This window comes from Eleutherodactylus coqui, chromosome 8 (genome assembly GCF_035609145.1).
Source record: "Eleutherodactylus coqui strain aEleCoq1 chromosome 8, aEleCoq1.hap1, whole genome shotgun sequence".
NCBI lineage: Eukaryota > Metazoa > Chordata > Amphibia > Anura > Eleutherodactylidae > Eleutherodactylus > Eleutherodactylus coqui.
The window spans coordinates 112,009,229-112,267,424 of NC_089844.1; the positions used below are offsets into that span (position 1 = coordinate 112,009,229).

The 258,196-nt window shown below is 42.9% G+C and overlaps 1 protein-coding gene across 1 annotated transcript; it reads left to right on the forward strand.

Moving 5' to 3' along the window:
* Window positions 1-24,180: 24,180 nt before the first annotated feature.
* On the forward strand, window positions 24,181-240,929 carry BMERB1 (bMERB domain containing 1). Its single transcript, XM_066577490.1, has 6 exons — window positions 24,181-24,418; window positions 112,349-112,472; window positions 232,134-232,207; window positions 235,096-235,210; window positions 235,970-236,052; window positions 237,736-240,929. Exons 1-6 carry the CDS (start codon window positions 24,295-24,297, stop codon window positions 237,846-237,848), a joined length of 633 nt encoding a protein of 210 aa, XP_066433587.1. The 5' UTR covers window positions 24,181-24,294; the 3' UTR covers window positions 237,849-240,929.
* Window positions 240,930-258,196: the final 17,267 nt, after the last annotated feature.

A 258,196-nucleotide genomic window follows, 5' to 3' on the forward strand; every position in this document is an offset into this window, starting at 1 on the left:
CTTGCCCGACAGTCGTTCCGTGTAAAAGGGGCTTAACTGTATGCTGAGTTTTGCAGCAAAAGGACAACTTCTTCTAGGTGCTTGTTTTGTTTTTTTGACAAAGAGTGTACAACTTGTATTGCAAAAAACAAGTCCTCATATGGCAATGTCGACAGAAAAATAAAAAAGTTTACTAAAAATACAAATTCTGGAGCACCTTTCATTAGAACTCATTGCTATTTCATTCATATGTTATTCTTTCTGGAAATGCAAGAATAAATTGCCTCTTGTCAAGTGAGTTTATACCTACACAGTCTGACCTTGTCCCATCAGTGATGAGAAGGTCACCTATGCTGACAAGCGGAACTGTCATATATTTTTCTATTTCTAGGCGGAATAACAGAGGAAATGGTACAATGCAGAAAAGCTGTTCCAGCACTCTCCCCATTTATTGGGGAATACAAGCTTTAATATCAGGAGAGCTGATCGGTCTTCATTAAGAACACAACTGGACATTTGTTTAAAGGGATAATCTGGGAAATCCTTATTGTACACTTTCATAAATGCTTTGGTTTTTTATCTTATTTTCCCAGACTGTCCAGTTATTATTTTTATCTCCTGTCTTACTGTGTCTTGAACATTGATTTTAGTTGAGATTTACTCATTTCCTTTTACTCAGTGTTCTTCTCCATATTTCCCTGCTGGCTTTCCGCTAAGATCTTTATTTTGGTTCTCTGTACATCTATTTTCTGTGAACTAGGGAATCAGCGTTCTGTGGAACAATTCACCTCATCTTGAAAAAACGTTTCATTTGTGTCTGTCTGGCTGAACTCTCAATAAAACCTAATTTATAAAATTGAGTGGAAGGCTGATACCTCTCTACATCTTTTACCCTCTTACGGCGTGTTCTCTCGGGCATATGTGGCCCACGTATTACATGCGTATTTTTCACGTGTGTAATACATGGTACAAAAAGCTCATTAATTTCTATTGGACCACTCATTTTTTTTTTGACATGCGTTTTACACGCATGAAAAAAAATAAAATAAAATAAAATAAAATCGCAGCAGGTCCTGTTTTGGTGCATAACATGCACCGATATAGGCTAATGGGATTTAACATATGCAGAAAATACGCATACTACATATGTATTTGCTGTGTGCTGCATATTACGCATGTGAAAAATATGTACGTAACGTAATACGTGGACCACGTGCTCCTGTGTGAGCCCTTACACTAGTTATTGGAAACATTTACATAGATTGCACTAAGATTATTAGATGACAAAGGACTTAGAACTTCCCTAGGTAGCACAGATTTATACAATCAGATTGTGTAGCCCAGAGAATGAAATGGTCTTTAAAGGGAATGTATCGCCTATATTTTATATACAATTATTAAATAGTGAAACATAATGTATCTAATGTGTTTGCATTTTCTGATTGTAGATTTTTTTAGTTTACTGTATATAGAAGACTATGGGGTGGCAATCTTGAATGAGCTACAGTTAATAGCATTTAGACATTCTCTTTACAGCAGTCTATGGATCATAGACACCATAGAGAGGAGAAGAGCCATTGACTTCTTTGGGAGAGTGTTGTAGTCGTGTTCTGCGACATGTACAAAAGGTTATTGTGCAATGAGTGAGAGGTGGTTAACTGAGCATCACCTTTGAATGGCGGATCCGTAGGCTGGTTTCACACGGGCAAGAGTAAGTGATAACGCATAATTATGAAGCTAATGATGTTCAATGGTTTCCTTTACATTTGCAATATTTTCACTCATGCGATGTTGCGAGAAGAAAAAATCATGGCATGCTCTCTCTCTTTGCAATATCGCCCATGGTTTTCAATGGGGCCAGTGGCAGCAGTGCAAGTCCCATTGACAGCAATCAGATAACTCCACGATCCTCTGCTGTGACAGCAGCAGCGGGGAAATCCCTTGAGCCACAGCTGGGGGAATCCATGCAGGTTTGAGGGGATTCCCCATGGGGATGAAGGGATGCCGGGTAGTGGAAACTCCTCACATATACGGGGCTTTCACACGGTGGAAAGTGCGATATAGGGCCGTGAATCACATCCCAATATCGCCTTCGCCTGTGTGAAACTAGCCTTAGTTATCTATATCTATAATCTTGCCTATGATGATAATGAGAAGATTGTTGAAAGGTTCTCTCAGCAGAACAGGAAGTATCAAATTATCATTAGTTAGTGTAGAAACTGTAATATATTAGGATTTTTCTTTAAATATAGACTGCGACATTGAAAATAAAAAAAAAAAATCTCCAAAAATGTTTTAAAAATATGCTTAACAATAAAAATATGATTTATACAATAGTTCCTTTTCTCACTATACCTTCCCTTTAAAACGTATTATACTCAAGCTATGCAACAATGTCGGGTTTGGAAAATATATGAACGACCTCAGTCATAATTAGTGATATTTGCACAGTCAGGTTTCCACCAGTGGAGTCACCCAGAGGTATAACATAGATTGTTGTATTATTGCATAATATAGTAATAAAAACAGAATTTGTTACAACCGACTTGAATATTTGTGTTGCGTCCTCAAGGAACGAATATACACAGTATAAATGTGGATAACACAAAAACGTTAAAAGGAAACACAAAACGGAGAAGACAGGGAAAGCTAACCCTAAACCCTACGATAGGAGATGACCCTACATATTAGCAGAGAGCTCGCCTTGATAAGGGCGACCCCAAATCAAAAACGTAGCGTGACCCTGACTTTCCCTAGATGGTGACTGAGAATAGTTGTAAAGGTTAGAGAACACTCAAATAATAAAACCACAAGAGTACAGAGAATAAGATGTTCAAACACCCTGGATTAATAAGTAAATCACTAGCTGACTTATCTAACTTGAGAGACAGATCAGGACCAGGAACCTTCAACAGGACCAGAAACACCTTCAGACAGGGACTATAACCAACATCTTCTTTAAAGAGGAGCCAGAATAAATGTATACAAGCTAAGGCTGATTGGCTGGCTGGGACACCCACCTTCTAGCTAACCAATCAGTCCATTAACCAGCAAAGATGCCAAAATGACAGTAAGCATGTGCCAGTCATATGAAACGGCGGTTATGTCATGATGTCACCCCAGTCCTGATCCTCATCTCCAGCTGGCAAGCCATGACAGACGTACTGCAAATTTGAAGTAAAAGTACTGTAGTGGTCACTGTTGTGTTATTATCCCTAGTTTCTATGGCGTAAGCGTCTGAAAGTATGAGAGACTGCAATATGATCTTATATAAAGAGAAATGAGGTGTGATAGTTCAGTAAAGGTCCCCATACACATTAGACTAAAGTTGATCAAAATGGATGATTTCAACCAAATTGATCGTTCATTGTGTGAAATTTCACAGCAAACGGTTGTTCATAATTTCCTGGTGTCATTGAACATGTATAGCCCGTTCGGACATCTGTAACGGCCAGTATGGACTAAATGTGTACGTCTGTGTGCAAAACAGTCGTTCAGCAGGTGATCATTCGTTCAATGGCTTTTCAAGTATCAGCCTAATTGTTTCCTTTTACAGTGTTTTAGCTTTGGGGCAAAGGCATGGCTAAAGGTTTGTGGGCCAGGATGCAAAAATTCAGCAAGGGGTGCCATCCTGTAACTTCCCTCTGAATTGTTGGGTATCTAAAGAAACCCATCAATGCCTCACTAGCAGGCAGGCTCATTGCTACAATCTTAGATTAGGCAGGGGCTAAATGTAAGGACCCCCAGTGCAGAATCTGTAACTTGGTCCCCCAATCATTCATGCTCCATTTATAATACTGGTGTGTTTTATATGATAGAGGGACCTTTGGGCCCGCTAAGGCTCCAGGTCCCGATATGACTGCTACTTACCCACCCCCTATAGATACGCCCCTTTGGTGCACAATGAAGTTAACACCAGGTGGTGCTGTGTGCAGAAAGTTAAAGTCCTCTATTAAATCATACTTATGGTATAATCCCTTTGAAATAAATTAGTTTAATAAAGTAACAACTGAAAATACAAGCTTATGAATTCTATCACACTACTTACATATTCATGATCACAGTGGTAGCTAATGGCTTCTATTGTGCTCAGTGCAGCACTTCTAAAAGCTGGACATTGTGTGATTGATGGGCATAAGTATTGTACTGCACTGATAGCAAAGCATACTCTGCCCCCACGACTTCACACAGATACTTCAACGGAATTAATCCTTGTTAAAAGGTGTTGGAATCGGCTGCAGAGTCAACTCTTACACTTTTGGCCACCATAAGAAACATCTTGGCCCCATACAGGAAAATGATGAGAGTATCTGAATTCCCTATTATGTCCATCTACCTACATTTGTACCCTATTGCATATATTTGGTGGGCACTTGAGGAAGGCTATTATAATTCATCTCAAACCTGGTGACTAGAGATGAGCGAGCATACTCGCTAAGGACAATTACTCGATCGAGCATTGTCCTTAGTGAGTACCTGCCGCTCAGAAGAAAACATTCGGCTGCCGGCGGCGGGCGAAGGAGAGCAGGGAGGAACGGAGGGGAGATCTCGCTCTCCCTTTTTTTCTGATGATTTTCACCATGCGGGGTAAATAATGTATTACTTTGACAGATCAGACTTTTTTTTTTGTTCAATCTTTTTCACAAAACAGACAAACATATCAGGCCACACAGGACCTCAAAACCATAATAAGTAGCATATCTAATGGTTAAACCGTTATAACTCCGACATCCTGCAGGATAGAATATGACATACCGTCAAAGCAAATTTAAGCTTAACTTATCTGTCTTATCTCTATTGCATTCAGGTAAACCAATAAAAGTAAGCTACGTCATTGCGGGTGTATCTCTACAAAAATGAAAGATACATTATTCTCTGCCCTTTTGTAAAAAATAAGAATTCATTATGTAAGATAAAAGAACTCAAAACTCACTGGTTATTACTGAGGGAACAACCAGAGGGGGAAGAGGGAACATACTGTATGTGGGAAAATAATTTAAATATAGTTAGTAAATTAGATAGGCAACGTAAGGAAAGGAGTGATAGACGTTTATGTAAGCATAAGGCTGCCTGTCCACGGGCGTAGTGAGGAGCAGGAGACAGCTGACGATTCTCCGCACTGAGCCTATCTGACAAATAGGCTGACCGCGGAGGACCGCGGAGAATCGCGGTAAATTGCAGCATGCTGCGATTTGCCACCCACGAGTGGAGAATCGCTATGATTCTGCACTCGTGGACAGGGGTGCTGCGCTTTCCATAGCAACGCTTTAGAAATCGTTCACTGCATTCCGCGCTGCCGGATTATCGCCGCGGGGAACGCAATGAAAATTTGTCTGCGGACAGACACCCACCCTTAGGCAAAGTGGTATTACGTGGGAAAGGATAAGGCACAAGAGTAGAGGGGGATGACAAGTAGAACCACACCAAAATTTATCTGACAGATATTCCTGATCCGGACCTAATGTCATCACAGGCTTCCTTCCTTCCAAGAGATCATACATTAGGAAAACAGGGTCTCAAACTCCACAGAGGACATAAACTTCACCCACCCATGGCTGCCAAAGTGTTATAGATTTATCTGATACCCCGTTGCGTTCAGTACAGAGTTCCTCCGTGCGGCACAGCTGCACCATTTCCTGCTGCCACTCCCTCATGGATGGCATCTAAGCAGTGGATAGATCAGACTTTTATGGATGCAGCAGTACCAAATATGTTTTGGGGGGTTTTTATTTACATTTTTTTTATTATAGAAATGGAAAAAGTTTTTTTTAAAACTTTTATTACCTTTTATTTTTTTTTAAAATAATTAATAAGGCTTTTTAAAACTCATTTTTATATTTCTTTTTACATGAACTTGTGACTGTTTGATCACTCCTGGAGTATAATGTAATACCATTGTATTACATCACACGGTGATCTGACAGGCAATCTATCAAGCCACAAGCATGACTTGATAAGCAATCTGCAATGGCAGGCCTGGGGGCTTTCAGAAGGCCCCTGGCTTGTGTGTCAGCAACTGAACGGCACGCCGCAGTCTCATTGTAGGTGGACGTTCGGGACCCCCCAACTCTGATCGTTCCATTTAAATGCTGCTGTCATAATTTAAAAGGTTAATAGCTGTGATCAGCTGGAGTGCTGATCGCAGCTGTTGGAGGCCGGTGTCAGCTGTACGAAACAGACGGTACCTGCCTTGTATGGAGCGGGATCAGTTCCCGATCCCACTCCATACATGCCCGGAACTTCCATGACGTAACTGTAGATCCTGGAGCATTAACAAGTTAAAAGAGAACATACACAGGTGCTACATTAATAAATGGTGGCCCCTCAGTACAATTTTTTTGGCCCAAGATATTACAGTACAGCACTTCAATACAGCACTGGTGCCTAATACTCAATACACCCTTATGTTATATTTCAACTCCATAGCCTACTAGTAATAGCATAAAATGTACACCCAATTTAATAGAAGCCACTTTAAGGAAGTGCAGCGGGACTAACATGCTGCAGAATCGGAATCGACTGATGGATCAGATCAAGCAGGATAAATTACATACTAGGGTTGAATTGCTTTTCAAGTCTTATAGCAGATCTGCAAATCTTGACATTTCACCCAGAACAACCCTTCTGAGAGAAGTAAAACATGGTCTGCCAACAGTAAAGCAGATAGACTTGTGAATGTTTGTACAGGGAAGATACATACGCCAAACCTTTACTGAACTATAAATTTGGGCTTTTTCAGAGCTATAATTGGATATGTCAAGAGAGCTGCAGCACTATGATTACTTGCTCAACAACACTGTGAATGAAAAGATGAAAGGAAGAAATGCCTCTGGTTTCTATGAATGAAAATGCCAGGGTTGAACTAGCAGTGGTATAAATAATGCATCATACTCTGTTATTGATTTCATCTATTCTGGCAACCACTGAAACAGAAGAGATAACACTACTGGTATATATATATATATATATATATATATATATATATATATATATATATATATATATATTATGGACTGTATTTATCTGACTATGGAGAATGTTGAGTACCTTAAGGCCTCTTTCATATGGGTGTCATTTTGATGCATGTCAAAAAAATTGCATGTAAAATAACCAATGGTTTCCTGTGGGTTCTTTCAGATAAACGATTTGACGGAAAAAGATAGGATTTGCTATGGCGTGGATTTTGGACATCCGGCAAGGTTAAAAAACAAAAAACAAACTCATTCAGGTTGCGCCTATGGCCGTTTGAAAAAGGAAGAAAGCTTCAAGGATACATATATAGTCCTCTGTATAGAGCCCCATTACAAAAAAATATATATTTGTGAATACAAAAATACCCCTAGGATAGGCGCTACATGAAAATAATAAGAATATAATTGAAACCATTACTTGGAAAGGGGAGTTCTTCCTCTGATGACATCAATAAGATAGAGTTCAACCTTTTGGATTTGCAACAGGCAACACAGCTGATCCACGGAAAGTTTGAAAAGGTTGTTGAATTTAATAGACAAACATTAAAAACTAACAAACAAATAAGAGGAAGTTGCAACGCGTTTTGGTGTGATGCATAATCCCTTTCTCAAACATACTGTTCAATAGACACAAGCCCTTTTTATCACTGTATGAAGTTCATTATAGTGGGCGTGTAAGCGCCTGAAATAAACCGCCCACTCTCATTCCGTCATTAGGAAATGGTAGACACTGCTGAAGAGTTCTCAAACCAGTTCTATGTCCATGCCACCATCATATCGCTCCTTTGGCAGCCAGAACATGAGATGCTGTTGAATTGTATGAATATGTAGCCCCAGCCCTTCTACAGTTTCCAATGATTGTGATTACATATTGTCACTAGAGATGAACGAGCATGCTCGTTTAAGGCTGATGCTCGAGAGAGATCTCTCTCTCCCTCGCCACACCCCCCATGGTGCTTAGACGAGTAAGTAGTTACTCGAAAAGCCAGATGCTCTCTCTCGAGCATCAGCCTTAAACGAGCATGCTCGCTCATCTCCAATTGTCACCCATTGGACATTATAGGCCAATCTATACTATATGACAACATGGTCATTGGGTAATCTGAAAGACTCCATAGTGAATAATAACTCAACTTTTATTATAGAAGTTTTGCTTTAAAAATAGATACGAACCTGTCCTACATTAGTTGCAATTTTAATGTCCAGATCGATGACAAGGTGTCATATTGCAGCCTTTATCACTTCCTACAAATATAACCAGCGAATTATCACTCTGTTATGCAAGTGTGACCGTCAAAGGAATCTATGATGAATTCGGGTCAGTCAGGCTGAGACACTCAACCATAATATGATGTGCCCATAATACGCTGATCTGAAACTGGCCTATAACTAATAGTGGAGATGTAAACTAACAATCTTACAAATGCCCAACCATCAGAGGCAATGTGAATGAGCATGAAATATGATTAAATAAAGGCTCTGGTTTGCACCATGCATTATTGGATTCCATATGTACAGAGGTATTCTCTCTTATCAGTGGTGCATGCAATGTACAGCTATGAACAGACTAAAATATACAGTAGTCATGCTAACAGTTGAGGTACAGCTCACAAAGATGTGTTCAGTTGTATTTTCGAACTGAACCCGATTGCACAGAGCAGCAAATGATCCAACTATTTCTCAGGGAGACGATAATGAGGAGAGAACTGCATCAAATTTACTGAATGCTGAATTTAATCAGAAATGATTCATCCAAACAAGGAAAAAATATATAAAGACACGTACAGCTGTGCCCTTTAAATATCGGGGTGATTGTGCTTATGGAGATAAATGCTAATGTATGAATTGATTACACCTACACTGAAGAGAAATTATTGCTTGCACTCTAAAAAGTTCTAATACGTGTCATTTTTTAGAGTGCGGTCCCACTCTTGCACTTTAAATTGCAAGCATCCAAAACCCCATAGACCCACGGCAGACAATGGCCAGAAGAATTTGGCAGTTACAACAGTGAGCGGGGTTTATGCAACGTGTGACCATACCAAAATAGTGAAACTCAAATTTCAATTACGGTGTGATTACTGGAGCACTTTGAATTGTTGTTTGGAGTGGGGGCTGCTAAGTTTATGTATTATACAATACCCGTTGTACACTGCTTCTCCTCAGGGTGGCTTCACACTGGCGTTGGAATCGTGCATTTTCTCTGCGTTGCAATTCTGCGATAGATCGCAAGTTTATGAATTTTATGCTTCCCTATAGCTAACGTCACATCTGCGATCTTGTGACGCTTGCGATCCTGCGATCTCTACAAATCGCAGCATGTGCATTATTTTTGTGATCTCACCCACTGTCTCCAATGTGGCCGGTGGCAGCGATGCCAAACCCCGTTGAAATCAATGGGAGAGGATCACGATCCGCTGCCACTGCTGTGACAGCCCGCTACGAAGATTTTTTTGGGGGGAAGGCTTAAAATATAAGCCCTACCCCGAAAATAATCCATAATTGTAAAAAATAAAAATACATCACCTTAGTAGGGCTCATTTCCGGCACATCTTGTTCCAGGTCCCCACACTCTTCTGGCTGGGAATTGACAATCCCCGCCTCCTGAAAGTGCTGCCTCTGATTGGCTGAGCGCTGTGACCAATCAGAGGCAGCACTCAGCATTGAATGACAGCTGAGCGCTGCCTCTGATTGGTCACAGTGCTCAGCCAATCAGAGGCAGCGCTTCAAGAGGTGCGAATTCTTCAATCCCTGTCCAGAAGAGAAGCAAAAGAAGAAGAGAGCGGGGACCTGCTAGAAGACGAGCTAGAGATGACAGCGCTACTAAAGGTGATGTATTCTTTTTTTTCTTTTCTTCTTTTTACAGGTATGGACTATTTTCGGAGTGTGGAGGGGGCTTATAGTTCAAGCCCCCCTGAAAATGCTTGTTGCGGAGAGTCCCCTGCAGTGGCAAAGGATCACGAACCTCTCCCATTGATTTCAATGTGGCTGGCGCTGCTGCCGCCGGCCGCATTGGCAAGAGTGGGAGAAGATCACTATCTCCTGCCGTAGCTGTGACAGCTACAGCAGGAGATTCCTTTAGCCCTGCTGGGATGGGAGGCTATTTCCCTGCGGAAACACCTTGCATCCAGAGCTTTCAGAAGGATTGCGAGAGCGATATCGGGGTGTCAATCACATCCAGAAATCGCTCTCGCCAATGTGCAGGAGCTCTAAAGGAGTAGTGCCGGGATATGGAAGAGGAAGAGACCAGCGTTCAGGTCTCGACATGCGTTGGAGTTTTTGAGGCTTTCTTAGCTTACAGGACCCCCAGCCCAGAGTGTCTGTGCATGCAGCCGCTACCAGCAAGAGTGGCTGCAGCTCACATTTGTGCTTTCTTTGTACTGCTGGTTATTGCTTTCTGTTCCCGTTATTCACCTGCTGCTGCTGGGTGAGTGTTTTTTACATTGATACATTTTTTCTTTTTTACTTTTATTGCTACTTTTTTCTTAGATTTTTTTTTACATTGCTATATTGCCTTTTTGTACTCCATCCTGCTGCATCCCATATGCCCCTCTTCTTGGTTGTACTTATATAGGCGCATTAAGTTTAGTGCACCGTTTGTATATTATTGTTTTTACAAATTCATTGTTGTTTTACATAGGTTTGAGGATATGGATGTTTCTTAATTGGACTGGCCTGCACTGTAATGTGTGAATAAACACTTAAGGGCTCCTGTCCACAGACGATCTTACATTGCATTACTCGCGGCAATAATCCGGCCGGAGTAACGCAGTGCAAGCTGTCAATTGAGTTGCTATGGAAAGCGCAGCCCCCTGTCCATGAGCGAAGAATCATAGGGATTCTCCACTCGCTGGACTCAAATCTCAGCATGCTGCGATTTGCCGTGAATCTCCGCGGTGAGCCTATTAGATAGGCTCACTGCAGAGAGCTGTCAGTTCTCTTCCCTGCTCCCCGGTGGACAGGGGGCTTAAAGGGGTTTTGTCAGTAAAGAAAAAAAAAAATCTGTACTCACCTATTCCTCCCCAGGCAGTCTTCTTACCACATCTTCTTCTCACTGATCTTCTCTAGTCCCCTGGGTCACCTCAGCAGAAGCTGTCCAGATCCTCTTTTTCTTGTTATGAGGCATGCATTTCTCGCATTCTTCTTTCTGCCCGGCAATGTATGCTATGTCACTGTGACATAACGTTCACTGCAGTTTCTGCAATAGCTCGGCACTCCCCGCTAGGCTGTGAACACTATGTCAGTAGTGGCGTAGTGTACATTGGCCGGCAGGAAGAAGACTGCCTGTGAATGGATGTTTTGTCACAGGAAGCAGAAGAATCAGCCAGCTGGAGGTGAGGTGACCCCGGGAAATTGCAGGAGACAGGAGAAGATCGGCAGGGAGAAGAAGAGATAAGTAGTCTGCCTGGGGAGGAATAGGCGAGTATATATAAATAAATTTTTTTTTTTTTTTAATGACAGAACCTCTTCTTTAAGGAACTTTTGTACAGATCTACTGTTCAGCGCATAGGCACAACAACCATCTCAGCTACTATTGCTCCAGCCACAAGCCTCCATTCATAGTCAACTGGAGTTGTTAAAAGACTCTACATTGACCAAGAAGTCGCTCAGTAGTTGTTTTATTTCAGAGAGCTAAAACAGAAGGACTAGCGACTACAGAGTGACTTCTTGCTCAGTTCCCTGTTGGGGGCCGTGTGTACGCAAGCTGACAATTGCCCGTAATCGCTCATTTGATTGACGATTCAGGCGACTATCTGCCCATGTAAAAGGTACCTTTTTGGCCAGTTTCAGACAAGTGTATTATAGGTACATTTTTGCTCCTGTATTATGAACCAGTGCCCTAGGTTTACTGCAGGTCTACTGAACTGAACTCACACCATTAAAGGGATCTATGATACTGTGATTTCGGGTCAGCAGACTTGCAGTTGGGCCAGAACACTCGTCCATAATATGGGTGCACAGATGTGCCCATAATACGCTTGTACTGGCCTATAAAATAGTGGAGATATAAACTAACAATCTTACAAATATCAAAGCATAAAAGCCAATTTGAATGAGCCTGAAATGTGTTTAAATAAAAGCTCTGTTTTGCACAGAGCCATAAACAGGCTCCCCTAGAGATGTATAGGGCCACTACTGTAGCTCTGCATGACTCTGTTGTCATAAGTACCATGCCTTATTGGATTCCATATGTGCAGAGGTATTCTCCGTTATTAGTATTAATATCTTTGTACCAATGCAGCTAAAGGAGCAGTTCAGCGGTGAATATAAGTCCTGAGGGGAAGTCTGAATGCAGTGGAGAATTTTGTGCCATGGATTAGAGGCAGTAAATTGTCCCACAAAACTGCACATTAATGAGATTGATATACTTATATGCAGAAAAGTCCAAATCAGGGGAATACTAACTGTAATTATATGCTGTGCTAACTCCCACACACTAAGCAATAGGTAATTAGTAGTACACTATGGTAAAATACATCTAGAAATCTGCTGAAGGCTGCAGAAAAGTTGTGTATAATTCCAGAGTTAGCATGCAAATTCTATACATAGATCATTGCACTTAAATGATGCTTTAGAATTTTGCTGCAATGTTGCTTTTTATCAGTTGACTAGAAAGCTTTTAGCAAAGCTGTCAGCCAGAGGAAGTATATGCGGAGGACTGCACCTGGCCCACAGGCTACAATTTGCTTAATCATGTATTACAGGATCATTTTAATGAATGCAGAGAGAATTTGGCTCATGAATTTGGTTTTTAGAGATTATGTGCTCTCGGCAGCAGGGGGCGATAATGAATAAATATTTGCTTGCTAATGTCAATGAAATATTTGCAGCACATTAACCCAACTCAGTCTAATGTCACAGCATAGTATAGTATCCTACCAAGAGTAATTGGACATCTGAGCACTAATCAAAAATAGTATTTATTTCCACATGTACTTAGTAGGGCTCCTCTGGTCCGAATGACATCGGATACTCTCATTGGCATACATTCTACTAACATCTGATACACTTCAGCTGGTATTTTCTTCCATTCTTCCTGCAAACGTCTGGCGAGTTCTCTCAAAGAAGGTGGACACTGTTCATTTTTCCTGAATTGACATTACAGTTCATCCCACAGATGTTCAGTAGGGTTCAGGTCCGAACTCTGTGCAGGCCAGTCCAAGCGTGGAACATCCATACCCTCAAACATATGTAAAACTATGATTTATGACAAGGCATGTTGTCTTGTTGGAAGTATTACTGACCATTCCCAGAGTATTGCCGCATTGTTAGCAGCACATTATTGTTTAGAATGTCAAGATACACCTCCATGTTCATGGTTCTTGCCACAACAACCAACGGACCAAGACCATGCCCCGTAAAACATCTATAGACTATAACAGAACCTCCGTCGAACTTAACTGCTGGAACAACACACTCAGGCAGGTGGCATTCTCCAGGCCTCCTCTACACCCAGGTACATCCATATGATCTGAAGATAGAGTAGCGTAATTCGTCACTCCATAAAAGGTTCTTCCATTGCTCAACTGTCCAATGACAACACTCCTTGCATCATTGTAGACAGGCCGATACATTGTGCTTTGTGATGGACGGCTTGTGTGCAGTATAAACCATATATCCAATAGCGTGCAGTTCCCATCACAAACTATGGCTGACACCTCCAAGGGTTTGTATCGTATGTAGCATGGTTTAGAATAAGACACAATGTATTCTCTTGGTAGGGTGTTCAAAGACCTTTGGTAAGTAGCATAGTGTAGAACATGAGTAAGGCAGTATGAAAAAAATGTTATTTGCCAGAACTACACTCTTTGTCCAAAAATCAAGCACCTAGAAGGAATTGTTGTTTCGCTGCAAAACTTGGCATGCACCTACATGTGAGGCAGATATGCAAATGAGTTTTAGCGTGATTAGATGAATTTTGAGGCCTTAAAAGTTGTTCCACCCTTGGCCTATAAAAAGGCTTTCAGAGGCTACTTGTGTGTAGTGGACCACTACAGGCTACTTGTATAGAGCTTGTTGACCACTAGATGCCTCTGTGATGCAATTGAGAAGATTTTGCCCAGTTAACAGAGTTTGAGAAGAGGTGCGTTGTTGGAATGCGAGAAGCTGGATGGTCGTATCAATAAATTACCTGCCATTCTGACCAGAACGTTAGGAGGTGTTTGGACTAGTGGATGCATGAGGGCATGCATACAAGGCAACTGGGCTCAGAATGCCCTCAACAGACCACCAGTAGAGAGGATTGTCTGATCGTCTGACAAACACAAGCAGCTTCAACAGTTTCATTTTCCTCCATCCAGAGACAGATGGCACCATCATTACAGGCCCCTGTGTCTGTCGGAACCATTTCCAGGCACTTGGCTGAAGAACATTTGATCTCACGGCGCCCATTACATGTACTACCTTTGACATCCACTTACTATTGCCTCCGTTTGCAGTAGTATTGTGCACAACAAAAATGAACTGCTACACAGTGGAACTGGGTTGTCTTCAGTGATTAATGCAGATTTTGTTTGGGCCGTGTTAGAGCCTGGAGGCATAGGAGGTAAGTGCCTCAATCCTGCCTTTGCTGTGGAGCGACACTCTGCCCCCATTACTGCTATGATGGTCTGGGGAAGCAATCGCATACGACAGTCGGTCACCCCTAGTAGTGGTATGAGGGACAATGATAGCTCAAGACATCCTGCAGCCACATGTGTTTCTCTCATGGCAAGGCTTTCAAGAGGCATTTTCTACCAGGATAATGCTCGGCCCCACACAAGGGTGTCACAGGAAGCCTCCACAACATTTTCACACTTCTGTATCACCAAATATATCACTAATAGAACATGTGTGGGACCATCTGGGATGCAACTTCAACAGTCTATAAGTTTGTATGATCTAGAGACTCAGTTATAGCAAATGTGAATCAATATACCACAGGATAACATACAGAACCTGTATGCCTCAATGCCCACCCATATCACATCTTGCATCCAAGCTAGAGGAGGCTCAACAGGGTACTAGAGCCCCCATGCCCACCCGTATCACATCTAGTATCCAAGCTAGAGGCGGTACAACAGGGTACCAGAGCCCCCATGCCTACCCATATCACATCTTGTATCCAAGCTAGAGGCGGTACAACAGGGTACCAGAACCCCCATGCCTACCCGTACCACATCTTGTATCCAAGCTAGAGGTGGTACAACAGGGTACCAGAGCCCCCATGCCTACCCGTATCACATCTTGTATCCAAGCTAGAGGCGGTACAACAGGGTACCAGAGCCCCCATGCCTACCCGTATCACATCTTGTATCCAAGCTAGAGGCAGTACAACAGGGTATAAGAGCCCCCATGCCTACCCATATCACATCTTGTATCTAAGCTAGAGACGGTGCAACAGGGTACCAGAGCCCCCATGCCCACGCGTATAACATCTAGTATCCAAGCTAGAGGTGGTACAACAGGGTACCAGAACCCCCATGCCCACCCGTATCACATCTTGTATCCAAGCTAGAGGTGGTACAACAGGGTACCAGAACCCCCATGCCTACCCGTATCACATCTTGTATCCAAGCTAGAGGCGGTACAACAGGGTACTAGAGCCCCCATGCCCGCCCGTTTCACATCTTGTATCCAAGCTAGAGGCGGTACAACAGGGTACTAGAGCATCCATGCCTGAATGTATCACATCTTGTATCGAAGCTAGAGGCGGTACAACAGGGTACTAGAGCATCCATGCCTGCACGTATCACATCTTGTATCCAAGCTAGAGGCGGTACAACAGGGTACGAGAGCCCCCATGCCCACCTGTTTCACATCTTGTATCCAAGCTAGAGGCAGTACAACAGGGTACTAGAGCCCCCATGCCCACCCGTATCACATCTTGTATCCAAACTAGAGGCGGTACAACAGGGTACTAGAGCCCCCATGCCCACCCGTTTCACATCTTGTATCCAAGCTAGAGGCGGTACAACAGGGTACTAGAGCCCCCATGCCCACCCGTTTCACATCTTGTATCCAAGCTAGAGGCGGTACAACAGGGTACTAGAGCACCTACAAGTGTTCAGTCTTACACAATAAACGATCCTTTGATCCTTTGCTCTGATATTGTTACAGTTACACAGAGAAAATTCATTTGATTCCGACAACTTCTTCTAGGCGCTTGAAATGTTTTGACAAAGAGTGTATTTATAAACTATTACAGATCCAGAAAATGTTACCTTGACATAAAACGGGTTATAAGAAGTTAACTACTGTGCACTACAACGCTGTAAATTGAACGATAATGATGTGGTCGTCATGTTAACAATTGCTACATCTGTATCTACCAAAAAATTAGCCAAAGACAAAAAGGCACAGCGAAGGGGAAATTTAGCTGATACATGAAAGAACACAGATTATAAACCTGTTAAAGATCTGTTCACATCTGCATCAAATGTTCCATTTAGAGTCTTATCCCTGATCTGATCCAAAACAGCACAGCGTGCTACAGTATTTTAGGTAAAACGTCGGACATCGATAGACCCTAATATAGGCAATGTGGTCTGTTTGTGCCTCTCATGTGGACTTCTATAACAGAAACAAACAATGGAAATCCATAGTGCAATTATAAACAGACCTTAATGTGAATGGGGGTATCCCAACTGTCCCCCGTTGACAGATGTAGGGGGGGGCGGAAAAAGGATCAGATACCCTGGTTTTCAACATGCCCAATCCTTCGTTCAAGGAGTCTGGCAATGGCTTATTTCCCTCTTCGTATTGAAACAAAGGTGTGCTGAGCTGAGCCTGCATTTTCAATGGGTTGTCTGAGTTATAGCGTAATAGTAAAACCCATTCTGCATGTAGTAAAATAACAAATGGGCTTATACTCACCTCTCCCCGCTGTGTCCCGCGGTGCTGCTCCTGTCTGACGTCACTGTTACAGGCTTCCCCAGCCTGTTTACGGGATGTCACAGGCGCTGCAACCATGTAAGTTATGGGAGAATAAATAGCTTTAACGCTGTTTGCACCAACTGAGGCTGCTAATTGTTCTTTTTTCCTTGCACTGACCACAGGGACTCTGGTTTAGATCCCAGGATTAGCTTTGCATACCTTTCTCTGCCCTGCCCAGTGTGGGCGTTTTTGTGGCGCTGCAGGTATAACTCTCTGTCTTCACTGGCTGTAGTGCCTGCGACGTCCCGTAAACCAGGTGGGACTGCAGCTTGTAAGCAAACACAGGCGCAGAGAACACAGCAGGAGCGGGGAGAGGTGAGCATAAGCCCATTTGTTATTTTACTGCCTGCAGATGGGGTTTTACTACTAAACTATAACTCGGACAACCCCTTTAATGGTAAAGTTTGGAGGAATAACTGTCAGTGAACTAGCATCCAGCTGTATTTAAATTGTATAGGCAATGAAAGTATTTTATATTAACTAGATATTAGGATGGTTTCACACTTGCTTTTGGAGTCCTTTTAAAAATGATCTGTTTTAACTAAATATGAACTGATTACAAACTGAAACATAACTGATGCATGCATGCAAATACCTTTTTTGGGGGGTAGAGTAACTGATTATTGGACATGCAGGTCCTCCACACTCTATAAGTTTCACTCTGAGAGGTCTGTCAGAGCTCTTCCTCCAAACCAGAGCAATGCACACAATACACACTCCTAGCTGGTGGGTGGTGGCTGGACTTCTCCCTCCCTCCCCTCTTTCATGGGCTTCTCTTTCCTTCTCCTCCCTCTAAGGTCACCTATTCCTTTGCTTTGTGGTGTACTGATAAAATGGATCTGTTCAAGACTGAAGGCAGACTGAAGCCCTACAGTTTGCTTCTCTATGTTATTGACTTTAATACAAAAAAAAAACGGAAAGGTGCTTTCCGTTCACTTTCCTTTTTTTTTTTTTGAACGGCATCAATAATGCTGCAAGCTGCGCATTTTTCAGAAATACTGAAAGAAAATGGAGGAACTGAGTTAAAATGAACCCAAACAGCGTGGGTTTGTAACAAATATGTCATGCCAGACAAATGTAATTTCCTTTTATGACAGAATCACCGACTGGGTTGATCAGGGAAATGCGGTGGATATAGTATATCTTGACTTTAGTAAAGCATTTGACAAAGTATCTCATACCATACTTATTGAAAAAATGACCAAATATGGGATTGACAAGGCAATTGTAAGCCCTACCTCACACAGGCGTTTGCAGAAACGCAGCGTTTTTCAACGCTGCATTTACTGCAGATTCTACCCGGTTTTAGCAGCACTGGCATGCATTATGCCATAATTTTGGCTGCGTTTTCAGCACAGCTGAAAAAGCAGCCAAGGCTGCTGATAAGAAAGAAAAAAATCAATACTCACCTAGCAGGTGGAGTCGCTGCCCCTGTCGCCACTATTGGGACCTTGTGAAGTCGGCAGATTGCTCTGATTGGCTGAGCTGGCTGAGTGACAGCCATCTGAGCCAATCAGAGCCAGCGCTGGATGCGTCCAATCACAGCCATTCAGAATGGCTGTGATTGGACGCATCCAGCGCTGGCTCTGATTGGCTCAGACGGCTGTCACTCAGCCGACTCAGCCAATCAGAGCAATCTCTCCCTGGAGGTGGGGATTTTGAATTCCTGTCACTATGAAAATTTCCCTGCCCTGTAAGGTGAGTATTGATTTTTTTTTGACTCAGGTAGTGTAGCTAGGGCGTTTAGCACTGCCAAAAGTGTGGTACCAAGTTGTGCCCATTCATTTCAAAGAGGAACACAGGGCTGAAAACGGCCCAAAATAGAACATGCAACGCTGTCAAAGCGCAGCGTTGAAGACGCTGCGTTTTTAGCCATGTGTGAGCAGCCCCATTGAAATTAATGAGAGTGTTGTATAACATTTAGCGCTGTGCTGAAAAAGCAGTGCTGAACTCTGTTCAAAAACACCTGTGTGAGGGAAGCCTTAGGTGAATTCACAACTGGCTGAGTGATTGTACTCAAAGAGTGGTCATAAATGGCTGCACATCCAAGTGGAAGAATGTATTAAGTGGGGAACCACAAGGCTCTGTCCTAGGCCCAGTGTTGTTTAACATTTTTATAAATGATCTGGAGGAGGGAATTGATGGGAAACTGATCAATATTGTAGATGACACAAATCTAGAAGGGATAGCTAACATTGGATAAAAGAGAGAGAGTATTCAAAAAGATCTAGAAAAGCTTGAGCAGTGGGCAGTGACTAACAGTATGGTATTTAACAAGGAGAAACAAAGTCCTACATCTGGGCAAGAAAAATGAAAAAAACACATACAATGGGAGGAATTGGGCTAAGCAGCAGCACATGTGAGAAAGACTTGGGTATACTAATAGAGCATAGACTGAACATGAGTCAACAATGTGATGCAGCAGCCAAAAAGGCAAACACAATTCTGGGATTTATTAAGAGAAGCATAGAGTCTAGATCACGTGAGGTCATTATCGCCATCTACTCTTCTTAGTCAGACCTCATCTGGAATACTGTGTCCAGTTCTGGGCACCCCACTTTAAAAAAGACATAGACAAACTGGAGCAAGTTCAGAGAAGAGTTACCAGGATGGTGAGTGGTCTACAAATGATGTCCTATGAGGAACGGTTAAAGGATCTAGGAATGTTTAACTTGCAAAAAAGAAGGCTGAGAGGAGACTTAATAGCTGTCTACAAATATCTGAAGGACTGTCACAGTGCAGAGGGATCAGCCCTATTCTCATTTGCACAAGGAAAGACTAGAAGCAATGGGATAAAACTGAAAGGGAGGAGACACAGATTAGATATTAGAAAAAAGCTTTCTGACAGTGAGGGTGATCAATGAGTGGAACAGGCTACCACGGGAAGTGGTGAGTTCTCCTTCAATGGAAGTGTTCAAACAAAGGCTGGACAAAAATCTGTCTGGGATGATTTAGTGATCCTGCAGAGAGTGGGGGTTAGACCAGACAACCCTGGAGGTTCCCTCTAACTCTACCATTCTATGATTCAAACTGAGAGCAAAAAAATCTATTGCTCTCTATGGGTCCAGTTTGCTTCAGTTTTTTTTATTAAAAAAAAAATGAAAACAAAGTCTGATGGACAGACGCAGATGTGAAACCATCTTTAGCTAGATTGTGGATATTGATGTACATTGAGATTTTAATCTTCGCAAATCCCCTTGCAATAGAGCAAATCAGCTCAAATACAGAGGCGGCAGTAAAGTGAGAGGAGAACCCTGATTTGCTGCTATAGGCAACAAAGCAGCTTTTTCTGTAAGAGTTTTGAAGGTTCAGGTGATGAATGACTCTAAGAGATGTGAAGTTTATAAGCTGTACCTACATATTAGGGTGTTCATACCAGATAGGCTGCCAAGGTGACTACAATATTGACTAATGAGAGGGGGGCCCAATTTAGGTTAATGAAGTCACACTGCCCTTGTTTCAGGATGTAGGTGCTGCAGTTTGCCAGCCGCAATCAGGTAGTGGAGCCGGGGTGACGTCCCGACGTCAGTCCCGAACCATGTAACAGTGCCTTTGGCACATGCACTCTGTCATTTGGTGCTGGGTGCTGATGACTGCCTTCGCTGCAAACATTTGTGCTGCCTTATTCCTGTTTCTGCAGAAGGCCCCTGAGGTGTTGCTTGTTGGAAATCCCTCGGTGGGCTTAGGGTGTGGTGTGCTCTTCTCCACAACCCTGCTACAGCATCTCCTGTGGTGTATAGGGTGATTGCCCAACGGGTAGGTGGTTTCGCTAGCCGGCCAATCAGCCATAATGGAAGTTTATTTATTTGAGCCCCGCCTCTATATGGGCGCTGGTTATTGTCCTGCCTGAGGTGTGTGGTGAGGCAGTGGAAGTCTGTCAGCTAAATACTTGTGGCTATTTATTCTATGTGGGGCTTATTCACTTCTACCTTAAGCCCCATTTACACGCAACGATTATCGCTCAAAATTCGCCCAAACGATGGCTTTGAATGGGTTGTGTGTAAATGCTAATATCGTTTGCTTTTCAGCAAAATGATGATTTTATGTTGAGTTTAAAATCTATTGTTCGGTCAGACAACTGATAGCAGGGACCGCACATTGTGATTCTTCATGGGAGCGCTGATAACATTGTATTCAGCTGCAGTCCTGTGGCAGAACAAAGGGGCAGTATGCAGATAACAGACCACCTGCTGTTCTCTGCATACATCTAAGGGAGGCTTATTTACATGCAAATTAAGCTAATAAGCTGCTAATTAGTGGGCATTAGTGCGCATTAGCAACTTATGCAAAATGATCGCTCAAACTGTCATTCTAACTATCTTTTGAATGAATTTTGAGCGATCATCTTTGCGCATAAATGGGGCTTTATACTGTGTATAGCTCAGTTTGCTGCTGTAGCCCTGTAACATATTGTAACAGGTCCGTAGTAGGGATCTGTATGACGGACGTGTTACAGATGACGTTACAACTGTATGTCATCAGTATTTGCCTTTGTATTTACTGTCATTGGTTTTATAACTGGACAAATACTGATCCTGATCCTTTTTTGCCCAATATAAAATAATAGCAATTTGGAGGCAAAAACAAAACATATACGACATACTGCGTTTTAAAAAAAAATGGTCGTGAAAAATATGGCCGTGTGAACAGATACATAGATTTACATTAGCTCTGTATTACAGTCCACAAAATACAAATATGGAGTTAAATTACGCTCGTCTGAAAGAGGCCTTAGGCTGAGCTCACACAACCATATTGGAATTGCGTATTACGCAGGCTCTGTACGCCTGTGTGTTACATGGTAAATTGCAGGCCATCAATTACATTCCGCATTTCCGCGGACATTAGTGTGACAAAATTGCGTAATCCGCAAAATAGAGCGCAACATGTTCTATTGTGCCGCATGTATATCTGAGATAGAGCGCATTGTCGCATATATATCCGCAGCCCGAACACTAAGCGACGGTGCAGGAAATATAAACCAAAAAACCTGTGCATGACCGCCTGCATGAGTACGTGGTTAGGTGCAGTACAATTTCCCCACCATACGTGGCCGTACGCAGGGTCGCAGCCAGGTGCACAGCTGTAAAACGCTGCGGGAGCCCCCAGCAGTTTACTCTTATGGCTCTGTGAGCCCGGCTTTAGGCTAGTGTCACACATAGTCTTTTTGCAAAAAATGCCACTTTTATCTTTTTGCTGTCTGAGTTTTTTCTTAAATTATCATTGGAATAAAAACCCCATCTGGATAATAGCTGTAAGTCATTAACAAATCATGAAATGCACTACAAACTGTGTGATTTTTTGGGGGGGTGGCCTATAAGTTGTTTTTTTTAAACCAGAGCATGCTCTGGCATTTTTTTAAGCTTTTTATTATAGCCTCATCTAAAGGAAAAAAATGCCAAACAAAAAACCTATGTATGACTAAAAAAAACACCACCAAAAGAAGGCCTGAAAAAAATACAGACATCATCAAAAAGAAATTTGTATGAGATTTTTCTGTTGTGTTTTTTAAAACAAAAGAGAAAAAAGATTATGTCTGAAGGGCATTTTCGTATTCAGGGCTTATTCACACAAACGTATATCGGCCGCGCTTTCACGCCCTGCCAATATACGCTGCCCATCTGATGCATTGTTTTACAATGCATTAGTTTAGATGGGCGTATTCCCATGCAGTAAAAGCAGCTGGCCCGCCAAGATAGCGCATATGGTGCACATTTCGGCTGGGTGCTTTTACACCAGTGGTGGCTCCCATTGACTCCTATGGGATCTGCCGGAGAAGGGAGGTGGGAGGGAGTCTAGCAGCATGTTTGCTAAACTCCCAACCCTTCCCTGCTCCTCTCCGCCCCTTGCAGGCTTTTTGCAATGGAAAGGAGCGGGATGGGGCAGGAGATAGTTGCTAAGCGCCCGCCCTGTCCCACTCCCTCCCATTGCTGGCAGCTGACAAGGGACAGAGAGGGGTCGGGAGCTTACCACACTAGCTCCCGCCCCATCGTCGGGAGCTTACCACACTAGCTCCCACTCCATCGTCGGGAGCTTACCACACTAGCTCCCGCCCCATCGTCGGGAGCTTACCACACTAGCTCCCGCCCCGTCTCGCCCCCTCCCCTTGTCAAGCAGAGCTGAACTGTCTCCCACCCAAAGGCAATCCAAGCTCGCTGTATATGCGCCGCACCTGGGCCGTCTGAACAGGCGCACAAACGGCAAATTTGTGCGCCCGATCGTGCGCTTTTATGGTGCCGGCGGGCGAAAGTAAAAACGCCTACGCTCTTGTGAATAAGCCCTCAGTCTGTATTTTTTAATGAATTAATATGGGCAGTGCATGGAGCCATTAAATTAAATTAATGTATTCAGACACGTGTTTTTTACACAGACCGATGCTGCACGTAAAAAAAGTCACAGCATCCATACATTAGTGCACCTCCATTGACATCTATGGGGACTTTTGGTGCACACTTTTTTTGGGGGGGGGGGGGGGGACATCGAAATGCCTGCAAAATATAGAAATGTGAATGAACCCATTGAAATCAATGTTCTATTCTCTGCGTATTGTGCGCTCACAATATGCCCATGTGAAGCCGGACGAAGATAGGTTTTTTTTTCTTAAACAGTTTCGTAAATCCCCCTTCCCATTTCTATGGGTTGCAACAAAACTGACATCAACTTGCCTCTTTTTGCGTTTTTTGTTATGTTTTACACATGTGAAAAACCGATGACACGTGGATGCAACGAACTGCACGCACGCAGTAAAAAGCATGTAACACGCGCGGACGCACACATGGAAAGCGGCGTCTTTTTTTAAGGACCGAAACTACATATGGGAAAATTACACAAGCGCTGCGGAAGAACTTGGCGCTATACAAATACGGATTATTGTTATTTATTATTATTCACATCTGCGTGGCAAATTTGTACAAAAATTGTCTTCAATGACAAAATCCGTCCGATTGATGTAAATGGACTTGTTTCTGAATCTGCCTGTTCTGACTAAAAAATGTAATTTTGAAAGCATTTTCTGCCAAGCAGTATATTCCCCTACATAAATCCTCCATCTCCCCTGCAATATTTTGTAGAAACCATCAGCAGGTGATAAACCCTAAACTGAGGGGGAGGAAGGAGGGCAGTCACGCCGGGACCGCCCCGGCAGGCTAGGGGTTAACCCCGTGTCCTCTTCTGCGGTACCCAGAGAGAGCAGATCTGCGCATGCGTGCAGCATCCTCTCTGCTCCTGAGAGCACCGTAGGGATGCAGTGACGTCACAGGCCACCCCTCCAGCCCCCCCTCCCCAAATACTGAGGAGCCAAGAGGGAAACATGAGGCTGGAGTGAGTGGGAGCAGGAACAGTCCTCCCCCTGCACCCTCCACCCACCTACCCACAGCCTAGACAGGCAAGGAAGCTGTATAGTGAGGAGCACACACTGGCAGCAGGAAGCATGCAGACATCATCCATGGAGTTAAAGAAATCCATCTCTGGCACCTTGGAGACAGACAAGCCAATGAAGAGATATGGAGCAGTGGAGGAGACTGACTGGAAAGCAGGGGGGCTGGGGAGAAGAAGTAAGTGCTGCTTGTTAATATAGTGCAATACTTGCAAGGAAGCAGTGATATTATCCATTGTGTGCATAGAGTATTGTGTCTGCACAGCATGCTGGATGGAAGTGCAGGACTGGTGTGGGCACCCACATGCTGAGAGTGGCATCTCTGCCCATCTGCCCGGAGGCTCAGTTATCTGGATCCTTGGCATACTATGTAAAAATACAATGGGGCTGCTAGTGAGATTGTATATATATATATATATATATATATATATATATATATATATATAAAATCAATCACACTGCCAGGAGAACATATCTATATATCTATATATATATATATATATACATACATATACTGGCAGTGTGATAAGAGCCCAATGGCGGTGCAAAGGATTCCACTGGGCATACAGGCTTTATGTATGTATATGCAGGCATATCCATCATATATACTATGTATCCACCGGCTGCTATGATACATTGTATGTTACACGGTGATGCATAGTAATCATTTATCACAATATATGCTCGCACTACTTTACTGGTACAAGTGATGTTATTCTGTGACCCAATATCAAATATTTCGGATAATTGTATCAACTCTGTTGATTCTGTAACAATCTGTTTGTAGTCGAAGCAGCCATATATTGACGTTGGATCAGATCATCTAGTGATACCACTTTGTTTCTGTATTCAGAGGAGTCTTCTGGTTGGTTATTCTCAGTTTTTTGCTCCTGGTCTCAGATTATTTTGCACTTTTCTGGCCAATTATTAGGGATTCTGGACTACTGGATTCCAGATTATAGGAATCGTGCTGTACATGGAAAATAGTTTCAGAAGTAAACAATCTGTATCTAGTCTCAGAATATATGTAGAGGGTCATTTTAAGAAATTGGTTCAGTAGACTGTTTAAGTGGAGCAAATTGGATGGGAATTTTTCAGTTTGTGGGAGGGGACAAAAATCTTCCAGACTGGTGCAGGTCCTGTTGACACTACTGCCGGGCCAGCTGGGAGGTTTTCAAATGCATCTCTACAAATTCGGATGGATCCCATTGACTTATAATGGCTGCATTATATTTCTGTCAGATATCCTTTTTATTGTTTTTAAAGAGAACCTCACCCTCATCTATAAGTACTATAAACTAAGTTATGGTGCTCATAGTTTAGGTGATGTGAAGTATGGGGAGCTGTGTCTTATACTTACCCTATACCCCCATCCTTGCGGTGTCCCCCAAAGTCAGCTTGCACACAGCAGCTTGACTATTTTCAGAAGGCTGTTCACATGCATTTCAGTTTACCTCTATGGGAGGTGTGCCTTCACTGCCTTCTGAAGAGTCAAGCTATTGTGGGCACCCGGATTTCACTAGGGGGCAGGGACCACATGAGTATGAAAAAAGGTACCCCAGAGTCACTTGTCATCTAAACTTTAAGCATCATAACTTAGTTTATGGTGCTTACAATTGATGACAGGTTCCCTTTAATGGCAAGTACAATAAATCACTGTAGAACGTGGGTATCCAACCCGCAGCCTGGTGGCCGCATGCAGCCTAGGATAGCTATGAATGTGGCCCAAAGGGGATGGCGCACATGCAGGCTAAATCTGCAGGAAGCGAGGCCGCAGGCGGTACCTGTCAGCGGTGGGCTGTAAGCTTCTGCTCATATATAAGCTTATACAGATGACAAGGCAGTGGCCGGCACTTGCAGTTCTGTGACTGTCAGACTCACTCAGTCACTCCAAGTCCAGCGGGTGGCCTGCAGCGGCCATTCTCCTTTCTGTCCTCCCAAGTCCTGATCACTCCTATATAGTATCAAGGTAAGGACGAGAGATGGTGGTCTCGTTGGGGCCAGCTGACCCTGTGTGTCCTTCCCCTGGTGTCAGAAATGGGTTTGTGGCCACGAACTGCATGTTTCTGTGTCTGGGCTTCCATGAAGAAGTAGGTACTGACTCCAGTCTGGAAACTATATGGCCAGGTGGTGGGGGTTATTTGGAGGACATTGGGGTATTGTTTGGAGGACTGTGGAGGACGATGGGGTATTGCTTGGTGGACAACGGGGGTTGTGTGGAGGACAATGGGAATTGCATGGAGGATGATGTCCAAGGTAACTCTTCTTCCAATGTGGCCGACAGATGCCAAAAGCTTGGACACCCCTGCTATTGACTATGTTATTCTTGTCATGAAAGCGCAATGAAACTGCATTGAATGAAACCCAGCACGAGTGTGAACAGACTCTTAAAGAGTCTATTGGTGATATAGACCCACCAGATCACTAACCGTTTTGGCTTTGACTAAACCAGAGAGCAGAGTGTAAGGGAATCCCCAGATCGCTACACTCAGAGCAGTCTCCGCTTGCAACGGCTGGCGTGTTGCTGACCTGTAAACCCCATGTTGTGGTACCAAGGCAGTGGATAGAAATTGTAGTCAGATGGAATAGTAGTTCAGTCAGGCGGAGATCAGTCATAACTACAAAGAAGCAAAGATCATCATCAAAGCAAGAAGACGCACTGTAGTCAAATATGCAAGCTGTGTCAATAACAAAAGGATAGGGACCTTATTGCTTAAGCCTAGAAACGTGCCATGTATGAAAGTACCCGTATAAAGCCCAGGTCAGTAGGGCATAGGCTGAGTTGAGCAGCCATTGGCATCACTGGCGCTTTAAGAAGCAGATGTTTGCCCATATGCATGACCCACGGCAGAGTGGTACGATGCAGAAGAAGACTGGAGCATGTAAGTCCACAGATCCCGACAACCATCTGGTCTTAACAAAAGTGTAGACAGAAACAAAAATTATCCAATGGGTGAAAAATTGTGTCCTGGTATTTTGAGGGGTCATCTTTATGATAGCTTTTTATGTTACTGTTAGCTTTTACCGCACGGACACGTGTCTTATGTTTTTATCACAGATGTACATCATTATAATATACGCTAAGTTAAATGTGACATATGGTACTGTTTATGGTCGAGGTTTGTGGCATTTTTGCAGACAAAAAATCCCGCTGGCATGATGACAAGTTTCACAAGTGGGAGCTGTAATTCTAATAGACAATAGCTTCGGGAAGACTTGTAAAGCCTACACAGCAGTGTTGATATTGTACACATGGCCAAGTGTTAACTCCATTGACCTCAACAGCAGCCCGAACAGCATGCAGCTGACATTCCAGAACAATACATCTGTCCAAGTAGAGAGCAACTTGTTACATGATAAAGGATTATGGGGTAATTGGATTTAGGTCTCATTCACATCAGTGTTGGAGGTTCCGTTTGGAACATTTCCGCTAAAAAAGCAAGACAAAATAGCGCAGCATGCTGTACTATTTTGTCCTGTTAAAAGAAGGCCAACTGACCGGCAACTAAATAAATCCCATTTTAGTCAGTGGGGTCCATTAAGCGCCATTCGGGTCTGCCATAAGACGGATCTCTTAGCCAGGGGTTGCCGTTTCCCTACTGCCCGAAGGAAGCAGAAAAATGGAAACCGTTAGAGCTGATGTGAATGAGCCCTTAAAAGTGTAGTCCACTTTTGACAATCCTTTACTGTTGTTTGACATACGTGTCTTCTTGCTGGGAACCTTAGGTCTCATGCAGACTGCACGCATGGATTCCGCGTAGGGAATCCCGCACAGAAAATGCCCCTGCGACCCTGCTTACCCATCATTTCTTCTTTTCTTTTGTACTGCGGATGTGCACCAGAATCGCAATGTGTGCCAAAATGTGCACCAAAATTTGGTGCAATGCAACTGAGCATGTTCACTGGACATTGATTGGTTGGTTAATGCCCTTATATAAAAGATAACATTTTTGCTGCATAGCTAAACAGAATGGCACAGAATTGAAGACTAAGAAGATCACTGTGGTGTCTGGGATCACAACGGCCCACAGCAGGTGTGGGCTGAACAGCGCTGGTAAACAGACAGAAGGGAACAGGTTGGTAGAAGCAGCAATTATCACGCGTTAGACCGTAAGTGAGGCCGGCCTCAGTAAAGAAGTTAAGTGTGTCACCAATAGGGACAGCTACTAAGTACCCCAAAAGCCTGCTGCATATATGGATTGCACTAGGTGTCTAGATTGTTAAAGGCTGTAATTCCATTGCTTACTCATTATTACCATATTGTTCATTTTTTTGTTTCTGTGTTCTTGAATAAATATTGTAAACTGTTGTTACTTCATCTGCTGCATTGTACCCTGAATCCTGAGTCGCTACATCTCCACCCACCACATTTCTTGGTATAGTCAGCAGATATCAGGTCTGGAGGTCCACAGTAGAAGTGTTGGGGGTACAGGAGCTATTTAGTTAGTGGTGGAACACCTGCAAGGACACATCCACCTGTTGGAATTGCCCATTTCTATAGGGGTTTTCCAAGATGGCTTGATAACATGCAATGATTTATCTGCCATAGTTTCATCGTTGTCAGCAGCACATTTACACAGGGAGATGTGGTGCCTCCGATGACGATATTTACTGCAGCACAAACGAACTAATTAGCTAACGAACAGGCTTTTTCAACTGCTAATCATGTGCATATTCACACGGCCTGATGATCAGGCAAATGAAAGGTCCTACAAACGTTTGTGCCCGGTTATTGGTGCACGGAAAAGGGCCTTCATTATATAAACTTCAGATTCCAGCCAAGTGACGGCCAATGAAATCCAATGTGGCAGATCAGATATTCTGCTGATCACCCGTCATTTGTTAGAAAGCGGAACCAATGATTTGATAATAACTAACAAACTCTCAGTAGATACAGCCTGGATTGTGTGTGTCAGCTAAGAATTATCAAATGTCTGTGACCATTTTTTCCTCCTTTGTTGTTCGGTTTTATCACTTTGCCGTACATGGTTTTTGTTCCTCGTGCCGTATAACTCCCGCTATGCTGCTCTCTTGTCTGTCGTAATAATGACAGTTAATTTTGATGATCGCCCTTCACTTGGATCGTGAATTAAATGGACTATGCTGGTAACGTGTAATAGATGGAGAACTTTTATGCTCATGTTACATATTTAATCAGGCTATTTTGAGTAAATTCCTCTGATTCCTGTATTTGCAGCACAGTGAGTCATCCAGACAAGAGATCACAGACAGTAATGAGATACCATTAAATTAACACTTTATACTACCAGTCGTGAACAAACCCTGATAGCAAATACTATTATTTTGTGAAGCTAATGTGTAATTGCAGAGAGGATAATGTGCACCCTGGTAGGAGAAGTGCTATCCTGCTAAGGCTTTTACTTTATGTGTACATTAAATGTGGAGAATAGAAGATATTGGGGTGCGGCACAACCGTCTAGTCGTGAAGACAAGCACAGAGTCGGCAACCTGACTTCTCTTTTATTCTAGACTAGCTTATACAAGGGGGTATCCATAAGGAACAGGAATCTTCTTCTGGTCAGCAGGGTGTTACTAGTAAGGGCTTCTGTTGCTAGGTGAATGTCTGCGGCGTCCTTTCGAGGCGGTATGTTAGCTGGGGAAGGTTGCGTTCGGCTCTAGTGATTTTTTTTAAACAAGTTGTTCAGGTTTTCGCTTATTTTGTCATGGCTGATTCATACAAACAACGTGCAGCTGTGAAATTTGTAGCAAGGACTGTGACTGTAACAAGAGGGCTTCCTCTACGTCTAGAGGAAAGAAGGTTTCTACACCAACATAGAAGGGGGTTCTTTACTGTAAGAGCAGTGAGACTATGGAACTATTTGCTGGAAGGAGTGGTGATGTGAAGTCACTAAAAAAGCTCAAAAGGAACCTGTGGCTGCAAGCAACAAATGTATTAAGAGGCAAGCCTCCTAATACATTTGTGTCATTTGGTGGCACTTCTGTGTGTCAGATGAAAGCTTATGGCTTTTACTCACTAGCGTTTTTTTATCGCTGAGATATGGCTGCGTTTTTTGTTTTTTTTTTAACTGCAAATGTCAGTGGGACTTTCTAATGTTAAAATCGCATTGCACAAAAATCACAAGTTTGCGCTTCTGCGCAGCCATAAAGAAAAAGCAGCCATATCGCAGCGTTAAAAAAACGCTAGTGGATAAAAGCCCTTACACTAATGGCAAACTGGAGTAGGGATCTATGCCAGCTTCTGGTGGACATTATAGTAACTGTGTTGGGGCATGTGTGGCTGTACCCTCTAGAGCTAAGCACAACCATTTTTTGAAAAGCTTTGGGGCGTGGGGTAAATGTCCAAAAAATTGTACTTTTGGTGCGCGCGTCAAAATAGATTCTTTTGGATGCCAGAGTTCCGGTGTCCAGGGCGTAATATATAGGACTAGATTACTAGTGAATGGCTGTTGATGCAGGGATGGATGCAAGGATGGATTCATTGTTAGATGTGGAGTTGGGAAGGAATATTTTTCCCTAAAATTGGCTTCTACCATGGGGATTTTTTGCCTTACTCTGGATCAACATTGGAGGATAATAGGCTGAACTGGATGGATGGATGTATTTTTTCAGCCTTGCAAACTCTATTACTATGTTAGTCTCTGCCATGCAAAAAAACAGTATAGGGGACCTTCAGACTGGTTTGTAATTGCCTTCCCTTACATGTCATTTATCTCATTTGCAAACAGTTAGCTCCCCTTACGGTAGGAAGGGATTATCAAATAGTGATAGGGAAATTAAATTTGTATTACTATCTCAGCAAGTTATCTCCTATCCACAGAATAGAGGGTAACATGCTAATTGATGGGATTCGGAGCTCTATAACCCCCAACGGTCCAATGCTGCGTCCATAAATTTTGACAGCAGTGGCTGAAACTGAAATTGCTGAGTTCAAATGCTCAGCCATCTCTGGCAACCCCATTCACTTTAATGGGGTTGCTGGAGATTGCTAAGCACTTGCACTCTACTATCTCTGGCAGTTCCTATGGACGTAAATGGCACGGTGGCAGCCACCGCCAGCAAGATGTAGGGACATGCTTGGGCAGTAAGTTATCCTGTATCCTGTGGATAGGGTACAACTTGCTGTGATTTGGAGTGCCACTTTAAAATAAAATAGGTATTTATTATCTGTTCGCCAATTTTCAAGCCTGATTATCACTGAACACCATTAGTGATTTCATCCGTGTAACATCATGGACCCCCACTGATCATGGCATGAAGGATTTCTTAGCTATAGGCTGTGTCTTCCTAGAATGAAAATACTCCTGTAGTGACTTGAGCTGTTGCTATCGTTGCTGATTTAAAGGGATTGTTTTGGAGCATATCTGCCATAACGCCCTTTCAGGACAAGGTTACCTAATGGCGGGCTTCCACTGCTGGCACCACCTACAGACTGTAGCTATAACGTGTCCAACCGGTCCAGAAGCAGGCCTTGGTGCTGGTAGCCTTTCACAACAGATAGCTCAGACGATCGTTCAGCCCATGGCTACCCACTAGAGACGAGCGAGTATACTCGCTAAGGCACATTACTCAAGCGAGTAGTGCCTTAGCCGAGTATCTCCCCGCTCGTCTCTAAAGATTCGGGGGCAGGCGGGGGGCGGGGAGCGGCGGGGGAGATTGGGGAGGACGGAGGGGAGATCTCTCTCTCCCTCTCCCCCCCGCAACTCACCTGCCGCCCACGCCGGCCCCCGAATCTTTAGAGACGAGCAGGGAGATACTCGGCTAAGGCACTACTAGCTCGAGTAATGGGCCTTAGCGAGTATACTCGCCCATCTCTACTACCCACCACGTCTTTCTCAATAGCCAAACATGCTTTTTGTTAGCCTGTTGTGTACATTTCTGTATAATTTTGTATCACCATATAACTTCTACTAAGACAATCACACAGTTTAAATATTAAGACTGCTGAATTGTTGGTTGGTGGACGTCTTTTGTATTTACAAGCTAGAAGTCGTCCTCTGCCTGCTGAATGTTGAGATTTTTCAGCATTACAGCTGTCTAATACAATCTCCTGCTGCCGACCCCATGGAACAAGAGTGGCTTCTTAAATCACGAGCATTTTGGGATTTACTGGCCTCCTTTTCAAAATATTAAAAGCGTTGAAGGAAATTTCACTCGACTACAAAGCTTGAAATCTTATGCAAATATTTTCTAGGTGGATATTTAACATAGTGCACTATGCATACTAAAGTGAAGAATAGCAAGGAGGATATGTTTGAAATGGGGAGCTAAGTTGTAACATTTAAATTCGAGGTTGTTGGCCATGTTATTGGCATGACTGGGGACAGATAGAAGAGGTGGTCACATAGAAAAAAATAGGGGGTCCTCACTATGATGGTAATGCACATTATCACAACCCTACATGGACAAACAGCAGGTTCTTATCCACTTTTCAAACATCGTAGAAAATGAATGTCCCAATAGCTCCATCCTTGCTATGTTACAGATGTAAGATGCCTTGCAACATTGCAGCACTGCAAAGAGAAAGGAAATGATACGGTATTTTAGCACTTAATGCACTTAAAGTAACACTCAAAGCAAACCTGATACAGTGGAGCAGATTTACTAATACTGGTCTGACAACTAGATGGTGTAGACGTAGACTAGACCGCCTTAAAGTGCACCAGATGTATCACAGTGGTTCATGCTATATGATAAATATGGCTCATTTTTAGACCGTCTAGTCTAACAATATACACTACCGTTCAAAAGTTTGGGGTCACCCAAACAATTTTGTGTTTTCCATGAAAAGTCACACTTATTCACCACCATGCGTTGTGAAATGAATAGAAAATAGAGTCAAGACATTGACAAGGTTAGAAATAATGATTTGTATTTGAAATAACATTGTTTTTACATCAAACTTTGCTTTCGTCAAAGAATCCTCCTTTTGCAGCAATTACAGCATTGCACACCTTTGACATTCTAGCTGTTAATTTGTTGAGGTAAGCTTGTGAAATTGCACCCCACGCTTCTAGAAGCATCTCCCACAAGTTGGATTGGTTGGATGGGCACTTCTGGCGTACCATACGGTCAAGCTGCTCCCACAACAGCTCAATGGGGTTCAGATCTGGTGACTGCGCTGGCCACTCCATTACCGATAGAATACCAGCTGCCTGCTTCTGCTGTAAATAGTTCTTGCACAATTTGGAGGTGTGTTTAGGGTCATTGTCCTGTTGTAGGATGAAATTGGTTCCAATCAAGCGCTGTCCACTGGGTATGGCATGGCGTTGCAAAATGGAGTGATAGCCTTCCTTATTCAGAATCCCTTTTACCCTGTACAAATCTCCCACCTTACCAGCACCAAAGCAACCCCAGACCATCACATTACCTCCACCATGCTTAACAGATGGCGTCAGGCATTCTTCCAGCATCTTTTCATTTGTTCTGCGTCTCACAAACGTTCTTCTTTGTGATCCAAACACCTCAAACTTGGATTCATCCGTCCACAACACTTTTTTCCAGTCTTCCTCTGTCCAATATCTGTGTTATTTTGCCCATCTTAATCTTTTTCTTTTATTGGCCAGTCTCAGATATGGCTTTTTCTTTGCCACTCTGCCCTGAAGCCCAAAATCCCGCAGCCGCCTCTTTACTGTAGATGTTGACACTGGTGTTTTGCGGGTACTATTTAATGAAGATGCCAGTTGGGTACCTGTGAGGCGTCTGTTTCTCAAACTAGAGACTCTAATGTGCTTATCTTCTTGCTTAGTTGTGCAACGCGGCCTCCCACTTCTTTTTCTACTCTGGTTAGAGCCTGTTTGTGCTGTCCTCTGAAGGGAGTAGTACACACCGTTGTAGGAAATCTTCAATTTCTTAGCAATTTCTCGCATGGAATAGCCTTCATTTCTAAGAACAAGAATAGACTGTCGAGTTTCAGATGAAAGTTCTCTTTTTCTGGCCATTTTGAGCGTTTAATTGACCCCACAAATGTGATGCTCCAGAAACTCAATCTGCTCACAGGAAGGTCAGTTTTGTAGCTTCTGTAACGAGCTAGACTGTTTTCAGATGTGTGAACATGATTGCACAAGGGTTTTCTAATCATCAATTAGCCTTCTGAGCCAATGAGCAAACACATTGTACCATTAGAACACTGGAGTGATAGTTGCTGGAAATGGGCCTCTATACACCTTTGTAGATATTGCACAAAAAAACAGACATTTGCAGCTAGAATAGTCATTTACCACATTAGCAATGTATAGAGTACATTTGTTTAAAGTTAGGACTAGTTTAAAGTTATCTTCATTGAAAAGTACAGTGCTTTTCCTTCAAAAATAAGGACATTTCAATGTGACCCCAAACTTTTGAACGGTAGTGTACCACGTATTAGTTGGTTTAGTTTACGCCAGCAAATTTGTTGCACAATATGGCATTTAGATCATACCACCACTCCAATAAGCCATGTTCCTTTTTGGACTTGGGGGAAAAAAAATTTCCGAGACACATCATAGATTTGGTGCAAAGCATGTAAGACAGTTGTCTGGCAAAATTTAAATATTGTTTTATACCTAATGTAGGCCTGAGGAATGCAGTGTAGGGACTTAACTGGCAGCGAGGAATAGGGGGATATATGTATTGGGTACTGAGTGCCAGGGGGTACTGTTGTATCTTGTCGACACCGGAAGTGGTGGGTAGGAGACAAGGGTTGGGAGGCTTGACAGGCAGGTGACGCCCACTGTTGCTGATTGGTTGCTGGAGGCTGTGAGTGTAGTTGATGAAACCCGGCACTAGAGACTGTGTGATGCCTAACATGTACCCTGGCTGTGACCCTGCTACCAACGCCGCAGCCGCTGACTACCGATTGGTCACGGCACTGTCATCTTTGTCGCGTGACCATCAGCACTCAGCCCAGCCTGGAGAGATTGGAGCGCTGCTGGCAGGCCGCCTGGAGCAGTAAGAGCGGAGGAAGCACAGCACCGCAGCAGGGAGCACAGAAGGCAGAGCACTGCTAACAGGTGATGGGAGGGCACATTACAGCAGCGGAGATGCGATGGGGGGGTGAGGGTGGGAATAGTATAGCGCTGCACAGTAACAGCGCTGGTAGTCTCAGGGGAGAAGAAAGATTGCCGGGGACACAGACAGAAGTGCGACAGGAGAGATGACCGGCGGGACAAATTACATTGGGCTTGCCAGTGCAGGTATGTGCACTGAGTTTTGGCTGGGATGGAGGGTTGGGGTTAGTTTTAGTGTTAGGCTTACATTATTAGCTGTAAATGCTTGGATGTTAATGCCGCCCGGCTCTCACATGGAAGCATTTACAGCTAATAATGTAAGCTTAGCACTAAAACTAATCCTAAACCTAACCCACCATCCCAGCCAAAACTCCATCACCATGCTGCTAGGACCTTGATGCAGGCAGCCAATCAGTAGCTGCTGGACATACACTGGGCGGATACAGCCCATCACTAGGTCTCCACCCATACTTGTGGTGGAGACAAGACACATCAGTACCATGCCAGGGTAGTCCAACTAGCCACTTTGCCTTGGCCACGGTATTTAGATACCAGGCTAGCGCAGCAAACTCAGATTTTGCCGCAGGTGAAGGAAAGCCTAGCTACAGCTCTAAAGGCGGCGCACAAGACAGAGGGATTTCGTGTTATTGGAATCATTATGTCATATATTGCCCCTTCATCCTTTGTGCTAGGCATAATATCAGGTGTTCCTGGTTTTAGTTTCATTCTCTTTAAAAATATGCCACATACTCGTGTCTTTCAATAGAACCAGGGATCTACCCAGATTGGAAAGCAATAAGGCCACCAGTTGATTGTATGTTGTATGGGCTTTTACATATGAATGGTATACAGTACTGTGTAAAAAAAGCATTTTTTCCACACCTGCCTAAAAACTTTTGCACAATATTGTATATAATCCCATGTATAGAGCAGAGCTGATCAAAATACTGTAAATATTCAGAGTCAATTAGACCTCTCCAGGAGCCAAACTTAACTTTGAAAAAAATTGTTAAATTGTATTAATTTGATAAATTGAAAAAAAAAGAGAAGCAAAACGAAAAACATCCCAAATCGTTGTAGGCACCATTCACTGGAATGAATGAAAAGAACGTGGTCTTGACTGCATTTGTTTTGTAGTTGGGTAACTTTTGGTTACAAACGCAAGCTATACTGTATTTCAATCTCTAGCTAGAAAATTGGCTTCCAGCTACAGGCAGCTGTAAAATTGATTGTACCTATTGTCAATCGAGAAATGCATAGAACATATAGCATAGCAGTCTATGGTGTCAGGTTGCTCATTTAGCAAAGCATTTTCAGTCATTTGTTATCTAAGGTCTTGTTCACATACTTTACCCTGTGACTTTACTTTAGGGCTTATTTACACAGCCATAGGCGTTTTTACGTGCGCCCGCTGGTGCTGTAAAAACGCAAATCTAACGTTTGTGCACTTGTTCAGATGGCTCTGCCCTGATGCATATATGCTGAGCATGCAATGCCATTGGGCGGGTGAAGACAGCTTAGCTCTGCTAAGCTGTTCTCCCCCTTCCCTCCCCCTCACCGACTCTCTGCAAGGGGAGTAGGCGGGAGCTAGTGTGCTAAGCTCTGCCCCCAGTCACACCCTTCCATTGCAAACAGCCAGAGAGGAGGAGGGAAGGGGGTGGGAGTTTAGCAGTCACGCTGCTAAGCTCCCTCCCACCTCCTTTCTCCAGCAGCTGTCATAGGCTCCCATAGGAGTCTATGCAGCTGCCGGCATAAAAGCGCCTGGCCGAAATGCCCTATCTTGGCCGGCCGGGCTTTTTATGCCGTGGAAACATGCCCATGTGCACCGATGCATTGTAAACCAATGCAGAGAGGCAGCATATATCGGCGTGAAAACCCGGCTGATATACGCCCATGTGAATCCAGCCTCAAATCTATGAGTTCTGTCTCAAATACCAAAAAAGGCATTTGAGATGGAACCATGGATGGAACCAATGGATTAATGTGTGAAATGGAGACCATTTTGATCTCAATTTTGTAAGGTTTCTGTCGCTTTCTGTTTTTTTATTAGGATAAAAAAGCCTAGTTGACTGTGCCTTACTACCCACCTAAAGAACCAGAAAGGGGCTAGAGTATAGGAAGAGACTGATCAATCTAAACAAGCCACTGGAAGAAGTCAGGGGGAAGCTGCCCAGATGACTCCGCTTCCTATTGCAGGCTCGTTTGCAGACTGTCTCTAAAACACTGCAGCGCTAGTAATAACCGAGCTTGTTGGCATTTTATGCCGTTCTTGCAGCATCATTCTCCTGACAGATTCCCTTTAGAAGGGTCTGACCTGCTTGGGACCCCTGGTGCTCAGCTGTTCTCCGAGCTGCTAACAACTCCCTACATATTGCAGAGGCCTAGGTTGGCATCACAGGCGCTGTCCCTATTGTATTCAGTGGGAACAGTGCCTGCAATACTAATCGGAGCTGCTGCAAGGTGTATGGAGCTGGCAGCTTCTGGCTTTGTGCACACTGACAGCAGCTTGGGGAACAGCTGAGGGTCCCGAGCGGTTAACTACCCCCGAGGATAGGTTATCATTAGTTCAAACCTAGAAAACCCCTTTAAGCTCAATGTTAAGTCAATCATATTTATTCATATTTTCTGCCTCTGATGTTCAACAAATACGGACACAATCTTTTCTTAACGCTGCATTGTTTTGTAGTCTCCATTGATTTTATGTCATCGAGGCGAATTCCAATATATTCTGGTTCTATATGCAGGGCAATCCAAATCTGTAGGTAAGGCTTGATTCACACAAGTGCTGTTATTTACTGTTTACTGTGGGCATATTAAACTAGAAGCATCTCCTGACATCTACACTGACAAGCCCAGAGAGTTTAATAGACAAACACATGCCAAATCCAGCATATGTTTGGCTGCGATACATCAGGATCCCACAGTCCCGGCTGTAGAAAAAAAAAGCTGTTGATTTTTTCATGGCTGTGACTTGCAGACTAAGGCCAGCTTCACACGGGCGTATTAGCACAAGCATTTTGGCCATGCACAAAAAAAAAAAAACAGAACATGCTATATTTTTCTGCGTATTTGTCCACCAAAGCTCCCCATAAAATTCAATGGGGGGGGCTGTTCAAATGTGCACGCAATGCGCAAGGAGATGCGTGAAGCACTGCGTAATTCCACTGGAAAAAGAACACAACTGGAACTTAATAGCCACTTCAATCGGTGCGTCTTTATTTGACGCGCACAAATGAATATGCCTTGCGGTTGCAAGAAGTACAGGAGAAAACACCAATGCGCACGCAAAAAAGCATAGTTTATTTATTAAAAACAGTACGCTCATGCATGCAAAAATACGGATATGCTCCCGTGAAGCCAGTTTAAAGGCCCTTTCACACGAGCGTCATTTTGACGCTGACTAGGTGCATCAAAAAATTTCATCTATGGGTTCTTTTAGATGAACACTTTTTTTTGGTGCACTGAAAAAAATGTGCGGCAAAAGATAGCATAAAAGGCGTTTTTTTTTACTCCAAGATCTTTTGATGTCCTATCTTGTGAGGGCACAGCGCCGGTGGCTCCCATAGACTCCTATGGGAGCCGGGCAGGGGAGAGAGGGAGCTAATAGCTATATTCATTCACCTGATTTAAAGCTCAGATAGCTGCGTTGTTTAAGCGCGACTATCTGAGCGTTAAAATGACAGTCATGTGAAAGAGTTGTCTGGGTGCATTTACATGGGCGAAGACGATATCAGTCCTAGAATCCTGGACCGATATTGCACTTGTAAAATTGCAATTCTGGATGCGAGCATGATGCATTTTTTCGTGCCTCGCCTCGTATCTATACACTTGTGATTTTCACACGCATTTTTCACATTCATGAAAAGAACGTAACTGCTTCCGCATTGCGTGTAAATTGCATGGCTCGCGAGTGCAATGCAATTCTTTTTCAAGATCCCATAGGAAATAATGGATTCCTCGCAAGGAATCGACCAAAAATTGTATAGGCAGCGACTTTTTAATCTCTCAGTATCGCTGTAGGCGAAGATCACTCATGAATAAACACATTGAAATCAATATCGCTATCGGACAGAACTCTTGCGTGAAACTCGTCTATGTAATTGTATAGGCATTAGAGATGAGCGAGCATTGTTCTTAGCGAGTACCTGGCCGCTCGGAAGAAAAGGTTCGGGTTCCGGCGGCGGGTGGGGAGCGGCAGGGGAGAGCAAGGGGGAACGGAGGCAAGATCTCTCTCTCCCCCCACTCCCCCCTGCTCACTCCCGCAACTCACCGCTCACCCGAGCCTTTTTTTCTGAGCGGGCAGGTACTCGCTAAGGACAATGCTCGCTCGAGTAATTGCCCTTAGCGAGTATGCTTGCTGATCTCTAATAGGCATCCAGTTACATATATGTTCGGCAGGATCCCTTCATGTCACCGATTGCACATAGTGTATGCGGCGTGGATGTAGTCTAATCCAGTCTGTAGATGCGTAGTCTGCATGTAGGAGGCCTGGCTATACTTATGTGTCACGGCCAAATGCAGACGTTTCCAGAGCAGAACTGTATCTATTATGTATGTTATAATAAAAGAAACCCTCATTAGAATGAACATTGGGAAAGGGCAGATTAGTTTTCCTGAATCCGGCAGTCTAGATCTCACACTGCATGGCTTTAGTAACTTGTACTTTCCTGCTGTTAGTCATTCATAGACGTGTCTTTCTTTGCATGACTTTGCTCGCATTTCGTTTCTGCTGAGTTTGGATATAGTAATGATCCAATTTTATTAGTGGTTATTACATTGAAAATTAAATAACATGAAACTGAATTAGCTGAGCAAGCCGAAGCCAATGACATGATTCAGTCCAGTGACATTTCTTTAGTGCAGCGAATGGCTCGCTCTTGCAGATCAGATGATTTGTGAGGATGAGCCAGCTGGGCAGAACTGGGTTATATGCAGAGAAATGGGGTAACCAGCTCACCAACCATGACTTCAAGGCTGCGGGATAAATCACGTTTTCGCTTGAAACTAGTTGCCAGCTCATCTCTTTGCTTGAAAAGGTAGAATAAAAGCACAAATGTTTATTCATCTAAATATTAAAAACCTGCATTAGGCAGAAATGTTTTGGCATGCAGAAAAAAAACCTTTCTGACGTGTTTCTGACACGTCAATGTGCCCTAGTATTTGTTTGGATAGCTTTTTTGAGCTAGGAGATTCCCTTTAATGGGCCTGCTAAGTCCAGATCATGGGCTGACAAGAAGGGTGTGTTTAACACATCAGTGGAAGAAGATCAACTAATAGGCTCAATGATACTTTTTTTCCTCCAACAGTCCAAAAGATACAATGAAACAAAAACACTGCAGTGCAATGTTTGTTCAGCAGGTGGCAATGTGGAGATACGTCTTCTACAATGTATACATTGCATAATATAGTGAGTAGCAGTTTTTTAAATATGTGATGTACAGATGTAGCAAACGTTCACTTAATTAATGCATGAAATACAGCTTCAGCGAACTATAACTTGACTTTTTAATGGCTTTTGGTTGTGTCAATGTAAGTTTGCATTAAAGGGGTATCCAGCTCTGAATGATCGAGCAGCTATTCTGAGGATAGGTCATTAATGGTGCCTTCACACAGGATGTAAATACTGAAGAATTTCTGGTTGTGCTGTTGGGCTAATCCCTCTAAGACAGCTCTCTATAGTTTTCAAAATTGATGATCATGAATTTGGTGCTAAATAACAATAGGATAAATGTAGGAGAGCATTGGAGCGAAGCGCAATACTAAACATAGACAAAATCTGGCAAAGTATGGATATTGGTATAGCCACTAAACTCAGGATAGTGCAAACCATCATTTTCTCCATAGCCATGTATGGATGTGACAGCTGGACTGAGAAAAAAGCCGTTGGAAGGAGGATTGATGCTTTTAAGCTGTGGGGCTTGCGAGAGCTGCTGCGTATACCCTGGATGGCGAGAGTAACAAACAGAGAAGTCCTGAATTGTATAAGACCCGATATATCACTGGAGGGGTTAGATGGCCGGACTCAGACTCACGTATTTTGGCCATATAATGCGAGCAGGGTCGCTAGGAAAATCTATAATGCTTGGACAGATCAGTGGCAAAAGAAGACCTGGCCGACATGATGGCTGATGCTGTCAGAGCTGATACTGGCATGGATACTGAAAGGAGCAACGCAAAACCGAAAAACATGGAGGGAGCTCGCCTTTAGGGTCGCCGAGGGTCATGAATGACCAATCAGCTAACAATAATAAATAATAAAAGCCATGGGTCATATAATTCTGTTCTAGTAAGTGCAAACTAACAGAAGGGGAGCTCTCATTAGCATTTTCAATGCGTTTTATCAATTTTCAAACATCATTTCACCAATGTCGGGCTCACATGGTCGTAAACGTAAGCTGCTGCGGGGGTCCCACGCCGTTTTAAAGAATTTCTACAGCTGTGAAGATGGCCGTGACCCTGCGTATGGCGGCGAAATTGAACTGCGCATGACCGCATACTCATGGACCCTGTCATCCGCAGTACACGTGTTTTTTTTGTATATAATTCCCGCGCCGTGTAATTGCGTATGGGTGTGCGTATATAGGCACCCATAGGGAACAATGAGCACTATCTCACATATATACACACAGCAAAGTAGAACATGCTGTGTACATTTTTGCGCCCATGTATTACCTAAATCCGACACGCGAATGTGATCAGAACTGCATAAGGCAATGTAATTGATTGCCTGCAAGTTACAGCGTACCACACGGGCGTACAAAGCCTGCGTAATATGCAATAAACATACGGTCGTGTGAGCCCGGCCTTACTTTGGTCTTTTGCACATATTGTAACATGCTAGTCATACGTGGGAAGTAATAAGTCAAATGTTCTGCCTGCTTGTAAGTGGATCATTGCCATGAAAAGTTACACAAGAGTAACATCAGATCTGTATTCTGCACAGTGTAGCTTTCCATCAACTAAGTGATTACAATAATGGTCTTACACCTTAATTCACCACAACCGCCCACCGAAACACACCATTACCGCATTATGTCAATTGTCACTATTGATTTACCATTTCCTTTAGGAATGGATTGTAATTAGAGCTGTGCAATTATTTGTTGTACAGCTTCTAGCCGATACCCTAAAAGCAGCAGTCGGTGCGTTAGACGTATCATGTGTGAGATGAGGGGAGATCTCCGAGGAGAAGCACGTTCACCATGCATTCAGGCTGAAGGCAATTTAATAATTGCATTTTCTCATTGGGCATCATTCCACTTGTACAACACTGTATGGAAAACACTTCACTACACTTTATATGTGTATATGTATAAGTTTATACCATACACAAGTATATTAAAGCAAACAATATCTTCATACAACACAGTAATATGAAATCATACACTCAACACTACTGTAAAACTGCATTCGATGTATCATATTCACATAAACACCTCAACATATTTAACCTCTTAGTGACAATGCCCGCTTGCACCCTAATGACAGACTAATAAAGATGAGCGAGCGTACTCGTTTAGGCAAATTACTCGAGCGAGTATGGGTATTTTCGAGTACATGCCTGCTCGTCCGAAAAGATTCGGGGGCCGGCGGGGTTGAACGGTGAGTTGTGGGAGTGAGCATGGGGGAGCGGGGGGGAGAGAGATCTCACCCGCCGGCCCCCGGATCTTTTCGGACGAGCAGGCATGTACTTGAAAATGCCCATACTCGCTCGAGTAATTTCCCTTAACGAGTACGCTCGCTCATCTCTACTGACTAATCTTTCAGTCTTTCTTCATCGTAGTTTTACTAGAGCCATAGCTTTTTAACTTTTTTCCGTCAACATAGCCATGTGAGGGCTTGCTTTTTGCAGTACAAGTTGTATTTTTTACTGGCATCATTTTTGGGTACATATAATGTATTCTATAACTTGGTCCCAGATTTGGAGATCAACCAATTGTGGAGCCTGCAATATACTGATGTTAGAAACCTCAGATAAAATCCTATTACGATGGTATTTAATCCCTACTAGAATTGCTCACAAGGCTCCAGGCCATTATAAAGACGGTTTCCGGGGATGCTTCTCCTCAGGAGATATGTTCCTGCCCTTGAGTCAAAAGACTCTCAATTAGGGTATACTTCCTAATCTATACAGTAACTAATCACAACCTGCGTAAAAACCCAGGGGAAGCCCTACTGAACAAACAGATTGCAAATATATATCCAAACTCTAGAAAGCTTATTTCGTTCTTCTTCCTAGCCACAAAACAAACCATTGCTCGATCCTGGCAAAAAAAACCTCATTGGAGTTCTCTGAAATTAAACACCAAATGAATTGGAACCTGATTAATGAAAAATTAACATTGATATTAGAGGATAGGTACAACAGATTTCAAAAAAATTTGGACAGCATGGATAGACTACTCCTTCCCCACAATGGAGGCTGGCACCTCAACTTCACTATAAATAAAATGCCCAAAACATAGCCTTGGGGATTCCTCTCACCCCTTTGGGTTGCTGCTTCATGAGACAAGAACCCTTCTCTTCCCTCCCATACCCCATCCTAATACCTGCCTCCTTCTCCCCTTCTAATCTGCAGGTTGGCCCTGGCCAGGCCACTGAGATTTTTTAACCATTTCTATGATGAAAAAAACAATGAAAGGTGGAGAAAAACCTGGCTATAATGGATTACAATTATTCTGCTACCACTAACCCAGCCAGGCCATATATCTTGATAATGTCCTCAACCATGTACGCCTACATACATTATCTCTATGTTGTATTCCTTTGTAAAATGGAAAATTTTCAATAAAAATTATTGTTGAAAAAAAAGTGATGTGATATCCTTATTCTCTGCGTCAGCACAAAATCCCCATATTTTATCATTCTTCTAATACACTACTATACCTCAGAATACTGGTGTATTAGACAGCCTATGAAGGTCAGCCATAAGCTGAGCCTCATAGGCCACTATAGCTGGCAGACCCAGAGGCCATATTCAAGCCTCGATGTGCCATAGCAAACCTACAGGATTCTGCAATTACATCACAGGGGTCCAATGGATTAGAGAGAAGCCGGCTCCCTTTGTCAGCTTTTTACATGCCACTGTCACACTGACCCTGGCATTTAAAGGGTTAAACAACAGGGATCCATGGTTTCTTTGGTCTCCACTGTTAGAGCAGGTGCCAAGCTGTCATACAGCAGCTGAGCACCAACTCTCTATGGCACGGAAGACCTATGCCAAGCTTCTGATGTAGCACTGTCAAAAGGCAGCGCATCAGAATAAAGCCCCTTGACAGCCACTGTCAAAAGAAATATTGGCGGTCGTTAAGGGGTTAATGTAAAATTATAAAACACACATAAAATAATAATTTGATTGATTACTAAAACCGCGGGTCCCTCACGGAAATAAAGTGCATACGGTAAATATAGCCAAATGTGGTATTCCTGATAATCTTCTGGAACCGCTATTTCTTGGCATGCCCACTGAGAAAGAACTGGAGTCCGCTTTGGCATGGCTACTGAGGAAGAAGCGAAGTCCGCTTTGTAACGTGTCTGGCTGAGAGACTATAAAAGTGGAGCATATAAGTGGATTCAACTGGACATTAAATATATTGTAGTTTTTATGTAAATGTCATGAGGCGGGTGTGGAAAATGCTGCAAAGTAAGATCTTTTTTCAAAAGTTCTGCAGCAAGACAAAGACCCTAAATATACAACCAAAGTCATTAAGAACTATCTTCAGCGTAAAGATGGACAAGGGGTCCTGGAAGTGATGATATGGACCCACAGAGCTGTGATCTAAACAGTCTGTCTGATATACCCTATTATATATCAAAATATACATTTTGGATGGATATCCCGAATAAGGTCACCTATTGGGCAAAGAGTCATATCACTACTAGAAATGAGCGAGCATACTCGCTAAGGACAATTACTCGATCGAGCATTGCCCTTAGCGAGTACCTGCCCGCTCGGGAGCAAAGATTCAGCTGGTGGGGAGCAACGGTGCAGAGCGGGGAGGAACGGAGGGGAGATCTCTCTCTCCCTCTCTCCCCCCTGCTCCCCCCTGCTCATGGCCGCAACTCACCTGTCACCCGCGCCGGCAGCCGAACCTTTGCTCCCGAGCGTGCAGGTACTCGCTAAGGGCAATGCTCGATCAAGCAATTGTCCTTAGCGAGTATGCTCGCTCATCTCTACTCACTACCCTTTTCTCCTGTGTATTGGACTGGGTGGAGTATAGTCAAGTGCCCAGTGTGCCTGTCCCTGCCTGGTTGGAAGCTGGGGGGTAATAGTGATAGAAGTCAGTGCCAGTATGTATCCTCATTTTGGAATATTTTGGAACCCTCCCACCTCTGTGTGCCTCTCAAACCACTGACTACATAGTGTAATTGGTCACAGAGCAATTTGTGAGGACTTTGACATCTCCCTACCAATTTTAAAATAAGGACAGGGATTTTCTTCCCTACCTGCTGTTACCAAGCATTACTACCTGTGAGTATAATGTGACCCATATCTATCATTTCAATTACACACTCCTCTGCTGACATGCTTAGTATACGCTGTATTAGGGGCATGATACAGAAATAAATCTCGCCGATGTCTCATAGGGATAAGATGTAAATACAGCAGATGTTAATGTCAATGATTGGCTGCACAGTTAAAGTCTACAAGGCAACTGAAGCCCACCTCCGCCAACTCAAAGCGCCATATGGCATTACACGCTTCAGCATGCAATGCACACAGATACAGCCTTCATCCAAAAACAAGGCTGTTAGCTCATTAACATAGCCAAGTTAAAAAACAGACCACTATTGCAATGTCAGGATTTAAAGCAACCATCCGGTATTGGGGGAAGAAAACGGTTGCACCGCTTCTGTGACTACCTGATGCATGTTGTACATTAGTATGCGCCATTTGTTTAGGACACTACACGCTGCTCTATTGGCCAATGCCATTCACATGGGCAGCACTGGCCAATTAAAGCAGTGTGTAGTGTCTAAGGGCTCCTACGACCGTATGCGTAAAAGACTGCATTGGTCACGCAGTGTTCTACTAGTCAGTGTTAGGGCTGATGAGCATGCGTCCGTGCATCGCGTGCATAATATTCTCCGAAATCACGTTTGTTTGTATGAGCCCTTAGACTACCAATGCAAACTAATGCTCAGCATGCATCAGGTAGTCACAGAAGAGGGGCTGCCATCATTGTTTGTTCAGGACCAGACGATTGCTTAAAAAAAAAGTACAGTCTTTAACCCTTTCCAATCCACTGTCTGACCTCTGAAGACATTATGATTTAGGGCTGTATAGCTCCGATGTTGGAAGACGCCCGTCGGGGTTCTCTTACTGTATATTGCCAGCCTCTCTGCTGTCGGAGACTATCCAATGTGTCATTTCATGCAGTACTGGCTTTAGCCAGCAGATAGCGCCATTGTATAATAGCAGAAAAAGAGTAAGCCCCCTAGGAAAACCAGGATACAAATTGGATTGGAAAGGGTTAAACTTGTGAGCCGGCTACTGCCCTTCTGCTGTTGTGTCTATTGGGATATATTTGTTATATTATGTGAATGAAGACATTAAGAAGATGCTTCAGTAAGGGATTAAACAGACACACATATGCACAAATATATTTGCACAAAGCTTGCAAAAGCTGTAAGCTTTTTGCAGCGTTGGACGCTGATAAACTGCCTCCCCCTCCCTTTTTTTCCAGTTCCCACAGGTGTCTATGGGAGCCACCAGTGTATATCGGTGGAAAGATAGAACCAGAACTATCTTTTTACCCAGCGTATAATAGCAGGTGACGATTTTGGACGCATATGTTCCATTTTTTATGGTGCTAAGTTTATACGCGCCGCAAATTCGCCCTTATGAACAAATGCATTGGAAACCAATGCCTCAGACGGTTACGTATATCCTCCGGGCATGAAAACGCGGCGACATAGGTGCAAATATACACTCGTGTAAATAAAGTCTGAGCCCTAAGAGCTATCCTAATTATATTCTTCCTTGGAGCATTTATAAGAAATTTTTAACACTTTCTAAAAAAAAACGATTGCCGTAAATATCTGGTTTTGTTTAACCATTTCCAATCCACTGTGTGACCTCTGAAGACATTATGATTTGAGGCTGTACAGCTCCAATGTTGGAAGACGCCCGTCAGGGTTCTCTTACTGTATATTGCCAGCCTCTCTGCTGTCGGAGCCTATCCAACGTGTCACCTCATGCAATACTGGCTTTAGCCAGCAGATAGCACCATTGTATAACGGCAGAAAAAGAGTAAGCCCCCTAGGAAAACCAGGATACAAATTGGATTGGAAAGGGTTAAACCATTTGTTCACATCAATTTTTAACCCCTTGGAGACCCAACCATTTTTTTTTGTACTTTCGTCTCCGCTTTAAAAAAATCATAGCTTTTTAACATTTTTCTGTCAATATAGCCATGTAAGGGTCTGTTTTCTTGTAAAAAGTTGTATTTTTAGTTTTTAATGTGTTAAAGTGGAGTGAAATAGAAATGCAGTTGCGCCATTTTGAGGTTCTTGTTTTTGCAGTGCAGCAAAGATGTCATATTAAGTTTACTCTGTGGATCCCTTTTCACTGATTAGACTATAAAAAGAAATATTTTATTAATATTTAAAAACACGGAAGTGGGGTACAATACAACGCCTAAACATGAACAACACACAAATCTGGCATCAGTACGTGACTGACAAGAAAAAACGCTATTGTGATAGGTAAGCCTAGGTTCCTATAAAAAAGGGTGTCTAAATTAATTCCACCATGACATTAAGGCCTCATGTCCACGGGGAAAATCAGATCCGCTGCAGATTCTCAATGGAGAATCTGCAGCGGGTCCCTCCTGCCCCGCGGACATGAGCGCCGAAAATAGCAATTTAAAAGCATTTATCTATCCGGCGCGGGCGGGGAAGGTCAGCTGTTCCTCACGGCCGGATCTTCATTTTCGGCCGGCGGATGAATTCCTGACGCCGGCGGCACGTCGCCGGCACGTCGTCGACGTGCCGCGCGCATGCGCCGGGCACATCCGCCGAGCCGAAGCAAGGAAGATGCGGCCGTGAGGAAGAGGAGACCTTCCCGGTCCGCTACGGATGGTAAATACTTTAAATTCCTATTTTAGGTCTCCCGCGGATCCGGACGGCTTCCATAGGCTTCAATAGAAGCCCGCGGGAGCCGTCCCCGAGGGAGACCCGCACGAAAATGGAGCATGGTCCAGATTTTTCCATGCTCCATTTTTTTTAAAATCCCTTTTATTGACGATCCGCGGGTATTTATCTACCCGCGGGTGGTCAATGCATCCCTATGGGATGCGGATCCGCATGCGGGAGATCCGCTGCGGATCTTAAATCATATTTTGCCCGTGGACATGAGCCCTTAGGGATTATATTGTGGGATGACGAGTTCCATCACAATCAAATGCTAAGACTGTTGTGGAATAACACAAATTGCATATGAATAGAGATGAGCGAGCATACTCGTCCGAGCTTGATACTCGTTCGAGTATTAGGGTGTTCGAGATGCTCGTTACTCGTAACGAGTACCACGCGATGTTCGAGTCACTTTCATTTTCTTCCCTGAGAAATTTGCGCGCTTTTCTGGCCAATAGAAAGACAGGGAAGGCATTACAGCTTCCCCTGCGACGTTCAAGCCCTATACCACCCCCCTGCAGTGAGTGGCTGGCGAGATTAGGTGTCACCCGAGTATTAAAATCTGCCCCTCCCGCGGCTCGCCACAGATGCATTCTGACATAGAGGAGGGAAAGTGGTGTTGATGCCGGAGCTGCTATGAATTGTCGGGAAGGGCTTAAATATATAAGCCCTTCCCTGCAATTCATCCAGAAAAGTGTTAAAATAAAAAATATATATATATATGCCCACCTGCTCCCGGCAGCCGGAGTTCCGCGCAGCCGGCCTGCAGTGGGTGTGAAGGGGGTGTGAGTCAGACCTGCCCCCTGATTGGCTCAGCGCCAATCAGGGGGCAGGTCTGACTCACACCCCCTTCACACCCACTGCAGGCCGGCTGCCGGGAGCAGGTGAGTATGTATATATATTTTATTTTAACACTTTTCTGGATGAATTGCAGGGAAGGGCTTATATATTTAAGCGCTTCCCGACAATTCATCCCACACTCGCCCACAGCGCATTGCTTTCGGACAGCTCCAGCCCGTTTCTAATGAAACACGGCTAGAAGCAGATTTTCGGGCGATTTTCGGGCACCGGTCACGTGATTTGCGGATGCGCATCTGTCATGCGATCCGCAAATCGCGCGAAAAAACGCGATTTTGTGCGATCGCGATTTTAACATTACAAGTCCCATAGACCCCTGCAGAGAAAAAAATGCTGCGAATTTCGCAGGGAAAAAAAACGCTAGTGGGTAGGCACCCTAAGGCCTTAGGCCATAGAAATCGCAGATTGCACCTATGTGCGATCTGCGATTTCTGTTCTCTTCTCTATATGCGCTCAATGGGGCCGGTGGCAGCAGCGCCGACCCCATTGAGAACATATAGAAGACAAATCATTCTTCTCTGCCACAGCTGTAACAGCTGTGGCAGAGAAGAACGATGTTTGCCCATTGAATTCAATGGAGCCGGCAATACAGCAGGTTCCACTGAAAGCAATGGGCTGCCTTCAGCCAATCACAGCCAATGACAATGATGTCATTGAATGGCTGTGATTGGCTGCGTTTCTGGAGGCGGGGATTTCAAGCCCTGCGTCCAGAAAGCAATGCTCTGCCGGGAACCAGGAGGGAGCGACAGCCTGCAGGAGCACCGCAGAATGTCAGAAGAAGTAAGTAATGATTTTTATTCTTTGCTCCACTGTATTCCCGGCGTATAAGGTGACAGTTGGGGGGTCGTCTTATACGCTCCGTCGCCTTATACGCCGGTATATATTTTTATTGTAACACATTTCTGGATGAATTGCAGGGAAGGGCTTATATATTTAAGCCCTTCCCGACAATTCATCCCCGCGCACGCCGGCAGCCCATTGCTTTCAATGGAGGCGGCTGTATTGCTGGCTCCATTGAATTCAATGGGCAAACATCGTTCTTCTCTACCACAGCTGTTACAGCTATGGCAGAGGAGAACGATCTTTACGCTGACAGTGCGGGGGGGGGGGGGGCACTCTTGCCGCTATTGTGGCTTAATAGTGGGACCTGGGAACTTGAGATGCAGCCCAACATGTAGCCCTTCGCCTGCCCTATCCGTTGCTGTGTCGTTCCCATCACTTTCTTGAATTGCCCAGATTTTCACAAACGAAAACCTTAGCGAGCATCGGCGATATACAAAAATGCTCGGGTCGCCCATTGACTTCAATGGGGTTCGTTACTCGAAACGAACCCTCGAGCATTGCGAAAATTTCGTCCCGAGTAACGAGCACCCGAGCATTTTGGTGCTCGCTCATCTCTACATATGAACTATTCAGTGATCTGCCTCCCTCAAATAGTAAGGGAGTCAGGGTAAAAAACTGTTCAAAGCAGCAGTAAAGTAAGTGGTCCGAGGCGTTTCACTAGAGGTGTAGATCTTCCCTATAACCTCCTGATAGATTTAGATTTATCCCTGCGCACATCGATAGACTGTGTGGTGTCATCTAGGTGTGGGACATAAGTTTTGTCTTCCTTATAGATCCTCAATAACTATATCATCGTTTCTTGCTCCCCTCCATTTATGCTGTGGCTGCATGAAAACCTCAGATCAAGGGGTGAGGGAAGATAGAAACAGGGGATTGAGAGGACAGGATATATTGTATATGTCCTGAATGAACGATAATAGGCTGGAAACTCAAATTAACGCCTACTTCCTCCCTCTTATAGGCTATCAGCCCATATGACTGGTGCTGAATCTATAGTCTTTCTACCTTCTTAGTTGCACAAAGTTCAAAAAAGTAGTTGCAGTGACTGGTGCTGCTCCTATAAATACAGCCCCAATGCTCACACTAATCTGTTCTGAGGATTATTTCTGCCTATCCTATAGAGGTTCAGATTTCAGCAATAGGACTCAAACAAAAGTAAATTCAAAATAAAGATGAACCCTTTCCAATCCAGTTTGTATCCTGGTTTTCCTAGGGGGCTTACTCTTTTTCTGCTCTTATACAATGGCGGTATCTGCTGGCTAAAGCCAGTACTGCATGAGGTGACACGTTGGATAGGCTCCGACAGCAGAGAGGCTGGCAATATACAGTAAGAGAACCCCGACGGGCGTCTTTCGACATCGGTGCTGTACAGCCTTAAATCATAATGTCTTCAGAGGTCAGACAGTGGATTGGAAAGGGTTAAAAAATCCATCCATCCTGATGCAACTCTCTGGGTCAGTACGATTACAGTGATACCAAATTTCTAGAATTTTGTTGTTGTACTACTTTTAAAAAATAAAATATCTTTAAAAACTATTCCCTTCATCAAACAAGACTGTGTATCCCTCCCAGAGGAGCCGTCTGCATAATTGGTATGCGGTGCGGGAATTTTATAAAAAATATACGTACAAATGTAGGTCAGTATTCTATTGCTGGGCTTGGCTCAATATGCAAGAAAGTATTGACAGTTTCCCTTAATTGTTCTTGTTTGATTATTTGTTTGCAAACAGCTGAAAGTTTGTAAATTTGGCAAATAAGCAGTTTGCAATGGGGGTGGGGGTGGGGGGGAATAATTTTGATTGCAGCTGTAAATAAGGAGAAGATTGCATGGTGTTGGAACAAGGTGACCTGAGATGACAGCAGGCTGGGACCTGTCTGTTATACATTAAATTGAGTAATTGCACCAAAATACAGTCCCTTTATATGTAATCACAAATAACATGATGTTTTCCTTTGTAATACCCTTTTCATATAACCTCATTCTACTTCTCCCACAGGCAAAACACACACAATCCTGAGAGCGCATCCGAAATCAAATTTCACTGACATTTTAATGAAATGGTAATTTGGTTTTGGACAGCATGTGGGAAAACTTCAGGTTGTCCATGCATCATTGCACCAGACAGTTCAGCTCACAGCAAAATAAATAAATTACAGAGCTTCTCACAGTGGGAAATCCTCTAGATCGGGAGGGTACGACATAGGTAAGGTCATAGAACTAGCAATTCCTGGCATTCTTTTTACACCTGTCAAACATCCACCTCTATGACCTCTAGCGAGGAACTCATCAATCACTGCGAATACCTAATGCCATCCGTTTTGTATACAACGCTTCTACCATTCGTAAGCCTCACAACATAACTACTGAATGTTCTCAAGGTACAGTTGAAGGAATATGTAAGTGAACCCTTTGGAACTGAATGGAAAGGGTGAGTGAATTAATTAAAAGATAACTTTTATTGAATTCATTAAAATAGACAGAATAGGTATTATGATCCAAGCAGAGTAGTGACCATCATTCATTACATATCCCCTCCAAGTAAGTGCGGTTAACTTATAAAACTATGTATAACAAAGTGCAATCATTAATAGAATTGATCTTTCCAGATGTGGAGAAGAACCCATGAGGTTGTAAAATGAATCTAAATGTGTCATCCAAAAAGGAAGGGTCTGAGTTGGACAATTCTCAAATTGTCTCTGTTATTCCCTCTCAACATAAGGGTGGATTCAGACGACCATATATCGGCTCGGTTATCACGCTGAGCCAATATACGGTGTCCTCATCTGCAGGGGGGGGGTTGGAAGAGCCAGGAGCAGGAACTGAGCTCCCGCCCCCTCTCCGCCCCTCTGCACTATTTGCAACGAAAGGAGGCGGGGCGGGGCTAAGTGGTGAGAATTAGTCCCGCTCCCATCCTGCCTCTCCCCCATTGCAAACAGTGCAGTGGGGTAGAGAGGAGGCAGAGAGGGGGCAGGAGCTCAGAGCACTGCTCCTGGCTCTTCCAGGCTCCCCCCCCCTGCAGATGAGGACGACGTATATCGGCTCGGCGTGAAAACCCAGCCAATATACGGTCGTCTGAATCCAGCCTAAGGGTATTTATACTGGTGAGCGCGAGTCGCAGAGGATATGGATACTTCATCCGTGTGCTCTGTGATATGCAGGTGACCGCACATCTGCATGTTCTATTCTCGTACGAGACTCGAGAACATGTGATTGACCCAGTTGGAAAGTATGGGTTCTATTTTCGTGCGTGAGTTTCACACAAGAGTTCCGTCTGATAGCGATTGGGACAGAACTGGCACGTGTTAATAATACATTGGTTTCAATGTGTTCATACATATAAGCGATTTGTTAGATTGAAAAGGCAATGCATGTCCTGTTTTGGGGCAATTTCTCGTAAGGCTTCATGCATTATTTCCTATGGGATCTTGATTTTAAAAAATTGCATCGCGCCCACATACTATGCGATTTGCCTGCAAGTGCGATTTTCACCATTGAAAACTAATAGATGCACTTGTGACCTTTACACATGCGTGAAAAGCTCAAGTGCATAGATACAAGCAAAAATCCATCATACTTGCATCCAGAATCGCAAGTTTACAAGCGCAATATCAGTACGAGTGAATAGAGCCTAACACGGTAGAAATGAAGAATGGCGGGACAATTGCCCTGACAAAAGCAGCCCCGCACTATCCTGCATACAACTTCTGCCAATTAGTCTATTCCGTATATCATCCCACTGGAAACCCAGTCTAACCAAATTATTAATGCACAAACAGTTGTGCTGGAATGTCTTAGGGCCATTTTAAGAGGTTCTCCAGCAAAACGCATAACATGGGGGCGCGCCCTTTATAAAAGGGGTGGGGTGTATATTCACAAGCATTTTGGGCTATCCATAATTTTTGGTTCATTTATCAAGAAAAACATTGCTGAGGAGCTTGGTAACCCTGCATGTATCAGAATCGGACCATAGAGCAATCGAAAAAAAGGGCCTGGTCTGATGAAGCATGCTTCCTTTCACATCATACGGATAGCTGGGGTGCATGTGCGTCACTCACCTGGAGAAGATATGGCACCAGGATGCACCATGGGAAGAAGGCAAGCCAACGGACGCAGTGTGATTGTTACGATCGTGTGGGAAAACTAAGCACAGGGCCCACACGATCGTACCCAAAAAGGGACGGAACACACAGGGTTTCAGGCAAACTTGCCCTGCTGCTACCGGGGAGGTTGACCTGGCCCTAAGCGGGGACATTGCCCCAATAAGGGCAGCCCAGCGATCTTCGGATCTCGACCCTAGCTGATCCTAGGAGCCACGCACCGTACAGGATACATACACATGCCACATGACAGGGACTGTACAACAGAACACACAGCATACAACATGCAACCACTAGTAACAGATAGGAAGCTGAATATAAATACCAGGTATTAGTTGACATTTTGTACAAGATGTGAACGCTAGCAGGCCACTTCACGGCTTCTGGTATACTGCTAGTCCCTACACTAACCAGGAGTCCAGCAGAACCAGGCACAGTTCACACAGCACGCTGCAACCGGACAGGACACAGATAGCAGGTCACACTGCAAGCTAACACAAAACTGATAGAATTTAAACATACAAATGGACATGAACCAGCAAAACCCACATTACACAGCAAACTTCAACAGACAAGGATTCATAACTGCTCACCTTGACACAGACTCACCAAGAGCTGGGTTTATATGGGCTGAAGGCTAAAGGGAATTGGCTGCTGGAGATTACCACACCCAGCCAGCTCAATTAACCCTCAACCACCTGTAGCTGTGCTGCTAGGAAGCCTAGAACTACAGATCCCAGCAGCACACGTAACAGTGATGCTCTTGTCAGTGTCCTGCTGGGGAACCTTGCATGCTACTCATCATTCCGTAGTTACCGTACTTCATCCCTTCTTTCCTTATTCAAGTGTAATATAAATGCAGTATGTATCCAAGCAGGTATTCTTTTAGCATATACAGAGACTGTACTTTACAGAGATGATAGCCATCACTCGGAAAGTCCAGCATTTTGGGGAGATCTGTCCCCTTCATCTTTGCTTGATGAAATAACGACTGAATCACTAGTGGTATATTCCCATTGGAAGTATACCCATGTTTAGGTCTGATAAAACATATGGTGTTACTAACAAGGAGTGAGCCATGTATACCTGCAAGGGTGAAGATATGTGGTGATTAGGTGGCCAGGGCTACCGTGTATATTACTGTGAAATGTTGCCTCCTGACATTAAGCAGATTGTCCCACTTTACTTTTCTTTTTTTTAAAGCTGGCCCAAAGTAACAAAAGAAGCAATACTTACCCCTCTTCTCCTGCTGGTAAGCAACACAACAGCTCCCGTGGCTCTCCCGGTGTGTATTTACAGCGGAAGTCAGGTGACCGTTGCAGCCAATTAGCGGCAGCACCGTCCGTTCTCCTGGCATCAGCACTCACATCCTGGGCACCATGATGCCAGGAGTTTGGAATGGTGAGCCGCGGGAGCCATTGCGCTGCTTACTGAGTGGAAAAGGGAGGTAAGTATTGCTGCTTTTATTTTGTTTTTAGTCATGACCATCTGTTTAAATTTTAATTAGGACAATCGATTCAATGTGGATGACACATACCGCCTACCTAAATATTGCTGCAGGCCAAATACACCCCTTCATAGCAACGGTATTCCCTGATGACAGCGGCCTCTTTCAGCAGAATAATGCGTTCTGCCACACTGCTAGAATTGTGCTGGAATGGTTTGAAGAACATGACAGAGATTTCAAGGTGTTGACGTGGCCTCCAATCGATGGCAATGACTGAGGGCTTAGTCTTCCTCTTGACTCAATGCAGATGAATTATAACAACAGCAAAGGCTAAATCAGATGACAAACCTCTTCTCTCCGAAGACTTCATAAATAAATACAGTAGAATCTCCGAAGCTCCCGACGTCTAGATGGAGACGGAGATATACAGATCTATGCGGGATATACAGCAGAGGCCCGGGCAGTGTTTTATGGAAACTGGCCCTATTTTCAAGCTCATTCATTTAGCTGCCAACTTCAAGGAAAACCCATTACTAAAAATGTGTCTATTTGGTTAAAGTTGAAAAGCTTCTGACATCAAAATATAACATTGCTCATATGTTTCCCTTCTTTGTCAACAACTCATTTTTTACTAACTACTAGGTTAGAAATTAAATGGCTTATGGTAAGGCGGGTATCACACGGGCGTAAGCGCATTTGCGATGTGTATTTACGCATGCAAGTGCGTGTTTTAGGGCTCATTCCCATGAGCGTTGAATTCAAACTGTGCAAAAAAAATCACAACTGTAGCTGCTGACAATCCTGTGAATTGACGTTGTTTCTGTGCTGAAGTCCCGAGCTTCAGCCACCATCTTTCCATGCCAAACTGGAGGGACTGAAAATATGCGCGGCTGGAGAGAGATGAAGGGAAGCCTCGGGCTTTCCATTTATCTGTCCGGGTCTTCCCTTCATCTGTCTGGGTCTTTCCTTCATCGCAGGGGTAAAGGGAAGCCCCAGGGAGATGAAGGAAAGCCCCGGAGAGGGACACAGAGCTTCTGGGTTTAGTGGCGTGGCAGAACTCACTCCCTCTCCCTTTTTTTCCAGCTCCCATAGGAGTCTATTGACACTCCAGCGTTTTGCGTACCAAACATAGGTCAAGACCTATATTTTGGAGCAGCAGCAAATTTTAGTCGCTGATGTCCTATCTTTTTAGGTGCGATTTTTTTTTTTTTTTTGCGTGCCTAAAGTTTCTTCATCTGAATGTTTCCATCAGAAAGCATTGGTTCTAATAGTCACGTTTATTTTGCGCAACTAAGTTAGCTCTCAAATTCCCCCATGTAAACAAGCCCACGCTGTACTTTTTGCAAATCGTGCGCATTTGCTCATGCAAAAAACAGGCGAGCATGCTCCCATTCATTGCAATAGGCAATTACGTTAATGAGCTTAATATGTGCTATTTTCTTGTGCAAATGCACAGAAAAATAAAGCATGCTGCGGACAATCAATCAGTTCTATTCAATGCGTTTTGACACGGGCCTAAGGCCTGATTCACACAAGTGTATTTGAGCGTGCCAAATTTGTGTGCGCAATGCACAGAGAATAGAACCCATTGATTTCAATGCATACACAGCATGCTCTGTTTTTGGGTTTATTTACACAAGCGTATATACCGGCTGGGTTTTCATGGCTGGCCAATATACACTTCTATCTAAGCAGTTCCCCCCTTCCCTCCCACTCACTGGCTCTCCGCCTCTGCTTCTCTCCTCCACTCCGGCGCTTACAATGGAAGGAGGCTGAACAGGGGCGGAGCTAAGCTCCGCTCTGTCCCACCCACTCCCATTGCTGGCTATGGACAAGGGGCGGGGAGGGGGCGGCAGCATTGCTGCGCCCCTGTCCCATCCACTCCCATTGCAAACCGCTCGGAGGGGAGTAGAGAGGCAGAGAGCCGGGGAGGGATGGAGGGGAACTGCTTAGATGGAAGTGTATATCGGCCGGCCGTGAAAACACCGGTTGATATACGCTTGTGTAAATAAGCCCTTCCTGTGTGCTTACTCAGGGAAAGAAGAAAGTTTTTGTAATGAAAAAAAGAACACATATTAAACTCATTAAACTAATTGGCCATTTTAATGGCTGAGAACGTTGTTGCATAAATGCCTGATTTGCGTGTGCAAAAACACACTTGTGTGCACAAATACACATACGCTTGTGTAAATCCAGAGGAGCGTAAGCACAAATGTGCACTACAGTAGAGCACGTCGCTTTCTTTTTGCGTGCCTTTTATTGTTGCTTTTTCCGTGTATTGCGTTAATAGGGCATCTCTTTGCCGTTCCAATCTGTCATCTGAGAATATCCTCATTTCGGAGAAACAATTGAGTTGTTAACCGGATGATGTTAACACAAAACATTAAGTTAAGTGTAGGAGGGACTTTAATACAGGTGTGTAGCGCCTAATCAAGTACATTTCCCAGAAATGAAAAGCTCCATTCTGTGTGATGATTTCACTTCTGTTATTTCTCGGTAGATTATACATTATCTTTGGGAAGAGGTATAATTTGTCTCCAAGAACAATGCTGTGCAAGCGTTTTTAAGCTGCCAAAAATCTTCCAAATGGCAGCTGCGGAATAAGCACCATAATCACCGTGTGAGTTATATCGCTACCTTCAGGTCAGCGTGGTGAGACATTCCAAAAGAAAATGTCCATGTGTCCATTTAATTTCGGAAGAATCGCCATTTATGCTTCTCATCGAGACGCCTTCCATCTGTTCTCAAGGAATGGAGGTTTGGGAGCCAGGGATATTAGAAGCACTGATGTATCCCTGCTCACGTGTTCGCGTGTAAACTCGTATGTCATACCAAAGTGCATTTTCGTCACCTTTTAGCACCACAGCTATTTTTCATATTCATTTTTTCTTCCGTCTTTCAAGCACCACCATTTTTTAATTTTTCCTTAACGTAGCTGTATATGGACTTGTTTTTCTGCAACAAGTTGTATTGTTTAGTTCCATCATTTAATATAGCATGTAATGTATTGACAAGTGTAAAACATTGTGCACTGGAGAGACAGAAAATGGAACAGAGGGAGAAGAACCACTATAAGTAGGTAGCAGGGAAAGAATACATAGGATTGATGCTCACAGAAACAATTATCCATTATATAAGCTCTATCTTTCCTAATGAACAGCTATGCAATGTTTAACATCTACGCATAAAACATATTGTATAAGCCGTAGAGTTAATCACACAATGCATGCTAAAGCGTCATGAACACCGCACAGTCAAGTGCCTTGAAGCTGTATAGCGGCACACAGAGTTCCTACAGCTCATATGACAGTTCTTCTGTATGGCACCATATAACAGAGACGCAGTGGTCCCTCAAGTTACAATGGCCTCCGGAGACAATATTTTAAACATACAATGGTCTTTCTTGGGCCATTATAACCTCAAACCAAATTCATCATGCAATGTTACTGAAAATGCCGATTTGCGAAGCTTTTATACGGTTTGTGAAAATTTTATATGGTTTTCATGCCCGCCCAATATACACTGCGCCTCTGATGCATTGCTTTACAATGCATAAGTGCACAGGGACATATTTTTGAGGTGTAATAGCACCCGACTGGGTGCTCCCACGCCGGCAGCGGCAGCTGCGTAGATTCCTATGGGAGCCTATGCTAGCTGCTGGAGAAGGGAGGTTGCAGGGAATTTAGCAGAGTGACCGCTAAACTCCCTGCCCCTTCTCCTCTCCTTACCGCTGGGGGGCAGGCAGGGTGGGGTGGAGCTAAGCTCCGCCCACTCCACACGCTACCATTGCTGGCTGGGGGGAGGAGGCGGGAGCTTAGCTCCGCCCCTGCCCCTTCCCATTGGAAGTGGCCGGAGGGGAGGAGAGAGAAGATAAGTTGGCAAGCGGGAGGGAAGAGGGAATGTCTTTCCAGGCCCCATGGCATTGCGGCCTTGGCATATATGCGCCTGGCCCTTTGCCGTTCAGGCGTTCGTAAGGCACCGTCGGGCGCACGTAAAACGCCTAAAGCCGTGTGGGTGGGCCCAAAGGATTTAAACAGACAAATGTATGCGTACATATGCTCACTGCAACAGAGTGTATTTGCGCATGAACTAGGTTTGGAGATGCCCCTAAACAGGCGGATACGCACATGCCAGCGCATATTACTGTAATTTTTGCACTTGAAATGCCAGTTCACCCGCATAGCATTACTCCCTTTCCGTGGAATAGAATGGCAATTAAAAGCCAAATTAGGGCCATTTGTCTTTTTTTTTTTTCTGCATTTCACGCAGGGTAACTCCCTACCCCTCCCTTTTTTTAAGCTGCCATAGACTTCTATGGCAGCTTTCTACGTATCACGGAGACAGATAAGGCAAGGCTTATCTTTTCTTGCATGCAGAATTTGCATGAGAGAAACACTCTCAGGAGAACGGACCCATTGGAATTTCATGTGCGCAAAAACCATCCATGTGAAATCTGCACAAAAAAGGAGCATGCTGCGACTTTTCCACTATTGGTTTCCGCTCGTGTGCAGGAAGAATCACTTTTCCATAGCATGCTATGAACGGTATTTGCTGCAGAACATGGAGGTGGATGCCAGCCCCGGATTCGGCAATGCAAATCCGCCCATGTGCAGGCGGCCTAAGAGAGAATACCAATGCAATCTAATGGACTATGTCATGACCCTCTCTATACCACTGTATGAAATCGGAAGCATGTGGCGATATAGTATGGACCCATGGATTTTTAAGAGTGCTATATTAGGGCTTAATAGAACTCAAAACTTGTAGAAAGCAGTATTACAGTCCTATACAAGAGGCAGTAAGTCGATGATTTCTAGCCAGGGTTTCCTGGAACCCTTCAGTTTCTTGTAACTTCATTAGAGTTCTCTGCGTTTTCCTTTATGACTGTCACAGAACGGCATGTCACTTTTACAGTAGATATTAACAAGGCAGTCAACAAACTTGAGCGAGAATATAGTCCTACACAAAAAATATTGCTTTATCTCCACCTACACCAAGGATCTTTGAGGTTGGACTGAAAGTAATGTTTCCCCTGGAAGTGAAAAAAAAGGTTCAGGGTTTCTCCCATGGTAAGAAGGTTGGGAATTAGCGCCTTAGGATTTCATTACAAGGTGCACATTTCTAACTGTAATGCTATGTAGCACTACCCAGATCAAAACTGATTAGCCAAAAAATATTTATGAATGTAGCCGGGGATATTGCTGAAAATGAAATTTTCTGGCCTGTAGCAACAAGCATACTGGTTAGTAGATGAAATGCTTGAACGTAAACACATCTGCTGTTTAATCTGACAGAATAATTTGAAGAGGATATTGTGCTCGTGCGCAGACTTCATTAAGTCACGGCCCAACACTATTTGTTTTAACGTCTCAGCTCATGTCAGATGTAAAACCATCTGCCTACTCAAAGAGACAATTAAAGTGAATAACTGTTTGCGAGAATATTTGTTTTAATTGAGATAATTCCAGGTTTGTAAATGCCAGACAAGTCGTAACGAAGATCAGACAATAATAAGTCAGGATAAACACATAATGTTATTAGTGCAATGATATTTATTTTTATACAACCTTTAAATATCTAATTGGATGTCTGCTTGTCCCAGATGGCTCATAAATGTTCATCCGGATCAGACGGAATAGCAGTCCCAAACTGGAAAGGAATATACCACAAGTGCAAGCAACACCGATGTGGATGGAGCAAATATATACATTTATTTGGTACAAACGAACCTAACATAAATAGGTATACATAGTAGACAAATCTGACCCTGATCTCATGAGAATTCTTACCTAAAAGTGGAGTAATCATCCCAATAAGGACGGCCCCACAGCACAAACCTAGGGCTACCTTGGCTTTCCCTAGTTGGCAACAGGGAACAATGACAAACCATATATGACACAAGTTACCACAAGCACAGTGATCAGATGTTACATATTCCAATTTATAAGTAAATCTACAGTCAGACTTTAACAGAGGTGCACGACAGAACCAGGTGCCTCAAACAAGACCAAACACCTTTAACCCAAAGACAGACTGGGAACGGACCAGGAGTCAGACAGAGTTCAGACTCATGCAGCCAGGCATACCTTCTCTGTAGACACAGACAGAACTTATGTTCCTAGACAAGACTCAGTACAAACTAGACTCAAGGTGTCAGACATATATCTGAGGATTTTCAGATAAGACTCAGTACAAAACAGACTGGACTTCAGCTATACATCTGACGGTGTTCAGACAAGCAGTCGGGCATAGCACATCTGACTGGATGCAAACACAAGCAAGAGACACATATTGTAGCAGACATGAATCAAACATACAATCAAAGCACAGATATGGAGCTGTGATCAGCATGCATGATTGAACTATAATGAAGTCAGGAGAATAACCAACACCCTCTGAGAGGAGGGTCTGGAATATATGTGCACAGAACAATAGTGTTTGACTGGTTGGAAAATCCACCTCATAGCCAGTCTAATCACCCACAACTTTCAGTGTCGCTCTTCTGTCAGTGTATAGCACTATAATAACCAGGAGCACATTCTGACATGCCGGGACAAAAACTTATTGCCAAGGAGGATAAGTGGGATGATAAATAGTTTTTTGATGCATCCAATAACTTCTATTTAACGGTCTTTTTGGGCATGAAATTCCTTTTACAGTCGCATAGATTTTCAGCACTGAGAACTTTCTGTGTCTAAAGAGAAAGAAGATCATGAGGATAACGTTTCTCAAGGTTTGCCTTTCCCAATTTTTCATACATGAATCTTGAGTTTCAAGACGAATGGGAGTGGGATGTTGGCTAGATGAGAGTATCAAAGCTAGTGAGCATAACAAAGAAGTCTTTTGGGTGAAGGTGCCCATGTACCTTCATAGCTGTCAGCCGAACACTCATTTGACTAACAGCTACTTCTCCCAACTTCCATATGGACATAATCACCAGGTTTGGGCAAGGATTCATTTGTTTTCCATGGTGACAGTGGGCAAAGGTGCCACCAGACACCTCTAGCAGCAGCTTGCCTCAATTAAAAGCAAAAGGAATCGGCATTGATATTCAACATGCCGAATCCTTGTTTCCCTCAATATCTTCTCCTGAGGGAAGGTTGAGAGAACCCCATACAAAATTGGTAGGTTCATTCCGTTACCTTCCGATACAGTTTGTGTTACAATCATTTTCAAGAGTCCTATATTTTGTCAGTGGGGGAAAACATTCTTGTTTTCTACAGTTGTATCCTAGGTAGGCAATCTGACGTAATCCAAATGCATCAGAAGTGCAACCTCCTTATGGCGGATTCAGATGAACATGGTTTTGTCCCCTTGTGCAGCCGTGATAATTACAGCCACGTAACCGGACAAAACGAAAGCACTGATTTCAATAGGATTTCATTGGTTTCATTTTCACTAGCTGTTTCCCGGACATGCCTTATCTTTCCCGCAGGTAGTGAATACATGATGCAGGTGAGATCGGACGGCACGTATCTTTCCGTTGGTTATTTTCAAACTCCTGCTCTCTGGCACAGAATTTCCCAGCAGACCCTGATAAGCTCTGCCAGTGAGTAATGTCACTGCAGGGGGTGTTTTTCCCTGTAACTGGGGCTCCTATGTAAGTAAAACAAAATTACAGAATAAAATAAAAATATAAATATAAAAAAGAAAATAACCCAAAGCCAACGCCAACTAAAACCATCGCCGTATTCACCCTGTAACACAAAACCATACATATTATATATCAAAACGTCCAAAAGAAAATGAGGAACCCGTTCCTTTACTTTATTTTAGTGTAAATATACTAATTTACAAAAAAAACTATGAATGTTAAATCAAATTTTCTTTAGCTTTTTACCCCCAATAAAACTGAAAAAACAGGAAAAAAAAGACAAAGAAAAAGATCTAAAAAAAATAGCCCTATGTGTCATGAAAAAAATAGACACAGCAAAAATAATTTTGGTAGCTGAAGGAAAAAAAAAATGGCAGTTATACCACCGCACAAGTAAAATCCCTAAAAAGTGCCTGGTACTTAAGCTATAAAACAGCCTAGTCTTTAGGGCTTATTCACACGGGCGTATAAATCGGCTGGGTTTTCATGCCCGACTGATATATGCTGTCTTTCTGAGGCATTGGCTTACAATGCATCAGTGCACAGGGGCGTATTTCTGCGGCGTAAGAGCAACCGACCGGGTGCCCTCACGCCAACAGTGCCAGCTGCATAGATTCCAATGGGAACCTATGCTAGCTGCCGGAGAAGGGAGGTGGGAGGGAGTTTAGCAGCATGATTGCTAAACTCATATGTCACAGTAGGGTTCAGTTAAGTCTCTAAAACGTAGCTTTTTTTGAAAAACTAAATAAAAAAGGAGTTTGTAACACAAAGTCCTAAACTCTAGACACACAAATATATGAAATAAAAAACTGCACCCCTATGTCAAATGAGGGGAAAGCAGTATATGCGTTGCCTAGGAACCGATATTTTCTACCAACGGAATTAAAGTTTCCATTTCTGTTCTCCGTGGTATATATCCTAGAGCTAGTTTAATAGGCTCATTTAAGGATGGTGTTCCAGCTTATATAGACAGCTACCAATATTCAATAGATGGGGGACTTGTATTCGCTTTTTAGAGCACGTGCGTTATTCCTCCCATATAGAGAAAGATGCATAGGCTGTCGAAGAATGCCGTGGGTGAGACAATATTCACACTACTTTGGCTAGTTTTAAAGAAATCAGATATAAAGCTGATATCAGAATGCTATAGCTTGCCAACGTTTTTTTGCAAGCTGTAGCCACCAAAAGTTATAATGCAGTACACCAAACTGCCAGCTCAATTATTTTGTAGGCTCGAAAATCATTGGTTCAACGCGTTTCTGCTACCTGTTACGTAGCCTCATCAGGAACCATAAGAGAGTTTTTACAAACAAATCAGCTTCCAGCTAAACGGTTAGTCCCCAGATTGGGAAATCATAACCTTTAGAGAGAGGGAGGTAGACAATTCTATCACTAGGTAGATCAAGATAAATGCACCCAGTTTCCCCCCAAAGATAGCAGGAACAAAAACAAAAAAAGGCAGCAGCACCAGCCTCTGTGGTAGGCTGGCGGCTATGATTGCTAAACTCCCCCCCCTTCTCCTCTCCTCCCTGTGCCGCTGTTTGCAATGGGAGGGATGGGGTGGAGCTAAGCTCTGCCCCCTCCCATTGCTGGCGGTGGACAAGGGGTGGAAGCTTAGCCCCACCCCCACCCTGCCCCCTCCCATTGCAAACGGCCAGAGGGGAGGAGAGAGGAGGTGAGCCAGCAAGGGGGATGGAAGGAGGAATGTCTCTATAGGCCCCATGGCATTGCGGCCTCGGCGTATATGCGACCGGACCCTTTGCCATTCAGGTGTTTTTACGGCGCCGGAATACGCATGTAAAACACCTACGGCTGTGTAAATGGGCCTTTAAGGGGTTAAATGCTGCCCTTTTACTTTCTGCCTCAAGCAATACTGCTGCTTGTCGGGGAGAATACAGCGGGGAGAATTCTTCAAGTCACTTATGCCAGTTTTATGGTGTGTAAAAAGTTGCAACTTTTGGTGCACTCCTTTTTTCCACAAAGATTTAACGACTTTTTTTTTCTGTTGCCCGCCATGCTTGCCTCTGCTTTAAAATTATTGCAGAGCTTACTGGGAGGGAAGGGTCCTGCCGCTCTGACAGATTTGCCATAATTCACGCCAGAAACATGTCCTAATAATTACTAAATCATAATCAGTTCTACAGCATTTGTTTCTAGGTCTGTTCAGGAAGACCCTGGGAATAGCAATAGGGAGACTTGCAGCTTGTCATAAATTTTTTCTCTATAGTCTTCCTTCCTATGATTCGGATAGCAAATCGTTTCCAAACAACAGTTCCCCTGCAGAGTATTCCCCCCTACTGAATAATTGTTCTGAAGATGTCTAAAGGGTAATTATTAGATTTTCCCAAAAGATCAGAAAATTTTAATGAGGAATCAAAGCCAAAATCTCAGGTGAAAATTAAGAGATAAAGATTGACATGAACTCCTTGGCTGTTCCATGTATTCTCAGAGATGGGCTCTGATACTTTGAACAGAGCTGTATTCATAGCTATAGGTGTAACCTGCAGGAGAGTAATAGCTTTGTTTTTTTTATGCAAATGCTGCTATTAAATCTTTCAATCACTATGAAATAGACGGTGTGTTCAGAGTGCAACATAATAGCCTTAATAAACTGACAGCTGGAAGTGCCGAATCATTATACTAATTGAGGGTTAACTAATAGAAGAATGTTCATCTACTAAAATAAATTAGACTTCTCTGAATGGATTATGTATTTCTCGATTATTTAAAGGGACACTCTGGTGAGTTTTTTTTCTTCATTCATTATGTAGCTGTCCTCTCAGTATATATAACATGGTGACTGACAAGCATTAGACAGGGGGCTGCACTGCATGGAAGTGGATGCAACAGACAGCGGAGACCTCAATAATGTGACAGGCAAGCAGATGAGGGGGCAGGAATGGAAAAATATGTTTTCACCAGTGTAGCTTTTTAAATTGATTGTATTTTTACTCCTGTACATAGTAGCATAGCGCATATCGAAAGTAAGGCCCATGGATATGTCACTGCTTTGCATGGCGCCTCCACAAGGCACAGTTTTCTTCCCCATAGGCAAAGCATCTAATGGAAAACATTTTGGCTATATGTCATAGAACAAAGGACACTGATTCTTTTTGAGAAAAAGCCTGAACTCTTCTTTTAAAATGAATGATAAAGCTGATAAGGGGGAGTTATACTTCCTAAAATCCCTTCATCAGCTGTTATCACTGGTGGAGTTGCTTGGAACAACTTCTTAGTAGTGATAGAGGAGGGAAAATGAAGATTGCATATCTTTACAATGCTCAGACCACAGCCACTAGGTACACATATGGTAGAAAAATCCATGATTAAAGGTCCATTTACACACACAGATATCTTTCAAAAAATGGAAAGATCAGAGATCATTTTGCATAAATTACTAATAGGCACTAATTGCTATTAGTACTTTATTTGCTTCATTTGCATGCAAATGAGCTTCTGGTAGCTGTTACTGAACTTAGAAGGAGGTCTGAGCTCTGTAATTAGCTCCATTATTCAGCCATGGGCTCCCGTGGAGAATTCAGCACCATGAACAGCAGACAGCCTGTGGTCCTGCTTATCAGCTGTTCTGCCAAAGGGGCTGAGAACTGAGAACAGCTGTAACAATGTTATCAGTTGTAATCAGCTCTCTGTGGGCAGAACACAGCGTGCAGTCCTGCTTATCAGCTATTCTGCTGAATAATGGTTTTCAAGCAGAACTGAAAACCATTGTTCTGCCGAACAGTGAAAGATGGGCACATTTAGACACAACGATTATCGCTCAAAAGACGGCTTTTGAGCGAATTTTGAGCGATAATCATTGTGTCTAAATAGGCCTTAATCCATTGCATTTCTGCTATCGTCACTTACCATGATCTGGTTACGAATGAAGAAATTTAACACCATTCTGGTATACGGACACTCTACTCCCAAGTCATCGAACGCCAACTCTGTTTTGCTGGACACATTCTGTGCCATGAAACAAGACTGGCAAGAATCACTATCTCGTGGAATCCAAAAAACGTGAAGCATCGTCAAGGAAGGCAAAAGATCATCTAGCAACATATATTTATAGAGGACTTGTGCACTGTTGACCCTTCATGGGATCATGCCGAACCTGCTGCCTTTGATTGCCAACGACAGCAATCTATTGTCGCCAAATGTGCCGCAAAAGACATGGAAGGACCTAAGTCTAAGTAAAGTTTTGCTATGTATACACCTACCCTTACAGTAACCATCTGCTCCGGCAAATAGCAACATCCCAAGAGAAGACCTACCTCTATTTCCATCATATAGGTTAAGAAAGTGAACAACCCTTTTAACTCTCTGTCTAATTTGACTTAGTTTAGGTCATCAATATCAGATCAGTGGAGGTCAGACTCTCAGTACTCCAGCTGTTTCAAGGGGCCACAGTGCCCAGGAGAGTACTGTAACCTCTTGAAATGGCCTGTGCCATCACATTCATTGGTCATATAGACTTTCTGTACAATGAGGCTGAGCTGCAATACCAACACCACTACCAAATGAATGGTACTGAACCATATATACAGTGAACAGGCTCCCCCAAACAACCCTTCAAACAACTCATCGGTAGGGTGCAGAGAGTCTGATTCCAACCAATCTGAAATTGATCACATAAGGATAGGTCAATAATATTTAGTAATTTTGTACTCATTTCTCCATCCCTTCCATGTGTTAACCCATTCATTATAGTAATATGTGTATTATCTATAATTAATTGTCACAACTATGCTTTAGGGAGCATGTAATTTATTTACTGCCCTGTCTCGCAAGTATTCAGGATGTTGTTTATTCAGCCAGGCATTGAGGAGAGGGTGGCAGTCATGCATTTTTAGTTTTGCCGGCAATTAAGCTGACATGAAGCTTCTGATTTAAAATCCATGCACAGAATTTTCTCCAGAACACAATGTTCTGCAGCGAGTTTCCTTTTGCTAGGTTGCGTTAATAATAATCACCTCTGTGAATACTTTTTAAAAATAGGGCATTGATTTCATGTTTATTTTTCATGACATAATTGGCATTTGCTTTGTTGCCCAGAAAGAAGGAAGCACACAGATCGTAAGAAGAAAATAGCAACTCTCTATTCGATGGGGAATACATCACAACAGTATATCAATCTGATGGCAACAATTCAATGTTATTAGGAGTATGAAAGAGAAAATGTACTAAAAGGTTTCTGCTTCTTTTCAACCAAAAAGTCTCCCTGAAATGTAGCATTTGGGATTAATTGATAAGGATATACTTACTTGAGATTGTAACTAGAAAAGGCTGGGCCCATTAGCAAACTTTTGAATGGGAACCCTCTCAAGCGTGGGCATTAACCAACCCCATATAAAAGTTATGGAAAAGTTCATGTAAGGACACACTTTCCTCTCAAACGAAGACAAGTAGACCACTAAGTATGCATTTACCCTTATACGCTTAGGAATAGTGTAACAAACAGCTAAGCATTGATATTTTTCCCCAGACCCCTAAATTATATCACAAACTGCATATACAAGGTGCTAATATTATCACCATTCATATTACCATATTACTGTCACTGAACAAATTACACTATAACAAGCCAACATTACCAATAACGCTAAATCAGGGTCAAATATACTGACACACTATAATCACGTATTTCCACCACCTGTGGTAGGATAATATCACTAAACTGTTGCTAAAAGAAAACACTATACCAAGTTTAATATTATCAATAGTAACCCCATACAGAGACCATATAGCGGTAGATACAAGTGCACTGATACATGTGCTCTTAAGACTGCATAAGTGATTACAGTATTGTTATATCCAGTGATCACAGATGAAGTCCCCTCTGATTGGAGTCATTCACTTTCTCTTTTCTTCTCAACCTGGCCCACACTACAATGATAGCTTCTTCTGGCCTAAGCTTGTCTCTGCAGAATTTGAAATACAGATATCTTTGACTTGTTGCTGTCTTGCACCCTCCATATGTTTCCACACCTCTACAGATTCTCCCCTTCCACAGGTAGTAATTAGATGCCACACAGTAAATGCTGCTTTAGTGTCCTCCATACAGTAAATGTGCCCCCTTCTAGGTACTCACATAGGGTTCTCTTTATATGCCACATCACTAATAATGTACCCCTCTATAACTCAATCAGTAATAATGTCCTGCCTTATTCTCCCATCAATAATAATGCTCCCTCTTATTGCCTTTTAATGATCCTGCTATACTTCCTTCTTGCTGTATGTGTCCTCACTTCTCCCTGTTTCTGAGATGGTTTCTCTCAGTCATTGCAATCTGCTCTATGACATTTGAGAGAACAGAGTGGGTTCTGGGAGACCTAAAGGAAACTTCTATTGACAGAATCTGACTACAAAGGAGGCACTTTGTAGTCAGAGTCCATTTTTTACCCATAGGATTCTGCACACCTGCAACAAGTACAGCCAGGACTGAGACAAGACTAAAGTTATTACGATCCATTAAACATAATGTATATATAACATAACTATTATAACATAATTATAAGCGTATAATCTTTTATCATAAGGAATTTGTGCAATTCTTGAACCTGTTTACTTAGCCCACACACAGACTGACCCTGTTTCTGATCATTCAGCCATAGCAGGTATGGAGAGAATCATGCCATTGGTTTCCATGATGTGGTCAACTTTGATGACAGGTTGGTGCACAGTTCATATCCTAGCTGGCTCAGGACTTTTCAGTACTGATATCCTAATTGATTTTGTAATTATTGGAGGCAGTACATTGCTTTATGGTTATTTATAAGCCTGCATAATGCTTTCCTTTTGTTATATATGGCTATATTTGTGAGCTGTGTAGCTGCAATTTGTTCCGCTGGATGGCATTGGGAAATTGTTTGATAAAACAATTTCATGTAAGATGTTTGTACCCAGGGCAAATTTCTCTGCAGGCCACATTCTACAATTACCTATAAAAAGGAACAAAAATTAGTTTGTTCAGTACAATGATATGTGTTCAGTAATGGCCTCATTTACCAAGAATACATGGAAAATTACTTGCCAGTTATCTGTCCGTTTCGCTTCACAGCGTATTTCTTGCTTCTAACTGAATGACCGGAGTAATCGGAATTTACTTCATCCAAGACTGAATTTGCAGTTTGGATAGAAATAGAATTTACTTATTTTTACCGAGACACTTTATAATTATTCACGGTGAGCAGGACTTTTTGATTGTACACTTACAGAAAAACTCCACTTTTCACCAATACTTTAGGATGTTCCACAGCTAAATTATACATACAATACTGTGTTATCTTCTAAATAATGTGTTTAACTTCATGTAGTGTGCTGTACCACACAGATATGTAGACATCAGAGTTAATTTCATTGGCAGCCTACTAACTTAAGTTGCCAATATTAGCTTATTGTTGGAGGATCCACTAAAGTGTATTTGTTCCTCCCGTCTGTGCCCTGATGGGAGATTTCAGGGGAAATGAGGTTCTGGCTTGTCTGCTTCTATCTTCTGGTAGTGAATTGTCTCCTTCTATCTATTAAACATGTATGCTCAAAAAGAGGATTGGGAGGCCAGGCTGGGCATTTGGCCAGCTTTACTAATGAACTTTTGTATTTTTGGCAGAAGATGCTGCAAATAAAGGGACATCATACAAATTCAAAAGCAGCTACCATGTATACAAGAACACAAAAAGCTAGCAAATAATAGTAACTTAAATTGTGCAACATAATATATAAACAAATACTAAACAGCAATAGAAAGACAATCAATATATATAATTTATTTTTAATTACAAAGCATCTCTTCCAAGTCTTGTGCAGCCCTTTTCACGAATCTATGTCTTTTTACCTGGTTTCCCTGCATAGAAGTCTATACTAAGTGGAATTCCTAGTCGAGTGGAACACTTGATAGCTGAATGAACTTAAAGGAGTTGGGCACTTTTTAAATATAAATGTCATAAATCTTAAAATTAAAGGTTTTCTTTCTTAAAGGGGTTGTCCCGTGAAAGCAAGTGGGGGTATACACTTCTGTATGGCCATATTAATGCACTTTGTAATATACATCGTGCATTAAATATGAGCCAAACAGAAGTTATTCACTTACCTGTTCCGTTGCTAGCGTCCTCGTCTCCATGGTGCCGTCTAATTTCAGCGTCTAATCTCCCGTTTAGACGCGCTTGCGCAGTCCGGTCTTCTCCCTTCTGAATGGGGCCGCTCGTGCCGGAGAGCTGCTCCTCGTAGCTCCGCCCCGTCACGTGTGCCGATTCCAGCCAATCAGGAGGCTGGAATCGGCAATGGAACGCACAGAGCCCACGGTGCACCATGGGAGAAGACCTGCGGTCCACCGTGGGTGAAGATCCCGGCGTCCATCTTCGCAAGGTAAGTAAGAAGTCGCCGCAGCGCGGGGATTCGGGTAAGTACTATCTGTTTTTTTTTTTACCCCTGCATCGGGTTTGTCTCGCGCCGAACGGGGGGCCTATTGAAAAAAACAAAAACCCGTTTCGGCGCGGGACAACCCCTTTAAAGGCCTTTTACACAGCCCAATGATTGAGCAAGAACATTTGTAGGAACATTCCTTTACCTGATCATTGGGCCGTGTGAAGGTGCTGCCAATGACCCAACGAACAAGTAAATGCATGTTTATTAGGCTCCTGCACCCTGGTGAGAGTGATATCGGGATGTGATTGACGCCCGATATCGCTCTCGCAATCCTTCTCAAGCCCTGGTTGGGAGGAGTTACTCCAGGGAAACAGCCCCTCATCCCAGCAGGGCTGAAGGAATCTTCTTCTGTGGCTGTCACAGCCATGGCAGGAGATAGTGATTTTCTCCCATTGATTTCAATGGGGCCTTCTTGCAATCTTCTGCCGTTGCTGTGACAGCAGTGGCAGGGGACTCTCCCAGCAAAAAGGGGGCGGGGTAGGGCTTGAAACATAAGCCCCCCCCCCCAAAAAAAATTATCAATAACTATAGAAAGAAGAAAAGGAGAATACATCACCTTAGTAGCGCTGTCATCTCCGGCGCATCTTCTAGCAGGCCCCCAGCACTCTTCTTCTGCTGCTCTTTTGGCTTGTGATTGAGAAAATCCCTGCCTCCTGAAGCACTGCCTCTGATTGGCTGAGCGCTGTGAACAATCAGAGGCAGCGCTTTCAGGACGCTGGGATTTTCAATCCCTGGCCGGAAGAGAAGCAGAAGAGTGCCGGGACCAGCAAGAAGATGCGCCGGAGATGACAGTGCTACTAAGGTGATATATTCTTCTTTTTTATCTTTTTTTTCTACAGTTATTGATTATTTTGGGAGGGAGCTTACATTCCAAGCCCCCCCCCCAAAAAAAATCCTCGTCGCAGAGAGTCCCCTGCCACTGTTGTCATAGCAGTGGCAGAGAATCTCAATCCTCACCCATTGATTTCGATGGGCTGGCAATGGGTAGCAATGGGCGAGATCGCAAAAAGAATAGACATGCCACGATTTTGTTTTAACGCTGCATCGCAAGCGTTAAAACATCGCAATTGTACATGGAGCCATTGAAAGCCATTGGCTTTATAATTTAGCGATTTCTCGCAGCCTTGTAGTGCTGGGAAATCGCGCGATACCCTCGCCAGTGTGAAGCACCCTTAGGTGATTACATATTTCATGCAGCACCAAAAATCATCAGTTCGCTGTCAACAGTGACAACATTATATGGGGATCAAACAATCACATGATCGATCTTCGTCTGTTACACATTCTGAATTAACCTGTGTGAAGGCCATGCAAACGAGCATGAATCTCATCAGTCTGCACTTATTACATGGCTCAGATTAAGCCATTCTGCAAAAGAGCCTTTACTTATATGATATGTTCAAAAATCGTGCTTCCTCCATCCAACCAGTAACCTGCGCTGCAGGATGGGGGAACTTCTAAGCAGATATAGTGCAGTGATGGACTTGAAATGGGAAACTATGGACATAGTGGACATGTAACTAAGGAGTACATCCATGGGCTGTGATTTTTACCTGCTTCCCAATGAAACAGTGTAATTTATAGATTGGGCGGGTAAAGCACAATTTCTGAGTAAGAGATATAACTTTGAACTTTAGGGAATATGACATATTTAGAAAGTGTCCAACCCCTTTAATCATGATCATAGTGCTGTGTTTCTACATAAAAGCAACTTGCATCCATGTTCAAATATTTCTATATGGAAATGCACATTAACTAATAGCTCACAGTGCAAAATAGGGTCGTATTCAGAGACAGTCCTTGAAGTGAATCAGTGATCGGGGGTCAAGGAATCTCTGGGGTTGTTATATAAACCATCAACTAGCTCCAAAAATATATCCTCGCTTTCCCCATCATTGATTTCTTTACTCTTGGCAAATCTTTACACCATTCTGTACAGTATAATATAATGCAATTATGTTGCGCCCTTTTGCCTACTCCAAGTTGGGTAATCTTCCTAATTTCTTGGCTACCTTCCTACTTTTCCATTAGAAGATGATCAACGAAAGAGCACAGTGATTTTTTATATACAATGTAGAAATGGATAGGGCTGTTTTATAATGGACTGATTTTGTAAAAAAAAGGATCTATAATATAAAGTCTCAGATGAAAAAGTCAGACTTCTTTAGTTGTATTCTGAAGGTAAATATGATTGAAATGTATTCACTCTGACAGCCTTGGAAACTGTCAAGCAACAATATAAGTATTGTTTGCTATGAAAGCAGATGGCAACACAAACATTCTGTGCGTATTGTGTCATTGCCGACAGTGAATTCTGCTATGCATCAGTTGGTGAAAGGAGGTTCCATGATGAACATTTGAATTTTGTGCATTTCAAGCTTCTGAACACCTAGTCCTTGAATTGCAGCCCAATAGACAGCAGTATAAATATTTTACATTTTGTGCACCTTAAACAAGTTGCTCAATCTCAGTTGCTGAAAAATATCAACTAGCCGAATTCATTGAATAGCATGAACTTTAAGTACGATGTATTGTAATATTTCAGCACTTTTTATGGGAGTGACTTTTCAGTCCCCACCACTACAACTGCCCTAAAGTACCAGAAAGCGCCCCAAAAATTACCACTTTTTGGTAAAGTGTAATGAGATACCCATAAGGGTTAAAGTGTTGCCATGAAGATTTGGACTGTGACTTATGCTACAAATTGCACCAAAATTGCTGTATTTGCTAAAATTTGCACCAAATTTCAGCACAATGGAACTGAGCATGCTCTGTGGGAACTTTCAAGACAGATGAAGCCAGCACTATAATAGGCATTTCAGCAAGTGGCGTAGCTATATGGCTCACAGGGGTCACATTTTTGACCTGGCCTCTAAGCTAGGGTGGCTCAAAGGTCCCCTTCGCCACAGACCAGACAGGTTACTATTACTAATCAATGAGGGCTTTCTTCATTGGGCTGAAGGAAGTACCCATTGGTTGTTTAATTGATCAATCAGAGCTTCTATCACGGATTGGTCAGTGAAACCAAGTTTTAAGGACTGCAGCCATGAAGAGAAGTTGGGGGGCCCAAGATGAACTTTTGCACCTGGGCCCATGAGCCTTTAGCTGCGCCCCTGATTTCAACTGCACCACAAGAAAAGAGCACAGGGAGAGTGCAGGCAGGCTAGTGTGTGCAGGAAGTGCAAGAATCTGATGGATATGCATGTTGCTGCACAGAGCAGCTGTTACCTCTCATCTAACCCTAAGAGGGAGACCAACTAACATTCCCTCAGACCCAAAGGACGGATAGACTGGCAGGCGTACGAAGTAAAGGAAAGGTAGACTAGGTGGAATGGATGGAAGGGACTCAGGATGGCGGAAGCAGGATCTCACTATACTCTGACCCTGAGGGATCCTGCCTAAAGCAGGGCTACAGCCCTGACAAGTGCTACCCTACATCTGGAACCTTACTAGATTCCCTTAAAGGGGTTGTCCCGAGGCAGCAAGTGGGTCTGTACACTTCTGCATGGCCATAATAATGCACTTTGTAATGTACATTGTGCATTAATTATGAGCCATGCAGAAGTTATAAAAAGTTTTATACTTACCTGTTCCGTTGCTGGCGTCCTCGTCTCCATGGTGCCGACTAATTTTCGCCCTCCGATGGCCAAATTAGCCGCGCTTGCGCAGTCCGGGTCTTCTGCAGTCTTCTATGGGGCTCCGTGTAGCTCCGTGTAGCTCCGCCCCGTCACGTGCCGATTCCAGCCAATCAGGAGGCTGGAATCGGCAGTGGACCGCACAGAAGAGCTGCGGTCCACGGAGGAAGAGGCCATCTTCAGCGGTGAGTAGAGAAGTCACCGGAGCGCGGGGATTCAGGTAAGCGCTCCGGTGAGCTTTCTTTACCTCCCTGCATCGGGGTTGTCTCGCGCCGAACGGGGGGGGGGGTTGAAAAAAAAAAAAACCCGTTTCGGCGCGGGACAACCCCTTTAATATCCCCCAGATAGAAATCTGAAATACAAAATGACAGAGAACTGGAAACAAAGGATGAGATATAGGGACAACATAGGAAAGGAGAGATACAAAGGATTAATGGACAGGTAGGACAAAATGCAGGAGATATGGAAAAAAGACATGGGGTCATTACTTTTCAATTTTTTTTAGTGGCCTGAATTTTACCACTTTTGTTAAAAAAAAGTCGGCCTTAAAAGGTTTTAATGTGGGAATTTCTTGATGTTTTTGCTCATTTGTTAGAGTAACGTATCTACTGTGTATTTACTCACACATCTACTAGAACAAATAATCGTTTGTATAATGCCTAATTATTACAATTTACAAATACCCTATCAAATTATCGCTTGAGAATACATTATGTACAACAGGACAGGACCTGGGAAGGTCTCATCCCTCAGCATTGCAATAGGAAATTATACCAAGATGCAAGTACAACTCAAGCAATAATACATCTGTCTCCATATTGTGCCAGATGTGTTCATTATAAGGAAAGCAGATTGGGGGAAACATTGAGCTTTCTCTTAAGAAAGCATAGCTGGAAAATCGGCTCTGAAAGATTATTGTGAGATACAGAACTGTACTAATATCTTTCTCTGCACATAGGAGAATGTAATTGGCATGCATTGAGGGTGGTGTGATAATGAAGAGGCACTGCTAGTGCTAAAATAAGCTCCTAGCATATTGTGTAGTCTGGAGGTTTTTAACAGAATGTGTTGATTATATATACATAAATGTTTATATCCCACGTGTAGATAACACTGTATAATGGAGTCGTAATGAAAGGGTATAGCCGGCTTTGAACACTATTTTACAGTTAGAATCTACATAAAAAGATGGATAACTTTGTAAATAAATGATATTATTCATCTTGTACTGATCCTGAGTCACAGGCTGAGGTAAAGTCTGGCTTCCTGTGTGTGTTTCTGCTATATTACGGAGGATGGTATGATCTCTAAGCATGGCTGATGGCGACTTCTATTGTCCCATATACTTGGAGGAAAGTATACTCCTGTGAATCTCATGCTTTGAAAAGCTGCTTTTCTTGGGAATGGGAAGGATGTTGCAGTGTAAAGTTTGGAGGATTCTAACTACAATGTTGGCACTATGTGATCTATGTACAGTTGATCAAGACTTCTACTACAGTATATTATTGAAGGAAGGCTTATTCTTGTGACTTCAACCTCACACTTTGAAAAGCTGTTGATCTTGAAAGTGGGACGGATATTGCATTAGGGAGCTTCAAGGATTTTGACCGCAAGTTAATTATATTGAGGAGTGAATCACCGTTACTATTTTAGTGACTTTCTTCTGATGTAGTACCCCGAGTTGGGAAATCCGATTGGGAATTTCTTTGTTGGTCATCAATTTACGACATACATAGACTTGTTGCTTATATGATGTGACACTTTACCCAGGTTTTATGGACATGCTTTGTCATCTGAACATTAGCATATGAGAGGTATAAATAAACTATTGGATTGGGACTAAATTATTCTGAATTGTTATGTAAAAATTGGTTCTGATTATTCTTGTGAATCTCTTTAATGGGGTATTTATTTATTGGTGGAGGGCATGTATTATTGCTTTTTGAAAACAGAGGTTTGGTACCGTGTTAGCCAGTAGAGTCAAATGTGATTGTTCCCAGCAAAAGAGAAACCAAGTAATCTTGTAGATATGATACCTTTTATTGGCTAACAAAAATACATGATGTAATAGTGAGCTAGCGAACCGCTCGGGTTCTTCTTCAGGCAAAAATGGAATAGATCCGAAGAGGCATGAATATTTATACACACTTATAACACACATACTTATGGCAAGGCACTGACATGGATGTGATTGGATTTCAATTAAAAGGAATACTGCCACAGAAAACAAACATTTTTGACTAGGCACTGATAAGAGAGTGAAGGTTTTATGGTCCCTGAATTACTGTTGGGGGGGGGGGTCGTCAGGCCAGGAATGCTGCAACAGGTACACAAACATTTTTAACTAGACACTGATAAGGGAGTGGAAGTTTATGGTCCTTGAATTACTGTTGGAGGGGGTTCACCAGGCCGACAGTCTTATCTGTGCTATAGATGTCTTATACATGCCATTCACACTTAAAACTTCGGCAATAATTTAATCCTCTGTTGAATGTGTCAAAAGTTGTTATAAATTTATATTCCCAAATTGTTCTATGGCTTTGTGACTTGAAACCCCCCTTCAGTATCAAAACTCTCATATCTCCTATATCATGTCTATGATTAGAAAAGTACTCTGCCACAGGTAATTCTGTTTTTCTCTGTTTAATTGTATAGCAGTGAGATCTCATCCTCGCTTTCAGTTTTTGCCCTGTATCTCCCCCATAAATTATTGCTTTTTGTCACACCAAACGCTAGCAAACCTTTACTCCTGTAGGTTCTATCCTGATTAACTAGGGGCAATATCTCCTGTGCTTAGTAGTTCAGGTTAATTAGTCCTGCAGCGGTTAGTGGAGGTGGTGTTTGGTGATTGACAGCTCTTCAGCTAATCGGCTTCTCCATTTTCCCTATATAATACAGCTCTTCTTGGCTGCAAATTGCCAGTTATTTTTCAGTGTTCCTGATCAAGGCAGTTTGCTCAGTTCTCCTGTCTGTCTGGCTCCTGTGTTCTGGATTGTCCTCTGTGTTTCTCTTTGTCTTGCACTTTGTTGGCTCATCTTTTATTTATTGTCTGTCTGTGTTTGTCCATGGTTTTCTGTACTCTAGTTCCCCTCTGGCCTTGGAGCTCTCCTGGTGGAAGTAGTGGAGTTGTCCCTTTCAGGACAGGTGCTCCGCTGTGAGGCGGGTTCTGTCTGAGGGGTTCAGGGTGCCCCACTCTGATTGCTACCTTTCAGTTTTGCCTGCTCCTGTGTCTAGCCACCTGTGTAGCAAGCTAATATGCCCATCCTGACTGCTCCAGTGCCAAATGCATTAGTCATTTATTGATTATTTTTTTGTTTTTGAGTAATGACGTTTTTTCAGGATATCCCAATTTTTTGTACTTTGAATATTTATTAATAAAATTGATAATTGATTTTATGAACTCGAATGCCCTTGTATGCCTGTTTTTATTCAGATTCTGTAGGCTTCAGTCCCTGCTTGTTCAGAATCTGCACACAGCTTTTGGAGATGTTTTAAAGACGTTGTCCCATGAAAAGAAGTTATCCACAGGTTCAAAAATGAATGGAGTTATGGTTGAGCTTGCACACTATTGCTTCATTCATTTCAAACGGGACTGTCAGAAATAACTGAGTTCAAGCACCTTGCTATTTGTAGCAGTGCCACTGAAACGAATGGAGAGGTGGTGCACATGTATGACCACCATTCCATTTATTTAACGACTTGTAGAACCCCATTTCATCTGATTGATAGATATTGCAGTCGTTACATCCCCATTGATAAGATAAGGCATAGTGTCATTTGGTTGGACATCTCCTTTAATACTAGGCACTGTACAGTAATCTGAAGTAGGAGAAGCTAAGTGTCCCACTGTATTATAGAAACTCAGATAGGCTGTTGGAGTATGTGTGAAAAGAGACATTAGTAAGGCTTCGTAAACATGGCAGATAGATCTGTAGGCACTGTATGTGCTGGTGTATTCTGCCTCCATTTGACACCATATAATAGAACAAAAAAACACAGGTCTGCACATCCAACAAATTAATGCATAGGTGACCATAAACCATGCATAAAATTGATCAACTCTTGTATACATTAGCCACATAAAAATAAAAGGTTCTCAGCACATATTTTGATCAAAGCATGTAGGCCCATCCACCATGTTCAGGTGATCATGCTTACGGATGGGTCCTGACACTAAAAGATGCCTCTCTTTTAGGCCTGAGCTTCAAATTGATTCAGGGTAGTGGGATACCAGGCTATATGGTCTAATTAAAATGACTTGGGAAAGATGAGTTTCCTAACTTTAACAGACACCTTTCTTTGGGCCTGAGGCTCCAAATACATCCAGGAAAGGTAGGATACAAAGCTACACAGTGTAATTAGAAAGGCTTGGATAGGATGGGTGAAAGGAGTGCACAGCACAAGTGGAGGCAGCCATGCTCCACAAAAGCAATAAAAACACAAGGTCTGCACATTCAACAAATAAATTAAATGCATGAGTGCACATAAACCATGGCTGCGACAATAGAATACAAGCAGTAACACGTGGCAACACCGCTCATACACATTTAATATCTGAATAAAGATGCATAACTCTTGTATATAATAAACACATAAAAAGGCAAGGTTTTTAGCATATATTTTGATCAAAACATGTGGCCCCATTCACCACGTCCAAGTGACCATGTTTTGGATGGGTCCGACTCCTATCACTAACAGATACCCCCTTTTGGGCCTAACATACTTTGCCTCCATTTGGCACCATATTGTGCATAGCTTCTAGGGAAGAATACCACTATAGTATGGCACTTGACTACGCATGCCACAATTCCATATGAAAGAGACTAAAAAACTACATATGAAATTGGTGGGAAATGAAACTATAGGGTGCTCTCATAGACTTCTATGGATGAATTATTACTGCAGGATGGGATGGACAGAGCTGCTATGCGCCCTTTTCCAGGCCCAAACTAATTGGTTTCATTTTTTTTCCAGAACCATGACATTCACAAAAAATAAGACTTGGGTGGGGAAGTCTTTTAAGTCAGTCCATTGGCTTACTTGTCCTAAATGTAAACATTTATCTGAAGTGTTTCTGCTCTAGACAGCAAAATGCTAATCTGTTTGTATAAATAGAACCTAATTGTGTGGTTTTGGCACCTGTAGAGAAATGAATGCCATTCTTACTTTCATTCCAGTCATATATTAATGCATTCAGACAGTTTCTGCCATGATTGACAATAGCGGAGAACAATCTTTCAGTGTCACATGCTTTTAACTTGTTTTCCTGTGATAATTCCTAAACATATAGATGGACTTCACTTATCAAAACTGTCTAACAGCCTGGTAGCCCATAACAACCCACCCGAGCTCAGTGTTCTACATTTTAAATGTTATGTTAAATATCATCATGTAATAACAAGTACTCCGCAAACTGAATAAATGATTACAGTACTGTTATGGCCCTTATAGACGGCATGATTATCATTTATGTTCAAAAAGATTTAAAGGGGTTGTCCCGCGGCAGCAAGTGGGTCTATACACTTCTGTATGGCCATATTAATGCACTTTGTAATATACATTGTGCATTAATTATGAGCCATACAGAAGTTATAAAAAGTTTTTTACTTACCTGCTCCGTTGCTGGCGTCCTCGTCTCCATGGTGCCGACTAATTTTCGCCCTCCGATGGCCAAATTAGCCGCGCTTGCGCAGTCCGGGTCTTCTGCTTTCTTCTATGGAGCCTTTCGTGCAGGATGCCGGCTCCGTGTAGCTCCGCCCCGTCACGTGCCGATTCCAGCCAATCAGGAGGCTGGAATCGGCAATGGACCGCACAGAAGAGCTGCGGTCCACGGGAGAAGAGGATTCCGGCGGCCATCTTCACAGGTAAGTATAGAAGTCACCGGAGCGCGGGGATTAAGGTAAGCGCTCCGGTAAGCTTTCTGTACGTCCCTGCATCGGGGTTGTCTCGCGCCGAACGGGGGGGGGGGGTTGAAAAAAAAACCCGTTTCGGCGCGGGACAACCCCTTTAATTTATTTACTTTCATATAGAAATTACAGTCTGCATTGAAGTATATGATATTGAATTAAAAAGTGTGCATTAACAGAATAACATTACTGGAATTGTTGTCTTCTTTCGTCACAGCAAATGTTTCACTTCCCTGTATATCTATATATAAAAATAAACAATAAGCATTTCACTGCTTGTGCCCAATGAACACCCGTCCAGCCAGCTCCCCAGCCACTGGGCTGTGAGGACTCCCCGGACAACGCCCGGCGGACCCAACACTCTCCCCTTTCAAATACTTATTCAATCCAAAAGCATACCACAAATGTATAAGATTAGATAAGAGAGCTAAAGAAAGGAGAGGAGAGGACAAAATGAAAAGAGGAAGGAAAGAGAAAAGGGAGAGTTTAGAGGGGGGAAAGTACCCTGGGATCATAGACCTTACTCATTTATAGGGATTTCTCCAAATTTTCATAAAAAGCCACTTAGTTTATTTCTCATGAGACTGTTCCACTCCTCAGCCAAGATGTAAGAGAGGGGGAATCTCAGAACTCCACCCATACAGCCCAAGTAGCATAAAATTTTGAGTATTCAGTTTCGAGATCATTGCATTTGAGCTCCTCCATGTATTTCAAGGAGTCCATGCACGATTGTCGTTTAGAACAGCGAACAAGCTGGTGATGTCATCACCAGCTTGTTCACTCTCTGCTTGCTGCTCCTGTCCTCGTACTGTGGCCATGAAATGGGGGACACTCTCTGCATGGCCACGGTAACAGCTTGGCGGCGGCAGCCAAATGCTTCCATGTTACTGCGGCCCTGCCGCTCTCACATCGCAGGATTTACAGCTAATAATGTAAGCCTAACACTGAACCTAACCCTAACCCTCTATCCCAAGCATAACTAAATACCCACGATGCTAGGATCTTGCTGCAAGCAGCCAATCAGCAGCTTGTGGATGTACACTGGGCGGATACAGCGCATCACTAGGTCTCCACCCATTCTGGTGGTGGAGACAAGATACACCAGTACCCATCCTTGGCTCCTTGCTTTTACAGTACCCTCTGTAAGTTTTCTGCACCTCTACAAAATCTCCCCATCCATAGTTCCCCAAAGAGTAATTAGACCCCACACAATAAGTGCTACTTTTAGTGCCCTATACACCATTGAAGTGCCCCTTTTATGTCTCCACACAGTAATAATGTCCCTTAATGTCTCCACTTGGTAATAATGCCCCATTTATACTGAAAAATAAAAAAACGACCCTATACTCATCTCTTTCGCTCATCCACTGTTCCAGGTAGATGGCACGTGACGTGACCATTGTGGCCAAGGCCTGGAATTGGCCACAACAGTCACGTACCTTCCAGTGCATGATCACGTTTCCTGGAAGTAAGAAAGGACAGGCGTACAGTGGCTGGAGGAGCAAAAGAAGTGAGTATAGTGTCATTTTTTGTTTTAGAGCCTTTCCCCACTTTGTATCTGCATTTTCAGAGGAGCCGGGCAGCCCCCTGAGATGTGAGTCACATAGCAGCTACTATAGCTGCTACAGTGGTAGTTATGCCCCTGACAGTTTCTGGACGTAGCTACGGCAGGCGGAAGGAAAACATCTGTTATTTATATTGCTAGCTGCATTTAAAGAACTGTAAGATAATGCAAAATAGAATAAAAAGTTTTTAAGACAATTTTTTCTTCTATTTCAAATCTTAAGGCTAAACAATTATTTATTAGAATACAAAAATGTTCCCCCCAAAACATAAAAGGAAACATAAACACTACATAACTTTTGGATAAGGCTGTCATATGTGATTTAGAATGTCGGTAAAATGGTGTATATCATTATAGCGCTTTTTAGCCTCAGGAAGCACTAAAGGATTAACACCCCAAAGCTTCGAGGAGCAGAACGGAACAATCTCCCCTGTTACACTGAAGGGATTATGCTCTAAAGATGCTGCATGCTTATCAACATGAGACCAAATGTAACCCAGGATGCTGACGCACATAAGCGATTACATTCTGAATGTACCGCATGCAGCATATACAGGCAGTAATTGCTCCTGTGTGACAGTGAGAATTCTATTTGTAATTACTTTGGCCAACATTTGCGCGCTATGTTAAAATTATCCCCACTCCTTACAATCTTCTCTGCTTATGACTTGAGCAAGGGAAAATTTTAAATGTCATCTTAGTTATTGCACAATCAGATAATATTTGCATTAACGTATATAAACAGTCAAAAAGAAAAGTAAGTGATCTCTTTGGAATTACCTGGATTTCTGCATTGATTGGGGTCTGGTTGTTTTTCTTTGTGTACAAAAATAGCAAAAGATAAACTGTATGAACTTAGAATCGCCGGAATCGTGCCGACACAGGGAATCATTTTATCACATTAATTATTCTGCACACTGAACGCCATAAAAATGAAATCCAAAAAACAAATTACAGAATTTATTTTTTTTCCCAATCCCCCTAAAAAAATTAATAACAGTTATACAGTATGTTAGATGTACCCCAAAAGGCTGCCATTAAAGACGACAACTTGCCTTGCAAAAAACAAGCCTTTATATGGCTATGTCAACGAAAAAAATAAAAAGTTTTGGCTCCTAAAATGCAACAAAGAAAAAAACTAAAAAATGTTTTGGTCATTAAGGTGTAAACAGGCTTCGTCACTAAACGGTTAATGACAACAACTATATTGAAAATGGTAAGGAATTGTAACATTTTCGTTGAAAAAAGTTGTAGAACTTTTTGTTTATATAGTGATTAAAGGGGTATTCGCATTTCAATCAGTAATGGCTGAGCTGGAAATATCCTTCTGTATGCCACGGCCAGAGGTGGCTGGGGTTACAAAAATAGCAGAGGTAGCTTTTCTATGCCGTTTCCCATTCACATTGACCATATTGTGGTAATTAAAAATTCCAGCCTTTAAAATGATTGTTTAATTTAAATCCATCCTATACTCACAGTGTCCCCCTAGTTGGAGGGTTCCTCATCATAAACTGACAGAGTATTTATAAATATAGTTATGTTAATGAAAACCATGATCATAGAGGTAATCAGGACTATGGACTTAACTTCAGACTTTCGGCTTCCCTGTGTGAATCATAGGTGTATGTGGTAGTCTGAAAAGCCGCGATTTACTTTCCCTGCCTACAACCTAATATGGATTTGTCAATATACTATATTTGTCTATAGTGAAAAGTAACATTCTACTTTGCAGAGTATGCAGTATTTCTGTCTATTAACTCATGTCAAAAATTTTGGAAAAGTTCCAAGTGTTGTAAAAGGTTGGATGAATCAAGCAGACAGGAAAGGTTGAAATTATACTTTCAAATCGTAATATATTGTGGCCTATTAGTTACTTACCATAATTGATAAGCCATAATCCTAGATTGCTGACATTTATTGTTAATTTATGTTATATATGATCTGTCACATCATGCCTGAAAATAATAAAACTGAGGTTGAAGCTGTTCAGAATGAGCTTTTAGGCAATTAGAGTCTCAGTTCAAATAGTGACTGTTTAACAAGTGTCTAGGTCTTACCAGTAGAATTGGCTCTGGCCCATCCGACATCTAGATACAAATATTAACTGTTCATGCACACAAAGATTATGACATCAAATGGTGATGAGATATCAGTTCTTTCACCGGCACTCTGCAGAGTATAATTACACTGCGCATTATCACTTACAAGTGATATTTTCTCTAATTGGAGTGGCTCATTTTCCTATTTATCTCCATCCAGCCCAAACCACTATGATGATGTCTCCTGACTGTGACTTCTCTTGACAGAGTTTGCTACCCAGATCTCTTTGGCCTTTCCGGCACATCTTCTACCTCTAAACAAAGTTCTTTTCCCTTATTGTCACAAAGGAAGTGCCACTCAAGCAGCTTCCACCCAAAGAGCAGGGAACCATTGGGGAATTCACCAACTTACCAGTAGGTCAGTCTGAGCCCGGTTGAACTGCAAGAAAGCTTGTATTACCTGACCAGAGGTTGTGGATAAGACCACTAGGTTTAAGGAGACTAATTAGCCAATCAGAATGCCTTAATTACATAGAGGGCATGTTTTCCTACAGTATCCTGAATGGGTCCGGAGACCATTTAACGGTGTTGAAGAACAAACGCCTGCAGCCAGGTTTGTCTTGATACATTTGTTAAAGTAACTGTACACAGGGTGATTATCACCCAAATTCTCACTGGAAACAGCATATTTGTGTAATAATTGTCCCATGTACATGCGGCCACTGCTGTCGGCGTTGCTTGGATTTTAGCAGAACTAAAAACCAAGCGACTATCAACCCATGTAAACAGGAGCTGCTCAATGTTTGATTGACTCCTGTTAGTGTGAATTGAGGTGGGTGGACTGTAAAAATCCCGTCCCTCTCCGCCCCTATTCATTTGAACAACTATTGCTCCTGTGTAAAAAACATCTAAGCTCTGTGGTGCGCTCAAAGATAGGACCCGTGTGTGCTTTCCATAGACTACTATGGGAGCTGGAAAACATGCACCATGCACCTTAACATGCCATGCGGACACAAAAAGTACATTAAAATACGCTGGTGCACATGCAAAAAAGCGTAGTTCATTTCGTAAATATGCAGCGTTTAGGTGTGTGCAAATATGCTTACGCCCATGTGATGCCTACCTTATGTGTATATTTTGTGGTATTTGGCATATTTTTGCCTCAGTGTTCATTTATGACAAAATTGTGTCAAAAAAGTAAATACAATTTTAGGCTGTGTCCAAAAAAAGTGTGAACACTGCTTCCAGCCAGAAACCTGCCCCTCTGCAACAGCCAAAGACTGAACAATATTGCTGGCATTATTGGCAGGACAGTTAGCTATTGATTACTGTGGGTGGGTATGGGTGTTTGTTGTGTGAGGACACAGCCTAAGGCATTCAGATCACTGGATATTAACCTGTTTATACCTTGTAGAGTACTTGGAAGGGGATTTATGACCTACCTGTACCATGTATAATTTAAATGTACTTTTATTTAACATGTCTTATTGCGCAGCACTTTTAGATAATTTTATGTATTACCCCCCACCAAGCTGGGTACTAATGGGTACTTACCGACCTCGGAAGGATGGAAGGCTGAGTCAACCTTGAGTCGGCTACCTGAACCATTCATTTCTGCAGGCATTTCTGCTAACGTAACATTATCTATCTATCTATCTATCTATCTATCTATCTATCTATCTATCTATCTATCTCATATCTATCTATCTTCAGATAGATATGTTTCTAAATGACAGACAGATGGATAGATGTTTATAAAGAAATGTATCTTCAGTGACCTTGTAGAATCAGATTCACTCTTGGATTCTGCAGTCGTAATGGAACAGTGATTCCTGTTGACTTGCATCCTACCAGAAAATGTAATGAATAGAGACCTGATCTGAGAGAATTGTATTGTATATTTGCAGAAAGAAATCAGCTGCATATCTTAACAATCTGCCAGTTAAGATCAGTCCAGCCAGGGTGAAATTACAGGCTGCTGGGATGACTGGTAAAATGATGAATTTTACAGGAGCTCTGTATTTGTGGCCATTGCCGCGGCTCATGTAACTTTAATTAGCAAATGTGTGTTGGCAGCCAGCGCTCCGGCGTGACGTAAAACATTGCTCCCGGTCCAGAAGTGTTCAATTCACTCATGAGCTGCGGGTCACCAGTAAAAGCTCGGAGGCAGGCTGTTTTGTGTTGTATCTAGGAAATGTGTTTCATAAATTATTTTGGAAATTGAATGGAGAATAAATAAGCTAATGGGTACATTTATTCTGTTTGACATTTTTCTTAGTCAATTGGAAAACTTTTTTTCCCTTTTCTCTTTTAATAACTTACAGTTGTACAGAAATTAGACTGCGAGTCACATTGTTGATAAGGACTAATGTGAGTGATGACAATCTCTACTGCGCTGCACAATATGTTGGTGCTATATAAGCAACAGGAAAAAGATAGAAAATCAACAGGTGACACAGAAAGTCTTTACATTAGAACTGTGATGCATATCGGAAAAGGATAAAAGGATGAAAGGGGATGTATTATGAATAAGCCTCCTGTCCACGGGAGAATTTTCACTGCGATTCCCACTAAGGAAAGGACAGCCCTGTTGTCCACGAGCGGAGAATCATAGCGACTCTCCGCTCGCAGGATTTAGATCGCAGCATGCTGCGAATTGCCGCGATTCTCCGCAGTGAGCCTATCTGTCAGATAGGCTCAGCACAGAGTGCCGTCAGCTCTCACCTGCTCCCGGGCAGTGGCTCCCGCAGCAGAGATCTGCCACGGGATATCGCTACACCCGTGGACAGGAGCCCTAACTCTTAGTTATTATGAAGTTGCATTGCTCAAAGTATTGGTTTCTTGAACTTCCTTCTTTCTTTTTTTCTTTCAGTAGATATTATTGTACATGCCTCTGTATAATTACCAGCTGCTGGAATAATCTCCAGGTTCCTAATGAGGGATAGCCAGGTCCCAGATGAAGACAGTGGTGCTGTCCTTATTGGGACAATCACCCCGCCTTTAGGCAGTTGTTTCCCACTTTCCCTGATTAGTAAGAGACAGGTGTCCTTCCATCTTTACCTGGAGAGGTGTATTTGGTCTATGCAACATTACGAGATTTGTTGCAGTTTTATTAGGACGCCATCTTGCGTCCGTGCTGAGGCGTGGTGCTTCAGTGCACTGCATGGACGTAACACTAGGTGAATGTCTGCGGAACCCTTCTGAGGCGGTATGTCAGCCAATGTTGTTGGAGAACGTTGCGTTCGGCTCCAATGATTTTCTTTTCAACAAGTTGTTCAGTTTTTTGCCTGTTTTGTGATAACTGATTCATACGACAAGTGAAATCAAAGGCGAAAACAGTGCTCATTTGTTTCTTTGATGTGAGAGGGAGAGTGCACTTAGAATTTATAGTACAGAGTCAAATAGTCAACCAAAGTTTTTATTTGAAAGTTTTCAAAAAGTTGTTTCACAATGTACAGAGAAAATGTCCCCAAAATGTACATATAAGTAGATTATTTGTAATAAATGAATCCCGGTTTCTTTTGGGTACCCTCTCATATTATTTTTTCTTTGTACTTCTGCTACAACATCTACTGTGGTGTATGGACTGATTGGCCGACAGAGAGGTGTTTCCCCTAGCTGGTCAATCAGCCGTAATGAAGGTGTATTCACTCCAGTCCTGCCTCTACCTGGGTGCCAATTATTTTTTTGCCTGAGGTGTTTGGTAAAGCAGCGGACTTTTATCAGCCACGTACTTCAGGGTATTGAAACTGTGTTAAATACATTACTTTTTCCCTCTGCATTATACCTCTTCCCTCTCCCCCATCTAGGGTCAGAGTGGGCCATGTAGGTTCCTGATGCAGAGGAAGGACAATTCAGGCGAGCACCCTGCTTCTAGACAGGGTCTGCCACTCCAAAATTAGTTAGGGAATACGTTCCTATCTTCATATTTCTGTTACTGGTATTTGCCCTAAGTTGCGTTTCCCATGGTTTGGTGCATATATTCGTCTTTATTAGTTAGTTTTGGACTTTAGTTACGTCTTGGTCTGTCCTGTTAGTCTCATCCATGAGGGATGCCATACTTTTGTCCTGCATAAACGTAACACAGAAGGCTTTATCTAGACATCACTCTCTTTATAGGTCCTAAGGATGTCATGATTGGAAGAATGTGGGTAGGGAGAACATCTAAGAGCTCTGAATCATGAGACTTCTGTCCAGCGTATAATTTAGCATTAGCAATGCTTTATTTTTCCTGGGGTACAACTGCATGGAAGCTGAACACTTGCTGCCAGATTACCCCACATATTACAGCTCTGGGTTCTAGTTTAGGCACACTTTGCAATCTGATTACTGTCAAAGGACTCTTCTAACAAGGAAGGATTGTCCAAAGGTGAGAACCCCTTTAAACAGATTTTCCAGGACTTTCACATTGAGGGGCTATCTGTAATATAAGCCAGGAATGTTAAATCAGTGAAGGGGAGGATAAAAATTGGAATGAGCTGCAGTCTGATTGACTGAAGTTCTCATTAAAGTTGTGCCAAGTTTTCCGCATATCCGCTATCCAGAGGATAGAGGATGAGTATGGGGTTCTGACTACTGGGACCCTAATGATCATGAAATGGAGGTCCCGCATCCATCCTTTTGAATGAATTGGGGGTCACTCACATCCACTACCATCCCATTCAACGTTATCGGAAGACAGGCTGAATACAACACTCATCAATTTCCAGCAGCCCAATAGAGATGAATGGAGAATAAGTTGACATGCACGACCGCTGCTGCATTCAGATGGGGACACTGGGTAAGTGTAAAAGTGGGCACAACCTCTTTAACGCTGCAGCCACTTCAGTGTGCTGATTGGCAGGGGTAGGATACCAATGTTAATGTCCCAGAGAACCCTTTTACATGTCTAGAATGCTGGACTTATTACTTCTTGATACTGGCTGATAAGTATTTCATGAATAAATGATAACAGATGCTAAAAACACTTCAATGTGTAGTAAATGCATTAATGTTATTGTCTGTAGGTCTAAGGAGCAGCCCAGGGCTTATCTTCTACTTAATCCATCACTCTTGATAGGTGTGGAGACAGATAGAAGAAACTGGCATTTAACAATGTGAGACAAGCTGTATCTCCAAATTATAAGGTGGGGAGGAATCTTGAGAGATCTGGTTATAGATATATTGCGATATCATTACATACAGGGTTCAATATTTTAAAGGGAACCTGTCACCAAGAAACTAGTATCTGAGCTGCCACCACGTTCTAAAACAGCATTTCAATAGTGTTAGAAACGTGTTAAAAATGTAAGTAGCATTAAGTAGAAATCCTACTTTATAGGCGGCCTGCAGACGGCCGGGTTAGATCTGGCTGCGAGAATTCTTGCAGCAGGACCCGACCCGAGCGCCTGCAGAGAGCAGCATGGAACTCCCCTGCTCCCGCAGCTCCAGCGGCCGGGCAGTGACGTTTCTGTGCGGGGCTCTGCGCGGGATTTTGTGCAGACAAACCACGGCAGTCTGCATAGGATTGCATATTGTAATGCAATCCTATGCAGGCGTGTATAGGCGGAAATTCTGCGGGGAATCCCGCCGCCGAATTTCCGCCCGTCTGCAGGCGGCCATATCCAGCAGTCTGATATGCTAATGTGCCGCCTTGAGCCAAATAAGCGGCGCCACCATCGCTCCGACTCAATACGAAAAAAGTTTGGTACCATGTTAGCCAGTAGAGCAAAATGTGATTGGTCTTAGCCAGAGAAACCAAGTAATCTTGTAGATATGATACCTTTTACTGGCTAACAAAAATACAGGATGTTATTGCGAATTTAGGGTTCTTCTTCAAGCTCAATACATCACACATGACAGCCAGGATCCTCTGCCTCTTGCTGCCACCTACGCTCGTAGCTCTGAAATCTTGTGCACGCACCATGCGCCTCTCCAGTCTCATCTTTCGGCGCATATGTTGGGAAACGGTGTAAACCCCTCAACTTCACTGGTGCACTGTATATGAGACGAAGCGTGAGCGAGATTTCAGAGCTGACATATTCACAAAGGGGGTGGCAGCAAGAGGCAGAGGAGGCTAGCTGATGTATCAACTCAGAGCCATAATTGTATCCTTTGGACAGCACACGGCCCAATTATAGCCTATGAGGTTATATACATGAGTGAATTCTGTGCAATCGTTCATGTGAAAGAAATTGCTACATGCCCTATTCTTCTTGGTTTTCATGGACGAGAATAGGACATGCAATGTGTAGTGTCTGTAAATTAGAATGTACACAGATGGGCAACTCGCAATACAGCCATGTGAATCCAGCCTTAATTTGTTGACGATGGTCTAGATAAAATAAGATTGCTCAACTTAAGATGATGACTCATAATAAGCACTTATAAAATGTCAGTAGGCCTGCGTCTGAAAAGACCTTACTGGAAATAGCTCTAAGAAGAACCATTGCTAAAGCAACCTACTCTGCAAGTTATAAATCAACAGTAAAAGTTGTAAAAATGTATCTCTTTTATATAAATCTGTATATGCTGTGACTTATAGCTATATAGAACTGCACATAGACTCTTGGGGGAAGATTTACAAAGCTTTTGTGGTGCAAGAAAATTTGCCACCAGCACTTTCCCCAAAAAGGGATGTGGCTTGTTGGAAGGAGCTACCCCGGATTGACACATTTATGTATAATTTATGACAGTAAGGCCGCCTGTAGACGGGCGGAAATTCCGCGGCGGGATTTCCCACGGAATTTCCGCCCCTGGAAGCTGCCATAGATTTGCGTTAACATACGCAATTCTATGCAGACGGCCGCGATTTAGCCGCGCGAAATCTCACGCGACAAACAAATCGCGGCACGCTCTATTTCGTCACTCACCGGCCGCCGGCTCTGCTCTGTGCATGCGCCGGCTGCCGGGCAGCCGGCACATGAAAGAGCGGAGGCCGCTGGAGCAGGTGAGTGACGCGCTGCTCTCTACAGACGCTCAGTTCGGGTCCGGCTGCAAGAATTCTCGCAGCAGGATCCGACCTGGCCGTCTGCAGGCGGCCTTACTGGTGTAAATTATATCAGAAATACACGCTAGCAAACATGCGCCTAATATATGAAAAGACGTGCACTTCCTCATATATTACATGCATTGTGTGTTGATGGGGAGAATATTAAAACCAGTGTATGAACCGTCAGTCTTAAAGGGGTTGTCCGATTTAAGAGAAACCGCTGTCACTGGGTACCCCATGGTATAAAATAACAAATCAGCAGTTACTCGCCTCTCCCCCCATCCCCCCGTTTCATCCTCCGCTCTGGTCTCCCTGCAACGTCCGTTTGCATGCTGAAGCCCATATGCAAACAAGCTGCAGCAGCCAATGACAGAGCGCAGCAATAATGGCTGAGCGCTGTCATTGGTTGGTACAGCAGGTTTACGGGACATCGTAGCTGCCCCTAAACAAATAGTGGAGACCGGAGCCGGTGGCAGAGGACAAATGGAGAAGCGGAGAAAGGTGAGTAACTACTGATTTGTTATTTCCCTCTAACTCCGACAACCCCTTTAATAAACCTCCCCCTCAATCTTTATAGAAAATCCGCTGGTGTGGTTGTATATCATCTGTATACTGAAATTAATGTTTACACCAACTTCATGCAGCTCAATGTCCATAAGATAGCAACCTGACAGAAAGTGACCTTCCTCTTTTTACAACGTTTACAATGGAGCACAGATGCAAAAAGAAAAACCTTCCTTTTGCTTTGGTTATTCGTTCCATTTAACTCATCTGCTTTTGTTCTGTGCATGTTCGGTAGGAATATAGCGGAATAATTGTTTGGATTGCCAGTTCAATAAAACGGATATTGCTTAAATCACATATTGAAGTGCAGAGTTCTTCATTTTGTCAATGCTCAGTAGGAAACTAGGAAAAAGTATTTAGGCTCTACAGTGCAGGGGAATTAAGCGACCGAGCACACATTGCACTAAGCAATGGCAGTCTTTATTTGAAAGCTAAGCTAGCAGTACATGGCACACAGTTTCAGAACATTGCAACACAGTTTCAATACTTTGGCAATGCTGGCTTTACTACTCTGCAACATTGTCTCAGCTTGTTGGCCCTCAGAGAATCAAGTTTTAGTCTCTTTCAACATTCACTCAGTAGGCCTGGTGTAACAATGGTCCAAATGAGTGGGCAGTTTCAGCTCCAGCCAGAAGACTCCAGGGCTTTCCACAGCTCACATTTTCTAGTTGCTTTGCACCGAACGTCTTCCACAGCTGTCTTCCAGAGCTTTTCTCAGGCCACACCTAACCTTTGCACTGATGTCTCCTACTTGCTACTCATTCCACCACTGCAGCCAACACAACAACACCTTGCATGCTATACTCTGCTTTTTCTACCAAACACAGGCACCCCCCTGAGCGACAAGATGGGCCTTACTATTTGTCCATCAGATGCTCCTGGTGTAACTCTGTAGACACTCTCAATTCTTCTAAATAGTATGTACTTACAGTCTTTAAATGGCATACTTCTATTCTCTCAGCAATACAGTAGATCCATGACTGGAACTCCCACAGCTACGATGATCCAACTGAGTTGGCACTTTCAGTTCTGACCAGAAGACTCCAGGGCTTTCCACAACTCACATTTTCTAGTTGCAGCGAGCTTCTTCCACAGCTGTCTTCCAGTGCTTCTCTCCTGGTTCATAACTCAGGCCACACCTAACCCTTGCACTGATCTCTTCTTCTTGCTGCTCCTTCCACCACTGCAGCCAACACAACATATTGCATGCTATACTCCGCCTTTTCTAGCAAACACAGGCACGATTCTGAGCGACAAGATGTGCCTCACTATTTGTCCATCACATGTTCATTTCCCACCCAGCATGGTGCCTGTCAATGTACACATTCCAATGGCTAGTGTGACCGCGATTAAGACCACGAGGAGCATGACAGAGACTGTTATACAAATCAGTTGCATAATACGCATTAAGGGCTTAGTCAGACGAGCTATTTTTTTTGCATGCACCTTTGTGCGCAAAAAAATGCGCTTCACGGATGAGCAAAATGCTTGTGAGCAAATGTGATTGTTGTCCACCTTCATCCTCGCAGCCAAACAACAACGATACCAGAAGTAATGGATCTGGCACATGCCGGACACAAGCCGCACAGACAGGCCCCACTGACTATAATCTTTCTGCAAGCTGCGCTAGTTTGTCCAGGATGTTATGCCAGATTTATGCTGGAGGCTCCTAACGGCGTGCAAATGGAGTTATTGACACCAAAAAGGCATGCGAATAGATACCAAACTGACACTTTTGTTTCTGGTTTTCTATGTATCCATCTAACTGGTTTATCAAAAAAATGGAAACCTTAGTTTGTTTTTTTCATCTGCTTTTAAATACATTTATGAGATTGTAGACAGAACACTTAATAATTGTAGGCCAAATATAGATGTGAACAGAGCCTAATACTATTACACTCAAGAAAGGCATTGAGACTCTTGAAACTCTTAGGCCGGCTGCATACGGCCGTGACGGGCTCCGCCGCGGAATATTCCGCGGCGAAGCCCGTCACGGCCCCCCCCCAGAGACCCCATACTTACCAGCGGATCCGGCGTCCTGGGTCCCGCATGACGCTTCGGCGAGACGCGCCGCAGCGTCATGTGACACGCCGGCCACATCACAAGATACGCCCACAGTGTCACATGACGCGGCCGGTCGCGTCATATGATGTGCCGGCCGCGTCATATGACGTGGCGGCGGTGGGCGGAGAGGCGATTTCACGCTATCTTCCGCTGTGCTACAGCGGAAGATAGCGTGAGCGGATGGCTTTCATTGACTGCAATGGAAGCCAGCCGTGCGTACACCCGCAGCAAATAGAGCATGCCGTGGGTGAGGACGGGTGAATTCCGCGATGGAATTCCGCACCGTGAACATTGAGCTATTAGGTTCAATAGAACCTAGTAGCTGCGGGCAACGCGGCAGATTTTCGCCGTGTATTACGTGGCGGAAATCCATCTGTGGGAAGGAGGCCTTAGTACATTTACCAGCACCACATCCTCAGGCAGAGAGTTCCTGCTCTTACAGTAAAGAACCCTCTTCTATGTTGGTGTAGAAACCTTCTTTCCTCTACGGATGCACTGTTACTATAGCTACGTTTTGGATAGATCAAGGGAGAGCTCTCAATAATGACCACTGGTATATTTATGCATAGACTAATACATATGTATGTATAGCCATCAATGTGCAGACGTGGGTCCTATTTACTGTGTTTAGTTTAGACTGAATGTTACATAATCCGATGTATCTCATTGTTTTCCAAAATATAAGAAAAATCAGTTTCCTAAAAAAAAAGTGGACCAGCTAATTTCCATGTTACCATGAAACTATTAAAGCTTTACATTTTATCTGACAAGTAGCTCACGGAAATGCTTTATGCTACGACTATACAACATCCTCCCGGTATGAGAATTGGGTCTACGGTATACTAAAAGGAGATGGTATGGGAACTGACACAGGGGTGGACCATTCTTTCCTTTATGCTCATCACTATATGGAGAAGAATAGTTATGACAGAGGATTGATTATGAGGTTATTGCTCAATGCAGAAGATCTCAGATGCGGCACTGTGCTGGTGAGTCATACCTCTGCAGTACAGCAACTTCTCCACACTTGTCATTCAACAAGATACTTTTATCTGCAGGACAATGGGCAATGGTAGAGCCATTGAAAAGTTCTTTTAAACAGGTTTTGCCGCAGTGTTTTCTGTTATTTCTTTGTTGTATATGCAGTATAGAAACGTATGATAATATGATAAATAGAGATTGCCTGTGCTTGGAATCCTTAGATGACCTGTTTCTGTACATATAAGCCATAACCCAGTATTCCATACAGGATGGGTCTGTAGAAACAGCAATGCAGATTAGCTAAATTGGTATAAATAAGCAATGCCAATTTATTTGATGTTTGTATGCTTATTTTCATATCATAAGGAACAATCGAAGTGCTGGACACATTGAGTGTCAGGTAGTGACAAGTTGCAACTAAGATTATTTGCCAAATCTACAAATTTGCCATCTTTAATGACTACTGCAGTCTCAGGAATATCCAAAACACTTTTGCCAACCTGCTGTAAACATGATGCATAGCCAAACACCAGATTCTGCCAGCGTTCCTGAGGAATCTTAGCCTACTCCTCATGGGCAATGGCTTCCAGTTCACTAACATTCTTGGACTTGTGTGCTGCAACTGTCTTCTTCAAATCCAACCAAAGATTTTCTATGGGGTTCAAGTCAGGCAACTTTGTGGACTTTGAGATATGCTTGGGATCATTGTCCTGTTGGAAGGTCCAATGACGTTCACTTCATCTTCCTCACAGAAGGAATGACGTTTTCTCATACTCTATTGAATCTATCTTACCCTTCACACGCTGCAGGTTTCCAGAGGAAGCAAAGTAGCCCCAGAGCATCAGCAAGGCACCGCCATGCTTCACTGTAGGCAGTGTTCTTTTCATCATGTTTCATTCTTCCTCCTCTAGACGTACCGCTGATCCATAAGTCAGAAAAGTTCCAATTTTGTTTCATTGCTCGACAGAACAGAATTCTAAAGCGTTCGTGGCTTATTTATATGGTTTTGAGCACACTGGAACTAATTTTTCCTCTGCTTTTGGATCAGTAGCGTTGTATGTCTTGGCATTTTGGCATGAAGATCTTACATGCTTAGTATGCACCTTACTATGAAAATGAGAACCTCACTGTCTGCTGCCACCAGATCTTGCTGCAGATCTGTTTCAGTGGCTCTAAGGTTTTCAACCGCATGCTTCCTCTGGTGACGGCCGGTGATAGCTTCGTCATTATGCCACATAGAGGTAGTGTAGCTGATGTTCCTTTAACTTTGAACTTGAAAACTATACTTCCAACTTTATCTCTTGGAACATTTAATGCCTTTGTTATTTTTTCATATCCTTTGCTTGTAAAGCATGGCAATGATCTTTTTTCTAAATTTGTTGGTCTATACTCTTGACTTAGCCATTCTTCAAGCACGCAATTAAACATCAGTTAGCAAAGTCCGAGCCATCCAGGCATTTGATGTGTTTTAGTTCAAGCATGCCTGATGCAACTAATGATGCCCTTGATTAGTTACATCAGGCGTTCTTGAGACAACAACGGATTTGCAAATATATGCTCTTATGTGGTAGTCATTAAAAGTGGCATTTTGTATTGAATTTGGGGAGACCATTTGTTATATTAGTTGTGTACAGCTATTTACATTGTTTTGCTTGGTTGTGTTTTTGCAAACAGCTGAAAGTTTGTAAGTTTGGCAAATAAACCTACTGTCATTTGCAATGGAGGTTGAATATATATTCAATATATAACCGTCATTTGAGATGATCTATCTATCTATCTATCTATCTATCTATATCTCTCTCTCTCTCTCTCTCTCTCTCTCTCTCATATCTATCTATCTATCTATCTATCTATCTATCTATCTATCTATCTATCTATCTCTCATATCTAATTATCTATCTATCTATCATATCTATCTATCTATCTATCTATCTATCTATCTATCTATCTATCTATCTATCTATCTATCTATCTATCTATCTATCTATCTATCCCACCACTTCTATAGCGTTGTGCATTACAAGAGCAGAGCAGATGCTCTCTGTAAAATGTGTGTATAACTTATTGATTTAAGTTCTCAGGAAAAATGTATTGAGTTCGGGAAGCACTAAATTACTACCTTGTAGGTGTTCTTGCTTTTGCAGCGTTGGCGTCTTTGTCCTAATATTTATTTATCCTGTATACGTAAATGCTCAGCTTGCAGTATATTTTCTAGGAAATTGCTCTAGTTGTTTAAATCACTGTTGACTCCATAAAATATTACAGTTGTTAAGTCTGGTACAGAAACAATATGACAACACAAAACTATGATTTGTACTTGGCATATTTTAAAGAGGAAGCATGCATGGTGTGTAATATTGTTCTGTGCTGTATAGAGATGAGCGAGCGTACTCGTTAAGGGAAATTACCGAAAAGATGCGGGGGGCGGCAGGGGAGAGCGAGGGAGAAAGGGGGGAGATCTCTCTCTCTCTCCCCCCGCTCCCCCATGCTCACTCCCGCAACTCACCGCTCACCCCCGCCGGCCCCGAATCTTTTTGGACGAGCAGGCATGTACTCGAAAATGCCCATACTCGCTCGAGTATTTTGCCTAAACGAGTACGCTCGCTCATCTCTAATGCTGTATGTTACAGAATAAGGTCTCTCTCACATGAGCGCGTGGTCACCGTGTATTATGCTCGTAGTTTTTGTGCGCGTAATACCTAGTAGCAATCTCCCATACACTTTAACTGTGCCTCTCACACACAGCGCAAGAAATAGACGGACAAGAATAAATCACAACATCCATTATCTTGGCGGGTATTACGCGCACATACACACCAAAATAGGGAATAATCGGCACGCAGCTAATACCCATGTCATTGCTGCGTGTTTGTAGCAGTTTAACACTGAGAAAGGCCTACAAAACAAATGGTCTTGCCCCCATTTGTCAGTTATAGAGCAAAAAATAAGACTAAGGCCAGATTCACATTAGCGTATGCGTATTTGCACATTTGTATGTGAACGAACCCACTGAAATCAATGGGTTCTTTTTTCTGCTTAGTGCGCGTGCAAAATCTTTGGTGTACAAATGCAAAGGGTGGTTTCAGTTTTTGTGGCAGTTTTTGACACATTTTATTGAGCCGCAGCCAAAAGTGGGTTCAAACAATATAGGAAACATAAAAGAAAGACTTCTACGTCACCTCCCTGCCTGATCCACTTCTGGTTTTGGCTCAAAACACTGCATCAAAAACTGCCATGTTTTCCAAAAGTACCTTTTTATGAAACCACCCTTACAAATGTGACAGATTGTCTTTGTATTGTTGTAGCTCTCCCATGTATTTCCTTTAACGCTACGGCTCTTGTTCCATGCAATGTACCAGAAAATTAACTTAGCGGAGCATAAAGAACTACAGATTCTAATTGTGTCTTAAAAGTAGATAGGAGAACCATTATCGGCAATGATTAGCACAGGTCTCTGCCATTCTCTTTTCCGATCCGTTCAATCACAAGGTACATGAAGCATGATATCAACAATTACAGCTGGTGCGCTAAGCATATTTTACAAATGGCATGCGTTTATTGAGTAATTGCTCTCACTGGCACATTCCTCTCAATTTGCTATATGGAGCTGATGGTGGTAAGTGGAATCTATTTATTTCAGTAAAGGGACTCTATACCTAGAGATGAACGATAGGAAAACCAAAAGGATAACAGACTGCAAACTGTAGAAATAGGACAGACAAAATACATGCCTCTTTCCCCATGTTCAATTCAGAGAAAGGCTGAGGAATTCAATAATACCACCCCTAGTCTAAATGCTTGATTTCACACGCTTTAGCACTGGAGGGGGTAAAAGAAGATACAAATCTAGATGTCTATGTTAATGAACATACAAAACTTGTTTTTACCCTTTGTATTAGGACAGAACAAGATTAAAGGAAAATAAATTATATTAAGGTACATTTACAAACAAAGTTGATCGCTCAAATGATGGCTTTTGAGCGATCATTTTGCATAAACTACTACTTGGTACTAATGCCTATTAGTACCAATGAGTAGCCTGTGAGCTGTAATCAGAGAACAGACCACCAGCTGTTCTCTGAATAAATTCCCTTTGTTCTGCCATGGGGCTGACAGCTGAGACAATGTAATCAGCGCTCCCCTGGCAGAACACAGTGTGTGGTCCTTATCAGCTATTCTGCGGAATGATGGATTTAATGCTGAATTGAAATTCATCATTCAGCAGAAAAGGAAAAGATGGGCACATTTACACTCATTGATTATCGCTGAAAAGATGTCCTTTGAGTGAATTTTGAGCGATAATCGTTGGGTCTAAATGGGCTAAATAGTGTAAGTGCTATAACACCTTATTACAGCTTTTTTCCCCATCAAGTTTGAAAACTTGTACAAACCTAATACTTCTCACAACTTTCCCCCTATATCTTCTATGAGATGCCCTCAGATGTACTTCTTTACCTTTTGTATTGCTAATACCGCTGACATCTCTCTGCTGATAACTTTCTCTAGTATGCTTTTAGTTAGATAATTATGTCTTGTCTGAACTCCTTCAGATGTAGTGTCTGAAGCCTTAACCATGTCTGAACTAAGCCTAGTCTGAACAGTGTCCTGCCTGAGGTGAATTTTCGCAGCGGAACCCAACCCGCGCCCCTGCAGGGACCAGTGTGGGTCTCACCTTCTCCCGTGGCTCTGGTTCTCTGATGTTCCGGCTGCCGGCCAGCCGGCGCATGCGCAGGGCAAAGCCGGCAGCCCGGGAATAAAATTTCTGTGTGGGCCTCTACGAGACCCGCACAGAAATAGAACATGCCGCGATTTGTTTTCCGCATGTGATTTCACGTGGACAAATCGCAGCCGTTTGCCTACGATTGCGTTTTTTAATGCAATCCTATGGCAGCTTCCACGGGCGGAAATTCTGCGGGAAATCCCACTGCAGAATTTCTGCCCGTGTGCAGGGGGCCTACCTGTGGTTATTTATTCTGTGTGGAGGTTGTTCACTTTTACTTCTATAATGTGTTATATGCCCTCATTGTCAAAAAAAATCAAGCACCTGGAAGGAGTTCTCGGAATGTAATGAAACTTTCTATGTGTGATTGTAAAATTGATATAAGTAAGTGATTACAATATCAGAGCAAAAAGATCATTTGTTGCAGAAAACGTAAGCCCCATTTACGCGCAATGATTATTGCTCAATATTCATTCAAACAATGGCATATGAGTGATAATCGTTGTGTGTAAATGCTACCATCATTCACTTTTCGGCTGAACAATGATTTTAAGGTGAGCTTAAAATCCATTATTCAGCCAGAGAGAGATAGCAGTGTGTTCTGCACGGGAGCACATTATTTTTCAATTAATGCCAAGGAAAAATAAACAGTTTAACTTGGCAAAAGTGTACTGAATTTATCAATAGAGTGCACTCTTAAAGCACCTCCTGCCATACTAGACAAACCTATAACACATCATGACTAGAGATGAGCGAGCACCCAAATGCTCGGGTCCGCAATATTCGAGTCAAGCTTTTCGTAAAATTCGATAGCTCTACTCGAGTAATGAACCCCATTGACTACAATGGGAGACTCAAGCATTTTTGTCTCTCTCTTTCTCTCTCTCCTGCCAGACAAAAAATTTGCCAGTGACGCGCGCTGCGTAGCAGCGGGAGGGGCCAAAACAGGCACGTTACAATGGGGAGGAGCCAAAAACTGTGGCAGGGTCGAACATGGCTTAATGGTCGCTTGAGTAACGAGCACCATCGAGTACGCTAATACTCGAACAAGCATCAAGCTCGGCAGAGTACGTTCGCTCAACTCTAATGATGAATGTTGTACATACAGAAAATATTGCAGGTCAATTTGCTCCATCCATTGCAGGCCATGGTACTTCAATGTATCTTTTTTATTGTGTCGTACATGTAGCAGAACAGGATTGAAGAGGTCTACATAAAAATGATACACATCATATCTGCCATTTCCCACACCTGCCTGAGGGCTAAAGCGTTATTTCCTTTTTCCAGCTCCGCCCTCCTTCCTGAACAACTAAAGTACCAGATACCCCTCCTGGATTCTTTCTCTATTGTCTTTAAGATAAATGGAAACTTTAGGCACTTCCATGAGTACATGTTTATCAATAATTTGGCTATTTTGCGATACATTTGTGTGTAGCCTTACCTAAAAATAACCATACAGTAAAGACTTCTTTGGATATTACATGGAGCAAGATCCAGACATGTACCCTGGAAGAATTGGACTCTGATTCTAAAGCTATTTTTGGGTCCTCCGATATATATTTTAATCCCTGCCTGTTTCAACTGGAAATCCCCCCCAAACTGCATAGAGATTTCCTTTTTTATACAAACTTCCATATCGCCCTTCTCTTTGCAATCACTGGTCACTCTTGCTAAAAATTGTACTTTTGGGACACATGCATAATACAGTATTGATTATTCCGATTCTTTAGGTAGATCTATAGGCAATGGGCCATCAGTGTACTGAGAACCAGTTATGACTGCTACCGCTGACCCCTATAGCTACGCCATTCAAGTCATTTCTGGACATGCCACTTAAACTTTCGTTGCTGTCCGAGGACACACAGCAAACTATGCGATTAGTGGGTGGCCTTATTACCATTAAAAACAGAGACCATGCTGAGTATTTAGAGAAGAGAGCCTTATATTCAAAAGTAACTAAAAGAAATTCAATGCACTAAAACTGCAAAACAATGAATTAAAACGAAAAGTTTAATGTGTTCATTTTCACACTCAGCTGGATGTGAAGCCTACCAAGTCATTTTGTGTTTCCATTTACAATTAAGGAGATTGGGAAAATTGTGCAATTACTAGACTAGGAACAGCAGATAATGTTTTTTTTACTATTTAGATATAACAAATGCGTATATATAAATATGCGTGGGCATATCTGTAACTGGAAGAGAGCGTTTGAAAATTAAAGTTTTAGAGCTTTAAAGGCTGAATGTGATTCGAGGCAATCTCATCTATAAATATACACATTCTCTCATGCTAGGTTGACATAATTGACATGTCAAGCTTTCGGTAATGGATTTAACGTGAATGAGGTACTTAAGTGACATTAAGATGTGAGTCTATCAAACAAGGGCCCATTGAGACTTTTCGGTAAGCCTACAGCATAGTATTGTGAGATGGTACAGATGTGCTCTAAGTAAATTGAAATGTACTCTTTTCAGAGTCTCTTCATACTTAAAGGGGTTGTCCCGAGGCAGCAAGTGGGTCTATACACTTCTGCATGGCCATAATAATGCACTTTGTAATGTACATTGTGCATTAATTATGAGCCATACAGAAGTTATAAAAAGTTTTATACTTACCTGCTCCGTTGCTGGCGTCCTCGTCTCCATGGTGCCGACTAATTTTCGCCCTCCGATGGCCAAATTAGCCGCGCTTGCGCAGTCCGGGTCTTCTTCTTTTCTGAATGGGGCTCCGTGTAGCTCCGTGTAGCTCCGCCCCGTCACGTGCCGATTCCAGCCAATCAGGAGGCTGGAATCGGCAATGGACCGCACAGAAGCCCTGCGGTCCATGGAGACAGAGGATCCCGGCGGCCATCTTCAGCAGGTGAGTATGAAGACGCCGGACCGCCGGGATTCAGGTAAGCGCTGTGCGGGTGGTTTTTTTAACCCCTGCATCGGGGTTGTCTCGCGCCGAACGGGGGGGGGGGTTTAAAAAAAAAAAAAAAACGTTTCGGCGCGGGACAACCCCTTTAAGGTTATCAGTTCAAAAAACACACTATTGTGTTGATATTTGATTATATTTATACTTCTGTCTGCTATAACAAATACAATGCAAACAGTATAATCCCTGTCCCTTAAAGGTGTTGTGCACAGTACAAAAAAAACATCTATGAGTTGTGCCTGGCATTGCAGATGAGCTACATTGAAGTGAATACAGTTCAACTGCAATACTGCACACAACCTGTGGACACGGGTGGTGCTGTTTTCGGAAGAAATCAGACATGTTCTTCTAATCCTGTACAACTCCTTTAAGTGGCAAAAAGCATAAAAGATCATGCATCTTTAGACTAATAAAGCCATTCCAGACAAGCGTGACATGTACAGTTTCCTACTGAGAATGCGTAGAAGAAAAACAGATCAGTTAAACGGAACAATGGGTACCGATGGCAGGCTCCATGTTTGCATCCATTTTTCATTGACAACAATTGAAAAAAGTGGAAGACTATTTTTTGTCTGGTTTCTGGGTTTTTTTGGACTGCAAAAACAGTACAGCAGGCTATTGTTTCTGTGAAACAAATTGTGAAAACTGAAAGAACGGGCACAAACTAAGAGTCCTAAAAAAACATTGAAATGGGTGATTTGGGTGAATTGGGTGATCCAATACTCTAATTTTGATGACTACTCCTCAGGAAAGGTCATCAATATATGATTGGTGGGGGACCACTGCTTAAGACCCTCATCAATCAGTTTATTGCAGACGTAGTGGTGCTTGGCTTCACACTGCGGCCCCTTCTCAGACCAGTAACATCACATTCACCAGTCCCACGGACTGAGAGCAGCTTAGTCCTATTCAAGTGAATGGAACTGAGCTGTAATACCAGGCACAGCCGCTATACAATGTATGGCATGATACCTGGTAAGCACTGAAGCCGCTGTAGTCTCCCGAGTGGCAGACTCCAACTGATCTGATAGGGATGACCTATTTTGAGGATAAGTCATCAATATATCAATGATAGTCTTAGAAAACAGAACCGTTTGTTTCTGTTTTTCTGTCCTTTTGGTAGAACAGAAGAATGGAAGCACCAAACAGAGGTGTGATCAGAGCCTAATACTCCCCTACTTCCCACAAGCACATTTTAATACTCTATTCAAGAATCAGTGCATTATCTTAAGAGTTGCCCAGTCTTACTTCATTTCACACCAATTTCAAGATCTGATTTTGTTGCCAGTGAATACAAAATACTCATCAAGGTCTAATCTTGGTTTCACACAGCTGCAGTGTGATAAAATGTATTCATCCGTTCGGAGGATCTGGCACAAAATGCAAGAAAAAGTCCTGCCTGAAAAACGTTTCCGTTTAATGATAGAAAACTGAATGGCGATCAAACGGACACCTTTAAAGTTAATGAGCTCCATTTGGCGCCATTCGATTCTGTCATTAGACGGATCTGCTTGGTCAGGGGATTCCCCTTTCCTGCTCCCATAATTGTGCAAGAAAACGGAATCCCCAAAGCCCATGTTTCTAAATTCCAGACCACAGGTCATGATTCCAGCATATCCCATAGTGAGGACAATCATACCCCATACATTGATCGTAATTTTACTATTTGTACAATGCTATATGATATCCAATTGTAGCTTTGTGAAAATAGCAGTGGGTCAGAATGGCTTTCAGCCTCATTTACTTTCTGCAAATCGAGATCTTGACAGATGGTAAAGTTGAATGTTGCCTTACTGTCTATTACACAGTGATTAGCTATTTTGTTTTTCTTGCTCCTTGCCGTTTTTGTTTTGCATTTTACTTTTTATTGCTTATGTTCCTTTTAATACATATCCCAGCATTGGACGCCTTCATGATTACTTTGATAAGTATGTTAGTAAAGGTTACCATTGTATACTATTCTATTTTGTTTTTTGAACAGAGCAGAGCTATCATCATGACATGTTTCCATGTGTGACACATGTTGCTGTCTTGCTGCCGGATTTTCTCACTATTCTGGCAGCGTGCATAGAACCTTCTACAATCTGCTGGCTCACTGTCAGCTCTGCCGTAGCATTTAATCACTCAGTCAACACTAATAAGCAGATGAAATGTATGATTTGTACATATGGAAATAATCACAGATTTATGTAAACATATGCATCACAAGGCTTTTGGTGTTCGGCAGAATTGCATACAAGGAGTGAGAATACTCGGCACATTAGTCCTTATTTTGTTACATTGCATTGAATTCATTTCAGTCATCTTCATGCTATAATCAGACATTCAGTGTTTTGCTTTATTAATTGGTTGATAATACCCCATGGGGAAAAATGCAAAATGGAGTTTTTATATATTTGTTGCACATGGAATGTACTAATTATATCAATGAGGTTCTGGGGAGAACAGTTTGATATTGCATAAGTATTTGCCTGATTGGTGAACAAGCAGTAAGCTGATTCCCTGCTCAAGGCGATAGTTTATAGTCACTATATTCATGACGTAAAGTTAATCAGTTCTACGTAAACTGACGTCCTGGTGGGCTTGTGCTTATACCTCCCTTATATGTCCTCCACATGCAACCCACTTTCTCAGCAATGCAGCAAGTATTTAAAGGGGACAGTACCCAATAACAAATATACAGCAACCCAATATATTGCAATGGAGGTTATAGCACCCGCATTACACATGAAAGAGACAGGAATAGGACACACCATGAGATTATCAGTCTGCGAGAAAAACATCTATGGCTATAATCGGGCTATAATTGTGCCAGAGCCCATTCAGTTTAAAGCAGGAATGCACAAGCTGTGGTCCAGGGACCACGTGCACCCCGGGTTGCCATTTTTTGTGGCCTCCAGCCATCCACTCATTTGAACAAAGAAATGCTTCTCTGTGGGTTTCTGCTCATATATAGTTTCAATGTTGAACATGCGTGGCACAAAGCTTAGTACCAGCGATCGACAACTATTCTCTGGAGTGCTGATTGGTGGGAGTTATTGGAGTGGAACCTACATATATGCCATATACTTTTGATATCCCATAAATTTCTCATTATGGGATATCAAAAGTATATGGCATGTTTCACTGCGTGTAGTTCTGTATGATATGATATTGAAGCTCTCGGACCAGAAAAGTTTGTGCACCCTTGCAGTAAAGCATGGGCGAGGAACAGTGTGGCAGGCAGGGCCTCTGATACAGAAGAAGATGAATTTCCGACTACCTTAGGCTTCCTTTAGACCAGGGGTGTAATAAGTAACTGCTCATATGATCCCGCAAGGAAATAGTGAGGAAAACGTAATCCAAACTTCATTTGATCACTAAAACATCCACTGAGCACGAAAGCAAGACAGAAGCGTTTCATGAGGTCCCAGAGCAGCTCAGGGCATGAAAGGCGTGTGATTACTCTGGTCTGCGCTATGTCCCTGTGTCTTTTCCCTTGGTTATACAGTCAACTGCATTCCCCCTCTTATCTTCCATCATCCATAGTTATCATAACTGCACCTCATCTGTGAGTAGAGAGGGGCCCCTTATTTGCTGGGCCCCATAGCAGCTTCTATGCCTGGATATACTGGTAACAGAATGCGCTTGATGATTTGCTGAATAATATTAAGAATTGCTGTAGGTCACCTACAAAGCATCTGCAAATCTGTTTTGGTGATGATAGGTAGACATTTAATTAATTGTTGTGCTATTGGCTTGAATGGGGATGAGTTGAAGTACCAGTCACAGCCCTTGGGCAAGAGTGGCGCTGTTTCTGAAAAAAAAAAAATCACATTTTTTTCACATGTCAGACAACCTCTTTAAAGCTGGTATCACACGGGCATAATCGCATTTACATGCACATGTGCATCTTTTACTCTAGTTTTTGGAAGCGCAAATCGAGCACATTTGTGTGCGCAAAAAAACACACAACCATGCCCCATTTATTGAAATAAAGGTAATTCAATACATGCCATTTTCGTGTGCATATGTGCAGAAAAATAGAGCATGCTGTGTATTTTTTTTTGGCGCAAACAAAATACATGCATATGAAGGAACGCATTGAAATCGATGGGTTCTATTCACTTCTTATTACATGTGCCAACTTTTCTCTTGTAAAACGCTGCACAAATACGTCAGTGTGAACCTGGCCTAAGGGCGTATTCACACAAATATATATGTGCAGCGTATTGCGCACAAAACTTTGTGTGTGCAATACGCAGTGAATAGAACCCATTGATTTCAATGGTTCGTTCACATGTGCGTATTTTGCACGCGCTTTTCATTCACACAAAAAAATACGCAGCGTGCTCTATTTTCCTGCGCATTTGCACAGGGAAAGAGCACATATTGAACTAATTACACTAATTGCCCATTTCACTGAATGAGGGCAACAACACATGGGCATATGTGCAACTACGCTCACTGCTATGCAGCGTAGTTACGCATGAACCGAGGCGGGGGCTTCTATTGGGTCATTCAAACTCTGCGCTGTAGAGCGCAAGTTTGAAAAAAAAAGGTCCTATCTTTTCTCGCCCGTAGACGTGAAAAGTGGCGTAACTATTGCAGAGCCTGTGGTCTTTGTGTCTCTGAGGTTCCACCAAAAATATGGAAACGTTGTTCTCAAAGTTGCCCACTTACATTGGGCAGTTTTTGAGTATCTTGGTCTGCTACATGGGTAGCAGATGCTGCGTGGTAACAATTACTGTGCCCATAAGGTTTGTCAGTGTACTTTGCACAGAGCCTGAATGATATGTACATGCATCTCAATAACATCGCAGATTTAATATGTCGTTTAGGTAAAACTATGTGACAACCCTTATGGGTATTGTAATAGCTGCATCTGTAATGATGTAGGTGACCAAGATTTAAAGGGAACCTGTCAGCAGATTTTTGCAATGGAATCTAAGAGCAGCGCAAGAGAGATCTAGAGAGGCGGGCTTGGTGACGGAGAGGCTACTAGCAGAGTCGTACCGGCACTACTACTGAACTGGTCTGCATTATTTACATGAAGAAGTTTTAACACAAATTACTCTGCCGGTCGGGGAGCGGCGGGGGAGAGCGACGAGGAATGGAGGGGAGATCTCTCTCTCCCCCCCCGCTCCCCCGTGCTCCCCGCCGCAACTCACCTGTTACCGGCGCCAGCCCCTAATCTTTAGAGACGAGCGGGGATATACTCGGCTAAGGCACTACTCGCTCCAGTAATGTGCCTTAGCGAGTATACTCGCTCATCTCTAGTGGCGTCGAGTCACACCAAACAGTAAAAGTCTATAAAAGATATAAGCGAGCGATATGTCTCTCGTCTTAATGTTAAAGGGCTGATCGTGCTGCACTTACATTTTTGAAAGCTGCTTACAATGGTGTAAAAATGATATACGAGGTCTGACAGGACACCAGGATTTCTTTAGGAAGTGAACTAAGATTTATTTCAGTGTCGACACTGACTCAGAGGGAGATACACCAAATTCCAAATCACAGCCATTCAGTGATGTCATTGACTGAATGGCTGTGAATGATCGAGCGCCGACTGTGATTGGCTAGCACTCGATCCAATCACAGCGTTCACTTTGTTGGAGGCGGGATATTAAAGGCCCCGTCACCAGAAAGAAACTGAAATGTCAGTGCAGAGGACACTGCAGCTTGCCGCAGCACTGCTGGAGACCATTGCGAGGCATCGGGACACCGCGGACCAGGTGAGTATTGATTTTTTTTCCATGTAGGTTAGCTAGGGTTTACTTTCAGGGGAGGGCTGCTATTTCAAGCCTCCCTCGAAAACCGGGGTAGGTCTTATTAACTAGGGAAAATGGTAGATACAGTCTAGCCGCAGCATATAGTATTTTTAGAAGGAAACATCTTAGTTAGCTACATTTTACATACCAGAAGAGAAGGTTATAAGGCAAAAGTTAGTATGCAGTAGCTACATCCTATGTGCAAAGAAAAGTTTAGAAATAGCAAAAAAATCTATAATATACCTCAGATTTCTGGATGATAACTGAGAGCAATAGCAGTTATTGCAATATTACTTTTTCTATATCCTCGTATCACAAAAACATAAAGAAAGACTTATTCACAGCATCTGATCACCCAACATATTTGGTCCTGGGCTTCTTGCTGCAGTGATAGTGTCACCAACAGCATAGACATGTGATCACTGCAGCCAATCATAGACTTGCTTTGGCAATGTTTAGCTGCAGTAGTCGCATGTCCTATTGTCAGGATGTTATGACTGCTGCTGCAGGAAATAGAGAGTCAAGGGTAACCGAACACAGTTGGAACTGGAGCAGCGGGGGTCGGGTAATATGTCTTTTATGTTTTTAGTGCATTGTGAGCAGCTTTCATACATTTTTTGTTGCATAGCCCCTTTTATAACGGATATGGTTTTGTGCTGCTACCAAGTTTTGTATTGCTATAACTTCCCTAGCAGTAGTGCATAAAAGTACCTGGAGACGTCTGCAGCTGGAAAGCCACATTCAGGGGGCCTGGTGGCTATATGTGACTCCAGAATCACTGGCTGTATAGTAAAAAATAACATAGCGTGGCTGACTATAAATTTGCATTTTTATGCAATTACCCTAAATTGGCAGGTTGGAGTAATGGCTAGAAGCCAGTGTGGGCTATGATTAATGGCCGCGATAAGATAAAATGTGTAGACAAGTTATCTGTGATAGGTGTTGTTCTCTCCCAATATCTCAGCACCTGCTTGAAGATGTTGCTTACTTCGTAGATGTTTACCATGAGACGGGTTACAGCAGTTCTCCTTGATCTATTTAGAATTACAAACATGTCAATAAAGCAAACTTCACTTTTTAAGAAGTTGAGTATTTTTTTTCCCTAAATCTAACTTACTTGTATCATTTTACCTTAGTTTATTTTTTTTTTCACTTACAAGTCCTAAACTTAGTTATGACTCCTGAGCAAGGGCATAAGTAAAGGCTCAGGGGCCCTGATGCAAAAGGTGAGCTGGGCCCCCCCCCCCCCCCTCTATCTGTATCTGTACCCGTACCCATACCTAAACCATGCTGCACAGGGACATAACTTGAAGCTTCTGGAACCCAATGCAAAACCTGTAACAGGGCCCCCAACTATAATGCTCTATTCATAGTACTGGGCTCCCTATATGGAGAAGAGAGGTCTTATGGGCCTGGGTGCAACCTCATCCCCTGCACCCTCTATACTTACGCCTCTGCTCCTGAGCAGTGTGAAGGAAGTAGGTTGCTGAGATATCTTTTTCTGCAGGTCTCACAATTCTTTGCTCTTTGCAATGTTATAATCCACAATGATGTTATCTTAGCTATTCCAATGTTACGTGGTATTTATAAATATGTAATCTTTTTAAGACTACTAAATTAAACATAATAGATATATAAAAAAGAAGCTAAATGAGGTACTGCAATAATATATGTCAAAGAATATCATAACAAGGATATTTTTTTTTTGGGGGGGGGGGGGATATAAGGTGCTCTCAAGTGTAAACAACAGAAAATAAGGAAATATACATCTGGCTCACCTGACAGCACTTTCTGCTATAGTGTAGGTTCTAGTGTACATCATAGTAAGCCTTCATTCACGCCAGCGTATATCAGCCACGCTTTCACGGCCAGATGATTCACGCTGCACATCTGATGCATTGGTATACAATGCATCAGTTCAGATGGGCGTATTCCCGTGGCATAATAGCGTCTGGCTGAAATGCGCACAGTATGCGCTATCTTTGCCGACTGGGCTCCTGCCCCTTCCTACTCCCTCCCAATGCTGGCAGCTGACAAGGGGCGGAGAGGGGGTGGGAGCTTAGTAGACTAGCTCCCGCGCCATCCCGCCCCCTCCTATTGCCGAGAGCCGGCGAGGGGGAGGAAAGGGGCTCAGTGTATATGCACCCGACCCGGGCCATCTGAACAGGCGCACAAACGGCAGATTTGTGATCCCATTCACACGATTTTTGGTTGCGCCATGGCCGTGACATGGCTGACCAAAAATCGCTACGATCGCGTGAAAGAGCACTAAATGTAACGGGTTACATGTGACCACACCTCCCTATGCGTTGGGCCTCATCCACTGTGTGTCAGGGCCCAGTCTAAAACCCCAAAAAGCTGCAATTATGGCATATTTGCCAAAATTGCAACTTTAGCACTTCAGAAAACTGGCGTAGAAGGCATGAAATGTATGCCCCACTGTGTAGAAATCTGAATTTTCTCTTCTTAGTAAGGCAATATTACACTGACACTTAAAGGGGTGGTCTCGCGAAACCAAGTGGGGGTATACACTTCCGTATGGCCATATTAATGCACTTTGTAATATACATCGTGCATTAAATATGAGCCATACAGAAGTTATTCACTTACCTGCTCCGTTGCTAGCGTCCCCGTCTCCATGGATCCGTCTAAATTCGCCGGCAGCTTGCTTTTTTAGACGCGCTTGCGCAGTCCGGTCTTCTCCTTTCAGCACGAGCCGCTTCAGTGTGCTCCCCGCTACAGCTCTTCTGCGCATGCGCAGATGAGCTGTCACTGCTCGGGAGCGCGCTGGAGCGGCCATTCTGTACCTTCCTCTGTTAGAGGAAGGTGCAGAGCCGCCCAGCTGTCCGGAGAAGCCGCCCAGCTGTCCTGCCGTCCAGCTGTCCTGCCGTCCAGGTGAGTGATGGGCCGGGGGGGGGGGCTGTCGCTGCGATGGGGGGGCTGTCGCTAGGCCGGGGGGGGCTGCCGCTGCGATCGGGGGGCTGTCGCTAGGCCGGGGGGGGCTGTCGCTAGGCCGGGGGAACTAGCGCTGGGCCAGGGGGGTAAGTGATGGGTCGGGGGTGATGTTCACTGACAGGTGAAGGCCCCGGAGCCCAGCGCTGGGCTCCGGGGCCTTCACCTGGGCTGAGGGTCTAGCGCTGGGGAGCCGGGGGCTAGCGCCGGTTACCTGCTGCCTGGCGGTGGGTGACTGGTCGGCAGCTGCGCGGCGTCTGGTCGGCGGCTGCGCGGCGTCCAGTTGCCATGGAGACACAGCTGGCAGCGTCTCGGGAGCGCGCACGTCGGGCTGCAGCGAGCGACGGGGAAAGAGCCGGCGGCCATCTTGGGGAAACTTTTATAAGTTGCTGAAACGCTGGAACGGTAAGTACAAACCAGCTAGGAAAGTCATTTACAGGGGTAATTAGTAATGTATGTTTAATTAGGGGGACTGGGCAAAAAAAAAAAAATCACTGCTTCCTCGAGACATCTCCTTTAAGCAAAGAGAACGCAACTACTCCCAGCTATTACAAGAGTATATTATAAAAACATAATAATGAAAAGTCAGCCCTATTCATATAAATGTGGTGGAGACATGATACAATGTACAGGCAAAAAATATTGTGCTTCCTTAATATATGTTTCTTTCCACATTTAGGTCAACTTGACATTGTTTCCATGGCTGAAACAACCATGACACCGGAAGAAATCGAACTTGAAATGACTAAAATCCAGCGGCTTCGAGAAGTCTTAGTCAGAAGGGAATCGGAACTAAAGTTTATGTGAGTTTATAGTTTGTTTGTTTGTTTTGCTAATGGGCAGTCCAGATTTTACATTCAAATCTTAAAAATGTTGACTAAAGATCCCTTTACATAGGACGACTGTCAGGCAAGCGATGCCTGACACTCGTTCCTGTGTCTCCGCGCTCCTGTGCTCCTGCACAGGAGCTAGCAGAGCTGTCTTGCTCATGGAGTGGCCAGCAGGAGGGCGGGGCAGTGCAGGAGATTTCTGTCCTCTTGCTCCCCCGCCCCCCTCCATTCACATAACACAGCGGCCGTTCACTACTGAACAGCGGCTGTTTAAACTGAGCGGTTAGAGATGAGCTCATCATTTATGCTGCATAAACGATCAGCGAGGAAACTCATCGCTCATTGTTCAGTTTAAACAGCTGCTGTTCAGTAGTGAATGGATGCTGTGCTATCTCAATGGAGAGAGTTGGTGTGGGAGCGAAAAGAGAGAAATTTCCTGCACTGCCCCGCCCCCCTGCTGACCGCTCCGTGAGCGAGACAGCTCTCCTAGCTCCTGTGCAGGAGCACAGGAGCGTAGAGACACAGGGACGAGTGCCGGGCATCGTTTGCCCGACAGTCATCCCATGTAAAGGGACCTTAAGATGTGTGTATAATAAAATAGTCCTTTTATGTTTTTAGATCTCTATATTCAGCTCCATTATCTTACACGTGAAGGAGACTGATTAACATTAATTAATATGTTATAGTAAATATTTGAAATTGCACTTTGTCATGGCTTGCCTGGCACTGAAAATCCACCAAGGTACGTATGTGTGTGTATACATGCTCTGCTGGAAAAAGATTGATCATACAGATGGTATAAGGAACTAATTATCTATGTACAAGACATCTGTGCCTGAGTTTAATAATAATAATTTTAATTCATATAGCGCCAACATATTCGACAGCGCTTACAATACAGGGGAAATATAACGTGACAACGGTTACATGAAGTAATCAATTGATGGAATTAAACAGTAGGGGTGAGGGTCCTTCTCCAATGAGCTTACATACTACAAGTGATACAGAAGGTAAAGAGGCTGGAGATGTGCACGGTATGGCGAGGTGGAGAGTGAGGGATGCTATACACGCAGACAATGGTCAGGCGGTATAGTGGCGGAATCAGGATAACTGCAGGTGCCGGTTTATTACGGCTATCATCGATTGCAGTCTGTGGGGCAGGAAGCATGTTGTCAGGTGGAGTACAGAGGGGTTTGGTTTAGGGGATATGGTATGCCTTCCTGAAGAGGTGCGTTTTTAGAGCATGCCTGTACTTTAGCGTGTCAGTGATTGCCTGGATATTTTTTGGTAGCGCGTTCCAGAGGACAGGTGCTGCTCTTGAGAAGTCTTGGAGGCGGGAATGAGAGGTTCGAATTAAAGGGGCACTCAGTCTGATTTCATTAGCAGAGCGGAGGGCACGGGCAGGGTGGTGAATTGAGATGAGGGAAGCAATGTAGGGTGGGGCGGTGCTGTGGAGGGCTTTGTGGATGAGGGTAGTGAGTTTAAATTGAATTCTGTATTTGACGGGCAGCCAGTGCAGTGACTGGCACAGGGCAGAGGCATCTGAGTAGCGGCTGGACAAGAAGAGGAGCCTGGCTGGCGCATTCAGGATGGATTGGAGAGGGTAGAGTCTGGTACAGGGGAGGCCGATCAGCAACAAGTAATCGAGCCGAGAGCGGATGAGGGCAACAATAAGCGTTTTTAGCGTGTCCATGGTGAGAAAAGGGAGTATTCTAGCGATGTTCTTAAGGTGCAGCTGACATGTTCGGGCCAGAGATTGGATGTAAGGGGTGAAGGAAAGATTAGAGTCTGTCTGGGAGTTATGGTGGTGCCACACACTGAGATGGAGATGTCAGGATGGGGTCGGTTAGTAGAGGGTGGAAACAGGAGAAGGTCAGTTTTTGAGAGGTTCAGTTTTAGGTAGAGAGAGGACATAGTGTTAGAGACAGCAGACAGACAGTCGGTGGTGTTCTGGAAGAATGTTGCTGTGATGTCCCAGGAGGAGGTGTATAGCTGGGTATCATCAGCATAGAGATGGTACTGGAAACCAAATCTCCTGATGGTCTGTCCAATGGAGGCTGTGCAGATGGAGAAGAGGAGGGGGCCGAGGACCAAGCCCTGGGGGACCCCAACAGCAAGGGGAAGAAAAGGGGAGGTAGAGTCAGCAAAGCAGACACTGAAGGAGCGGTGGGATAGGTAGGAGGAGTTCATATTATTGAATGGTGCCCGCCATTGTATCTTGAAATGTACTCCACTTGTTTTGTGTGCAAATGCCAACCCACAAAGAGGATGTCCAGAAAAATTGTTAGCACTGTTTTTGGGGGAAAAAAGCAATTCTTGTCTATGGGCTGTATCTGATATTATAGCTCAACTCTATTCACTTGAGTGGATATAAGCTGCAGTGCTGGATACAGATATTTTTTTACCTATTTTTTGTAATCCCACACAACTCCTTTAGGCCTTATGCCCACGGCCGTGGCGGACTCCACCAGCGGAATATTGCAGTAGAGTCCGACACAGCACGCCCCAAAGACCCCATACTTACCTCTCCGGATCCGCTGCATGAGTCTCGTCCGGCGAGCCGTCGCGCATGTGCAGTACAGCGCATGACGTGCCAGCGGTGGGCGATGACGCAGCTGGCGGTGACGCGTAATCACGAGATACTTCCGCTGTGCTCACAGCGGAAGTATCGCGTGACAGACGGCTTCCATTGACTACAATGGAAGCCACTCATGCGTTTTTCCATGGCAATTAGAACATGCAGTGATTTCTTTCACGCTGCGGAATTCCACAGTAGAATTCCACAATGTGAACATTGAACATTGAGGAAAACGCAGCGGATTTTCGCCGTGTGAAATGCGGCAGAAATCTGTCCGTGGGCATTAGGTCTTAACCATACACTGTCCTTCCAAAACTAATTGGACACCTGATCAAAAGTAGTATTTATTTCCATATATTAATACTTAGTGGAGTTCCTTTCGCCCTAATGACATCAGATACTCCCTTTGGCATACTTTCTGCTAACATATGATATACTTCAGCTGGTATTTCCCTCCATTCATCCTGTAAACATTTGGCGAGATTTCTGGAAGATGGATGCTGTTCATATTTCCTGACCCAACATTCCAGTTCGTCTTAGATGTTTAGTAGTATTCAATGTTCATCTTTGTTCAGGCCAGTCCAATCATGGAACATCCATAACCTCAAACCAACGTAACACAGCGTTGGATTTCTGGCAAGGTGCGTCTTCTTGTTGGAAGTATTGCTGACCATTTCCAGAGTATTACCACATTGTGGGCAGCACATTATTATCTAGAATGTCAGGGTACACCTCTGTGTTCATGGTTCTTGTCACTACAACCAACGGACCAAGACCAACTAAAACATCCCCAGACCATAATGTAACCTCCGCCTTAACTGTTGGTGCAGCACTTAGGCAATAGGTGTTCCTCAAGTATTCTCCACACCCAGGTACGTCCATCAGATGGAAGATGGAGTAACGTGATTCATCACTTCATAGAACGTTCTTCAATCGTTCAACTGTCCCATGACAATGCTTCTTGCACCATTGTAAGCTACATAACCAATGTATCCAGTAGCAAACTATGTCTGACACCTCCAAGGGTCTACATCTTATGTAGCATGGTTTTGGACACGTGACGTGCTAATAAGACATGATCAAGTCTTCTGATAGGGGTGTCCAAATACTTTTGGTAGGATAATGTATGCTTTATTCAGTAATATTTATGTATTTTCAGGGCTCCACTAAATTAGCAGGCTGCAAAAAGAGCGAACCTAGCAAACCTAGAATGTCCATGTATTATACAGAGAACTTATTGATTCCAGCCCAACACTAAACTGCTTTACCTGCTTGTCATGACACTGTCTTAGCATGAAAGTTACAGCCACTACCAAGGACACACTTTGCATATAGATTTTTACAGCTCCAACTGAGTTCAGTCCTCGCTGTATAACTCTAAATGCATTTAGCTCCCTTTTAGTCGTGGCTGCTGGCAGTCAGGATTATGTAATTTCTTAAAGCAGAAAAACAGAGCTCCCCTGGCATAGTACTGTACACTCACATGCCAAAAGTCTTGGGATAGCAGTATGTAAATTGACTATGAAGTGGCAATACCCCAAGTGACAAAGTGAATAAGTTGTGAGGTGTTATCTTATGAGTGAGGCTGCACACTGCCCAGCGTACTCCTGGTAAGATGATGTGAATTATCGGAGTTCAAACAAGGTATGATAATGGGTGCCAGACAGGTGGGATATTCCATTTCAAAGCTGTGCGGGCATTTATTGGGGTATTCACTGGGTGAAAACTGGTAGATCAGTGGGGTCCAACTGCTGGGACTCCCATCGATCACAAGAATAGCGTATGCGTGTCCCTGCTTATTTCACATTTCTATAGTGTAGTGGGAAATGGAGCTGCTGGTCGCACATGCGCATCAACGGCTCCATTCATTTTAATGGTGCAGGCAGATAGCAGAGCCAAGATTGTAGCTTGAACAGTGAAATATAGGGGTCCCAGCGGTTGGACCCCTACTGATCTATCAGTTTTCAACCATCCAGTGGATGGGTGAAAACTAAAAAAAAGTCCCATCACCAGAATACTCCTTTAACATTCAGCAATCCACAGTGTCATGTGTGTACCGGGCAAACATAATTGAAGGCATTACCACTCACAGTGCACAGTGCTGTGGCCGACCATGAGTGATTAATAATCATGACCGGTAGCTTCTAGCTAGAATTGTCCATGTGAAAAGAAATTAGATCCATATTCAATGCAGACCCCATACGCATATCTCGGAGGTCAGTGCAGCGTTCTTTAGCTTCCATTGGATTTAGGAGCAGAAAACTCACCAGAGTGCCTCTCTCCTAATACCAAACACAGTGCCTTACCTGGGATGGTGAGGTTGTTAACTGGACCCTAAAGCACTGGCAACAACATGTGGCGTGGTCTGACGTGTCACAGTACCAGTTGTTTCGGGCTGATAGTAGTGTTCATGTCTAGTGCAGAGACCATTAAGCAGGTTGGTGGTAGTTCCATACTGGTTTTGGCTGTTTTGGATGCATTGGGTCCACTGGTCCACCTAAACACGTCATTGACTGGTGCCCGCTACATTTCACTGCTTGGTGACCATTTGAAGCCCTTCATAGACTTCCATGTAGTCCCACAACGATGGGATCTTCCAGCAGAATAATGCACCGTTCCATCGGGCTCAAGTTGTCCAGAATTGGTTTGAGGAATACTCTGGAAAGTTCCTATGAATTTTGTGGGCTGCACATTCATCTGACATGAGCCCATTCAAGCATATGGGATGTGGTGGAGCGGTTCATTTTCACCTGTGATCCTGCACCTACAAGTTTCACGGAGCTGTGGGGGGCTTTTCAGATGGTATGGCTCAATATCCCTCCAGACATCTTACATCCACTTGCAGAATTGCTGCCACGTCAAGTTGCTGCACTTTGCCAGGATAAAGGGGGTCCTACACAATATTAGTGGCTGTCCCATGGCTTTTGGCATGTCAGTATATACTTGGTGGAGCAATGTAAGAGGAGTGGGACCCATTCTAAGTTTTGCTATTAGTGCTATATGTACACTTCTGCCAAGGTCCCTTCTAATGAAAAGGAGATGTCTCAAACTGGACAACCCCTCTAAGAAATGCATGTATGCTATAGGTAATGATGTCCCCTGTCTGCACTCCCCCCTTATATTATGTGTACAACAAAATGGATTTCACTACTTTATGAATACATCAAAAGTAATATCCCTCTTTGATATTCAGTACTAGATTTATAACCCGGTGTGTACAAGCCCGTATTACTGCAATTATCAGCATTTCTGCGTCTTACTGATTTATTGTCCGTCCACTTTTATTGCCACGGCAATTATTCAGAGCCATTTGATGAACTGAAAATACATTCGTCAGACAAACTCAGTTGGAGGCAAACGAGTTTGATTAAAACTTCTGATGTATGTCCTTTGAACAGATGCTAATATTATGCCTTTAAAAAAAGAATCAGAATTGTGTTCTGATGAAGATGGAAGTTCAATTACGATAGAAATTCTTTTGCTTGCAGAATGGCAGTCTGTCCACAGCTGGCTATAACTACACATGTGCAGCGTGATGGCTTCATATTGTCTGATCTTCATTATTTCATGACATCAAAGAAATGATGCGCAAACAGCCTCATCCAAAATAATCTCATTTTTGTACGTTTCTTATATAAGGTGTAGCAGCATGGAGGCTCGGTGGTTAGCGCTGGGGTCCTGGGTTCAAAAACATCTGCGTTGAGTTTGTATGGTCAATCTATATATGCATGGAGTTTCTCCAATTTCTACCCACAGTCCAAAAACTTACTAATAGGTTAATTGGCTTCCCATGAAAGGTAGGCTTGACATGGGTGTATTGGCCCATGCAATACACGGACAATAAAGCCCATTGATGTCAATTGGTTTGGGACATTGCAGGCGCATTTCTCACATAAGCAAGAAAATAGAACCTACTCTACTTTTGGGCACATTTGCCCACCAAAGGTCCCCACAGATGTCTATGGGGAAGGGGGGTGGGAGAGTGCAAATGCCTGCTCAATACGCAAGGAGATGCGTAACACAGTGCAATTCCATAAAAAAAAGAACACATCTGGAATTCATTAGGCTAAATAGTCATTTAAATAAAGGCATGTCCGTCTGCCGCTCGTGAATGAACATGCTCTGCATGCACAAAAGTATAGTAAACTATGCCAATATTATATGTCATGATTTACTAACACTAATATCTAGATGAGCTTTGGCAAAGCACTAGCAAGTGACGGTATTATATTGGCGCTGTGGTTTCCACACTTATAAGTGCACTATGGCTAGCACTAATATGTGAGCACTGATATAGATGCCAGTAATCTAATGGCACAGATATAAATGCTACTTATACATGGGCACTGAAATTCTACATTATAGACAGAGTGTGGGAAAGCAATATTTGGGCTTTTGGTTAGGCAAAGTACTATTTGTTACTCTATGGCTGTATTTGAGGATCACTGTATAAAGGTACGGTATATTCAGGGGCGTAACTACAGGGGATGTGGTTGCACCCGGGCCCAGAAGCGTTAGGGGGCCCATAAGGCCTCTCTTCTACATATAGGGAGCCCAGTACTATGAATAAAGCATTATAGTTGGGGACCCTGTTACAGATTTTGCATTGAGGCCCAGAAGCTTCAAGTTACGTCTCTGGGTATATGGGTAATGTACGGTAGTATGTGGCCACTATGTATAAGTATTGTTAGGACACTGAATGAAGGTATTATTTGTGCACAGTGTTATCAGTCCTGTTGCATTAAGTACCCCCCAGCCAGGACATAAACTTACGTACTATGGCGTTAAGGTGTGAAAAAAAATGACAACCTTGTGGGGATTTCGCATGCAATAGTGTTGAGAGTATATCAAGAATGGTGTGATCAAGGAAACCATCCAGAGTAAGGGGATCCTGTGGCCCTAAACAACTCATTAATGAAAGGGGTCAGGGGAGGATGTCAAGAAGTCAACAGGCAGTGCGCAGTAAAACTAATTGCAGGCGATTACAATGCCGGAGCTCCAACTAACATGTTTGAACACACAATTTGTCATTCCTTAGCACTGATGAGCTATAACAGACAAGCAGTTCCAGTGCCACTGCTGTTTAGGAGAAACAGAATGGCAAGATTCCCTTGGGCAAAAGAGTGCAAAAATTGGGATGACTTAGCAGTGGAAAAATATTGCCCAGTCAGCTGTGTCCAGATTTTTGTTGCATCATGCTGATGTGAGGGTCAGAATATGGCACAAGCAGCATGAATTGATGTTCATAGCATATCAGTACATCCATCTAATTTGCGACAACTTCAAGACGTTATACGTTCGCATAGGCCAGTATTCCTGCAGAGCGGTTTCAGTAAATAGTGAGGCTATGCCTCAACAAATTTTGGTGGTTCAAATGAGTGTCTCTAATAAAGTGGATCTATCTATCTGTCTATCTATCTATCTAATATCTATTTATCTATCTTTCTCTTAGCTATCTATCTCATATCTCTCTATCTAATATTTATCTCATATCTATTAATCTATTGTCTGTCTATCTATCTCATATCTATCTATCTCATATCTATCTATCTATCTATCTATCTATCTCATATCTATCTATTTATCTCATATCTATCTATCTCATATCTATCTATTTATCTCACATCTATCTATCTATCTCATATCTATCTATCTATCGCATATCTATCTATCTATCTCACATCTATCTATTTATCTCACATCTATCTATCTCATATCTATCTATCTATCGCATATCTATCTATCTATCGCATATCTATCTATCTATCTATCTATCTCCAATCTATGTATCTCCAATCTATCTATCTATCTATCTATCTCATATCTATCTATCTCATATCTATCTATCTATCTATCTATCTCATATCTATCTATCTATCTATCTATCTATCTCATATCTATCTATCTATCTCCAATCTATCTATCTATCTCCAATCTATCTATCTATCTATCTATCTATCTATCTATCTCATATCTATCTATTAGAGATGAGCGAGCATACTCGGAAAAGCACTACTCGCTCGAGTAATTTGCTTTATCAGAGTATCGCTGTGCTCGTCCCTGAAGATTCGGGTGCCGCTGCGGCTGACAGGTGAGTCGCAGCGGGGAGCAGGGGAGAGCCGGCGGGAGAGAGGGAGAGAAAGATCTTACCTCCGTTCCTCCCCGCTCTTCCCTGCAGCTCCCCGCTCCGTGCCGGCACCCGAATCTTCAGGGACGAGCACAGCGATACTCGGATAAAGCAAATTACTCGAGCGAGTAGTGCTTTTCCGAGTACGCTCGCTCATCTCTACTATCTATCTATCTCTTATCTATCTATCTATCTATCTATCTCCAATCTATCTATCTATTTCCAATCTATCTATCTCATATCTTTCTCATATCTATCTATCTATCTATCTATCTATCTATCTATCTATCTATCTATCTATCTATCTCATATCTATCTATCTCCAATCTATCTATCTATCTCATATCTATCTATCTCCTATCTATCTATCTCCTATCTATCTATCTATCTATCTCCAATCTATCTCCTATCTATCTATCTATCTATCTATCTATCTATCTATCTATCTATCTATCTATCTATCTCCTATCTATCTATCTATCTATCTCCAATCTATCTATCTATTTCCAATCTATCTATCTCATATCTATCTCATATCTATCTATCGCATATCTATCTATCTCATATCTATCTATCTCATATCTATCTATCTATCTATCTCCAATCTATCTATTTCCAATCTATCTATCTCATATCTATCTCAAATCTATCTATCTCATATCTATCTATCTATCTATCTCATATCTATCTATCTATCTATCTATCTCATATCTATCTATTTATCTATCTCATATCTATCTATCTCCAATCTATCTATCTCATATCTTTCTCATATCTATCTATCTATCTATCTATCTCATATCTATCTATCTCATATCTATCTATCTATCTCATATCTATCTATCTCATATCTATCTATCTATCTCATATCTATCTATCTATCTCATATCTATCTATCTCCAATCTATCTATCTATCTCATATCTATCTATCTATCTATCTATCTATCTATCTATCTATCTATCTATCTATTTATCTCATATCTATCTATCTCATATCTATCTATCTATCTATCTATCTATCTATCTCCAATCTATCTATCTATTTCCAATCTATCTATCTATCTATCTATCTATCTATCTATCTATCTATCTATCTATCTCATATCTATCTCATAACTATCTATCTCATATTTATCTATCTATCTCATATGTATCTATCTATCTCATATCTATCTATCTATCTATCTATCTATCTATCTATCTATCTATCTCCAATCTATCTATCTATCTCCAATCTATCTATTTCCAATCTATCTATCTATCTTATATCTATCTATCTATCTATCTATCTATCTATCTATCTCATATCTATCTATCTCATATCTATCTATCTATCTATCTATCTATCTCATATCTATCTATCTCATATCTATCTATCTATCTATCTATCTATCTATCTATCTATCTATCTATCTATCTATCTAATATCTATCTATCTCATATCTATCTAATCTATCTCATATCTATCTATCTAATATCTATCTCTCTCTCTCATATCTATCTATCTCTCTCATATCTATCTATCTCATATCTATCTATCTATCTGTCTATCTATCTATCTATCTCATATCTATCTATCTATCTATCTATCTATCTATCTATCTATCTATCTATCTATCTATCTATCTACCCTGTTGTATAGACCGGCGTAGTTCTAGATTTCCATGATGAGTAGATTTTCATACTTCATCTGAGAACACGGACCGCAGCTGGTAACTATAGTTGCTTTTATGTAACTTGCCAAAAGCATAAATCTCATTTGTACTGCCTTATTAATTTTTATCTGTCTCTATTGGTAAATAAAAAATGAAAACCCAAAGAGGTTTCAGACTGCAGCAGCAAATGTGACAAGATAAGTATGGGGCCGCTGACAGGAGGAAGCTGATGTTTTTTTTATTTTTAGAGATTATGCAAAAGGTTTAACAGGATGAAATGTCGAAAAGGAATAAAGCTCTTATAATACAGAACTAAGGACTAAAGAAAAAAGAATAAAAACACAGGAATGTCTGAGTCGTCTACTGAGCAATTAAAAAGCTCTGTTCTTCTCTTTTTTTAATAAGCCATACACGAATAATTGGAATAAACGGAGAATGGACTTCTGTACAAAAGGTAATATTTCCAACTGATGATGAGTCAAACTGTGATGGAAAATAATGATCATTCCTGCAAAATGGAGTGCTCTTAAGCTGGCTCCACATGGGCGACCACGATTTTGCCACGTGAAAATCGCATCTTTGTTCACTGCAATTCGTAAGCATCAGTGCTGCTTTTTTTTTTATAATAAACTCGCATCACTGCCCCCCCCCCGATAAAATTGCGTAATTTTTTTTATTGCATAAGTCAATGGGATTTTAACTTTAATGTTAAAATCGCATCGCAATGCACGTTTGTAGCGTTGAGGTGCGATAAAAAGAAGTCTCCATAGGAATACATGGGAGATAAAAAATAGCACATTTCAGAAAAAAAGATAGAGCAAGCCATGATTTTTTATTCCCTCAACATTGCATTAGTGAAAACATCGTAGGTGGGAATGAAACCATTGTAAATCATTAGTTTCATATTCTGCTTTTTCACTGACTATCGCAGCAGGCGAAAATCGCACGATTCTCTCGCCCGTGCGGAGCCAGCCTTAACCGGACACTGACTTCTAGGGAGAGTATCAACAATCCTTAATTTTCTCCCGTTGTAGATTTGTCTAATCGTGGATCGATGTACACCGAGGTCTACAGCAATGCGTTTATAGTTTTTTCCAGACTCATTCATCTCTATAACACATCTTTTAAAGTCTTCTAAAACTTGTTTGCATTCAGGCAAGCTTCACACTACCCAAGATTTTGTGGGAAGAACAGATTTGTTAGTAACCAGAGTTTGTGTACCTTTACTTAATGGGCAAAGCACTTGTGAAAACCCACACTTCCAATCTCATCTCCTTAAAGTACCACTTCAATATTTTTCTTTTCATTCATTATGTAGCTATCCCACCAGTAAATATCATATAAGTTGGCTAGTGTTACCTTGTTTAGTTATTCCTTTCTCTCTGAAACTTCCTGGAGTCCTTGTCCTCGGGTAGGTCATGTGATCTAATTTCTGACCATCTCAGATTGGTTTAGGTTCCTCTCAAATTTAGTAAGTTTTTTAGACAGTATAATTCCTATACCATACAAACTCTATAGAAGAGGACACATACACTTCTATCACAGTTACTGCTGATGATTAGAGGCTCCTGTTATAATGGATAGGATCGTTTGTCCTCCTGACTGTATGCTTATGGTCTGTAGCTTATTTAGGTGAATATACAGAGTAGTGATAATCATGCTGTCCTTTTTTTGGGCAGAGACGGTACAGTCTCTAGCTGGTCATGTGATGCTGTGCTGATGCATCATGGGATTGAAGGCACAGAATAGTAAAAGAGAAAGCAGGAAGAAATCTCAACATAAAAATGATGCCTAATAAGCATCAGACAGGAGGCTGCACTGCACAGAAGTGACTGCAATATATATAGGGGATGTCAAGAGTGTGACAGGCAATCAGGTGAGGGGGGCAGAGAATAGAACCTGTTTTCGTCAAGTGACCTTTTGAATGAAACACCCACTGCCAATTAGCTCCTGAGGCCACTCTCACACATGCGCTTTTTATCACAATTACCCCGGCGTAATCACGGTACAAGCTCTCATTGATTTCAATGCAGCCTCGCAAACCAGTGCTCAAATGTGGCGTTTTCTAACGCCACGATTTTCAAGTGCTGCCTGCTCTATTTTGATGCATTTTTGTGCTTTTTAAGGCATCTCATCAGCCATCACAATGATGGGGTGCGTTAAAAAGCACTGTGAACGCTGTGACATGCGTTTGCAAGCGGTGGTAAAAAATTGCAGCGTTTTGTCGATGTCGTGTGAGGGCGGCCTGAAGAAGTTATTAACACAGGTGTTTACTTACTTTTTCTACCCAAACTGTGGATGATTACTCCATGTGCTCAATAAAAGAGATTAACAGTACAACTGTTATATATATTACTCAACTCCCCTGTATCATAAGCTTTTTTTCATCAGGTTGACAGTTTGTTTCGTGATTTGATATGGCGTACGGGCAGCGCGAGGATTAAATTGGAGACATTTAAACTTAATAAATTGGAAGGGGATTGGCAGTAAGTCCCACATCCTAAACTTATTCTATAGCAGCCCAATAACAACATTTGCGAGGATGAGAAGTATGTCATTCAGATTCCTCAAAGGCTACACTGGAACACTTTCTATCAACAGATCAGTCCCATGAAGCTTTAGAGGCAAATAAGTTTTACATACACTCTAAAAGACTACTTACACTGTATATGATACATAAGATATGGTGGAAAAGTAAAAGATATGTTTTTATCCACAACTATACATAGGTAACATCAATTTAGAACACACCATACCTTGGTTAACTGAGTTGTCAAAATTAGAAGATTTTCGCAAATAGAAATTTAAGGACATAAAACGCATATCACAAATATTGGTAAAAGTTCACCTTAAACCATTCTCGGCTTTACAGGAACAGTTTGATTTACCACACACCCAATTTTATAAGTATCTGCAGCTTTGTAATGCACCTAATGCTGAGGGATCTTTGTCAGTGACCAATTACCAACTGAATTGGCTGTGGGCTAAATCTGGAGGTTACCCCGGTTTTCACCTTTGGCACCTCAAAGTGGCAATTGGTCTTCGCTGCAGGGTACCCAAGCCGTATCCAAGCAAAAAAAAAGGATTACATTGTGAGCCATTACTATGCTTCCAAACAGCAACGTGCATTACAATAACGTAAAGTTCTAACTTTTATCTATTGGCCAACTATACAAAGTTTCTAAAAAGGCCTTCAATTAAAATTATCTATACTGCTGATCTGCTCATAAGTCTCCTCACTATCCCACACCCCAAACCACTTTTCGATACAGTCCACTCCCTCCTCAGCCCCAAAGAACAGGCCCCCGTGACGGATCTCAGTGCTAGAGAGCAAGCCACACTTTGTAGCTATTTTTCCTAGATTACCAGCAAACAGATGTAAGCACACCTTAGCAAAAAATTTTAATTAAAACGCATAGGCCTCCTCCATATCCCCTCTAGCCCACCTTTCCATCTCCAAACGTGGTGTGCTTTCTACCATTAAAGGTAGGTAGAAAAAAATATTCAGTCAATCTGCTGATTATCTAGGAGAAACAGAAGGACCAACTAGTATAGCTCCTCAATATTACAAATGCAGACCGGCCAAGTTTACAATTTTTACCCTAAACCTTAATCTAATTTTACATTTTCAAACAAAACAACAAGCGCCTCACTGCTCACAGGTAATGGCTCACATTAATGTGGTCGGTGCCTATAACCTAGAATTGGGCACCGTTAGGTCAGCAAGCGGATGTGGACCCGCTTTGCCACAAACTTTGACTTTGGGCTAAATCTGGAGGCAGCACTTAGGATATCCCGGTTTTCACCTCTTGCACCTCAAAGTGGCATTTGGTCTTCGCTGCGGGGTACCCAAGCCGTTACTCGCAGAAGTAGTCTCAGTTGTGTGGCAGCTGACACTAACATAAGACCAAGGTGCAAAACCTATTAACGCTATACTCACCTCAGATGAAGTCTGTTGCAAAGAAAAGGATTACATTGTGAGCCAATATTATGCTTCCTAAAAACAATGTGCCTTACAATGACGTAAAGTTCTAACTTTTATCTATTGACCACCTATACAAAGTTTCTGACAAGGCCTTCAATTAAAATTATCTATACTGCTGATCTGCTCATAAGTCTCCTCACTATCCCACACCCCAAACAAGTTTTCGATACAGTCCACTCCCTCCTCAGCCCCAAAGAACAGGCCACAGTAACTGATCTCAGTGTTGCGGAGCAAGCTGCCAATGGCCCTACACAAATAAAGATTATTATAATGTTATTATTATTATGAAGGGATCCCTAAGGTCCAAAGGCCCACGTAAGATTGCAAACTTTCCACCCACTACAGTTACAGCTTTCGCCCGACACTTTGTAGCTATTTTTCGTAGATTTGAGTGAATTTCTTACTGAAAATTCCTTTTTTCCGAGTCCTCCTGACGGCATACCTGGAGGTTGCACCTTGACCTTGTAGGGACAGGAATCAAGAGACTTCAAAAGGCTCCTCCCGCCTCCCGTTCTCCAGTGTCTTCTAAATTACATGTCGTGGTTAACCAAGGAAGATATTTATTTGCTCCGAAACAAAAATAACATGGTTAATTCCTTTTAAACATAAGCAAGAAAGGGTAGCTTACCCGGACTTAAACAAAGGATAATATGCACAAATTTTCCGCACAAAAAGAATGTCTGACATAGGAGCTTCCGGGCTACAGATTCGTAATTATAAACATGTGAATTTTGGGAGGGAAATACGTGGCGCTCGGGGGGCAGAGTGCCATAACAATGTTTATGCCCGCCACATGGAGATGCGCCACCATCTCTGCCACTATTTTAGAGAATATCCTGGGTGCCGTTGAAATTCCGAAGGGTAGGCACTGCAATTGAAAATGGTGTACACGGTTGCCTATCCTGATGGCAAACCACAGGTACTTGTGATGTTCCGGCAGGACTGGGACGTGGTAGTACGCGTCCTTTAGATCGATGGTACTCATAAAGTCCCCTCTTTCGATCAGAGTTACTGCAGACCTGACGGTCTCCATCTTAGACCTTTTGTAGGTAATAAATCTGTTCAGGCCCTTCAGATTAAGGATCATCCGAAAACTGCCGTTCGGTTTTTTGATCAGAAATAGGGGTGAGTAGAAACCCAAGCCCTGTTCTACTGCGGGGACCCGGACTACCGCCCCTATCTGTAGCAGCTTAGAAATTTCATTTTTAAAGATGTCCTGCATGGCGGGGGATTGCGTGGGGGTGACCCTCAAATTACTGGGGGGCCGGGTGAAGAATTCTATTCTGTACCCTTGGGCTATGAGCTGCAGGACCCACGGGTTGTCTGTAATCTCCTGCCATTCCCGGGAAAAGTTCAATAGTCTGCCCCCCACCTGGTACTCTCCTACGGGGGAAGGGGTTGTTTTTGTCTTACCCCTGCCTCCTTTGGGGTAGGACCAGCGCCCCGTCTTTCCTTTGCCCCGGTATGGCTTGAAGGATGGCTGACGCTTGTGGGGAAATCCCGTTCTTGCTGGTCCGGGAAACTGTGGGTTTTGTCGGTAGCTCTTTTTAGGATCTCCTCCAAGTCCGCGCCAAAGATGTGCTGGCCATGAAACGGGATGTTACACAGCCTTCCTTTGGAGGCCGTAGTTGCTTTCCACGTTTTTAGCCAGACCGCCCGCCTGGCCATGTTAGACAATGCGGCGCTTCTGGCCGCCAGCCTCATAGATTTGGCAGACGCGTCTGCCAGGAAGCCTGTTGCGGATCTACGTAGAGGCATGCATTCCAGTAACACATCTCTAGGGGCCTTCTGTTTAATCTGGTCGTCGAGTTCCCCCAACCAGAGGAACATCGACCTTGCCACAGAAGTCGCTGCAATATTGGACTCCAGCGTATAGGCCGTTGTTTGCCAGGCCCGTTTCATCAAGGCGTCAACCCTGTTGTCCATCGGATAAAAAATGTCTTTAAGATGAGAGGAGTCCTCAAGTGGCAGGGCTGTCTTTTTGGCCATTCTGGCCACCTGTGCGTCCACCTTGGGGACCTCCTCGTAGATGCTCACGTCTTTCTCCGCAAAGCGGAGTCTCTCTTTATATTCGCAGGACAAATAGAGGTGTTTGTCCGCGCAAGCCCACTCATCCGTGATTACTTTCTTCAGGGTATCATTAACTGGAAAGACGATGCGGTTCCTTGGTCTGAGCCCGCCGAACATGTCATCCTGTACGGACCTTGGCTCGACCACATCCTCGACCTTCATCGTATCCGTGACTGCTTTGATCAGGTCATCCAGGTCCCCAGATGAGAAATAGTACTTTTTATTCTCATCCCTGGCGTCAGGGGGGCGGTCAAAGAGTTCGCCATCTGACAAGTCGCCCAGGGATTGTTCAGACTCTGAACTCGTTAGCGGTATGTGGCTAGCCCTTTTAGCGGCCCTTCTTTCCCGCTGAGCTGGGGGGAGACTGGAAATCGATGCCCAGACCTCCTCTCTAACCAGGGATCCAATATCTTCCCTGAATGCGGCCTGTTCATCCGTAAGGATCTTGGAGGTACAATCAGGGCATAGCGTTTTTTTATACGCCTCATCCAGTTTTTTAAGACACAGGGCGCATTTCCTGTGTTTTTTCTTAAGGTCCTGTTTAGACCGGGTGGATTCCCTGTCCTGCAAAGATATATGCATGCACATAAGGGGAAAAAAAAACCACACAATGCTAAATCCCTGAGCATAACATCCCTGCAACAAGTCACACTTACAGTTTGCAGGGTTTCCATCTCTGGTTCCTTTGTAGTCATAATGCCAATAGTGCAGACAGAACCAGGCTAGACAGATGAATCCTTCTCTGAAGGTGTGCTGTCAGTGGAAGCTCGCCGGGGGGTCTCCATTTTTAAATCTCCTGCTGTTCCGGGTCAGCTGACGGCGTCTGACGTCATCGCGTCACGCCGCGTAATTGGCTCCGCCCCCCGACGCCGCGCGCGGCAGCGCCGGCATGCCTGGAGGAGAGAGGCATCTGAGCCTATGGCCCGCCGCTCTCCCCGGCTGAAACAACTGCGCAGAGCTGTGGAAGAGGAAGGAGGGGACTCAAGGACCTCTGGTCCGCCGCTCCGACCGCTGCGGTGGTGAACCCCGGGCGGTCAGACCTGTGGCCCGCCGTGCTCCTGGACCGCGCTGACACCACGAAGGGAGATGAGAAAGGGAAGCAGCCCTGTGGACCGTCAATCCCTACAGTCAGCCTACTCTGGAAGAAAGGTGAGGGGGGAAGCAGCCCTGTGGACCGTTCCCCCAGTTGTCATCCTACGGCTCCCCGGAGGGAGCTCCTCTTGCATGCCCCTGTAGGGACAGGAAGCACTGGAGAATGGGAGGTGGGAGGAGCCTTTTGAAGTCTCTTGCTTCCTGTCCCTACAAGGTCAAGGTGCAACCTCCAGGTATGCCGTCAGGATGACGCTGGGGAAAATTGAATTAAAACGCATAGGCCTCCTCCATATCCCCTCTAGCCCACCTTTCCATCTCCAAACGTGGTTTGCTTTCTACCATTAAAGGTAGGAAGAAAAAAATGTTCATTCAATCTGCTGACTATCTAGGAGAAATAGAAGGACCAACTAGTATAGCTCCTCAATATTACATATGCAGACCGGACAAGTTTACAATTTTTACCTTAAAGGGGTTGTCCCGCGCCGAAACGTGTTTTTTTTTTTTTCAACAGCCCCCCCGTTCGGCGCGAGACAAACCCGATGCAGGGACCTAAAAAAAAATCCGCACAGCGCTTACCTGAATCCCCGCGTTACGGTGACTTCTTACTTACCGGTTGAAGATGGCCGCTGGGATCTTCTCCCTCGGTGGACAGCTCTTCTGTGTGGTCCATTGCCGATTCCAGCCTCCTGATTGGCTGGAATCGGCACGTGACGGCGCGGAGCTACACGGAGCCGCTCTCCAGCACGAGCGGCCCCATTCAGAAAAGAAGAAGACCCGGACTGAAAATTAGACGGCACCATGGAGACGAGGACGCCAGCAACGGAACAGGTAAGTGAATAACTTCTGATAACTTCTGTATGGCTCATAATTAATGCACAATGTACATTACAAAGTGCATTATTATGGCCATACAGAAGTGTATAGACCCACTTGCTTTCGCGGGACAACCCCTTTAATCTAAGTTCACATTTTCAACAAAACAACAAGCGCCTCACCGTTCACAGGGAATGGCTCACATTAATGTGGTCAGTGCCTACAACCTAGAACTGGGCACCGTTAGGTCAGCAAGCGGATGTGGACCCGCTTTGCCACAAACTGATTTGACTTTGGGCTAAATCTGGAGGCTGCACTTAGGATACCCGGTTTTCACCTCTTGCACCTCAAAGTGGCATTTGGTCTTCGCTGCGGGGTACCCAAGCCGTTACTCGCAGAAGTAGTCTCAGTTATGTGGCAGCTGACACTAACATAAGACCAAGGTGCAAAACCTATTAATGCGATACTCACCTCAGATGAAGCCTGTTACAAAAAAAAAGGATTACATTGTGAGCCATTACTATGCTTCCTAACTGCAACGCGCATTACAATAACGAAGAGTTCTAACTTTTATCTATTGGCCAACTATACAAAGTTTCTGACAAGGCCTTCAATTAAAATTAACTATACTGCTGATCTGCTCATAAGTCTCCTCACTATCCCACACCCCAAACCACTTTGCGATACAGTCCACTTATTCCTCAGCCCCAAAGAACAAGCCCCCATGACGGATCTCAGAGTTGCGGAGCAAGCCGCCCATGGTGATACACTAATAAAGATTATTATTATTTTATTATTATTATGAAGGGATCCCTAAGGTCCAAAGGCCCAAGTAAAACGCAAACTTTCCACGAACCACAGTTACATCTTTTACCCGACACTTTGTAGCTATTTTTCCTAGATTACCAGCAAACAGATGAAAGCACACCTAGCAAGAAATTTGAATCAAAACGCATAGGCCTCCTCCATATCCCCTCTAGCCCACCTTTCCATCTCCAAAAGTGGTGTGCTTTCTACCATTAAAGGTAGGTAGAAAAAAATATTCAGTCAATCTGCTGATTATCTAGGAGAAATAGAAGGACCAACTAGTATAGCTCCTCAATATTACATATGCAGACCGGACAAGTTTACAATTTTTACCCTAAACCTTAATCTAATTTTACATTTTCAACAAAACAACAAGCGCCTCACCGTTCACAGGTAATGGCTCACATTAATGTGGTCGGTGCCTAAAACCTAGAACTGGGCACCGTTAGGTCAGCAAGCGGATGTGGACCCGCTTTGCCACAAACTGATTTGACTTTGGGCTAAATCTGGAGGCTGCACTTAGGATACCCGGTTTTCACCTCTTGCACCTCAAAGTGGCATTTGGTCTTCGCTGCAGGGTACCCAAGCCGTTACTCGCAGAAGTAGTCTCAGTTATGTGGCAGCTGACACTAACATAAGACCAAGGTGCAAAACCTATTAATGCTATACTCACCTCAGATGAACCCTGTTACAAAAAAAAAGGATTACATTGTGAGCCATTACTATGCTTCCTAACTGCAACGTGCATTACAATAACGAAAAGTTCTAACTTTTATCTATTGGCCAACTATACAAAGTTTGTGAGAAGGCCTTCAATTAAAATTATCTATACTGCTGATCTGCTCATAAGTCTCCTCACTATCCCACACCCCAAACCACTTTGCGATACAGTCCACTTATTCCTCAGCCCCAAAGAACAGGCCCCCATGACGGCTCTCAGTGTTGTGGAGCAAGCCGCCCATGGCGCTATACAAATAAAGATTACTATCTTTTTATTATTATTATTATTATGAAGGGATCCCTAAGTTCCAAAGGCCCAAGTAAAACGCAAACTTTCCACCCACTACAGGTACATCTTTTACCCGACACTTTGTAGCTATTTTTCCTAGATTACCAGCAAACAGATGAAAGCACACCTAGCAAAAAATTTGAATCAAAACGCATAGGCCTCCTCCATATCCCCTCTAGCCCACCTTTCCATCTCCAAAAGTGGTGTGCGTTCTACCATTAAAGGTAGGTAGAAAAAAATATTCAGTCAATCTGCTGATTATCTAGGAGAAATAGAAGGACCAACTAGTATAGCTCCTCAATATTACATATGCAGACCGGACAAGTTTACAATTTTTACCCTAAACCTTAATCTAATTTTACATTTTCAACAAAACAACAAGCGCCTCACCGTTCACAGGTAATGGCTCACATTAATGTGGTCGGTGCCTAAAACCTAGAACTGGGCACCGTTAGGTCAGCAAGCGGATGTGGACCCGCTTTGCCACAAACTGATTTGACTTTGGGCTAAATCTGGAGGCTGCACTTAGGATACCCGGTTTTCACCTCTTGCACCTCAAAGTGGCATTTGGTCTTCGCTGCAGGGTACCCAAGCCGTTACTCGCAGAAGTAGTCTCAGTTATGTGGCAGCTGACACTAACATAAGACCAAGGTGCAAAACCTATTAATGCTATACTCACCTCAGATGAACCCTGTTACAAAAAAAAAGGATTACATTGTGAGCCATTACTATGCTTCCTAACTGCAACGTGCATTACAATAACGAAAAGTTCTAACTTTTATCTATTGGCCAACTATACAAAGTTTGTGAGAAGGCCTTCAATTAAAATTATCTATACTGCTGATCTGCTCATAAGTCTCCTCACTATCCCACACCCCAAACCACTTTGCGATACAGTCCACTTATTCCTCAGCCCCAAAGAACAGGCCCCCATGACGGCTCTCAGTGTTGTGGAGCAAGCCGCCCATGGCGCTATACAAATAAAGATTACTATCTTTTTATTATTATTATTATTATGAAGGGATCCCTAAGTTCCAAAGGCCCAAGTAAAACGCAAACTTTCCACGCACTACAGTTACATCTTTTACCGACACTTTGTAGCTATTTTTCCTAGATTACCAGCAAACAGATGAAAGCACACCTAGCAAAAAATTTGAATCAAAACGCATAGGCCTCCTCCATATCCCCTCTAGCCCACCTTTCCATCTCCAAAAGTGGTGTGCTTTCTACCATTAAAGGTAGGTAGAAAAAAATATTCTGTCAATCTGCTGATTATCTAGGAGAAATAGAAGGACCAACTAGTATAGCTCCTCAATATTACATATGCAGACCGGACAAGTTTACAATTTTTACCCTAAACCTTAATCTAATTTTACATTTTCAACAAAACAACAAGCGCCTCACCGTTCACAGGTAATGGCTAACATTAATGTGGTCGGTGCCTAAAACCTAGAACTGGGCACCGTTAGGTCAGCAAGCGGATGTGGACCCGCTTTGCCACAAACTGATTTGACTTTGGGCTAAATCTGGAGGCTGCACTTAGGATACCCGGTTTTCACCTCTTGCACCTCAAAGTGGCATTTGGTCTTCGCTGCGGGGTACCCAAGCCGTTACTCGCAGAAGTAGTCTCAGTTATGTGGCAGCTGACACTAACATAAGACCAAGGTGCAAAACCTATTAATGCTATACTCACCTCAGATGAAGCCTGTTACAAAAAAAAAGGATTACATTGTGAGCCATTACTATGCTTCCTAACTGCAACGCGCATTACAATAACGAAGAGTTCTAACTTTTATCTATTGGCCAACTATACAAAGTTTCTGACAAGGCCTTCAATTAAAATTAACTATACTGCTGATCTGCTCAAAAGTCTCCTCACTATCCCACACCCCAAACCACTTTGCGATACAGTCCACTTATTCCTCAGCCCCAAAGAACAGGCCCCCATGACGGATCTCAGTGTTGCGGAGCAAGCCGCCCATGGCGCTATACAAATAAAGATTACTATTATTTTATTATTATTATGAAGGGATCCCTAAGTTCCAAAGGCCCAAGTAAAACGCAAACTTTCCACGCACTACAGGTACATCTTTTACCCGACACTTTGTAGCTATTTTTCCTAGATTACCAGCAAACAGATGAAAGCACACCTAGCAAAAAATTTGAATCAAAACGCATAGGCCTCCTCCATATCCCCTCTAGCCCACCTTTCCATCTCCAAAAGTGGTGTGCGTTCTACCATTAAAGGTAGGTAGAAAAAAATATTCAGTCAATCTGCTGATTATCTAGGAGAAATAGAAGGACCAACTAGTATAGCTCCTCAATATTACATATGCAGACCGGACAAGTTTACAATTTTTACCCTAAACCTTAAAGGGGTTGTCCCGCGCCAAAACGGTTTTTGTTTTTTTTTAAACCCCCCCCCCCCCCCGTTCGGCGCGAGACAACCCCGATGCAGGGGTTAAAAAAACAACCCGCACAGCGCTTACCTGAATCCCAGCGGTCCGGCGTCTTCATACTTACCTGCTGAAGATGGCCGCCGGGATCCTCTGTCTCCGTGGACCGCAGGGCTTCTGTGCGGTCCATTGCCGATTCCAGCCTCCTGATTGGCTGGAATTGGCACGTGACGGGGCGGAGCTACACGGAGCCGGCATTCTACACGAGCGGCCCCATAGAAGACTGCAGAAGACCCGGACTGCGCAAGCGCGGCTAATTTGGCCATCGGAGGGCGAAAATTAGTCGGCACCATGGAGACGAGGACGCCAGCAACGGAGCAGGTAAGTATAAAACTTTTTATAACTTCTGTATGGCTCATAATTAATGCACAATGTACATTACAAAGTGCATTATTATGGCCATACAGAAGTGTATAGACCCACTTGCTGCCGCGGGACAACCCCTTTAATCTAATTTTACATTTTCAACAAAAAACAACAAGCGCCTCACCGTTCACAGGTAATGGCTCACATTAATGTGGTCGGTGCCTAAAACCTAGAACTGGGCACCGTTAGGTCAGCAAGCGGATGTGGACCCGCTTTGCCACAAACTGATTTGACTTTGGGCTAAATCTGGAGGCTGCACTTAGGATACCCGGTTTTCACCTCTTGCACCTCAAAGTGGCATTTGGTCTTCGCTGCGGGGTACCCAAGCCGTTACTCGCAGAAGTAGTCTCAGTTATGTGGCAGCTGACACTAACATAAGACCAAGGTGCAAAACCTATTAATGCTATACTCACCTCAGATGAAGCCTGTTACAAAAAAAAAGGATTACATTGTGAGCCATTACTATGCTTCCTAACTGCAACGCGCATTACAATAACGAAGAGTTCTAACTTTTATCTATTGGCCAACTATACAAAGTTTCTGACAAGGCCTTCAATTAAAATTAACTATACTGCTGATCTGTTCATAAGTCTCCTCACTATCCCACACCCCAAACCACTTTGCGATACAGTCCACTTATTCCTCAGCCCCAAAGAACAGGCCTGCATGACGGCTCTCAGTGTTGCAGAGCAAGCCGCCCATGGCGCTATACAAATAAAGATTACTATTATTTTATTATTATTATTATGAAGGGATCCCTAAGTTCCAAAGGCCCAAGTAAAACGCAAACTTTCTACGCCCAACAGGTACATCTTTTACCCGACACTTTGTAGCTATTTTTCCTAGATTACCAGCAAACAGATGAAAGCACACCTAGCAAAAAATTTGAATCAAAACGCATAGGCCTCCTCCATATCCCCTCTAGCCCACCTTTCCATCTCCAAAAGTGGTGTGCTTTCTACCATTAAAGGTAGGTAGAAAAAAATATTCAGTCAATCTGCTGATTATCTAGGAGAAATAGAAGGACCAACTAGTATAGCTCCTCAATATTACATATGCAGACCGGACAAGTTTACAATTTTTACCCTAAACCTTAATCTAATTTTAGATTTTCAACAAAAAACAACAAGCGCCTCACCGTTAACAGGTAATGGCTCACATTAACCCCTTGAGTGGCGGGTTTCCTACCACCCTGTCGTGCCCACCAGGGCAGGTTTTTTAAAATGGTCTAATCATTGAATTTCAACTAATTTTGCAGTTGCGTCCCAAGAGCCATAACTTTTTCATTTTTCCTTTGACATGGCCATATGAGGGCTTGTTTTTTGCGGGACAAGTTGTGATTTTTTAAACAGGGGGGAGGAAAAAAAGAAATGGGGAAAAAAGAAAAAAGGGGCCATGTCATTAAGGGGTTAAATAATGTATTAACTTCCTTCTCTGGGTCATTACGACGCATGGATACCACATGTGTGATTGTATTTTTGATTTTTTTACAAAGTAAAGGGAGACAAGTGTTTTTTTTTTTTTTTTTTTAAATAATTTTTTAACTTTTTTTTTTTATTTTTTTTTAATTTTTTATTTATTTTGTCCCTTTAGGGGACTTCCACGGGGACCCATCAGGACCCCTGATCACATTCCGGGGGTCTGATGGTGACAGCCCTTTACATGCTGCAGTGACAGCCCTTTACATGCTGCAGTCACATAGACTGCAGCATGTAAAGGGTTAACACAGCAGAGATCGGAGGTTTTCTCTCATCTCTGCTGTAGGAGCTGGTACCTAGCTGTCCTCTGACAGCTAACAACCAGCTCTCCCTGCCACAGAGCCCATCAGCTTGCCTCTGACAAGCCGATGGTCTCTATGGCAACTTGTAAACAAAGCAGGACATTGCCGACATGTCGGCAATATCTTCTGCTGGTTTTTCAGAGCCCTTGCTTTGTTCTCTGTGGGTCTGTGCAGGCAGAGCACACTGTCACAGCTTGTGGCATTGTGCTCTGCAGCTCCCATAGTGATACATAGCCCGGAAATCTTCCGGGCTATGTCACTGTGAGCAGTGGAGCTCGTCCCCGGAAATTTTCCGGGCGTGCCACTCAAGGGGTTAATGTGGTCGGTGCCTAAAACCTAGAACTGGGCACCGTTAGGTCAGCAAGCGGATGTGGACCCGCTTTGCCACAAACTGATTTGACTTTGGGCTAAATCTGGAGGCTGCACTTAGGATACCCGGTTTTCACCTCTTGCACCTCAAAGTGGCATTTGGTCTTCGCTGCGGGGTACCCAAGCCGTTACTCGCAGAAGTAGTCTCAGTTATGTGGCAGCTGACACTAACATAAGACCAAGGTGCAAAACCTATTAATGCTATACTCACCTCAGATGAAGCCTGTTACAAAAAAAAAGGATTACATTGTGAGCCATTACTATGCTTCCTAACTGCAACGCGCATTACAATAACGTAAAGTTCTAACTTTTTATCTATTGGCCAACAATACAAAGTTTCTGACAAGGCCTTCAATTAAAATTAACTATACTGCTGATCTGCTCATAAGTCTCCTCACTATCCCACACCCCAAACCACTTTGCGATACAGTCCACTTATTCCTCAGCCCCAAAGAACAGGCCCCCCTGACGGCTCTCAGTGTTGCGGAGCAAGCCGCCCATGGCGCTATACAAATAAAGATTACTATCTTTTTATTATTATTATTGTTATTATGAAGGGATCCCTAAGTTCCAAAGGCCCAAGTAAAACGCAAACTTTCCACGCACTACAGGTACATCTTTTACCCGACACTTTGTAGCTATTTTTCCTAGATTACCAGCAAACAGATGAAAGCACACCTAGCAAAAAATTTGAATCAAAACGCATAGGCCTCCTCCATATCCCCTCTAGCCCACCTTTCCATCTCCAAAAGTGGTGTGCTTTCTACCATTAAAGGTAGGTAGAAAAAAATATTCAGTCAATCTGCTGATTATCTAGGAGAAATAGAAGGACCAACTAGTATAGCTCCTCAATATTACATATGCAGACCGGACAAGTTTACAATTTTTACCCTAAACCTTAATCTAATTTTAGATTTTCAACAAAAAACAACAAGCGCCTCACCGTTCACAGGTAATGGCTCACATTAATGTGGTCGGTGCCTAAAACCTAGAACTGGGCACCGTTAGGTCAGCAAGCGGATGTGGACCCGCTTTGCCACAAACTGATTTGACTTTGGGCTAAATCTGGAGGCTGCACTTAGGATACCCGGTTTTCACCTCTTGCACCTCAAAGTGGCATTTGGTCTTCGCTGCGGGGTACCCAAGCCGTTACTCGCAGAAGTAGTCTCAGTTATGTGGCAGCTGACACTAACATAAGACCAAGGTGCAAAACCTATTAATGCTATACTCACCTCAGATGAAGCCTGTTACAAAAAAAAAGGATTACATTGTGAGCCATTACTATGCTTCCTAACTGCAACGCGCATTACAATAACGAAGAGTTCTAACTTTTATCTATTGGCCAACTATACAAAGTTTGTGACAAGGCCTTCAATTAAAATTATCTATACTGCTGATCTGCTCATAAGTCTCCTCACTATCCCACACCCCAAACCACTTTGCGATACAGTCCACTTATTCCTCAGCCCCAAAGAACAGGCCCCCATGACGGCTCTCAGTGTTGCGGAGCAAGCCGCCCATGGCGCTATACAAATAAAAATTACTGTTATTTTATTATTATTATGAAGGGATCCCTAAGTTCCAAAGGCCCAAGTAAAACGCAAACTTTCCACGCACTACAGGTACATCTTTTACCCGACACTTTGTAGCTATTTTTCCTAGATTACCAGCAAACAGATGAAAGCACACCTAGCAAAAAATTTGAATCAAAACGCATAGGCCTCCTACATATCCCCTCTAGCCCACCTTTCCATCTCCAAAAGTGGTGTGCTTTCTACCATTAAAGGTAGGTAGAAAAAAATATTCAGTCAATCTGCTGATTATCTAGGAGAAATAGAAGGACCAACTAGTATAGCTCCTCAATATTACATATGCAGACCGGACAAGTTTACAATTTTTACCCTAAACCTTAATCTAATTTTAGATTTTCAACAAAAAACAACAAGCGCCTCACCGTTCACAGGTAATGGCTCACATTAATGTGGTCGGTGCCTAAAACCTAGAACTGGGCACCGTTAGGTCAGCAAGCGGATGTGGACCCGCTTTGCCACAAACTGATTTGACTTTGGGCTAAATCTGGAGGCTGCACTTAGGATACCCGGTTTTCACCTCTTGCACCTCAAAGTGGCATTTGGTCTTCGCTGCGGGGTACCCAAGCCGTTACTCGCAGAAGTAGTCTCAGTTATGTGGCAGCTGACACTAACATAAGACCAAGGTGCAAAACCTATTAATGCTATACTCACCTCAGATGAAGCCTGTTACAAAAAAAAAGGATTACATTGTGAGCCATTACTATGCTTCCTAACTGCAACGCGCATTACAATAACGAAGAGTTCTAACTTTTATCTATTGGCCAACTATACAAAGTTTGTGACAAGGCCTTCAATTAAAATTATCTATACTGCTGATCTCCTCATAAGTCTCCTCACTATCCCACACCCCAAACCACTTTGCAATACAGTCCACTTATTCCTCAGCCCCAAAGAACAGGCCCCCATGACGGATCTCAGTGTTGCGGAGCAAGCCGCCCATGGCGCTATACAAATAAAGATTACTATAATTTTATTATTATTATGAAGGGATCCCTAAGGTCCAAAGGCCCAAGTAAAACGCAAACTCTCCACCCACTACAGTTACATCTTTTACCCGACACTTTGTAGCTATTTTTCCTAGATTACCAGCAAACAGATGAAAGCACACCTAGCAAAAAATTTGAATCAAAACGCATAGGCCTTCTCCATATCCCCTCTAGCCCACCTTTCCATCTCCAAACGTGGTGTGCTTTCTACCATTAAAAGTAGGTAGAAAAAAATATTCAGTCAATCTGCTGATTATCTAGGAGAAATAGAAGGACCAACTAGTATAGCTCCTCAATATGACATATGCAGACCGGACAAGTTTAAAATTTTTACCCTAAACCTTAATCTAATTTTACATTTTCAACAAAACAACAAGCGCCTCACCGTTCACAGGTAATGGCTCACATTAATGTGGTCGGTGCCTAAAACCTAGAACTGGGCACCGTTAGGTCAGCAAGCGGATGTGGACCCGCTTTGCCACAAACTGATTTGACTTTGGGCTAAATCTGGAGGCTGCACTTAGGATACCCGGTTTTCACCTCTTGCACCTCAAAGTGGCATTTGGTCTTCGCTGCGGGGTACCCAAGCCATTACTCGCAGAAGTAGTCTCAGTTATGTGGCAGCTGACACTAACATAAGACCAAGGTGCAAAACCTATTAATGCTATACTCACCTCAGATGAAGCCTGTTACAAAAAAAAAGGATTACATTGTGAGCCATTACTATGCTTCCTAACTGCAACGCGCATTACAATAACGAAGAGTTCTAACTTTTATCTATTGGCCAACTATACAAAGTTTGTGACAAGGCCTTCAATTAAAATTATCTATACTGCTGATCTGCTCATAAGTCTCCTCACTATCCCACACCCCAAACTACTTTGCGATACAGTCCACTTATTCCTCAGCCCCAAAGAACAGGCCCCCATGACGGCTCTCAGTGTTGCGGAGCAAGCCGCCCATGGCGCTATACAAATAAAGATTACTATCTTTTTATTATTATTATTATTATGAAGGGATCCCTAAGTTCCAAAGGCCCAAGTAAAACGCAAACTTTCCACGCACTACAGGTACATCTTTTACCCGACACTTTGTAGCTATTTTTCCTAGATTACCAGCAAACAGATGAAAGCACACCTAGCAAAAAATTTGAATCAAAACGCATAGGCCTCCTCCATATCCCCTCTAGCCCACCTTTCCATCTCCAAAAGTGGTGTGCTTTCTACCATTAAAGGTAGGTAGAAAAAAATATTCAGTCAATCTGCTGATTATCTAGGAGAAATAGAAGGACCAACTAGTATAGCTCCTCAATATTACATATGCAGACCGGACAAGTTTACAATTTTTACCCTAAACCTTAATCTAATTTTAGATTTTCAACAAAAAACAACAAGCGCCTCACCGTTCACAGGTAATGGCTCACATTAATGTGGTCGGTGCCTAAAACCTAGAACTGGGCACCGTTAGGTCAGCAAGCGGATGTGGACCCGCTTTGCCACAAACTGATTTGACTTTGGGCTAAATCTGGAGGCTGCACTTAGGATACCCGGTTTTCACCTCTTGCACCTCAAAGTGGCATTTGGTCTTCGCTGCGGGGTACCCAAGCCGTTACTCGCAGAAGTAGTCTCAGTTATGTGGCAGCTGACACTAACATAAGACCAAGGTGCAAAACCTATTAATGCTATACTCACCTCAGATGAAGCCTGTTACAAAAAAAAAGGATTACATTGTGAGCCATTACTATGCTTCCTAACTGCAACGCGCATTACAATAACGAAGAGTTCTAACTTTTATCTATTGGCCAACTATACAAAGTTTGTGACAAGGCCTTCAATTAAAATTAACTATACTGCTGATCTGCTCATAAGTCTCCTCACTATCCCACACCCCAAACCACTTTGCGATACAGTCCACTTATTCCTCAGCCCCAAAGAACAGGCCCCCATGACGGCTCTCAGTGTTGCGGAGCAAGCCGCCCATGGCGCTATACAAATAAAGATTACTATTATTTTATTATTATTATTATGAAGGGATCCCTAAGTTCCAAAGGCCCAAGTAAAACGCAAACTTTCCACGCACTACAGGTACATCTTTTACCCGACACTTTGTAGCTATTTTTCCTAGATTACCAGCAAACAGATGAAAGCACACCTAGCAAAAAATTTGAATCAAAACGCATAGGCCTCCTTCATATCCCCTCTAGCCCACCTTTCCATCTCCAAACGTGGTGTGCTTTCTACCATTAAAGGTAGGTAGAAAAAAATATTCAGTCAATCTGCTGATTATCTAGGAGAAATAGAAGGACCAACTAGTATAGCTCCTCAATATTACATATGCAGACCGGACAAGTTTACAATTTTTACCCTAAACCTTAATCTAATTTTAGATTTTCAACAAAAAACAACAAGCGCCTCACCGTTAACAGGTAATGGCTCACATTAATGTGGTCGGTGCCTAAAACCTAGAACTGGGCACCGTTAGGTCAGCAAGCGGATGTGGACCCGCTTTGCCACAAACTGATTTGACTTTGGGCTAAATCTGGAGGCTGCACTTAGGATACCCGGTTTTCACCTCTTGCACCTCAAAGTGGCATTTGGTCTTCGCTGCGGGGTACCCAAGCCATTACTCGCAGAAGTAGTCTCAGTTATGTGGCAGCTGACACTAACATAAGACCAAGGTGCAAAACCTATTAATGCTATACTCACCTCAGATGAAGCCTGTTACAAAAAAAAAGGATTACATTGTGAGCCATTACTATGCTTCCTAACTGCAACGCGCATTACAATAACGAAGAGTTCTAACTTTTATCTATTGGCCAACTATACAAAGTTTGTGACAAGGCCTTCAATTAAAATTAACTATACTGCTGATCTGCTCATAAGTCTCCTCACTATCCCACACCCCAAACCACTTTGCGATACAGTCCACTTATTCCTCAGCCCCAAAGAACAGGCCCCCATGACAGATCTCAGTGTTGCGGAGCAAGCCGCCCATGGCGCTATACAAATAAAGATTACTATTATTTTATTATTATTATGAAGGGATCCCTAAGTTCCAAAGGCCCAAGTAAAACGCAAACTTTGCACCCACTACAGTTACATGTTTTACCCGACACTTTGTAGCTATTTTTCCTAGATTACCAGCAAACAGATGAAAGCACACCTAGCAAAAAATTTGAATCAAAACGTATAGGCCTCCTCCATATCCCCTCTAGCCCACCTTTCCATCTCCAAAAGTGGTGTGCTTTCTACCATTAAAAGTAGGTAGAAAAAAATATTCAGTCAATCTGCTGATTATCTAGGAGAAATAGAAGGACCAACTAGTATAGCTCCTCAATATTACATATGCAGACCGGACAAGTTTACAATTTTTACCCTAAACCTTAATCTAATTTTAGATTTTCAACAAAAAACAACAAGCGCCTCACCGTTCACAGGTAATGGCTCACATTAATGTGGTCGGTGCCTAAAACCTAGAACTGGGCACCGTTAGGTCAGCAAGCGGATGTGGACCCGCTTTGCCACAAACTGATTTGACTTTGGGCTAAATCTGGAGGCTGCACTTAGGATACCCGGTTTTCACCTCTTGCACCTCAAAGTGGCATTTGGTCTTCGCTGCGGGGTACCCAAGCCGTTACTCGCAGAAGTAGTCTCAGTTATGTGGCAGCTGACACTAACATAAGACCAAGGTGCAAAACCTATTAATGCTATACTCACCTCAGATGAAGCCTGTTACAAAAAAAAAGGATTACATTGTGAGCCATTACTATGCTTCCTAACTGCAACGCGCATTACAATAACGAAGAGTTCTAACTTTTATCTATTGGCCAACTATACAAAGTTTGTGACAAGGCCTTCAATTAAAATTATCTATACTGCTGATCTCCTCATAAGTCTCCTCACTATCCCACACCCCAAACCACTTTGCAATACAGTCCACTTATTCCTCAGCCCCAAAGAACAGGCCCCCATGACGGCTCTCAGTGTTGCGGAGCAAGCCGCCCATGGCGCTATACAAATAAAGATTACTATAATTTTATTATTATTATGAAGGGATCCCTAAGGTCCAAAGGCCCAAGTAAAACGCAAACTCTCCACCCACTACAGTTACATCTTTTACCCGACACTTTGTAGCTATTTTTCCTAGATTACCAGCAAACAGATGAAAGCACACCTAGCAAAAAATTTGAATCAAAACGCATAGGCCTTCTCCATATCCCCTCTAGCCCACCTTTCCATCTCCAAACGTGGTGTGCTTTCTACCATTAAAAGTAGGTAGAAAAAAATATTCAGTCAATCTGCTGATTATCTAGGAGAAATAGAAGGACCAACTAGTATAGCTCCTCAATATGACATATGCAGACCGGACAAGTTTAAAATTTTTACCCTAAACCTTAATCTAATTTTACATTTTCAACAAAACAACAAGCGCCTCACCGTTCACAGGTAATGGCTCACATTAATGTGGTCGGTGCCTAAAACCTAGAACTGGGCACCGTTAGGTCAGCAAGCGGATGTGGACCCGCTTTGCCACAAACTGATTTGACTTTGGGCTAAATCTGGAGGCTGCACTTAGGATACCCGGTTTTCACCTCTTGCACCTCAAAGTGGCATTTGGTCTTCGCTGCGGGGTACCCAAGCCATTACTCGCAGAAGTAGTCTCAGTTATGTGGCAGCTGACACTAACATAAGACCAAGGTGCAAAACCTATTAATGCTATACTCACCTCAGATGAAGCCTGTTACAAAAAAAAAGGATTACATTGTGAGCCATTACTATGCTTCCTAACTGCAACGCGCATTACAATAACGAAGAGTTCTAACTTTTATCTATTGGCCAACTATACAAAGTTTGTGACAAGGCCTTCAATTAAAATTATCTATACTGCTGATCTGCTCATAAGTCTCCTCACTATCCCACACCCCAAACTACTTTGCGATACAGTCCACTTATTCCTCAGCCCCAAAGAACAGGCCCCCATGACGGCTCTCAGTGTTGCGGAGCAAGCCGCCCATGGCGCTATACAAATAAAGATTACTATCTTTTTATTATTATTATTATTATGAAGGGATCCCTAAGTTCCAAAGGCCCAAGTAAAACGCAAACTTTCCACGCACTACAGGTACATCTTTTACCCGACACTTTGTAGCTATTTTTCCTAGATTACCAGCAAACAGATGAAAGCACACCTAGCAAAAAATTTGAATCAAAACGCATAGGCCTCCTCCATATCCCCTCTAGCCCACCTTTCCATCTCCAAAAGTGGTGTGCTTTCTACCATTAAAGGTAGGTAGAAAAAAATATTCAGTCAATCTGCTGATTATCTAGGAGAAATAGAAGGACCAACTAGTATAGCTCCTCAATATTACATATGCAGACCGGACAAGTTTACAATTTTTACCCTAAACCTTAATCTAATTTTAGATTTTCAACAAAAAACAACAAGCGCCTCACCGTTCACAGGTAATGGCTCACATTAATGTGGTCGGTGCCTAAAACCTAGAACTGGGCACCGTTAGGTCAGCAAGCGGATGTGGACCCGCTTTGCCACAAACTGATTTGACTTTGGGCTAAATCTGGAGGCTGCACTTAGGATACCCGGTTTTCACCTCTTGCACCTCAAAGTGGCATTTGGTCTTCGCTGCGGGGTACCCAAGCCGTTACTCGCAGAAGTAGTCTCAGTTATGTGGCAGCTGACACTAACATAAGACCAAGGTGCAAAACCTATTAATGCTATACTCACCTCAGATGAAGCCTGTTACAAAAAAAAAGGATTACATTGTGAGCCATTACTATGCTTCCTAACTGCAACGCGCATTACAATAACGTAAAGTTCTAACTTTTATCTATTGGCCAACTATACAAAGTTTGTGACAAGGCCTTCAATTAAAATTAACTATACTGCTGATCTGCTCATAAGTCTCCTCACTATCCCACACCCCAAACCACTTTGCGATACAGTCCACTTATTCCTCAGCCCCAAAGAACAGGCCCCCATGACGGCTCTCAGTGTTGCGGAGCAAGCCGCCCATGGCGCTATACAAATAAAGATTACTATCTTTTTTTTATTATTATTATTATTATTATGAAGGGATCCCTAAGTTCCAAAGGCCCAAGTAAAACGCAAACTTTCCACGCACTACAGGTACATCTTTTACCCGACACTTTGTAGCTATTTTTCCTAGATTACCAGCAAACAGATGAAAGCACACCTAGCAAAAAATTTGAATCAAAACGCATAGGCCTCCTTCATATCCCCTCTAGCCCACCTTTCCATCTCCAAACGTGGTGTGCTTTCTACCATTAAAGGTAGGTAGAAAAAAATATTCAGTCAATCTGCTGATTATCTAGGAGAAATAGAAGGACCAACTAGTATAGCTCCTCAATATTACATATGCAGACCGGACAAGTTTACAATTTTTACCCTAAACCTTAATCTAATTTTAGATTTTCAACAAAAAACAACAAGCGCCTCACCGTTAACAGGTAATGGCTCACATTAATGTGGTCGGTGCCTAAAACCTAGAACTGGGCACCGTTAGGTCAGCAAGCGGATGTGGACCCGCTTTGCCACAAACTGATTTGACTTTGGGCTAAATCTGGAGGCTGCACTTAGGATACCCGGTTTTCACCTCTTGCACCTCAAAGTGGCATTTGGTCTTCGCTGCGGGGTACCCAAGCCATTACTCGCAGAAGTAGTCTCAGTTATGTGGCAGCTGACACTAACATAAGACCAAGGTGCAAAACCTATTAATGCTATACTCACCTCAGATGAAGCCTGTTACAAAAAAAAAGGATTACATTGTGAGCCATTACTATGCTTCCTAACTGCAACGCGCATTACAATAACGAAGAGTTCTAACTTTTATCTATTGGCCAACTATACAAAGTTTGTGACAAGGCCTTCAATTAAAATTAACTATACTGCTGATCTGCTCATAAGTCTCCTCACTATCCCACACCCCAAACCACTTTGCGATACAGTCCACTTATTCCTCAGCCCCAAAGAACAGGCCCCCATGACGGATCTCAGTGTTGCGGAGCAAGCCGCCCATGGCGCTATACAAATAAAGATTACTATTATTTTATTATTATTATGAAGGGATCCCTAAGTTCCAAAGGCCCAAGTAAAACGCAAACTTTCCACGCACTACAGGTACATCTTTTACCCGACACTTTGTAGCTATTTTTCCTAGATTACCAGCAAACAGATGAAAGCACACCTAGCAAAAAATTTGAATCAAAACGCATAGGCCTCCTACATATCCCCTCTAGCCCACCTTTCCATCTCCAAAAGTGGTGTGCTTTCTACCATTAAAGGTAGGTAGAAAAAAATATTCAGTCAATCTGCTGATTATCTAGGAGAAATAGAAGGACCAACTAGTATAGCTCCTCAATATTACATATGCAGACCGGACAAGTTTACAATTTTTACCCTAAACCTTAATCTAATTTTAGATTTTCAACAAAAAACAACAAGCGCCTCACCGTTCACAGGTAATGGCTCACATTAATGTGGTCGGTGCCTAAAACCTAGAACTGGGCACCGTTAGGTCAGCAAGCGGATGTGGACCCGCTTTGCCACAAACTGATTTGACTTTGGGCTAAATCTGGAGGCTGCACTTAGGATACCCGGTTTTCACCTCTTGCACCTCAAAGTGGCATTTGGTCTTCGCTGCGGGGTACCCAAGCCGTTACTCGCAGAAGTAGTCTCAGTTATGTGGCAGCTGACACTAACATAAGACCAAGGTGCAAAACCTCTTAATGCTATACTCACCTCAGATGAAGCCTGTTACAAAAAAAAAGGATTACATTGTGAGCCATTACTATGCTTCCTAACTGCAACGCGCATTACAATAACGTAAAGTTCTAACTTTTATCTATTGGCCAACAATACAAAGTTTGTGACAAGGCCTTCAATTAAAATTATCTATACTGCTGATCTGCTCATAAGTCTCCTCACTATCCCACACCCCAAACCACTTTGCGATACAGTCCACTCATTCCTCAGCCCCAAAGAACAGGCCCCCATGACGGCTCTCAGTGTTGCGGAGCAAGCCGCCCATGGCGCTATACAAATAAAGATTACTATCTTTTTTTTATTATTATTATTATTATTATTATGAAGGGATCCCTAAGTTCCAAAGGCCCAAGTAAAACGCAAACTTTCCACGCACTACAGGTACATCTTTTACCCGACACTTTGTAGCTATTTTTCCTAGATTACCAGCAAACAGATGAAAGCACACCTAGCAAAAAATTTGAATCAAAACGCATAGGCCTCCTTCATATCCCCTCTAGCCCACCTTTCCATCTCCAAACGTGGTGTGCTTTCTACCATTAAAGGTAGGTAGAAAAAAATATTCAGTCAATCTGCTGATCATCTAGGAGAAATAGAAGGACCAACTAGTATAGCTCCTCAATATTACATATGCAGACCGGACAAGTTTACAATTTTTACCCTAAACCTTAATCTAATTTTAGATTTTCAACAAAAAACAACAAGCGCCTCACCGTTAACAGGTAATGGCTCACATTAATGTGGTCGGTGCCTAAAACCTAGAACTGGGCACCGTTAGGTCAGCAAGCGGATGTGGACCCGCTTTGCCACAAACTGATTTGACTTTGGGCTAAATCTGGAGGCTGCACTTAGGATACCCGGTTTTCACCTCTTGCACCTCAAAGTGGCATTTGGTCTTCGCTGCGGGGTACCCAAGCCATTACTCGCAGAAGTAGTCTCAGTTATGTGGCAGCTGACACTAACATAAGACCAAGGTGCAAAACCTATTAATGCTATACTCACCTCAGATGAAGCCTGTTACAAAAAAAAAGGATTACATTGTGAGCCATTACTATGCTTCCTAACTGCAACGCGCATTACAATAACGAAGAGTTCTAACTTTTATCTATTGGCCAACTATACAAAGTTTGTGACAAGGCCTTCAATTAAAATTAACTATACTGCTGATCTGCTCATAAGTCTCCTCACTATCCCACACCCCAAACCACTTTGCGATACAGTCCACTTATTCCTCAGCCCCAAAGAACAGGCCCCCATGACGGATCTCAGTGTTGCGGAGCAAGCCGCCCATGGCGCTATACAAATAAAGATTACTATTATTTTATTATTATTATGAAGGGATCCCTAAGTTCCAAAGGCCCAAGTAAAACGCAAACTTTCCACCCACTACAGTTACATGTTTTACCCGACACTTTGTAGCTATTTTTCCTAGATTACCAGCAAACAGATGAAAGCACACCTAGCAAAAAATTTGAATCAAAACGCATAGGCCTCCTCCATATCCCCTCTAGCCCACCTTTCCATCTCCAAAAGTGGTGTGCTTTCTACCATTAAAGGTAGGTAGAAAAAAATATTCAGTCAATCTGCTGATTATCTAGGAGAAATAGAAGGACCAACTAGTATAGCTCCTCAATATTACATATGCAGACCGGACAAGTTTACAATTTTTACCCTAAACCTTAATCTAATTTTAGATTTTCAACAAAAAACAACAAGCGCCTCACCGTTCACAGGTAATGGCTCACATTAATGTGGTCGGTGCCTAAAACCTAGAACTGGGCACCGTTAGGTCAGCAAGCGGATGTGGACCCGCTTTGCCACAAACTGATTTGACTTTGGGCTAAATCTGGAGGCTGCACTTAGGATACCCGGTTTTCACCTCTTGCACCTCAAAGTGGCATTTGGTCTTCGCTGCGGGGTACCCAAGCCGTTACTCGCAGAAGTAGTCTCAGTTATGTGGCAGCTGACACTAACATAAGACCAAGGTGCAAAAGCTATTAATGCTATACTCACCTCAGATGAAGCCTGTTACAAAAAAAAAGGATTACATTGTGAGCCATTACTATGCTTCCTAACTGCAACGCGCATTACAATAACGTAAAGTTCTAACTTTTATCTATTGGCCAACAATACAAAGTTTGTGACAAGGCCTTCAATTAAAATTATCTATACTGCTGATCTGCTCATAAGTCTCCTCACTATCCCACACCCCAAACCACTTTGCGATACAGTCCACTTATTCCTCAGCCCCAAAGAACAGGCCGCCATGACGGCTCTCAGTGTTGCGGAGCAAGCCGCCCATGGCGCTATACAAATAAAGATTACTATCTTTTTTTTATTATTATTATTATTATGAAGGGATCCCTAAGTTCCAAAGGCCCAAGTAAAACGCAAACTTTCCACCCACTACAGGTACATCTTTTACCCGACACTTTGTAGCTATTTTTCCTAGATTACCAGCAAACAGATGAAAGCACACCTAGCAAAAAATTTGAATCAAAACGCATAGGCCTCCTTCATATCCCCTCTAGCCCACCTTTCCATCTCCAAACGTGGTGTGCTTTCTACCATTAAAGGTAGGTAGAAAAAAATATTCAGTCAATCTGCTGATTATCTAGGAGAAATAGAAGGACCAACTAGTATAGCTCCTCAATATTACATATGCAGACCGGACAAGTTTACAATTTTTACCCTAAACCTTAATCTAATTTTAGATTTTCAACAAAAAACAACAAGCGCCTCACCGTTAACAGGTAATGGCTCACATTAATGTGGTCGGTGCCTAAAACCTAGAACTGGGCACCGTTAGGTCAGCAAGCGGATGTGGACCCGCTTTGCCACAAACTGATTTGACTTTGGGCTAAATCTGGAGGCTGCACTTAGGATACCCGGTTTTCACCTCTTGCACCTCAAAGTGGCATTTGGTCTTCGCTGCGGGGTACCCAAGCCATTACTCGCAGAAGTAGTCTCAGTTATGTGGCAGCTGACACTAACATAAGACCAAGGTGCAAAACCTATTAATGCTATACTCACCTCAGATGAAGCCTGTTACAAAAAAAAAGGATTACATTGTGAGCCATTACTATGCTTCCTAACTGCAACGCGCATTACAATAACGAAGAGTTCTAACTTTTATCTATTGGCCAACTATACAAAGTTTGTGACAAGGTCTTCAATTAAAATTAACTATACTGCTGATCTGCTCATAAGTCTCCTCACTATCCCACACCCCAAACCACTTTGCGATACAGTCCACTTATTCCTCAGCCCCAAAGAACAGGCCCCCATGACGGATCTCAGTGTTGCGGAGCAAGCCGCCCATGGCGCTATACAAATAAAGATTACTATTATTTTATTATTATTATGAAGGGATCCCTAAGTTCCAAAGGCCCAAGTAAAACGCAAACTTTGCACCCACTACAGTTACATGTTTTACCCGACACTTTGTAGCTATTTTTCCTAGATTACCAGCAAACAGATGAAAGCACACCTAGCAAAAAATTTGAATCAAAACGTATAGGCCTCCTCCATATCCCCTCTAGCCCACCTTTCCATCTCCAAAAGTGGTGTGCTTTCTACCATTAAAAGTAGGTAGAAAAAAATATTCAGTCAATCTGCTGATTATCTAGGAGAAATAGAAGGACCAACTAGTATAGCTCCTCAATATTACATATGCAGACCGGACAAGTTTACAATTTTTACCCTAAACCTTAATCTAATTTTAGATTTTCAACAAAAAACAACAAGCGCCTCACCGTTCACAGGTAATGGCTCACATTAATGTGGTCGGTGCCTAAAACCTAGAACTGGGCACCGTTAGGTCAGCAAGCGGATGTGGACCCGCTTTGCCACAAACTGATTTGACTTTGGGCTAAATCTGGAGGCTGCACTTAGGATACCCGGTTTTCACCTCTTGCACCTCAAAGTGGCATTTGGTCTTCGCTGCGGGGTACCCAAGCCGTTACTCGCAGAAGTAGTCTCAGTTATGTGGCAGCTGACACTAACATAAGACCAAGGTGCAAAACCTATTAATGCTATACTCACCTCAGATGAAGCCTGTTACAAAAAAAGGATTACATTGTGAGCCATTACTATGCTTCCTAACTGCAACGCGCATTACAATAACGAAGAGTTCTAACTTTTATCTATTGGCCAACTATACAAAGTTTGTGACAAGGCCTACAATTAAAATTATCTATACTGCTGATCTGCTCATAAGTCTCCTCACTATCCCACACCCCAAACCACTTTGCGATACAGTCCACTTATTCCTCAGCCCCAAAGAACAGGCCCCCATGTCGGCTCTCAGTGTTGCGGAGCAAGCCGCCCATGGTGCTACACAAATAAAGATTATTATTATTTTATTATTAATATGAAGGGATCCCAAAGGTCAAAAGGCCCAAGTAAAACGCAAACTTTCCACTCACTACAGTTACATCTTTTACCCGACACTTTGTAGCTATTTTTCCTAGATTACCAGCAAACAGATGAAAGCACACCTAGCAAAAAATTTGAATCAAAACGCATAGGCCTCCTCCATATCCCCTCTAGCCCACCTTTCCATCTCCAAAAGTGGTGTGCTTTCTACCATTAAAGGTAGGTAGAAAAAAATATTCAGTCAATCTGCTGATTATCTAGGAGAAATAGAAGGACCAACTAGTATAGCTCCTCAATATTACATATGCAGACCGGACAAGTTTACAATTTTTACCCTAAACCTTAATCTAATTTTAGATTTTCAACAAAAAACAACAAGCGCCTCACCGTTCACAGGTAATGGCTCACATTAATGTGGTCGGTGCCTAAAACCTAGAACTGGGCACCGTTAGGTCAGCAAGTGGATGTGCACCCGCTTTGCCACAAACTGATTTGACTTTGGGCTAAATCTGGAGGCTGCGCTTAGGATACCCGGTTTTCACCTCTTGCACCTCAAAGTGGCATTTGGTCTTCGCTGCGGGGTACCCAAGCCGTTACTCGCAGAAGTAGTCTCAGTTATGTGGCAGCTGACACTAACATAAGACCAAGGTGCAAAACCTATTAATGCTATACTCACCTCAGATGAAGCCTGTTACAAAAAAAAAGGATTACATTGTGAGCCATTACTATGCTTCCTAACTGCAACGCGCATTACAATAACGTAAAGTTCTAACTTTTATCTATTGGCCAACAATACAAAGTTTGTGACAAGGCCTTCAATTAAAATTATCTATACTGCTGATCTGCTCATAAGTCTCCTCACTATCCCACACCCCAAACCACTTTGCGATACAGTCCACTTATTCCTCAGCCCCAAAGAACAGGCCCCCATGACGGCTCTCAGTGTTGCGGAGCAAGCCGCCCATGGCGCTATACAAATAAAGATTACTATCTTTTTTTTATTATTATTATTATTATGAAGGGATCCCTAAGTTCCAAAGGCCCAAGTAAAACGCAAACTTTCCACCCACTACAGATACATCTTTTACCCGACACTTTGTAGCTATTTTTCCTAGATTACCAGCAAACAGATGAAAGCACACCTAGCAAAAAATTTGAATCAAAACGCATAGGCCTCCTTCATATCCCCTCTAGCCCACCTTTCCATCTCCAAACGTGGTGTGCTTTCTACCATTAAAGGTAGGTAGAAAAAAATATTCAGTCAATCTGCTGATTATCTAGGAGAAATAGAAGGACCAACTAGTATAGCTCCTCAATATTACATATGCAGACCGGACAAGTTTACAATTTTTACCCTAAACCTTAATCTAATTTTAGATTTTCAACAAAAAACAACAAGCGCCTCACCGTTAACAGGTAATGGCTCACATTAATGTGGTCGGTGCCTAAAACCTAGAACTGGGCACCGTTAGGTCAGCAAGCGGATGTGGACCCGCTTTGCCACAAACTGATTTGACTTTGGGCTAAATCTGGAGGCTACACTTAGGATACCCGGTTTTCACCTCTTGCACCTCAAAGTGGCATTTGGTCTTCGCTGCGGGGTACCCAAGCCATTACTCGCAGAAGTAGTCTCAGTTATGTGGCAGCTGACACTAACATAAGACCAAGGTGCAAAACCTATTAATGCTATACTCACCTCAGATGAAGCCTGTTACAAAAATAAAGGATTACATTGTGAGCCATTACTATGCTTCCTAACTGCAACGCGCATTACAATAACGAAGAGTTCTAACTTTTATCTATTGGCCAACTATACAAAGTTTGTGACAAGGCCTTCAATTAAAATTAACTATACTGCTGATCTGCTCATAAGTCTCCTCACTATCCCACACCCCAAACCACTTTGCGATACAGTCCACTTATTCCTCAGCCCCAAAGAACAGGCCCCCATGACGGATCTCAGTGTTGCGGAGCAAGCCGCCCATGGCGCTATACAAATAAAGATTACTATCTTTTTTTTATTATTATTATTATTATGAAGGGATCCCTAAGTTCCAAAGGCCCAAGTAAAACGCAAACTTTCCACCCACTACAGTTACATGTTTTACCCGACACTTTGTAGCTATTTTTCCTAGATTACCAGCAAACAGATGAAAGCACACCTAGCAAAAAATTTGAATCAAAACGTATAGGCCTCCTCCATATCCCCTCTAGCCCACCTTTCCATCTCCAAAAGTGGTGTGCTTTCTACCATTAAAAGTAGGTAGAAAAAAAATATTCAGTCAATCTGCTGATTATCTAGGAGAAATAGAAGGACCAACTAGTATAGCTCCTCAATATTACATATGCAGACCGGACAAGTTTACAATTTTTACCCTAAACCTTAATCTAATTTTAGATTTTCAACAAAAAACAACAAGCGCCTCACCGTTCACAGGTAATGGCTCACATTAATGTGGTCGGTGCCTAAAACCTAGAACTGGGCACCGTTAGGTCAGCAAGCGGATGTGGACCCGCTTTGCCACAAACTGATTTGACTTTGGGCTAAATCTGGAGGCTGCACTTAGGATACCCGGTTGTCACCTCTTGCACCTCAAAGTGGCATTTGGTCTTCGCTGCGGGGTACCCAAGCCGTTACTCGCAGAAGTAGTCTCAGTTATGTGGCAGCTGACACTAACATAAGACCAAGGTGCAAAACCTATTAATGCTATACTCACCTCAGATGAAGCCTGTTACAAAAAAAAGGATTACATTGTGAGCCATTACTATGCTTCCTAACTGCAACGCGCATTACAATAACGAAGAGTTCTATTTTTTATCTATTGGCCAACTATACAAAGTTTCTGACAAGGCCTTCAATTAAAATTAACTATACTGCTGATCTGCTCATAAGTCTCCTCACTATCCCACACCCCAAACCACTTTGCGATACAGTCCACTTATTCCTCAGCCCCAAAGAACAGGCCCCCATGACGGATCTCAGTGTTGCGGAGCAAGCCGCCCATGGCGCTATACAAATAAAGATTACTATTATTTTATTATTATTATTATTATGAAGGGATCGCTAAGTTCCAAAGGCCCAAGTAAAACGCAAACTTTCCACGCACTACAGGTACATCTTTTACCCGACACTTTGTAGCTATTTTTCCTAGATTACCAGCAAACAGATGAAAGCACACCTAGCAAAAAATTTGAATCAAAACGCATAGGCCTCCTCCATATCCCCTCTAGCCCACCTTTCCATCTCCAAAAGTGGTGTGCTTTCTACCATTAAAGGTAGGTAGAAAAAAATATTCAGTCAATCTGCTGATTATCTAGGAGAAATAGAAGGACCAACTAGTATAGCTCCTCAATATTACATATGCAGACCGGACAAGTTTACAATTTTTACCCTAAACCTTAATCTAATTTTAGATTTTCAACAAAAAACAACAAGCGCCTCACCGTTCACAGGTAGTGGCTCACATTAATGTGGTCGGTGCCTAAAACCTAGAACTGGGCACCGTTAGGTCAGCAAGTGGATGTGCACCCGCTTTGCCACAAACTGATTTGACTTTGGGCTAAATCTGGAGGCTGCACTTAGGATACCCGGTTTTCACCTCTTGCACCTCAAAGTGGCATTTGGTCTTCGCTGCGGGGTACCCAAGCCGTTACTCGCAGAAGTAGTCTCAGTTATGTGGCAGCTGACACTAACATAAGACCAAGGTGCAAAACCTATTAATGCTATACTCACCTCAGATGAAGCCTGTTACAAAAAAAAAGGATTACATTGTGAGTAGAGATGAGCGAACGTGTTCGGCTCCGCCCCTTTTCACCCGAGCACCGAACTTTGCGAGCAATTCCGTGCTCGGGCGAAAAAAGTTCGGGGGTCGCCGTGGCAGCGCGGGGGGGTGCGGCGGGGAGTGGGGGGGAGAGGGAGAGAGAGAGGGCTCCCCCCTGTTCCCCGCTGCTGCCGCCCGCGCCGCCGCACCTCCCCCCGCCGCCCGGCGCCGGCCGAATACTTACGCGCGGACACTGAAGTCCTCGGATAAGCCGGTGTCTGGGTGCGTAAGTGTTCGTTAAGAACACGTTCGCTCATCTCTAATTGTGAGCCATTACTATGCTTCCTAACTGCAACGCGCATTACAATAACGTAAAGTTCTAACTTTTATCTATTGGCCAACAATACAAAGTTTGTGACAAGGCCTTCAATTAAAATTATCTATACTGCTGATCTGCTCATAAGTCTCCTCACTATCCCACACCCCAAACCACTTTGCGATACAGTCCACTTATTCCTCAGCCCCAAAGAACAGGCCCCCATGACGGCTCTCAGTGTTGCGGAGCAAGCCGCCCATGGCGCTATACAAATTAAGATTACTATTATTTTATTATTATTATTATGAAGGGATCCCTAAGTTCCAAAGGCCCAAGTAAAACGCAAACTTTCCACCCACTACAGGTACATCTTTTACCCGACACTTTGTAGCTATTTTTCCTAGATTACCAGCAAACAGATGAAAGCACACCTAGCAAAAAATTTGAATCAAAACGCATAGGCCTCCTCCATATCCCCTCTAGCCCACCTTTCCATCTCCAAACGTGGTGTGCTTTCTACCATTAAAGGTAGGTAGAAAAAAATATTCAGTCAATCTGCTGATTATCTAGGAGAAATAGAAGGACCAACTAGTATAGCTCCTCAATATTACATATGTAGACCGGACAAGTTTACAATTTTTACCCTAAACCTTAATCTAATTTTAGATTTTCAACAAAAAACAACAAGCGCCTCACCGTTCACAGATAATGGCTCACATTAATGTGGTCGGTGCCTAAAACCTAGAACTGGGCACCGTTAGGTCAGCAAGCGGATGTGGACCCGCTTTGCCACAAACTGATTTGACTTTGGGCTAAATCTGGAGGCTGCACTTAGGATACCCGGTTTTCACCTCTTGCACCTCAAAGTGGCATTTGGTCTTCGCTGCGGGGTACCCAAGCCATTACTCGCAGAAGTAGTCTCAGTTATGTGGCAGCTGACACTAACATAAGACCAAGGTGCAAAACCTATTAATGCTATACTCACCTCAGATGAAGCCTGTTACAAAAAAAAAGGATTACATTGTGAGCCATTACTATGCTTCCTAACTGTAACGCGCATTACAATAACGAAGAGTTCTAACTTTTATCTATTGGCCAACTATACAAAGTTTGTAACAAGGCCTTCAATTAAAATTAACTATACTGCTGATCTGCTCATAAGTCTCCTCACTATCCCACACCCCAAACCACTTTGCGATACAGTCCACTTATTCCTCAGCCCCAAAAAACAGGCCCCCATGACGGATCTCAGTGTTGCGGAGCAAGCCACCCATGGCGCTATACAAATAAAAATTACTATTATTTTATTATTATTATGAAGGGATCCCTAAGTTCCAAAGGCCCAAGTAAAACGCAAACTCTCCACCCACTACAGTTACATCTTTTACCCGACACTTTGTAGCTATTTTTCCTAGATTACCAGCAAACAGATGAAAGCACACCTAGCAAAAAATTTGAATCAAAACGCATAGGCCTCCTCCATATCCCCTCTAGCCCACCTTTCCATCTCCAAAAGTGGTGTGCTTTCTACCATTAAAGGTAGGTAGAAAAAAATGTTCAGTCAATCTGCTGATTATCTAGGAGAAATAGAAGGACCAACTAGTATAGCTCCTCAATATTACATATGCAGACCGGACAAGTTTACAATTTTTACCCTAAACCTTAATCTAATTTTAAATTTTCAACAAAAAACAACAAGCGCCTCACCGTTCACAGGTAATGGCTCACATTAATGTGGTCGGTGCCTAAAACCTAGAACTGGGCACCGTTAGGTCAGCAAGTGGATGTGCACCCGCTTTGCCACAAACTGATTTGACTTTGGGCTAAATCTGGAGGCTGCACTTAGGATACCCGGTTTTCACCTCTTGCACCTCAAAGTGGCATTTGGTCTTCGCTGCGGGGTACCCAAGCCGTTACTCGCAGAAGTAGTCTCAGTTATGTGGCAGCTGACACTAACATAAGACCAAGGTGCAAAACCTATTAATGCTATACTCACCTCAGATGAAGCCTGTTACAAAAAAAGGATTACATTGTGAGCCATTACTATGCTTCCTAACTGCAACGCGCATTACAATAACGAAGAGTTCTAACTTTTATCTATTGGCCAACTATACAAAGTTTGTGACAAGGCCTACAATTAAAATTATCTATACTGCTGATCTGCTCATAAGTCTCCTCACTATCCCACACCCCAAACCACTTTGCGATACAGTCCACTTATTCCTCAGCCCCAAAGAACAGGCCCCCATGACGGCTCTCAGTGTTGCGGAGCAAGCCGCCCATGGCGCTATACAAATAAAGATTACTATCTTTTTATTATTATTATTATTATGAAGGGATCCCTAAGTTCCAAAGGCCCAAGTAAAACGCAAACTTTCCACGCACTACAGGTACATCTTTTACCCGACACTTTGTAGCTATTTTTCCTAGATTACCAGCAAACAGATGAAAGCACACCTAGCAAAAAATTTGAATCAAAACGCATAGGCCTCCTCCATATCCCCTCTAGCCCACCTTTCCATCTCCAAAAGTGGTGTGCTTTCTACCATTAAAGGTAGGTAGAAAAAAATATTCAGTCAATCTGCTGATTATCTAGGAGAAATAGAAGGACCAACTAGTATAGCTCCTCAATATTACATATGCAGACCGGACAAGTTTACAATTTTTACCCTAAACCTTAATCTAATTTTAGATTTTCAACAAAAAACAACAAGCGCCTCACCGTTCACAGGTAATGGCTCACATTAATGTGGTCGGTGCCTAAAACCTAGAACTGGGCACCGTTAGGTCAGCAAGCGGATGTGGACCCGCTTTGCCACAAACTGATTTGACTTTGGGCTAAATCTGGAGGCTGCACTTAGGATACCCGGTTTTCACCTCTTGCACCTCAAAGTGGCATTTGGTCTTCGCTGCGGGGTACCCAAGCCGTTACTCGCAGAAGTAGTCTCAGTTATGTGGCAGCTGACACTAACATAAGACCAAGGTGCAAAACCTATTAATGCTATACTCACCTCAGATGAAGCCTGTTACAAAAAAAAAGGATTACATTGTGAGCCATTACTATGCTTCCTAACTGCAACGCGCATTACAATAACGAAGAGTTCTAACTTTTATCTATTGGCCAACTATACAAAGTTTGTGACAAGGCCTTCAATTAAAATTAACTATACTGCTGATCTGCTCATAAGTCTCCTCACTATCCCACACCCCAAACCACTTTGCGATACAGTCCACTTATTCCTCAGCCCCAAAGAACAGGCCCCCATGACGGATCTCAGTGTTGCGGAGCAAGCCGCCCATGGCGCTATACAAATAAAGATTACTATCTTTTTATTATTATTATTATTATGAAGGGATCCCTAAGTTCCAAAGGCCCAAGTAAAACGCAAACTTTCCACGCACTACAGGTACATCTTTTACCCGACACTTTGTAGCTATTTTTCCTAGATTACCAGCAAACAGATGAAAGCACACCTAGCAAAAAATTTGAATCAAAACGCATAGGCCTCCTCCATATCCCCTCTAGCCCACCTTTCCATCTCCAAAAGTGGTGTGCTTTCTACCATTAAAGGTAGGTAGAAAAAAATATTCAGTCAATCTGCTGATTATCTAGGAGAAATAGAAGGACCAACTAGTATAGCTCCTCAATATTACATATGCAGACCGGACAAGTTTACCATTTTTACCCTAAACCTTAATCTAATTTTAGATTTTCAACAAAAAACAACAAGCGCCTCACCGTTCACAGGTAATGGCTCACATTAATGTGGTCGGTGCCTAAAACCTAGAACTGGGCACCGTTAGGTCAGCAAGCGGATGTGGACCCGCTTTGCCACAAACTGATTTGACTTTGGGCTAAATCTGGAGGCTGCACTTAGGATACCCGGTTTTCACCTCTTGCACCTCAAAGTGGCATTTGGTCTTCGCTGCGGGGTACCCAAGCCGTTACTCGCAGAAGTAGTCTCAGTTATGTGGCAGCTGACACTAACATAAGACCAAGGTGCAAAACCTATTAATGCTATACTCACCTCAGATGAAGCCTGTTACAAAAAAAAAGGATTACATTGTGAGCCATTACTATGCTTCCTAACTGCAACGCGCATTACAATAACGAAGAGTTCTAACTTTTATCTATTGGCCAACTATACAAAGTTTGTGACAAGGCCTTCAATTAAAATTAACTATACTGCTGATCTGCTCATAAGTCTCCTCACTATCCCACACCCCAAACCACTTTGCGATACAGTCCACTTATTCCTCAGCCCCAAAGAACAGGCCCCCATGACGGATCTCAGTGTTGCGGAGCAAGCCGCCCATGGCGCTATACAAATAAAGATTACTATCTTTTTATTATTATTATTATTATGAAGGGATCCCTAAGTTCCAAAGGCCCAAGTAAAACGCAAACTTTCCACGCACTACAGGTACATCTTTTACCCGACACTTTGTAGCTATTTTTCCTAGATTACCAGCAAACAGATGAAAGCACACCTAGCAAAAAATTTGAATCAAAACGCATAGGCCTCCTCCATATCCCCTCTAGCCCACCTTTCCATCTCCAAAAGTGGTGTGCTTTCTACCATTAAAGGTAGGTAGAAAAAAATATTCAGTCAATCTGCTGATTATCTAGGAGAAATAGAAGGACCAACTAGTATAGCTCCTCAATATTACATATGCAGACCGGACAAGTTTACCATTTTTACCCTAAACCTTAATCTAATTTTAGATTTTCAACAAAAAACAACAAGCGCCTCACCGTTCACAGGTAATGGCTCACATTAATGTGGTCGGTGCCTAAAACCTAGAACTGGGCACCGTTAGGTCAGCAAGCGGATGTGGACCCGCTTTGCCACAAACTGATTTGACTTTGGGCTAAATCTGGAGGCTGCACTTAGGATACCCGGTTTTCACCTCTTGCACCTCAAAGTGGCATTTGGTCTTCGCTGCGGGGTACCCAAGCCGTTACTCGCAGAAGTAGTCTCAGTTATGTGGCAGCTGACACTAACATAAGACCAAGGTGCAAAACCTATTAATGCTATACTCACCTCAGATGAAGCCTGTTACAAAAAAAGGATTACATTGTGAGCCATTACTATGCTTCCTAACTGCAACGCGCATTACAATAACGAAGAGTTCTAACTTTTATCTATTGGCCAACTATACAAAGTTTGTGACAAGGCCTACAATTAAAATTATCTATACTGCTGATCTGCTCATAAGTCTCCTCACTATCCCACACCCCAAACCACTTTGCGATACAGTCCACTTATTCCTCAGCCCCAAAGAACAGGCCCCCATGACGGCTCTCAGTGTTGCGGAGCAAGCCGCCCATGGCGCTATACAAATTAAGATTACTATTATTTTATTATTATTATTATGAAGGGATCCCTAAGTTCCAAAGGCCCAAGTAAAACGCAAACTTTCCACCCACTACAGGTACATCTTTTACCCGACACTTTGTAGCTATTTTTCCTAGATTACCAGCAAACAGATGAAAGCACACCTAGCAAAAAATTTGAATCAAAACGCATAGGCCTCCTCCATATCCCCTCTAGCCCACCTTTCCATCTCCAAACGTGGTGTGCTTTCTACCATTAAAGGTAGGTAGAAAAAAATATTCAGTCAATCTGCTGATTATCTAGGAGAAATAGAAGGACCAACTAGTATAGCTCCTCAATATTACATATGCAGACCGGACAAGTTTACAATTTTTACCCTAAACCTTAATCTAATTTTACATTTTCAACAAAAAACAACAAGCGCCTCACCGTTCACAGATAATGGCTCACATTAATGTGGTCGGTGCCTAAAACCTAGAACTGGGCACCGTTAGGTCAGCAAGCGGATGTGGACCCGCTTTGCCACAAACTGATTTGACTTTGGGCTAAATCTGGAGGCTGCACTTAGGATACCCGGTTTTCACCTCTTGCACCTCAAAGTGGCATTTGGTCTTCGCTGCGGGGTACCCAAGCCATTACTCGCAGAAGTAGTCTCAGTTATGTGGCAGCTGACACTAACATAAGACCAAGGTGCAAAACCTATTAATGCTATACTCACCTCAGATGAAGCCTGTTACAAAAAAAAAGGATTACATTGTGAGCCATTACTATGCTTCCTAACTGTAACGCGCATTACAATAACGAAGAGTTCTAACTTTTATCTATTGGCCAACTATACAAAGTTTGTAACAAGGCCTTCAATTAAAATTAACTATACTGCTGATCTGCTCATAAGTCTCCTCACTATCCCACACCCCAAACCACTTTGCGATACAGTCCACTTATTCCTCAGCCCCAAAGAACAGGCCCCCATGACGGATCTCAGTGTTGCGGAGCAAGCCACCCATGGCGCTATACAAATAAAAATTACTATTATTTTATTATTATTATGAAGGGATCCCTAAGTTCCAAAGGCCCAAGTAAAACGCAAACTCTCCACCCACTACAGTTACATCTTTTACCCGACACTTTGTAGCTATTTTTCCTAGATTACCACCAAACAGATGAAAGCACACCTAGCAAAAAATTTGAATCAAAACGCATAGGCCTCCTCCATATCCCCTCTAGCCCACCTTTCCATCTCCAAAAGTGGTGTGCTTTCTACCATTAAAGGTAGGTAGAAAAAAATGTTCAGTCAATCTGCTGATTATCTAGGAGAAATAGAAGGACCAACTAGTATAGCTCCTCAATATTACATATGCAGACCGGACAAGTTTACAATTTTTACCCTAAACCTTAATCTAATTTTAAATTTTCAACAAAAAACAACAAGCGCCTCACCGTTCACAGGTAATGGCTCACATTAATGTGGTCGGTGCCTAAAACCTAGAACTGGGCACCGTTAGGTCAGCAAGTGGATGTGCACCCGCTTTGCCACAAACTGATTTGACTTTGGGCTAAATCTGGAGGCTGCCCTTAGGATACCCGTTTTTCACCTCTTGCACCTCAAAGTGGCATTTGGTCTTCGCTGCGGGGTACCCAAGCCGTTACTCGCAGAAGTAGTCTCAGTTATGTGGCAGCTGACACTAACATAAGACCAAGGTGCAAAACCTATTAATGCTATACTCACCTCAGATGAAGCCTGTTACAAAAAAAGGATTACATTGTGAGCCATTACTATGCTTCCTAACTGCAACGCGCATTACAATAACGAAGAGTTCTAACTTTTATCTATTGGCCAACTATACAAAGTTTGTGACAAGGCCTACAATTAAAATTATCTATACTGCTGATCTGCTCATAAGTCTCCTCACTATCCCACACCACAAACCACTTTGCGATACAGTCCACTTATTCCTCAGCCCCAAAGAACAGGCCCCCATGACGGCTCTCAGTGTTGCGGAGCAAGCCGCCCATGGCGCTATACAAATAAAGATTACTATCTTTTTATTATTATTATTATGAAGGGATCCCTAAGTTCCAAAGGCCCAAGTAAAACGCAAACTTTCCACGCACTACAGGTACATCTTTTACCCGACACTTTGTAGCTATTTTTCCTAGATTACCAGCAAACAGATGAAAGCACACCTAGCAAAAAATTTGAATCAAAACGCATAGGCCTCCTCCATATCCCCTCTAGCCCACCTTTCCATCTCCAAAAGTGGTGTGCTTTCTACCATTAAAGGTAGGTAGAAAAAAATATTCAGTCAATCTGCTGATTATCTAGGAGAAATAGAAGGACCAACTAGTATAGCTCCTCAATATTACATATGCAGACCGGACAAGTTTACAATTTTTACCCTAAACCTTAATCTAATTTTACATTTTCAACAAAAAACAACAAGCGCCTCACCGTTCACAGGTAATGGCTCACATTAATGTGGTCGGTGCCTAAAACCTAGAACTGGGCACCGTTAGGTCAGCAAGCGGATGTGGACCCGCTTTGCCACAAACTGATTTGACTTTGGGCTAAATCTGGAGGCTGCACTTAGGATACCCGGTTTTCACCTCTTGCACCTCAAAGTGGCATTTGGTCTTCGCTGCGGGGTACCCAAGCCGTTACTCGCAGAAGTAGTCTCAGTTATGTGGCAGCTGACACTAACATAAGACCAAGGTGCAAAACCTATTAATGCTATACTCACCTCAGATGAAGCCTGTTACAAAAAAAAAGGATTACATTGTGAGCCATTACTATGCTTCCTAACTGCAACGCGCATTACAATAACGAAGAGTTCTAACTTTTATCTATTGGCCAACTATACAAAGTTTGTGACAAGGCCTTCAATTAAAATTAACTATACTGCTGATCTGCTCATAAGTCTCCTCACTATCCCACACCCCAAACCACTTTGCGATACAGTCCACTTATTCCTCAGCCCCAAAGAACAGGCCCCCATGACGGATCTCAGTGTTGCGGAGCAAGCCACCCATGGCGCTATACAAATAAAAATTACTATTATTTTATTATTATTATGAAGGGATCCCTAAGTTCCAAAGGCCCAAGTAAAACGCAAACTCTCCACCCACTACAGTTACATCTTTTACCCGACACTTTGTAGCTATTTTTCCTAGATTACCAGCAAACAGATGAAAGCACACCTAGCAAAAAATTTGAATCAAAACGCATAGGCCTCCTCCATATCCCCTCTAGCCCACCTTTCCATCTCCAAAAGTGGTGTGCTTTCTACCATTAAAGGTAGGTAGAAAAAAATATTCAGTCAATCTGCTGATTATCTAGGAGAAATAGAAGGACCAACTAGTATAGCTCCTCAATATTACATATGCAGACCGGACAAGTTTACAATTTTTACCCTAAACCTTAATCTAATTTTAGATTTTCAACAAAAAACAACAAGCGCCTCACCGTTCACAGGTAATGGCTCACATTAATGTGGTCGGTGCCTAAAACCTAGAACTGGGCACCGTTAGGTCAGCAAGCGGATGTGGACCCGCTTTGTCACAAACTGATTTGACTTTGGGCTAAATCTGGAGGCTGCACTTAGGATACCCGGTTTTCACCTCTTGCACCTCAAAGTGGCATTTGGTCTTCGCTGCGGGGTACCCAAGCCGTTACTCGCAGAAGTAGTCTCAGTTATGTGGCAGCTGACACTAACATAAGACCAAGGTGCAAAACCTATTAATGCTATACTCACCTCAGATGAAGCCTGTTACAAAAAAAGGATTACATTGTGAGCCATTACTATGCTTCCTAACTGCAACGCGCATTACAATAACGAAGAGTTCTAACTTTTATCTATTGGCCAACTATACAAAGTTTGTGACAAGGCCTACAATTAAAATTATCTATACTGCTGATCTGCTCATAAGTCTCCTCACTATCCCACACCCCAAACCACTTTGCGATACAGTCCACTTATTCCTCAGCCCCAAAGAACAGGCCCCCATGACGGCTCTCAGTGTTGCGGAGCAAGCCGCCCATGGCGCTATACAAATAAAGATTACTATCTTTTTATTATTATTATTATTATGAAGGGATCCCTAAGTTCCAAAGGCCCAAGTAAAACGCAAACTTTCCACGCACTACAGGTACATCTTTTACCCGACACTTTGTAGCTATTTTTCCTAGATTACCAGCAAACAGATGAAAGCACACCTAGCAAAAAATTTGAATCAAAACGCATAGGCCTCCTCCATATCCCCTCTAGCCCACCTTTCCATCTCCAAAAGTGGTGTGCTTTCTACCATTAAAGGTAGGTAGAAAAAAATATTCAGTCAATCTGCTGATTATCTAGGAGAAATAGAAGGACCAACTAGTATAGCTCCTCAATATTACATATGCAGACCGGACAAGTTTACCATTTTTACCCTAAACCTTAATCTAATTTTAGATTTTCAACAAAAAACAACAAGCGCCTCACCGTTCACAGGTAATGGCTCACATTAATGTGGTCGGTGCCTAAAACCTAGAACTGGGCACCGTTAGGTCAGCAAGCGGATGTGGACCCGCTTTGCCACAAACTGATTTGACTTTGGGCTAAATCTGGAGGCTGCACTTAGGATACCCGGTTTTCACCTCTTGCACCTCAAAGTGGCATTTGGTCTTCGCTGCGGGGTACCCAAGCCGTTACTCGCAGAAGTAGTCTCAGTTATGTGGCAGCTGACACTAACATAAGACCAAGGTGCAAAACCTATTAATGCTATACTCACCTCAGATGAAGCCTGTTACAAAAAAAGGATTACATTGTGAGCCATTACTATGCTTCCTAACTGCAACGCGCATTACAATAACGAAGAGTTCTAACTTTTATCTATTGGCCAACTATACAAAGTTTGTGACAAGGCCTACAATTAAAATTATCTATACTGCTGATCTGCTCATAAGTCTCCTCACTATCCCACACCCCAAACCACTTTGCGATACAGTCCACTTATTCCTCAGCCCCAAAGAACAGGCCCCCATGACGGCTCTCAGTGTTGCGGAGCAAGCCGCCCATGGCGCTATACAAATAAAGATTACTATCTTTTTATTATTATTATTATTATGAAGGGATCCCTAAGTTCCAAAGGCCCAAGTAAAACGCAAACTTTCCACGCACTACAGGTACATCTTTTACCCGACACTTTGTAGCTATTTTTCCTAGATTACCAGCAAACAGATGAAAGCACACCTAGCAAAAAATTTGAATCAAAACGCATAGGCCTCCTCCATATCCCCTCTAGCCCACCTTTCCATCTCCAAAAGTGGTGTGCTTTCTACCATTAAAGGTAGGTAGAAAAAAATATTCAGTCAATCTGCTGATTATCTAGGAGAAATAGAAGGACCAACTAGTATAGCTCCTCAATATTACATATGCAGACCGGACAAGTTTACCATTTTTACCCTAAACCTTAATCTAATTTTAGATTTTCAACAAAAAACAACAAGCGCCTCACCGTTCACAGGTAATGGCTCACATTAATGTGGTCGGTGCCTAAAACCTAGAACTGGGCACCGTTAGGTCAGCAAGCGGATGTGGACCCGCTTTGCCACAAACTGATTTGACTTTGGGCTAAATCTGGAGGCTGCACTTAGGATACCCGGTTTTCACCTCTTGCACCTCAAAGTGGCATTTGGTCTTCGCTGCGGGGTACCCAAGCCGTTACTCGCAGAAGTAGTCTCAGTTATGTGGCAGCTGACACTAACATAAGACCAAGGTGCAAAACCTATTAATGCTATACTCACCTCAGATGAAGCCTGTTACAAAAAAAGGATTACATTGTGAGCCATTACTATGCTTCCTAACTGCAACGCGCATTACAATAACGAAGAGTTCTAACTTTTATCTATTGGCCAACTATACAAAGTTTGTGACAAGGCCTTCAATTAAAATTAACTATACTGCTGATCTGCTCATAAGTCTCCTCACTATCCCACACCCCAAACCACTTTGCGATACAGTCCACTTATTCCTCAGCCCCAAAGAACAGGCCCCCATGACGGATCTCAGTGTTGCGGAGCAAGCCACCCATGGCGCTATACAAATAAAAATTACTATTATTTTATTATTATTATGAAGGGATCCCTAAGTTCCAAAGGCCCAAGTAAAACGCAAACTCTCCACCCACTACAGTTACATCTTTTACCCGACACTTTGTAGCTATTTTTCCTAGATTACCAGCAAACAGATGAAAGCACACCTAGCAAAAAATTTCAATCAAAACGCATAGGCCTCCTCCATATCCCCTCTAGCCCACCTTTCCATCTCCAAAAGTGGTGTGCTTTCTACCATTAAAGGTAGGTAGAAAAAAATATTCAGTCAATCTGCTGATTATCTAGGAGAAATAGAAGGACCAACTAGTATAGCTCCTCAATATTACATATGCAGACCGGACAAGTTTACAATTTTTACCCTAAACCTTAATCTAATTTTAAATTTTCAACAAAAAACAACAAGCGCCTCACCGTTCACAGGTAATGGCTCACATTAATGTGGTCGGTGCCTAAAACCTAGAACTGGGCACCGTTAGGTCAGCAAGTGGATGTGCACCCGCTTTGCCACAAACTGATTTGACTTTGGGCTAAATCTGGAGGCTGCGCTTAGGATACCCGGTTTTCACCTCTTGCACCTCAAAGTGGCATTTGGTCTTCGCTGCGGGGTACCCAAGCCGTTACTCGCAGAAGTAGTCTCAGTTATGTGGCAGCTGACACTAACATAAGACCAAGGTGCAAAACCTATTAATGCTATACTCACCTCAGATGAAGCCTGTTACAAAAAAAGGATTACATTGTGAGCCATTACTATGCTTCCTAACTGCAACGCGCATTACAATAACGAAGAGTTCTAACTTTTATCTATTGGCCAACTATACAAAGTTTGTGACAAGGCCTACAATTAAAATTATCTATACTGCTGATCTGCTCATAAGTCTCCTCACTATCCCACACCCCAAACCACTTTGCGATACAGTCCACTTATTCCTCAGCCCCAAAGAACAGGCCCCCATGACGGCTCTCAGTGTTGCGGAGCAAGCCGCCCATGGCGCTATACAAATAAAGATTACTATCTTTTTATTATTATTATTATGAAGGGATCCCTAAGTTCCAAAGGCCCAAGTAAAACGCAAACTTTCCACGCACTACAGGTACATCTTTTACCCGACACTTTGTAGCTATTTTTCCTAGATTACCAGCAAACAGATGAAAGCACACCTAGCAAAAAATTTGAATCAAAACGCATAGGCCTCCTCCATATCCCCTCTAGCCCACCTTTCCATCTCCAAAAGTGGTGTGCTTTCTACCATTAAAGGTAGGTAGAAAAAAATATTCAGTCAATCTGCTGATTATCTAGGAGAAATAGAAGGACCAACTAGTATAGCTCCTCAATATTACATATGCAGACCGGACAAGTTTACAATTTTTACCCTAAACCTTAATCTAATTTTAGATTTTCAACAAAAAACAACAAGCGCCTCACCGTTCACAGGTAATGGCTCACATTAATGTGGTCGGTGCCTAAAACCTAGAACTGGGCACCGTTAGGTCAGCAAGCGGATGTGGACCCGCTTTGCCACAAACTGATTTGACTTTGGGCTAAATCTGGAGGCTGCACTTAGGATACCCGGTTTTCACCTCTTGCACCTCAAAGTGGCATTTGGTCTTCGCTGCGGGGTACCCAAGCCGTTACTCGCAGAAGTAGTCTCAGTTATGTGGCAGCTGACACTAACATAAGACCAAGGTGCAAAACCTATTAATGCTATACTCACCTCAGATGAAGCCTGTTACAAAAAAAAAGGATTACATTGTGAGCCATTACTATGCTTCCTAACTGCAACGCGCATTACAATAACGTAAAGTTCTAACTTTTATCTATTGGCCAACAATACAAAGTTTGTGACAAGGCCTTCAATTAAAATTATCTATACTGCTGATCTGCTCATAAGTCTCCTCACTATCCCACACCCCAAACCACTTTGCGATACAGTCCACTTATTCCTCAGCCCCAAAGAACAGGCCCCCATGACGGCTCTCAGTGTTGCGGAGCAAGCCGCCCATGGCGCTATACAAATAAAGATTACTATCTTTTTTTTATTATTATTATTATTATGAAGGGATCCCTAAGTTCCAAAGGCCCAAGTAAAACGCAAACTTTCCACGCACTACAGGTACATCTTTTACCCGACACTTTGTAGCTATTTTTCCTAGATTACCAGCAAACAGATGAAAGCACACCTAGCAAAAAATTTGAATCAAAACGCATAGGCCTCCTCCATATCCCCTCTAGCCCACCTTTCCATCTCCAAAAGTGGTGTGCTTTCTACCATTAAAGGTAGGTAGAAAAAAATATTCAGTCAATCTGCTGATTATCTAGGAGAAATAGAAGGACCAACTAGTATAGCTCCTCAATATTACATATGCAGACCGGACAAGTTTACAATTTTTACCCTAAACCTTAATCTAATTTTAGATTTTCAACAAAAAACAACAAGCGCCTCACCGTTCACAGGTAATGGCTCACATTAATGTGGTCGGTGCCTAAAACCTAGAACTGGGCACCGTTAGGTCAGCAAGCGGATGTGGACCCGCTTTGCCACAAACTGATTTGACTTTGGGCTAAATCTGGAGGCTGCACTTAGGATACCCGGTTTTCACCTCTTGCACCTCAAAGTGGCATTTGGTCTTCGCTGCGGGGTACCCAAGCCGTTACTCACAGAAGTAGTCTCAGTTATGTGGCAGCTGACACTAACATAAGACCAAGGTGCAAAACCTATTAATGCGATACTCACCTCAGATGAAGCCTGTTACAAAAAAAAAGGATTACATTGTGAGCCATTACTATGCTTCCTAACTGCAACGCGCATTACAATAACGTAAAGTTCTAACTTTTATCTATTGGCCAACAATACAAAGTTTCTGACAAGGCCTTCAATTAAAATTAACTATACTGCTGATCTGCTCATAAGTCTCCTCACTATCCCACACCCCAAACCACTTTGCGATACAGTCCACTTATTCCTCAGCCCCAAAGAACAGGCCCCCATGACGGATCTCAGTGTTGCGGAGCAAGCCGCCCATGGCGCTATACAAATAAAGATTACTATTATTTAATTATTATTATGAAGGGATCCCTAAGTTCCACAGGCCCAAGGAAAACGCAAACTTTCCACCCACTACAGTTACATGTTTTACCCGACACTTTGTAGCTATTTTTCCTAGATTACCAGCAAACAGATGAAAGCACACCTAGCAAAAAATTTGAATCAAAACGTATAGGCCTCCTCCATATCCCCTCTAGCCCACCTTTCCATCTCCAAAAGTGGTGTGCTTTCTACCATTAAAAGTAGGTAGAAAAAAATATTCAGTCAATCTGCTGATTATCTAGGAGAAATAGAAGGACCAACTAGTATAGCTCCTCAATATTACATATGCAGACCGGACAAGTTTACAATTTTTACCCTAAACCTTAATCTAATTTTAGATTTTCAACAAAAAACAACAAGCGCCTCACCGTTCACAGGTAATGGCTCACATTAATGTGGTCGGTGCCTAAAACCTAGAACTGGGCACCGTTAGGTCAGCAAGCGGATGTGGACCCGCTTTGCCACAAACTGATTTGACTTTGGGCTAAATCTGGAGGCTGCACTTAGGATACCCGGTTGTCACCTCTTGCACCTCAAAGTGGCATTTGGTCTTCGCTGCGGGGTACCCAAGCCGTTACTCGCAGAAGTAGTCTCAGTTATGTGGCAGCTGACACTAACATAAGACCAAGGTGCAAAACCTATTAATGCTATACTCACCTCAGATGAAGCCTGTTACAAAAAAAAGGATTACATTGTGAGCCATTACTATGCTTCCTAACTGCAACGCGCATTACAATAACGAAGAGTTCTATTTTTTATCTATTGGCCAACTATACAAAGTTTCTGACAAGGCCTTCAATTAAAATTAACTATACTGCTGATCTGCTCATAAGTCTCCTCACTATCCCACACCCCAAACCACTTTGCGATACAGTCCACTTATTCCTCAGCCCCAAAGAACAGGCCCCCATGACGGATCTCAGTGTTGCGGAGCAAGCCGCCCATGGCGCTATACAAATAAAGATTACTATTATTTTATTATTATTATTATTATGAAGGGATCGCTAAGTTCCAAAGGCCCAAGTAAAACGCAAACTTTCCACGCACTACAGGTACATCTTTTACCCGACACTTTGTAGCTATTTTTCCTAGATTACCAGCAAACAGATGAAAGCACACCTAGCAAAAAAATTGAATCAAAACACATAGGCCTCCTCCATATCCCCTCTAGCCCACCTTTCCATCTCCAAAAGTGGTGTGCTTTCTACCATTAAAGGTAGGTAGAAAAAAATATTCAGTCAATCTGCTGATTATCTAGGAGAAATAGAAGGACCAACTAGTATAGCTCCTCAATATTACATATGCAGACCGGACAAGTTTACAATTTTTACCCTAAACCTTAATCTAATTTTAGATTTTCAACAAAAAACAACAAGCGCCTCACCGTTCACAGGTAATGGCTCACATTAATGTGGTCGGTGCCTAAAACCTAGAACTGGGCAACGTTAGGTCAGCAAGCGGATGTGGACCCGCTTTGCCACAAACTGATTTGACTTTGGGCTAAATCTGGAGGCTGCACTTAGGATACCCGGTTGTCACCTCTTGCACCTCAAAGTGGCATTTGGTCTTCGCTGCGGGGTACCCAAGCCGTTACTCGCAGAAGTAGTCTCAGTTATGTGGCAGCTGACACTAACATAAGACCAAGGTGCAAAACCTATTAATGCTATACTCACCTCAGATGAAGCCTGTTACAAAAAAAAGGATTACATTGTGAGCCATTACTATGCTTCCTAACTGCAACGCGCATTACAATAACGAAGAGTTCTATTTTTTATCTATTGGCCAACTATACAAAGTTTCTGACAAGACCTTCAATTAAAATTAACTATACTGCTGATCTGCTCATAAGTCTCCTCACTATCCCACACCCCAAACCACTTTGCGATACAGTCCACTTATTCCTCAGCCCCAAAGAACAGGCCCCCATGACGGCTCTCAGTGTTGCGGAGCAAGCCGCCCATGGCGCTATACAAATAAAGATTACTATTATTTTATTATTATTATTATTATGAAGGGATCGCTAAGTTCCAAAGGCCCAAGTAAAACGCAAACTTTCCACGCACTACAGGTACATCTTTTACCCGACACTTTGTAGCTATTTTTCCTAGATTACCAGAAAACAGATGAAAGCACACCTAGCAAAAAATTTGAATCAAAACGCATAGGCCTCCTCCATATCCCCTCTAGCCCACCTTTCCATCTCCAAAAGTGGTGTGCTTTCTACCATTAAAGGTAGGTAGAAAAAAATATTCAGTCAATCTGCTGATTATCTAGGAGAAATAGAAGGACCAACTAGTATAGCTCCTCAATATTACATATGCAGACCGGACAAGTTTACAATTTTTACCCTAAACCTTAATCTAATTTTAGATTTTCAACAAAAAACAACAAGCGCCTCACCGTTCACAGGTAATGGCTCACATTAATGTGGTCGGTGCCTAAAACCTAGAACTGGGCACCGTTAGGTCAGCAAGCGGATGTGGACCCGCTTTGCCACAAACTGATTTGACTTTGGGCTAAATCTGGAGGCTGCACTTAGGATACCCGGTTTTCACCTCTTGCACCTCAAAGTGGCATTTGGTCTTCGCTGCGGGGTACCCAAGCCGTTACTCGCAGAAGTAGTCTCAGTTATGTGGCAGCTGACACTAACATAAGACCAAGGTGCAAAACCTATTAATGCTATACTCACCTCAGATGAAGCCTGTTACAAAAAAAAAGGATTACATTGTGAGCCATTACTATGCTTCCTAACTGCAACGCGCATTACAATAACGTAAAGTTCTAACTTTTATCTATTGGCCAACAATACAAAGTTTGTGACAAGGCCTTCAATTAAAATTATCTATACTGCTGATCTGCTCATAAGTCTCCTCACTATCCCACACCCCAAACCACTTTGCGATACAGTCCACTTATTCCTCAGCCCCAAAGAACAGGCCCCCATGACGGCTCTCAGTGTTGCGGAGCAAGCCGCCCATGGCGCTATACAAATAAAGATTACTATCTTTTTTTTATTATTATTATTATTATTATGAAGGGATCCCTAAATTCCAAAGGCCCAAGTAAAACGCAAACTTTCCACGCACTACAGGTACATCTTTTACCCGACACTTTGTAGCTATTTTTCCTAGATTACCAGCAAACAGATGAAAGCACACCTAGCAAAAAATTTGAATCAAAACGCATAGGCCTCCTCCATATCCCCTCTAGCCCACCTTTCCATCTCCAAAAGTGGTGTGCTTTCTACCATTAAAGGTAGGTAGAAAAAAATATTCAGTCAATCTGCTGATTATCTAGGAGAAATAGAAGGACCAACTAGTATAGCTCCTCAATATTACATATGCAGACCGGACAAGTTTACCATTTTTACCCTAAACCTTAATCTAATTTTAGATTTTCAACAAAAAACAACAAGCGCCTCACCGTTCACAGGTAATGGCTCACATTAATGTGGTCGGTGCCTAAAACCTAGAACTGGGCACCGTTAGGTCAGCAAGCGGATGTGGACCCGCTTTGCCACAAACTGATTTGACTTTGGGCTAAATCTGGAGGCTGCACTTAGGATACCCGGTTTTCACCTCTTGCACCTCAAAGTGGCATTTGGTCTTCGCTGCGGGGTACCCAAGCCGTTACTCGCAGAAGTAGTCTCAGTTATGTGGCAGCTGACACTAACATAAGACCAAGGTGCAAAACCTATTAATGCTATACTCACCTCAGATGAAGCCTGTTACAAAAAAAAAGGATTACATTGTGAGCCATTACTATGCTTCCTAACTGCAACGCGCATTACAATAACGTAAAGTTCTAACTTTTATCTATTGGCCAACAATACAAAGTTTGTGACAAGGCCTTCAATTAAAATTATCTATACTGCTGATCTGCTCATAAGTCTCCTCACTATCCCACACCCCAAACCACTTTGCGATACAGTCCACTTATTCCTCAGCCCCAAAGAACAGGCCCCCATGACGGCTCTCAGTGTTGCGGAGCAAGCCGCCCATGGCGCTATACAAATAAAGATTACTATCTTTTTTTTATTATTATTATTATTATTATGAAGGGATCCCTAAATTCCAAAGGCCCAAGTAAAACGCAAACTTTCCACGCACTACAGGTACATCTTTTACCCGACACTTTGTAGCTATTTTTCCTAGATTACCAGCAAACAGATGAAAGCACACCTAGCAAAAAATTTGAATCAAAACGCATAGGCCTCCTCCATATCCCCTCTAGCCCACCTTTCCATCTCCAAAAGTGGTGTGCTTTCTACCATTAAAGGTAGGTAGAAAAAAATATTCAGTCAATCTGCTGATTATCTAGGAGAAATAGAAGGACCAACTAGTATAGCTCCTCAATATTACATATGCAGACCGGACAAGTTTACCATTTTTACCCTAAACCTTAATCTAATTTTAGATTTTCAACAAAAAACAACAAGCGCCTCACCGTTCACAGGTAATGGCTCACATTAATGTGGTCGGTGCCTAAAACCTAGAACTGGGCACCGTTAGGTCAGCAAGCGGATGTGGACCCGCTTTGCCACAAACTGATTTGACTTTGGGCTAAATCTGGAGGCTGCACTTAGGATACCCGGTTTTCACCTCTTGCACCTCAAAGTGGCATTTGGTCTTCGCTGCGGGGTACCCAAGCCGTTACTCGCAGAAGTAGTCTCAGTTATGTGGCAGCTGACACTAACATAAGACCAAGGTGCAAAACCTATTAATGCTATACTCACCTCAGATGAAGCCTGTTACAAAAAAAAAGGATTACATTGTGAGCCATTACTATGCTTCCTAACTGCAACGCGCATTACAATAACGTAAAGTTCTAACTTTTATCTATTGGCCAACAATACAAAGTTTGTGACAAGGCCTTCAATTAAAATTATCTATACTGCTGATCTGCTCATAAGTCTCCTCACTATCCCACACCCCAAACCACTTTGCGATACAGTCCACTTATTCCTCAGCCCCAAAGAACAGGCCCCCATGACGGCTCTCAGTGTTGCGGAGCAAGCCGCCCATGGCGCTATACAAATAAAGATTACTATCTTTTTTTTATTATTATTATTATTATTATTATGAAGGGATCCCTAAATTCCAAAGGCCCAAGTAAAACGCAAACTTTCCACGCACTACAGGTACATCTTTTACCCGACACTTTGTAGCTATTTTTCCTAGATTACCAGCAAACAGATGAAAGCACACCTAGCAAAAAATTTGAATCAAAACGCATAGGCCTCCTCCATATCCCCTCTAGCCCACCTTTCCATCTCCAAAAGTGGTGTGCTTTCTACCATTAAAGGTAGGTAGAAAAAAATATTCAGTCAATCTGCTGATTATCTAGGAGAAATAGAAGGACCAACTAGTATAGCTCCTCAATATTACATATGCAGACCGGACAAGTTTACCATTTTTACCCTAAACCTTAATCTAATTTTAGATTTTCAACAAAAAACAACAAGCGCCTCACCGTTCACAGGTAATGGCTCACATTAATGTGGTCGGTGCCTAAAACCTAGAACTGGGCACCGTTAGGTCAGCAAGCGGATGTGGACCCGCTTTGCCACAAACTGATTTGACTTTGGGCTAAATCTGGAGGCTGCACTTAGGATACCCGGTTTTCACCTCTTGCACCTCAAAGTGGCATTTGGTCTTCGCTGCGGGGTACCCAAGCCGTTACTCGCAGAAGTAGTCTCAGTTATGTGGCAGCTGACACTAACATAAGACCAAGGTGCAAAACCTATTAATGCTATACTCACCTCAGATGAAGCCTGTTACAAAAAAAAAGGATTACATTGTGAGCCATTACTATGCTTCCTAACTGCAACGTGCATTACAATAACGTAAAGTTCTAACTTTTATCTATTGGCCAACAATACAAAGTTTGTGACAAGGCCCTCAATTAAAATTATCTATACTGCTGATCTGCTCATAAGTCTCCTCACTATCCCACACCCCAAACCACTTTGCGATACAGTCCACTTATTCCTCAGCCCCAAAGAACAGGCCCCCATGACGGCTCTCAGTGTTGCGGAGCAAGCCGCCCATGGCGCTATACAAATAAAGATTACTATTATTTTATTATTATTATTATGAAGGGATCCCTAAATTCCAAAGGCCCAAGTAAAACGCAAACTTTCCACGCACTACAGGTACATCTTTTACCCGACACTTTGTAGCTATTTTTCCTAGATTACCAGCAAACAGATGAAAGCACACCTAGCAAAAAATTTGAATCAAAACGCATAGGCCTCCTCCATATCCCCTCTAGCCCACCTTTCCATCTCCAAAAGTGGTGTGCTTTCTACCATTAAAGGTAGGTAGAAAAAAATATTCAGTCAATCTGCTGATTATCTAGGAGAAATAGAAGGACCAACTAGTATAGCTCCTCAATATTACATATGCAGACCGGACAAGTTTACCATTTTTACCCTAAACCTTAATCTAATTTTAGATTTTCAACAAAAAACAACAAGCGCCTCACCGTTCACAGGTAATGGCTCACATTAATGTGGTCGGTGCCTAAAACCTAGAACTGGGCACCGTTAGGTCAGCAAGCGGATGTGGACCCGCTTTGCCACAAACTGATTTGACTTTGGGCTAAATCTGGAGGCTGCACTTAGGATACCCGGTTTTCACCTCTTGCACCTCAAAGTGGCATTTGGTCTTCGCTGCGGGGTACCCAAGCCGTTACTCGCAGAAGTAGTCTCAGTTATGTGGCAGCTGACACTAACATAAGACCAAGGTGCAAAACCTATTAATGCTATACTCACCTCAGATGAAGCCTGTTACAAAAAAAAAGGATTACATTGTGAGCCATTACTATGCTTCCTAACTGCAACGCGCATTACAATAACGTAAAGTTCTAACTTTTATCTATTGGCCAACAATACAAAGTTTGTGACAAGGCCTTCAATTAAAATTATCTATACTGCTGATCTGCTCATAAGTCTCCTCACTATCCCACACCCCAAACCACTTTGCGATACAGTCCACTTATTCCTCAGCCCCAAAGAACAGGCCCCCATGACGGCTCTCAGTGTTGCGGAGCAAGCCGCCCATGGCGCTATACAAATAAAGATTACTATCTTTTTTTTATTATTATTATTATTATTATTATGAAGGGATCCCTAAATTCCAAAGGCCCAAGTAAAACGCAAACTTTCCACGCACTACAGGTACATCTTTTACCCGACACTTTGTAGCTATTTTTCCTAGATTACCAGCAAACAGATGAAAGCACACCTAGCAAAAAATTTGAATCAAAACGCATAGGCCTCCTCCATATCCCCTCTAGCCCACCTTTCCATCTCCAAAAGTGGTGTGCTTTCTACCATTAAAGGTAGGTAGAAAAAAATATTCAGTCAATCTGCTGATTATCTAGGAGAAATAGAAGGACCAACTAGTATAGCTCCTCAATATTACATATGCAGACCGGACAAGTTTACCATTTTTACCCTAAACCTTAATCTAATTTTAGATTTTCAACAAAAAACAACAAGCGCCTCACCGTTCACAGGTAATGGCTCACATTAATGTGGTCGGTGCCTAAAACCTAGAACTGGGCACCGTTAGGTCAGCAAGCGGATGTGGACCCGCTTTGCCACAAACTGATTTGACTTTGGGCTAAATCTGGAGGCTGCACTTAGGATACCCGGTTTTCACCTCTTGCACCTCAAAGTGGCATTTGGTCTTCGCTGCGGGGTACCCAAGCCGTTACTCGCAGAAGTAGTCTCAGTTATGTGGCAGCTGACACTAACATAAGACCAAGGTGCAAAACCTATTAATGCTATACTCACCTCAGATGAAGCCTGTTACAAAAAAAAAGGATTACATTGTGAGCCATTACTATGCTTCCTAACTGCAACGCGCATTACAATAACGTAAAGTTCTAACTTTTATCTATTGGCCAACAATACAAAGTTTGTGACAAGGCCTTCAATTAAAATTATCTATACTGCTGATCTGCTCATAAGTCTCCTCACTATCCCACACCCCAAACCACTTTGCGATACAGTCCACTTATTCCTCAGCCCCAAAGAACAGGCCCCCATGACGGCTCTCAGTGTTGCGGAGCAAGCCGCCCATGGCGCTATACAAATAAAGATTACTATTATTTTATTATTATTATTATGAAGGGATCCCTAAGTTCCAAAGGCCCAAGTAAAACGCAAACTTTCCACCCACTACAGGTACATCTTTTACCCGACACTTTGTAGCTATTTTTCCTAGATTACCAGCAAACAGATGAAAGCACACCTAGCAAAAAATTTGAATCAAAACGCATAGGCCTCCTCCATATCCCCTCTAGCCCACCTTTCCATCTCCAAAAGTGGTGTGCTTTCTACCATTAAAGGTAGGTAGAAAAAAATATTCAGTCAATCTGCTGATTATCTAGGAGAAATAGAAGGACCAACTAGTATAGCTCCTCAATATTACATATGCAGACCGGACAAGTTTACCATTTTTACCCTAAACCTTAATCTAATTTTAGATTTTCAACAAAAAACAACAAGCGCCTCACCGTTAACAGGTAATGGCTCACATTAATGTGGTCGGTGCCTAAAACCTAGAACTGGGCACCGTTAGGTCAGCAAGCGGATGTGGACCCGCTTTGCCACAAACTGATTTGACTTTGGGCTAAATCTGGAGGCTGCACTTAGGATACCCGGTTTTCACCTCTTGCACCTCAAAGTGGCATTTGGTCTTCGCTGCGGGGTACCCAAGCCATTACTCGCAGAAGTAGTCTCAGTTATGTGGCAGCTGACACTAACATAAGACCAAGGTGCAAAACCTATTAATGCTATACTCACCTCAGATGAAGCCTGTTACAAAAAAAAAGGATTACATTGTGAGCCATTACTATGCTTCCTAACTGCAACGCGCATTACAATAACGAAGAGTTCTAACTTTTATCTATTGGCCAACTATACAAAGTTTCTGACAAGGCCTTCAATTAAAATTAACTATACTGCTGATCTGCTCATAAGTCTCCTCACTATCCCACATCCCAAACCACTTTGCGATACAGTCCACTTATTCCTCAGCCCCAAAGAACAGGCCCCCATGACGGATCTCAGTGTTGCGGAGCAAGCCGCCCATGGCGCTATACAAATAAAGATTACTATTATTTTATTATTATTATGAAGGGATCCCTAAGTTCCAAAGGCCCAAGTAAGACGCAAACTTTCCACCCACTACAGTTACATGTTTTACCCGACACTTTGTAGCTATTTTTCCTAGATTACCAGCAAACAGATGAAAGCACACCTAGCAAAAAATTTGAATCAAAACGTATAGGCCTCCTCCATATCCCCTCTAGCCCACCTTTCCATCTCCAAAAGTGGTGTGCTTTCTACCATTAAAAGTAGGTAGAAAAAAATATTCAGTCAATCTGCTGATTATCTAGGAGAAATAGAAGGACCAACTAGTATAGCTCCTCAATATTACATATGCAGACCGGACAAGTTTACAATTTTTACCCTAAACCTTAATCTAATTTTAGATTTTCAACAAAAAACAACAAGCGCCTCACCGTTCACAGGTAATGGCTCACATTAATGTGGTCGGTGCCTAAAACCTAGAACTGGGCACCGTTAGGTCAGCAAGCGGATGTGGACCCGCTTTGCCACAAACTGATTTGACTTTGGGCTAAATCTGGAGGCTGCACTTAGGATACCCGGTTTTCACCTCTTGCACCTCAAAGTGGCATTTGGTCTTCGCCTACGGGGTACCCAAGCCGTTACTCGCAGAAGTAGTCTCAGTTATGTGGCAGCTGACACTAACATAAGACCAAGGTGCAAAACCTATTAATGCTATACTCACCTCAGATGAAGCCTGTTACAAAAAAAAGGATTACATTGTGAGCCATTACTATGCTTCCTAACTGCAACGCGCATTACAATAACGAAGAGTTCTATTTTTTATCTATTGGCCAACTATACAAAGTTTCTGACAAGGCCTTCAATTAAAATTAACTATACTGCTGATCTGCTCATAAGTCTCCTCACTATCCCACACCCCAAACCACTTTGCGATACAGTCCACTTATTCCTCAGCCCCAAAGAACAGGCCCCCATGACGGATCTCAGTGTTGCGGAGCAAGCCGCCCATGGCGCTATACAAATAAAGATTACTATTATTTTATTATTATTATTATTATGAAGGGATCGCTAAGTTCCAAAGGCCCAAGTAAAACGCAAACTTTCCACGCACTACAGGTACATCTTTTACCCGACACTTTGTAGCTATTTTTCCTAGATTACCAGCAAACAGATGAAAGCACACCTAGCAAAAAATTTGAATCAAAACACATAGGCCTCCTTCATATCCCCTCTAGCCCACCTTTCCATCTCCAAACGTGGTGTGCTTTCTACCATTAAAGGTAGGTAGAAAAAAATATTCAGTCAATCTGCTGATTATCTAGGAGAAATAGAAGGACCAACTAGTATAGCTCCTCAATATTACATATGCAGACCGGACAAGTTTACAATTTTTACCCTAAACCTTAATCTAATTTTAAATTTTCAACAAAAAACAACAAGCGCCTCACCGTTCACAGGTAATGGCTCACATTAATGTGGTCGGTGCCTAAAACCTAGAACTGGGCACCGTTAGGTCAGCAAGTGGATGTGCACCCGCTTTGCCACAAACTGATTTGACTTTGGGCTAAATCTGGAGGCTGCGCTTAGGATACCCGGTTTTCACCTCTTGCACCTCAAAGTGGCATTTGGTCTTCGCTGCGGGGTACCCAAGCCGTTACTCGCAGAAGTAGTCTCAGTTATGTGGCAGCTGACACTAACATAAGACCAAGGTGCAAAACCTATTAATGCTATACTCACCTCAGATGAAGCCTGTTACAAAAAAAGGATTACATTGTGAGCCATTACTATGCTTCCTAACTGCAACGCACATTACAATAACGAAGAGTTCTAACTTTTATCTATTGGCCAACTATACAAAGTTTGTGACAAGGCCTACAATTAAAATTATCTATACTGCTGATCTGCTCATAAGTCTCCTCACTATCCCACACCCCAAACCACTTTGCGATACAGTCCACTTATTCCTCAGCCCCAAAGAACAGGCCCCCATGACGGCTCTCAGTGTTGCGGAGCAAGCCGCCCATGGCGCTATACAAATAAAGATTACTATCTTTTTATTATTATTATTATGAAGGGATCCCTAAGTTCCAAAGGCCCAAGTAAAACGCAAACTTTCCACGCACTACAGGTACATCTTTTACCCGACACTTTGTAGCTATTTTTCCTAGATTACCAGCAAACAGATGAAAGCACACCTAGCAAAAAATTTGAATCAAAACGCATAGGCCTCCTCCATATCCCCTCTAGCCCACCTTTCCATCTCCAAAAGTGGTGTGCTTTCTACCATTAAAGGTAGGTAGAAAAAAATATTCAGTCAATCTGCTGATTATCTAGGAGAAATAGAAGGACCAACTAGTATAGCTCCTCAATATTACATATGCAGACCGGACAAGTTTACAATTTTTACCCTAAACCTTAATCTAATTTTAGATTTTCAACAAAAAACAACAAGCGCCTCACCGTTCACAGGTAATGGCTCACATTAATGTGGTCGGTGCCTAAAACCTAGAACTGGGCACCGTTAGGTCAGCAAGCGGATGTGGACCCGCTTTGCCACAAACTGATTTGACTTTGGGCTAAATCTGGAGGCTGCACTTAGGATACCCGGTTTTCACCTCTTGCACCTCAAAGTGGCATTTGGTCTTCGCTGCGGGGTACCCAAGCCGTTACTCGCAGAAGTAGTCTCAGTTATGTGGCAGCTGACACTAACATAAGACCAAGGTGCAAAACCTATTAATGCTATACTCACCTCAGATGAAGCCTGTTACAAAAAAAAAGGATTACATTGTGAGCCATTACTATGCTTCCTAACTGCAACGCGCATTACAATAACGTAAAGTTCTAACTTTTATCTATTGGCCAACAATACAAAGTTTCTGACAAGGCCTTCAATTAAAATTATCTATACTGCTGATCTGCTCATAAGTCTCCTCACTATCCCACACCCCAAACCACTTTGCGATACAGTCCACTTATTCCTCAGCCCCAAAGAACAGGCCCCCATGACGGCTCTCAGTGTTGCGGAGCAAGCCGCCCATGGCGCTATACAAATAAAGATTACTATCTTTTTTTTATTATTATTATTATTATTATGAAGGGATCCCTAAGTTCCAAAGGCCCAAGTAAAACGCAAACTTTCCACGCACTACAGGTACATCTTTTACCCGACACTTTGTAGCTATTTTTCCTAGATTACCAGCAAACAGATGAAAGCACACCTAGCAAAAAATTTGAATCAAAACGCATAGGCCTCCTCCATATCCCCTCTAGCCCACCTTTCCATCTCAAAAAGTGGTGTGCTTTCTACCATTAAAGGTAGGTAGAAAAAAATATTCAGTCAATCTGCTGATTATCTAAGTGAAATAGAAGGACCAACTAGTATAGCTCCTCAATATTACATATGCAGACCGGACAAGTTTACAATTTTTACCCTAAACCTTAATCTAATTTTAGATTTTCAACAAAAAACAACAAGCGCCTCACCGTTCACAGGTAATGGCTCACATTAATGTGGTCGGTGCCTAAAACCTAGAACTGGGCACCGTTAGGTCAGCAAGCGGATGTGGACCCGCTTTGCCACAAACTGATTTGACTTTGGGCTAAATCTGGAGGCTGCACTTAGGATACCCGGTTTTCACCTCTTGCACCTCAAAGTGGCATTTGGTCTTCGCTGCGGGGTACCCAAGCCGTTACTCACAGAAGTAGTCTCAGTTATGTGGCAGCTGACACTAACATAAGACCAAGGTGCAAAACCTATTAATGCGATACTCACCTCAGATGAAGCCTGTTACAAAAAAAAAGGATTACATTGTGAGCCATTACTATGCTTCCTAACTGCAACGCGCATTACAATAACGTAAAGTTCTAACTTTTATCTATTGGCCAACAATACAAAGTTTCTGACAAGGCCTTCAATTAAAATTAACTATACTGCTGATCTGCTCATAAGTCTCCTCACTATCCCACACCCCAAACCACTTTGCGATACAGTCCACTTATTCCTCAGCCCCAAAGAACAGGCCCCCATGACGGATCTCAGTGTTGCGGAGCAAGCCGCCCATGGCGCTATACAAATAAAGATTACTATTATTTTATTATTATTATGAAGGGATCCCTAAGTTCCAAAGGCCCAAGTAAAACGCAAACTTTCCACCCACTACAGTTACATGTTTTACCCGACACTTTGTAGCTATTTTTCCTAGATTACCAGCAAACAGATGAAAGCACACCTAGCAAAAAATTTGAATCAAAACGTATAGGCCTCCTCCATATCCCCTCTAGCCCACCTTTCCATCTCCAAAAGTGGTGTGCTTTCTACCATTAAAAGTAGGTAGAAAAAAATATTCAGTCAATCTGCTGATTATCTAGGAGAAATAGAAGGACCAACTAGTATAGCTCCTCAATATTACATATGCAGACCGGACAAGTTTACAATTTTTACCCTAAACCTTAATCTAATTTTAGATTTTCAACAAAAAACAACAAGCGCCTCACCGTTCACAGGTAATGGCTCACATTAATGTGGTCGGTGCCTAAAACCTAGAACTGGGCACCGTTAGGTCAGCAAGCGGATGTGGACCCGCTTTGCCACAAACTGATTTGACTTTGGGCTAAATCTGGAGGCTGCACTTAGGATACCCGGTTGTCACCTCTTGCACCTCAAAGTGGCATTTGGTCTTCGCTGCGGGGTACCCAAGCCGTTACTCGCAGAAGTAGTCTCAGTTATGTGGCAGCTGACACTAACATAAGACCAAGGTGCAAAACCTATTAATGCTATACTCACCTCAGATGAAGCCTGTTACAAAAAAAAGGATTACATTGTGAGCCATTACTATGCTTCCTAACTGCAACGCGCATTACAATAACGAAGAGTTCTATTTTTTATCTATTGGCCAACTATACAAAGTTTCTGACAAGGCCTTCAATTAAAATTAACTATACTGCTGATCTGCTCATAAGTCTCCTCACTATCCCACACCCCAAACCACTTTGCGATACAGTCCACTTATTCCTCAGCCCCAAAGAACAGGCCCCCATGACGGCTCTCAGTGTTGCGGAGCAAGCCGCCCATGGCGCTATACAAATAAAGATTACTATCTTTTTATTATTATTATTATGAAGGGATCCCTAAGTTCCAAAGGCCCAAGTAAAACGCAAACTTTCCACGCACTACAGGTACATCTTTTACCCGACACTTTGTAGCTATTTTTCCTAGATTACCAGCAAACAGATGAAAGCACACCTAGCAAAAAATTTGAATCAAAACGCATAGGCCTCCTCCATATCCCCTCTAGCCCACCTTTCCATCTCCAAAAGTGGTGTGCTTTCTACCATTAAAGGTAGGTAGAAAAAAATATTCAGTCAATCTGCTGATTATCTAGGAGAAATAGAAGGACCAACTAGTATAGCTCCTCAATATTACATATGCAGACCGGACAAGTTTACAATTTTTACCCTAAACCTTAATCTAATTTTAGATTTTCAACAAAAAACAACAAGCGCCTCACCGTTCACAGGTAATGGCTCACATTAATGTGGTCGGTGCCTAAAACCTAGAACTGGGCACCGTTAGGTCAGCAAGCGGATGTGGACCCGCTTTGCCACAAACTGATTTGACTTTGGGCTAAATCTGGAGGCTGCACTTAGGATACCCGGTTTTCACCTCTTGCACCTCAAAGTGGCATTTGGTCTTCGCTGCGGGGTACCCAAGCCGTTACTCGCAGAAGTAGTCTCAGTTATGTGGCAGCTGACACTAACATAAGACCAAGGTGCAAAACCTATTAATGCTATACTCACCTCAGATGAAGCCTGTTACAAAAAAAAAGGATTACATTGTGAGCCATTACTATGCTTCCTAACTGCAACGCGCATTACAATAACGTAAAGTTCTAACTTTTATCTATTGGCCAACAATACAAAGTTTCTGACAAGGCCTTCAATTAAAATTATCTATACTGCTGATCTGCTCATAAGTCTCCTCACTATCCCACACCCCAAACCACTTTGCGATACAGTCCACTTATTCCTCAGCCCCAAAGAACAGGCCCCCATGACGGCTCTCAGTGTTGCGGAGCAAGCCGCCCATGGCGCTATACAAATAAAGATTACTATCTTTTTTTTATTATTATTATGAAGGGATCCCTAAGTTCCAAAGGCCCAAGTAAAACGCAAACTTTCCACGCACTACAGGTACATCTTTTACCCGACACTTTGTAGCTATTTTTCCTAGATTACCAGCAAACAGATGAAAGCACACCTAGCAAAAAATTTGAATCAAAACGCATAGGCCTCCTCCATATCCCCTCTAGCCCACCTTTCCATCTCAAAAAGTGGTGTGCTTTCTACCATTAAAGGTAGGTAGAAAAAAATATTCAGTCAATCTGCTGATTATCTAAGTGAAATAGAAGGACCAACTAGTATAGCTCCTCAATATTACATATGCAGACCGGACAAGTTTACAATTTTTACCCTAAACCTTAATCTAATTTTAGATTTTCAACAAAAAACAACAAGCGCCTCACCGTTCACAGGTAATGGCTCACATTAATGTGGTCGGTGCCTAAAACCTAGAACTGGGCACCGTTAGGTCAGCAAGCGGATGTGGACCCGCTTTGCCACAAACTGATTTGACTTTGGGCTAAATCTGGAGGCTGCACTTAGGATACCCGGTTTTCACCTCTTGCACCTCAAAGTGGCATTTGGTCTTCGCTGCGGGGTACCCAAGCCGTTACTCACAGAAGTAGTCTCAGTTATGTGGCAGCTGACACTAACATAAGACCAAGGTGCAAAACCTATTAATGCGATACTCACCTCAGATGAAGCCTGTTACAAAAAAAAAGGATTACATTGTGAGCCATTACTATGCTTCCTAACTGCAACGCGCATTACAATAACGTAAAGTTCTAACTTTTATCTATTGGCCAACAATACAAAGTTTCTGACAAGGCCTTCAATTAAAATTAACTATACTGCTGATCTGCTCATAAGTCTCCTCACTATCCCACACCCCAAACCACTTTGCGATACAGTCCACTTATTCCTCAGCCCCAAAGAACAGGCCCCCATGACGGATCTCAGTGTTGCGGAGCAAGCCGCCCATGGCGCTATACAAATAAAGATTACTATTATTTTATTATTATTATGAATGGATCCCTAAGTTCCAAAGGCCCAAGTAAAACGCAAACTTTCCACCCACTACAGTTACATGTTTTACCCGACACTTTGTAGCTATTTTTCCTAGATTACCAGCAAACAGATGAAAGCACACCTAGCAAAAAATTTGAATCAAAACGTATAGGCCTCCTCCATATCCCCTCTAGCCCACCTTTCCATCTCCAAAAGTGGTGTGCTTTCTACCATTAAAAGTAGGTAGAAAAAAATATTCAGTCAATCTGCTGATTATCTAGGAGAAATAGAAGGACCAACTAGTATAGCTCCTCAATATTACATATGCAGACCGGACAAGTTTACAATTTTTACCCTAAACCTTAATCTAATTTTAGATTTTCAACAAAAAACAACAAGCGCCTCACCGTTCACAGGTAATGGCTCACATTAATGTGGTCGGTGCCTAAAACCTAGAACTGGGCACCGTTAGGTCAGCAAGCGGATGTGGACCCGCTTTGCCACAAACTGATTTGACTTTGGGCTAAATCTGGAGGCTGCACTTAGGATACCCGGTTGTCACCTCTTGCACCTCAAAGTGGCATTTGGTCTTCGCTGCGGGGTACCCAAGCCGTTACTCGCAGAAGTAGTCTCAGTTATGTGGCAGCTGACACTAACATAAGACCAAGGTGCAAAACCTATTAATGCTATACTCACCTCAGATGAAGCCTGTTACAAAAAAAAGGATTACATTGTGAGCCATTACTATGCTTCCTAACTGCAACGCGCATTACAATAACGAAGAGTTCTATTTTTTATCTATTGGCCAACTATACAAAGTTTCTGACAAGGCCTTCAATTAAAATTAACTATACTGCTGATCTGCTCATAAGTCTCCTCACTATCCCACACCCCAAACCACTTTGCGATACAGTCCACTTATTCCTCAGCCCCAAAGAACAGGCCCCCATGACGGATCTCAGTGTTGCGGAGCAAGCCGCCCATGGCGCTATACAAATAAAGATTACTATTATTTTATTATTATTATGAAGGGATCCCTAAGTTCCAAAGGCCCAAGTAAAACGCAAACTTTCCACCCACTACAGTTACATGTTTTACCCGACACTTTGTAGCTATTTTTCCTAGATTACCAGCAAACAGATGAAAGCACACCTAGCAAAAAATTTGAATCAAAACGTATAGGCCTCCTCCATATCCCCTCTAGCCCACCTTTCCATCTCCAAAAGTGGTGTGCTTTCTACCATTAAAGGTAGGTAGAAAAAAATATTCAGTCAATCTGCTGATTATCTAGGAGAAATAGAAGGACCAACTAGTATAGCTCCTCAATATTACATATGCAGACCGGACAAGTTTACAATTTTTACCCTAAACCTTAATCTAATTTTAGATTTTCAACAAAAAACAACAAGCGCCTCACCGTTCACAGGTAATGGCTCACATTAATGTGGTCGGTGCCTAAAACCTAGAACTGGGCACCGTTAGGTCAGCAAGCGGATGTGGACCCGCTTTGCCACAAACTGATTTGACTTTGGGCTAAATCTGGAGGCTGCACTTAGGATACCCGGTTTTCACCTCTTGCACCTCAAAGTGGCATTTGGTCTTCGCCTACGGGGTACCCAAGCCGTTACTCGCAGAAGTAGTCTCAGTTATGTGGCAGCTGACACTAACATAAGACCAAGGTGCAAAACCTATTAATGCTATACTCACCTCAGATGAAGCCTGTTACAAAAAAAAGGATTACATTGTGAGCCATTACTATGCTTCCTAACTGCAACGCGCATTACAATAACGAAGAGTTCTATTTTTTATCTATTGGCCAACTATACAAAGTTTCTGACAAGGCCTTCAATTAAAATTAACTATACTGCTGATCTGCTCATAAGTCTCCTCACTATCCCACACCCCAAACCACTTTGCGATACAGTCCACTTATTCCTCAGCCCCAAAGAACAGGCCCCCATGACGGATCTCAGTGTTGCGGAGCAAGCCGCCCATGGCGCTATACAAATAAAGATTACTATTATTTTATTATTATTATTATTATGAAGGGATCGCTAAGTTCCAAAGGCCCAAGTAAAACGCAAACTTTCCACGCACTACAGGTACATCTTTTACCCGACACTTTGTAGCTATTTTTCCTAGATTACCAGCAAACAGATGAAAGCACACCTAGCAAAAAATTTGAATCAAAACGCATAGGCCTCCTCCATATCCCCTCTAGCCCACCTTTCCATCTCCAAAAGTGGTGTGCTTTCTACCATTAAAGGTAGGTAGAAAAAAATATTCAGTCAATCTGCTGATTATCTAGGAGAAATAGAAGGACCAACTAGTATAGCTCCTCAATATTACATATGCAGACCGGACAAGTTTACAATTTTTACCCTAAACCTTAATCTAATTTTAGATTTTCAACAAAAAACAACAAGCGCCTCACCGTTCACAGGTAATGGCTCACATTAATGTGGTCGGTGCCTAAAACCTAGAACTGGGCACCGTTAGGTCAGCAAGCGGATGTGGACCCGCTTTGCCACAAACTGATTTGACTTTGGGCTAAATCTGGAGGCTGCACTTAGGATACCCGGTTTTCACCTCTTGCACCTCAAAGTGGCATTTGGTCTTCGCTGCGGGGTACCCAAGCCGTTACTCGCAGAAGTAGTCTCAGTTATGTGGCAGCTGACACTAACATAAGACCAAGGTGCAAAACCTATTAATGCTATACTCACCTCAGATGAAGCCTGTTACAAAAAAAAAGGATTACATTGTGAGCCATTACTATGCTTCCTAACTGCAACGCGCATTACAATAACGTAAAGTTCTAACTTTTATCTATTGGCCAACAATACAAAGTTTGTGACAAGGCCTTCAATTAAAATTATCTATACTGCTGATCTGCTCATAAGTCTCCTCACTATCCCACACCCCAAACCACTTTGCGATACAGTCCACTTATTCCTCAGCCCCAAAGAACAGGCCCCCATGACGGCTCTCAGTGTTGCGGAGCAAGCCGCCCATGGCGCTATACAAATAAAGATTACTATCTTTTTTTTATTATTATTATTATTATTATGAAGGGATCCCTAAGTTCCAAAAGCCCAAGTAAAACGCAAACTTTCCACGCACTACAGGTACATCTTTTACCCGACACTTTGTAGCTATTTTTCCTAGATTACCAGCAAACAGATGAAAGCACACCTAGCAAAAAATTTGAATCAAAACGCATAGGCCTCCTCCATATCCCCTCTAGCCCACCTTTCCATCTCCAAAAGTGGTGTGCTTTCTACCATTAAAGGTAGGTAGAAAAAAATATTCAGTCAATCTGCTGATTATCTAGGAGAAATAGAAGGACCAACTAGTATAGCTCCTCAATATTACATATGCAGACCGGACAAGTTTACAATTTTTACCCTAAACCTTAATCTAATTTTAGATTTTCAACAAAAAACAACAAGCGCCTCACCGTTCACAGGTAATGGCTCACATTAATGTGGTCGGTGCCTAAAACCTAGAACTGGGCACCGTTAGGTCAGCAAGCGGATGTGGACCCGCTTTGCCACAAACTGATTTGACTTTGGGCTAAATCTGGAGGCTGCACTTAGGATACCCGGTTTTCACCTCTTGCACCTCAAAGTGGCATTTGGTCTTCGCTGCGGGGTACCCAAGCCGTTACTCGCAGAAGTAGTCTCAGTTATGTGGCAGCTGACACTAACATAAGACCAAGGTGCAAAACCTATTAATGCGATACTCACCTCAGATGAAGCCTGTTACAAAAAAAAAAGGATTACATTGTGAGCCATTACTATGCTTCCTAACTGCAACGCGCATTACAATAACGTAAAGTTCTAACTTTTATCTATTGGCCAACAATACAAAGTTTCTGACAAGGCCTTCAATTAAAATTAACTATACTGCTGATCTGCTCATAAGTCTCCTCACTATCCCACACCCCAAACCACTTTGCGATACAGTCCACTTATTCCTCAGCCCCAAAGAACAGGCCCCCATGACGGCTCTCAGTGTTGCGGAGCAAGCCGCCCATGGCGCTATACAAATAAAGATTACTATCTTTTTTTTATTATTATTATTATTATTATTATGAAGGGATCCCTAAGTTCCAAAGGCCCAAGTAAAACGCAAACTTTCCACGCACTACAGGTACATCTTTTACCCGACACTTTGTAGCTATTTTTCCTAGATTACCAGCAAACAGATGAAAGCACACCTAGCAAAAAATTTGAATCAAAACGCATAGGCCTCCTCCATATCCCCTCTAGCCCACCTTTCCATCTCCAAAAGTGGTGTGCTTTCTACCATTAAAGGTAGGTAGAAAAAAATATTCAGTCAATCTGCTGATTATCTAGGAGAAATAGAAGGACCAACTAGTATAGCTCCTCAATATTACATATGCAGACCGGACAAGTTTACAATTTTTACCCTAAACCTTAATCTAATTTTAGATTTTCAACAAAAAACAACAAGCGCCTCACCGTTCACAGGTAATGGCTCACATTAATGTGGTCGGTGCCTAAAACCTAGAACTGGGCACCGTTAGGTCAGCAAGCGGATGTGGACCCGCTTTGCCACAAACTGATTTGACTTTGGGCTAAATCTGGAGGCTGCACTTAGGATACCCGGTTTTCACCTCTTGCACCTCAAAGTGGCATTTGGTCTTCGCTGCGGGGTACCCAAGCCGTTACTCGCAGAAGTAGTCTCAGTTATGTGGCAGCTGACACTAACATAAGACCAAGGTGCAAAACCTATTAATGCTATACTCACCTCAGATGAAGCCTGTTACAAAAAAAAAGGATTACATTGTGAGCCATTACTATGCTTCCTAACTGCAACGCGCATTACAATAACGTAAAGTTCTAACTTTTATCTATTGGCCAACAATACAAAGTTTCTGACAAGGCCTTCAATTAAAATTATCTATACTGCTGATCTGCTCATAAGTCTCCTCACTATCCCACACCCCAAACCACTTTGCGATACAGTCCACTTATTCCTCAGCCCCAAAGAACAGGCCCCCATGACGGCTCTCAGTGTTGCGGAGCAAGCCGCCCATGGCGCTATACAAATAAAGATTACTATCTTTTTTTTATTATTATTATGAAGGGATCCCTAAGTTCCAAAGGCCCAAGTAAAACGCAAACTTTCCACGCACTACAGGTACATCTTTTACCCGACACTTTGTAGCTATTTTTCCTAGATTACCAGCAAACAGATGAAAGCACACCTAGCAAAAAATTTGAATCAAAACGCATAGGCCTCCTCCATATCCCCTCTAGCCCACCTTTCCATCTCAAAAAGTGGTGTGCTTTCTACCATTAAAGGTAGGTAGAAAAAAATATTCAGTCAATCTGCTGATTATCTAAGTGAAATAGAAGGACCAACTAGTATAGCTCCTCAATATTACATATGCAGACCGGACAAGTTTACAATTTTTACCCTAAACCTTAATCTAATTTTAGATTTTCAACAAAAAACAACAAGCGCCTCACCGTTCACAGGTAATGGCTCACATTAATGTGGTCGGTGCCTAAAACCTAGAACTGGGCACCGTTAGGTCAGCAAGCGGATGTGGACCCGCTTTGCCACAAACTGATTTGACTTTGGGCTAAATCTGGAGGCTGCACTTAGGATACCCGGTTTTCACCTCTTGCACCTCAAAGTGGCATTTGGTCTTCGCTGCGGGGTACCCAAGCCGTTACTCACAGAAGTAGTCTCAGTTATGTGGCAGCTGACACTAACATAAGACCAAGGTGCAAAACCTATTAATGCGATACTCACCTCAGATGAAGCCTGTTACAAAAAAAAAGGATTACATTGTGAGCCATTACTATGCTTCCTAACTGCAACGCGCATTACAATAACGTAAAGTTCTAACTTTTATCTATTGGCCAACAATACAAAGTTTCTGACAAGGCCTTCAATTAAAATTAACTATACTGCTGATCTGCTCATAAGTCTCCTCACTATCCCACACCCCAAACCACTTTGCGATACAGTCCACTTATTCCTCAGCCCCAAAGAACAGGCCCCCATGACGGATCTCAGTGTTGCGGAGCAAGCCGCCCATGGCGCTATACAAATAAAGATTACTATTATTTTATTATTATTATGAAGGGATCCCTAAGTTCCAAAGGCCCAAGTAAAACGCAAACTTTCCACCCACTACAGTTACATGTTTTACCCGACACTTTGTAGCTATTTTTCCTAGATTACCAGCAAACAGATGAAAGCACACCTAGCAAAAAATTTGAATCAAAACGTATAGGCCTCCTCCATATCCCCTCTAGCCCACCTTTCCATCTCCAAAAGTGGTGTGCTTTCTACCATTAAAAGTAGGTAGAAAAAAATATTCAGTCAATCTGCTGATTATCTAGGAGAAATAGAAGGACCAACTAGTATAGCTCCTCAATATTACATATGCAGACCGGACAAGTTTACAATTTTTACCCTAAACCTTAATCTAATTTTAGATTTTCAACAAAAAACAACAAGCGCCTCACCGTTCACAGGTAATGGCTCACATTAATGTGGTCGGTGCCTAAAACCTAGAACTGGGCACCGTTAGGTCAGCAAGCGGATGTGGACCCGCTTTGCCACAAACTGATTTGACTTTGGGCTAAATCTGGAGGCTGCACTTAGGATACCCGGTTGTCACCTCTTGCACCTCAAAGTGGCATTTGGTCTTCGCTGCGGGGTACCCAAGCCGTTACTCGCAGAAGTAGTCTCAGTTATGTGGCAGCTGACACTAACATAAGACCAAGGTGCAAAACCTATTAATGCTATACTCACCTCAGATGAAGCCTGTTACAAAAAAAAGGATTACATTGTGAGCCATTACTATGCTTCCTAACTGCAACGCGCATTACAATAACGAAGAGTTCTATTTTTTATCTATTGGCCAACTATACAAAGTTTCTGACAAGGCCTTCAATTAAAATTAACTATACTGCTGATCTGCTCATAAGTCTCCTCACTATCCCACACCCCAAACCACTTTGCGATACAGTCCACTTATTCCTCAGCCCCAAAGAACAGGCCCCCATGACGGATCTCAGTGTTGCGGAGCAAGCCGCCCATGGCGCTATACAAATAAAGATTACTATTATTTTATTATTATTATGAAGGGATCCCTAAGTTCCAAAGGCCCAAGTAAAACGCAAACTTTCCACCCACTACAGTTACATGTTTTACCCGACACTTTGTAGCTATTTTTCCTAGATTACCAGCAAACAGATGAAAGCACACCTAGCAAAAAATTTGAATCAAAACGTATAGGCCTCCTCCATATCCCCTCTAGCCCACCTTTCCATCTCCAAAAGTGGTGTGCTTTCTACCATTAAAGGTAGGTAGAAAAAAATATTCAGTCAATCTGCTGATTATCTAGGAGAAATAGAAGGACCAACTAGTATAGCTCCTCAATATTACATATGCAGACCGGACAAGTTTACAATTTTTACCCTAAACCTTAATCTAATTTTAGATTTTCAACAAAAAACAACAAGCGCCTCACCGTTCACAGGTAATGGCTCACATTAATGTGGTCGGTGCCTAAAACCTAGAACTGGGCACCGTTAGGTCAGCAAGCGGATGTGGACCCGCTTTGCCACAAACTGATTTGACTTTGGGCTAAATCTGGAGGCTGCACTTAGGATACCCGGTTTTCACCTCTTGCACCTCAAAGTGGCATTTGGTCTTCGCCTACGGGGTACCCAAGCCGTTACTCGCAGAAGTAGTCTCAGTTATGTGGCAGCTGACACTAACATAAGACCAAGGTGCAAAACCTATTAATGCTATACTCACCTCAGATGAAGCCTGTTACAAAAAAAAGGATTACATTGTGAGCCATTACTATGCTTCCTAACTGCAACGCGCATTACAATAACGAAGAGTTCTATTTTTTATCTATTGGCCAACTATACAAAGTTTCTGACAAGGCCTTCAATTAAAATTAACTATACTGCTGATCTGCTCATAAGTCTCCTCACTATCCCACACCCCAAACCACTTTGCGATACAGTCCACTTATTCCTCAGCCCCAAAGAACAGGCCCCCATGACGGATCTCAGTGTTGCGGAGCAAGCCGCCCATGGCGCTATACAAATAAAGATTACTATTATTTTATTATTATTATTATTATGAAGGGATCGCTAAGTTCCAAAGGCCCAAGTAAAACGCAAACTTTCCACGCACTACAGGTACATCTTTTACCCGACACTTTGTAGCTATTTTTCCTAGATTACCAGCAAACAGATGAAAGCACACCTAGCAAAAAATTTGAATCAAAACGCATAGGCCTCCTCCATATCCCCTCTAGCCCACCTTTCCATCTCCAAAAGTGGTGTGCTTTCTACCATTAAAGGTAGGTAGAAAAAAATATTCAGTCAATCTGCTGATTATCTAGGAGAAATAGAAGGACCAACTAGTATAGCTCCTCAATATTACATATGCAGACCGGACAAGTTTACAATTTTTACCCTAAACCTTAATCTAATTTTAGATTTTCAACAAAAAACAACAAGCGCCTCACCGTTCACAGGTAATGGCTCACATTAATGTGGTCGGTGCCTAAAACCTAGAACTGGGCACCGTTAGGTCAGCAAGCGGATGTGGACCCGCTTTGCCACAAACTGATTTGACTTTGGGCTAAATCTGGAGGCTGCACTTAGGATACCCGGTTTTCACCTCTTGCACCTCAAAGTGGCATTTGGTCTTCGCTGCGGGGTACCCAAGCCGTTACTCGCAGAAGTAGTCTCAGTTATGTGGCAGCTGACACTAACATAAGACCAAGGTGCAAAACCTATTAATGCTATACTCACCTCAGATGAAGCCTGTTACAAAAAAAAAGGATTACATTGTGAGCCATTACTATGCTTCCTAACTGCAACGCGCATTACAATAACGTAAAGTTCTAACTTTTATCTATTGGCCAACAATACAAAGTTTGTGACAAGGCCTTCAATTAAAATTATCTATACTGCTGATCTGCTCATAAGTCTCCTCACTATCCCACACCCCAAACCACTTTGCGATACAGTCCACTTATTCCTCAGCCCCAAAGAACAGGCCCCCATGACGGCTCTCAGTGTTGCGGAGCAAGCCGCCCATGGCGCTATACAAATAAAGATTACTATCTTTTTTTTATTATTATTATTATTATTATGAAGGGATCCCTAAGTTCCAAAGGCCCAAGTAAAACGCAAACTTTCCACGCACTACAGGTACATCTTTTACCCGACACTTTGTAGCTATTTTTCCTAGATTACCAGCAAACAGATGAAAGCACACCTAGCAAAAAATTTGAATCAAAACGCATAGGCCTCCTCCATATCCCCTCTAGCCCACCTTTCCATCTCCAAAAGTGGTGTGCTTTCTACCATTAAAGGTAGGTAGAAAAAAATATTCAGTCAATCTGCTGATTATCTAGGAGAAATAGAAGGACCAACTAGTATAGCTCCTCAATATTACATATGCAGACCGGACAAGTTTACAATTTTTACCCTAAACCTTAATCTAATTTTAGATTTTCAACAAAAAACAACAAGCGCCTCACCGTTCACAGGTAATGGCTCACATTAATGTGGTCGGTGCCTAAAACCTAGAACTGGGCACCGTTAGGTCAGCAAGCGGATGTGGACCCGCTTTGCCACAAACTGATTTGACTTTGGGCTAAATCTGGAGGCTGCACTTAGGATACCCGGTTTTCACCTCTTGCACCTCAAAGTGGCATTTGGTCTTCGCTGCGGGGTACCCAAGCCGTTACTCGCAGAAGTAGTCTCAGTTATGTGGCAGCTGACACTAACATAAGACCAAGGTGCAAAACCTATTAATGCGATACTCACCTCAGATGAAGCCTGTTACAAAAAAAAAAGGATTACATTGTGAGCCATTACTATGCTTCCTAACTGCAACGCGCATTACAATAACGTAAAGTTCTAACTTTTATCTATTGGCCAACAATACAAAGTTTCTGACAAGGCCTTCAATTAAAATTAACTATACTGCTGATCTGCTCATAAGTCTCCTCACTATCCCACACCCCAAACCACTTTGCGATACAGTCCACTTATTCCTCAGCCCCAAAGAACAGGCCCCCATGACGGCTCTCAGTGTTGCGGAGCAAGCCGCCCATGGCGCTATACAAATAAAGATTACTATCTTTTTTTTATTATTATTATTATTATTATTATGAAGGGATCCCTAAGTTCCAAAGGCCCAAGTAAAACGCAAACTTTCCACGCACTACAGGTACATCTTTTACCCAACACTTTGTAGCTATTTTTCCTAGATTACCAGCAAACAGATGAAAGCACACCTAGCAAAAAATTTGAATCAAAACGCATAGGCCTCCTCCATATCCCCTCTAGCCCACCTTTCCATCTCCAAAAGTGGTGTGCTTTCTACCATTAAAGGTAGGTAGAAAAAAATATTCAGTCAATCTGCTGATTATCTAGGAGAAATAGAAGGACCAACTAGTATAGCTCCTCAATATTACATATGCAGAGCGGACAAGTTTACAATTTTTACCCTAAACCTTAATCTAATTTTAGATTTTCAACAAAAAACAACAAGCGCCTCACCGTTCACAGGTAATGGCTCACATTAATGTGGTCGGTGCCTAAAACCTAGAACTGGGCACCGTTAGGTCAGCAAGCGGATGTGGACCCGCTTTGCCACAAACTGATTTGACTTTGGGCTAAATCTGGAGGCTGCACTTAGGATACCCGGTTTTCACCTCTTGCACCTCAAAGTGGCATTTGGTGTTCGCTGCGGGGTACCCAAGCCGTTACTCGCAGAAGTAGTCTCAGTTATGTGGCAGCTGACACTAACATAAGACCAAGGTGCAAAACCTATTAATGCTATACTCACCTCAGATGAAGCCTGTTACAAAAAAAAAGGATTACATTGTGAGCCATTACTATGCTTCCTAACTGCAACGCGCATTACAATAACGTAAAGTTCTAACTTTTATCTATTGGCCAACAATACAAAGTTTGTGACAAGGCCTTCAATTAAAATTATCTATACTGCTGATCTGCTCATAAGTCTCCTCACTATCCCACACCCCAAACCACTTTGCGATACAGTCCACTTATTCCTCAGCCCCAAAGAACAGGCCCCCATGACGGCTCTCAGTGTTGCGGAGCAAGCCGCCCATGGCGCTATACAAATAAAGATTACTATTATTTTATTATTATTATTATGAAGGGATCCCTAAGTTCCAAAGGCCCAAGTAAAACGCAAACTTTCCACCCACTACAGGTACATCTTTTACCCGACACTTTGTAGCTATTTTTCCTAGATTACCAGCAAACAGATGAAAGCACACCTAGCAAAAAATTTGAATCAAAACGCATAGGCCTCCTCCATATCCCCTCTAGCCCACCTTTCCATCTCCAAACGTGGTGTGCTTTCTACCATTAAAGGTAGGTAGAAAAAAATATTCAGTCAATCTGCTGATTATCTAGGAGAAATAGAAGGACCAACTAGTATAGCTCCTCAATATTACATATGCAGACCGGACAAGTTTACAATTTTTACCCTAAACCTTAATCTAATTTTAGATTTTCAACAAAAAACAACAAGCGCCTCACCGTTCACAGGTAATGGCTCACATTAATGTGGTCGGTGCCTAAAACCTAGAACTGGGCACCGTTAGGTCAGCAAGCGGATGTGGACCCGCTTTGCCACAAACTGATTTGACTTTGGGCTAAATCTGGAGGCTGCACTTAGGATACCCGGTTTTCACCTCTTGCACCTCAAAGTGGCATTTGGTCTTCGCTGCGGGGTACCCAAGCCGTTACTCGCAGAAGTAGTCTCAGTTATGTGGCAGCTGACACTAACATAAGACCAAGGTGCAAAACCTATTAATGCGATACTCACCTCAGATGAAGCCTGTTACAAAAAAAAAAGGATTACATTGTGAGCCATTACTATGCTTCCTAACTGCAACGCGCATTACAATAACGTAAAGTTCTAACTTTTATCTATTGGCCAACAATACAAAGTTTCTGACAAGGCCTTCAATTAAAATTAACTATACTGCTGATCTGCTCATAAGTCTCCTCACTATCCCACACCCCAAACCACTTTGCGATACAGTCCACTTATTCCTCAGCCCCAAAGAACAGGCCCCCATGACGGCTCTCAGTGTTGCGGAGCAAGCCGCCCATGGCGCTATACAAATAAAGATTACTATCTTTTTTTTATTATTATTATTATTATTATTATGAAGGGATCCCTAAGTTCCAAAGGCCCAAGTAAAACGCAAACTTTCCACGCACTACAGGTACATCTTTTACCCGACACTTTGTAGCTATTTTTCCTAGATTACCAGCAAACAGATGAAAGCACACCTAGCAAAAAATTTGAATCAAAACGCATAGGCCTCCTCCATATCCCCTCTAGCCCACCTTTCCATCTCCAAAAGTGGTGTGCTTTCTACCATTAAAGGTAGGTAGAAAAAAATATTCAGTCAATCTGCTGATTATCTAGGAGAAATAGAAGGACCAACTAGTATAGCTCCTCAATATTACATATGCAGAGCGGACAAGTTTACAATTTTTACCCTAAACCTTAATCTAATTTTAGATTTTCAACAAAAAACAACAAGCGCCTCACCGTTCACAGGTAATGGCTCACATTAATGTGGTCGGTGCCTAAAACCTAGAACTGGGCACCGTTAGGTCAGCAAGCGGATGTGGACCCGCTTTGCCACAAACTGATTTGACTTTGGGCTAAATCTGGAGGCTGCACTTAGGATACCCGGTTTTCACCTCTTGCACCTCAAAGTGGCATTTGGTGTTCGCTGCGGGGTACCCAAGCCGTTACTCGCAGAAGTAGTCTCAGTTATGTGGCAGCTGACACTAACATAAGACCAAGGTGCAAAACCTATTAATGCTATACTCACCTCAGATGAAGCCTGTTACAAAAAAAAAGGATTACATTGTGAGCCATTACTATGCTTCCTAACTGCAACGCGCATTACAATAACGTAAAGTTCTAACTTTTATCTATTGGCCAACAATACAAAGTTTGTGACAAGGCCTTCAATTAAAATTATCTATACTGCTGATCTGCTCATAAGTCTCCTCACTATCCCACACCCCAAACCACTTTGCGATACAGTCCACTTATTCCTCAGCCCCAAAGAACAGGCCCCCATGACGGCTCTCAGTGTTGCGGAGCAAGCCGCCCATGGCGCTATACAAATAAAGATTACTATTATTTTATTATTATTATTATGAAGGGATCCCTAAGTTCCAAAGGCCCAAGTAAAACGCAAACTTTCCACCCACTACAGGTACATCTTTTACCCGACACTTTGTAGCTATTTTTCCTAGATTACCAGCAAACAGATGAAAGCACACCTAGCAAAAAATTTGAATCAAAACGCATAGGCCTCCTCCATATCCCCTCTAGCCCACCTTTCCATCTCCAAACGTGGTGTGCTTTCTACCATTAAAGGTAGGTAGAAAAAAATATTCAGTCAATCTGCTGATTATCTAGGAGAAATAGAAGGACCAACTAGTATAGCTCCTCAATATTACATATGCAGACCGGACAAGTTTACAATTTTTACCCTAAACCTTAATCTAATTTTAGATTTTCAACAAAAAACAACAAGCGCCTCACCGTTCACAGGTAATGGCTCACATTAATGTGGTCGGTGCCTAAAACCTAGAACTGGGCACCGTTAGGTCAGCAAGCGGATATGGACCCGCTTTGCCACAAACTGATTTGACTTTGGGCTAAATCTGGAGGCTGCACTTAGGATACCCGGTTTTCACCTCTTGCACCTCAAAGTGGCATTTGGTCTTCGCCTACGGGGTACCCAAGCCGTTACTCGCAGAAGTAGTCTCAGTTATGTGGCAGCTGACACTAACATAAGACCAAGGTGCAAAACCTATTAATGCGATACTCACCTCAGATGAAGCCTGTTACAAAAAAAAAAGGATTACATTGTGAGCCATTACTATGCTTCCTAACTGCAACGCGCATTACAATAACGTAAAGTTCTAACTTTTATCTATTGGCCAACAATACAAAGTTTCTGACAAGGCCTTCAATTAAAATTAACTATACTGCTGATCTGCTCATAAGTCTCCTCACTATCCCACACCCCAAACCACTTTGCGATACAGTCCACTTATTCCTCAGCCCCAAAGAACAGGCCCCCATGACGGATCTCAGTGTTGCGGAGCAAGCCGCCCATGGCGCTATACAAATAAAGATTACTATTATTTTATTATTATTATTATTATGAAGGGATCGCTAAGTTCCAAAGGCCCAAGTAAAACGCAAACTTTCCACGCACTACAGGTACATCTTTTACCCGACACTTTGTAGCTATTTTTCCTAGATTACCAGCAAACAGATGAAAGCACACCTAGCAAAAAATTTGAATCAAAACGCATAGGCCTCCTCCATTTCCCCTCTAGCCCACCTTTCCATCTCCAAAAGTGGTGTGCTTTCTACTATTAAAGGTAGGTAGAAAAAAATATTCAGTCAATCTGCTGATTATCTAGGAGAAATAGAAGGACCAACTAGTATAGCTCCTCAATATTACATATGCAGACCGGACAAGTTTACAATTTTTACCCTAAACCTTAATCTAATTTTAGATTTTCAACAAAAAACAACAAGCGCCTCACCGTTCACAGGTAATGGCTCACATTAATGTGGTCGGTGCCTAAAACCTAGAACTGGGCACCGTTAGGTCAGCAAGCGGATGTGGACCCGCTTTGCCACAAACTGATTTGACTTTGGGCTAAATCTGGAGGCTGCACTTAGGATACCCGGTTTTCACCTCTTGCACCTCAAAGTGGCATTTGGTCTTCGCTGCGGGGTACCCAAGCCGTTACTCGCAGAAGTAGTCTCAGTTATGTGGCAGCTGACACTAACATAAGACCAAGGTGCAAAACCTATTAATGCTATACTCACCTCAGATGAAGCCTGTTACAAAAAAAAAGGATTACATTGTGAGCCATTACTATGCTTCCTAACTGCAACGCGCATTACAATAACGTAAAGTTCTAACTTTTATCTATTGGCCAACAATACAAAGTTTGTGACAAGGCCTTCAATTAAAATTATCTATACTGCTGATCTGCTCATAAGTCTCCTCACTATCCCACACCCCAAACCACTTTGCGATACAGTCCACTTATTCCTCAGCCCCAAAGAACAGGCCCCCATGACGGCTCTCAGTGTTGCGGAGCAAGCCGCCCATGGCGCTATACAAATAAAGATTACTATCTTTTTTTTATTATTATTATTATTATTATTATGAAGGGATCCCTAAGTTCCAAAGACCCAAGTAAAACGCAAACTTTCCACGCACTACAGGTACATCTTTTACCCGACACTTTGTAGCTATTTTTCCTAGATTACCAGCAAACAGATGAAAGCACACCTAGCAAAAAATTTGAATCAAAACGCATAGGCCTCCTCCATATCCCCTCTAGCCCACCTTTCCATCTCCAAAAGTGGTGTGCTTTCTACCATTAAAGGTAGGTAGAAAAAAATATTCAGTCAATCTGCTGATTATCTAGGAGAAATAGAAGGACCAACTAGTATAGCTCCTCAATATTACATATGCAGAGCGGACAAGTTTACAATTTTTACCCTAAACCTTAATCTAATTTTAGATTTTCAACAAAAAACAACAAGCGCCTCACCGTTCACAGGTAATGGCTCACATTAATGTGGTCGGTGCCTAAAACCTAGAACTGGGCACCGTTAGGTCAGCAAGCGGATGTGGACCCGCTTTGCCACAAACTGATTTGACTTTGGGCTAAATCTGGAGGCTGCACTTAGGATACCCGGTTTTCACCTCTTGCACCTCAAAGTGGCATTTGGTGTTCGCTGCGGGGTACCCAAGCCGTTACTCGCAGAAGTAGTCTCAGTTATGTGGCAGCTGACACTAACATAAGACCAAGGTGCAAAACCTATTAATGCTATACTCACCTCAGATGAAGCCTGTTACAAAAAAAAAGGATTACATTGTGAGCCATTACTATGCTTCCTAACTGCAACGCGCATTACAATAACGTAAAGTTCTAACTTTTATCTATTGGCCAACAATACAAAGTTTGTGACAAGGCCTTCAATTAAAATTATCTATACTGCTGATCTGCTCATAAGTCTCCTCACTATCCCACACCCCAAACCACTTTGCGATACAGTCCACTTATTCCTCAGCCCCAAAGAACAGGCCCCCATGACGGCTCTCAGTGTTGCGGAGCAAGCCGCCCATGGCGCTATACAAATAAAGATTACTATTATTTTATTATTATTATTATGAAGGGATCCCTAAGTTCCAAAGGCCCAAGTAAAACGCAAACTTTCCACCCACTACAGGTACATCTTTTACCCGACACTTTGTAGCTATTTTTCCTAGATTACCAGCAAACAGATGAAAGCACACCTAGCAAAAAATTTGAATCAAAACGCATAGGCCTCCTCCATATCCCCTCTAGCCCACCTTTCCATCTCCAAACGTGGTGTGCTTTCTACCATTAAAGGTAGGTAGAAAAAAATATTCAGTCAATCTGCTGATTATCTAGGAGAAATAGAAGGACCAACTAGTATAGCTCCTCAATATTACATATGCAGACCGGACAAGTTTACAATTTTTACCCTAAACCTTAATCTAATTTTAGATTTTCAACAAAAAACAACAAGCGCCTCACCGTTAACAGGTAATGGCTCACATTAATGTGGTCGGTGCCTAAAACCTAGAACTGGGCACCGTTAGGTCAGCAAGCGGATGTGGACCCGCTTTGCCACAAACTGATTTGACTTTGGGCTAAATCTGGAGGCTGCACTTAGGATACCCGGTTTTCACCTCTTGCACCTCAAAGTGGCATTTGGTCTTCGCTGCGGGGTACCCAAGCCATTACTCGCAGAAGTAGTCTCAGTTATGGGGCAGCTGACACTAACATAAGACCAAGGTGCAAAACCTATTAATGCTATACTCACCTCAGATGAAGCCTGTTACAAAAAAAAAGGATTACATTGTGAGCCATTACTATGCTTCCTAACTGCAACGCGCATTACAATAACGAAGAGTTCTAACTTTTATCTATTGGCCAACTATACAAAGTTTCTGACAAGGCCTTCAATTAAAATTAACTATACTGCTGATCTGCTCATAAGTCTCCTCACTATCCCACACCCCAAACCACTTTGCGATACAGTCCACTTATTCCTCAGCCCCAAAGAACAGGCCCCCATGACGGATCTCAGTGTTGCGGAGCAAGCCGCCCATGGCGCTATACAAATAAAGATTACTATTATTTTATTATTACTATGAAGGGATCCCTAAGTTCCAAAGGCCCAAGTAAAACGCAAACTTTCCACCCACTACAGTTACATGTTTTACCCGACACTTTGTAGCTATTTTTCCTAGATTACCAGCAAACAGATGAAAGCACACCTAGCAAAAAATTTGAATCAAAACGTATAGGCCTCCTCCATATCCCCTCTAGCCCACCTTTCCATCTCCAAAAGTGGTGTGCTTTCTACCATTAAAGGTAGGTAGAAAAAAATATTCAGTCAATCTGCTGATTATCTAGGAGAAATAGAAGGACCAACTAGTATAGCTCCTCAATATTACATATGCAGACCGGACAAGTTTACAATTTTTACCCTAAACCTTAATCTAATTTTAGATTTTCAACAAAAAACAACAAGCGCCTCACCGTTAACAGGTAATGGCTCACATTAATGTGGTCGGTGCCTAAAACCTAGAACTGGGCACCGTTAGGTCAGCAAGCGGATGTGGACCCGCTTTGCCACAAACTGATTTGACTTTGGGCTAAATCTGGAGGCTGCACTTAGGATACCCGGTTTTCACCTCTTGCACCTCAAAGTGGCATTTGGTCTTCGCTGCGGGGTACCCAAGCCATTACTCGCAGAAGTAGTCTCAGTTATGTGGCAGCTGACACTAACATAAGACCAAGGTGCAAAACCTATTAATGCTATACTCACCTCAGATGAAGCCTGTTACAAAAAAAAAGGATTACATTGTGAGCCATTACTATGCTTCCTAACTGCAACGCGCATTACAATAACGAAGAGTTCTAACTTTTATCTATTGGCCAACTATACAAAGTTTCTGACAAGGCCTTCAATTAAAATTAACTATACTGCTGATCTGCTCATAAGTCTCCTCACTATCCCACACCCCAAACCACTTTGCGATACAGTCCACTTATTCCTCAGCCCCAAAGAACAGGCCCCCATGACGGATCTCAGTGTTGCGGAGCAAGCCGCCCATGGCGCTATACAAATAAAGATTACTATTATTTTATTATTATTATGAAGGGATCCCTAAGTTCCAAAGGCCCAAGTAAAACGCAAACTTTCCACCCACTACAGTTACATGTTTTACCCGACACTTTGTAGCTATTTTTCCTAGATTACCAGCAAACAGATGAAAGCACACCTAGCAAAAAATTTGAATCAAAACGTATAGGCCTCCTCCATATCCCCTCTAGCCCACCTTTCCATCTCCAAAAGTGGTGTGCTTTCTACCATTAAAGGTAGGTAGAAAAAAATATTCAGTCAATCTGCTGATTATCTAGGAGAAATAGAAGGACCAACTAGTATAGCTCCTCAATATTACATATGCAGACCGGACAAGTTTACAATTTTTACCCTAAACCTTAATCTAATTTTAGATTTTCAACAAAAAACAACAAGCGCCTCACCGTTCACAGGTAATGGCTCACATTAATGTGGTCGGTGCCTAAAACCTAGAACTGGGCACCGTTAGGTCAGCAAGCGGATGTGGACCCGCTTTGCCACAAACTGATTTGACTTTGGGCTAAATCTGGAGGCTGCACTTAGGATACCCGGTTTTCACCTCTTGCACCTCAAAGTGGCATTTGGTCTTCGCCTACGGGGTACCCAAGCCGTTACTCGCAGAAGTAGTCTCAGTTATGTGGCAGCTGACACTAACATAAGACCAAGGTGCAAAACCTATTAATGCTATACTCACCTCAGATGAAGCCTGTTACAAAAAAAAGGATTACATTGTGAGCCATTACTATGCTTCCTAACTGCAACGCGCATTACAATAACGAAGAGTTCTATTTTTTATCTATTGGCCAACTATACAAAGTTTCTGACAAGGCCTTCAATTAAAATTAACTATACTGCTGATCTGCTCATAAGTCTCCTCACTATCCCACACCCCAAACCACTTTGCGATACAGTCCACTTATTCCTCAGCCCCAAAGAACAGGCCCCCATGACGGATCTCAGTGTTGCGGAGCAAGCCGCCCATGGCGCTATACAAATAAAGATTACTATTATTTTATTATTATTATTATTATTATGAAGGGATCGCTAAGTTCCAAAGGCCCAAGTAAAACGCAAACTTTCCACGCACTACAGGTACATCTTTTACCCGACACTTTGTAGCTATTTTTCCTAGATTACCAGCAAACAGATGAAAGCACACCTAGCAAAAAATTTGAATCAAAACGCATAGGCCTCCTCCATATCCCCTCTAGCCCACCTTTCCATCTCCAAACATGGTGTGCTTTCTACCATTAAAGGTAGGTAGAAAAAATTTGTCCAGTCTGTGGAATATCTAGGAGAAATAATGCCACTGGTATCTGTTACCACAAGTCCACATCTCTGATTGGTGTCCTTCGTTATGTTTTTTTTTTCACTTTGCCTCCTACACCTCTTTTATCTATAGATCTAGTCCTGCTGGTCCCGTCAGTTATATATATATATATATATGTGTATATATGTATGGTGGGGATTTTTGTTTGTATTTTGGGCTCTAAGGTCTGGATTCTTATTGAATCTGTCATCACCTGTTAACCCTCTCGACTCTGCTTTACTTCATATCATATATTTTTTGTACGAGCGGAGTTAATTTCATCATATTGCACCCATTTTTTGTGCAGTCTGTTTTTTGGCACTCTCCTTTTCCATTCTTACCATCTTGCCCCTGATAATCAAGCTACAATTTGTGAAACGCATTGGGGATTGTTTCTTTGACTGGACATCATTTTTATTTCCTTTTGTGTTAAATGAACCTAAGCACAATTATACCGACTGTGTGCTGCTTGGCTGCACTTCACACATTTGGGCTATTAGTGCTGTGTGTCCTTCTTAAGTATAGTTTAGGTAATATGGGGACATATATCTAAGTTTTGTACCCCCACACACTGCCATGCAGGATTGGCGCTTTGAGACAGGAGATCATATAAGCACAGTGGCAGCTAATAGGAGTTCATGTTGGGCATTCTTTGATTAGAATTGACCTCCATGAAAGTCCACGTTTTATCTGTGGGCGGCCCTTGCTCTTTGGAGTCCGGTCTAGAACAATTTCATTTATTATATTTTTTTCACTAACCCTACTGAGGGTACTGTACATTGGGACCTCCTTGATATTTTTTGTTTACCCCTTACTTTGTGAGGAGGGAAAGAGCAGTTTTGTGCCACAAAAAAAATCTTCCAGAATCTCCTTTTATCCCCGCAGGTCTGTACGTACTTAGCTTGCACAAATCTAAGGACCTGTATTGTCTGGATGGCCTACCCTTGATACCGAGTGAGGGCAGACTTGTTACACAACTACAATGAAGTCGTCCGACCTCGTAGTGTCTCCACAATATGCTACATGCTGTTTGTCTTCTTTTTGGTTTCAAACCCCAGTTTTAATTGTATTTAATAAAATAATAGTTTGAGGTGTTTGGTGACTTTATAATTGTACACTCCCTTTACCTTCGGTGATTTCAGTGTTTAGAAGAAGTAGTCATGTGGATAAATCTGGTTTATATTCGTCCGTCTGAACATACTCTAAAGTCTGCACTATATCGTGAATTGGATATTGCGGATAGGAATTGCGGATTCCGTGAGCGTTTAATCTGCGGTAATACGCGGATAAGTCAAATGTATTGGATTACACAATTTTGCTGACATTAGCAGGTCGGAATTGTGTAATCTGTTCGCTGAAAATTACACAGCATATTCTATTTTACGGTGGAATCAACGACATAAAACCCATTGTTTTCTTTGGTTTCGGATATACATGCAGCTTGTATCTGCGGGTATCCGGGTCATCACTAAGTGATCAGAAACGCTCTTTTCTCCTTAGGGAGAGCAATTATATACTATAAACTAAGTGATGGCACAGGAAATATAAACAAACAACAAAAAACAAAGGTGTACTGCACCCAACCGCCTGCATGAGTATGCGGTCATGCACAGTACATAACACAGCCGTACGCAGGGTCATGGCATGTGAGCCTGGCCTTAGGCCCAATGTCCATGGGCGGAATTAAATTGCCTCTCGTGGAAGATCCTCAATTCCAGACGCCCCATAGGCATGCATGGGCGTCCATGCTGGAATTCAAGTATGCAGATTTGTTTTGCGGACCTATTAATCCGGAAAACAAATCGCAGCATGCTTCATTTCAGTGCGGTTCCCGTACAGACTGCATCCATTGAAGTCAATGGAAACCATCTGATCCGCAGCACACCCGTAGCTGACACTGCAGACGGGCCACGGATCCCACGGGAATGCAGAAGTTTTAAAGCAAAAATCTGTACTGCGCATTTCTGCCGGTGCAGCACAGATGTCCCAGCAGAAGAGAGCTCTGTGCAGAATCCGACCCACCCGTGTACACAAGGCCGTACTGTTACTTAGCAGAGCCCAAGAGGTAAATATATAGGCATTTCATCTCTAGAGAATATTTCTCAAGCACATCAGTGTTTACAACATAAATAATAGCAATGCAGAAAGATACAATTACATATCAGTATGAGGGCAGTTTCAGACGGCCATATGCACAACTATGCTCGCCAGCATGGAGCGTAGTTGCGCATGCACAAGGCTTTTCGCTGGACGTTCAAACTCCACGCCATAGCGAAGGAGTTTAAAAAAAATAGCGGGAAGATAGGTCTTGCCTGATCTTTTCCACACATAGTTAATAGTACGAGCGGGAACGATAGGGCAGGTCCTATGTCTTCCCAGCCGTACAATTAACAGGCAAGAATCCTGATAGTGAAAACGAAACCTCTGAAATCTATTGAAATCAGTGGTTTCTTTTTGTCCCATTGTGCAGTTATGATTATCACTTTTATAACATTGTGAGCTTAAATACATCAGTTCAGGTCTAGTATACCTCTAAATAATGCAATCCCCATATAACAGATACCAGCTCTACCCAGTGATAATGATTACAATGCAGTTACCTCCAGTGATGACAGGGGACGTCTCCTCTGGTTGGGGGTTTTCACGTTCTCTTCTTCTTTCTGTCTGGGATTAAACTGCCCTGGCAACTTTTTCTAACCACAAGTTGTCTTTGCACACTCCCCATCCTGCTGCTACTTCTGCTGCCCCTCTCAGTGCCTCACACAGTAATAGTGCCCACCACAAGAGGATCCATTTTTCTTTTTTTAAAAACCCATAGAAAGAATGAATTTTTTACTTCAATTTCCTTGTTTCCAAAACAGGGAAAATCGCTAATGGGTGCTAATGCTGGTGTGAACGGCCATTACTTTGTGTAGATACACACAAAGGGCACATTATTTTGTAGCGCCATAGAGGGTATTATCTATGGAGAAATGCCCAGCAGGTACTATTACTTTGTGAGGACTCAGGGCACACTGGAACACTATAGATTTGTGGGAGCACATAGGGCACTATTATTTTGTGGAGCCATAGAGGTTTTATATATGGAGGCATGCACAGTGTACCCTATTACTTTGTGAGGACACAGGGCACACTGGCACACTATAAGTTTGTGGGAGCACAGAGGAGTACAGTAACTTGGTGGGAGCACACAGGGCACTATTTTGTGGAGGCACACACAGGGTGCTTACTTTAGTAGGCATAGAAGGTGTATTATTTTTAGGGTTACTGCGAGAGTTTTATTACCAAATGGGGGTGAAAAGGGGGATGATTATGGCACAGAGGAGGGCACTATTACTCTTGTGGTGGGCACTATTACTGTGTTTTTGATTGCTTACATTCAATTTCCGTTTTTTAAACAGAGCAAACAGTGCGGTCTGCGGCGCTATTTATTCTGTTCAAAAAATGGAAACTGAACGGAAGCAAAAGGAAACATTATTTAAAAAAAAACATTGAAATGAATGGGGAAAAAAATGTAAACATTTAATTCCATTTCTCTGCTCCAAAAATGCTATAGAGGAACAGAAATCTCTATCGCCGAGCGACTGTCCCAGCAGACAATGTGCTTCCCCGTACCCGACTCTGCTTTCTGCTCTGAAGCAACGGACGGAGAGCAGGAGAAGGAGTTGGTATGTGAGTAAAAATTGCCATGCAGTGACAGCGGCTCAGAGGGAACTTAAAGTCATTAAGCATATGACGGCCATCACTGCTGTTTGGTTGCCCTAAATACTGAGGTTTTAACACAAATCCCCACTATAACCATGCCATACGTTCGCCACCACTGACCTAGGGCCACATCAGCCTTATGGTTTCCTTCAAAGCGCCAATTGTAAATGTAAGAATGTATACTAATATTGGCCCCCATGGTGGCCACAGTAGTCATACTGCCTCCCCATAGTGGCCTCAGTATTAATAGTGACCCACCCACAGCGACCCCAGTAGTAATAGGGTCCTTGATAGTGGTCCCAGTAGTAATAGGAAACCCCATAGGGGCCCCAGTAGTGATTCTGTCCCCCATAGTAGCCCCAGTAGTAATAGTGACCCCCATGGTGGCCTCAGTAGTAATAGTAACCACCCACAGTGACTCCAGTAATAATAGTGACCCTAATAATAATAGTGAAACACATAGTGGCCTCAGTAGTAAGGATCTCCCATAGTGGCCCTGTAAGTAATCCTCCCATAGTGACCCCAGTAGTAATAGTGACTCCTCCATAAAGGCTGCAGTAATAATAGTGATTACCATAGCAGTGTCCCTGTATTGGTGGCCCCAGTAATAATAGTGCCCCATGTAGTGGCTTCAGTAGTAATAGTCCCCTATATTGACCCCAGTAGTAATATGTGACCCCCATAGTTGTCCCAGTAGTAATAGTGCCCCCTACATTGGCTCCAGTAGTAATAGAAACCCCTCCTAATGGCCTCTGGCCAGGCAGCATCACTACAGGCATTCCACTCACCTTGCTTGCAACTTCTGTCTGGCATCAGCCGCTTCTGAGTCTGTGACCGCTAACCACTCACCTAAGCATCTGTGCTGTATGCTGGACAGTGGACAGAGACACCAGGGAACAGAGGTCAGTGGTCACGGACTCTACACTGCTGTTGCTGGACCAGAGTTGGTTGGGTAAGTGGAAGGCTTGTTAGCATGCTGCACAGCCGGTGGGCCACATAAAATGAGTTGGCGGACTGGATTTGGCCCACAGGCCTTGTGTTTGACATGTGTGGTCTACAAGGTATGCCTGATGCTATTTGGCATATATTGTCACCATGGAAAACAATGCAGTGTTTAACTGTATCCAAAAATAATGGTGTGCAAGGCGCCTATATTTGCAGATCTCAGGAACGTGAATGCATTCCTCCCAACCTTCTAGGACCCTTCGGGACAGTCCCAGATTTGGGCAGTTGTCCCATCTACCCAGGATGCAGGAGGCATATTCACTTCCACTGGGGACCAGTGGAAGTGGATATATAAATTATCTAGTTAACAAGAACCAAATCCAATAGTAGCATACCCATTGCGGTCCATTTTCTATCTTCATACCCCACATGGGACCTGGGAGCTGACAAACTGGTGTGGCCTAAAAAGAAAATATGATTCAGGTACATTTTGACTTAAGGGGATTTGTCACCAGCTGTAAGCACTATAAACAAACTTATGGTTCTCATAGGACAAGTTCCCAAAATTTTTATACTAACCTCCTAGTGTAAAGGTACCTTTACACGGGGTGATTACCTTCCAAGTAACTGCTTGAAACAGTGATTCCGAGTCACAGACACAGCCACCAACTGTGTACACACAGCCACCGACATGGCACTCGCATTGTGTGAAAAATATGGGTGAAAATCACCCATTATTCCCTATGGGAGAAAAAACATATCGCATCCCACATGCATGAAACTCACAGGTACATTATTTATTTTTCTGCACCCAAAGGGAAGAATGACCGATTCTTCAACAGAATCACCTAAAAATTTGCTACAATTTTTCTCTCACATCACACTAGGTTTTTTTCAGTGTGATTTCTGTGCATCTCTTCATATAGAAGCATCCTTAACCCCTTAAGGACATGGCCTATTTTGGGCTTAAGGACGCAACGTTTTTTGGAGGATTTTAATCGCCATTTTTCAAAAGCCATAACTTTTTTATTTTTACGTCGACGCGGCTGTATAAGGACTTGTTTTTTGCGTGGCAAACTGTAGTTTGTAGTTTTTACGTTTTTTGCCGTGCATGATAAAATGCATGTTCAACTTATTGAACGCGTCATTACGGACACGACTATTCCAAATGTGTGGGATTTTTTTATGCTAATATGAGAAACAGCAACAAAAAAGTGTTTTTTTTTACATTTTCATTTTTTTACATTATTTTGGTCTTTTTTTTTTACACCATTTGTGTCCCTCTGATTGCTATGATAAGACATTGCAGAACTTCTCTCTTGCAACGTGTTATCGCTCATTACAGCGATCATAGGCAATAGCAATACAGAACGCCGGTATCTGGCATCCTGTTACCATGGCAACCAGCCAGGCTCTCTTCGATTATATCACGAGAGCCCAATAACATCACAGAGGGAGCACACTCCCTCTGTGAACCCTTCCTATGCTGTGATCTACATAGATCGCGGCAGGGAAGGGGTTAACAGCAGGGGTCGCATCTCCGATGCACCCCTGCTGTTGCAGCAGGAGGACGGCTATCAGTGACAGCCGGTTCCCACTACTGGATAGCGCGAGATCACTTGTGATCTCGTGCTATTCACATGGCGTAAGGGTACGTCCAGTTGTGGTAAGTACCCTGCAGCCATGACGTACCCTTATGTCATATGGAGGGAAGGGGTTAATGATGATGTACTGCAGTATATTGCACATGAGATCAGATTATCACTAGTTAAAGTCCCATACGGTGACTAAAAGAAGTAAATAAGATAACATTTTTCTATAATTATTTGTACTGACAGTAAATAAAAAAAAATTTCAGTCATCACATCAAAAAATAAATAAATTGCTATTGCTGCATCAGTAAAAGTCCACTTTATTAAAATATATCATTATTTATTCGGCAGATTGAAGGCTGTCAGTTTAAAAAAAAAAAACAATGCTAGAATTGCGCATTTTCTGGTCACCAAGAAAAAATTAAATAAAAGTAGATAAAAGAGATTAAGCAAGAAAAACGATGTAGTAGATGTGCAATTTCTTTATGAGTGCGCCTCTAAAGGTATACATCACAAAGTTTCAAGACCCCTATACAATAAGAACTACAAGGGGGTTGCCAGTAGCTGAACCACCCAGCTCTGCACATATCTGTATAGTGCTATGTAGCTATTGGCTGAAGGTGTGGGTCCAGTATCGTTACACCCCAATTGGGGCAGGGAGTTTTTGTATAACATAAGCCAAATATACAGTACAGCCCCCAAATAGCACCGAACAGAGCCCACTGACTATAATGGGGTCCATCCTGCTTCTGGTATTCTGATCATCACTTTCCCAGTGTAGATTCAATATTTCATCAGGGATTTTCCACTGGATCTGCGCCGGAGATTCCTAACGAAACCTCTAACGCAGATGTGAATGGGGCCGTACAGAGGAGCATTCAACAATGAAGTGATCCTTACGTACCACGCAGGGGGCGCTTGTCCTGCAGAGGCATCCGGGATCACCGCTTGAAGCTCTTCCATGGCGTATAGTGAGAAGATGTTGGTCTGGTGGGCTGAGAGTTTTCTGATGGAATGTAGATAGCTGTCACAAATGAGCCACCTGTGATGTCATTAAACAGAACACTATGATGTCACCGACTGAAGGGAGACACTTTACTGTAAACCAGATATCACTAGTAGGCCCCACTATATATAAATTATCTAATTCACTAACACAGGACTAAAACATAACCTTTATTGATTGCATTAAAATAATACTCATATCTCGTGTCATTTTTGTAACGCTAGTCAGTGATTCATCCGCCAACTGAAGGGAGAAGCCTGAGAGTAGTAGAGCTGAGCAAGAACAGTTCATCACTTATAGCGCTCTCAGAGAAGGCCATTAAGCTTCTTAAATGTGAAGAACGGGACATTTTGGGGCAGTTCAATTGATCAAAACAGTCTAAAACAAAAACTGCCCTTCTTGTCCATAGCCACCAATCAGAACTCAGCTTGTGCTGCCCTTCTTAGTGCCTCACACAGTAATAATGCCCACCACAAGAGTAATAGTGCCCTCCTCTGTGCCCTAATCATCCCTCTTTTCCCCCTAAATGGTAATAAAAGTCTCGTAATAACCCTGAAAATAATACACCCTCTATGCCCACTAAAGTAAGTGCCCTGTGTGTGCCTCCAGAAAGTAATAGTGCCCTTTGTGCTCCCACAAAGGTGCTGTACTCTTCTGTGCTTCCACAAAGTTATAGTGTCCCAGTGTGCCCTGCGTCCTCACAAAGTAATAGTACCCGCTGGGCATTTCTCTATAGATTACCCTCTATGGCGCTACAAAATAATAGTGTCCTTTGTGTGTATCTGCACAAAGTAATGGCCGTTCAGACCGGTGTTAGCACCCATTAGCAATTTTCTCTGTTTTTGGAGCAGGGAAATGGAATTAAAATGGAATTAAACATTTCATTCTTTGTATGGGTTTTTTTAAAAAACGGAAATGTTTCTGTTTGTTTACGTTCAATTTCTGTTTTTTTGTTTTTTTTTAAACAGAGCAAACAGTGCGGTCTGCGGCGCTACTTGTACTGTTTACAAAATGGAAACTGAATGGAAGCAAAAGGAAACATTATTATAAAAACCCCTTGTAATGAATGGGGCAAAAAATGTAAACATTTAATTGTTTTTCTCTGCTCCAAAAACACTATAGAGGAACAGAAATGTCTATCGCCGAGCGACTGTCCCAGCGGGCAATGTGCATCCCCATACCCGACTCCGCTTTCTGCTCTGAAGCAACGGACGGAGAGCAGGAGAAGCAGTTGTTATGTGAGTAAAAACTGCCGCGTGGTGACAGCGGCTCAGAGGGACCTGAAAGCCATTAAATAGATGACCGCCATCACTGCTGCTTGGTTGCCCCTCCGCTCGTTTTCACAGATGGGCTGCTGAACAGCGATGCTATAGTGGGGGCCTTTTTGGGGATGGGGGCCCTCAGCAACTGCCCGGTTTGCCTCCCCCCTCCCTAAATACTGAGGTTTCAGTTTAGAAAAAACAACGCAGACATTAACATCTTTTATCTTAAAAGTAAAAACATATAAAACAGGATGGTCGCGTCTATCTCTGTCCGGCAGCCATCTTGTCCAATCTGGCTTTAACTCCAAAATTGTCCACAACACAAATCCCCAGTCTAACGCTCACCTTCTGGGAACTGCATACATTGCGTCGCCTGGATAGAAATATACCGTCACCCTCATGCGACTAATACAAAGTCCATCTAATCATGTTGTCATTACCAGGTGACATATTCCCACAGCACAGCAGGCCTCGTCGCCCATAGCAACCAATCACAGAGCAGCTCACATTTCTCCACAGCAGCTTCAGAAATGTAAGCTGAGCTCTGATTGGTTGCTATGGGTAACCAGGCCTGTTTTTATTTTGCTCTGATAACTGAGGTATCTTAAATATTCACCATATTTTTGTTGATTTTCAATAATTTCTCAAGAATTACAGCTCCCTGGAAAAGGAAGTTGAGTGGAGCAAGTAGCCACAAGCATGGCTGCCATGTTATGTACTGCTTGTATATACTATGTATTCTCAGGAGCGTCACCCGTCCTGCCTCTATACAGTAACCCGCAATAACTCACTAACCCAAGTATTTCTTATACAGATGTATTTATTATAATGTAACATTAACCCCTGCTCAGCTGAATCCCACGGAAATACACTACATAGACAGATAAAGCAGAGCCCAATGTGTTATTTAACCCCTTAAGCACATGGCCTATTTTGGGCTTAAGGACGCAACGATTTTTGCCGGATTTTCTTCTCCATTTATCAAAAGTCATAACTTTTTTATTTTTCCGTCGATGCGGCCGTATAAGGGATTGTTTTTTGCATGGCGAGCTGTAGTTTTTATCGGTGCCACTTTTGGGTACATAGACTATATTGTAAAACTTTTTTTTTTTTTTTTATGATAGCAGGGAGAGAAAACGCATCAATTCTGCCATAGATTTTTTTTTTTTTTTTTTACAGCGTTAATCATGCAGCATAAGGCCTCATGTCCACGGGGAAAATCAGGCCCGCTCCGGATTCTCCATGGAGAATCCGAAGTGGGTCCCTCCTGCCCCGCGGACATGAGCGCTGAAAATGAGAATAAATAAGAATAAACTCACCTCTCGCCCGCTCCGGATCTTCTTTTCGCCGCGGCGTTATCTTCTCTGCATCGCGGCCGGATCTTCTTTCTTCGGCCCGGCGGATGCGCAGGGCACGTCGGTGACGTGCCCTGCGCATGCACCGGCCCGAAGAAAAAAGATCCGGCCGTGACAGAGAGAAGATGGTGCCGCGGCGAAGGGAAGAACCGGAGCGGGTGAGTAAAATCCGATTTTTGTCTCCCGCGGATCTTTCCCGCACGAAAATGGAGCATGGTCCAAATTTTTTCATGCTCCATTTTTTTTTTAAATCACTTTTATTGACCATCCGCGGGTATTTATCTACCCGCGGGTGGTCAATGCATCCCTATGGGGTGCGGATCCGCGGGCAGGAGAAGAGTTAAAATCCGCTGCGGATTTTAATTCTTCTTTTGCCCGTGGACATGAGGCCTAAATGACACAATCCATTTTTTCTGCGGGTCGGTACGGTTACAACGATACCAAAATTCTTACATTTTTTTAGGTTTTTCCACTTTTCTGCAATAAAAACCCTTTTTTGGAAATCTTTTTTTTTTCTAAATCGCTGCATTCAAAGTCCTGTAACTTTTTTATTTTTTTATGTACAGAGCTCTATGAGGGCCTATTTTTTGCGAGACGAGCTGTTTTTATTGGTACCATTTTGGGGTACATACGGCTTTTTTGATCACTTTTATTGCGTTTTTAGGGAGGCAAAATACTGAAAATTAGCATTTTGCCTCGGTTTTTCAGCGTTTTTTTTTACGCTTCTTTCTATGCACTGTCAAAAGCATGTGCAGCTTATTGCACACGTTGTTACGGATGCGACAATACCAAATATGTGGGGATTTAATTTTTTTAACCTTTTTTTTATGCTAATATGAGAAAAAGCATAAAAAAGCGTTTTTTACTTTTTTTTCACATTTTATTTTTAATTCATTTTTTTAATCTTTTCGTTAACACAATTTGTGTCCCCCTGGAAGACTTACAACACTGCCCGGATGATCGCTGTGATAAGGCATGGCAGGGCTACTGCCTGCCATGCCTTATCGCTTATACAGCGATCTCAGGCACTGGCAACACAAGACGCCAGTGTCTGGCATCCTGTTGCCTTGGCAACAGGCCGGGCTCTCTGCGATTATATCGCGAGAGCCCGGCAACTTCACTGTGAACCCTTCCCATGCCGCGATCTACATAGATGGCGGCAGGGAAGGGGTTAACAACGGAGGGCGCATCTCCGATGCACCCCCGCTGTTGTAGTGGGATGCCGGCTGTGACTGACAGCCGGCTCCCGCTGCGGGATATCTCGCGCTATCCCCAGGACGTAAGTTTACGCCCTGGTGCAGGAAGTACCCCGCTGCCAGGACGTAAACGTACGCCCTGGAGCGGGAAGGTGTTAAAGGGGTATTCCCAAAATATCATATTTTATCAATCCACCTGTATAGTGCTATGTAGCTACTGGCTGAAGGTGTGGGTCCAGTATCATTACACCCCATATGGGGCAGTGCATTTTTACATAGCATAAGCCAAATATACAGTACAGCTCCCAAATAGCCCGAACAGAACCCACTGACTATAATGGGGTCCATCCACCTTCTGGTTTTCTGATCAGCACTTTCCCAGTGTAGATTCAATATTTCATCAGGGATTTTCCACTGGATCTGCGCCGGAGATTCCTAACGAAACCTCTAACGCAGATGTGAATGGGGCCGTACAGAGGAGCATACAACACTGAAATGATCCTTACGTACCATGCAGGGGGCGCTTGTCCTGCAGAGGCATCTGAGATCACCGCTTGAAGCTCTTCCATGGCGTATAGTGAGAAGATGCTGGTCTGGTGGGCTGAGAGTTTTCTGATGGAATGCAGACAGATGTCACAAATGAGCCACCTGTGATGTCATTAAACAGAACACTATGATGTCACCGACTGAAGGGTGACACTTTACTGTAAACCAGATATCACTAGTAGGCCCCACTATATATAAATTATCTAATTCACTAATTAACACAGAACTAAAACATAACCTTCATTGGTTGCATTAAAATAATACTCATATCTTGTGTCATTTTGTAACATGTTAGTCAGGGGGAAGCCTAAGATACAGACAAAAATAGGACATATTGTGATGTTGTTCACACAGATCATCAGTCCGTGTGAAAAAAACACCTATTTGAATAGCCTAATTGGCCATAATGGGTCTGTGGGATGTCTGTGAAATACATAGACATTACGTGGATTAGAAATCTACCTGTTTAAAGGGACACTGCGCCGTTTTCTATATGGATGTCATTGACAAGGATCCCAAACTAAGATTCCCCTCTAATAACAAGAGTAGATTCAGTTTGACTATATTTTACATGGTTGCTCATTCATTGAAAGGAAGGGTGTCATCAGAAAATAACCTATTATATAAATTACATTTTAATTTAAACATATTTATTAAGAATTTTTTTGTATGTTTTCTAGTTTTTTTGTATTTAAAAAAAAAATTATAAAATCCTGCATTTTTCATACTGACCACAGAGCCTCATACAAGGCTGATACTTCCTGATCTGTGAAGAAAACTTTGCAGCAGTCATCTTGCTAACATCACAGGCAGGATTACACTGAGAGGTGACACCTATAGGGCTTATTCCGACATGCGTATATCGGCCAGGTTTTCACGCCCGGCTGATACACGCTGTCTCTCTTTGCAGGGGGAGGAATTGGGATTGGCCGGGAGCAGTGCACTGAGCTCCTACCCCCTCTCCGCCCCTCGCCACTATTTGCAATGGGAGGGGCGGGACAGGGGTGGAACTTAACGCCCCCCTTTCCATTGCAAACAGTGACAAGGGGCGGAGTGGGGGCGGGAGCTCAGTGCACTGCTCCTGGCCTGGCTCGCCTCCTCCCCCTGCAGAGAGGGACAGCATATATGGGCCAGGCGTGAAAACCTGGCCAATATACGCACATTGGAATAAGCCCATATGTAGATAAAACAAGATCTACCATTCACAATAGGTGATCGTCTGTGACTAGCTACTAACCTCCCTGCAAAATGATCCCCACACAGGTCACAGAACATGTTCAGAACAGTCTCCCATACAAGTCAATGGGTTCCCTCCTGTCCATTGTGTGAATGGCACATGAAGCTGCTGATAATCATATCCCTAAATGCCGTTACATGCAGCTCAGGTAAGATGGCCGCCCTCATAGTCATGTATAGAGAACAGAATAAAAAAATAGAATCAGAAAATTAAAACAGATTTAAAAAATCTAATATGTTTCTGAATTTAGTTTTAATTAATAAACAACAAAAATGGTTATACAGTCCTTTTAAATGGCGCACTGTATAACACTGCATTATTCCTGCTGTTGGTATTATAGAAGCTGAACCTGCATTGATCAGTTGATCACTAGGGTAGTTTTATTCTATAAAGAGGTAGACCAGATGGAACCCTTTTAATCCTGTACTGTAGAGATCTGCTATACTGCATGGCGTACATCACTGCTTTGGGCTGATGGGTCTAAGGCCGTGTTCACACGAATGGGTCATACTCGGCGTGTGGATATCCGCAGCGAAAGACCTGCAAATGATTACGGAAACTAATCACGCATGATTGTGTATGCGTGCAGTTTTCCGTGCAGATGTACGCATATTGACAGCATATTGTCCACGTGGAAGAAACATCGCAAGTAGGGTATGACATCAGAAAGTAGCTGAAGCCTGTTGCAAAAAAAGGATTACATTGTGAGCCATTACTATGCTTCCTAACTGCAACGCGCATTACAATAACGTAAAGTTCTAACTTTTATCTATTGGCCAACTATACAAAGTCCACACTTTTGAAAACCTGCCCTGTCAATACCTATTTTTTGCCGTTTTTTTCTGCTGTGATATGACTGTAAATGGGCCACATAAAATGTATGGAAACAGGTGGATGAAGATAAGTGTGAACAGAGCCTTATGTATAAACAGAAGAATATCACTACTTTCATAAATTATAAGCTGGCTTTTAATAGGTGATAGATGTCTGATTGCTGTGACCAATATTGATCACGAGAATGGAGATGCCATGCCCCCCTGTCCTCCTCCCTGCACCCACCACGGGGAGGATGAGCTTGAATGGAGTAGAAGTGCACATGCTGAGTTAGGCATGCAGAGTACTTGGCTTCTCTTTAGCAGTCCCATAGAGTTGGATAGCGCGACAACATGCAAACTCGGATGTCACTCCATTCAAGCTCTACATCACTGCATTACTAATATAACGGTGTCCTCATGAAGCAGAGCTAAAGAGCAGTCAAGCAGATAAGCATCACCCAGAGGTAAACACAAAGATTGCGTCTACAGCTGCACTGAACTCAAGAATTATGGTGCATGTAGACGGAACGATTATCGTTCACCAAGTCATTCAACCAAACAAAAGTGAAGGATAATCGTTCAGTTTAAATGCGAGCCAACGAGTGAACGACAAGAGAGAATCCTGAGGTTCTCACTCGTTCAATTTCAACCACCATAAAAATCAATACCGGAAGAGTGCGTACATGCCAACTTGCACACCAAATATACACAAACCTAAATAATGACAAAAGTTTATTGATGATATACATACATGCACAAAACACACATAAAAGTAATTAAAACAGTGTCCAACACAGAATTAAGAATAGGATGGTCACTTTAATACGTGGCCAACGCACCTCAACCTCCCCAAAAAGGAAAAAATCAACTGCCTCAGATTTAAGGCTTATTCACACAAGCGTATATCGTCCAGCGTTTTCACGGCCGGCCGAAATACACTACCGTCTGATGCATTGGATTCCAATGATTCAGAACACACAGGCGTCTTTCCTGCGGCATAAAAGCGCACGGCCTGGCGCTTTAACGCTGGGCAGGAAGGACAGTCCTGGAACTATCTCCCTGGCCTGACTACAGCCGCTGCCATAGACTCCCATGGCTGCTAAACTCTCTCCCCCTTCTCTTCTCCTCTCTGTGCCTTGCTGCTGTTTGCAATGGGAGGGAGCAAGAGTAAACTCTGCCCCCTCCCATTGCTGTCTGTGGACTAGTGGAGGGGGGTCTTAGCTCCGCAACCTCCTATTGCAAACAGCCGGCAGGGAGGAGAGAGGAGGTGAGCCGGTGAGGGGGGTGGAAAGGGGAGACAGCTTAGCAGAGTTAAGCAGTCTTCCCCCGCCCAAAGACATATACACCGAGCCCATTGCAAATAGTGTCATATGCGGTAAACTCCCTCCCACTTCCCTGCTCTGGCCGCTGTCATTGACTCCCATAGAAGTCTATGGCAGTGGCCGTAGTAAGGCCAGCAAGATAGTTCCAGGACTATCCTTCCTGCCCCGGCGGTTTTACATCAGATGGTAGCTATATTGGCCGGCCGTGAAAACGCTGGACGATATACGTTTGTGTGAATAAGCCCTAGGGTTCTGACCTTTTTTTTTTTTTTTTCAAAAAAATCATAGCTCTTTCATTTTCTGTTGAAATAGCTCTGTGATTGCTTGTGCTTGAAGACGGAGTAATCTTTGATGTTACTATTTAATGTACCATATAATGTATTGCAAAAACGGAAAGTGGAGTGAAATAGGGAAAAAAATGCAATTTCACCAATTTTGCAGGGGTATTGTTTTTACACTGCAGCAGAAATTACATGATAACTTTATTTTGTGGGTCAGTATGACTACGATGACACCACATTTATTAATTGTTGTTTTTTTTTTGCTGTACTACTGTACTTTTAAAACATAAATATCTTTAAAAAAATGTATTTATTTTCTGTCGCAATTATCTGACCACCATAACTTTATTTTTTCTGTCAATGGGGTTTGGGAAGGAAATTGTGCAGCCGATCAACGAACAATTTTATGTTCTTGTAAAAGACATAATCAGCTGACAAATGAGCATTTTCTTATTCATCAGTTGGCCATTAGGTTAGGTTCAAGGCCTGACGACTGGACTAAAAACAGTTGGGCAGATATGTAAAAAGCCCTTTAAATGGCTCCTTCACGCGGGTGTATTTGCGCGTGTTTTTGCACATGCAAAAATTGCATGCGCAAAATGAAGGGAATAGAACCCACTGATTTCAACGGGGCGTTCTCACACCTCTTTTTTGCGTGCAAGGATCATGCTGTTAGAGAAGGAAAGAAACAGCAGAGGAAGGCAGCTGATTGGTCCGAAGTAACAGCACAGCTATACAGCTACGCACCAAGAAGTGCCCACCCAGTTCACACAATTATAGGGAGAAAATGCACTTTTTACGGAAATTATGCAAAAAGAATAACGATACCTACAATCTGCAGGTTATACAAAGTTTCTGGCTGCACTACATCTTTAACCCAGCGTTTACACAGCCGGCCGATATAAGCTAAAATGTGAGGTGTAAAAACTTATGAACGGGCGCACAAATTTAACTTTTGTGCGCCCGTTCAGACAGCATGGGCCCAGGCGCATATATGCTATTGCCCCTTCCTTCCCCCTCGCCGGCTCACCTCCTGTCTCCTCCCCTCCGGTTGATTGCAATGGGAGGGGGAGGGATGGAAGTGGAGCTAAGCCCCACCCCGTCTCCTCCCATTGCTGGCTGCGGACAAGGGGCCGGAACTGAGAAGCCAGCAATGGGAGGAGGCAGGATGGGGTAGCGCCTCCTCCCATTGCAATCAGCCAGAGCGGGAAAGAGAAGAGGGAGGGAGTTTAGTAGTCACGCTGCTAAACTCCCTCCCACCTCCCTTCTCCGGCCGCTGTCATTGGCTCCCATAGGAGTCTATGCAGCGGCCGACATATTCCGTCCCAAAAGATAGTTCCAGGACTATCTTTTGGGCCCAACGTAAAAACGCCTGGCGCTATATTGGCCGGCCAGGCACTTTTACGTCGCGGAAATACGACCATGTGATCTGATGCATTGGAATCCATTGCATCAGATCACAGTGTATATTGGCCAACCTTGAAAACGGCGGCCGATATACGCTCGCGTGAAAGAGGCCGTAGGGTCCTTTTACACAGAGCATTTAATAACTGGGACAAGCAAACACTTTGTTTGCTTTCAAACTACATCCCTTAACACATGCAGCTAACCGTTTCAATCTTTTCGTCTAGCTCATTCCGTCCTTCGTTGGTCCATCAGGTAGTCTGGGAATGCCTACGAATGGTTGGCGAAGGATTGAACAATCATTTATTAACACGCAAAAACTCACAAACACCGAATGATGAATTTTATGCTTTAAGCGAACTCATTATCGTCCAATCATTGGCCATGTTTACACTTAACGATAATCGTTCATTTTTGCACGATTCAACTATTATTTGAACGATAATTGTTACTTGTAAAACACCCCAAAGGAGGAATCCTGATTTTTTTTTATTATAATGAAGGTATCCTTTAAACTTGGCATGTTTTAATTGGTTTAAAAGTAAGAAAATCTCAGATAAAATAGACTTTGAAATTCCCCAAGTAAATTTAACCCTCGAAGCTAAACATTTATTTTGGTATCAGGATGCCACTCTGACTATCACATCAGAATTTATGAAAAACAAGCAATATTGCATTTCCCCTGTCTGATAATAGTCACATCTCTTGCTATCTGTCCCGTCTGATTTTAATATCCTGAATGCATGCAAAGACTACACAGATTATGTTCACTGCCAGCGGTAGCTTATTATAGAGAACATTACATTTTCTGTGCAACAAAGGAAATTTCACCATAGAAACCCTTACATCAAAAGGAAGCCATCTGATATCACCAGCCTAGATAACATTTAGTCTGCTTTGCATAAAATTAAATGTGCATAAATTTTATTCCACTGTTTCATTGGCGCTGAGCCGCTTGTTATATAATTGCTTGAGTTTTTCATAGATTGATATACATTTTTATAGCTCTAAAAATACTTGTTGGATGAACTAAACCTCCGATTTGTATTACATACATTATTCTAATTAATCAGGGTTCTTCACTAAGGCCACTCTCACACACAATGCTTTTTACAGCGTTTACCTTGGCGTTTTAAGCGCAACGGTAAACTATGTACAACACGTCCACTGATTTCAATGGGGCATCACAGAATGGCGTTCCTAATGATTGCAATTTTTGAGTGCTGATTCCTCTATTTTTGTACATTTTAATGCTTTTTAATGCACCTCATCGCCCATTACAATGATAGGGCGCGTTAAACGCTGTTCGTTCGAAAACACCCCTTAAAATCGCAGTAAAACACAGTGAAGTGCTCATGCTTTGTCATTATAGTCATGCTGTCAAAGTTCTGCCAAGCTGGTGAGATATAGGCATGTGTCGGGCTTGCAGCTCTTCAGAATTGTATGTACCCATGTAGCCAAATACAAGAGGTCTCAATATATATTAATAGAGGATATACTGTCAAACCCAGTGATTCCCAACCGGGGTGCCGTGGCACCCTGTTGTGCCGCCAGAGGCTGCCAGGGTTGTCGCAGCTGTCTGGCTGGAAATCACATCGGGGACATGCAAAACGCTGCTAGAGGAGCTGGATGAATGCTGCCAGGAGCAGAGACCAAGCAGAGGCACAGCCCCGCTCCCAGGGGACATGCAATTACTGCTAAAGGACCTTCAAGGACCTTACAGAATGCAGCCAATGGAGAGCTAGGGGCGTATCAGGGGTGTTCCTTCATCCCTGTAAATTTATTGGTTGGGGGGGTTAATGTTGTTACTGGAGGGGGTTAATATTGTTACTGGGGGGGTTAATGTTATTACTGGGGGGAGGTTAATATTTTTGCTGGGGCTACTGTGAGGTTAATATTACTGCTGGGGCCGCAATAAGTTTCGCTATTACTACTGGGGTCACTTCCTACTGCCGGGGACCCAATAGCCAACGATGATTTTTATGCCTGCATAAAATGAACAAAAAGCCACAAATTTATTGTTTATCGTTCGATCGTTGGCTGCATGTACACTGAACAATTATCGCACATTTTCGCCCGTTTAAACAATTTTTTTGAACAATAATTGTTCGGTGTAAAAGGGCTGTAACTGGAGACTGTATTAGTCTATTAATGTTTCTTTGTTAATTCCCATTCATTGCAACTGCCGTAAAGCGCACATACCCTGCTATACTATCTATACAGACAATACCTGTGAAAACCATGTAGTGAGTAGGCATGGATGGTTATTTCAGGTTATACCGCTACATTCCCATCCTTTAACATATCTGAAAGTTTTCCGAGTTGATGTTTTTACCTATGCCAGACAAGTTACGTCTATAGTATACAACTCGGAACACACTGGTGACTCAGTCGGATACCTGGCATATTTATCATTTCAGAAGAAACACAACATTTCTTTAGGCGCATCTCTGCTGTTGACCTATGCGTCACAGTCTTCGCCCCCACAACGTCTGCTTTGGCTGATGATGATATTACTGGCATTACATGAGTTTTTCTTTTCGAAATTGCTCATATATCTTATTATGAAAGTTTATTATGTTGTTCTTAAAATGAAGCCTCCCAGACAAGCAATATGCACGTTTTATGTTATAAGCTGTAACATTCAGCATAACGCAACCACCTGCTATACGTTGTACTGATATTACAACTCTGAGGAGTTCAGGATGCTTTTATCTGCTGCACAGTAGATTCTAAAATCTGCGTAAGACACAAATACTTCTATCTAATGCTATAGTATTCCTAATAAAAAATACATTTTATTCTTTACCCTCCAGAAGTGAACCCTCCAGCTTACCCTCTAAGTATTGAGTAGCAACTGCTACATCAAGTCTCACTGCACCGAAATTGGCCAAAATACCAAATGTTTTTTCCTGGAGGTTATGCATTATTCCTAACCTTCCCTTCTTTCGTTCTGCTTATGCAAATGTAGCCCGAAATCGGCATTTCTGTGAGACTTTGTGAGTATTCTTGGAAAGATCAAGCGGACATCAAATGTTCCACCAATGGTGGTTAGGAAGTATGACTGGTAGACCACAAATAAGGGAGATGGAATAAATCCTCCACAGTGCCACCTATTGGAAGGCAGCATTCCTTCAAGCCAAAGTCAGACTCTTTATACAAGCCTTGTAACAATGACCAGGAATTAAAAGCAAAGCCAGACTCCATGTACAGACAGCTGTTTCAGGGTGTTTGCCCTTCATCAGTGTAAAGTATGAGTCTGGCTTTGCTGGTGAGAGGCCTAGGATGGGGGTCAGACACGCTTTGCTTTTAATTAAAAGCTTTGGTTTTAATTCCCAATCATTGTTACAAGGCTTGTATAAAGAGTCTAACTTTCGCTTGAAGGAATGCTGCCTTCCAGTAGGTGGCACTGTGGAGGTATTATTCCATCTCCCGTATTTGCGTATTACCCAGAGGATCATGAATTCCCTTTTGAGTCTCCTCACTTACCATCTAGGTGCTCTCCCTAAGGAGAAATAGCGTTTCTGGTAGACCACAGTAATGGGTCCCTTGTACCTAGTGAAAAATATGTCCCTGCTTGGATGTATGACTTTTATTGCATGCTTGTAACTGCAGTATCCTGTACTATGAAGGCTTGATTCACAGGGGCAAGTACGATATTGGTCTGAAAAACTTGGACTGATATCACAGTCTTAAACTTGCGATTTTGGATGCAAGTATGATGTGTTTTTGCTGAAAACCTGCAAGCGTGATGCAATTTTTAAAAAATATTCCATAGGAAATAATGGGCGATTCTTTGCAAGGAGATGCAGTGATTTTTCAATTTCGTAGCATTGTTGCAAGAGAAACACCGCCCATAATAAACACATTCAAATGAATGTGTTATTTTCACGTGCGAGTTCTGTTCATATCATGTATTAAAATCGCCCATGTGAATCCAGCCTAAGTCAGGTGCATCACTCACATAACAATTTCTAAACACTGAAGGGCTACCTAACAACCTTTATGGCGGATTTAGACGAGCATATTTGCACATTGAATGAGTTAGATTTGCATAGTATTTTCCTTTTTGCGTACGCAGGGCCGGTTCATATGTGCGCGCAATATACCCCTGCCATGATTTTAAAAAGCTATTTAGCTAAATGAGGTCCAGATGTGTTTTTTTTCACTGAATTGGGCAAGGTATTGCATGTGTTCCTATGTTTTGCACATGCATGCGCACCTCCTATTGACATCTATGTGCAAATACGCAGCAAAATAGAGCAGGTCCGACTTTCTTCCGTGCACATCGGGATGAAGATTACTCTGTAAGGGACCTTTTACATGGAACAATTTGTCAGGACTGGGGTCCGGGATACTGGAAGTCCCTAATACTGCCCGCAACCCCTGTCCCTACCTACTTGCCCCCCTTGGCTAACTCCCAGGGTGACAACTAGGCGACAGTCCCTGCACTAGCTAGGGAAACGGGACACGGGGACAGACAATAACAAACACAGGGACAAACAAACACTAAGGGCTCATGTCCACGGGGAAAAGAAGAATTAAAATCCGCAGCGGATTTTAACTCTTCTCCCGCGCGCGGATCCGCACCCCATAGGGATGCATTGACCACCCGCGGGTAGATAAATACCCGCGGATCATCAATAAAAGTGATTTAAAAAAAAATGGAGCATGAAAAAATCTGGACCATGCTCCATTTTCATGCGGGTCTCCCGCGGGGACGGCTCCCGCGGGCTTCTATTGAAGCCTATGGAAGCCGTCCGGATCCGCGGGACACAAAAATCACATTTTACTTACCCGCTCCGGTTCTTCTCTTCGGCGCCGCGCCATCCTCTCTCAGCCGCGGCCGGATCATTTTGCTTCGGCCCGGCGCATGCGCGGGGCACGTCACCGACGTCATCGTGCACATCCGCCGAGCCGAAGAATGAAGATCCGGCCGCGACGAGAGGAGATGACGCCGCCGCGAAGAGAAGAAACGGAGCGGATGGGAGGTGAGTTTATTGTCATTTATTCTTATTTTCAGAGCTCACGTCCGCGGGGCAGGAGGGACCCGCTGCAGATTCTACATATAGAATCCGTAGCGGGCCCGATTTTCCCCGTGGACATGAGGCCTAAGGCAAGTCAGATGGTCCGGGTCGGCAACAGGAGGGTACGCGGTACAAAAGGGTCAGGCTGTGGGCAAAGTTAGGCCAAGAAAGCAGAGAGTCAAAACCAGGAGTCAAACAGGAGTCAAGCAAAAAATGCGGGTGCAGCTGGTAGACCAAACTAACACTGGCAGGGATCAGCACACACAGACAGGTTTAAATGCTGTCAGAGCTCCCGTCCTGGCAGCTGATTGGGGCGGAAGTCTGACAGCAACAGAATATCACACAGACGGAGCTGGGGAATAGCTCCCTGCCATGCGAGATAGGCGAGGCTCAGGATGCGAGCCTGGTGGCTATGGCACCCAGGACGCGGTGCCAGTAGCATCCCTAACAACCTGGCGGCGAAGAGGAGCGTGGCGGCCAGGGGAAGTAACTAGGACCAGGCAGCCACTTGTGTGACAGAACCGGCGGTGAGGGCACGGAGGAGCTGTGAGCCACTGGTCCTGACACAATTATTGTTCAAAAAGTTGTTGAATCGTGCGTATAATCGTTCAATGTAAACGCGGCTAAAGATTGAACGAGAATTCGTACACTTCTCATTCATTTTATGCAGGCATTCGCACGTTGTTGCGTGTGAACAGCGATCGTTTAGTCGTTCGTATTCAATGGTGCAGTGAATGTGAACAATGGAGGTATTTCTGAACACAATTCTGAGCAAAGGGGCGAATGATTTATCTGCGTGTATAAACAGGCTGCAGGAGCAAACAGGCGAACTCTGTCATTGGTCGTGCTCGCACCAACAATTTATCGCTCCGTGTAATAGGAGCCTAGCCTTGTCCACTCTTACACATAGACGAGTCGGCTGACTTGTCACAGTTCTACTGTTATGTTCAATTAAAGGGGTTTTACAGGAAAAAATACTGTAGATGACCTATACTCAGGATAGGTCATCAATAGTTGATCAGTTGGGATACATCACTCGGGACTCCAACCGACCCGCTGAACGGGTGCATGATGTCAGCGCCGCAAATACACGGAGGTTAGAGTGTAAGTCTCCGCGCCGACCTCTGTGTAGTGGCTGGCGCTTGTAACTGCAGGCACAACTCATGTTGATTTCAGCAATGGACCCTAGCCGATCAACTTTTGATGGAGGATAAGTCATCAGTAGTATTCTCCCTTGAAAAACCCTTTAATGGTTGTTTTATTGCAAATACAAATTTGAGAAATCCTCTCTTGAACTGTAGCCCCATTGATTTCCACAAGAGAGGTGTTTTTTTCACGGGGGTTTGGGGCACTGGGTTGTACTATTTGCCCATGTTGTTTTTTGTCTCTTTTTCTCATATTAAGACATAACATTTGCGCTAACAATCAGCAGGCGGAGAGTAGACATATGGTGCATGAGTCACTGAGCTCTGCGCTTTTGATTGTGTTCTTATGGTCAGAGAAAAGCTTCAGCATCAAGCAGTAAGTCTCCTATTATCACAGATTGCTGCTCCTCTCAGACGCTCTTATAGCATGGCACACAAAGCTCATTTTCTGTATGTACAGCATGTGCCAACGGTGGAAGGAGTATTTTGTTTATGGCAATTTCTTCTCTGCCTTTTAATCCTATAATTATTAAAGATTGGAGATGAATGAAAAGATTGATTTCATGGACCTCTAAAGCTGACCTCAATACCTGTTGACACTCACATGTATGGAGGCAGCCCAACAGTCCCACAACATCTGCTGTTGGGGGGGCACTGAAGGATCAGGCATGGCATTTGTCTGCATGTATGACTGTTTGTTCCCCTGGGAGATACGTGTTGCCAGAAGTTTCTTTATACCTTTTCCACTGTCTTAGTAAACATGCATCAGATGATTCAAGCCTTCATAATTAATAATAAGTTGGTAAACATAGCGGCCAACAGATATCTCATGCATCTATGGCCTGCATTAGGAGGTATGTGTGTTACATATACGCTGGATGTAAAAAATCTACACACCCCTGCCATGTTTCTGTCATGTTAAAAAATCCAACAAAGATGAATCGTCTCCGATTTATTTTCACCTTCAGTGTGACCCATCCCATTATCTGTACACTTCCATCGAAAAACAAGCTGAAATCTTTTAGAAGACTTCTAAAATAACTAAAATAATGTGGTTGTATAAATATGCAGACGCTAAAATGAATACTTTGTTGATGTGTTTTTGACTTTATGACAGCATTCAGTCTTTTTGGGTAGGTGTCCATCAGCATGGCACATCTTCGGTTGGCAATCTTTGCCCACTCTTCCTTGCAAAAGTGCTCTAAACCTGTCAGATTGTGGGGGCATCTTGTGTCTAGTGCCCTCTTCAGGTCAACCCACAGATCTTCAATGGAATTCAGGTCTGGGCTCTGGCTGGGCCGTTGCAAAACTTTGATTATCTTCAGATGAATCCATTCTTTTGTTGATTTGGGGGTATACTTTGAGTCCTTGTTGTACTGAAAGGTGAAGTTCCTCTTCACCATCAGCTTTTTAGCCGAGGTCTGAATGTTTTGTGCCGAAATGGACTTCTATTTGGAACTGTTCATTATTTCCTCCACCTTTGACTAAAGTCCCTTGATGTAGGTTTTAGCAAAACGTAGCCAGGCCTGGATGTTTTTCTTTGTTAGAAGAGGCTTTTCTTGCACCCTCCACCACAGCCCAGACATATGAAGAGTACGGGAGATGGTTGTCACATGCACTACACAACCAGTACTTGTCGGAAATTCCTGCAGCTCCTTTAATGTTGCTGTAAACCTTCTGGCGGCCTCCTGGCAGTCTCCTGGACTAATTTTCTTCTGGTCTTTTCATCAATTCATCAACGGTTGCCGATGTGCTGTTTTTTATGCACCTAAAAATCATTCATGTGAATGAATACATTGGAATCCAATGCTTCACACACTCGCGACTTTTGGGCGGATTTTTGACACTGCTAAATACCCTAGCTGCGTATATACAGTCGTGTGAAAGTGACCTAAGGGTGCTTGTAGACAGAACAACAATTGTTCAAAAAAATTGTTCAAACAAGTGAAAGTGAATGATATCGTTCGGTCTTAACGCAGCCAACGATTGAACGATGAACAGGAATCATTCACTTTTCATTCATCGTTCATCTTATGCAGGCATAAAAAACATTGTTGGCTCGTTTACTTATTCAGTCCTTCGCTTATACAGTGAATGTGAAAGACTGAATGGTTCTGAAGGATTCTCATTTGAAGGCGCCAACGATGTATGTACCTGTCTAAACAAGCTGCACGAGAGTGAATGAGCTGACGATGGTGTCACTCGCTCTTTAAAATGATAATCGACTTATCTAAAAGGACCCAAAGCACAATAAAGAATGAATTATTCATGCTGAACTAGGCATGTTTTTCCACAGACGGTTATCTATGTGGTATATTTGTTGGAGTAATTTCTTATACATTAGCATCATCAGTGTGATTTGTAACAGACAGGAAAAGCACTCTTTGTTACAGTTTTATACCCCATCAAGTGAAGTCAGTAAACTATATTCTAGAATTAATTTCTCCTAATGTCAGGATCTTTCTTCTGTTTTGTCTTACAGGATTGATGACATTCAGCTGTGCAAGGAAATTATGAGCCTGAAACAAGAACTGCAGAGCTTAGTGGATGTGTCGGGTAATTGCTTCAATTTGCCATAAAATCTAAATATGTATAAGGCTCCAGTTATAATTGGTTAGTGATTCTTCCTTAATATAGAGCTCAAGTTAGGCGCTATGACTGGAAAGTGCCGAATAGTTCTAATGAGTTGATTAAGGAGACACTATGCAGTAAACAACAGTAGAAGCCAGTTTAACATAAAAACATGGTTTCTAATTAAAAATGTCTTATGCTTCTTGTATGATATTTAGGAGGACTTTATTTGTGGTTGATTATGCTTTGATATATAAATTATTTATCTAGAAAAAGAGCACTGGCAAATAAAAAAATATGAATAATAAATATATATACACACACATTCTTTGTAAAAAAAAAAAAAAAAATCCAGCCCCTAGATGAAGTTGCCATTTTGCTGCAAAACTAGGCATCCAGTTTCAGCTCAGGCAGAGTTGTGGTGTGATTAGATGAACGGTTTTGCCACCTGAGGCCCTAAAAGTGGTTCCCCCTTGGCCTATAAAAGGCTCTCAGAGGCTCCTTGTGTGTAGTGACCTCTTTTTCTACTTGTGTAGAGCTTGTTGACTACTAGACAGCTCTACAATGCGGTTAAAGAGATTTCACCCAGTCAACACAGTTTGAGAAGGAGAGGCATTACTGAAATGCGAGAAGCAGCAAATTGTCCGCTACCTGCACCATTCTGACCAGACTCCTAAAGGCCCATTTAGACACAACGATAATTGGTCAAAAGACTTTTGAGCAACTCAAGCAACTTTTGAGCGATCATCGTTGTGTCATTTACAGTGCAAGATGATCGCTGAAGATGAGCGATCGCCTTGTGCTGCCAGCGGAGGATGCAGGAGACAAGCTGGGTGTCTCCGCTTGTCTTCTGCACGGAGCACCCGGCTGTTATACAGCCGAGCACTCCGTGCTGGGTAGGGAGAACAGAGCTGAACTGCTCTGTGCCAACTCAGTGATATGTTCAGGACATCCTACAGCCACGTGTGTTCCTCTCATGGTGGCTGCCAGGAGGCATTTTTCAGAAGGATAATGCTTGGCCGCACACACAAGAGGGTCACAGGAATGTCCCCACAATATTGTCACACCTCCATGGCTGCCCAGTCACCAGATGTATCACCAATAGAACATGTTTAGGACCATTTGGGACGCCAACTTCAAAAACCTACAAGTTTACACGATCTAGAGGCTCAGTTACAGCAAATGTGGATCGATATGCTGCAGGATATCATACAGAACTTGTATTCCTCTATACTAACCTGTATCACACTTTGCATCCAATAAATTATCCTTTTGCTCTGATATTGCAATCACATATCAAATTGAATAGTTAGTAAGCTACCTGCATGGTGAGAAGAGGATGCATCTATATGCACTCCTCAGTCAGTAAGTAACGGCCATTTTCTGTGATTGTTTTTAATTCTTGATTTCCCCTTCTGTGATGCACTTATATCAAATTGCAATCAAACATATAACGTGTCATAGAATCGTAGAGTTGAAAGGGACCTCCAGGGGCATCGAGTCCAACCTCCTGTTCATAGTAGGATTCACCAAATCACCCCAGACAGATGTCTGTCCAGCATCTGTTTGAAGACTTCCATTGAAGGAGAACTCACCACCTCCCTTTTTAATCGATTTCGATATCTCCTTCTAGGTTTTGATTTTTTTTTGAGTGTGAGTGTGTGTGTGTGTGTTTTTACACAGCTGTCTTATGCCTCTGTTTTGGACATACCCATAGTAGGGCTGCCATAGAGGTCCTTTGGGCTTCTACTGCAGTGACAGAGGTGCAGGGCCCACAGATGAGGAGATGGCAGGGTAGCCGTTATCGATGTCACTGTGGCACTACCATCTCCTCCCCTGAGGGATGCGTGCAACCCTTTACCAAGGCCCTGGCAGGCCTCTCCAGGCAACACTGGTGATGCGGTTACCTATATAAACCTCTGTGTGGAAACTTCAGTATATGTCACGGGTGACACCACCGTTCCATCCACAGCAGGGAACTCTGACAATGGTGCAATAAATAGTCCACACATACAGGGCACACAGTGTTATACACCAGTGTTCAGGACTAGTGTTGAGCAAACCAAACCAGTAGAACCCTGTTTCAGGTAGAACTTTGCTAACATCTCGGTTTCGGTTTGTGCTGAACCAAACTTTTAGCAAAGTTAGACCTAAGATAGAGTATTGCTGAATCAGTTTTCTCAAGATTACTAGACATTATAGTACCATTCACTAAACAGTCCTCCAAATCGTCAAATAGCAGGGGTGGAAAAGAAAGCACTACTTGTGTTTTATTTTTCTGTTTAGCTTTTACTCTGGTATTTCAAAGAGTTTAAAACTTCTTTAGCACATTAAACGCCAAACTGCCACCAAACAAATAAAGGAATTAATGTTCCATTTTTGCAGCAAGCGGCCATGGGTTTATGCTTTCGTCATCCATTGAGACTTTACTGCTCCCAACTGTGGCTACTGCAAATTCCTTAGGATTACTGAGAACATCAACTGGAAAATATCTGCACGAAATTGTAATGGAAGCAGGACAATGGAGCCAGAGGCAAATCCCATCCCACACATTCCCCATACTTCTCACAACATCAAGCTGAGAAATAAGAGCAGCATGTCATGATTTTGCTTCATGTAGCAACTCAATGTAATTGTGAACGTATTAAAGGTTCGTGAAGCAAGGAACAGTAATGGCCTCTAGACATTCCTGTAAACCTCCACAAACTATCCAATGATACAACTCTGTTGGATTTGTTCAATGTGCCTCAAACCCAAGGAGAAAATCGTGATCCAAAATGGAAAGTTATGCAAATATTGTAGTAATGTAATTCGTTTTATTAGTGCTACTTTCTTAAAACTTTAATTTCACATCTTCCTGGACTGTGTTACAGAGAAAGCTAAAAAAAACGAGCAGAAGAAATGTGAAGATGAGTTGATCCAGAAGATTCAGAAGTTGGTGCAGAAAAGGGATTTCCTGGTAGATGATGCTGAAGTTGAACGGTTAAGGTGAGTGTCCCATTTTTCTCAAGGAACCAGACAGACAGACCATTGATCAGAAAGCAAATTATGTAATGCTATATTTCCCCTGAGGTGGCGCTGCGGGGAAATTGAACACTTGTTGCTGGATTGCTTTATAGACCACAGCAGATCATTGGTTGCCCCAGCAGTGGTACATCTTGGGATCAATTTATTGTTAGACGAACTGTATAATAAAAAGGCATTGTGCAAAGCACATTTCCTCTAAGGAGTATCTATAAGTACAGTATGAATTGAGGATATGCAAGAGAATTATATTCTTACCAAAGACTTATAAGTTCATTTGCTGTAAACTACAATACGTGTTATAATGAACATATTATTATGATTAGAAATGAGCGAGCATACTCGATAAGGCAAACTACTCAATCAAGTAGTGCCTTATTCGAGTACCTGCCTGCTCATCTCTAAAGATTCAGGTGCTGGCAGGGAGCGGCAGGGAAGAGCGGGGAGGAATAGAGGGGAGATCTCTCTCTCCCTCTCTCCCCCCCGTTGCCCCCTGCTCACTGCCGCAACTCACCTGTCACCCACGCCGGCAGCCGAATCTTTAGAGACGAACGGGCAGGTACTCGAATAAGGCACTACTCGCTCGAGTAGTTTGCCTTATCGAGTACGCTCGCTCATCTCTAATTATGATATAGAGCTCTCACCTTCAGTCTCGCGTAATATGTGGTTTTAATACGAAATCTGCAAGTACTGGTACTCATATGTACTGTTTTTTCATCACAGAGAAAAAGAAGAAGACAAGGAAATTGCAGACTTCTTACGCATCAAATTAAAGCCGCTGGATAAAGTCACACGACCGGCTGCCAGTACGCAATTGTTTATTACACTATGCCCTATGCACATGAGGCTTGTAGGCCTCCATAATGTGGCTCCTGGCTACTCTACCCCATCCCAAGTGTTTGGGATTCAGTCCTAGATACCATGAACTTTCCTGTAATGTAACACATCTATGATTCTTTCTCTGTCTATGTGTTACATATATGTTTAAATAACCTACATCAGCATGCATATAATAAATGAAATGCTGCACTGTGTTCCATCCTTTACACTTATAGTTAATAATTCCATACAGTTCTCAGAAAAATAGGGAATGCATTGCTCAAATAAATTGTGTACAATGCCCAGGTAAATCTTGTTATAGGGGACCAAGATAAATAAGGTTTGAAATCCTCAAAGGATTTGTCTGCCTACCGAATAATTACACCCACCAACTGTGTTAAAATAATAAAAGGATCAGTACTTACCCTAGCTCTGTAGCCCCGCTGTGGTCCCGGTGTTCGTTGTGGCGGATGACTTCAGTAGAAATCATCTGACTGCTGTAGCCAATCAGAGCCTGCAAAGTCACAGCCTGTTCTCCTGGCATCAGCACTCACATTCTGGGCGCCATGATGCCAGGAGTCCAGAACAGTGACACTACGGACTCTGATTGGCTGCAGTGGTCAGGTGACTTTTGCTGAGGTCATCTGCCACAACATATACTGCGACCACAGCGGGGCTGCAGCATTGGATTGTGAAGGCAGAGGAGAGGTAAGTACTTATCATTTTGTTATTTTAGCACAGTTGGTGATATAGGGGGATTGTTGTCCTGTAACCTGACAACACCTTTAAATAGTGTTTACAGTGTCATGTAAATAGTGCATACAATACAGTGCCAATATACTGTAAATATTGCTATGCATTACTTATATAATCATGCATACAGAGCAATGCAGTAGGGTTACTGTGGGTTGTAGGCTTTTCTCAAGAGGTAGGTTTTCAGGTTCCTTTTGATGCTGTCCAAGGGAGAGTCTGGTGTATTGTGGAAGGAAGTTCCAGAATATAGGAGACTCAGGGAAGAAATCCTGGAAACAACTTGATTTAGATTCTCTGAGTAATGGGTAACCAATGAAGGGATTGGCAGAGGGGAGAGGTAGGGAAGTAACAGGGAATGAGGTTAATTAGGCAGGCAGCAGAGTTGCGAATGGATTTAGGGGACACGAGCATTGGATGGAAGTCTGCTAAGAAGGATGTTGCAGTAGTTTAGATGGGAGATGAGGGCATGTACTAATTTTTTTGTTGACTTGGGGTGAGTCAAGATAATTTTTGAGAGATGTTTTCGAGCTGGAGACGGATAGAGCTTGCATGTGTGGTTTGAATGAGAAGACAGAGTCAATTGTTACACCGAGACAGAGGACTTGTGGGACTGGACAAAGTATAGAGCTCTTGATTGTAACTGATAAGTGTGATTGGAGTGTTGAGTGAGATGGGGAAGGATGAGGAGTTCAGAAAGCAGAACGAGAAGAAGGAGGAAATGGCCAATAAACACTATGGGATTCTGGATAGTTGAAAGGTAACCCTCAAGGTAGATTTGAGTGTCATCAGCATAGAGGTAGAATTGAAAGCTATGGAATTCTATGGGCTCTCCTTGGCCAACGTCGTAAATGTAAAAAAGTAGGTTGCAGATTTGAAAACATTTTGGATTAATGTAGTGTCTGTTTTTTTTACTGTAGGTACCACTCCTGAGAAGAAAACTGAACTACCACCAACTAAACCTTCTTTAACAAAGACAGGAATGGCTATCCTTAAAGATTGCTGTGGTACCACTCAGTGCAGTGTCATGTAACACACAGCCTCAGTCCAATCATCTGAAGACTCCTACAAGATGATGGGTTCCTCAAAAGAGGGTTCAATGCATCTAGAATCCTGCTACCAAGAACTGTTCGTGCTGTAGATATTACAGTAACGCATTTACCAATAGTGTATCAATAGTGAATCCCTCGCTGTCGCATGGATCACTCAATGAGCATGTTTAAGAGGAGCGTGTATGTACCAAGATACCTACATATATATATATGTATATAGGGTGGCCAGCAAACAGTACTGTTTTGTACCAGCCTGAGTAATTACTTAGTAGAAATAGCAGTCTGTGTTCTGGTCTCCTTTGAGAAATTAACATGCGGTGTCAATTAAGACTGAGTACAACCTATACCTGTGACCTGCAAAGGGCCCTAGTCAACTCTTCAATATTTAAAACTGCCATTAACCTTTAAGGATTCACCAGACAGGAACAAAAACTTTTCACAAAAACAAAAAGGTAGACACAAAATGTTAAAGCCCTATTTATTGACCTGTCTTCAAAGAATAACACTCACATTATTCATTATAAAGCTGTCTGATTCAGTTCCTCTTCGACCAACATATCTTGCAGCATCACTTACTGGAAGGGGTAGTTATGGTTCTTAGGACCAATTTTTTTAAAAGTCTATACTGTAGCAACCAACAGGCATTTGATTTAATGATTCGAGCTTGAAGAAAACAAATGTCTGAATGAATTGAATTGTCTAAATGACATTTATGTAGTTTGTTATTAGAAGTTATCATTTTGTGTTACTTTACCCATTGTGTCAAATGCAATGCCCACTCCCTTACTAACCCGAAATGTCTTCTTTCTACTTTAAGTAGCGTACATCAACATGGCTGCATCCATACAGATGTTTTCAGGGTAGCTTAAGGTCTTGGACATTTTACCCCAAATGGTTTTCTGAATAGTTTTCCTGGATTGTAGGCAAACTATTCAACTGTGAACATTTTTTTGACCTAGGAAGAAACTAGGACAAAATCATTTCTGTGAGGATTTGCCATCTGCCACTTAACACTTCGCAAATGACCCTTCTGGAATTTGCCTATAAAATCTATAAGCTTCTAACAAGAATCTGCCCGGAAACTCTATACAAATAGGCTACATTCTCAAAAGCAGATTAATGGAAAAGAGCGTCACTCGTGCAACTGTAGAAGTACAGTGGAAATCTAACTTTTAGGATCAGTAAAGTTGGCCATAGATGTAAAGATTCGTTACTGATACAATGAAAGTGACAATTTTTCTGCCTTCAGAAGGGGTCTGGGAAGGACAATAGTAGAAAAAATATTTTTGAACAATGATAATCATTGAATATGTTTCACAATATGGGAAATATCGCGAGCTTGTGCATTCCCCAATGTTTACATTTCTCAGTCTCAGTCCATGTAGCATTTACCTCTAACTATCAAGAAAAGATGATAAGGCTGAAGTGATGGAACAGATCCTTTGGCTGAAATTACTATTACAATTGTGACTTCTTGTAAAATCGCTTGGATGGGTAAAGCGTCCTTCGAGCTCACATTTTTAGTTTCAGAATTACAGTACATATAGGCAACTTTTTAATACATTTAGCCATTTTTTTTTCTGTGACCTGCATTTGATATTTGACCTTGTTATGCTGTTCGAGTTGGATGGAGGTTAGACTTACATCTGGAGAAGCGCCTCGTCATCAAGAGAAGTCCATATGTAGGGCTGATTCACCATGCATATGGAAGCTTAGGCTGGTGTCTTTGAACGGAGGTGCAAAGTGTGAGTTCCCGTGCATGCCCCGGACACTAGAGGTAGCTAAACATACATTGCCTTAGAACTTGCATTGGGAGTGTTCAAGCATTGTCTAAATAGGAATGGACTGGTAAAGCAGAGCTTTGGAGATTCGGAATTTCCTGACACTTTTACAAAGAAATGTGGGAAAAAAGGGCAGAGAAAATTGGTGTAGAGCAGTGTTTCCCAACTCCGGTCCTCAAGGCACCCCAACAGGTCATGTTTTCAGGATATCCTATAGTAAGAACACCCGTGGCAATGTCGGAGGCACTGACAATAATTACATCACCTGTGCAACACTGAGGAAACCCAGAAATCATGACCTGTTGGGGGTCCCTGAGGACTGACTTGGGAAACACTGGTGTAGAGCTATGTGTAGACATCTAATAACATAGACCAAATTGGCAGGCACTTATTTAAACTTGTAGGACACCAACATAAATGTGGCTGTAGGTTCACTATAATGCTAATCTTTAGGTCTATGGACAGTAGTAGGACTTGATTCTAGTCCTATATCATTGGAGGCTTATTCTCTCCATCAATGTCCTGTGGGGCATACAGCAATTGATCACAAATAAAATGGCAACAGGTTAGGCTGAGTTTGCAAGTTCTAATTTTGTCTACAATCAACTGAGAATGTTGTACTGTAGGGAAAATAAGCTTTTTATAAAAATTCACAAGGATTAGATTTGTTTGATCTGATCATCATATGACCTCTGTAAAAGATGGAAGCCTAATTATTCACCCTGATGTTTGATTGCCGGGGCATTGTTCCCTTGTATCCCCCACCATAAGCTCATGGTGCTGACTGTAAAGCTCTTCTGTTGCAGATTTCTTTTCCTTTTTTTCTATTTTTTTAATTACTTTTAGTTGCACCATTGGGTTGAGAACAATTACAGTAAAACCTAGACAGGGTTAATCCAGTTACTTATATAACACGCAATTACATAAAACGTTAATTACCATTATTTTTAGAGTATTTTAATCCTTTTTCTTTCCTCTGGTTTTGAGAATATAATGCAGATATATTTTTAGCAATTCTACGTGTAAAATAAAAGTTCCAACCGATTTGTAGAAGTTGTTTAGGTATTTCCTTAGACATTACAGAATCACTGTACGTGACAGCAGTAGAATATTTATGTCTTAGGATGTATTATACTGTGAAGTTCAGCCTGTAAGTAAATAAATTATTTGTATCTTTGTGGATTTCCAAATGGAATTATACATTTGTAATTTTTCAACACTGTGGCATTTCATCTGCATAGATGGTATTGAACAAAACGAAACAGAAGGAAACATTTGTGTTCTCATACTAAGTAAAGCTAAATCTTTGATTCATGTGTTGTGCTTCATTTATGAGAGCTGTGACTTTCGGAATAGTACGAGTGGCAGAAAATTCTAGATAGATCTCCATAGCAATCTGCCATTTTTCTTCCATTCATTAAGCTACTTGAACACGGACAAATAGTTTGGTTTAAGATTTCCGGGCACAACTCTGATCGGGCAGCACACAGACATCCTGTCTGTATGCTGTCCGATGTGTGGGTGACTGTATATTGACATGTACTATTTTCATCTGAAAATCGGACAAGAATAGGACACGCTATGATTTTTTTTTTCTGGACTGTTCATTTAAGCAAAAATAATCCTGTGTGTATAAGACCATGCAAATAAACTAATGGTATATCTGTCCAATTATGTGATATATGTAAGTTAGCTAGAGTTCCTCTGACTAGTTATTCTTTTCTATACAAAATTCCAAGCCTCTTTTTCCTCACATGGTCATGTGCTCTCAGTTGTGACCAGCTCAGATTTACTTGGGTTTGTGTGTTCAGTTTCTAGTCAGTTTCTTATGGACCTTTTACACGGGCTGACAGTCGTTTAAACAACTGCAGGAGCACTGATGTCATCGCTAAGGTCATCAGCACTCGTGTTGAGCGTTTACACTAAAAGGCTTATCGCTGGATTGCAGGCTTCTTACTGGCTTCTAAGTGAAGCTCTGAGTGGGGAGCATTTACACGTAACGAGAAGTCAGCAACCAGCGATAACGACAAGTAAACAAATAGGGCTTCTCCTTTTCAGAGGTCCTCTGTGTAGTTGGGAATTTATTACGCATTAGTAAGCGAGGGGTGTATACCCTAGACACCTCACACTGTGACAAAAATACCTTTGTCTGTTTGTTTTGTCTTTGTTAGTCTTTGGCCCAATTATTGATATTCGTTTAAAATAAAGTATTTAATGTTTTAGGGTACTTATCTGTGATAGGGCTATTTTTCCGTGATTTGAGAGCCAGCTCTGCTTTTTCTCACAACATCATTACTTGCGATTTTTGAGCGCGTGTTTATCTTGCGATATTGACACAAATTTTTGTAGTTAAAGGGGTTGTCCCGCGAAAGCAAGTGGGGTTCAGCACTTCTGTATGGCCATATTAATGCACTTTGTAATGTACATCGTGCATTAATTATGAGCCATACAGAAGTTATTCACTTACCTGTTCCGTTGCTAGCGTCCTCGTCTCCATGGAGCCGTCTAATTTCAGCGTCTAATCGCCCGATTAGACGCGCTTGCGCAGTCCAGTCTTCTCCCTTCTGAATGGGGCCGCTCGTGCCGGAGAGCTGCTCCTCGTAGTTCCCCCCCGTCACGTGTGCCGATTCCAGCTAATCAGGAGGCTGGAATCGGCAATGGAACGCACAGAGCCCACGGTGCACCATGGGAGAAGACCTGCGGTCCACCGTGGGTGAAGATCCCGGCGGCCATCTTCGCAAGGTAAGTAAGAAGTCACCGGAGCGCGGGGATTCGGGTAAGTACTATCCGTTTTTTTTTTTTAAACCCCTGCATCGGGTTTGTCTCGCGCCGAACGAAAAAAAAAAAAACCGTTTCGGCGCGGGACAACCCCGATGCAATACAACTTTCTGATGTTAAAAATCGCACCGCAAGTTTGCTGTGTTGTGATGCGATAAAAAAGCAGGCTCCATAGGTAAACAAGGGAGATTAAAAAAAAAAAAAGTTGCACATCTCAGAAAGATAGAGAATACTGCGATTTTTTTGTTCTCTCAACATTGCATGACTGAAAGCATTGCTAGTGGGAAGGAAACCATTAAAAAAACATTGATTTCATAATCTGCTTTTTTTTACTGACTCTCACATTACGATTTTTTTCACCCATTTGAAACCACCCTTAGCCTGCTTTTTAAAAGTGGCTAGAAAAGGTGTGGTTTAACCCTTTCCAATCCAATTTGCATTCTGGTTTTCCTAGGGGGCTTACTCTTTTTCTGCCATTATACAATGGCGCTATATGCTGGCTAAAGCCAGTAGTGCATGAGGTGACACGTTGGATAGGCTCCAATAGCAGAGAGACTGGCAATATACAGTAAGTGAACCCTGACGGACGTCTTTCAACATCGGAGCTGTACAGCCTTAAATCATAATGTCTTTAGACATCAGACAGTGGATTGGAAAGGGTTAAGTGGAGTGTGGTTTTTAGAGACATTTAGGATGTAATTTTTTGAAAAGTCACACAATTTGTTACAATCTCACTACAATATATCAGTGGCCCACAAAATGAGATCACTAGAAATATTTAAAGATGCGACAAATTTATCAAGATTGTGCCACATTTGATACCTTTTTTGCATCTTTAAACTGGAGAAAGGAATATGATAAATACCCCCTATTGTATTCATGCACCACTATTTTTTCCACTGTTGCAGTTTTGCCAATCTGCTGTATGTCCTTTATGATGTGTCCATTATGTCTGTTCCCATTGACACAGGAAATGGGCAACTGCAGCGGAATCTGCATTGTATTTAAATATGCTTTATTGATTTACCAGGTTTTCATTCGATAATGAAATGCAATAAATAAATGAAAAAAAAACAGATAATGAAAACCACAATGGAAGTGCAACAAAAATGTATACAGCTAGGTGCCGTAATTAAAACCGCATAAAAAAAACTGCAAATGAAACCACAACTTTTTAAAAAAAAATTTGTGCAGCTTTGAAATGTCTTTCACTATGCATTTTGAGTGTTTTTCTGCCACCACATATGAATGTAGCCCTAGCCCTCATGTCCATAGGCGGATCGGATTCCACATGCGGATTTCCACAGCGGGAGATCTGCAGAAACCATTTGCGGGATATCGCGGATGTAATGGTTTTTCCATGCGGATGTACACAGATGCACTGCGGATTATCTTTGAATTGCAGATCTTCCACGAGGGTGAGCTGTGCGAATCCGACAAGTCAAATCCGTCCATGAACATTGCGCCTTAGTGCTCACTTACACTTCAGTGAGCTGAAATGGAATGACTAAAGACTATTGAGCGACTTCTCGCTTAGTGCCCGGTCAGGGGTCGTGAGTACACAGGCCGCCAGTCACCCATATTCGCTTGTTTGAACGATTATTTGGGCAACTCACCTGGGTAAAGATACCTTTATCCAATAAAGTAGAAGACAAATCTAAGCTGATGTCTTTCAGATTGAAATCATTACTACTATTGCCTTAGGCATGAGCTGGGGAATTCATATGGATGACAAATTGCGTGAATAGCTGTCGTTCAAGTTGAAAAAAAAATATCTGCCTCCACCTTGAAACAGTAGAGTCAGGAGACTGGCACTTTCCATAAGACCATTAAAAAATGAATAATGACACAGTGCAGACAATTTATCACCATCAGAGCATCTCTATTATTGAGAAGAAGCAAGAGGTTTACCAATGACTAGAGATAAGGATTAGAGATGAGCGAGCGTACTCGTCCGAGCTTGATACTCGTTCGAGTATTAGGGTGTTCGAGATGCTCGTTACTCGAGACGAGTACCACGCGATGTTCGAGTTACTTTCACTTTCATCTCTGAGACATTAGCGCGCTTTTCTGGCCAATAGAAAGAGAGGGAAGGCATTACAACTTCCTCCTGTGATGTTCCAGCCCTATACCACCCCCCTGCAGTGAGTGGCTGGCGAGATCAGGTGTCACCCGAGTATATAAATCGGCCCCTCCTGCGGCTCGTCACAGATGCATTCTGACAGAGATCAGGGACAGTGCTGCTGATGCCGGAGCTGCTATAGGGAGAGCGTTAGGAGTTATTTTAGGCTTCAAGAACCCCAACGGTCCTTCTTAGTCCATAGTCAGAAATCGCAGATCGCACCTATCTGCGATTCCTGTTCTCTTCTCTATATGCGCTCAATGGGGCCGGCGGCAGCAGCGCCGACCCTATTGAGAACATATAGAAGACAAATCATTCTTCTCTGTAACAGCTGTGGCAGAGAAGAACGATGTTTGCCCATTGAATTCAATGGAGCCGGCAATACAGCAGGTTCCACTGAAAGCAATGGGCTGCCGGCGTGCGCGGGATGAATTGTCGGGAAGGGCTTAAATATAGAAGCCCTTCCCTGCAATTCATCCAGAAATGTGTTAAAATAAAAAATTTATATATACTTACCTTGTCCCGGCAGACGGAGTTCAGCCGCAGCGGCCGGCAGTGGGTGTGAGTCAGACCTGCCTCTGATTGGCTCAGGCTGAGCCAATCAGGGGGCAGGTCTGACTCACACCCCCTTCACACCCACTGTAGGCCGGCCGCGCTGAACTCCGTCTGCCGGGACAAGGTAAGTATATATATTTTTTTTATTTTTACACATTTCTGGATGAATTGCAGGGAAGGGCTTCTATATTAAGCCCTTCCCGACAATTCATCCCGCGCACGCCGGCAGCCCATTGCTTTCAGTGGAACCGGCTATAAGCATGTAACCCAGGAGAAGTGGCAGCAGAGTGTCATGCAGGCAGTGATTGTGCTTTGTTGGAGGTAGTGTGGTGCTTAGCTAAGGTATGCATTGCTAATGAGGGTTTTTCAGAAGTAAAAATTGTTGGGGGGGGGGGGGCACTCTTGCCGCTATTGTGGCTTAATAGTGGGACCTGGGAACTTGAGATGCAGCCCAACATGTAGCCCCTCGCCTGCCTTATCCGTTGCTGTGTCGTTCCCATCACTTTCTTGAATTGCCCAGATTTTCACAAATGAAAACCTTAGCGAGCATCGGCGATATACAAAAATGCTCGAGTCGCCCATTGACTTCAATGGGGTTCGTTACTCGAAACGAGCCCTCGTGCATCGCGAAAAGTTCATCTCGAGTAACGAGCACCCGAGCATTTTGGTGCTCGCTCATCTCTAATAAGGATGCATCTAAGATAGTGGCTTTTGTCATATAAACACTCTCCCGAAATGTGGCTTGGGTGCGACTGCAAGGGGGCTGATCTAACTCACTTAATCTTGTGCTTACCTTTCACTGAAGTTTCATATTGAGCAAAGATCACACCTGAAAATACTCGCTGCCACCATCCCTTGTATGGCGAAGGGACCTGCATACACACATTCACAACACCCACACACTGCTCTCCAGCCAACCAAAGGCTTAAAGAGCAAGACCAACAAGGACCAAACTTAATAAAGTTTTAAATGTTAATACAAAAAAATGCAGTGCTGGCCAGCATGACTTGCTGCCAGAATGAATGGCAGCCCGACTACAGCTGCTGAATCACTAGGGCTCTAAAGTGACGCCAAAGCACCAATTCTACAGTTGAATGCACCTCACCTGTTGCCCAATCAACCAGGATGCCATGGAGAGGGAAATAACCCTCCAAACTAAAGAAGCTGATCAATTTCTACTTCTCTCGGTCCCTGGTACAAGACCAAGATGACGTGGCCCAAAGCTCAGGTGTAAGCTCCCCTGTGTCTGAATCTACTGAGCACCCACCTGAGTATGCAAAATCCAAAAGGTTGAGGTAAGGATCCAGCTCCAAATCATTAGTGAGAACTTTCAGCTTAACTTTGCAAATTTGTTCGCAAACCTGAAAGGAAATCCCATGAAAACTGGGTGTGAGTTCCCAAACCAACTTGGTGATAATCATCAACTCCTTGACCAAATGCAAATGCAGCCTCTTCTCCCTCGGGCAGCCCAGTGAAACAAAGACAAAAGATGAGCTCTCCAAGGGGACAACCAGATGCAGGGGTGAGTGGGCAAACTTTTTCTACAGCTATATCACTCGCCATCATGGATGTTTTTGACGATATTCCTTTCAATCACCATGAAAGTCATGCTGAAAGCATTAGTATTTTCGGCAATCACTGAAGCAGAAAATTTAATTACCCATATGGAAACCAAAATGGCGAAATTTGCATCATCGCACTACAACAAAATCAGAACTTGAGAAACTTATAAGTAGAATGGCGGACCTGGAGGACAGGTCACACCACAATAATATCAAGTTCAGAGGGCTTCCAGAAAGAGTTTTGGATTCAGAGTTGATGTATTATTTGCAAAACCTCATGAAACCGCTGCTACCAGATTTTTCCTTGCAGGATCTTATAATCGCCAGGGCACACAGACTTGCCGGCCCCTTACCATCTAGCAGACCCTATACCCAGAGATGTCTTGGCCTGTATTCACTTTTTCCATGTTAAGGAAAAACTCTTAGAGGAGGTCAGGAAACTGGGTCCATTAGCTGCACCTTATCAAACACGGTCTCTGTTCATGGACTTAAAGGGGTTGTCCCGCGCCGAAACGTTTTTGTTTTTTTTCAATAGCCCCCCCGTTCGGCGCGAGACAAACCCGATGCAGGGATAAAAAAAACAAACCGGGTAGTACTTACCCGAATCCCCGCGCTCCGGTGACTTCTTACTTACCTTGTGAAGATGGCCGCCGGGATCTTCACCCTCGGTGGACCGCAGGTCTCCTGTGTGGTCCATTGCCGATTCCAGCCTCCTGATTGGCTGGAATCGGCACACGTGACGGGGCGGAGCTACAAGGAGCCGCTCTCTGGCACGAGCGGCCCCATTCAGAAGAGAGAAGACCGGACTGCGCAAGCGCGTCTAATCGGGCGATTAGACGCTGAAGATTAGACGGCACCATGGAGACGGGGACGCTAGCAACGGAACAGGTAAGTGAATAACTTCTGTATGGCTCATAATTAATGCACAATGTACATTACAAAGTGCATTAATATGGCCATACAGAAGTGTATACCCCCACTTGCTTTCGCGGGACAACCCCTTTAACTGCAGCAACTCTAGCGCAAAGATGTCAACTGCAACCACAACACTTAGAGACAATAAAATTGGATATAAATGGGGATTCCCTATGGGTCTAACCCACAAAAACACTACTTTTGTCATCAAATCCTTGAATGCTGCAACAATGGAACTTAAGTCCCTTTTACATGGGATGAGCTGCTGGGCAAATGATGCCCGACACTTGTCCCTGCGATGCTCGCTCTTACGCTATTACACAGAAGCATCACTCACAGCGCTGCCGGCATAGAGGTGGGGTGGCCGGGGAGCATTCTTTCCCCACTCGCCTTTATTTACTGTAAGCAGCATTCATTCTGAACTGTTTACACTGAGTGTCTGACATGGCACAAGGAAGATGCACCCATAATGCCATCCTTGTACTGCTTTTACTGCAAAGGACTCCACGTAACTCCGCTTCTTTTATTTACTGTTAAACATGGTGATTAAGATAGTATCATAAAATGTTAAGGCGCTCAATAGCCTACAAAAATGTGCATTTATGTGGGAAGATGTTAAAACGTTATCCCCAGATATTTTTTTGTGCACAAGAAACACACATTATATCAAAAGATGTCTTCTGCATAAAACATCCTAGATATCCCACACTTTAAGGCATTTCAGCTTATTTAAGAGAGAATAGACCCACGAGGCAGATATATTATAATAGTCTGTTCTATAAACAATACAATATATACATTAGCTTCAATATATGCCCCTAACAAAAAACAAATACGTTATACACAAAATCCTACATATACTTTCAAAATGTAAACAAGGCAGATTTCTTATTTGCAGTTATTTCAATGCAGTATTAGATAACATTGATACCACCTCCAACTTGTGCTACAAAGCCCAATTTTCAGGTGTCATAAGGTGGAGGGAAGAACTTTTCGTCATTTGGTGAGCAATGCACAGTTCTAAGAGAAATTACTCCTTTTACTCAAATGTCCATAAGGGCTCATTTACACGAGTGCTGTTTTAGTGCAGTATAGGTGCACAAAGAAAACGCGCCAACACTGCACTTAAAATAGCGTGAACAGGCAATATTTCATGCACATGAAAATCGCCCATTCACTGGAGCAGCTGCACTTTAAAAAAAAAAAAGCGCAGCTGCTCCAGGAGGAGAGGGAGAAGAAGCCCCGCAGGGCTTTGGGATTTCCCCATAGCAGGGAGAGTCTCCCTGCTATGGGTTAATTCCCCATAGCTCCGCTCTTTCTTTCCTGCTATTGGGCTTTCCGAAGGATATCTCCATAGTGCAGAGAGAGAGGAGAACTACAGGGGATCCCCAAAGGATACCCCCAGAGCGGAGAGGGGGTGGGGCTATATGTCTCCTCCCTGCAACTTGAGGGTGGGGCTTAAGGGGCAGAACCCTGTAGCTCCGCCCCACTCTGGGAAACCCTCAGGGGAGCCCTGTAACCCTGCCAACTCTCCGCTATGGGAAAATCCCTTGGGATTCCCATGCTCAGGAGGGAGAGGTGGAGGGAGTCCCCTATTGCCCCCTGCAGGTGGGAAATTGTCCAGCAGTGAGGTTGGAGAAATTCACCGCTGCTTACAACAGGACATTTAAAACTCCAGAAGCACGAACGGAACCCTCGGGGCGTCCCCTCATCCCTGCGGGGACTAACAGGAGTTTACAGCGGGATCTTCTGGGCTGCAAGTTTTAAATGTCCCGCTGTAATCCTCCTAATGATTTCTAATCTTCTTTTCCTGCACAAGAGTTTCTATAGACTCCAGCTCCCATAGGAGTCAATGGAAACTCCTGTGCAGTTCGCACCAAAGATAGGTCAGGTCATATCTTTTCTCGCAGCACAGACTTTGCATGCAGGCATTGTAACCACACATACCCCATCTTTGGAAGGTGTGAGGATTTTGCGCGTCTAAAAATCCTTCATGTCAACGCTTCTATAGGAAACTATTGGTTCCTATTAGAGATGAGCGAACGTACTCGTCCGAGCTTGATACTCGTTCGAGTATTAGCGTGTTCGAGATGCTCGTTACTCGAGACGAGTACCACGCGATGTTCGAGTTACTTTCACTTTCATCTCTGAGACGTTAGCGCGCTTTTCTGGCCAATAGAAAGACAGGGAAGGCATTACAACTTCCCCCTGCGACGTTCAAGCCCTATACCACCCCCCTGCAGTGAGTGGCTGGCGAGATCAGGTGTCACCCGAGTATAAAAATCGGCCCCTCCCGTGGCTCGCCTCAGATGCGTTGTGACATAGCTGAGGGACAGTGCTATCGTGTTGGAGCTGCTATAGGGAGAGTGTTAGGAGTTAGTGTAGGCTTCAAGAACCCCAACGGTCCTTCTTAGGGCCACATCTAACTGTGTGCAGTAGTGTGGAGGCTGCTTTTTGCAGTGTTGCACATTTTTTTTTGGGTATATCGGCCGTGCAGAGCATTGCGCCCTGCAGTAATAGTCCAGGGACAGAAGTGTGGAGGCAGGGAGAGCGTTAGGAGTTAGTGTAGGCTTCAAGAACCCCAACGGTCCTTCTTAGGGCCACATCTAACCGTGTGCAGTAGTGTGGAGGCTGCTTTTAGCAGTGTTGCACTTTTTTTTTTTTGGTATGTCGGCCGTGCAGAGCATTGTGCCCTGCAGTAATACTCCAGGGACAGAAGTGTGTAGGCAGGGCCAGAAGACATATATTATTGATTGAATATACGCAGTGGGCCTTTTCTAAAAAATATTGGAAAAAAATTTATTTGGCCTGCCTGTCACTGTGCTCAGTGTTCTGGGTCCGTGTCTGCTGCGGGTTGTAGTTCTCCAAATAAATACGCAGCCAGCTAAGTGTTACAGCAGGCGTGCGCCAAATTATTTCCTGGCTCAGAAATCACCGCTCTGTTGCAGTTAATAACAGTGCGACACTCTGCAGTTCTGTCACACAGTCCAGGGCCAGAAGACATATATTATTGACTGAATATACGCAGTTGGCCTTTTCAAAAAAATATTGGGCAAAAAATCTATTTGGCCTGCCTGTCCCTGTGCTCAGTGTTCTGGGTCCGTGTGTGCTGGGGGTAGTAGTTCTACAAATAAATACGCAGCCAGCTAAGTGTTACAGCAGGCGTGCGCCAAATTATTTCCTGGCGTTCCGTAAGCGAAGTCAGCCTCCAACCACAGGCCAATAAGCGGCACATTTAATTACAGCGTTCTGTTTCTGCATTACTGGTAATACAGCATGCAGAGGGGTAGGGGTAGGCCTAGAGGACGTGGGCGCGGCCGAGAACGCGGAGGCCCTAGTCCGGGTGTGGGCACAGGCCGAGCTCCTGATCCAGGTGTATCGCAGCCGACTGCTGTGGAATTAGGAGAGAGGCACGTTTCTGGCGTCCCCACATTCATAGCACATTTAATGGGTCCACGCGGTAGACCTTTATTAGAAAATGAGCAGTGTGAGCAGGTCCTGTCATGGATGGCAGAAAGTGCTTCCAGCAACCTATCGTCCACCCACAGTTCTGCGCCGTCCACTGCTGCAACTCAGAATCCTCTGGCTGCTGCTCCGCCTTCCTCCCAGCCTCCTCACTCCATGAAAATGAGACATTCTGAGGAGCGGGCAGACTCCCAGGAACTGTTCTCGGGCCCCTGCTCAGATTGGGCAGCAGTGGTTCCCGGGGTCCGCGGGATGAGGCTGGGGACTTCCGGCAACTGTCTCAAGACCTTTCAGTGGGTGAGGAGGCCGATGACGATGAGACACAGTTGTCTATCAGTGAGGTAGTAGTAAGGGCATTAAGTCCGAGGGAGGAGCGCACCGAGGATTCTGAGGAAGAGCAGCAGGACAATGAGGTGACTGACCCCACCTGGTTTGCTACGCCTACTGAGGACAGGTCTTCAGAGGGGGAGGCAAGGGCAGCAGCAGGGCAGGTTGCAAGAGGCAGTGCGGTGGCCAGGGGTAGAGGCAGGGCCAGACCGAATAATCCACCAACTGTTTCCCAAAGCGCCCCCTCGTGCCATGCCACCCTGTAGAGGCCGAGGTGCTCAAAGGTCTGGCAGTTTTTCACTGAGAGTGCAGACGACCGACGAACAGTGGTGTGCAACCTTTGTCGCGCCAAGATCAGCCGGGGAGCCACCACCACCAGCCTCACCACCACCAGCATGCGCAGACATATGATGGCCAAGCACCCCACAAGGTGGGACGAAGGCCGTTCACCGCCTCCGGTTTGCACCGCTGCCTCTCCCCCTGTGCCCCAACCTGCCACTGAGATCCAACCCCGTTCTGAGGACACAGGCACTACCGTCTCCTGGCCTGCACCCACACCCTCACCTCCGCTGTCCTCGGCCCCATCCAGCAATGTCTCTCAGCGCAGCTTCCAGACGTCGTTCTACATTTCACTCGTAATACATTTCCCGGTGTGAACCCGCATGTCTTATGGAATGCCCACAAAGAATACATGAAAAGTTGACTTATTAGAATAGGTAACCACATGAAGAAAGGACTAAATTTCTAAACCACTTACTTGGTAGAATAAGGGCTCTCGAAACGCAAAAGAAACAGAAATAGACATCCTAACAGGGAGAAGAGCTTTTTCAAAGCAGACGCAAACTTCAAAGTTACTTTCTTTAAAATTATGAGAAGAAACTAAAAAAAGATTAAAGCCCAATACTATTCGCAACATAATAAATCTAGAAAACTACTGGCAACTCGCCTCAAAGCCCAACCTTTGGAATTCACTAAAGCAAAGAAAACCTCACAAACCTAATAGGCATAGCAAATAGCTTTCGAGATCATTTGGTCTTGTATATTCTAAAAGACTCCTCTTACGTTTCCAAACTCTACATATAAAATTCAAAAATTTCTGCAAAATATTAACCTAGCCACTCTCTCTGAAATCCAAGAGTGAGCTCAATTAGTGATTACAGAGCTCTCCGTTCCTGAAGAAAACCATCAAGCCTTAATAGTTACTCTTCCTAAACCAGGAAAACAACCAGACACCCCCAGAACTTTCAGCCTATATCAGTACTAAACACCGCTATCAAAATTTATGCAAAATCCTAGAATCTAGATTGGCATCTTTAGATATCAGAAAGGTCCTAAATTTGCACATTATATCAAATCCACAAAAGGTCCCCATTGTTTTTCTTGCTCTGAGTGCCAAAAAGGCATTTGACCGTATAAATTGGTCCAATGCTTTTGCAATGCTAGATAACATGGCCTTTGGCTACCCTTTTCTCAAAGCTATATCTGCATTGTATTCAAATCCTTTGGTACACGTATTCACCAACGGTGCATTATCGGATGACTTCAAAATTACAAATAGCACCAGACAAGGTTGCCATCTTTCCCCGGTGATCTTTAGGTTATCATTAGAACCATTAGAGAAAATACCTTAAATAAAGGAACGTGGATTGAAGACCGTTCCCACCTAATATCATTTGACGTTAACAGATTTCATACCATCACTTGATCACGCACTGGAGATCATAAAAGAGTTTGGACTGATATCTTACCACAAAGTTAATGCACAGATATCCCAAGTCTTGCCTATGAATAACCCCAATGACTTTCTGTATTGTCTACAACATAAACATCCTTCTGATTGGCAAAATGAAAGTATAAAATACCTGGACATAGCAATAACCACTCTACATAAAAAACAAAAAAAAACTTTATCAATACAGTTTGGATCCTATGTTGAAAGTATTGCAGGAAGACTCCCAAAGTTTATCTAAATTTGAGATATCTTGAATAGGAAGAATCACTACTTTTAAAATACTTTTACTGCTAAAATTGCTGCAGCTATTTCGTACCTCCCTATTGAACTACCACAACGTTCTATAGACAGGAATATAATTCTCTCAGTTTATTTGGGTGCAACAAATCTCCAATGACCAGTACCATACTTACTGAGAATAGATGGATAGGAGGTTTAGGTCTTCAAGATATTCGAGACTACTATATAGAAACACTTGTTTGCCAACTAGATTCATGGTGGTTCTCTGAAAACCAGAAAGATTGGGTCCACATTGAGCATCACTTAGCTTCTTCCATCTTAATCAAATCTTTACCTATAGTTCCCTTGTGGCATTTAGCTCCAGCACCCCACCTCTCTGCGCTTGTGGCATTTGCCTCTAGCACCCCACCTCTCTCTGCTAAGTCAAACTTCTTTAAAAGTTTTTAAAGAAAATTCCATGACTTGTCAATACACAAATCTCTCTCCCAAAAGAATACATTACTCTAAACTTGCTTTAATATGTCATTCCATACCTGAATATTTCAAATTGGAGATCACTAGATATCTCTACACTCACATATCTATCAGTGGAGGAATCTCGTTCCATTTGAGCAACTCAAAACTCAATATCACCTGACTCCAGGGGGACCAATAAAAAAAATATTTGCAGATACAGAATTTCCAACATATACATCAACCTCTACTTCCCTGGGGCAATATATATATATTTCAGATATTTTCTAAAAAAACTGAAGCCTACATATGCATTATTACACGATCGTGCTAGTTTCCAAAGACATACCCTCTGAGAGTGGGAAGGGCAGTTCGTTTTCCTCGAAGACAAATAGGCCAAGTTAGAAAATCACAGCATGTCCTACTTTTGGGCATTTGTTCTAGAATCACTCATAATTGACTACGGGAGGAAAGAAGGAAAAAAAATTTGCATTCGCATGTAAAAGAAAGTGTGATTTTTCTATTTACACTATTGCATCATGAGATTTTACCATGCGATGAGCTCACAAAACGCATCACAATTCCAGGAAATATAAATCACAGGTTTACAAGCGCAATATTAGTCCGAGTTTCTAGGACTGATATTGCATTCGCTTGTGCAAATACAGCCTTATACTGTGGCATAACTTTGTGCAATAATATCATTGTGGGCATTGTTCCTGTACTATAGGCATTATCTGTTTATATGATTTTACCAAGTGTGCATCACCTCTGTACTGTGACATTACTGTCTTAGGTTTGTATAGTAGACAAGTCACAGATTGAAGACCAAAATCAAACCGATTTTCAGAACTCATTTGCTACTGCAGGGAGTCATGGTCCGGATCCATTCCAAATTTTGCTATAGGTGCTCATGATTATATCTCACACTCCTTATATGAGGAATGGTTTCAAAGGAGACACATGAAGTCTTGAAGGGGAGATATCCTGCACCTTCCCGCCGTGTAGATAAATCAGGGGAAGGGACAGTACTTGTACAAATCACCTGACCAAGTCACTTTCTCTTTGGCAGAGTTTTCCAACTCGAGTCCGCACGGCCCTCATGTTTTCTGGATATTCCCAGTATTGCACCGGTGATGTAATTATTGTCAGTGCCTCAGGTGTTCTTACTATAGGAGATCCTGCAAACATAGCCTATTGGGGTGTCTTGAGGACTGGAGTTACGCAACACTGCTTTATAGAATGACTTTCATGCTTTCAGTTGCCTGAGCTTACAAAGATGTGAACAACCTCTCTATAATTTGCAAGATGCACATGGATCTCTCTTCCTCCATTGACTCATTGTGATTCATTAAATCCAAGGCCATTATGATATGAAATTGTCTGCATCTGGCTCCATTTGTAGTACTCCAAGCCTATCCAAGGGGAACTTTTAGCGCAAAAAATTCTCTTTAATCATAAGAGATATTTCAATTTACAGCAGGCAAATTGAAACCAGGAGTCTAATGACTCAAATTTATCAGCTATAGCTCAGCATTATTAGCTGCCATAGATAAAGTTAATGCAAAGATCTGGGGAAGGAAATAGCCAAGAAAATAGCTTCTTTTCCTACAGCTTCAGGGAGGGGGAAGAAATAAATAAATAAATCGCATAAAATGTAGTAAACTGAAAATGAACGGATTACTTACCGGTAGTCCTTTTTCCGGGAGTCATCACGATGGCCCCATTTACATATGAAGGTTGCCCTCTGACCTCAGTAGGGACAGGAAGAGCCTTTAAAGCACCTCCTCTCCACCATCTCCTCAGGGACTTTTAGATTACGGTGAACCAAAACGTTTCCTTTATTCAGTCACATTTTACATATTCTATAGGGGAGGAAACTATGGGCCGTCATGATGACTCTCAGAAAAAGGACTACCGATAAGTAATCCGTCCATTTCCCGGTCGTCAACCCGACGGCCCCATTTACATATTGAGTAATACCAAGTTATAAGAATTTTAGGCTGGACTACTGCCTGGAGGACTTTTCGTCCATATCCCAGGTCTTTGTCAAACTGCACGTTAACTCTTTAGTGCTTAATAAATGTGTGCAGACTGGACCAGGTAGCCACTTTACAAAATTTGTTCCGTGGAGGCCTGTGCTTTTTCTGCCCACGAAGAGAAGGACCTTGTCAAGTGGGCTCTGATATTTTCCGGAGGATCCAAATCTCTGCTTTTGTATGCCTCCTGGATGGCTATCCTGATCAATCTTGCAATGGTACTTTTCAAAATTTTTTTTGAAAATGGTCTTTCCTCTTCTCGGCCCCTGAAATTGGACAAAAAGGTTATTATGCTTCCAAAAGGATTGGGTAGCTTCTAGATATGCTAGAACAGCCCTCCAGACATCTAGGCCATGAAATTCTCTGTCATTACGGGGGTTCTGGCATAAAGAGGGTAGGGTAATTGCCTGTTCTCTATGGAATTTAGACATGACTTAAGGAAGGGAGGCAGGATGTAGGTTAAAGAGGATTCCACCGTCCTGCACTATCACATGTGACTTCACACAACAAAGATCTGGTACCGTGTTAGCCAGTAGAGCAAAATGTGATGGTTCTCAGCAAGAGAAACGATGTAATCTATTTCCTGACGAAGAACCCTGCGTTGGTTCGGAAGCTCGCTATTATTACATCATGTATTTTTGTTAGCCTGAAGAAGAACCCTGCGTTGGTTCGGAAGCTCGCTATTATTATATCCTGTATTTTTGTTAGCCATTAAAAGGTATCATATCTGCAAGATTACATCGTTTCTCTTGCTGAGAAAAATCACTTCACACAACATAATGCCTGTAATTCTCCCCACTCTCTGCGCCGAGGCTATGGCGACCAGGAGAGAGACTAAGCCAAGCAACTTTATGGTGAGTTGGGAGAGAAGTCCAAAGGGTGGCTTACAAAAAACTGTTTAGGACCAAGTTTAGGTCTCATGTAGGAAAGGTTTTCCTGATAAAGAGCCGGGGACTGTCGGCTCCTTTAAGGAACATGCGGACCCAGTGATGCTCTGCTAAGGGAAAGTCCAAACAGGATCCTAATGCTGCCACCTGTACTCTAAGAGTCCTTGAACTTGGGCCCTTTTCTAGGCCTGCTTGCAGAAAATCCTGGATTATGGGTACATCTATGTTTGGAGCCTCACTCGGATCTAGATTACAGTATTCCGAGAATTTCCTCCACACTTTATTGTAAATCACTGTGGTTCCAGGTTTGCGGCTTTTACCCAAAGTAGTAATTACTTTTTGTGAGAGCCCTTTCCCCTTAAGTATTATGCCTTCAGCATACAGGCTGCTAACTTCAGTTTCTCGACTCCCGCGTAAGTTAGTGGACCCTGGAATAGGAGATCTTGCTCAACTGGTAGCTGAAGTGGGCCCTCGATTGCTAGGGACTTCAGTAGGGGATACCAAGGTGTCTTGTCCCACATAGGGGCGACTAGGATCACCGCTGCTCGGCTGACCTGAACCTTTTTGAGGTTATGAGGGATCAGTGGGAAGGGGGGGGGGGGGAACTCATACGCCAGATCTACGGTCCCAGTTCTGACAGGGTGTCTACCCTGCATGGATTGAGGTAATAAAAGTACCGGCATTTTGTATTTGTTCCTGTGGCAAATAGGTCGACCTGTGGTTGCCCCCACTGACGCGTTAGGAGATCGAAGGCCTCTTTCAGACGCCATTCTCCTGGGAGGACGCCTTGTCTGCTGAGGAATGTCTTCTGCATACCAGGGATCAGGTCTGACTTGTCTGTTTACTATCCACCCACAGTCATCCAATGTGGACAAGACTATGGACAAGTCTGTATGTATGGTTTCTGTTGATCTTGACACTAGCAGAAAATCGTCCAGATAAGGATTTGATTTCTCCTAAAGTAGGCTATCATTTCAATCACTACTTTCGTGAAGACTCTAGGGGCAGTAGAGATACCGTACGGCAGAGCCATAAATTGGTAGTGATAAATTAAATCGCCTATTTGCAGGGCAAATCCTAGGTATTTGTAATGTGCGGCAGTTATTGGGACATGGTAGTACGTGTCTTTAAAAGGTCTATGGTGCACATGAAGCTGTCGGAATCTATTGGCGGTACAATGTATCCGACAGTTTCCATTTTTAATTTTCTGTAGGAAATAAATTTGTTTTGGGCCTTGAGATTAAATATTGTTCCTATATCACCATTTGTTTTTTGATTAAGAAAATGGGGGGGGGGGGGCAATAAAAGCCCTTGCCCCTTTTCTGTTCGGGAACCTGCATAATGACTCCTAAGTCTTTTAGTTCCTATATGCCCTTTATCAATTTTTTCTGTTCTTGCGGGGACCCCAGGGAGGTTAGGGAGCTAGACTTGATATCCAGTTTTGATTTGTAGTACCCAGGGGTTGGGCATTAC

Excerpts from the sequence above, each read along its gene's own strand:
- BMERB1 (XM_066577490.1), top strand. The coding sequence starts at position 24,295 with ATGCAGACATCATCCATGGAGTTAAAGAAATCCATCTCTGGCACCTTG. Across the intron at positions 24,419-112,348 it reads AGGGGGGCTGGGGAGAAGAA|GTCAACTTGACATTGTTTCC; the intron begins GTAAGTGCTGCT and ends TTCCACATTTAG. Across the intron at positions 236,053-237,735 it reads AGTCACACGACCGGCTGCCA|GTACCACTCCTGAGAAGAAA; the intron begins GTACGCAATTGT and ends TTTTTACTGTAG.